Source organism: Bos grunniens, chromosome 6 (assembly GCF_055505025.1).
Source record: "Bos grunniens cultivar Pamir isolate PY7600 chromosome 6, Bosgru_T2T1.0, whole genome shotgun sequence".
Lineage (NCBI taxonomy): Eukaryota > Metazoa > Chordata > Mammalia > Artiodactyla > Bovidae > Bos > Bos grunniens.
In genome coordinates, this window is record NC_141170.1 from 37,875,961 (window position 1) to 38,164,318 (window position 288,358).

General features: G+C 35.7%; 1 protein-coding gene across 3 annotated transcripts; it reads left to right on the forward strand.

The window, feature by feature from the left end:
* Positions 1 to 99,056: 99,056 nt before the first annotated feature.
* On the forward strand, positions 99,057 to 241,951 carry TECRL (trans-2,3-enoyl-CoA reductase like). Of its 3 annotated transcripts, XM_086407640.1 has the most exons (12): positions 99,063 to 99,370; positions 136,020 to 136,071; positions 173,483 to 173,527; positions 188,088 to 188,191; positions 196,637 to 196,752; positions 201,844 to 201,949; positions 203,181 to 203,253; positions 216,685 to 216,728; positions 228,748 to 228,805; positions 239,932 to 240,017; positions 240,563 to 240,608; positions 241,754 to 241,951. In XM_086407640.1, the coding sequence occupies exons 1-12, from the start codon at positions 99,092 to 99,094 to the stop codon at positions 241,879 to 241,881; spliced, it is 1,137 nt and encodes a 378-aa protein (XP_086263766.1). In that variant the 5' UTR covers positions 99,063 to 99,091; the 3' UTR covers positions 241,882 to 241,951. The 3 variants fall into 3 exon arrangements, with proteins under 3 accessions (XP_086263769.1, XP_086263766.1, XP_086263768.1); XM_086407642.1 differs by lacking the exon at positions 136,020 to 136,071 and having other exon boundaries at positions 99,092 to 99,370; XM_086407643.1 differs by lacking the exons at positions 196,637 to 196,752; positions 201,844 to 201,949; positions 203,181 to 203,253; ... (3 more) ...; positions 240,563 to 240,608; positions 241,754 to 241,951 and adding an exon at positions 188,502 to 189,564 and having other exon boundaries at positions 99,057 to 99,370.
* The last annotated feature ends 46,407 nt before the right edge of the window (positions 241,952 to 288,358 follow it).

Sequence of the window (288,358 nt, forward strand, 5' to 3'; positions counted from 1 at the left end):
TTTATTGGATCCAGATGAATGTTTTCTCATTCTTGACATACTGACTTTCTAGGTCAGTCAAAAACAAAGAAACAAACAAAAAACCAGTTCTACTTCTACCAAAGATCCTCCTACAAAGCACTCTTTACTCTCTAAGGCAAGGCGATTTTTGTGATTTATAAAAGAGCAATAGTGTCTGAGCAAATGTAGATCTCACTATTAAGGCAATTCTCTCTGTAATCATAATAAGCTATTAAAAACATGCAACAGTGTTTGTTGCATGCTTATTTTGTGTTCTGGAATATTCTAAATCATCTACTTATATTTTTTCATTTAATATTCAGAAAAGCTCAATGGCTAGGCACTGTTACAATTTCTATTTTAGTATTAAGTAGGAGGCACAAACACTTTAAAAAATTACTCAAGGTCACACAATTGGTAAATGACAGAGCAAGAATGTCATTCTCTATATAGAATCACCTAGAGTCTTGGTACAAGGTAACAAAAATTAGGGCAGCATGAATAAAAAGGGGTATGGTGTAATCCATGTTTAAAGATAAGAACAAAAGTTTTTTTCCCGCAAGTACAATCCTTTGTATGACTACTATAAATGATGTTCATGACAAATTTAAAAACCTGGGTGTATCCCTTAAACGTATTTGAGAAAGTGTTTGCAATTCAGGAAGGTAGGTTACTTGTGCTGGATTGAAATTTCTTAAACATATTTTTCAGCTTCCATTTTTTCCTTAAAAGACACTAAACTTTATACTTATTTTTTTTAAATATTATCACAAATCTTTAATAATATAGTATTTATTAAATTTTGTGTAACAATGTACATGAAATGAGATGGATGAAACTGGAACCTATTATACAGAGTGAAGTAAGCCAGAAAGAAAAACACCAATACAGTATACTAACACACATATATGGTATTTAGAAAGATGGTAAAAATAACTTCAGTTTTCTTGCCCTTTTTATTCAACTTTTATTATTTTATTTTATTTTATTTAACTTTACAATATTGTATTGGTTTTGCCATATATCAAAATGAATCTGCCACAGGTATACATGTGTTCCCCATCCTGAACCCTCCTCCTTCCTCCCTCCCCATACCATCCCTCTGGGTCATCCCAGTACACCAGCCCCAAGCATCCACTTATTTGGATCTCATTTTTTGCTTAAAGTATTACTGTCTTATGAATTCTGATAAGTGTATCATCTCCATTCTGACAAACTTCTGTTTATGGTATCTGGTGGGAAAAAATATTTCTTTTGCCCTTTGCAGAAAAATGCAAATTTGCAGTTGAAATCTATTAAAAAATTAAATTATGCATATAAATAATCCAGTTTATAAAATTTGATGTGGGAAATACAATAGTGTTTCCTTAACAGAGGATTAAGTGTTTGTTTGTTTGTTGGAATAGATCAATGCTTGGATTAAGACTATAAGTAAATTAAACTATAAATCTTATTATTGGATAGAAATCACAGTTTCAATGTAATTTGATAACATAAGCAGACATTTAACTTAATAAAATGTTTTTGAGTATTTTACAAGTAGTATTATCAAATTAAATCACTATATATATGTGTGTGTGTGTGTAGTTCCTCATAGATTACTTAAAATACTAAACTTAATATTCATGATAAAATTAAAATGGGCTAAACTTTACTGCAGTCTTTAAGAAGAAATTTTCTCTAGGAAGTTGTTGACAGGATTTCTGGCTGCTACAGACCACATGGCAAGAGTTCTCAGGCTGTGACGGACCTTGCAGAAGCGTGGCCAAGAGGAGCTACCCCATGTCCAAGGTTAGGGGCAGCGGCTGAGAGGAGCTACCCAACGTGTGAGGTCAGGGAAGGCAGCCAGGAGGAGCTACCCCCCACCCCCTGCCCGAGGCAAGGGGCAGCAGCCAGGAGGAGCTACCCCACGTCAAAGGAGCAGTGGCTGAGTTGGAGCAGGAGGGCCGAGAGGAGCTACTCTACGTTCAAGGTCAGGAGGGGCAGCGATAAGGAGATACCCTTGGTCCAAGGTAAGGAGCAGCAGCTGCGCTTTGCTGGAGCAGCGGTGAAAAGAGACCCCACGTCCAAGGTAAGAGAAACACAAGTAAGATGGTAGGTGTTGCTAGAAGGCATCATAGGGCAGACACACTGAAACCATAATCACAGAAAACTAGTCACAGGGACCACAGCCTTGTCTAACTCAATGAAACTAAGCCATGACGTGTGGGGCCACCCAAGACAAGTGGGTCATGGTGGAGAGGTCTGACAGAATGTGGTCCACTGGAGAAGGGAATGGTAAACTACTTCAGTATTCTTGCCTTGAGAACCCCATGAACAGTATGAAAAGGCAAAATGATAGGATACTGAAAGAGGAACTCCCCAGGTCGGTAGGTGCCCAATATGCTATAGGAGATCAGTGGAGAAATAACTCCAGAAAGAATGAAAGGATGGAGTCAAAGCAAAAACAATACCCAGTTCTGGATGTGACTAGTGATAGAAGCAAGGTCTGATGCTGTAAAGAGCAATATTGCATAGGAACCTGGAATGTTAGGTCCATGAATCAAGGCAAATTGGAAGTGGTCAAACAGGAGATGGCAAGAGTGAACGTTGACATTCTAAGAATCAGCGAACTAAAATGGATTGGACTGGGTGAATTTAACTCAGATGACCATTATATCTACAACTGAGGGCAGGAATCCTTTAGAAGATGGAGTAGCCATCATGGTCAACAAAAGAGTTTGAAATGCAGTACTTGGATGCAATGTCAAAAACGACAGAATGATCTCTGTTCATTTCCAAGGCAAACCACTCAATATCACAGTAATCCAAGTCTATGCCCCAACCAGTAACACTGAAGAAGCTGAAGTTGAACGGTTCTATGAAGACCTACATGACCTTTTAGGACTAACACCCCCAAAAAGATGTCCTTTTCATTATAGGGGACTGGAATGAAAAGTAGGAAGTCTAGAAACACCTGGGGTAACAGGCAAATTTGGCCTCGGAATATGGAATGAAGCAGGGCAAAGGCTAACAGAGTTTTGCCAAGAGAACACACTGGTCATAGCAAACACCCTCTTCCAACAACACAAGAGAAGACTCTACACATGGACATCACCAGATGGTCAACACCGAAATCAGATTGATTATATTCTTTGCAGCCAAAGATAGAGAAGCTCTATATCTGACTGTGGCTCAGATCATGAACTCCTTATTGCCAAATTCAGACTTAAATTGAAGAAAGTGGGGAAAACGACTAGACCATTCAGGTATGACCTAAATCAAATCCCTTATGATTATACAGTGGAAGTGAGAAATAGATTTAAGGGCCTAGATCTGATAGATAGAGTGCCTGATAAACTATGGAATGAGGTTTGTGACATTGTACAGGAGACAGGGATCAAGACCATCCCCATGGAAAAGAAATGCAAAAAGCAAAATGGCTGTCTGGGGAGGCCTTACAAATAGCTGTGAAAAGAAAAGAAGCAAAAAGCGAAGGAGAAAAGGAAAGATATAAGCATCTGAATGCAGAGTTCCAAAGAATAACAAGAAGAGATAAGAAAGTCTTCCTCAGAGATTAATACAAAGAAATAGAGGAAAACAACAGAATGGGATCTAAAGACTAGAGATCACTTCAAGAAAATTAAAGATACCAAGGGAACATTTCATGCAAAGATGGGCTTGATAAAGGACAGAAATGGTATGGACCTAACAGAAGCAGAAGATATTAAGAAGAGGTGGCAAAAATACACAGAAGAACTGTACAAAAAAGATCTTCATGACCAAGATAATTACGATGTTGTGATCACTCAGCTAGAGCCAGACATCCTGGAATGTGAAGTCAAGTGGGTCTTAGAAAGCATCACTACGAACAAAGCTAGTGGAGGTGATGGAATTCCAGTTGAGCTATTTCAAATCCTGAAAGATGATGCTGTGAAAGTGCTGCACTCAATACGCCAGCAAATTTGGAAAACTCAGCAGTGGCCACAGGACTGGAAAAGGTCAGTTTTCATTCCAATCCCAAATAAAAGCAATGCCAAAGATGCTCAAACTACCACAAAATTTCACTCATCTCACACGCTAGTAAAGTAATGCTCAAAATTCTCTAAGCCAGGCTTCAGCAATACTTGAACTGTGAACTTTCAGATGTTCAAGCTGGTTTTAGAAAAGGCAGAGGAACCAGAGATCAAATTGCCAACATCCACTGGATCATGGAAAAAGCAAGAGAGTTCCAGAAAAAAAACATCTATTTCTGCTTATTGACTATGCCAAAGCCTTTGACTGTGTGGATCACAATAAACTGTGGAAAATTTTGAAAGATATGGGAATACCAGACCACCTGACCAGCCTCTTGAGAAACCTATATGCAGGTCAGGAAGCAAAAGTTAGAACTGGACCAACAGACTGGTTCCAAATAGGAAAAGGAGTAGGTCAAGGCTGTATATTGTCACCCTGCTTATTTAACTGCAGAGTACATCATGAGAAACTCTGGGCTGGAAGAAGCACAAGCTGGAATCAAGATTACTGGGAGAAATATCAGTAACCTCACATATGCAGATGACACCACCCTTATAGCAGAAAGTTAAGAGGAACTAAAAAGCCTCTTGATGATGAAAGTGAAAGAGGAGAGTGAAAAAGTTGACTTAATGGGAGGGAGGAGGGAGGAGGGTTCAGGATGGGGAACATGTGTATATCTGTGACAGATGCATGTTGATATATGGCAAAACCAATACAATATTGTAAAGCTAAAAAATAAATTAAATTAAAAATAAATAAATAAAAATAAAAGTAAAGGGTTAAAACTTAAACAACAACAACAACAACTCAACATTTAGAAAACTAAGTTCATGGCATCTGGTCACAACACTTCATCAGAAATAGATGGGGAAACAGTGGAGACAGTGTCAGACTTTATTTTTTTTGGTCTCCAAAATCATTGCAGATGGTGATTGCAGCCATGAAATTAAAAGTCGCTTACTCTTTGGAAGGAAAGTTATGACCAACCTTGAGAGCATATTAAAAAACAGAGACATTACTTTGCCAACAAAGGTCTGTCTAGTCAAGGCTATGGTTTTTCCAGTAGTCATGTATGAATGTGAGAGTTGGACTGTGAAGAAGGCTGAGCGCTGAAGAATTGATGCTTTTGAACTGTATTGTTGTATAAGACTCTTGAGAGTCTCTTGGACTGCAAGGAGATCCAACCAGTCCATTCTAAAGAAAATCAGTCCTGGGTGTTCTTGGGAAGGAATGATGCTAAAGCTGAAACAGTACTTTGGCCACCTCATGCGAAGAGTTGACTAATTTGAAAAGGTTCTGATGCTGGGAGGGATTGTGGGCAGGAGGAGAAGAAGACGACAGAGGATGAGATGGCTGGATGGCATCACCGACTCAATGGACCTGAGTTTGAGTGAACTCTGGGAGTTGGTGATGGACAGGGAGGCCTGGCGTGCTGCAATTCATGGGGTCACAAAGAGTCGGACATGACTGAGCTACTGAACTGAACTGATAAACACTTAAAATGAAGTATTTTTAAGTAAATATTTTGAGCCAGAGAAATATAATTTTTAATGTTTATTTTCTAATTATACTTTATAGAAATTAAATTAATTTTATAATGAATTAGAATGGAAAAAGTTATGCTTTTAAACAGTAAAATATGCATCATTATAGATTCCTTATTTTATGTTTGTCTGAAAGATAAATATAATTTAGGATGTTTTATGATAGGAGCCAAAAGCAAATAAAAATAATTAGTTGATATAATTTAAAGATATGGGGGGATTTATCAGAATTCTGTTTGCTGTATTAAATCATTTAAAAATATTTTTGTCCTTCTTTATCAGAGAAATATTTTCCATAGATAAATCCAAACTCATGTATTTTACTTTCCTACCAACCTAGAAATTGTTTATTTGTTTTCAAACATGTAATAACTACTTAATATTAAAAATAAATAATTTTATGGAACACTAACACATTGACCTAAGAGTACTTCCCTTTCTTTAGAGTTTCTTTTGTACCTGCTCTTTTACTAACACTCTGTGACAAGTTCCTATCTGCTAAATCAACTCCTGGGTGAGTAGCAAAAACATAAGGATTCTGTTGAGAGACACCTTGTCTCAATGTCAGTGTGATGCACACCATTAATTTGATAGGGAAGGTGTCTTGCCCTTTTTACTCTGATAAGTTTCAGAGTGTCAGTGACATACATCATAGTTCTCCATTAGAGACCAAAAGAAACACTGGCTAGAGTAGAAATTTAGATTTTAATCCAGAAGATTGTTGCCAGTGCTTGAATGTTCTCAAAATATATAAATTATTTAGCTTACCTTTAAAGTAGACAATTTAAAGCTTTTATTAATTAATTTAATAGGGTATTAAATAAAACACTATAAAATTTTCACTTGAATAGGCACATAGATTTACCAGTTACCAATTTTATTTGACCATATGCATTCAATTAGCCAGCACACACTACTTAAATGTTCTATTTTTAACTCTTCTCTTAGAGCTGTCAGGTGAGGAAGCATAGTTTTCTGCCTCTAAAATTGCTGGATGACAATTGTAACAAAGGTTTTGTCACTTTGTAACATAGACAGCTATAAGAGAAGAGTTAGAAAATATAACTTTAAGTAGTGTATGTTGGCTACTAATGATTGTTTTGATGAGATGTTGCTAAAGATGGATAGGCTCAGGAATGCATTGGCTAGTTAGAAAGAGTTATGTTTAAAACTTTGCAAGACTAGAAAAGTCCTTTTAAACAGAGGGAAATAGGATTGAATAGAGAGCTTTTTAAGTAACAAAGATCTAGTAAAAGTTAACAGTTGAATGAGTGACTTGGAGTAAGATCTGAGTTCAATTTGAATTTCCAGTGTATTCTATCACCCAAAACTATCAGTTCAGTTCAGTCACTCAGTTCTGTCCAACTCTTTGTGACCCCATAAACTGAAGCACTCCAGGCCTCCCTGTCCATCACCAACTCCCGGAGTTCACCCAAACTCATGTCCATCGAGTCGGTGATGCCATCCAGCTATCTCATCCTCTATCGCCCCCTTTTCCTCCCACTCTCAATGTTTCACAGCATCAAGGTCTTTTCAAATGAGTCAGCTCTTTGCATCAGGTGGCCAAAGTTATTGGAGTTTCAGCTTCAGTCCTTCCAATGAACACCCAGGACTGATCTCCTTTAGGATGGACTGGTTGGATCTCCTTGCAGTCCAAAAGACTCTCAAGAGTCTTCTCCAACACCACAGTTCAAAAGCATAAATTCTTTTGCACTCAGCTTTCTTTATAGTCCAACTCTCACATCCATACATGACTACTGGAAATACCATAGCCTTGACTAGATGGACCTTTGTTGGCAAAGTAATGTCTCTGCTTTTTAACATGCTGTCTAGGTTGGTCATAACTTTCCTTCCAAGGAGTAAGCATCTTATAATTTCATGGTTGCAGTCACCATCTGCAGTGATTTTGGAGCCCCCCAAAATAAAGTCTGACACTGTTTCCACTGTTTCCCTATCTATTTCCCATGAAGTGATGGGACCAGATGCCATGATCTTCGTTTTCTGAATGTTGAGATTTAGGCCAACTTTTTCACTCTCCTCTTTCACTTTAATCAAGAGACTCTAGTTCTTCTTCACTTTCTGCCATAAGGGTGGTGTCATCTGCATATCTGAGGTTTACTGATATTTCTCCCGGCAATCTTGATTCCAGATTGTTCTTCTTCCAGCCCAGCGTTTCTCGTGATGTACTCTGCATACAAGTTAAATAAGCAGGGTGACAATATACAGCCTTGTCATACTCCTTCTCCTATTTGAAACCAGTCTGTTTTTCCATGTCCAGTTCTAACTGTTATTTGCTGACCTGCATACAGCTTTCTCAAGAGGCATGTCAGGTGGTCTGGTAGTCCCATCTCTTTCAGAATTTTCCACAGTTTATTGTGATGTACACAGTCAAAGACTTTGGGTAGTCAATAAAGCAGAATAGATGTTTTTCTGGAACTCACTTGCTTTTTCAACGATCCAGTGGATGTTGGCAATTTGATCTCTGGTTCCTCTGCCTTTTCTAAAACCAGCTTGAACATCTGGAAGTTCACGGTTCACATATTGCTGAAGCCTGGCTTGGAGAATTTGGAACATAACGTTACTAGCATGTGAGATGAGTGCATAGACACAGTGAAATATTTGGTCTTCTGAAATCTGTCTTATGATTTCATTCCCTTGTGCATTTTTTTTCTGTAAAATTCCTTTGTCTTTCTCATCTTTTTGAAAGAATATAAAATTTGAGTCATCCTCCAAAAACAAATTTAAGTGTCATGTCAAATATTATGCCTTTTATTCCTTATTTGATTATCAAACACCTGATGTAGGTACCATATATTTTCTGTTCTCCATTGTGGCTAACTTCTCCTCCTGACCAAGAATTATACATCTCATAGCTATTTTGTAGAGTGTTTTTCTTCTTGAGGATTACATATCAGACCAGTTAGCTCTTTGTGACTAAAGCGTTTACTCCAAATTGGGCTCACTCTTGCATATCTTCAAGAAAGGTGGACATCTTCCTAACATAAGTACATATGGACTAAATTTATTTCTATCATTCTCTTTGTTTCCTTTCTTTTATTGTACTCTTTCTACCTTTAAAATTGTTTTCCTGTTTCCTCCTTAAATGCAAATAATTATATATGATATTTTAGGCAATAAATATTATCAAATCAACTAGGTAATGTCAACTTGAGTTTGAATATAATGGGATACTGCTAAGAAGAGCCTTTAGACAGAGACTGAAGTTTCTGAAATTCTTTTGGTGAGAATTTGACAAAGCCTATATAAATAATTTATATTTTTATCATTATTTCTAAATGGTAACTTTGTGACAAGTATACCTGAAAATTAGATCCATCTTCTACTGTTTAATTCCTAGTTAATTCATTTGCAAATTAATTATAATTTTCTAATAATATTACACATATTTTTAGCTAATTCTCCCTCTGCTCAGAAAATGACTGGTTTGTCTTTTGACATAAAAAAAAATAGATATTGTATGTTTTATACTTTTAAAGGTTATTTATTTATTTATTTTTGTATTGGTAAACATATGCAATGATATGTTATGGAAATTTTTCCAAGTGTATAAAGTTTGATGATCTTCAAATAGATTTTAAATTGGACTACTATGTGAACTAATATTAGTTTCTAAATATCATTCTCCAATATACAGAAAGAACTTCTCTAGTGGCTCCGTGGTAAATAATCCACCTGCCAGTGCAGAACATGCAGTTTGAATCCCTGAGTCAGGAAGATCCCTTGGAGAAAGGAATGGCTACCCATTCTAGTATTCTTGTCCCAGCATGATTTAATGACTAAACAACAAATATACAGGATCAGAGTCTTAAAGAACTTAATAACTCCAGAGTGAGGGAAGAAAAAGTTTATAGATAAGCTTGGAATATCTTTTTTTGTGGAAAAAATTAAATAAGGAAATATTTTAAAAAATGTTGGAAATGAATAAAAAATTCATAGGAGCTAGGATGAATGAGCTTTCATTGACTAAACTGGGATAATTTGAGAATGGATTTAATCCAATAAGATTCTTACAGTCTAAGATGCACAATACTTTTAAATTTGGAGAGAAGGAACTTTTTCCCTTACAGCAGAATATCAACTAATAACAGCAATATGACAGTTATCATTTTGCGACAATCATGGTGACAATGGATTATGGAATAATGGATGTTAAAACTAATGAATGAAACTTTGGTGGTTTACAGGGTATTTATATTGTCTCAAATTATCATTCCATTTCTATTACTTGGTCTTTCACAACTAAGAAGTTACTATATAGAGAGAAATCTGGAGGATGCTATTTAAACAAGTGACCAAAAGTTACATCACGATCACAGCACTGATTTAAATATCATATGCTTCTTGATATGTTGCACCAAAGAAGGGCTCTTCTTTAGCATTATGGTCCAAAATGAATATCCTGAATGCAATGATAAGAAACCAACAGACACACCCAAACTGTATAACATTATACAATAAATGATGCTCTAGTTCAGTTCAGTTCAGTGGTTCAGTCGTGTCCAACTCTTTGCGATGCCATGGACTGCAGCATGCCAGGCCTCCCTATTCATCACCAACTCCCGGAGTTTACTCAAACTCATGTCCATTGAGTCGGTCATGCCATCCAACCATGGCATCCAACACCAAAATCAGATTAATTTTATTTTTTGCAGCCAAAGATGGAGAAGTTCTCTACAGTCAGCAAAAACAAGATCAGGAGCTGATTGTGACTCAGATCATGAACTCCTTATTGCCAAATGCAGGCTTAAATTGAAGAAAGTAAAGAAAACCGCTAGACATTCAGATATGACCTAAATTAAGTCCCTTATGATTATACAGTGAAAGTGAAATAGATTTAAGGGACTAGATCTGATAGACAGAATGCCTTATGAACTATGGATGGAGGTCCATGACACTGTACAGGAGACAGGGATCAAGACCATCCCCAAGAAAAAGAAATGCAAAAAAACCCCAAAAAAAGTGTATAGCCTTAAAAATATCCAAGTTTTGAAAAACATAACTGATAGATCAAATAAAATTAAAGGTGATAAAGGAAAAAGTGATAAATTCAGTGTGTGATATTGGATGAGAAACATTCGGAGAGAGAAATTTTGGGTGAAATTGACAAAATTTCAGTAAATTTATATTTTGGACCATAATATGGTCTCCCTATCAAATTTTGTGATTTTTATGGCTTTATCATAATTATATAAATTTTTTTCTCAAATATGCACTGAGGTATTTAGGAGAAAGTTATCAACTGTTGCAAGTTATTCTCAAGTGGTTCTAAAAATGGTAAAATATACACTGTGAACTTCCAGATGTTCAAGTTGAATTTAGAAAAGGCAGAGGAACCAGAGATCAATTTGCCAACATCTGCTGGATCATCAAAAAAGCAAGAGAGTTTCAGAAAAAAACATCTATTCTGCTTTATTTACTGCTCCAAAGCCTTTGACTGTGTGGATCACAATAAACTGTGGAAAATTCTGGAGGAGATGGGAGTACCAGACCACCTGACCTTCGTCTTGAGAAATCTGTGTGCAGGTCAGGAAGCAACAGTTAGAACTGGTCGTGGAACAACACACTGGTTCCAAATCGGGAAAGGAGTACGTCAAGGTTGTAAATTGTCATGCTGCTTATTTACCTTATATGCAGAGTACATCATGAGAAATGCTGGGATGGAGGAAGCGCAAGCTGGAATCAAGATTTCTGGGAGAAATACCAATAACCTCAGATATGCAGATGACACCTCCCTTATGGCAGAAAGTGAAGAAGAACTAAAGAGCCTCTTGATGAAAGTGAAAGAGAAGAGTGAAAAAGTTGACCTAAATCTCAACATTCAGAAAACAAAGATCACAGCATCTGGTCCCATCACTTCATGGCAAATAGATGGAGAAACAGTGGAAACAGTGACAGACTTTATATTTTGGGGGGTTCCAAAATCACTGCAGATGATGACTGCAGCCATGAAATTAGAAGACACTTTCTCCTTCGAATAAAAGTTATGACCAACCTAGACAGCATATTAATAAGCAAAGAAATTTCTTTGCCAATAAAGGTCTGTATAGTCAAAGCTTTGGTGTTTCCAGTAGTCGTGGATGGATGTGAGAGTTGGACTGTAAAGAAAAAGAAAGTGAAAGTGAAGTTGCTCAGTCGTGTCCAATTCTTAGCGACCCCATGGACTGCAGCCTACCAGGCTCCTCCATCCATAGGATTTTCCAGGCAAGAATACTGGAGTGGGTTGCCATTGCCTTTTCCAGGCGATCTTCCCGACCCAGGGATTGAACCTGGCTCTCCCGCATTGTAGGCAGACGCTTTACCGTCTGAGCCACCAGGGAAGTAAAGAAAACTAAGTGTCAAAGAATTGATGCTTTTGACCTTTGGTGTTGGAGAAGACTCTTGAGAGTCCCTTGGACTGCAACGTGATCAAACCAGTCCATCTGAAAGGAAATCAGTCCTGAATATTCATTGGAAGGACTGATTCTGAAGATGAAACTCCAATACTTTGTCCACCTGATGCGAAGAACTGACTCATTTGAAAAGACCCTGATGTTGGGAAAGATTGAAGGTGGGAGAAGGGGATGATAGAGGATGAGATAGTTGGATGGCATCACCGACTCAGTGGACATGACTTTGGGTAAACCTCGTAAGTTGGTGATGGACAGGGAGGCCTGGTATGCTGCAATCCATGGGGTCACAAAAAGTTGCACACTACTGTGCAACTGAACTGACTGACTGGTATATATATGTATCTATGTGTATATATGTATATATGTCTGTATGTTCAGTCACTTACTCTTCTTAGACTCTTTGCGACCCCATGGACTGTAGCCTGCCAGGTTCCTCTCTCCGTGGGATTCTCCAGGCAAGAATACAGGAGTGGGTTGTCATGTCCTCCTCATCTGTATATATGCATGTACACATATTTATGAGAGACAGAATTGGAAAGATAGAATAACTCACATGCAGCAAATATTAGAATAGGTGAAACTCAGTAAAGAGTATCAGTAGTTATTTGTTCTAGGCTTGCAACTGTTCTTTACGTTTAAACATTTTTCAATTTAAAAAAAATTAAAACTTTAATTATTTCTCCTTTAATTTTCAAGGTGTTATCAATTTGAGACTTTACTCATGCACTTTGGGGGTGACAGAAGTAAAACAAGAATTTATGAATTCAGTAGCAACAACAAAAACATCAACAACTACAAAGAGGAACAGCAGTTTAAACAGTTGGTAGTATTTAAGATAAATACGCTTGGTTGTCTGGTCACTTTTATTACTTTAACACTATGCTCATTTTTGATGTGCATAAAGACCTTTTAAGTTATTAGAAAGTTAATAATAGGAATAATAATAATAAAGTTTCACGTAGCAGCAGGAGTGAAATTGAATGAGATAGAAAGGTGTCTCTGAGAATTTCCAAATCTCCTTTCCCATGTACAACTTGCCTCAGTTCAGTTCACTTCAGTTGCTCCGTCGTGTCTGACTCTTTGTGACCCCATACTCGCAGCACGCCAGGCCTCCCGGTCCATCACCACTTCCCAGAGTTCACTCAGACTCACATCCATCGAGTCAGTGATGCCATCCAGCCATCTCATCCTCTGTTGTCCCCTTCTCCTCCTGCCCTCAATCCCTCCCAGCATCAGAGTCTTTTTCAATGAGTCAACTTTTCACATGAGGTGGCCAAAGTACTGGAGTTTCAGCTTCAGCATCATTCCTTCCAAAGAAATCCCAGGGCTGATCTCCTTCAGAATGGACTGGTTGGATCTCCTTGCAGTCCAAGGGACTCTTAAAAGTCTTCTCCAACACCACAGTTGAAAAGCATCAATTCTTCGGCGCACAGCCTTTTTCACAGTCCAACTCTCACATGCATACATGACCACTGGAAAAAACATAGCCTTGACTAGATGGAAAAAGGAGAACAGGAAAGATATAAACATCTGAATGCAGAGTTCCAAAGAATAGCAAGAAGAGATAAGAAAGCCTTCCTCAGCGATCAATGCAAAGAAATAGAGGAAAACAACAGAATGGGAAAGACTAGAGATCTCTTCAAGAAAATTAGAGATACCAAGGGAACATTTCATGCAAAGATGGGCTCAATAAAGGACAGAAATGGTATGGACCTAACAAGCAGAAGATATTAAGAAGAGGTGGCAAGAATACACAGAAGAACTGTCCAAAAAATCTTCACGACCAAGATAATCACGATGTTGTGATCACTCACCTAGAGCCAGACATCCTGGAATGTGAAGTCAAGTGGGCCTTAGAAAGCATCACTAAGAACAAAGGAAGTGGAGGTGATGGAATTTCAGTTGAGCTATTTCAAATCCTGAAAGATGATGCTGTGAAAGTGCTGCACTCAATATGCCAGCAAATTTGGAAAACTCAGCAGTGGCCACAGGACTGGAAAAGGTCAGTTTTCATTCCAATCCCAAAGAAAGGCAATGCCAAAGAATGCTCAAACTACCGCACAACTTGCCTAGAGGAAATGTAAACCCTAAAATTAGCTAAAATGTCATTAATGAGAGCCATGCACATGTCAGCCCAAACTACCTTTAACATTTCATTTACATACCCCAAAACTAGTTTTCTGGCACTGTCATCAGAGGGGACCTGTCTTCACGCACATGAAAATGAGACAAGCTAATGCAAACCTTGAGACTGTAGGAAAAGAAGAAATAAACTTTTACAACAAGGTAATTTCCAATGCTATTTCAAGTTATTCCAGATTCATAGTTTAGATTTGATTGCTTAATAGACTCCCAAAGTTAACTATAAACCAAACATTAATACCATGTTTTTAATTTACACTGGCAATTGCTAGGAACTGGAAATTGATGTTATCATGTTCTTACTAATTACAACATTAATTTCTCTATAATGTATATATATTTTAATTAATCATATAATTAATACATGTGACTAGGTACTCTCTTCATACTTACAACTTACATATTAAGTAAGATATATATATATATATATATATATATATATAGATTGCAATTGCTCCTACATGATGAATAAGGTATAAAATTAATGTAAGATAGTTTCATTAAATATTGATTAAATATGAATAAACTTCAGCTGAAAATGAATATCTTATTCTTTACCAAAGTGTTATAAGTTAGTTTTTCCCATATGTGATTAAAATTATATCTTCATATCTTTCATGAGATAGATTTTATTTTTGCTAGATTTTGAAAATATATGACAGCTTGCTTAAATGTCTATTCATTTGAACACTCAAGTGACTAAAAAATCCATTGTTTCTTCCTTTGTTAATTCTTGAAAGCTATAAAAGGGATAACCTAAAAAGGAAAATAACTTGATAATAAACCATGTTTATTGTTCTAAATATCCTTTATAAATATATCTGTTTCTTTTTTATATACTATGGCTTTTTTCTAATCCAGGTAAAAGTATCAAACATCCCTTAAAATATTTTTCTATGTAAAATTTCTCTATATTCTGACCTATGTTTGAAAAAAAACAAAAATAACTAATTAAAATTAATCAATGAATATAATGTGCTAGAACTCTCAAGCAAAAATTTAAAGGATAAAGATGATTGCCAGTTTTAGTAAAAAAAAAAATTACATGCCAATATATCTCTCTTTTAATGTATGTGTTTTTATCTTCATGATTCAGAAATTAATGTTCACTGAACTATAATTATCCACATAAAGTAATAATCTGAGGTGGAAAATTGACAATCATCATGCTAATTAAATCAATTAAATTGAATACCTCGATATTCTCTCCTCATTCATATTAAATAAAATCTGAATTATTCAGTTGATTGTCAGCATTAGTCAAGTCATCGAGGGAAACTTGATTGTGTCAGCCTTACCCAAAATGTGGACATACTCAATTTCAGTCCATGAAGACACTCTGTTCTATTTTCTGATACAATGTTAGGTACAGAACCTGATCAGCATGTGTTTGAGCATTGCAAAGTTAAGCTCCCAACACTTTTTGTCATATGAGTGATGGGTAATGCCTGACACCAGGTGTCTTTTCAGCTGTGACCTGCCATCTAGCCTGTCAAATGGCTCAATCAAAAAATCAGTATGATGTGCTCTTCACTTCAGTGAGAGAAATACCTCAAGTCATAAAATTTTGTAATCCCCTCTGGTGGTTCACATAAAGCTGTTTCACAAGGTATTTTGTTCTTCTCTTATTCATCTTTGCTAATGGCAGATTTATATAAGGCTCATTTTAATAGTCATTAGACACTTTTAGCAGTTTTCTTTGCATATTTATTAGCAGATTCATTATGTGATCTTACAGATCACACTAAATTATCAAAGGATCCCATTTCTTATTTAGCCTAAATTATTTGGATGACCTATTTAGCTTTAGTAATCAGGTCTAAGAGATATGCAAAATAAGCACAACATTTGATTTTCTTATTAATTTCAACTTCTGAGGCAACTCTAAAAATAAATGCATTTCTCTGATAATGAATGATGTTGAGCATCTTTCATGTGTTTGTTAGCCATCTGTATGTCTTCTTTGGAGAAATGTCTATTTAGTTCTTTGGCCCATTTTTTTGATTGGGTCATTTATTTTTCTGGAATTGAGCTGCAGGAGTTGTTTGTATATTTTTGAGATTAGTTGTCTGTCAGTTGCTTCATTTGCTATTATTTTCTCCCATTCTGAAGGCTGTCTTTTCACCTTGCTTATAATTTCCTTTTTTGTGCAGAAACTTTTAATTGGGTCTCATTTGTTTATTTTTGCTTTTATTTCCAATATTCTAGGAGGTAGATCATAGAGGATCCTGCTGTGATTTATGTCAGAGAGTGTTTTGCCTATGTTCTCCTCTAGGAGTTTTATAGTTTCTGGTCTTATGTTTAGATCTTTAATCCATTTTGAGTTTATTTTTGTGTATGGTGTTACAAAGTGTCCTAGTTTCATTCTTTTACAAGTGGTTGACCAGTTTTCTGAGCACCACTTGTTAAGGTGTCCATAGGTGGGTGGATTTATCTCTGGGCTTTCTATTTTTCAAATCAAAACCAAAATGAGGTACCATTTCATGCCAGTCAGAATGGCTGCGATCCAAATGTCTACAAGCAATAAATGCTGGAGAGGGTGTGGAGAAAAGGGAACCCTCTTACACTGTTGGTGGGAATGCAAACTAGTACAGCCACTATGGAGAACAGTGTGGAGATTCCTTAAAAAACTTGAAAAAGAACTACCTTATTACCCAGCAATCCCACTGCTGGGCATACACACCAAGGAAACCAGAATTGAAAGAGATACATGTACCCAAATGTTCATTGTAGCACTGTTTATAATAGCCAGGACATGGAAGCAACCTAGATGTCCATCAGCAGATGAATGGATAAGAAAGCTGTGGTACATACAGAATGGAGTATTCAGTTCAGTTTAGTTCAGTTGCTCAGTTGTGTCTGACTCTTTGCGACCCCAAGAATCGCAGCACGCCAGGCCTCCCTGTCCATCACCAACTCCCAGAGTTCACCCAGACTCACATCCATCGAGTCAGTGATGCCATCCAGCCATCTCATCCTCTGTTGTCCCCTTCTCCTCCTGCCCCCAATCCCTCCCAGCATTACAGTCTTTTCCAATGAGTCAACTCTTCGCAGAGTTGGCCAAAGTACTGGAGTTTCAGCTTTAGCATCATTCCTTCCAAAGAAATACCAGCGCTGATCTCCTTCAGAATGGACTGGTTGGATCTCCTTGCAGTCCAAGGGACTCTCAAGAGTCTTCTCCAACACCACAGTTCAAAAGCATCAATTCCTCGGCACTCAGCCTTCTTCACAGTCCAACTCTCACATCCATACATGACCACTGGAAAAACCATAGCCTTAACTAGATGGACCTTTGTTGGCAAAGTAATGTCTCTGCTTTTCAATATGCTATCTAGGTTAGTCATAACTTTCCTTCCAAGGAGTAAGTGTCTTTTAATTTCATGGCTGCAGTCATCATCTGCAGTGATTTCTGAGCCCCCCAAAATAAAGTCTGACACTGTTTCCACTGTTTCCCCATCTATTTTCCATGAAGTGATGGGACCAGATGCCATGATCTTCGTTTTCTGAATGTTGAGTTTTAAGCCAACTTTTTCACTCTCCTCTTTCACCTTCATCAAGAGGCTTTTTAGTTCCTCTTCACTTTCTGCCATAAGGGTGGTGTCATCTGCATATCTGAGGTGATTGATATTTCTCCCGGCAATCTTGATTCCAATGGAGTATTACTCAGTCATTAAAAAGAATACATTTGAATCAGTTCTAATGAGGTGGATGAAACTGGAGCCTATTATACAGAGTGAAGTAAGCCAGAAAGAAAAACACCAATACAGTATACTAATACATATATATGGAATTTAGGAAGATGGTAATGATAACCCTGTATGTGAGACAGCAAAAGAGACACAGATGTATAGAACAGTCTTTTGGACTCTGTGGGAGAGGGAGAGGGTGGGATGATTTGGGAGAATGGTATTGAAACATGTATAGTATCATATAAGAAACTAATCACCAGTCCAGGTTCGATGCAGGGTACAGGTTCGATGCAGGGTACAGGATGCTTGGGACTTGTGCCCTGGATGACCCAGAGGGATGATACCGGGAGGGAGGTGGGAGGGGGGTTCAAGATGGGGGACATGTGTATACCCGTGGTCGATTCATGTTGATGTATGGCAAAACCAATACAATATTGTAAAGTAATTAGCATCCAATTAAAATAAATAAATTTAAATTAAAAAAAAATAAATGCAAAGTCCCCAAAATGGGAGAATGAAATCCTCAGCTTACTGGGGTAGCTAAGATAACCATGCCACAGATATTATGCCGTGTAAATAACTTGGGCTTCTGTAGTGGCTCATATGGTAAAGAATCTGCCTGATATGTGGGAGATAACTTACTTTTTCAGGAACTTCATAAATAGAAATGTGTTTTATCTGCCTCCAGTTCTTTCTAAAACTTTTTAGACAGATCATCAGCAGAATGAAAACTGAATGAATGCTGTCTTTCTGCTTTTATATGCTGATGTTATGAACTAGGAAAAGGGTATATTTTAACTTCTATATTGATAATGACATTGAAAGTTAGGAGACCATTAGAATTAGGTGACAAACTGAAACATAACTGAATATTTAGAATTAAATCCTTGAATTATATGAGAAAAAGGATCCAATTCAAGTCAGATTTCTTTCTTTCCAGTAGAAATGGATTCAGATCAGAGGCTATCAAATTTCCTTGTTCTTATGGAACTTGTTAACAAAATTTAAAGAACTTTGGTCCCCTTATCCAGAAATTTGGATTCTGTAGGTGAGGTTTCACCAATGTTTCTCTTTTGTCTATTCCAGAGACAGGAAACTTTTACTTTTTACCCCCTTAAAGTTATGTGACTGTTTCTAACCGATCAGACATGACAACTGTGGCACTCAGGGATGAAGCATTTAACTGAAAGTTATTTGTTCTTCCCTCACAATAAACTGGGGCAGAGGAATCCCCTCAAATGATGACTATATTAATCACTTTAGATGAGTAAATAATCTTTCTTTTTTAAAGCAACTATGATTTGGACCATTGTGTGTTAATACAATCTCCTAATAACAGACTAGAATTAGAATTGGATTTAACAGTCAGCATTTTTAAAAGTCTCCCTAATTACACATTATGCATGTAATTTATGGGTCACACTTTAAGAGATATTCCTGATTTAGACCACCTCTTTGTGACCTCAAATTTTTTCCACTATGTGATTATAGTGGAAATTTGATAACTTCAAATTTAATAGCCACTGCTCTTAATTAGTGGAGAAGGCAATGGCACCCCACTCCAGTACTCTTGCCTGGAAAATCCCATGGATGGAGGAGCCTGGTGGGCTGCAGTCCATGGGGTCACGAAGAGTCGGACACGACTGAGCGTCTTCACTTTCACTTTTCATTTTCATGCATTGGAGAAGGAAATGGCAACCCACTCCAGTGTTCTTGCCTGGAGAATCCCAGAGTCAGGGGAGCCTAGTGGGCTGCTGTCAGTGGGGTCGCACAGAGTCGGACACGACTGAAGTGACTTAGCAGCAGCAGCAGCAGCTCTTAATTAGTTTTTGCTGTAAGCATATTAGGGAAATCTCACCTGAAATATCCGGAGAAGGCAATGGCATCCCACTCCAGTATTCTTGCCTGGAAAATCCCATGGACAGGGGAGCTTGGTAGGCTACAGTCCATGGGGTCTCGAAGAATCAGACATGACTGAGCGACTTCACTTTCACTTTTCACTTTCCTGCATTGGAGAAGGAAATGGCAACCCACCCCAGTGTTCTTGCCTAAAGAATCCCAGGGACAGCAGAGCCTGGTGGGCTGCCGTCTATGGGATCACACAGAGTCCGATACGACTGAAGTGACTTAGCAGCAGCAGCACTTGAAATACCAGGTCAGATATCTTTATTTATTTAATTCAAGAAATTTATTCAGGATGTTCAGGCCTGCTTTAGTTTAGCCTTTCACATGTATAAAATGGTCTCAGTGTTTTTATTTTATTTTAGTTATTATTTTCTTTTATTCCTTTAATGACTATTTTTCAGAAGTTTTAGGTTGACTACAAAATTGCGAGGGAGGTACAGATATTTATCACAAACTGCCTGTCCCGACACACGCATGGTCTCCCCCATAATTCACATTAGTCACCAGAATGGTAAATTTTTACCAAGGATGAATCTACATTGATGCATTATAATCTAAAGTCCATAGTGTACATAAGAGTTCACTTGTGCTATATATTCTATAGGCTTAAGAAATATATAATGACACATCTACCATTAGAATATACAAAGTATTTTCATGTGCTAAAAGTTATCTCTTCTCTGCCTACTCATTTCTAACCCCTATTCACCAAATACTAATCTTTTTATTATCTCCATAGTTTTTGCCTTTTCTAGTATGTCATATTGTTGGAATCATACAGTATGTAGCCTTTTCAGATTGGCTTCTTTCACTTAATAATATGTTTTTAAGATTCCTCTGTATCTTTCCATAGCTTGATAGCTCATGTCTTTTCAGTGCTGAATGATATTTTATTGTCTGGATGTATCACAGTTTATTTATCCATTCACGTGCTGAAGAACTTTGTTGCTTCCAAGTTTTGGCAATTATGAATAAAACTGTTATAAACATCCATATGCATAGTTTTATGTGGACATAATTTTTCAATGCTTGTGGTAAATATCAAGCAGTGTGATGGTTGAACCCTATATTAATATATGGTTAGTTTTGTAAGAAACTGCCAAGCTATGGCATTATATAATATTGCATTTCCATCAGTAATAAATGAGTTCCTTTTTCTCTATATCCTGGCCAGCATTTAATATTGCTAGTGATCTAGATTTTGGCCATTTAGCTGTATCTCATTGTTGTAATTTGCATTTCCTTGATGACAAACGACGTGGATCATCTTTTCGTGTGCTTAGTATTTTCTCCCAGTCTTTGGCTTTTCTTCTCATTCTCTTGATAAAATTTTTTTCTCAAAGCAGAAGTTTTTCAGTTTATTGAAGTCCAGATTATCATTTTTTTTCATAGATTGTTTCTTTGTTGCTGTATCTAAAAAGTCATGGCATTGTCAGTCTCAACTTTCCAATGTCTTGTCAATCTAGAACATGAGTTAAAGTATATTTCTTTCCCAGGCAACACACTCATAAAATTATGCATAGACTTTGTTCACTCTCTCAGTCATGCCACATGTTTCTTGAAGCACTAGCTGTGTGATAAACCCTGATATAGTCTATGTGGAAAGAATAGTAAACAGAGGAATTCACATGTCAAAAATCTGCTTGTTTTAGACTCCAGATTCACAGGTAAATTAAAGCCGGTTCTAAGATTTGCTCTAAAATACATTACCAGTTAAAAACTAATGGTTCTAGACATTTAGGTGCTTTTTCACTTTGTTTGATATATGGTACCAATGATTTAGTGGTGTGCCCTGGAACAAAGTGTCTCTTCTGTTTTTAGTTGTTCTCACTGAATGACACATCAGTGGCCTGAAGGAGAAATCTAATTCCCAAAAGTTTTTTGTATTTCTAGTAGTACATTTACCCTTTTACAATTGGGAGAATATTGACTACATTTGTTATTGATATTCTAGAAAAATAAAAAAATAAAACTTTTTAATAGCCTTAGAGAAAAGTAGCAAAGGCAGCCTGGAATTAAATATTTGTCTTGGTTAATCTGTAGATATTTTTAGACCTGGCTGGGATATAATTGCTTTTTGAATATACGTAGAGGAAAGTCCATATTTTCTAGTATTTTCATTCTTAAATCATTTGTTTTTCAATTCCTGACAAATTTCACCAAGGAATAAGAATACCTTTGGTGAACTGTTTTCCTATATCAGGACATCTGGTTCTGTTATTTTCTATCTTTCTATTAAATCTACATAAAGCCATATTATCTGAAGCATATTATTTAATTTCTAAGGTACAGCACTTACCCAAATTACTTTATAGTATATAGCTATCATTTTAGTATGTAATGAGTATATGAAATTCCTCAATTTCTTTTTTTCTGTACATTATTAGCGTGAGGGTATAAATCATACTTTAAGATGCTTTTCTGCTCTCTCGGAGTAACTGACTACTGATTAACATGGAAGCAGCTATGAGCTAATGCCATCCTGCATTTATCTTGGGGTTCTACTAATACTTAATTGTATCTCCCATGTGTGCATGTTGAGTTGCTTCAGTTGTGTCTGATCTTTGCAACCCAAAGGATTGTAGCCCACTAGGTTCTTCTGTCTATGGGGATTCTCCAGGCAAGAATACTGAAGTGGGTTGTCATGCCCTTCTTCAGGGGATCTTCCCAACCCAGGGGTTGAATCCATGTTTCCTGTGGCTCCTGCAATGCAGGTGGATGCTTCACCACTGAGCCACCAGGGAAGTCCTCTGTCTCCCAAGGGATATCTAATTTTATAACAAAAAATAAAGTTAATTTTTTTTACTAAAAGCTCTGTAGGGAGATAAGGAAATACATTCATTAACTCATTCATTGACTAAATATTTATTAAATCTCCTTCATATGTTAGGATACAAGAATTAACAGAATAGGCTAGATGGTAAGATGAATAAAATATCTTAATGAATGATGATGGACAATGACAATAAAATCAATCAATATTATATCACAAGTGATAATAGTTCTGAAAAAATAAAATAAATGACAAATGTCACAAGGGGTGGTGAAATTTAATAAATGACTGTCAAGGAAGTCCGCCCAGTTATTTGAATAGTTAACTGAAGGTATTGACCAGTAAGCCTTGTAGATATCTGAGACAGAGGATAAGATGCCACGACAGGCTTGAGTTGTGTATTTACTTCGAATATTTAGAAAATTGCAATGGCTATAGTGTGGCTAGAACAGAATAAACTATTATGGAGAAAGGTAAGAAATGAGATCAGAAAGATGGTTGGAGTAAAATCGTTTATTAACTTTCAGGGCATATTGAGTATTTGAATTTCACTCATTTTAAGAGGCAAAGTCTTAACTCCTTGAGGAGTGAAGTACAGTAGAAAATTAGAACAATAATAAATTTTCCAATAAGACAGCAATTTTTTTCAGTTATTAATTCTCGATGTGCTCCATTTCTCCTCCAGATCTTATTCACAGAGGTTCTACAAATCCCCTCTACCCTCCCTCCCCCCAATTCCATTCTGTTTTAGCTCATATTTCCCACCAGCACAATAACAGTCTAAAATTGTGGGGATAAAAATTACTTTTCAAGATTAACTCTTAGCTGTCTCTCTGAACTCCTGCCTCCTTCTAAGCATTTTATCACATTATTTATGTTCCAAACCCAAAATGCAAAATGAAACAATCCATTAAAATGGTATTTTTCTATTGGAGGGAATTATAGTTCAGAGAATAAGACTTTTTTTTATACTTTTATGTTACTCTTCCCCATTTTCTTAGGAATTTTTTCTTAAGGTTTCTGATGGTTTAATGTTTCTATGGGGCTTCTGTGTTTTTATCTTTAGCCTTTTAATAACTTTTGGGAGGTGAGATGAAATGAATTGAAATGAGTACTGAACTCCTAGAACCTCAGTTTTGTGACTGACAAAAATATTAAATGGTCAAAGTTTTAATTAAGCTTTATTGACTCCATTGATCTTAATCTATATCAGACACAGATAGAATTGACCTATGAATACATTCCATTACTTCTACACTTTATTTTCTAGGTCTACATTGCATAGTGGAATTGGTTGGATATATATTTCTGTTTATCTTCTGGAATATCATCACCTATCAAAATATTTGTTCAATAATAAAATGTTAGAATAACATTCTGTGAAATTTTGAAAGATAGGGTTTCATGAATGAATAGCAGCTAGTGTATTTACCTTGTCTGTAAGACAAGTAACAGAAGCACTTTGTGTCATTCAGTATAAAAATGTAATTTAATCCAATGAGATAAAAATCAGTTTTCCTTTTTCAAAGTTTCAGAGTAGTTAAATATCACCTGTTCTGCTTAATTAGTTTTTGAAATTTGTACAAACTCACCTTTAAACTTCAAAACAATACAGCTTTTGTTTGAGCCTCAGATTTTTCTCTGTTCTAATTATATTCTGTTTTAGCTGGCTAGAGAGAGGAAGGGAAAGCTTTTTTTGCAGAGAAACCACATAGTTTTAACATTGGTGCATGGGATTTTCAGGCTCCAGTAGTCAGAACAACCTTCTGCTACATTCTCTACTGCAGTAGTTAATAAATAAAGATTTGTCAGCAAACCACAAATTTACAACAAATCCACCATGCATTTGGAAAAAGGTTGAGAATATTTGAAAGTTATATTGTTGTTGGTGTTAATGAAAGCTGAAAGAGGAACCTTTGCTATTGGTTACTGGCATGTTTGAGCAATTTAAGAATTCAAAACCTGATATGTAAAATGAATTAGGTAAATTTTAGAAAGGAGATAGATGTGATGGACACATACAAATGTGTAGACACATCATATGATCTAGTACTTTTAGGACAAAATATACTCAAGTTTAAGAAGAAAGAAGCCCTCTTTATTATTGCTAATGTTAATTTTTCTCAGTAGGGCAATACATCTGTTATGGAAATAGAGAGGTACAACCCAGATTTCCCTTCAAGGAATAATACATTTCCCTGGGTTGTAGAATGCCATCTTCTGACAGCCTTATGCTTTCAGAACTTTTAGGATGGTATCTGCTGTGGAGTACCCGGCTCATGTTCATGCCCCTCCTGGGATGACTAATGATTGATGGGGGGACATAAAAGGGGATTTTAAGGGGTTCCTCATTCCTGCTCAGCACCGGACACCTTAGATGGATCATTTCAACTCCAGAGTTTCTAACTGGTAGGTTGCGGCTATTGAGCTACCCTAACTTCCCTTGCTCCCTTTCCTTTTTTCTGTTGATATTGAGAGCAACAGTTTATTCTTAATAAACATCTTAATGCTGGACTCTTACTCACACTTGGCTTCCCTAAGAATATGACTTAGGACAGCATTACTGTCCAGTCTCCAGAAATTAAATGGTTCTTGAAAGATATGTGCATCTATAAGAATGATTTTTATGTGTGTTGTCAGCCAAATGTTTTATATTTGGCTACAGATTATAGTAAAAAACTGAAAACAATAGATTCCACAAAGTTTTCATAGAATGCACAGCTATTTCTCTGGGACTATAAGTATTTTCAGCCTTAATAAAACAAATTTAAATTAATAAATCCTGTTAACAGGATTAGATAATTAAGTAAAACTCTCTGGATACTAATTACATATATGGATACTGTAAGAGTGAAAAATGTATAATTATTAAGAAAATGACCTTTTGTGTTAGTTTGATTTTGTTCAAGAAATAGATTTGCCCCTTGATTATAATAAGCTCTCGGCAAGTTTGTTAGCCTAAGTTTCCTCTTCCATAAAATGTGGATAAGAGAAAACCAAAAATATAATTTATATGATTAAAGTACATAATGAAAAGTTTTATATGATATGTGGCTCATAGTAAGCTCTTCATACATATTACCTACTTTTTTTTTTTTTTTTTTAAAGAAGGGGATGTGTGTGTGCTCAGTTGCTCAGTCATGTCTGACTTTTTATGGCCCCATGGACTTTAGTCATTCAGGCTCCTCTGCTCATGGAATTTTCTAGACAAATATACTGGAGTGGGGTGCCATTTCCTACTCCAGTGGATCTTTCCAATCCAGGGATCAAACCCACATCATGTGCATATTCTGCATTGGCAGGCGATTCTTTACACTAGCACCACTGGGAAGCCCAAAAAAGGAGAGAAAGTGAAATACAAACCTCATTAATACTAATTCTTTATGCTTAAAACAATGGAGTTCATAACATACAAAAACCATGATAATCCATTACTAGATAGCAGTGCTAGCTCTTTCCAATGAAAGAGACAAAGGTAAAATACACTGATAAGTCTTCCATTCAACTTAGGTTTGCTGCTGCTGCTGCTGCTAAGTTGCTTCAGTCGTGTCCAACTCTGTGCGACCCAGAGACGGCAGCCCACCAGGCTCCCCCATCCCTGGGATTCTCCAGGCAAGAACACTGGAGTGGGTTGCCATTTCCTTCTCCAATGCATGAAAGTGAAAAGTGAAAGTGAAGTCGCTCAGTCGTGTCCGACTCTTAGTGACCTCATGGACTGCAGCCTACCAGGCTCCTCCGTCCATGGGATTTTCCATGCAAGAGTACTGGAGTGGGGTGCCATTAAGGAATTATAAATAAGGGCATTTTTTTTTTTAATGACTAAAGTGTGTGTGTGTTGGTAAAGCAGAAAGTTCATCTCATTCTACAAACTTATTTAAGGTATTTGTTTGTTACTACTGTCCTTCTCAATTACCATCAAAATGACTAAATAAAAATGCAAAATTTGGGGGATAAATTTATAGATGCATTATAAATCAGCAAGGGTACTCTACTGGTTATTTTCCATTTGCCTCATACTCCCATCCCCTGACATTCTTCACCTTACTCTGCAACTAAAAAGCTGCATCCCAAGAAGAACATGACAAGAATCTCCTTACCAGTTGGCTTCCTGGAGGTTGAGGAAGTGGGATGTACCTTCAGGTTATGGGAGTTACAGAGAAGAGAGAGTTTAATTTTTTTTTTCTTTGCTTGTAAATGGATTTTTGTTTGTTCATTTTGCTCCTTTCCTATTTCTGCACTACATCTCAAGCATTTGCTGCTTCCCACCTAGACTCGGAGAAGGCAATGGCACCCCACTCCAGTACTTTTGCCTGGAAAATCCCATGGACAGAGGAGCCTTGTGGGCTGCAGTCCATGGGGTCACTAGAGTCGGACACGACTGAGCGACTTCACTTTCACTTTTCACTTTCATGCATTGGAGAAGAAAATGGCAACCCACTCCAGCGTTCATGCCTGGAGAATCTCAGGGTCAGGGAAGCCTGCTGGGCTGTCATCTATGGGGTCGTACAGAGTTGGACACAACTGAAGTGACTTAGCAGCAGCAGCAGCAACCTAGACTACAGCTCTTTTTCCAAAGTGCTGGCCCTCACTCACCTCCAGTAATCATAGTTCTTCCTTATGTCCACTCAGCCTTGGGATAGTTTTGATTTTTCTATTTCTAATTGTTTTTCTTTTTTTTTTTTTTTGAGATTTTTTCTTTTTTTACTTTACAATATATTTCTAATTTTTGATTACCTCACAACCCCTTGCTTATTTCTTTGCCTGTGCAAGGAGCCTTGTCTTAGAATCCTTTAGTTTGAATCATTTGAAGTGAATTCAGTTTTCTTTGTGACTCAGCACAATAACATATCATTTTTTTATGTGTGTGAACATTTGTTGACTTTTTATGGTAATACTGCAAGCACTTTCATATGTGGTAATTAGACTAATTACCAATACATGGTAGTTACAAAACTAGTTCAGCTGAACTATTTCAAATCCTAAAATATGATGCTGTTAAAGTGCTGCACTCACTATGCCAGTAAATTTGGAAGACTTTACTGGCAAAATAAGCAAGGGGTTGTGAGGTAATCAACAATTAGTAATAGCAAAATCCAAACTATCCCAGGGCTGAGTGGGCATAGGGAAGAACTATGATTACTGGAGGTGAGTGAGGGCCACAGGACTAGAAAAGGTTGGTTTTATTTTCATCCCAAAGAAGGGAAATGAAAAAAGAATGTTCAAACTACTGCACAATTGCACTCATTTCACACATCAACTGCCCTGGTGGCTCAGACAGTAAAGCGTCTGCCTACAATGTGGGAGACCTGGGTTCAATCCCTGGGTTGGAAGATCTCCTGGAGAAGGAAATAGCAACCCACTCCAGTATTCTTGCCTGGAAAATCTCACAGGCTGAAGAACCTGGTAGGCTATCATCCATGGGATTTTGCAAAGAGTTGGACACAATTGAGAGACTTCACTTCACTTCACACATTAGTAAAATAATGTACTAAATTCTCCAAGCTAGGTTTCAAGTGTACATGAACTGAGAACTTTCAGAAGCATTAGCTGGATTTAGAAAAGGCAAAGGAATCAGAGATCAAAATGCCAACATCCACTGGATAATTGAAGGGGCAAGTGAATTCCAGAAAACATCTGCTTCACTGACTATGCAAAAGCCTTTGACTATTTGGATCACAGCAAACTGTGGAAAATTATCCAATAGATGGGAATACCAAATAACCTGACTCCTGAGAAACCTGTACACAGGTGAAGAAGCAACAGTTAGAACCAGACATGGAAAAATGCAGGGGTTTAAAATTGGGAAAGGAGTACATCAAGGCTTTATATTGTCACCCTGTTTATTTAACTTATATGCAGAGTACATCACACAAAATGCAGGGCTGGATGAGGCACAAGCTGGAAGATTGCCAGGAGAAATATCAATAACCTAGGATATGCAGATGACACCACTGTTATGGCAGAAAGTGGAGAGAAACTAAAGAGCCTCTTGATGAAGGTGAAAGAGGAGCATGAAAAAGCTGGCTTGAAATTCAGCATTCAAGAGAACAACATGGTGGAGAAGTAGATGGACGTGGAGTACATTTTTTTCTAAGGGTACATCAGGAATACACCTTCAGACACAGAAGTGCATGCAGAACACCAGCTGAGAGCAGACAGGAATACCTGACCAGCAGAAAAGAATATATGGACCCATGGAAAACTCGGTAGGATGAAGGAACTAGGGAGAAAAACATGACTGTTAGTAGCACTAGACCTGCCATCTGCAGGTTGGGGAACTGGAGTAGGAGTCTGACCCCTACATCAGGGCAATTGTCTGAGTCAGAGGAGAAACATTTAAGGCTGAAAGTGAAACGTGATCTGTGATTGATCTGTGGCTGATCTGTGGCAGGCTAAATAGAATGAGAATGAGACAGTCATTGCTGCAGCCTTCCATACCCTGGAAAGGGATGCAGATCCCCTAGAAGGGATAGTGGTTGGAAACTGGAGTTTAGGGATTGTGGAGCAATCCCAGGACAAAGGCTGCTGTTGACGGTGGAGATATGGATCAAGGGGATGTAAAGGAGGAGATTGTGGTGGGAAATGCCTGTGGAGGAAAGCCAGGCAGCCGTGGAAGAAAGGCAATACTGCTGAGCCATGCACAGTGTGTGGAGCAATCACCATAGCCTCTCTCTCCCCAAACACCAGCATGGGTAGCTGAACAATATAGAGGCCGTCCCATTAAACGCGTGATGCACTGAACTACAGAGTAGGACCCCACACACGGTGGCCCTTTAAGTGCCTGACACACAAAATTAAAGAGGAGTATCAGAGCCAGAATGAAATTAGAACACTTCCTAACACCATACACAAAGACAAACTCAAAATGGATTAAAGACCTAAATGTACGACCAGAAACTATAAAACTCTTAGAGGAAAACATAGGCAGAATACTCAATGACATAAATCAAAGCAAAACCCTCTATGACCCATCTCCTAGAGTAATGGGAATAAAAACACAAGTGGGGACCTGATTAAACTTAAAAGTTTTCCACAGCAAAGGAAACTGTAAGCAATGTGAAAAGACAATCCTCAGAATGGCAGAAATAATAGCAAATGAAACACTGACAAAGGATTAATTTCCAATATATACAAGAAGCTCATACAACTCAATACCAGAAAAAACAGACAACCAAATCAAAAAATGGAGAAAAGACCTAAACAAACATTTCCCCAAAGACATACATATGGCTAACAAACACATAAAGAGATGCTCAACATCGCTTATTATTAGAGAAGTGCAAATCAAAACTAGAAAGAGGTATCACCACACACCAGTCAGAATGGCCACCATAAAAACGTCTACAAACAATAAATACTGGAGAAGGTGTGAGGAAAAGGGAACACTCTTGCACTGTTGGTGGGAATGTAAATTGATATAGCCACTATGGAAGACAGTATGGAGATTCCTTAAAGAACTAGGAATAAAAGCACCATATGACCCAGCAATCTGACTCCTAGGCATATACCCTGAGGAAACCAAAATTGAAAAAGACACATGTATCCAATTGTTCACTGCAACACTATTTACAATTGCTAGAGCATGGAAGCAACCTAGATGTCCGTCAACAGACGAATGGATAAAGAAGTAGTAGTACATATACACAAAGGAACATTACTCAGTCACAGAAAGAACACATTTGAGTCAGTTCTAATGAGGTGGATGAACCTAGAACTTATTATACAGAGTGAAGTAAGTCAGAAAGAGAAAGATAAATATTGTATTCTAATGCATATATATATGGAATCTAGAAAAATGATACTGAGAAACTTATTTATAGGGCAGCAATGGAGAAACAGACATGGAGAATAGACTTATGGACATGGGGAGAGGGGAGGAGTGGGTGAGATGTATGGAAAGGGTAACATGGAAGCTTACATTAGCATTTGTAAAATAGATAGCCAATGGGATTTTGCTGTATGGCTCAGGAAACACAAACCAGGACTCTGTATCAACCTAGAGGGGTAGGATGGGGAGGGAGACGGGTTGGAGGTTCAGAAGGGAGGGGATATATGTATACCTATGGCTGATTCATGTTGACGTTTGGCAGAAAACAACAAAAGTCTGTAAAGCAATTATCCTTCAGTTCAGTTCAATTCAGTCAATCAGTTGTGTCCGACTCTTTTGTGACCCCATGAACCACAGCACGCCAGGCCTCCCTGTCCATCACCAACCCCCGGAGTCCACCCAAACCCATGTGCATTGAGTCTGTGATTCCATCCTACCATCTATCCCTCTGTCTTTCTCTTATCCTCCTGCCCTCAATCTTTCCCAGACATGAGGGTCTTTTCCAGTGAGTCAGCTCTTCACATCAGGTGGCCAAAGTATTGGTGTTTCAGCTTCAACATCAGTCCTTCCAATGAACACCCAGGATTGATCATAAATTAATTCAAAAAACAAAACAAAACATTCAAAAAACGAAGATCAGGGCATCTAGTCCTGTCACTTCATGGAGAACAGATGGGGAAACAATGGTAAGAATGACAGATTTCATTTTCTTGGGCTCCAATGTCACTGTGGACAGTGACTGCAGCTATGAAATTAAAAGACTGCTTCTTGAAGAAAAGCTATGGGAAACCTATACGGTGTATTAAAAAGCAGAGACATTACTTTTCTGACCAAGGTTTATATAGTCAAAGCTATGGTTTTTCCAGTAGTCATGTATGGATGTAAGAGTTGGGCCACAAAGAAGGCTGAGCACTGAATAACTGATCTTCTGAACTGTGATGTTGGAGAAGACTCTTGGAGTCCCTTGTGCTGCACAGAGATCAAGCCAGTCAATCCTAAAGGAAGTCAACCCTTAATATTCATGGGAAGTACAAACGTTGAAGCAGAAACTCCAATATTTTGGCCACTTTATTGGAAAAGACCCTGATATTGGGAAAGATTGAAGGCAGGAGGAGAAGCAGTTTAACAGAGGGGGAGATGGTTGGGTGGCATCACAGACTTAATTTCCATGAGTTTGGGCAAACTCCAGATGGTTAAGGAAAGGAAGCCTGCTGTGTGACAGTCCATAGGGTGGCAAAGTGTTGGTCATGACTAAGTGACTGAACAACAACAAATTAGACTAATACAGGTTTTTTTTCCCCCTTCCATTCTTTGAACTTAAAATGTTGCATACATTACACTCAACAAATAACTCTATGTTAACAGATACAATTTGGGCTTCTCTGGTAGCTCAAACTGGTAAAGAATCTGCCTGCAATATGGAAGACCTGGGTTCAAGTCCTGGATTGCAAAAATCTCCTGGAGGAGAGCATGGCAACCCACTCTACTATTCTTTCCTGAAGAATCCTCATGGACAGAAGAACTTGGTAGGCTATAGTTTATGGGGTCACAAATAGTCAGACACAACTGAGCAACTAATCACAGCACCAACAAATAAAATTTAGATTATTACCTTTTAGTGTAATATCATTTTATATTGGAATAATATAGCAGGAGATATGTGTTGGGCTTCCCTGTTGTCTCAGTGGTAAAGAACCTCACTGCCAATGCAGGAGATGTGGGTTTGATACCTGCATTGGGAAGGAAAAGGCATTCCATTCCTTGCCTGGGAATCCCATAAATAGAGGAGCCTGGTAAACTATAGTGCACGAGGTTGCAAAACAAATATTACAGGTATTTACTTCTCTGCTATATGTCTATGGTTTTTTGGTTCTCTCAAACTGGTGTGATCAACTTGAAGAAAACTACTTTTTAAACTTCATTTAAGTTAAAACAACTTTATACATAACAAATCTATTTCTAAAAATAATAGCGACATACACCACCAACTCAAAAGCCAAAAATAACAGAATTTACACTTACTATCAAAATGAACTTTATTTGCCTGAGAAATCTTGAGTCAATGTTCTTTTAATTTCCTGGATAGGAACAGATTTGATTATAATCCATATTGTTTTCTAAAAGAATTTTAGTCTGCTCTTTATATAATCCATGTTGTTTTCTTAAAGAAGTTTAGTCTGTTTTTTATGTTCAAACATAGATAAATTGTAAAACAGGTTGTCTGCAATTGTAAGATGGTAATAGAGTTGTATGTTACATGTTCACTATGCTTTCTGAAGATTTTTATATTATTCCTTGGGAGAGATTCATAAGAAAAATCACTATGGTGGCTCAGGCTAGAAAAACAAAGACACTAGATGCCAAAAGATACAATTTTTTTTACAATATTTAAAATTAAAAATACACCACTTTCAGATCTCACATTCTTATTGCATTCAATATAGTTAACCAGATTACATTTGCTATCAGAAAGCCTTAAAATCCAACTGAATGAGATGTTCACCAAATTAAATATTCACTTAGTGAAAATCATAAATAATGGGAAATAAAAATCATTGATAATAAACAGAAAACCAAGAATAGTTATTTCTTTGTCATCATTTCTACTTAAATAACAATATTTTAAACAATGGGAAAATCAAAAGATGAAAATAAGTACAACCTCTAAACAGTTTTCAAGACAAGAGAATGGTAAAATGAAGTTACGGGGAAAACAATAATGGATAAGTTTTAAAAGGAGTGAGAATTATTCAAGAGTATGAAATGTGGAGTAGAGTCCTATGGTGCATTGGTTAGCCTCACAGTAGAAACCAGAATCCAATTCACGACTTTAAAAAAAAGTTCAACAGAAGAATCCTTTGATGTGGTATGTGATTTTAGCTCCCAGAGGACATTTGTCAATGACAAAATACATTTTTGGCTGTCATGATGGGGTATGGGGTGCTACTGACATCTAGCAAAAGGTCAAGCATGTGGTATACATCTTAGAATGCGTAGAACAGCCCCACATAAAAATTATCCATCTGGCATAAAAGGCTAATAGTGCTAATGCTGATGTACTCTGAATTAAGGTAAGAAATGACAGGATACTAAACATTCAGAGAAAGGCTATTGTGGAACACTGTTATCACCCTTAGACATCCGGGGGCAATGGGAAGAATAAGTATTCCCAGAGCCCAGAAGCTGCAGTCCAGAAGGAAATCTCCAAGGCCAGAAAATGTGCCCCTAATCAGGGAAGCAACCTCCCCATTCTCCCCTCCAGTCTTCTATTAATATCATTATATTCCATTGCAAAGTCCAAACAGATGCCAGCTGGCAAAGAAGAATGCAGTCCTGGAGAGTCATTGTCCCAGGGCACAGAGGAGGACAAACAGTAAAAATTGAATTATTGCTGCCGTGGGGAGAAAAATCATTCCATAAAGTAGGTAACTGTGCTTTCTATAGCTTGATTTTTAAAGAAACAGGAGTTGATGGATAAAAGAAGAAACAGAAAAAATAGAAGGCTACTTTCAACTGAAGACTCCCTTAATAAACACAGCCCAGCTTGGTTATATACTGTGTCCTATTAGGGCTCAGAGGTTAAAGCGTCTGCCCGCAATGTGGGAGACTTGGGTTCAATCCCTGGGTGGGGAAGATTCCCTGGAGAAGGAAATAGCAACCCACTCCAGTATTTTTGCCTGGAGAATCCCATGGACGGAGGAGCCTGGTAGGCTACAGTCCTTGGGGTTGCAAAGAGTCGGACAGGACTGAGTGACTTCACTTTCACTTTCACTATCCCCTCTTACTGCATGTCCATTCATTTTACATTTTATAAACTATAGTTTGAGCCCCCTTTTGATTAGAACAGTTCCTAGCATACTGAATTTACCATACAAATAATAATTATTATATCATTATCATGATTATTGCTCATTATTGCTCAGCTGAATTAGTATCTAATTTACCCAGTTTTATGAATCAGGGACTTGTTTTTATTTCAGAGAATACGTATGTCAATAAAAAATAGTGTCACAAATTCATAGTATTTATAAATATATTTACTATAAAAACAATAACAAATTAATCTTGTGTATAATCAATATTCATATAAGTAATTGGCTCTATTTTAATTGGGCCTCTATGAGAAATGCATACTCAGTTAGAATGCATAGCTTTTTAAGTAATTTCACTGAAATATAAAAGCAATTTCATTGAAATATAATTAATAAAATTGGATCAGATTTCAAATCTGATGAATATACAACTATAAATTTCATGTGTAAATTTCTGCTAGGTAGAATAATTAAATTGAAATTATGGAATTTTGAATATGATTGATTCCTTACTTCTTTTCCTTTAAATAACAATAATATATGTTTAAAAAATCTCTGTTACAAGTATTTGCTATATAACTATATAAATTCATAAGTTGCATGAAAATTTTATGAGACTCTTGTAACTGATTATGACATTGCCTATCTCTTAGTTTTCAGAAGATTAGAAGTAACAGTTTGAGTTCATCTCTAGTTGAGGTCAGCAGAGGACTTTCACTTGATGGAGCCAGCAATCAGAGCAGTAACTTGAGGGTGAGTGTTGACAGGAAATCCTGAGATAGCAGAGGCCAGCAAGAGGTGAAATGTAAAAAATAGAAGCAATTGAGGCCAGCAATTACCCAGAAGCCAAGTTAGTTAAGATATTAGACACTCTTCAAACATTCCCAGTTAGGTATTGAAGAATTCTTAGGGAAATGGGGGCTGGTTAACGTTGGAGATCAGATGTTATTTAATCTTAGTTTTATACACACAGTAATTAGAGCTATTGGTATCTTCAATATTCATGTTTAATTATCATTCTTATCAGGTTGTTTAAGAAAATAATTACAATATAGTTTTTTTTTTAAATCAAACATTTTCTATAAGTATAGAGAATTTATAAACATCAACCTGGATAGAATTTTGTAAATGATGTAGAGACACAAAAGTAGGGCACTATAGGCTTGTATTCCATTGGCAACTTTCTAAGATGTGTATCAAATTTTTTACACGGAGGAAGTACTCAATAACAGATATTCCTTCTACAAAGGAGATGCACCCCTTTCACTTTTAAACTGAGTAATCACTGATATTTTTATTATCTGAAAAAGAAAATTTTTATATAATACATTATGTTCTATTTTGTGAAAAAAAATAGCTGAAAAACTATGATTTGTATGGCTCAGAGAAAATTATAAATTTAAGAAATAGCACATTTTTAGAATTTATTTTACAGATTGTTTAAGATATATACAATAAAGTTTCTGATACATTATGCTTAGCTTCTCGGATTATTTTTATTTATTTTTTAATTGAAGGATAATTGGTTTACAGACTTTTGTTGTTTTCTGTCAAAGATCAACATGAATCAGCCATAGGTATATATATATCCCCTCCCTTCTGAACCTCCCACCCATCTCCCTCCCCATCCTACCCCTCTAGGTTGATACAGAGTCCCGGTTTGTGTTTCCTGAGCCATACAGCAAATTCCCATTGGCTATCTATTTTACAAATGCTAATGTAAGTTTCCATGTTACCTTTTCCATACATCTTACCCACTCCTCCCCTCTCCCCATGTCCATAAATCTGTTCTCTACGTCTGTTTCTCCATTGCTGCCCTATAAATAAGTTTTTCAGTACCATTTTTCTAGATTCCATATATATATATGCATTAGAATACAATATTTATCTTTCTCTTTCTGACTTACTTCACTCTGTATAATAAGTTCTAGGTTCATCCACCTCATTAGAACTGACTCAAATGTGTTCTTTCTGTGACTGAGTAATGTTCCATTGTGTATATGTACTACTACTTCTTTATCGATTCGTCTGTTGACAGACATCTAGGTTGCTTCCATGCTCTAGCAATTGTAAATAGTGTTGCAGTGAACAATTGGATACATGTGTCTTTTTCAGTTTTGGTTTCCTCAGGGTATATGCCTAGGAGTCAGATTGCTGGGTCATATGGTGCTTTTATTCCTAGTTCTTTAAGGAATCTCCATACTGTCTTCCATAGTGGCTATATCAATTTACATTCCCACCAACAGTTCAAGACTGTTCCCTTTTCTCCACACCCTCTCCAGAATTTATTGCTTGTAGACTTTTTTATGGTGGCCATTCTGACTGGTGTGTGGTGATACCTCTTTCTAGTTTTGATTTGCACTTCTCTGATAATAAGCGATGTTGAGCTTCTCTTCATGTGTTTGTTAGACATCTGTATGTCTTTGGGGAAATGTATGTTTAGGTCTTTTCCCCACTTTTTGATTTGGTTGTCTGTTTTTCTGGTATTGAGTTGTATGAGCTTCTTGTATATATTGGAAATTAATCCTTTGTCAGTGTTTCATTTGCTATTATTTTCTCCCATTCTGAGGTCTGTCTTTTCACCTTGCTTACAGTTTCCTTTGCTGTGGAAAACTTTTAAGTTTAATCAGATCCCACTTGTGTTTTTATTCCTATTACTCTAGGAGGTGGGTCATAGAGGGTTTTGCTTTGATTTATGTCATTGAGTATTCTATGTTTTCCTCTAAGAGTTTTATAGTTTCTGGTCGTACATTTAGGTCTTTAATCCATTTTGAGTTTATCTTTGTATATAGTGTTAGGAAGTGTTCTAATTTCATCCTTTTACATGTTGTAGCTGTCCAGTTTTCCCAGCACCATTTATTGGGGAGGCTGTCTTTGCCCCATTGTATATTCTTGCCACCTTTTTCAAAAATAAGGTACCCGTAGATTCATGGGTTTATTTCTAGGCTTTCTATCTTGTTCCATTGTTCTATATTTCTGTTTTTGTCCCAATACCATACTGTCTTTATGACTGTAGCTTTTTAGTATAACCTAAAGTCAGGAAGGTTGATTCCTCCAGCTCCATTCTTCTTTCTCAAGACTGCTTTGGCTATTCGGGGTCTTTTAAGTTTCCATAAGAATTGTGGAATTTCATGTTCTAGTTCTGTGAAAAATGTCTTTAGTAATTTAATAGGGATCTCATTGAATCTGTAGATTTCTTTTGGTAGTATAGTCATTTTCACAATGTTGATTCTTCCTACCCAGGAACATGGAATATCTCTCCATCTGTTTATGTCATCTTTGATTTATTTCATCAGTGTCTTATAATTTTCTGTGTAGAGTACTTTTGTCTCTGTAGGTAAGTTTGTTCTAAGATATTTAATTCTTTTTGTTGAAATGGTGAATGGTATTCTTTTATTTTTCTTTCTTATTTTTCATTGTTAATATATAGAAACACAAGTGATTTCTATGTATTGATTTTTTATCCTGCAACTTTGCTAAATTCTTTGATTAGCTCTAGTAATTTTCTGATACTATATTTAGGGTTTTCTGTGTACAGTAATGGACTTCCCTGGTGACTCAGATGGTAAAGCATCTGCCTACAATGCGGGAGACCCAGGTTCGATCCCTGGGTTGGGAAGATCCTCTGGAGAAGGAAATGGCAACCCACTCCAGTACTCTTGCCTGGATAATCCCATGGATGGCGGAGCATTGCAGGCTACAGTCCATGTATAGTATCATGTCATCTGCAAATGGTGAGAGCTTTACTTCTTCCTTTCCAGTCTGGACTCCTTTTATTTTCTTTTTCTTTTCTGATTGCTGTAGCTAGGACTTCCAGAACTATGTTGAATAATAGTGGTGAAAGTGGACACCCTTGTCTTGTTCCTGTTCTTAGTGGGAGTGCTTTCAATTTTTCACCATTGAGAATAATGTTTGCTGTAGGCTTATCATATATGGCGTTTACTATGTTGAGGTAGCCTCCTTCTACGCCCACTTTTTGAAGGGTTTTAATCATAAATGGGTGCTGAATTTTGTCAAAGACTTTTTATGCATTTATTGAGATGATCATATGGTTTTATCTTTCAATTTGTTAATATGGTGTATTTCATTGTTTGATTTACATATATTGAAGAATCATTGCATCCCTGGAATAAACTTAACTTGATTATGGTGTATAAGCTTTTTGATGTGTTACTGAATTCTGATTGCTAAAATTTTGTTGAGAAAATTTTCAACTATGTTTATCAGTGATATTGGCCTGCAGCTTTATTTTTTGTGTTGCCTTTGTCTGGTTTTGGTATCAGAGTGATGGTGGCCTCATAGAAAGGGTTTGGAAGTGTTCTTTCATCCACATGTTTTGAAAGCACTTTAGAAGGATAGGCATTAGCTCTTCTCTAAATGTTTGATAGAATTCTCCTGTGAGGCCATTTGGTCCTGGGCTTTTGCTTTTGGGGAAATTTTTGATCACAGCTTCAATTTCAGTGCTAGTAATTGGGTTTTTCATCATTTCTATTTCTTCATGGTTCAGTTTTGGAAGATTGAACTGTTCTAAGAATCTGTCCATTTCTTCCAGGTTATCTACTTTATTGCCATATAGTTGTTCAGAGTAGTCTGTTATAATCCTTTGTATTTCTGCATTGTCTGTTTTAACCTCTCCTTTTTCATTTCTAGTTTTTTTTATTTGATTCTTCTCTCTTTTTTTCCTTGATCAGTCTTGCTAAAGGTTCATCAATTTTGTTTATCTTCTCAAAGAATAAGCTTTTAGTTTTATTAATCTTTACTATTGTTTCTTTCATCTCTTTTTCATTTATTTCTGCTCAAATATTCATAATTTCTTTCCTTCTACTAATTTTGTTTTTGTTTGTTTTTGTTGTTGTTGTTCTTCTTTTTCCAGTTGTTTTGGGTGTAAATTTAGGTTGTCTAGTCAATGTTTTCTTGTTTCTGAGGTAGGATTGTATTGCTATAAACTTCCCTCTTAGAATTGCTTTTGCTGCATCCTATAGGTTTTAAGTTGTCATGTTTTTATTGTTATTTGTTTCTAGAAAGTTTTTTATTTCCTTATTGATTTCCTCCATATCCTGTTTGTTATTTAGATATGTGTTTTTTCATCTCCATGTGTTCTTATAGTTTTTTTTTTCTTGTAATTTATATCTAGTCCCATAGTGTTGTGATCGGAGAAGATGCTTGATATGATTTCAGTTTTCTTAAATTTACTGAAGTTTGATTTGTGACCCAAGATATGGTCTATCCTGGAGAATGTTCCATGTGCACCTGAGAAGGTGTATTCGTCTGCATTTGGAATGTCCTGAAGATATCAATGAGATTCAGCTCATCTAATGTATCATTTAAGACTTGTGTTTCCTTATTAATTTTCTGTTTTCTTGATCTGTCCATGGTGTGAGTGGGGTGTTAAAGTCTCCTACTATTATGGTGTTCCTGTCAATTTCTCTTTTTATGTGTGCTAGTGTTTGTCTTATGTATCGAGGTGCTTTGAAGTTGGGTGCATAGATATTTATAATTGTTATGTCTTCCTCTTGGATTGATCCATTAATCATTATGTAGTGTCCTCCTTATCTCTTGTAATCTTCTTTATTTTAAAGTCTATTTTGTCTGATATGACAATTGCTACTCCAGCTTTCTTTTGTTCCCCATTTGCATGGAATATATTTTTCCATCTTCTCACTCTCAGTCTATATGTGTCTTTAGTTTGAAGTGTGTTTCTTGTAGACAGCATATATATATGGGTCTTGTATTTGTATCCATGCAGCCAGTCTATGTCTTTTGGTTGGAGTATGGAATCCATTTCCATTTAAAGTAATTATATATATATATATATATATATTCTTATCACCATTTTCTTAATTGGGGTTGATTTTGTAGATCTTTTTTTCTTCTCTTGTATTTCTTGACTATATAAGTCCCATTAATATTTGTTGTAAAGCTGATTTGGTGGTACTGAATTCTCTTAACTTTTGCTTGTTTAAAAATCTTTTGAGTTATCCTTCAATTTTAAATGAGATCCTTGCTAGGTACCATCATCTTGGTTGTAGGTTTTTCCCTTTCAGTAATTTACATATATCCTGCCATTCCCTTCTGGCCTACAGAGTTTCTGCTGAAATATCAGCTGTTAAACATATGGGATTTCCCTTGTATATTACTTGTTGCTTTTCCCTTGCTGCTTTTAATATTCTTTCTTTGTGTTTTGTCTTTGTTAGTTTGATTAGCGTGTGTCTTGGCATGTTTCTCCTTGGGTTTATCCTGTATAGGACTCTTCATGCCTCTTGGACTTGATTGACTCTTTCCTTTTCCATGTTGGGGAAATTTTCAACTATAATTTCTTCAGAAATATTCTCAAACCCTTTCTTTTTCTCTTCTTCTGGGACCCCTATAATTCGAATGTTGGTGTGTTTGATTTTGTCCCAGAGTTCTCTGAGAGAAGTTCAGTTCTTTTCATTCTTTTTTACTTTATTCTCCTCTTAAGAATTTATTTCCACCATTTTATCTTCCAGCTCACTGATTCATTCTTCTGCTTCAGATATTCTGCTATTGATTCCTTCTAGAGTATTTTTAATTTCAGTAATTGTGTTATCTGTCTCTGTATGTTTATTCTTTAATTCTTCTGGGTCTTTGTTAATTGATTCTTGCATTTTCTCCATTTTGTTTTCAAGGTTTTTGATAATTTTTATTCTGAATTATTTTTTCATGCAGTTTGCCTATTTCTTCTTCATTTACTTGGACTTTTGTGTTTCTAGTTTGTTGCTCATTTGTGAAGTATTTCCCTGCCTTTTTTTTTTTCATTTTTTTAAAATTTTATTTTATTTTTAAACTTTACAATATTGTATTGGTTTTGCCAAATATTGAAATGAATCCACCACAGGTATACATATTTTTTTTTAAACTTATTGTGTTTGAGGTCTCCTTTTCCCAGTCTTCAAGGTTGAATTCTTTCTTTTGGTTTCTGCCCTCTTAAGTTTGGCCCAGTGGTTTGTGTAAGCTTGGTATAGGGTGAGATTTGTGATGAATTTTTTGTTTGTTTGTTTGTTTGTTTTTCCTCTGGTAGGCAAGGCTGAAGGACATGATAATATTGTCTGCTGATGATTGTGTTTGTATTTTTGTTTTGCTTGTTTTTTAGATGAGGTGTCTGGACAGGTTGCTACTGGTGGTTGGGTGATGCTGTGTCTTGTATTCAAGTGGTTTCTTTTTTGTGAGTTCTCGCTATTTGGTACTCTCTAAGGCCTGGTGGGCTGCCGTCCATGGGGTCACATAGAGTTGGACATGACTGAAGTGACTTAGCAGCAGGGTTAGTTCCGGAGAAGGCAATGGCAACCCACTCCAGTACTCTTGCCTGGAAAATCCCATGGACAGAGGAGCCTGGTAGGCTGCAGTCCATGGGGTCGCTAAGAGTCAGATGCAACTGAATGACTTCACTTTCACTTTTCAATCTCATGAACTGGAGAAGGAAATGGCAACCCACTCCAGTGTTCTTGCCTGGAGAATCCCAGGGACGGTGGAGCCTGCTGGGCTGCCCTCTGTGGGGTTGCACAGAGTTGGACACGACTGAAGTAACATAGCAACAGCAGCGGCAGGGTTAGTTCTCTGGTAGTCTAGGGTCTTGAAGTCAGTGTTTCCACTCCAAAGGCTCAGGGCTTGATTTCTGGGTCCAGGGCAGGACCTGGGAAGAGGCTCTCAGTCAGCTGGAGCCTGTCTCTTCTATCTGGACAAAGACTTGGAAGAGATCACCATGCAGCAGTAGCCAAATGCAGGAGAAAGGATTTGAACTTGGGTCTGTCCAACATCAAATCCGACGCTCTCTTCCTTTGCTGGGCTTCCCAGGTGCTCAGCAGGAGACTCCACCAGTGTAGTGTAGTTGGGGATGGGCGTCTCTTCCAGCTTCCCTTCTGCTGGTTAACTAATTCAGCCACACCATGCCTTCAACTTGTGGATTGCTTCATGCCCCCAGTAAAGACGGTGGACAGGCACCTCAGATTATTTTTTATTTAAATTTTGTTCTTTGAACAAGAAAGAAAATTGTTTTCTTTCCCTCTCCCTCTAATCAGTGAAAACTGTGATTAGCTCTCTTATTATGCTTATCTAAATATTGTATAAGTAATCTTTATCTAATAAGTATTAGAGAAGTTCTATTTGATAATTTCAGAGTTTAAGAAAATGATCATCTTTACATACCACCTTGAAGTAACTGCCTATGTGTTAATGCATACATTTGTCACTGGAATCAAAATAGAAATTGATTGACACTAATAAAAGAGATGATTTGGGGATTGAAATTCAGGACCTAAAAGTAGAATCAGAGATTTTCTTGGCTCTGGTAGCTTTTTAATGTGTCAGATTGGCTATGCAAATCTACATTTCCCAGCTTCCCACTCTCTGAATGATTTCTTTTTAGATTGGCCACATTAGAGGTTCTTGTGCAAGTTAGGAGGGCTGAAATGAAGGAACAGGTATGTGTAGTTCATACATGCTGTCACTTAACTGATGGCTCATCTTCCTAGCATAATGCTACAGACCCAGGACTAAAATTCTTCCCTGTCCCCTGAATAGTCCTAAGATTTTCATCTTCTGGGTCAGGCATTTAGTTCCCAAGGAAATGGTAGAAGCTTCTCCTGCAAGATACTTATACCATCAACACCAGAAACAGCAAATCTGACATGGGCTTCAGTCCATTCTCATGGGGTCCTCCTTGTCTTTGTTCTCCATTATTATTATACAAACTGTCACTACCAGTCCTGCAACTCTAGGCTCCAGCATCAGACATGAGCACAGCAATCTTACAGGGAATGTCTGAATGGCTCCTACAATTGTGTAAGGGCACCTCCTGTGACAAATTCCATGTTATATCTATTAATATAAATATCATCAAGTGATTTAGCTTCTCCAATTGAACTCTGATAAACTGGTTCTTAATGTAAGCCCCAAGAGTGTTTATTAACTTTAAATATTTAGTGATAACACGTTTATTATTTGTGAATAATTTCAGATTAAATTATTTGAAATAATTTCACTTGAATTAAATATTTTAGAATATATTACTTGACACTGTATTACAACTTAACATATGAATGAATGGTAAAAGTTATTATAAGTCAGATGTTGCATGTAAAGTTGCATGAAAATGTTTCCCTTTAGCTTACCTTTCTTCCAAGTCTATTCCTGATACACTTAGTTAATAATTCAATTTTAATATTAAACGTGCAATTTGCTTTTGGGCTATGTGATGATAAGCTCTACAATCATATTTTCTTGATTATAGAGGTCTTTAAAGTTATTGAATTATAGGTACATTTCCTTCATTGAGAGCTTTGAACATATAATGAGTGAACTAAGCCAAAGTACAAGTGACATAGCTTTAAAGAAACATATATGGGATAAATTGGCCAAAAGGTACAGTTATTCACAAAATGACTGATTAAAGTTTTATCTTTATTTATTTATTAAATATTAAGTTTACAGAAAATTTAAGCTGTTGCCAAAGATATATGTGGGAAATAAGATATTTCTTTTTTACTCATATTAAGAATGTGGATTATAATCAGGTGGAGCTGCATGTGTGGATTTGAAAACCCATCAACCTAGCAGGGAACCTTTCAGGTCAGTTCAGTTCAGTCACTCAGTCATGTCCAACTCTGCAACCCCATGCAGCCATGGACTGCAGCACGCCAGGCTTCCCTGTCCATCACCAACTCCCAGAGCATGCTCAAGTTCATGTCCATCCAGTCAGTGATCCCATCCAACAATCTCATCCTCTGTCATCCCATTCTCTTCCCACCTTCAGTCTTTCCCAGCATCAGGGTCTTTTCAAATGAGTCAGTTATTAACATCAGGTGGCCAAAATATTGGAGTTTCAGCTTCAGCCTCAGTCCCTCCAATGACTATTCAGGACTGATTTTCTTTAGGATGGACTGGCTTGATTTCCTTGCAGTCCAAGGGACTCTCAAGAGTTTTCTCTAACAGCACAATTCAAAAGCATCATTTCTTTGGTGCTTAACTTTCTTTATAGTCCAACTGTCACATCCATACATAACTATTGGAAAAATCATAGCTTTGACTGGATGGAATTTGTTGGCAAAGAGAAGAAAATAATTACAGAAACAAGTTTCAAGAATTGAAAAGAATCATTTAGCTTTTAGTTATTTTTGAAAATTTCAGATTTTAAATGATAATTAGAAAATGTGGGAAGAAAATGTTCCTGTTTGGTTGTGATAGTGTTAATTTCTGTGAGAAGAACATTTTCTTTTCCTGTCTTCAAAATTTGTATTAAAATAATGAGACTAGCAATGTAATTGTGCTATAAAATCACAAGAAAAATTAAGATTGAGTTCATCAATGTAAATATACAACACAGTACCTATTCCCAGTGTCTCTCTTTGGTATCTAAGGGCAGACCCAGGTCCAGTTTTCTTTCCATATGGTCAAGTTCACATTCTACCTATTTCCCTGGTCCTCAGACAACTTGCTATGTCATTCATCCTTTACAAGAAAAAAAAAAAAGAATTTTCTTTTCAGTCACATTCATTCATTATTTCAGCTGTCTTCCTTCCCTTGCTAGGATATAGTAACAGAGATAAGATTTCTGTGATGAATAAAGATCAAAGTTCTCAAAAAACACACATACTAACCATGCTTTTGTTAACAAACTCTTGTCCTTAGATGATTATCTGTGAGTTAAAGAACTTTATCTTCTCAAAGGCTTTTCAGATATTGTAGAAGTCCAGCTCAACAGCCTCTGAAGTCCTAATACATAGAGGAACTCTAATCACAAAGCCATCAGTGCATACTGAAGTTTGATGGCAAGAATATGAACACGAGTAATAGTTTTGACACATAAATTTTCAAATAAAAAGTGTCTCAACTAAAAAAAAATATGCCATACCTAAAAGTTAAGAGTTAGTTTTTATTTGTTTGGAATGTTAGTACTCAAGCCCAGGAGACCATATCTCAGGTGACCCCGAGAGAGCTGACTACAAGGAGGCAGGGGAGGAGACAGGTTATATTCAACTTTGAAGCAAGGGGCAAGTAATCTGAATATTAAAAGATTGCTGTTAATTAAAATAAAACTGAATCTCTCACGTGAAGAGATTTAGCTATATTCTATATATGGGAAGATGCAAGTGTCAGGGCTTGCTGAGATAATTTCTTTGATATGCATCTAGTTATCTGGAGCCAATCTTGCTTCCTTTACAGTTCGCATACTCTCTCTGGTTAGTCTGTCAGTCATGTCTGACTCTTTGCGACACCATGGACTGTAGCGCTCCAGGCTCATCTGTCCATAGGGATTCTCTAGGCAAGAATCCTGGAGTGGGTGACCTTGCCCTCCTCCAGGGGATCTTCTCAACTCAGGGATCGAACCCAAGTCTCCCACATTGCAGGTGGATTCTTTACTATATGAGCCACCAGAGAAGCCCAATAGTTCAACAGAGAAGTCCAGTTAGTTCATATACTAATTCCTTGTTTACCATAAGAGATGTAATACATGGAAAATGTTTCAGATGGCCGCCTCTCACATCACCCCAGCTCCTCAGAGTTTGTGCTCCGCTGTGCTAATTTACTTCAGTCATGTCCTCGTATCTCTTTGTGACCCTATGGACTATAGCCAGCCAGGTTCCTATGCCCATGGGATTTTCTAGGCAAGAATACTGGAGTGGGTTGCCATTTCCTTCTCCAGGGGATCTTCCTGACCCAGGGATTGAACCTAAGTCTCTTAAGTATCATGCATTGGTAGGTAGGTTCTTTACCATTAGTGCCACCTGGGAAGCCCCAATCTTAAGGGAAGGTAGTAGCTGATGGCTTCCAAATATCTGGATTTGTTTCACCTGGGATCAGAAATTTGCATTTGGAAACGGCTTGTTTACTGGTAGACCATAAAACAGAAACATTTCATTTCACAAGAGATACAGGGAAGGAGTGTGATTATGGGAAACAGAATATTTTGACAAAAAGTACACACTTTTTTTTTTTTTTTAATATGCAATGAGAAGAGCCTACTTAGTTTTCAGTACCACAGAGAAGCAATTGGTATAACTAATCTGCCCATCTTCAGTTTGAGGCAATTTTCACAGGCTAAAAATGGTAAGAATTTGTAACATACTGCTAATGTGCACTATAGCATCAAATTGTTCCCTTTCATGTTATTTTCATCATTCCATGACAACTTTGTCACGGTAGAGCAACTCAGAAAATTTTCTCCTGACACTTAGAACAAAGTGTATTATTAATATGTAACAGTTTCTTTCTTTTTTTCAACTTAGTTCTGCTCTAAACTGTAATTTATTACTATCCCAGTCTAGGGCCAGTTGTTAGGGAAGGCACACTAACTGAAACCACCCACCCTGACCAAACACCATAGTAATTATTTGCATGGGTTGTTTTATAACACGAGATCCTGGGAGGTCCTGGTAAGGAACACAGAACTAATAAGCCACCACCCTCAGAAGAGTTCAGGAAAGGTCAAAAGGAGGCACCATGTATCCGACCACCTCCCAGAATCCCTCTCGTTGGCAACCATCTTGGCTAAGCAGTGGATGTACCACTAGGAGGGACTCTGAGTCAGAATGACTGGTCAGAGACAACCAGGAAACTAATCCCATCACCATAAAACCCAAGATTGTGAGCCACATTGGCAGAGCAGTTCTCCTGGATTCCCTTACCCTACTGCTCTCCAGGTGGATCTTCCCATTAAAATCTCTTGTTTTCTCAGCCACGTGTGTCTCCTTGGACAATTCATGTCCAAGTGTTAGATAAAAACCCACTCTCAGGCCCTGGAAGGTTTTCCCCTTCCTGCAACACAGTGAGTGACAAAATTGTTCTGGGAAAATTTATATAATCTCAAATGTATATTAAGTGTTTTAATAAATTACTAAATTTATACATGTTTTAATAAATTAAAGCATTTATTTAAATACTATTGCATACAAAGAAAAAAGTAGGATTTAATGTGACAAGAGTTCTGGTAGATTTGTTTTACTGTATTGATACATGTAACAGCAAGAGTTACATTTCCATACAGATGTAGACTTGCTTCAGTGGATAGTAACAATCACCTATGCTGCTTGGGATTCCTTATAATAAATACTATCACTACCAATATATTATTCACAGATGCATTTGAAACCATACTTGAATATAGTGCAGTGATATTTATTTTCTTATGGTTTCATGTCTTCCTAAATAAAATCTTTGAGAAAACAGATATGAACCTCCAGGTGATCCCCATTTTTGTCTTAAGACACAGGATGTAATTCCCTTTCACATTTCCTTTATATCACCATTTATTTTAGCACTTAATCCTTCACTCATTAAAATAACTGCTTGAAGATGGAATTTCTTTTTGGAAAGTTATAGATATGCTAAGTGGAGTGTGACAAATGAATTTTATAATTTGAAAACTGACTAGCTATCAGGTAGTAAGCAATGACTCTTGTCGGTTTTATTGACTATTAAGGAGAAGTTTTATAGCATGTGCTGCTGCAAATTCTCTATTACCAAATTAAAGCTTGATGTGTTAAACTCCATGTTGTGTCCTTTAATATTATCATTCTACAGCCGGGTCTTATAGAGGAGAGTAAAATAAAAAGTTTTCCCCTGGAAGGAACATGTTTCCTATTGTTAAATTACATGTATCAGTACCAAACCTGGTATATCTGGGTATTTTAGAGATGCCAATCTTGCTAAAATTAAAAAAAAAAATTGGAGAACATAAACATAAATATGTACTGCAATTTATTTTCATAAGTTGGTAAGCTTTTATTTTTAATTTATTATGTAGGAAATTATATACTTTCTCTCTAAGTTTGCTGATGAATTTCTCTTTAAAGCAGTTCCTATATTGCAATATAGTTCTTTCCATAAAGTTATGTGGTGACAAAGAGCAAGTGTTAATAAATTTGATAATTTTAGGATACAGGATACATTATACCGGGAAGGATTGGGGGCAAGAGGAGAAGGGGAGGATAGAGGATGAGATGGCTGGATGGCATCACCGACTCAATGGACATAAGTCTGAGTGAACTCTGGGAGTTGGTGATGGACAGGGAGGCCTGGCATGCTGCAATTCATGGGGTCGCAAAGAGTCGTACATGACTGAGCGACTAAACTGAACTGATATATTATACAAAGAATTTGGATTTTGAAATTTAAAAGAGATTGTTATTCACTAATTTTGTGTTCATCCATTTCAAAGTATCAAGTTTCTCACAAGGAAGTTGTATGGTTATGATTAAGGTAGCAGTACATAAAGAACATCTATGCTTTGAATGATGCATGACATATAATGATCCCTTAATAAATATTAATCATTTTCTACAAGTCCTTAACTATCCAGATTTCTCAACCACACTTTCGAATGTGTCATCAAAGAAATAAGTACCTATTTATAATTCAAATCCTTTTCTCTTATAATCTGCCAAGAGACATACTAATAACATTTTTTAAACTGTGGCATGGCTGATTTAGGAGAAGGCAATGGCACCCCACTCCAGTACTCTTGCCTGGAAAATCCCATGGATGGAGGAGCCTGGTAGGCTGCAGTCCATGGGGTCGCTAAGAGTTGGACACGACTGAGCGACTTCACTTTCATTTTTCACTTTCATGCACTGGAGAAGGAAATGGCAACCCACTCCAGTGTTCCTGCCTGAAGAATCCCAGGGATGGGGGAGCCTGGTGGGCCACCGTCTATGGGGTCGCACAGAGTCAGACATGACTGAAGCGACTTAGCAGCAGCAGCAGCAGCAGCAGCAGCATGACTGATTTAAATACAGAAACTCTAAAATTTTTATTTTAAAATTACTGGTAAATGTTTAATTTTTTAAATAATGTGATACAGAATTAGTGTGAAATTTATTTATGTATTTTTCCTTCAAAATTATAAGTATATGCCATCTGGTTTTCTCTTTTTCAATTAAAGTATGAAACTTATTTTCAAGTTTTTATTGCATTTAATGTGAATCATAACTCTAATTACATGGGATTCTTTTTGAATAAACAGCCAGTATTTAGAAAATCATATTTGTAGTTTTGAGTGAAAACTATACTCTCTATAATAATGTTAAGAAGATTCATCTAATTATACTGAAAATATACAAACAGATTAAAGTACATTAATTTAATGATATTTTATAAAGTACAACAATAATCATCCACGCCTCCTCATGGATCACAACCTTGTCGTGATGAAGGGACCTGTGTAACTCAATGACTCTATGAGCCATGCCATGTAGGGCCAGCCAAGATGGATCGGTCATAGTGAGGAGTTCTGACAAAATGCAGTCTACTGGAGAAGGGAATGGCAAACCACACCAGCATTCTAGCCACAAGAAGCCCATGAATAGTAGGAAAAGGCAAAAAGTACTAGTCATCTCACTGGAGATTCTTACTATGTTAAACTTTCTAAGAAAGGGGATTATATAAAACTTTATTGTCACCAAATAGAATTTTTCCCTAAAATCAATGACATTTCTATGAACATGATTAGTATATAATACAGGATTGGAAAATGTGGTAAGTAGAGTGTGGGAGTGGAAGAGGGATTGTGATATTTATATACAACTGATAAAGATTATTCTTATCACTACTAGTAACTTTGGAAAACTCAGCAGTGGCCACAGGACTGGAAAAGGTCAGGTTTCATTCCAATCACAAAGAGAGGCTATGCCAAAGAATGCTTAAACTACCGCACAATTGCACTCGTCTCACACGCTAGTAAAGAAATGCTCAAAATTCTCCAAGCCAGACTTCAGCAATACGTGAACCACGAACTTCCAGATGTTCAAGCTGGTTTTAGAAAATGCAGAGGAACCAGAGATCAAATTGCCAACATCCGTTGGATCATCGAAAAAGCAAGAGAGTTCTAGAAAAACATCTATTTCTGCTTTATTGACTATGCCAAAGCCTTTGACTGTGTGGATCACCACAAACTGTGGAAAATTCTGAAAGAGATGGGAATAGCAGACCACCTGACCTGCCTCTTGAGAAACCTATATGCAGGTCAGGAAGCAACAGTTAGAACTAGACATGGAACAACAGACTGGTTCTAAATAGGAAAAGGTGTATGTCAAGGCTGTATATTGTCACTGTGCTTATTTAACTTATATGCAGAGTACATCATGAGAAAAGCTGGGCTGAAAGAAGCACAAGCTGGAATCAAGATTGCCAGGAGAAATATCAATAACCTCAGATATGCAGATGACACCACCCTTAAAGCAGAAAGTGAAGAAGAACTAAAAAGCCTCTTGATGAAAGTGAAAGCGGAGAGTGAAAAGTTGGCTTAAAGCTCAACATTCAGAAGACGAAGATCATGGCATCTGGTCCCATCACTTCATGGCAAATAGATGGGGAAACAGTGGAAACAGTGTCAGACTTTATATTTTTGGGCTCCAAAATCACTGCAGATGGTGACTGAAGCCATGAAATTAAAAGAGCTTACTCCTTGAAAGGAAAGTTAGGAACAACGTAAATCTGAGTGAACTCTGGGAGTTGGTGATGGACAGGCAGGCCTGGAGTGCTGCGATTCATGGGATCCCAAAGAGTAGGACATGACTGAGTGACTGAACTGAACTGAACTAAATAGCATATTGAAAAGCAGAGATATTACTTTGCGAACAAAGGTCCGTCTATTCAAGGCTATGGTTTTTCTAGTAGTCATGTATGGATGTAAGAGTTGGACTGTGAAGAAAGCTGAGTGACGAAGAATTGATGGTTTTGAACTGTGGTGTTGGAGAAGACTCTTGAGAGTCCCTTGGACTACAAGGAGATCCAACCAGTCCATCCTAAATGAGATCAGTCCTGGGTGTTCTTTGGAAGGACTGATGCTGAAGCTGAAACTCCAATACGTTGGCCACCTCACTCGAAGTGCTGACTCATTGGAAAAGACCCTGATGCTGGGAGGGATTGGGGGCTGGAGGAGAAGGGGACGACATTGGATGAGATGGTTGGATGGCATCACCGACTTGATGGACATGAATCTGAGTGAATTCCGGCTGTTGGTGATGGACAGGGAGGCCTGGCGTGCTGTGATTCATGGGGTCACAAAGAGTCGGACACGACTGAGCAACCGAATTGAACTGAACTTTGAATTGTTGAAAAAGGAAACAATGTTTTCACATTAAACATTTCACATTATTTGTGAGTGAGTGAGTGTTTTTTGTGTGTGCATGTGTGTGCCCTGTTGCACTTGACTCTGCAACTCCGTAGACTGTAGCCAGCCAGGCTCCTCTGTCCTTGGGATTTTCCAGGCAAGAATATTGGAGTTGTTTGCCATTTCCATCTCCAGGGGATCTCTCCTACCCAGGGATTGAACCGAAATCTCTTGCATCTCCTGTGTGGCCAGTGGATTCTTTACACTAGCACCATCTAGATAGTCCTTCATATTATCTAGGTACCCATTTTTATTTAGTGTTTTTTCATTATGACATTTTTCATGTTAACATAGTTTCACATTTTTAAAAAGTTCTTAGTATTCCCTTTCCATATTGTTTTATCAGACATTTTCAAACATTTTTCAGGTGATTTTTTTTCCCTCAAAATTTACTTATATTTATTTATCTTATTTCTCTGCTATACTTTATATTTCTTGAGATTATTTCTCGATTTAAATATATACTTTAGTTCTCAGTTCTGTTATATCTAAGCTGTTTACTCTGTTTTAGACATGGATCAAATTACTAATTGTGAAATATATAGTTATACTGCCTAGGAATTCTACTTTGTTCTTTGTAAAGTAACCTGTTGATCTTTAAGGTTTCTTGTTTCATTGCTCATATTTTAAGATCAACTTTTATTTTTATATTTATCTCTTTTCAACTTGATTTGTGTTAATTGTGGTATTTGAATATATCGTAACTAAATAGCTACATTTTCTGTTACCTATTTCTCATCTTTGCTAATACTTCTGTTAACTCTTACTCATTTGGCTTACTAATCCATGCATTTTCTTTTTTTAATTTTTAACTGAGGACTTCTAGCTCACATTTATTTGCAATTAATCTGTATAAATCAGGATAGTCAACATGGAGACTTTATTCCATTCAGTTCAGTTCAGTTGCTCAGTCATGTCTGACTATTTGCGACCCCATGAACCACAGCATGCCAGGCCTCCCTGTCCATCACCAACTCCCAGAGTTTACTCAGACTCATATCCATAGAGTCGGTGATGCCATCCAGCCATTTCATTCTCTGTCATTGTCTTCTCCTCCTGCTCCCAATCCCTCACAGCATTAGGGTCTTTTCCAATGAGTTACAAAGATGTAATTTTTCTTCTACTTAGGTATTATTCTGAGATGTTTACATCAAGTAGTGTTACCTTAAGCAATAAAGATGTTACATTTATAAGTATTGCTTTTCCTATTACCTAAGTGGAAACAGTGTCAGACTTTATTTTTTTGGGCTCCAAAATCACTGCAGATGGTGACTGCAGCCATGAAATTAAAAGACACTTACTCCTTGGAAGGAAAGTTATGACCAACCTAGATAGCATATTCAAAAGCAGAGACATTACTTTGCCAACAAAGCTCTGTCTAGTCAAGACTATGGTTTTTCCTGTGGTCATGTATGGATGTCAAAGTTGGACTGTGAAGAAGGCTGAGAGCCAAAGAATTGATGCTTTTGAACTGTGGTGTTGGAGAAGACTCTTGAGAGTCCCTTGGACTGCAAGGAGATCCAACCAGTCCATTCTGAAGGAGATCAGCCCTGGGATTTCTTTGGAAGGAATGATGCTAAAGCTGAATCTCCAGTACTTTGGCCACCTCATGCGAAGAGTTGACTCATTGGAAAAGACTCTGATGCTGGGAGGGATTGGGGGCAGGAGGAGAAGGAGACGACAGAGGATGAGATGGCTGGATGGCATCACTGACTCAATGGGCGTGAGTCTTGGTGAACTCCGGGAGTTGGTGATGGACAAGGAGGCCTGGCGTGCTGCGATTCATGGGGTCGCAAAGAGTCGGACATGACTGAGCGACTGAACTGAACTGAACTGAATGTTTTTAATTGCCCTATAAAATTCCAATAGTCATATATCATAACTTAGTGGTGTAGGGGATTAATTAGGAGTGACTGGGTAAGGCATATATTAACATTTTAAAGATAACACATATTTAGCATATGTTCTTAATACTTATCAGAGAAAGAATAAATGGCAACATTTTCTTCTAACTGGCATTGTACAAAGGCAATATGAATTTAGTAAATCTGGGTATCATACTTTTCTCATTCATGGTTGATAGACATTTGTCCATTTATTTTATAGGAATACTTTAAGGAAAAAAATAGAAGACTAACATGAACCTAGCTAAGTAATTACCTTATTGATGACCTGTATACAATAATCATCATTTATTATCTTTTTAAATACAAAAATTTAATAAAATTGTCAACATAAACACTTTTCTTCTCTTATTTCCAAAATATTTATAATAACCTTTATAATAACTTTATCAGATCAGATCAGTGGCTCAGTCGTGTCTGACTCTTTGCGACCCCATGAATCACAGCACACCGGCCTCCTTGTCCATCACCAACTCCTGGAGTTCACCAAGACTCACGCCCATTGAGTCAGTGATGCCATCCAGCCATCTCATCCTCTGTTGTCCCCTTCTCCTCCAGCCCCCAATCCCTCCCAGCATCAGAGTCTTTTCCAATGAGTCAACTCTTCGCCTGAGGTGGCCAAAGTACTGGAGTTTCAGCTTTAGCATCATTCCTTCCAAAGAAATCCCAGGGCTGATCTCCTTCAGAATGGACTGGTTGGATCTCCTTGCAGTCCAAGGGACTCTCAAGAGTCTTCTCCAACACCACAGTTCAAAAGCATCAATTCTTCGGCACTCAGCCTTCTTCACAGTCCAACTCTCATATCCATTCGTGACCACTGGAAAAGTCATAGCCTTGACTAGATGAACCTTTGTTGGCAAAGTAATGTCTCTGCTTTTGAATATGCTATCTAGGTTGGTCATAACTTTCCTTCCAAGGAGTAAGTGTCTTTTAATTTCATGGATGCAGTCACCATCTGTAGTGATTTTGGAGCCCAGAAAAATAAAGTCTGACACTGTTTCCACTGTTTCTCCATCTATTTCCCATGAAGTGGTGGGACCGGATGCCATGACCTTCGTTTTCTGAATGTTGGGCTTTAAGCCAACTTTTTCACTCTCCACTTTCACTTTCATCAAGAGGCTTTTGAGTTCCTCTTCACTTTCTGCCATAAGGGTGGTGTCATCTGCATATCTGAGGTTATTGATATTTCTCTTGGCAATCTTGATTCCAGCTTGTGTTTCTTCCAGCCCAGCATTTCTCATGATGTACTCTGCATATAAGTTAAATAAACAGGTATAATGTTAAATATAATAGTTCAATCAAAGCAGGAATTTTTAAATATCTTAAAAATGTCAAAAGATGTGGTTTTGTTGATGATGTTAAAGCTGTTATATGGAAAGCAATACATTATAAATTAAAAATAAATATCAAATGGTTGAAAAATATAAAGTAAACCATGGGCAAATTAATTTTTGTTAAGTTGTATATGATCCCAGAATGGATAATATAAATAGATAATTTAAATGAATAAGAAATATTGGATTTGGTGGCTCCATTCCATTAGACATTTTTAAGTCTGTTCTTAAATATTTTCCAATTATTAAATAACAAAGTCTAACTGATCTGGACACATAACAGCAGACTGCTTCCAAATCGAGAAAGGAGTACGGCAAGGCTGTACATTGTCATCCTGCTTATTTAACTTATATGCAGAGTACATCATGAGAAATGCTGGACTGGATGAAGCACAAGCGGGAATCAAGATTGCCGGGAGAAATATCAGTCATCTCAGATATGCAGATGACACCACAGTTATGGCAGCAAGCAAAGAAGAACTAAAGAGCCTCTTGATGAAATTGAAAGAAGAGAGTGAAAAAGTTGGCTTAAATCTCAACATTCAGAAAACTGAGATCATGGCATCTTGTCCCATCACTTCTTGTCAAATAGATGGGGAAACATTGGAAACAGTGGATGATTTTATTTTGGGGGGCTCCAAAATCACTGCAGATGGTGACTGCAGCCATGAAATTAAAAGACACTTACTCCTTGGAAGAAAAGTTATGATCAACCTAGACAGCATATTAAAAAGCAGAGACATTACTTTGCCATAAAGGTCCATCTAGTCAAAGCTTTTGTTTTTCCAGTAGTCATGTATGGATGTAAGAGTTGGACTATAAAAAATGCTGAGCACTGAAGAACTGATGCTTTTGAACTGTGGGGTTGGAGAAGCCTCTTAAGAGTCCCTTGGACAGCAAGGAGATCCAACAAGTCCATCCTAGAGGAAAACAGTCCTGAATGTTCATTGGAAGGACTGATGTTGAAGCAAAAACTCCAATACTTTGGCCACCTGATCCGAAGAACTGACTCATTTGAAAAGACCCTGATGCCGGGAATGATTGAAGGTTGGGGGAGAAGGGGACTACAGAGGATGAGATGGTTGGATAGCATCACTGACTAAATGGACATGAGTTTGAGTAAGCTCTGGGAGTTGGTGATGGACAGGGACTCCTGGGGTACTACAGTCCATGGGGTCACAAAGAATCAGACACAACTGAGTGACTGAACTGAGCTGACTGAAATGATTTGTGACTATCACATGATTGTTTTAAGTAACACCCGGACAGCTGTAACATCCATTACTTTCATCTCTTCTTTTAATGTCCTTTGAGAGACATGTTGAGTTTCTTTTATGCTTTCCCAGTTTTGCCATAGCCTGATACTAATACTTCTTTCCTGAAGGACACTAATTTTGACTGTATTCCTTGCTGTTCCCCCCCCACCTTACTAATTCCTTATGGTATAGACACATCTCCATTCTTCTAGAGGCATTTTCTTCCTCTGAAATAACACATGTCATCTGGGTGATCATTTATTAACAGCCACAATTTAAACTGACTATACTTTTTTATATCAAAATCAATTCAGGAAGGTTTTAAGTTTCACTACAAATCTTCTGAGTATGCACAATTGAAAATTGAACGTATGCATAATTGAAAATAAACCCATATAGTGTGTTTTTTTTTTAATTTTACTAAAACCATAATCTCATTCTCTGTAAATAGCAAGTAAGTGGAATGAAGTGTCAATTACTTTGCTAGGATGCATTAGGTTGATCATCACCCCAGAAGAATTATATGTGTCTGTGTTTGTGCCATTTGCCCTATTGGTATCTGAAAAAAAATAACTTCCCCCTGATATCAAGTTAACTAGATGAAGGTTTGAATTCCTACAAATACTTTTCTTCCTTGATCATTTTCTTTCTAAAAAACATGCTAGAAATGTGAAAAAATACTTAAAATTTGGATAAATTATCATAGATTACAATTTAAAATTTATAGGTTATAATATACATTCATTAGTATCTATCTAGTTCAAAATATTTCTTTCTCTCTTTGATTTTATGCAGCAAGTAGTCAAGTTCCCTGAAAGTGTTATATGTTATTAAGCAGTTCTGAAATGTACTTGCTTTATTTATATCACCCCAAAATAATAAAGGTAAACATAATTGATAGAATGTTTTAAGAGCACTGAAATTATTCATATATAAAAGTTCTCTTATATTGTTGCTAAGTTTATTTTATGCTACTTTAAGGGATATATACAGCTATATAATGAATAGAAACATACAAGGATGTGCTATATTTTAAATATTTATTTTTGCATTGTCTGATGCAATGCAAACTATAAAACCTTTGTTGTTTAAGTAAATATGATTTAATAGTTGTATTTAGGATATACTTGTAGGAGTAATATGACCTTATATACACTTTTTAAAATTAATCAATTTATTTTAATTAGAGGGTAACTACTTTACAATATTGTGATGGTTTTTGCCATACATTGACAAGAATCAGCCACGGCTGTACATGTGTGCCCCATCCCAAACCTCCCTCCCACCTCCCTTCCCATCCCATTCCTCTGGGTTGTCCCAGTGCACCGGCTTTGAGTGCCCTGTTTAATGCATCAAACTTGGACTGGTGATTTATTTCACATATGGTAATATACATGTTTCAATGCTATTCTCTCAAATCATACCACCCTTGGTTTCTCCCACAGAGGCCAAAAGTCTGTTCTTTGTATCTGTGCCTCTCTTTTTTTCTCACATATAGGGTTGTCATTATCATCTTTCTAAATTCCATATATATGCATTAATAGACTCTATTGGTGTTTTTTTGTTTTCTGACTTACTTCACTGTGTATAATAGGCTCCAGCTTCATCCACCTCATTAGTACTGATTCAAATGTGCTCTTTTTAATTGCTGAGTAATAATCCATTGTGTGTGTGTGTGTGTGTGTATATATATATATATATATATATATATATACCACAGCTTTATTATCCATTCATCTGCCAATGGATATCTAGATTGCTTCCATGTCCTAGCTATTGTAAACAGTGCTGCGATGAACATTGGGGTATATAGATTTAATATGATTCCAAATCTCTTATAGCTAAAAGACATACTATTGGATTTTTATACTTTAAATCTGTCTCTAGGTTTAGCTGAATAAAAGAAAATTTGAAAATACATGCTACAATATTTAATTGAGAGATACTTACTTGCCAATTAATTGGACAATTAAAGGCATGTATTAAAGAATATGTCTAGAGTAGCATGAAAGTCTATAAAAGAGAAAAATAATGTGTGGACAAGTCCTTTTTGCTGAGTATTCTAAAATAAACTGCTGAAATGGAGTCATCATATATGATCACACATCTAAGGGTGTCAAGAGCCATACATGGCCACCAGAGAGACTTCTGAAGCCACATTTTGAAGATGGCATTTTTTTAAAAAAGGAAAGAAGACAAGCATGGCTGGCACGTGGATATCAAGGTCAATACAACACATGATCAAGCTATTGAGAAAGCAAGGAATAGATGAGGGTCTTTTAGGCCACTTAAGGATTTTTGCCAGTCATTTTAGAAAAGGTTTTTAGGCATGCAAATTATCTAAGGTAGTATAGCTGTAGGGAGAAGGCAATGGCAACCCACTCCAGTACTCTTGCCTGGGAAATCCCATGGACGGAGGAGCCTGGTAGGCTGCAGTCCATGGAGTCGCTAAGAGTCGGACACGACTGAGCGACTTCACTTTCACTTTCCTGCACTGGAGAAGGAAATGGCAACCTGCTCCAGTGTTCTTGCCTGGAGAATCCCAGGGACGGGGGAGCCTGGTGGGCTGCCGTCTATAGGTACAGAGTCGAACACGACTGAAGCGACTTAGCAGTAGCGGTGTAGTTATATACTAACACTGCTGCTGCTGCTAAGTCACTTCAGTTGTGTCCAACTCTGTACGACCCCATTGACGGCAGCCCACCAGGCTCCCCCGTCCCTGGGATTCTCCAGGCAAGAACACTGGAGCGGGTTACCATTTCCTTCTCCAGTGCAGGACAGTGAAAAGTGAAAATGAAGTCCCTCAGTCGTGTCCAACTCTTTGCGACCCCATGGACTGCAGCCCACCAGCCTCCTCCATCCATGGGATTTTCCAGGCAAGAGTACTGGAGTAGGGTGTCATTGCCTTCTCCGGTATGCTAACACAGACAGTGTTTATTGGCTGTAATTTAAAACAAAGTATTTTTTTTTTTCTTTTCTTGTCCCATTAAATGTATTCATTGAACAAGATTTCTTTATTGATTCTGAACTAGCATTCTTACAGTCTTAGGAAATTTCTGACAGCTGTTAAGTTAAAAAAAGAATACTATTGTGAATTGGCATCACCAAATATATCCTGAATTCAGATATTCTGCCTTGTCAAATAACAATGCTTCAATCTTCATGCATAGGTGACATAAGCTCACCATGTGTATGCGTGTTTAGTCGCTCAATCATGTCCAGCTCTTTATGACCCCAAGGACTATAGCCTGCCAGGCTCCTCTGTTCAAGGGATTCTCCAGGCAAGAATACTGGAATGCGTAGCCTTCCTTCTCTTTCCTTCTCTCTGGGAAGGGCATCTTCCCGACCCAGGGACTTAATCTGGCCCTACACTCACCACAGAGGAAGTCATGCAAGAAAGAGTTTGGAAAGTACTATTAATAATATGGAAGAAAGTATAAAGGGAAATGTGAAGATAAGTACAGATTATTTCATAATATCCTTACTTTATGAGTAATGAAATATAGGATTAAAAAAAAAAATGTTTGTTACTATAGATAATATTGGAAACCAAACTCGAGTATTCCAAGGAGTAGATTTGATTCCAAAATCCTACACTGTCCATTATATCTTTAAAATTCTGGGTGAAGTCCTTTTTGACATATTTTTTAAAATGACTAATCTTCATCCTGTAGGTTACTGGTATGTTTCTTGTGTATCTATTTTTTTTCTCCCAGTAGTTTTTATTTCATTTTATTTTAACTTCTATTGACTAATCTTATTGTAATAGTGTCCTCTTACAATCCTAGTATCTTTTATATGTATTTTAACATGTAGAGGAAAGACCTGCTTTAATTGCTGTTATGTATAAGAACTAATTTTATTTTTATTATATGATTTGCTCTTTCAGAAGAATTTCTCTAAGGTCAAAAAATACCTGGAGGTTTCATTTGACTCACATGTCAATAAATACATTCATATATATATATATAAAGTGTGAGAGTAGTTGATATAATTTCAATGATGCCACTCCATTCTATAAACTGGTATATATCCTCATTTACTGTGTTTAACTGATTCTAAGATATTTTAGTATATAACATTTTGATATAGGGACACATTTTAAATTAATATTGCGGTTTTACTAGGTTTGGGTTCTATGATATTAGCAATATATAGAATAATGGTGTGTCTCACAAAAGAAGCACTTTAGGTAAATTGAAATTAGTTATTTAGTTTTTCTCTTAAGTTTCAGAATGTTTTGAAATTTTGATCCTATCTTTTATCTTCTAGACACTATTTTCATATTTATTATATATTTATACTATCTTCACTGTTTTGAATAGAATCTGGATATGTGTGTTTGCATGTGTGTATGTATGTGTGTGTGTGTGTGTGTGTGTGCGTGTGCATGGATACACAAGCACTTGAGGATTATTTTTGCTTATAGTTTTTGAATCTTTTTAAGAATGTAAAGTAGACATTAAAATACATTTCATATTTGTTTTCTCATTGTATTTCAAGAAGGCACAATCTCCTCAATTCTATACCTGATTTTTAATTATAGTATTTTAAAGTATCTTTTTATTATTTTCTCTGCAAACATTTCATAGGAGAAAGGAGAAGGTATGCAATGTATGTACGTTGCCATCCTAACAAGTTTTTTCAACAAAGGAAATAAATAAATGTCACCAATTTTTTTTGTGTTATTTTCCAGATGAGATTTAGAGGTTGCTGTTGTCACCCTGCAACTGAATGAAACTGATCTAATGTCTAATTAGAAAGTTTCATATTTCGACTCCCAGAATTGAGGAGCACTGACAGACATGCTACTATCCTTGCATAGTGAGTGCCAAGGGCTTCCTTTTGGCAGTGTCTGCTTACATATTGGTCTTGTCCAGTTCTCTTTAAACACCCTACGGCAACTCTCTGTCATTACTTTTGTCTCTTAGGGTCAGTGTTCTCCTCACAGTGCTATCACACAGAAATTACTGCAAGAATGCAATCACTCCTCTCCATTGTCAGTTGGCAATGAAGATAAAAAAGTGATATGGTCCCCATGAAAGCAAGTTTAAATTTTCTTACTAAGTTATGTAAAGTATGACTCTTGAGACATTTCCCATTAGGTTCCTATAAGTTTTAAAACAGGTAGGATAAAATAAGACATAAATAATGTTCAATTGTATGGCAACTGAGAGAAACTCTAAAATATTTTTCTTATTTAGGTGGAAAATTACCCATTTACAATAGGTTTTCACAAGACTTGTACTCATATTGACATTGGTGATTTTGTTCCTGATTCAGATAGTGTTGATCCACTTATTTTTAATGACAAATTTGAAAAATTGTGCCAAAAATTACTTCAAGCTATTTCTAAAAGACTGAAGATAGAAAAATCAACTAAACTCCAAACTATAATAGGTATTGGGAAGGAGGAGGGAGGAGGGTTCAGGATGGGGAACACGTGTATACCTGTGGTGGATTCATGTTGATATATGGCAAAACCAATACAATATTGTAAAGTTAAAAAATAAATTAAAAAAAATAATAATAAAAACAGATTATAGAGAGACAAGCTCAGGCCTCTGGATGCTGATCTACTATAAAGTGAATAAACTATGTGTCTTGTGGATTATGGGCTTCTCAGATGGTCCTAGTGGTAAAGAGCTTACCTGCTAATGCAGGAGATGCATTGAGATGCAGTTTGAATTCCTAGGTCAGGAAGATCCCCTAGAGGAGGGCATAGTAATCCTCTCCAGTATTCATGCCTGGACAATCCCATGGACATAGGAACTTGATGGACTACAGTCCATAGCCTCTCAAAGAGTCAGACACGACTGTGAGACTTAGCACAGCACTTGTGGAATATGTTTGATTTATGGAAAACAGGAAAATGTCTACTCAGTTCAAATATTCCAAGTTCATTAAACAACTCTAATCAGACAAGGAGTGTTTGGGGACTCTTTCTTTCTGGTTTTGTTATGTGAGTTTAGTTTTCACATGGCATTGGCCTCTCTGTAGCAGATCTGGCATTCAGAGTGCTGTGGTGACCACAGGACAGTGATAGGCCTGAAGCCTGCTCTTCTAGTCCCAGTCCATGCTGTTGAAACTCCATAAATAGCAAAGTTAAAGCTACCAAATCAATAAAATAGTATTCAACAGGAGTTTATTATGCATGTATGAGCATTTTGAGGAGTTCTCAAGTCAATAGTAGGAAGAGGCTCAGAGGCATGTTGTTACAGGACAGTGAAAATGCAGAGGCTGTTTATTCTTTCCAATGATGGGCTGTAGCATAAAAGTTTTCCTACTCCTAAGGGATTGGTTAAACATGGTTACCTTGTGCTAATTTGAAGGAAAAGTTTAACTTTATTATTTTCGGAGATAATTGAAACCCAAGTTTCAATTAATGTTTATGAAATAAGCCAAACTTAGTTTTTCTAATATGGACTGAATGGTTTTGTCTGCTCTGGAAATTTTCCTGCCTGCTCTTCATTTTGCATTTATTTTTGACAAAATACTGATGCTTGTCTTATCTGATTTATGTTTTACTTTATCTTGATAATAGAGCCTTACCCTGAACCTGGCCTTCTTTATATGATCCTGGAATCCTGCTTGGTTTCCGCTTGTCTTTTGCCTCATGCCCCATATGCTCAAATTATTTTCATTTTACGTTGGAGCCTTATCTCAGTTATTATTTTTATTTTATCACCACAGTGAATTGTGCTGCCACACATCCTACTTCTCATATTGCCTGCTAGCCGTAATGTTCATTATTCTATACTGTATTAAACCTACTAGATACAAATCAAGCACAAAAAAAATCAAACAAAATCACCACATCAAAAGGTGAAAAAATAGAATTAAGACTTACACAGCTTAAAGGCCAGTCCAAGATTTGGTTTAGTTCCCCTAACTTCAGTTCTTTCTATTTTTGAATGTTTCCTCTTCTTTGCTTGTCTAAATGAGAAATCTCAGAATGCTTTATAGGCAAGTACTATGTAGACCTCTTTTCTGTTATGTTTGTGCTTGAGAATATTCATTCCAGAGCACCTGTCAGTAGTCATAATATTGCCTCTGTGACTCTCCAGTAAATGACAAAAATTTTCTTATTTCTTTTTATAATTATATATAGAGCCCACCTGTAATACAATACAATCTTTATGGTAAATCTGCTGCACATATCAAGTTGAACATGTTAACTTGAGTTTTCTTTGACAAGTAATAGAAATGCTTTATGAATAAAATATATTTTTTAACATTTAGAAATGTATCTTATGCATATTTATTAGTTCCCACAACTATTAACAGGAAAAAAATATCAGGTATAAAATGACTTTGGAATTTTATTTTACATTAATATATGAGAAAATAAATCTAAAAACCTTATCCATTCACTTTTGAAACACACTTATTTAGAGTCTGTTATTTGCTAATGTGGATCAGGAGTAAAATAAAACCAGAGGCCCATTGTTCCAATTTTTAACCTAGATTTCTAATCTCAGAATGTCCACTACTATATTTATAGCCACAATTTGTTTTAATATTTTGGCTAAAAGTTCTCATGAGTCAGTTGTATTATAATAAATATTCATCCCTTGGCACCTCAGTTCAGTTCAGTTGCTCAGTCATGTCTGACTCTTTGCGACTGTATGGACTGCAGCACATCAGGTCTCCCTGTCCATCACCAACTCTTGGAGTTTACCCATACTCATGTCCACTGAGTTGGTGATGCCATCCAACCATGTCATCCTCTGTCATCCCTTTCTCCTCCCACTTTCAATCTTTCCCAATACCAGGGTCTTTTCAAATGAGTCAGCTCTTCACATCAGGTGGCCAAAGTATTGGAGCTTCAGCATCAGTCCTTTCAATATGGCCACAAATTGCTTTCCAGTTTCTACACATATCAGTGCATACATGTGCAGATCATGCAAAACCTGGAAAGTATTAAAAATAAAAAAAGTAGGTTTCATTCATTCTCAAGAACATCAAGCATCATTGATTCTGGTTTTCTCTGTTGGATACATTTTACTAATAGAAATAATTTATTATAAACATATATTTATTGTCAATATTTCCAAAAGATAATATTTTTAAAGTTTCCATTTAATGATTCACCTTAATCTTGACAAATGATTTTCTAGCCAAGTAACCCTAGAATACTGGTAATTGTAACAAGGAACATGCACACTAACTATAAATCTGTAGTAGTATATAATTTTTCTTCCAGTTTTATTGAGATATAATCGACCCTATATAAGTTTAAGGTGTACAGTTAGTGATTTGATTTACACACATCATGAAATGATTACCACAATAAGTTTAGTGAACAGCCATCATTTCATATATAGACAAAATGAAAGAAAAAAAAATAGTTTTCCTTGTAATGAAAACTCAAGATTTACTCTTTCTTTGTATATAACATGAAGCAGTAATTATATTTATCATGCAAATTACATCTCTAGTGCTTGTTTGTCTTATAATTGGAAGTTTGACCTTTTGGCCACTTTGATCCAATATTCCTTCCCCTACCCCCACCCTTCTGATAACCATAAATCCTACCTCTTTTCCCATGAGTTTGTGTGCTTGTAATTTAAGTATAATTGACCTACAACACAATGTTATGTCTTCTGTACGTATTTAATATGAGAAATTAGGTCGCAGTCTGTGGGGTCTCAACGAGTCAGATATGACTTAGTGACTGAACAACAAAAAAAATGAGAAACTGACAAAAGTGTTTATGAGAAAATACACTTGCCCATGTATGAGATATATATGTGTGTGTGTCTGTATAAATACTTACAGATGGATTTTATTATGGAAAAAGATTTAATATAAGAAATGATTAAGTATTAGTTGATTTGTTGATTTTCTATAGCATCTCAACAAGTATTTTTATAAAGTGTCCTGTATAAATTAAGCCAGCAAATACTGATTGTATATTATAAGAGCAATTTTCTATCAACACTTCAATAAATTTCTCAAAAAATATTTTAGATTAAAAAGCTCTATATAATTCTATTAAATGATAGACTATTTCTGTATTATAATATTTATAAATGAGTATAACTTACTTTCATTGATCTGCTTTTAGATTTCTCTGATAAAATAGGAAATATATGATATTGCTTCTATTTTTCTCTGTTATAAAAATTATGATGTTTCTAATGCACACCAGATATGTGCTAAATATATTTTCTGTTATAATATCTGTTCTGTAGCACTAGCACTTTCATTTACATGTTGATTGAAAAGAAAATAGTGGGAAAATGTTACCAAGATGATAAAAAGAAGCCTATTTATCCTACCTAAACTTTAGGTGTCACTTGCTCATTCCTGTTAGATAGAAAAATAACAAGACTCTCCAATTAATTACTCACATAGATTGCAATTTTGAAGCTATCTCCTGGCAAAAATGAGAAATCCATTAATCAATGAAAATGGAATGAATCATAAGCTTTCCTGCCCTCTATACACAATTTTAATTTGTGTCTGATATGGGTTGGAACTTTTGTGTAGATTTGAGGATTAAGAAGCTCATTTATTTAGACAGACTTCATTCATTAAATTGTTCCATTTGTCTCTGCTGTTATGAAATCAAACTACTCTATATAAATTCTTGTTTAGCTTTCAAGATGACATACTTGCTATCCCTAAAGAATGCCTAGGATGCTGTGATATGTTTATAACTCCCTTGTTTTCAGTATCATTGAAAAAACACTATTAATAAAGGAGAAGGAGCCATATTACTTCATATATTTAATCATATTGAAAACTATCTGGTGAAATTAATTTTCCTATTCAATCAATTTCATGTGCCTATGTAAAATAGCTTAGCTAAAAAACCTACCTAGCTATTTTATTTTTGTGGGAAAATATAATGTTTGTATGGTTGATTGTCTTCTAAACTCCTGAATTTTTTTTTTCCCTTAATCTTTGGGATGGACTGATCAAATGTCTCCCATTCAAATCTGTGGAAGATTCTATGCTTGATTGTATAATTTCAATACTCTATCAAAATAATTAAATGACATGTATACATATCTTGTGGTATTGGTGAAGACTCTTGAGAATCCCTTGGACAGCAAGAAGATCCAACTAGTCCATCCTAAAGGAAATCAGTCCTGAATATTCATTGGAAAGACTGAAACTGAAACTCCAATACTTTGGCCACCTGATGAGAAGAACTGACTCATTTGAAAAGACCCTGATTATGGGAATGATTGAAGGCAGGAGAAGGAGACAACAGAGGATGAGATGGTTGGATGGCATCACCGATTCAATGGACATGAGTTTGAGTAAGTTCCGGGAGTTGGTGATAGACAGGGAAGTCAGGTGTACTGCAGTCCATGTGGTCACAAAGAGTCAGACACAACTGAGAGACTGAACTGAACTGATACATATATAAGCCTCCCTGGTGGCTCAGTGGTAAAGAATCCATCTGCCAATGAAGGAGACATGGGTTTGATCATCGGGTCAGGTAGATACTGTAGAAAGGGAAATGGCAACCCATTTCACTATTCTTATCTGGGAAATCCCTGAACAGTGGAGTCTGATGGGATACAGAGTTGGACATGACTTAGTGACTAAGCAACAACAAACAACAATATACAGATACATTTAAAAAAATCACTGGATTTAGAAAGGGGACCAACAGGAAAATAACAAATCACTGCACAATATGGAAGGTGATATTTTTAACTTAAGCTAACTCTATCAAAAAGCAAGTTGAGCAGATAGTAGATAAATATTAGTCATCAAGAGATAAAATGTCAACAGTGATATTAAATGTATTATAATTCTATATAATTTATAAATTTTATAATTTATAAAATTATAATCATTATAATTTATAAAATCTATTAATACTATGTCTATAAACACATTTTTGAGGCTTCCATTAAGCCAGTTAGACACATCCCCACAAACCAGCCCTCTATACTCCGAAGAGTTCAGAAAATTAACAGTAAGAGACAATAATGTAGTCAGTCATCATGCATTTCATGCTGTATCTTGGAAAAATTGTTTAATTGTGCCAAAGCTGGAAGAAAAAGTGTCCCTGCAATACTTAATACCATGAACACCTGGGGAGATTCTCTGAGAAATCCATCACCTCATGTACTCGACTCCTTCACCTTCATCATCTATACATGAAAATCTCATTGGCATTCTGCTAATTTATAAAGGAGCACCTTTCTGTCCACTTCAGTCCCACTAACTTTCTTTGCTATTTCTGTGTGTGTACTGAATCATTCAGTCATGTCCAAACTCTGCGACTCCATGGACTGTAGCCTGCCAGGCTTCTCTGCCCAGGGAATTTTCCAGGCGAAAAAACTGGAGTGGGTTGCCATTTTCTACTCCAGGGAATCTTCCAAAACAAGGATTGAACCCATGTCTCTTGTGTCTCCTGCGACCGCAGGTAGATTCTTTACTACTAGCGCCACCTGTGCTGCTGCTGCTGCTAAGTCACTTCAGTCGTGTCCGACTCTGTGCGACCCCATAGACGGCAGCACTCCAGGCTCCCCGAACCTGGGATTCTCCAGGCAAGAACACTGGAGTGGGTTGCCATTTCCTTCTCCAATGCATGAAAGTGAAAAATGAAAGTGAAATCGCTCAGTTGTGTCCGACTCTTCATGACCCCATGGACTGCAGCCCACCAGGCTCCTCCATCCATGGGATTTTTCCAGGCAAGAGTACTGGAGTGGTTTGCCATTGCCTTCTCCGGCCACCTGTGCCAGGTGCCTTTAAACTTAAAACTATATTCCCCCTGGCCCAGCACTAGTAAGCCTGTGAGACGCTGTCTGCATAAACTCATAATAAACCAACTTTTATTTGGAATTTTGCTTTATCCTTGAACGTTATCCTGTAATTGGGATAATGTCCTTTGATTCAAATGCACATATTTTTCTAGATGCTTTAGTTACTCCTTGAAGTTTGGTCTATGGAAGAGCATAATGGTTCTAATTTCTGATACCACAACCTGGCTAATTTGCCCATATATCCATCTATCTGGGAGAGTCAATTTCCAGGCAGGTTGATAAGAGGCCTGAGAGGAGGAGAGAGGGGTCTGGGCTCTTGAAGAGGAGATAGGGGTCTGGAATTCTCAAGGAGGAAAGGAAAAACTTCTTTTTTCTCTACATTCCTTAGTCTTAGTCACACAAAACGTTTTTTCTTCAAGCCCAGAACTGGTGATTACACAGCAAACAACTCAGTTTAAACTCTGTACTAAGGATTATATATATATTTCTTGAGGACAATTTTTCCTTCTTGAAAACCTTCTGACTAATCCTGTTATCTTAAAATATATATTGTGGGATTGGGTCTGTAAAAAATTTTACAATGTTGAGACATTCTTTTGATTAATTGTAATAACCGATTTAAAAAAGCATATAATTCCCTTGCTAACACTAGCAAGGGGGGCACTCTCTGTCCCCCTTCTGATGTCTATAGCAAAAGCTTTCTCTGTCCGTTTTCTTAGTTTAATGAAACTCTGCTACACAAAAGCTCTTGAGTGATCAAGCCTGATTTCTGATCCTGAAGCTAAATCTTCTTCAAAGATCAAGAAATCGACACCGTTCATTGTAAGCTATTATCTTGAGGGTTTGTCCAGGATCTTCAGGACAAGGTAAGAACACTCAGAGCTCTAGCCTCTCCGCTTTCTCAGTATACACGTTTTCTGTTTTACTAACTCGTCAGTGCGCTTGTGTGAATGAATGACAGCCTGCATGCAGCAAGTGATGAGCCCTGCTCTGTGGTTTCACGGTGCCTCATAATGACTGAAGGCAGCTCCCAAAAGGGGAGTCTTGTTGGGGTGTTGTACCGACATGCCAATGCCAAGAGACACCCAAGGTCCCTGAGAGGGTAGAGACCAGAAATGAGTGAAATGTGTGGGCTGAACTTTCCTTTTTTGGTCAGTTTTCCTAATCTCCTTGACTATTTCAGAATTGCATGGGAAATTAGAACTACTAATCTAATCTATCAGATCATAGACTTTCAATGGTCTTGTGATTCATGCCATTAACATGTACTTTTACTTAGACCCCAAGCTTGGTAGTCATGGGAACGCAGATTTGCTAGGAGTGAATTTAAGAACTAAGTGGAACTAGTGAGTCCTTGTGCCTCACTATATGAGGCACTTTTTTATAGCTGTGCTTCCAAACTGTATGGATGGAAACATTGTTAGTGAGCGTGAGGTTTCTGAGAACACAGGTCAGGAATCCCAGTTTGGGAATACAGTGAGCTTCTTCCTTTGGCAGTACCAGCTCTTAGCAGACAGGATAAAGCTCTCAAGTGGCTTGTTCACATGGCAATGATTCATTGCTTCTATGGCAGTCAGGACTGTACTCAGGAATGTGAATGGGCACACAGAAGACAGATGCTTCCCCTTGTAGTACTAGCTTGGAAAACTACTCTTGGTGCATCTCCACCCCACTTTCATGGTAGGACCGTGGGAGGGATGAGGAAGGTACCTGCGTTGGTAAGGGACAAACAAAGTCTGACAAGGGAAGGAAAACTTTGTTAGAGAGTCTATCTACACCCTCATCTAGAGCAGGGAGGGACACCTCTAGAGGAAAGAAGCCACAGCCATGGATGCTGCTTTCTTTTCTCTTACAGATGGGAGTTGACAGTTCCGGAATCACTCTTTTAAAATGTATTTTTTTTAAAAGTTGGGACTAGTTTGATACCCAGAATTTGAAAAAAAAAAAAAAGGCATGCCTGATCTTCTGTGATACTGAATGACCATAGTATCATTTGGAAGATGGGGAACACTGGCTGGTTGAAAAGTCTCAATTATTGCTGTTTTACAGCTGAAACCAGTTCTGTAGAAAACAATGGAAATGGATAGAAATGATATGTGTGTTGCTCTTTATCTCTCTGTGAGACATGCCAGATTTATGTCCTAAGGGTACAGATTTGGGTGTGAAACTTTCAGCTTCCTTCTGTCCTCTTACTGTGCCCCTGTATCTGGGGCTCCCAACTGAACAGGCTTAGAATTAGGGTATCCTTCTAGGAGGGGTTGGCTCATTCCAGGTAGAAATTCAAGCAGTCCCAATTGTGGTCGAGACTATTTTTAGGATCCAAAAAGTACATAGAAGCCTTTAAGGGACTAATTTTACTTTATGACCTTGCTTGGAGAGATATAATACATGTCTTGAGACAGACGCTGATTCTTGACTTGAGAGCTTGAGTTTCTGTGGAAGCTACTACTTTTGGAGATGAATGGCTTGAACGTGAGACAAGGGAAAGAGGTAACACAAAATAGCCCTCCTTCCTACTGGGAGCCAAATGGTTCCCATAACAGAGCCACTTTGCTGGATGTATTCTTGTAGAACTCAAGTGAGTATGTGCTAAGACTTTATGCTAAGCTAGCTGACAGAACAGTGAGAGAAGAAAACTCCACGGGAATTCCTAGATAGACCATGGGAGGCTCTCTGAAAGTTTACTGATGCTGATTCTGAAAGTGCAGAGAGAGGAATGATTTTAAAAGATAGATTTCTCACTTAGTCAGCTCCAGGTATCCACCATAAGTTAGGAAAACAGGCATTTGGACCAAATCAGTCTTTAGAAAAACTGTTACAGCTGGCTCAGATGGCATATTATGGTTAAAAAAAAAAAAAAAATATATATATATATATATATATATATATATATATATATATATATATGGAGGAAAATGAGGCAAAAAAAGACCAGGGAAAGAAGACTGAAGCCCCAACAATGGCTGTTAGACCTGCTGTGAAGCAGCCTGAGGAAAAATGCTCAGAGAGACCCAGGTGAAAAGGGATAGACTTGTTACTACTATGGAAAGGAGGGGCATCTCACGTGGGATTGCCCTCAGGCATCTAAGCTGTCCCTGGCTCCATGTCAGGTCTGCAAGGACCACATTGGAGAAGAGATTGCCCTCTGATGCACAGGCCCCAGGGGTTGGACTCTCAAGGCAATCAAGACTGAAGGTGCCAGGGGATCCCCACATAAGCCCCCATTCTAATAACACCTGAGGAAGCCCGGGTATTAATAATTGTGGGGGCCAATCAGTCAATTTTCTTTTGGATCCTGGAGCAACTTTCTCTGTGCTCACTGAAGCCCCTGGTCTGCTTTCTTCCTGACCCACTACTATAATGGGGCTGACTGGATGAACCAAATGCTATTATTTCAGTCATCCTTCAAGCCACAACTGGGACTCTGTGCTGTTTTTCTAGTGAGTTTCTATTTGTGCTGGAATCTCCCTCACCCCTTCTGGGGAGGGATATACTGAACAAGGCCCAGGCCTCTGTTTTCATAAATATGAAACTCACTCTTTTTAGTTGAACAAAATGCAAATCCTAGAGTGGGCTGATGGAAAAACTGTGTCAAGCACAATATGCTGTTTCTGTCATTATCAATCTCAAAGACCCTCACCTGTTTCCACATCAAAAGCAGTACTCACTAAAGCCTGAAGTTGAGGAGTTATGACCCATCATTGAAAATTTAAAGGAACAAGGGCTATTAATTCCCCATAACAGTCCATGCAGGAGCCTGGTAGGCTGCAGTCCATGGGGTCGCTGAGTTTCAGACACAACTGAGTGACTTCATTTTCACTTTTCACGTTCATACATTGGAGAAGGAAATGGCAACCCACTCCAGTGTTCTTGCCTGGAGAATCCCAGGGATGGTGGAGCCTGGTGGGCTGCCGTCTCTGGGGTCACACAGAGTCGGACATGACTGAAGCGATTTAGCAGCAGCAGTAGTAGGAGCAGCAACAGTCCATGCAACATTCCTATTTTGGTGTAGAAAAAGTCAAATGATAAATGGAGACTAGTTCAAGATTTATGAATAATAAATGAGGCTATGGCTCCTTTTACTCATTTGCCAAAAACAAATGGATTTTCTTGCTTACAGTTCTGGGTAGACACTTTTACTGGATGGATTACGGCCTTTCCCTGCCATAGCGAACAGGCTAAGGAAGTTACAAAAATTTTAATCCATGAAATTATTCCCAGGTTTGTGCTGCACAGATCCTCCAGAGCAACAATGGCTCTGCCTTTGAAGTTACTGTAACCCAAGTGACGTCAAAATCTCTAGGAATTGAATATCACTTACACTGTTCCTGGAGACACCAATCTTCAGAAAAAGTTGAAAAGCTTAATGAGATTATTAAGAGGAATCTGCATAAGTTAACTCAGAAAACACAAGGCAGTTGGTTTAAAGTTGTACCCATATCTTTAATGCGGGCTCAAACTGCCCCTAAGAAGAAAGGCCTGTCTCTATGGCAGACTGTCTTTGTGCACAGATATTGTCATAGATCCTGAAGCCTTAGAATTAACTATATGATTCAGCTTTTTGACCTCCTCATCAGTGAAATGCTTTGCAGGTTGGGTTCCTCTGCTTCAAGGAAAGGATTTTCTTCAACTCTGTGAATATCTTCACCAATGACAATCATGTGACACTTCTTCTTGATCTGATGACTTCTAAAAATCCTAAGATGGACTGATTTAACTATGGAAATAATAGTTAAATATAGTTTATATAGTTAAATATAGTTTATATATAGTTTAAATAAATAATAAACTTTTAATTTTTATTATGTTTTAACTTGGTTTAAGGACTGTTTTGCTACACATAAGAAGTTCAGGTTCTCCTTTTGCCTGATTGTTACTAATTGCTACTGGATCCCTCAGTCACACTGGTTTGCTCCAAATGGTATCTACTGGATATGTGGCTCTTTTATGGGCATGGCTTACCACTGGCTAGATAGGGAGATACACTCTAGGTCTAAATTTTACTCATGGTTTCATATTTTCAGAGCTTCCAGAGAAGACTGCTAATCTGCCACAAATTAAGACTCATTGGGCAAGGTATGTATTTCACTGGTATGATTATCTGGCTGTAATATTTGTTCCCTTTCTGGGAATTACAGATGTTATGCTACAAGTTGATTCTCTGACTAGCTTTACTGTAACTGGATTTGTTTCTAACTATCTGAAAACTTTTAAGTTACAAATGGTTGCCCAGGCTTGTATGAGTGCCACAGCCTGCTCCAAATATTACTTGCGGCTCCTGGATCAGAGACCCTCAATATGAGGTTTAGGAGAATATGTTGCCTCGACAATTTAGGGATGATGCTCCTCAACAGCAGGAAGTAGTTATGGAATGAAAAAGACACCCCTTTCCCTTGGCAGCATAATTCTCCAACAAGAAAAGGGGGAATGAGAGAGTCAATTCCTAGGCAGGTTACTAAGAAGTTCAGGGTCCCCAAGAAGGAAAAAAAAGGTTTGGGGGTCCCCAAGGAGGAGAGCAGGGTCTGGAATTCATAAGGAGGAAGAGCTCTTGAGTGATTAAGCCTAGTCCCTGGTCCTGAAGCTAAATCTTCTTTGGAGATCAAGAATCCAACACTATACATCGTTAAGCTATCACTGTTCATTATTTTGGCAATATTTGTTGAATATCTACTGAGTGTCAGATAATATTCCTGGTGCAGGTATTGTGTCATTGCACAAAACAGACAAAGTTCTTACCATCCTGAGTCTCACATTCAGGTGGGATAAAAAATAAACACATATATCATGTGTGCTGGATAGTTATATGATACCTGGTAACAGAGACAGGCATCTTGGCTAAAGCTGACTGTTTCACACAGGGTGATGAGACAGAGACTCTATGACAAAGTCACATTAGAGCAGATAAAAGAAAGGAGTACCAGAGTGAGCATCTCCCACATGGAGGCACAGGGTGGATTTCAGGAGGAGGAAAGAGCATGTGACAAGGACTTTGAATAAGAATATCCTTGGTGTGTTTGGTGCCCATAAAGGGAGTAAATAGTACTGGAAGATAATAAACTACAGGATAAAGATTGAAAATGAAATTAGAGAGCCATATGGACAGGGAGGCCTGGCGTGCTGCGATTCATGGGGTCGCAAAGAGTCGGACACGACTGAGTGACTGATCTGATCTGATCTGATCTGATATGTGGTGGGGAGAAGATTACAAATAGCTTTGTAGATCATTAGAAAAACTTTGACTTACACTTTGAATAAGATGGTAAGCCACTGCAATGCTTTAAGAAGACTATTGGTATGATTTCATTTTGTTAAAATAATTTTTAAAAACCCCTGGTTGCTGTATGGAAACTGATACAGATTAGACTGTACTAGAGTGCAGGGGCATGCTTTGATTGTGTATGTGTGTGTCTGTGAATTTAAAACAACAACAACAACAACTTACTGGCTATTAGCATGATTTGGTTGTGGGGTAAATGAAAAAAGAAAGAAGTCAAAGAAGCTCCATTTGTGACCCTGACAAAACATTTCTTTGAACTGGTAGGCATGAAAGTCTCATTAGAGTGAATTTAGGAAGCAGTTGGAGGTAAAGAAATGGATTCAGTGAGTAAGACAAGTTTATTTAGGAGTTTGGTTTCAAGAGTGAGGGAAAAATGAAATAGTCAATGAAGAGCAATGTAAAGTGAAAGTGAAAGTCACTCAGTCGTGTCCAACTCTTTGAGCCCCATGAGCCATAAAGTCCACAGAATTCTCTAGGCCAGAATACTGGAGTGGGTAGCCTTTCCCTTCTCCAGGAGATCTTCCCAACCCAGGGATTGAACCCAGGTCTCCCGCATTGCAGGTGAATTCTCTATCAGCTGAGCCACAAGGGAAGCTGGAAGGGGAATGTAAGGTCAAGAAAAGATTATATATATATATATATATATATATGTAAATATGAGATGTTATTGAATGTTTTGGTATTATATCCATAGCATCTGTTTGCTCTATCAGAATAATACAGTAGAGAAACAAAATGATAGATGAGAAAGGATATACTACCTGGAGCAGTGTCTTTGTTATGCAACAAGAGATGAGCTCTAGTATAAAAGGAAGTTGGCCTTAGAAAGCAGTATAAGAGTTTAACCATCTTAACAGTAGCTGAAGCAATTTACATGGAAACAAAATTTATTTATGATTAGAAGAATATGTGAAATATCTCTTTTGATTGCTTCTAGTTTTACTAATAAATGATAGCTTGTCCATATATTGATAACCTGCATATGGAAGAAATTTTGGAGTCTGGAATGATGAAAAATTTGGAGAAAGACAACTAAGAGAGTAGAGTAAAAATGTAATATGGTTTACTTGGTTCTCATGACCAATAATAGACTGTTTTTTAGACTCCTCTGCATGGAATTTAGATTGAGCATGAGATTTTTTGCTGAAGAAGATAGACTTTTTCCCCCTCTAAATTTGTAATCGATTATACAAATAATTACTTTCTTGGTAATAGCTGAGAAAGAAAGGGAAATTTTGCTTCACTTTGCTACCATTCTTATGTTGTATTATCTTAAGTCTTGATTTAAGCAAAATAATTATTTCCCACAACAAATTTTGCATATAGAGCTTTTTTTAAAAAAAATCTCATTGATGCAATTTAAGGTTAACACCATGGCTTTTATAATTACTTTTATATGGTAAAATTATCCAATTATCCTTCATTCATGTGATAGATCATGACAGTAATGGTCAACCAGACCTGGCCTGGCCACTACTCCAACTACTGGAAGGCTCATAAAGCATGTTTAGCAAGTTGGAGATATTGTGAGAAAAAGAAGCATAAGATAAGGGAAAATTAGAAAATCAGTTGTGCTTGATTCAGGTGTCCAGTTGGAGCAGACTAGGTCAGAGGGAGAATGTAAGTTGAAATCAAAATATGATTCAGAATTTGCCTATTATGTAGTATATTATTAGTCAGGTTTTCTCTAAAGAAACTGAACAATAGGATGTGAACATGTATGTGTGTGTTTGTAGTGTGTGTGTGTGTACTGTGTATATGTATGGATAGATAGATTGCTAGTTAACAGTGTATGATACCACAATACAAAAAATGTGGCGATGTATTTGGTCCTTGTTTTTCAAAATCAACCTGCATGCTTTTTGGAAGTACATATTGAAATTGTATTAATGTAATTTTGAACCAAGAACTTATTCTCTGTCCTTCTATAATAAAAGCAAACATTATCTCATAGCATAGGACTTAGTCATTTGCTAAACTTAAGATGATACAATGAAAATAACTCAATATGCAAACAGTTATTCCACACAATGGAGTTTTCAACATCCAACATGATCTGCCACAGACAGTTGAAGATTATGACTAATGATAAGGCCAGAGAACTTATTAAAAATATCAGTTTATTTGTTTCATATTGGCATTAACATGTTCAATGAAAGAATATTATAAAATAATTAGCTCCTAATTAAAATAAATAAATTTAAATTAAAAAAAGAATGAAACTATTAGAAAACCAAAAAACATTGTATTTCTGTTTTTCAAAAATATGTATTAACTAAAATGAATATGCAATCAAATATTATAATTAAACTATATTTTAAAATGACCTTAGTTTTTTCTTATTAAATTGGAACTGAAAGAGTAAAATCCTATGATTTTGAAGTATCTTTCTTGAAAACATTTCAAACATGGAATTTACAAATTTATAACACACAATATAAGTGGATATTAACTTCTCTAGTAGTCTAAAAAGCATACCTTAAAAATTAGCTGGACTGTCTCTAAAGTTGAAAAGTAGTCTAGAATGAATATGTGAGTCCAAGAAGCATGTGTGTGTATGTGATAAATATGTTGTTTTACTGTTGTAAAACTAACAATTTATGTAATGTCATACTAGTACAGACCATAAAGCCATAAGGGAAAGAAACTTTTTTTAATTAATTAATTTATTTTTTTTACTTTACAATATTGTATTGATTTTGCTGTACGTCAACATGAATCCACCATAGGTGTACATGTGTTCCCAATCCTGAACATCCCTCCCACCTCGCTCCCCATACCATCCCTCTGTGTCATCCCAGTGCACCAGCCCCAAGCTTCCTGTATCCTGCATTGAACCTGGACTGATGATTCATTCCTTATATGATATCATACATGTTTCAATGCCATTCTCCCAAATCATCTCCCCCCCCACCGCCGACAGAGTCCAAAAGACTGTTCTATACATCTGTGTCTCTTTTGCTGTCTCACATAAGGATTATCTTTACCATCTTTCTAAATTCCATATATATATGCATTAGTATACTGTATTGGATGACAATATACAGCCTTGACGAAGGCCTTTTCCTATTTGGAACCAGTCTGTTGTTCCATGTCCAGTTCTAACTGTTGCTTCCTGACCTGCATACAAATTTCTCAAGAGGCAGATCAGGTGGTCTGGTATTCCCATCTCTTTCAGAATTTTCCACAGTTTATTGTGATCCACACAGTCAAAGGCTTTGGCATAGTCAATAAAGCAGAAATAGATGGTTTTCTGGAACTCTCTTGCTTTTTATATGATCCAGCGGATGTTGGCAATTTGATCTCTGGTTCCTCTGCCTTTTCTAAAACCAGCTTGAACATCAGGAAGTTCACGGTTCACATATTGCTGAAGCCTGGTTTGGAGAATTTTGAGCATTACTTTACTAGCGTGTGAGATGAGTGCAATTGTGCTGTAGTTTGAGCATTCTTTGGCATTGCTTTTCTTTGGGATTGGAATGAAAACTGACCTTTTCCAGTCCTGTGGCCACTGCTGAGTTTTCCAGATTTGCTGGCATATTGAGTGCAGCACTTTCACAGCATCATCTTTCAGGATTTGGAATAGCTCAACTGGAATTCCATCACCTCCACTAGCTTTGTTCATAGTGATGCTTTCTAAGGCCCACTTGACTTCACATTCCAGGATGTCTGGCTCTAGGTCAGTGATCACACCATTGTGGTTATCTGGGTCATGAAGATCTTTTTTTGTACAGTTCTTCTGTGTATTTTTGCCATCTCTTCTTAATATCTTCTGCTTCTGTTAGGTCCATACCATTTCTGTCCTTTATCTAGCTCATCTTTGCATGAAATGTTCCTTTGGTATCTCTGGTTCCAAATAGGAAAAGGAGTTTGTCAAGGCTGTATATTGTCACCCTGTTTATTTAACTTATATGCAGAGTACATCATAAGAAACGCTGGACTGGAAGAAACACAAACTGGAATCAAGATTGCCGGGAGGAAAACAATAACCTCAGATATGCAGATGACACCACCCTTATGGCAGAAAGTGAAGAGGAACTCAAAAGCCTCTTGATGAAAGTGAAAGTGGAGAGTGAAAAAGTTGGCTTAAAGCTCAACATTCAGAAAACAAAGATCTTGGCATCCGGTCCCACCACTTCATGGGAAATAGATAGGGAAACAGTGGAAACAGTGTCAGACTTTATTTTTCTGGGCTCCAAAATCACTACAGATGGTGACTGCAGCCATGAAATTAAAAGACGCTTACTCCTTGGAAGGAAAGTTATGACCAACCTAGATAGCATGTTCAAAAGCAGAGACATTACTTTGCCAACAAAGGTTCGTCTAGTCAAGGCTATGGTTTATCCTGTGGTCATGTATGGATGTGAGAGTTGGACTGTGAAGAAGGCTGAGTGCCAAAGAATTGATGCTTTTGAACTGTGGTGTTGGAAAAGACTCTTGAGAGTCCCTTGGACTGCAAGGAGATCCAACCAGTCCATTCTGAAGGAGATCAGCTCTGGGTGTTCTTTGGAAGGAATCATGCTGAAGCTGAAACTCCAGTACTTTGGCCACCTCATGTGAAGAGTTGACTCATTGGAAAAGACTCTGATGCTGGGAGGGACTGGGGGCAGGAGGAGAAGGGGATGACAGAGGATGAGATGGCTGGATGGCATCACTGACTCGATGGACGTGAGTCTCAGTGAACTCCAGGTGTTGGTGATGGACAGGGAGGCCTGGCAGGCTGCGATTCATGGTGTCGCAAAGAGTCGGACATGACTGAGTGACTGATCTGATCTGATACTGTATTGGTGTTTTTCTTTCTGGGATGGATGGATAAGAAAGCTGTGGTACATATACACAATGGAGTATTATTCAGCCATTAAAAAGAATACATTTGAATCAGTTCTAATGAGGTGGATGAAACTGGAGCCAATTATATAGGGCGAAAGCAACTTTTAAGAGAAAACCCCAGATCTGAATCTGTGAACCTACTGAAGCAGCCATCAGTACATATTAGTTTTTATCCTAAAAATGTACTGATACTCTGCAAAAATAAGCAGCCTTTTTTTTTAATACCAAGCAAAATGTTTCATGCCCCCATTTACTGCTTACTACATCCAGTAATGTATTTATTTTCCATTTTCTATTGATTCTAAATGTTCATGTCAATATTCTACTAAATATTATTATTTATCAAAGTAATTGGATTAATAAATCATTTTAGCTTTGCCAATCCAGTAAACATCAATGTAGAGAATATGAAATACTAAATGACAGAAGTTGATTTTTATGAGAAAAATGAATATATGGAAATTTGAAAAAAGTACTGTATATAGAATGGGCTTTCCTGATGGCTCAGTGGTAAAGAATCCACCTTCAGTGCAGGAGATGCAGGAGCTGCAAGTTTGATCCCTGGGTTAGGAAGATCCCCTGGAATAGAAAATTGAAACTCATTCCATTATCTCTGGAAAACCGCATGGACAGAGGAGCCTGGCGGGCTACAATCCAATGGGTTGCAAAGAGTCAGACACGACAGAGAGACTGAGCACATACACATGTACTATATATAATTATGATGTGGAATCGGGACAAATGAGAGGCTGTGAGTTAGTACAGTAAATAAAATATATTAATACATAACAGTGGAAAGAGCAGTCTCATGATTACTAAAAGGCTTTTCTAAAGTACTGTGTCATATAAGCATTTGTAAAAAATTTAAACTGTTGGTGAGCATATTAGCTCATTAGTGTTCATGTTTGTTCTCAAAAATGGGATGGTCTATAGCTATTCTTTTTCTCACTTTTATGGAAAATTTAAGATACCAATTTAGATTTGCATCCAAGAAATATTATTTATTTTATACTATTCTCCTGAATAATGTAACCTACCTAAAGAAACAAACAAACAAAAAAGCCTAGAAACTCTTTTGAGAAGAGCTTCTAGTATAAATTTTTTTCTTAATGTAAAGGTAAACAGAAATATATTTACATACTCACACATTATTGTGTCTCTTGTCCATTTTGGCTTTGAGAGCTAGAAAACTACTAAATCTTAATATTTTAAGCTACACTGATCTTCAGCCTATTTAAACTATCTGCTTTGTTTCATGTTTAACTTATTCAATTATATTTAATAAATATTTTTCTCATACTTATATGGCTGATAATTATTCTTGTCATTGGAGATACAATGGTAAACAAAACAGACTATATCCTACTCTGTGGAGCTTATATTCTAGTGGAACTGGGAGGAGAATTTTAAAATGCATTTTTAATGTGTCAAATAATAATATGTGCTCAGAAGAAATAATGGAGGATAAGGACACAGACTTTTGGCTAATAGAGACAGAGTGATTAGGAATGTCCTCTTTAAAATGATGATATTTAAGCAGAAGCCTGGAACAATTTTTAAGTACTCTTACAAACATCTGAGTAATTGGATTCCAAGAAGAGTGAAGACAAGATGCAAACCTGAGGGGAGAAATGTTTGATGTTTTCTAGAAACAGCTGAATCAGGGTGATGGAGCAGAATGAGCAAAGAGAACAGTGGGGAAAGAAATGGAATTGGGGCTCTAGCAATACAAGACTCTGCAGTGTATGTTATTATTTTTGCATTTACTTTTTAGGGAGATGATAAGACAGATTTGGTTTCCGCAGGGACTGGCTTTTGAGAAATATTAGAACAAGAAATAGCAGTTTGGAAGCTATTCAAAATGAGAGATGATGATGTCTTGGGAGATATGATGTCTTCACAGCATTGTCTGTTATAAAAATGATTGGACTCCAGATGCTTTTAAACAATGGAATCAACAGTATTTGCTGTTGGACTGGCTCTGGGTTGTGAAAAAATGTTGATACATGCATGTTGCCTGGAAAAACTAGAAATGTCATTTACTGAAATGTAAATGAAAATGTTTGTCAGAGAAAAGCAGGATTTTGAACATTTTTCTGTTTTCAATATGGCATACATGAGATGTCTCTTAGGCTATTTATCCACATGGGATATAAGTAGGTAATCGGGTATAGGAATGTGCTGTTTGTGTATAGTGAAGAGCTGTAGCTGTAAATTGAGATATTTTCCCCATGCACAGGCTGCATTTAAAATATAAGAATTCCTGAATTTGTTGCTCACTATTCCACTTTCTTCAGGCCTTTGCTCAAATAACACCCACACTTCAGGATCTTCCATGTCATCTTTATTTTAAATTACAAAATTCCTCTTAGAACTGATTTATTTTTCTCCATAATATGTACTGCTTTCTACTAACTATATGGGCTTCCCACCTTGCACTAGTGGTAAAGAAACTGCCTACCAATGCAGGAGATGTAAGAGATGCGGGTTTGATCCAGGAAGATCCCCTGGAGGAGGGTGAGGCAACCCACTCCAGGATTCTTGCCAGGAAAATCCCATGGGTGGAGGCTACAGTCCATAGAGTCACAAAAAGAGTCGGACATGAATGAAGTGATTTAGCATGCACTACACTATATAACTTGCTATATATTACAGGTCTCTCTACCCAATAGAATGTGCACACCAGGAGGCAGGCTACATGTTCATTTTGTTCATTCATATTTCTCTACCTGTTGGAGGAGGCCATCAAAAATATGTGATCAGCAGTTGACCTGAGCTGGACCTGGGCAACTGGAGGCTCCCCATCCTCTCCCAGTCCTTGGAACATGCTTTCACCTTGCCTTCCCTGCTCCCAAAAGCTACTCTAAGCTTGCAACATTGAAATAGAAATGTAGTGAAGAAGCTATCTGGAATGGTATGTGAACATAGTTAAACCCTTTAAATAAACATTTATGGTTCTGGTAAGCAGATGAGGAAATCTATTTGTCTTGTGGCCACTCAAGACAAAACTTGTGAGTAAATTCTCTTGCCTTATAAAATTGCCCCCTGCCAATCTGCAGTGGTCTATCTTTTTCTTAGGTTTTCCCCTGCCCTCTACATAAAGAGGTCAGTTCAAATAAATACTCAGAAAAATCCAAAAAGTTTTTGAGGCAACATTGCCATTCATCTTATTGCCTGGTACAGAACAGGTGCTAAATATTTGATGATTAAAAGAAAAGCCACAAGACAGGATCATGTTATTTAGAGAGTGATTTTATGTGGTGAAAGCAAGTTTTTTAACTAATACAAGGGAAAAGAGGCAGCATCTAGGGATTCAAAAGAATCCTAGAAAAAATCCTTGGGAGACAATGCAAAGTGATAAAAGAGAACAAGAAGAGATGAACTCTCAGAGGCCAAAAGTTTAAAATGCTATAGAGATTGTGATTTACTCAGTTAAACCCTGCAGATTGGTTTGAAAACTGAAGAATGAGAACTGAAAATTTGATTTGTAAGGAGACGAGGGAAGACAGGGCAAGGATTTCAGATAAAATTAGTTAGAGTTTCTATATAGAAAGGAACATACAAATAAGATGCTTGCTCCTTGGAAGGAAAGTTATGACCAACCTAGACAGCATATTAAAAAGCAGAGACATTACTTTGCCAACAAAGGTCTGTCTAGTCAAGGCTATGGTTTTTCCAGTGGTCATGTATGGATGTGAGAGTTGGACTATAAAGAAAGCTGAGTGCAGAAGAATTGATGCTTTTGAACGGTGGTGTTGGAGAAGACTCTTGAGAGTCCCTTGGACTGCAAGGAGATCCAACCAGTCCATCCTAAAGGAGATCAGTCTTGGGTGTTCATTGGAAGGACTGATGTGGAAGCTGAAACTCCAATACTTTGGCCACCTGATGTGAAAGCTGACTCATTTTAAAAGACCCTGATGCTGGGAAAGATTGAGGGCAGGAGGAGAAGGGGGGTGACAGAGGATGGGATTGTTGAATGGCATCACTGACTCAATGGACATGGGTTTGGGTGGACCCAGGAGTTGGTGATGGATAGGGAGGCCTGGTGTGCTGAGGTTCACGGGGTCGCAAAGAGTAGGAGAGGACTGAGTGACTGAACTGAATTGAACTGAACTGATACCAATAAGGGATAGCTAGATGGAATAAGACATGGGGTAAAGAGAGATTATTTTTCAATGTAAGTGATATCAGAACATTTATGTGTCTGTGTGTGTATGTGTGCACTCGGTTTCTTAGTCACGTCCGACTCTTTGCAACCTCATGGACTGTAGCCCACCAGGCTCCTTTGTTCATGGAATTTTAAGCTAATATTAATGATAATGTAAGAAGAATTTAAAATGATAATACAGAAAACAAAGAAGTAAGTGGTGGAACAGTATTGTTGACCAGAAAAATGAAACGGGAATTAGTGTACATTTGGAGGCTCTGTCCTTCAGTGGGAGGTCGGTCTTGCACTATGAGTGCAGAGAAGTATGAATGTATGGACAGAGAAGCAGGTTTATTAACAGATGTGGAACTTCTCTTACCACTGGTTATATTTTCTTATTGGCATTTGAGGAAAATTCAATAGCTGAGAGAGGGCAGTGTGGGGTAAAAGTGTTAAGAAAAAACAGAAGGTTCCAGACACTCAGATGATTAAATATAGAAGTGTAGAGAGTGAATAGCAGAGTGTATGGATTATCTTTTCCAAACGAAGTCTCTCTCTGTACATATTGGACAGAAGAGGAATGATTTTATGTTGTTGTTGTTGAGTCACTAAGTTGCATCTGACTCTTTGCTACCCCATGGACTGCAGTACACCAGGCTTCCCTGTCCTTTACATCTCCTGAAGTTTGCTGAAACTCATGTTTATTGAGTTGGTGATGCCATCCAAACATCTCATCCTCTGTGACTTCTACTCCTTTTGCCTTCCATCTTTCCTAACATCAGAGTCTTTTCCAATGGGTCAGATCTTCGCATCAGGTGGCCAACATATTGGAGTTCAGCTTCAGCATCACTCCTTCCAATGACTATTCAGGGTTGATTTCCTTTAGTACTGAATGGTTTGATCTCCTTGCTATTCAAAGAACTCTCAAGAGTCTTCTCCAGCACCACAGTTCAAAGGCATCAATTCAAAAAAAAAAAAAAATTCAAAAAAAAAAAAACACAAAGGCATCAATTCTTCAGTGCACAGTGGTGAAGAATTATGATTTCATCACACATAATAATTTTCTAACTTATATTATTAAGAAATCAATTTTATCCATAGTTTGATATATATGAATATGTATTCATATATATCAAATACATATATAGTTATATATATATATATATATATTCACCTTTGCAAATATATATATATTATCTTTACATAAGTATTTAAGCCTCAAAAGTTTTAATTTTTGGTATCTTATCTAGTTTAACTGCTTTTAATATTAACAGGCATAATAATGACTTATTAATAAGTTAATAAATATAATACTTTGTTGTATTAACTTGAATAGATTTAAAATAATATTAACAGAAACATATTTGTGTATTGTAAGATTTTAAATTGTATTATATCAATTAGGAGTTAAATAATAAGCACATTAATATTCATGCCTTAGCAGATGACCTATATGATATTTAGAACCAAAGTTTAGGGTGTGTTTAAAATTATCCTTCATATTTATTAATATTTACAGACAAAGAAAAGTCAAGATAAATAATTCTAAAATTAAGAGAAAGTCAATGACTATTCTATGGCAAATATCATTTTTTCCTATTTTAAGTTATTGGTATAATGTACATTTTATAGTAATTATTCATTTCTATAATTTTTTCAGTGCCTTCTATATGTACAATGCACTAAAATATAAATTATATAATGTCATAACAAAAACTCATTACTCTGAAGACAAGCCAGAAAACAAAGCTACTAAAACACTTACTAGGAGATTGAAAGTTTCAAGATGTCATGGATACCTGGAAGAAAATTCTTGATTTTAACTACTTTTTTCCATTTAATCTCATTGTAAATGAGAAGTATATGATAAATTGAAAGTTTGTATCTTTATATCTTTAAATTTCATCTCTCTTAAGTCATATAGTTTGGGACTTTTCACTTATAACAAAAATACTTCTTAATTTTAAGTAGTTATACAAGGTTGCTGTGCTGTGCCATGCTTAGTTGCTTAGTCCTACTCTTTATGACCTCATCCACTGAAGCACAGGAGGCTCAGCTGTCCTCCACTACCTCCTGGAGTTTGTGTATATCCACATCCATTGAGTTGGTGTTGCTATCTAACTATCTCATCCTCTGCCACTCCCTTCTTTTGCATTTGATCTTTCTTAGCATCAGGGTCTTTTCCAAAGAGTCAGCTCTTCATATTAGGTGGCCAAGGTTCTGGAGCTTCAACTTTAACATTAGTCCTTCTGATGAATATTCAGGGTTGATTTCCTTAAGGATTGACTGGTTGGATGTCCTGGCAGAGGGATTCTCAAGAGATTTCTCCAGCACCACAGTTCAAAACATCAGTTCTTCAGCACTTGGCCTTCTTTATGGCCCAAGTCTCATACCCATACATGACTACCGAAAAAAACAAACAAACATAGTTTTGACTACATGGACCTTTGTTGGTAAAGTAATGTCTCTGCTTTTCAATATGCTGTCTAGGCTTGTCACTGCTTTCCTTTCAAGGAGCAAGTGCCTTTTAATTTCACGGTTGCAGTCACCGTCCACAGTGATTTTGGAGACCAAGAAAATAAAATCTGTTAGTGGCTCTACTTTTTCTTCTTTTATTTGCCATAATGTGATGGGATCAGATGCCATGATCTTTGTTTTTTGTTTTTTTTTTTAATTAATTTATTTTTTAATTGATGGAAAATTGCTTTACAATGTTGTGTTGGTTTCTGATGTACAACAATATGAATCAGTCATAATTTTATATATATATATATATATATATATATTTGCTCCTTCCCTTTTTTTTCAAGTATTTTTTTTATTTCTGCATTAATGTTGCATGCATTGCCCTTTATTTATTTTTTTTGCTTTTTAAAAAAAATTTATTTTATTTTTAAACTTTACAAATTGTATTAGTTTTGCCAAATATCAAAATGAATCCACCACAGGTATACATGTGTTCCCCATCCTGAACCCTCCTCCCTCCTCCCTCCCCATACCATCCCTCTGGGTTATCCCAGTGCACTAGCCCCAAGCATCCAGTATAGTGCATCAAACCTGGACTGGCAACTCGTTTCATACATGATATTATACATGTTTCAATGCCATTCTCCCAAATCATCCCACCCTCTCCCTCTGCAACAGAGGCCATAAGACTGTTCTATACATCTGTGTCTCTTTTGCTGTCTCGTACACTGGGTTATTGTTACCATCTTTCTAAATTCCATATATATGCGTTAGTATACTGTATTGGTGTTTTTCTTTCTGGCTTACTTCACTCTGTATAATAGGCTCCAGTTTCATCCACCTCATTAGAACTGATTCAAATGTATTCTTTTTAATGGCTGAGTAATACTCCATTGTGTATATGTACCACAGCTTTCTTATCCATTCATCTGCTGATGGACATCTAGGTTGCTTCCATGTCCTGGCTGTTATAAACAGTACTGTGATGAACATTGGGGTACATGTGTCTCTTTCCCTTCTGGTTTCCTCAGTGTGTATGCAAGGTGAAAAGGCAGCCTTCAGAATGGGAGAAAATAATAGCAAATGAAGCAGCTGACAAACAACTAATCTCAAAAATATACAAGCAACTCCTACAGCTCAACTCCAGAAAAATAAATGACCCAATCAAAAAATGAGCCAAAGAACTAAATAGACATTTCTCCAAAGAAGACATACAGATGGCTAACAAACACATGAAAAGATGCTCAACATCACTCATTTTCAGAGAAATGCAAATCAAAACCACAATAAGGTACCATTTCACACCAGTCATAATGGCTGCGATCCAAAAGTCTACAAGCGATCTCTGTTTTTTGAATGTTAAATTTCAAGTCAGCTTTTTCACTCTCCTCTTTCACACTCATCAAGAGACTCTTTAATTCCTCTTCAATTTCTTCACTGTGATAGTCATAAGAGTGCTATCATACATAGTCTCTTATATAACTGTGCTAAAAATTATCCAACTTAAAACATTATTTTTACAAAGATATTATTTAATATACAGTTCAATGTGTCTTCTGTTATCTCAGATCTATCTTTTATAGCATTATACACATTTCTACCTTATCCTGCATCCAATTGAGAAGTAAATATTAATTATTGTTCAGGTTTCTTTAGTCTTTCTTCATCTGGAATGGTTACTGAATCATTATTTTATAATGTAATTTTGAGAAAGTTAGTTCACATGTCTTGTCTATTTTTATTTGATATTTCTTTATGATTAAAGTGAAATTTTATTTTTGGAAGGAATATTGTAGAATTAAGACAGCCCTCTACGTGTATCATATTAGGAGATACAAGACACCAGTTTATCATATATTGTTGGAAACATTACCGCTTTCCTTCTTTGGTTTGTGATTATTTGGTAGATAAGTCAAAACTATGTAAGTATCCTGTTTTATTGTCCATTGAATTTTCTTACCAGAAAATATTTTTTTAATATGATAGTAAAATAGTTTTTGTGATTTTTTTATTCCTTATTAGTTGATATTACTCTAAAGAATTACCATTCTTCACTATTTGTGTGATTGCATAGACAAGAGACGAGATACAAAAAAATTCCTGAATTTTATATCTTTCTAATATCTGATATTTCTTAGTTAATCTGTGGTCAGTACATTCTACCAGGAGGCAGACACTTCAGAGTTTGAGTATGACTAAACTTGACTAGATCTTCTTTACTAATATAATCAAAGAAATATTCTGGCCCCACATACAATCTAACCAAATACTAATATTAACTCTACTTATTAATATAAAAGTGTATATTTTACCTATTGTTTTATACTGTCAAGCATAATTTTTATATTGACATTTATTTGTTCACTCATTAAATTTTATTCACCACCTGTCATACTACACTAAGTATTGTGGTATATTCTTTTAAAAAAAGATCCAAAAGTCTACAAGCAATAAATGCTGGAGAGGGTGTGGAGAAAAGGGAACCCTCTTACACTGCTGGTGGGAATACAAACTAGTACAGCCACTATGGAGAACAGTGTGGAGATTCCTTAAAAAACTGGAAATAGAACTGCCATATGACCCAGCAATCCCACTGCTGGGCATACACACCGAGGAAACCAGAATTGAAAGAGACATGTGTACCACAATGTTCATCGCAGCACTGTTTATTATAGCCAGGACATGGAAGCAACCTAGATGTCCATCAGCAGATGAATGGATAAGAAAGCTGTGGTACATATACACAATGGAGTATTACTCAGCCATTAAAAAGAATACATTTGAATCAGTTCTAATGAGGTGCATGAAACTGGAGCCTATTATACAGAGTGAAGTAAGCCAGAAAGAAAAACACCAATACAGTATACTAACACATATATATGGAATTTAGAAAGATGGTAATGACAACCCTGTATGCGAGACAGCAAAAGAGACACAGATGTATAGAACAGTCTTTTGGACTCTGTGGGAGAGGGAGGGGTGGGGATGATTTGGGAGAATGGCATTAAAACATGTATAATATCATATAAGAAACGAATCGCCAGTCCAGGTTTGATGCAGGATACAGGAAACTTTGGGGCTGGTGTGCTGGGATGACCCAGAGGGATGGTAGGAGGGATGGGGAGGGAGGTGGGAGGGGAGTTCAGGATGGGGAACACATGTACACCCGTGGCAGATCCATGTTGATGTATGGCAAAACCAATACAAAATTGTAAAGTAAAAAAAAAAATAATAATAAATAAATAAATTTTAAAAAAATAATAAAAAAATAAAAACATTATTTAAGATAAATACTGATATTTAAAGAAAGTGTAATTCCTTTAGAAAAACTGCATAATGCTATGCTGTATTCAGTCACTCAGTCATGTACAAGCTGTGATCCTTTGGACTGTAGCCCACAACGCTACTCTGTCCGTGGAATTTTTCAGGCAAGAATTTTTCAGGGAGTGCGTTGCATGCGCTCCTCCAGAGGATTTTCCTTACCCAAGGTTCAAACCCCCATCTCCTGTGTCTCCTGCACTACAGAAAATTCTTTACCATTGAGCCATTGGGAAAACTCACCCCAAACTGCATAATATACCACATCAAAAGACAAATAATATGACTTTGAGTATGGTGCACTTTAATGTCCTTGCAGAGTAAACAGAAGGATTCTGTGATGTCTTATTTCAGTCCTTACGAAAATTGTGCAACTCTGGGTATCACTATGGCACAAGTACTTCCAGAATGTTTAGGATGTAGAAATGGCAGGAAAATTGATTCACAGGGAAAAGTTAGAGTGAATGAGAGTCAGAAAAGCATAAGCACATGCATTTGTAGAAGGACAAGTATGTCTGTTATTTGATTAAGGACTAGTTCCCCAAAGAGCATCACCAATTGCTGTGTCATCTCTCTCTCTCTCTCTCTCTCACACACACACACATTCATGCATGCTCATTTGCAAGCACAAATATACTCACACACAGAAGATATTGTGTGTTTGCCATTGAAAAATAAGCAGCTATTATTTTGCAATCCACAATTGCAAAGCACAATTATACTTTGATACTGTATACATATATAGGTGTTGTATGATTTTAATTCTGTGACAATAAATAATAGATCCTTACGTATGCATTTAGTTCTGGATGTGTGTATATGCAGCCATAAAAGGTGATGCTGGAAAGTTATTAAGAACTTATAGCGATTTGTGATTAGTTATGCCACTTTTTTACTTTATCACTTGGTGAAGTTACTTAAACTCTCTGTGCCTCAGTTTCTGCATCTGTAATAAAAACTATCTTAACCCTGTATGCGAGACAGCAAAAGAGACACAGATGTATAGAACAGTGTTTTGGACTCTGTAGGAGATGGGGGGAGATGATTTGGGAGAATGGCATTGAAATATGTATAATATCATATAAGAAACGAATTGCCAGTCCAGGTTTGAAGCAGGATACAGGATGCTTGCGGCTGGTGCACTGGGATGACCTAGAGGGATAGTATGGGGAGGGAGGTGGTAGGGGTGTTCAGGATTGGGAACACATATACACGTGACGGATTCATGTTGATGTATGGCAAAACCAATACAATATTGTAAAGTAATTAGCCTCTAATTAAAATAAATAAATTTTAAAAATAAAATAAAATAAAAATCCAAATAACAAAACCCTATCTTATACAGTTATGTGGATAAACACTGAGTACATTGCATGAATCATGATAAGCCTCACATAATCACTGACTATTACTCTGTAAATACCAATTATTTCACTAAAGATATAACTTCTGCTGTTTTCTAAGTAGATTAAATTATGCAAACCTTGTGGCATAAAATGTTCAAAAATGAAAACATTACAACTCCAGATAATCCTAAAACAAGATGATATTTCAAATAGTGCTAGTCAACATCTTTCTATCCAGATGAAAATGTACCTCAACCATCTCAGTTCATATTACTTAAATTATTTGAAATGTGCAGGAGAAACCTAAATAATAGCAATATTATTAATTTTTAAATTATGAGGATGAAGAGTTAATATCCTCATCCTGTTGGTACTGTCTTACTCTTATCTCTCTGATGTTTTTAAGGTTTTTTGGAAAATCTATGAAACAAAAAATGTACTGGCCTCAATTTCCCAAGCCCAATGAAAAAATGAAGCTGTACATAATAAAAAATGAACACACTAAGTTCTCATTTCTCAAATGAAACTTTTATTTTTTGTTTGACTATGATTTCCTCACAGTTTACCAAAGCAAAGATAAAACTGCCAAGAAAGTGTATGAGTTTGTTGCTAAATATATAGATCCCAAAATATTCAGATTTTTCTTTTTCAAGTTTTTCTTTCAAAGTTGAGAGAGGAACTCTATAGTCCATTCTATTTATGACAAGAAATCCCTGAAAGAGGAGAAACAGTCATGGCCTGAGCTCCCAAAATAAAGGACAGCACTTGCCAGAATACATCAGAGGACAACTGCAATTATGTGGCCAGCTTTAGCAAGGGCAGGCCTGAATGTCTGGAAACTCTCCAGGGTGGAATCAGAGAACACAGAAGAGGGCATAGCCAACTGCTCTAATGAAAACACAGTGTGCAATCAAGAAAAAATGAAGCATATAGAGCTGAGTTAAATACTGGATTGAATGGTTTGTGAGGACTTTGTAATTTCTATAAATGGTTCAAAGAAAACATCTTGATTTAAAAACCAATAAAACAATTAATTAAAAAAAAAAGAAAACATCTTGGTAAATATTCAACTCAAAATTCAAAAAAGACAAGATAAATAGAAATATATAGTCTGCTCAAAACTGAATATAAATTAATGTCTGTCACCCCCTTTTTACTTTTCTTTTCCTGTGGATATTTTAATTTTACAAGTCACTTGAACCTTGTACACACAAGATGAGAGTGTTTTCCTCAATTAAAAAAAAAAATGGTCATATCTCAGTCCAATTGATTTGTTTTCAGGAAACCATTTAATTTCACCATAGTCAGTGAAATACAGTACAGAGACTCCCACTCCAGTTTAATTTATTAATGTATTGAATTATACAGTTCATTTTTACTAACATTACTATCATGGTACAGTAACTTTGTGAGGGAAGAGCAACTATATAGGTCTTATTTCTACTTTTTTTATTATGATTGGCTTTAAATAGGAAAAAATTTAAATATTACCTAGATATCACAGTTAGAAGGACCATTAGATATCACGCTAAGAAAGTGTTCATGAATGATACAACTAGTAGTAAGAGAGGTTTCTCAGTTTATCCAGTATCATACAGCACACGCTGTCAGAGTAGACCAAGTCTGCATTTCTGAACTTAACTCCAGAGTTCTTTCCCCTACATTTCAGCTATAGTATTTTGTAATAGAACAACTATTACTTATCTATAATCTGAACAGATTTATTTATTCATCATTATTTCTAATTTACCAACTATCCTAATTTGTCAAAAATGTAAAACAAACTTTGCCATGGTAAGAACACATTTCCTCCCTTTAATCCTTTTCTCTATTACAAGTAATTTATTTCATGTAACCCAAATAAATAATAAATATATGTGATTTTTCAATTATTATGTATTAGTTCAAATGTTAACATAAGTGGTTTTAACCACTTAGTTTCATCACTTTAAGAAGCTTGTGTAACAAATATAAAACATTCTCTTGGGAAAACTCATATTCTCTGGAGACTCAGAAAACAATTTATTTTCGTATTGCTAAGATTTTTCTATCTGCCTTTAGCCTGCTGACTCAGAGCCCACTTCATAGTTTATTGGTATCACTAAAATTGAGAAAAGTGGAGAAAAATAAGACTATATAAACTTTATAGGGGAAAAGGATAATAAATATACTTTTGAATATTTTAGGGAGCCAATAGCACTAGGTTAGAAATTTATACAGCCATCAGTGTAGTAATGATAAGTAAATTTCATTTTCCAATGATTGTAATCATCTAGATTTAGAAGAGTAGAGAAGAGGAATAATCTGAATGTTTAATTAGGGTGATGGGGTAACAAAAATTAAAGATCTAATTTTTGGGAGGCATAAATCTAATTTTGGAGACCAACACTGAGAAAATATGTTGTATGTGTCTATTGAATGTCCTCCAGATTTTTCAGAAACTTCTCTATTTAATTTATATATAGTGTCTTGTATTTCATAAGTCTTGTGAAATCCATAATGATTTCAAAATGGGACAGATAATGGAAAGCTTGATATTACATGACTATTTAACAAGGAACTTCTTGAATCAATACTATTTGCACTAAAAAAGTGTTATTTTCTAGACACATATTACTTGCTTATATATGTTCCTAGGTACAATAATAGCATGCCTTAATGCTTAATATTCTGCTTCCATCTTAACTTCCTAAACTCTAATTCTTTGCACCTAATATACAAGATTTTCTCATGAACATTGACCAAAAATATCCAAGACATGTGGGTTTGTCTTTGTCTTCTTATTTATTTCTCTTTGACCCACTTAACTCTGGGTTTAGTGTCTTCAAGCATTTACTCAGGTGACATTTAGTACAGATTAAAACCATAGTTCTTATCATGAAGTCCTTTCCACTATACTTGTGTAAGTCTATTTCTAGGACAAAACTTTCACAGGCACAACTTTACTTTCTTGTATTTGCTTTGCCCAAATCAAAACTCAATAGGCACACTTTATGTTTTGATAAGTTAACTATGAAGACTCTTTATTTTTATTATAAAAATGTAACAATTTAACCCATGGGAAAAATATTGTAATTTGTACTCTTGTCTGAATCCATAGTTTCTGTTTGTTAATAAAATGATTACACTGGGGGAAAAAAAAGGTGACTATCTTATTGTGATATCATTGATTAGAATCTCAAATTAAAGAGAAACAATATTCACATGATGATTTATTCATTCAACAAACAGTGTTGAATACTTATTACATGCCAGTAATTATACTATGCCTTGAAGGTAGAGTGATGGACAAAATTAGATCTAATCTTTGCCTCTTGAATTTTATGATCGGGTGGCTAAATGTCACAAACATGTATGAAAGTGAAAAAAAGTGAAAGTGAAGTCGCTCAGTCGTGTCCGATTCTTTGCGACCCCATGGACTGTAGCCAACCAGGCTCCTCTGTCCATGGATTTTCCAGGCAGGGGTACTGGAGTGGGTTGCCATTTCCTTCTCCAAGGGATCTTCCCAACCCAGGGATTGAACCCAGGCCTCCCGCATTGTAGGCAGACGCTTTACTGTCTGAGCCATCAGGCAAGTTGTACATGTATGTATGATTACAATTTCCATACTTAATAAAGTATCAGCGAAAAATACATACAGTCAAATAAACTATTCTCCAAAAAAATAGCCAAGAACAATTTTTCCTATGATGGGAATAATGTCCTTTCTTCTTGTATTTTTGCCTTTGATTTAGAGTAAAAGTGCATCAATTCTGGAAATTCCTAATATTATAATCTTATGAGAATATTCATTGTTAACATGCAGATATTAAAATTTAGAAAATCCACTGCTGCTGCTGCTGCTAAGTCGCTTCAGTCGTGTCCGACTCTGTGCTACCCTATAGACGGCAGCCCACCAGGCTCCCCTGTCCCTGGGATTCTCCAGGCAAGAATGCCGGAGTGGGTTGCCATTTCCTTCTCCAATGCATGAAAGTGAAGTCGCTCAGTCGTGTCCGACTCTTAGTGATCCCATGGACTGCAGCCCACCAGGCCCCTCCGTCCATGGGATTTTCCACTATGATTTATTAAATCCACAATGCAATTGTGGAAACACATGGAGTGCATGCTTGTGTGCTCAGTCACTCAGTCGTGTTTACTTTTTCCGACCCTGTGGATTGTAGCCTGCCGGGCTCCTCTGTCCATGGGATTCTCCAGGCAAGAATACTGGAGTGGGCTGCCATTTTCTCCTCAAAGGTTCTTCCCGACCCAGGAATTGAATCCGTATCTCCTGCAGCTCCTGGCATTGTCAAGTGGATTATTTACCATTGAGCCACCATGGAAGCTCCAATACATGGAGTATCTATCATAAAACCTGAATAAGAGACAGAAGATTCAGAATATCCCTTGCAATACTGAAAAAGAAAAACAAAGTTAGATGGCTGAGATTACCAGACATCAAGTCTTATTATGAAGTTACTATAAGAAGAACAATGTGGTTTTGGCAAAAAGAATAGACAGATTAATGGAACAGAACAGATAGTCTAGAAATAGATCCACATAAATATAATCAAGCAAGTATAGACAGGCCATTGGAGAAAGGATAGTCTTTCTATCAAATGGTACCGAAGCAGCTAGATACCCACATGCAAAAAGAACATTTATTTATAGACCTTACACCTTTCACATAAATTAACTCAAAATGGATCATGGACATACATGTAATATACAAAATTATACAATTTATAGAAAATAACATCAGAAAAGCACAATCCATGAATGATGAAAAGATAAATTGGAATTCATTAAATTTTAAAACTTTTGCTTTACAAAAAATACTCTTTAGAGAATTAGAAGACAAACCAAACAGTAAGAAAGTATTTGGAAAACACATATATGATAAAGGACTTATCTCCAAGATATAAAAGGAACTCTCTAAACTCTACAGTAGGGAATAAGAAAGCAATTACAAAATGGACAAGAGATCTGGGCAGGTACTTCAGCAGAGATGTACAGATGGAAAATAAGCATAGGAAAAGATACTCTACGTCATTTGTCATTAGAGAATTGCACATTTAAACATGAGATACTACATCACACTTATTAGGATGGCCAAATTCCAGAACAGTTATAACACCAAACCTGTGGAGGATGCAGAGCAACCGGAACTTTCATTCATTGCTGGTGGGAATGCAAAGTGGTACACTTTGAAAGGCAGTCTGACTATTACAAAGCCAAACAAAGACCTACTATTCAATTAAGCAATCACACTCTTAGTTCTTTACTGAAAGAAATTTAAAATTATACTCCAGAGGAATGGTACGGGAAGGGAGGTGGGAGGGGGGTTCAGGATGGGGAACACATGTATACCCGTGGCGGATTCATGTTGATGTATGGCAAAACCAATACAATATTGTAAAGTAATTAACCTCCAATTAAAATAAATAAAAAAAAGGATACTCACACATAAACCTAAAATACAAATGTTCAAAGTAACAACAAAGATGTCCTTCAATAGATTAATGAATAAGTAAACTACGGTACAAGATATAATGAGGTATTATTCAATCATTTTTTAAAAAGCTCTAGTTTTAAATGTGTATTGTTAATTAAAAAAAGTCTGTCCGGAAAAACTATATACTGTATGATTTTAACTAATGATATTCTGGAAAAGATAAAACTGTGAAGACAGTAAAACAGATTAGTGGTTGCCAGGAATTTAGGAGGAGTAAAGAGTGGAATGGATATGTAAAGCATAGGACATTCTCAGGTCAGTGAAAGTATTTTGTATGATGTTATTATGGTGGACTCATGAATTTATTTGTTTGTCAAAACTCACAGAACTATAAAACACAAAGTCTAATTCCTAAAATAAAATATTGTCTTTAATTCATAAATATTTATCAATATTGGTTCATTAATTGTAACAGAATTTCACACTAATTCAAGATATTAATAATAAGGTATATAGTATATAAGGAGGGAATGGAATTGTTTACTCAATTTTGTATGAAATAAAACTGCTCTATAAAATAGCTCTATTTATTATTTAAAGTGATCTCTTAAGAAGTAGCACTTCAAATGGAAAATAAATTTAAATGATATGCCTTCTGTCAAAAAGAAATGAAAAATATGAGGGTAAAGAACAATGATACAATAAGGCCTCCCTTCACTTTTTACTATAAGTATGTTCAACTGGAATAAAGATTTCTGTTTTACATGCATCATTTTATAATAGTTTTCCACTAAAAAGATTTTCAAACTATTATCTATTTTAAAGTGGTATCCCAGGTCTAGTATTAAACCAGTAGTAATTAATGTTAATTTCATTATGATCTATTTAGCAATAATTTAAAAAAAAACCTTAGCAAATAGAAAATATTTTATTTTTAAAGCTACTTCAAAATACTAATGAAATAATAGCCTAATATACGAAATGATTTTTTTTTCTTTGAAAACTTTTAATATAGGTGACTCACATAGACAAAACCCTGCAATTTACTCCCTTATAAATAATGCCATTTACACCCATTTTTTCTTTCTTCAACTTTTTTTTTTTTTTGCATGTGTGGGTATGTTTTAGTTGATACTTTTTATTTGAGAATAACTTCAGGAAAACATTGAGAATAATTGTTTTGTGTGTATTTTTTTACCTAGTTCCCCTAATTTCAACATCTTTCATAATATTTACCAAAACTCAGATATTGATATTGGTACTACACAATTAGTTAAATTTCAGATTCTAGTCTCATTTATTTTCTCTTAAAAAACAATCAATATACTACATTACATTTTCTATTTGTGTCTTTATATAGTATCTCTTGATCTATAACTTTATCTCAATTGTTTCCTTGTTTTTCATATTTTTAACGGTTTGAGACTATTAGGTATTTTTGTAGAATGTCCCTCAATTTGTGTTTGTTTGCTGTTTTCTCAGGGTTAGACTTATGTAATGAACTTTGGGAAGAATACCACAGAGCTGATGTGCCCTCATCTCATGATATCTGTCAGTATGTAATATCAACATGACTCTTCATGGTGATATTAGACTTGATCTCCAGGTTAAAATATGTCTCCCTGCCAGTTTCTTTACTCACTGTAAAGCTTCTATTTTCGCTTCCATTTTTTGTGTTACTTAAGTGAGACTTACACTCATGCGGAGATTAGCTGCATATACAATTTGGAATTCTTATGTAGGAAAATTTCATCTCTTGTCCTCGTTTATTTATTTATCACTTATTCCGTCACTTACTTATAGCAGTATGGACTCATAGATATTTACAAAGTTCTTTGAGTCAGAATATATTATCATCAGTATTTATGTTTTTGAATTATTTCAGTGTTGGCAATGGGAGCTCTTTCAGTTTGGCACCTGTGTCCTTTGACTATTCCTTTTTTTTGTTTTTAATAGAAGCTATCTCTGAAGATTATATTATATAGGTTGCAGAGTTATATTACTTTTGTATAATGCACTAATAGTTCACCTCACCATGTAATTAATTTACATCCTTCTGACTACACCTTCAATATACACTTATTGATCAATTATTTATTAGTTGATTTTTCAATACATGTGTATGGGGCCCTACTGTGTGCTAGACACTCCTCTGAGCACTGTGGGTAGCTTAGGGAAAGGCATCAGAGATATGACAAAATGCTGATGACGGAGAGTATTGTAGACCTCTTCAGAAAACTTTGGCTTTTTAATTATATATGAATAAAATATGAATCCTCAAGGAGTGTGTTGAGAAGTTAATCACATTGCTTGTTTTAATATAAAGACCGATCATTTCAGCAGCTGCATTAAAGACTATAGACTGACCAGTGTTCATGCAGGGAGACCAATTTGGAAAAGCAGTACAGGTGAAATGATACTCTGAAATTAGCTGTGGGATGGTGGTAAGACTGTTCTGGATGATTTTTTTTATGATTTTTTAAAATATAAATTTATTTATTTTAATTGGAGGTTAATTACTTTACACTATTGTGTTCTGGATTTTTGATGGATTAGATCTGAGATGTGGGAGAAAGGGAAATGTTAAGGATAATCCCAAGTTTAAAGTGCTGAACAACTACGGTGATAAAACTGACAATGTGTGTGTGTGTATGTGTGTGTGTGTGTGCGCGCAAACATACATGGACAAAATCCCTGACTTCTAGTGTTTAATAATAAATATTGAGTGGAATTGTGGTCTAGAGTATGAAAAACGATTACTGAACAATGTGTATATGAATCTCTGGCACACAATGCATAGGCCAAAATGTTTTAATTGCATTATTTTATTTACAAAATTAAAGATTAGTTCCCTAATATAGATATATAGATTTCCCCCCTACTATTGTAACTATTTTCTTTTTCATGTTTTAATTGAAAATAATATCCTAGAATATTTTCCTGTAACATTTTGTAAAATTCCTTTGAATCAGTAACACTATAATTTGGATTTTTGTTATTCCTTCACCCGCTTTACAGGTCTCAGAGTACTTGGAGTTTTTTACAAACCCCTCTTTCTAGGTTGTTTTTTACTTTTCATTGTTCATTCTGAGCTTATTTGAATTTGCCATAACCTAGTTTTATGATACTTGTGATGTTTAGTACTGATTTTGCATATACATTTAATGATTTCCCTATGATATAATGTCTGTAAAAGTGTTAAAATAAGGTTTTCTTCCTTTTTCTTAAATTATAAAGTTCCTCTCTATATATCCCAATCGCACAGATGACTTGTTGTTTTTCTGTTCTCCACATGTAATGAAGAATTTATCCAAAAAAAAAAGAATTTATCCATTTTCTATCAGATGTATATGTGAGTATTCAAAATATGGCACAAATCTTTATTCTAGGAATTATTTGCCAAAAAATGTGTTTATGTAATAATGTACTAAGTATTAGTACATTACTAACAGCAGTATAAGATATAAGATAGCAGTATGATAATTTTTAGTACATCTACATATAAATGCAAGAATAATACATGTATTTGAAGATTAGTGCATCCAGAATCCAGAGATAATAAAAAATCTTGTCTATTTCTTTCTTGCTTTGGAATTTCAATACTACTGGCCATATTAAGAACCTGAGATAAAAGGAAAAAGCAAGAAATAATTTGAACGCTAGTAATCTACACTGCAGCAATTCACAATAGTGTGTTATATATAGAAAGAGATCAGTCATTGTTTTCAAGGCTGCTAAATAAAACTGAACTCTTGGAATGGCATGCCACTTGACCTTTCCAGGTTTCACCAGCAGTATTTAAGTTGTTCAAAGGGAGCACACTTGCATGTGTCTCCTGTTGACAAGGCAGCTTCTCCTGGTAGTTTGCAGAATGTTCAAAAGGCACAAGTCTCTTGCTTCAGAACGCAGGAGAGAGTTGATTTCTCGAGGAGCTACACGGTCCATACTGAAGGATGACATGAAAAATTTTCATTTTTTGTCGCAATTTATACTCTCAGCAGGCCCTCTAAAATCAACGTCAGCAGTTAAACATTCAAAAACTACTCACTTTGAGATTGAAATACTTGATGCTCAAACCAAAAAGCAGATATGTATTGTGGACAAGGTGAGTTTTATTTATTTATTTGAATTTCTCTTTTCTGCCTCAAAGATTATTGATCAGCTGATTGATGCTGAAAAAGACTATACCAAAATATATTTTTGGGTTTTCATACCAATTTTATGATGTGTAGGGTGGATACTTTAGCATGTACTTTAAAGTATGTTTTGCATACTTTGTTTCTATAAAAGATACCCAATGCATCTTTCATATTCAATTTAAAGGGTAGCTAATAATTATTAGGTTCCGATTTTCTTCCTAATATTGGGGCCATTGTCAGGAGGTGAAATTTCAGTGCTCACCTTCTCAGCCTACATGACATTTGCCTAGGGTTTTCTCTTCAAGCACTTCCTTGCATATTCAAATGTCCATAGTTTTAATAGTGCTTTTAGAAAACAGCAGGCAAAAGGCACTAAATTTATTAAAATAATATGTAACATATGGGATAAAATCTAGCCATTTGAAAATTGTTTAGAATTGATTTAATTGTCTACAGTGTTACAGTGTTTAGGAACTTAAATTACTGTTTAAAACTACAGAGTCTGAGTTCCTAAGAAGAATGTCTTGCTTAATATATCATTCATCTACACTCATATCACTGATGTTTCACTAAGGAAAGATAAGATATATACTTACCAGGTTAGAAAAATAATACACAAATATATATGTGCGTTGTAGATAGATGTGTATGTGCAATCTTCCAATCATTTTTAGTTTTTCTAAAGTTTGATAAAAAACATGAGTACTTCAGTTTATTATGGGAAAGACTGACATTTTAATAAAACATTTATTTATTTTGCTCTAAAGACATGTTGAATAAGTATTTTGCTATTTTTCTAAAATGAAAATTCAATCACTGATTCCATTTATCTATGCTCTAGCTATGTTTCTAGATAAGAGGAAAAGAGAAGAAACTATTTACTTGTTTTTAACTGCCAAGAATATGATATATACCTTCTTATAGTAATTAAACATTGTGACCAGTCCATTAGTTGGAAAATACTTTTATTTACAGGTGGAAATGAAAGAGAGAACTTTTACAAGTTCATGCAGGTCATATGTGGAATGTATGAAATTGAAAACCTTTACTTCAGAACTCTGAATCATATTATTTCTCTATAGTACCACTAGAGTCATGTATAAATTATAAATATGCATTATGTATAATATATTTTTAACTTACAAACTTCAGGCATGTTACAATTTAAGTATTTCAGTAAAATGTGTGATTTTTTTATATTATACTGTAGTAGGATAAATTTTAAAGGTAAAACTACTATCTAGAAGTTGTTGATGTTTGTAGGTTCTCACTACTGAAAATTGAAAACTTACAAGGAAAATATAATAAAATTAAGGTAGAATAAAACAATAAATGGAATAGATATTATATTGGCCAACGATTTCCAAAGAACATGATTCTAAAATGAGATGTTATTGTGTCTTTTCTGATATGTGTCTAAACTTTGACATGAAATTCATTTTAAATGAGAAAATGTTGAGCTCCTAATTATTTCCCTACTACATTTAAATTTCCTATTATTGAGATTTTTAAGACACAGGGCTTGCATTTTTAGGTATTAATTAAACTGCACAAAATTTAAGCATACAGAAAACCAATATTCTTTTCAGATAAAGATTTGTTTTCAGAATCTCACATCTGAACTCTAAGAGACCCAGTAATTGCATCTCCAATGGCAAATCTTTAGGGAAATTCATTAGGCTAGCTACAGGATTAATTTGGGATTCCTCACGGCCTTTACTGCACAATCAACACCATCTGATGTGTAACTTGCTGCATCCAAATCATTGACTTGTCAGAACAATGGGCTTCGTTTTGTCTTGTACTAGTTTTGCAATTTGGTAAATTGTCTCATAATGATGGCAAGACATATAAAAGAAAAAAATCTGGATTAGTTTGCTGCTTTGCTTTATGATTGTAAACATGAAAAAATAGTGTTTGTTGTCTCACACAGTTTTTTCTTGAACAAATTAACAGCTATATTAATAGTAGGTCATGTTAATTGCCTGTCATTATACTTGGCTCTACCTAGTATATGAAAACCGTGTTACTTAAATTTGGTCTCTGTCTTTCAGTAAGTGTAATAAAAGTTATAAAGTAGTAAAAGTTAAAGGTCATATATTTTGGAACAAGTATACTGGGACCAAATACCTACTACATCAGTCATATCTATCAAACACTCAGGAAAACCATTGAAGTGCTTATCACCAGGACTCTTATTTTGAACATAGGTTAATGAAATCTATTTTATAAGCCTATGGTGAAGAGTAAGAATAAGATATGTAACACATTTAGCATAGTGTCTTGAACATAATAGGGAAAAGAAATTTTTTTTAGCTTAATAATTATTTGGAGGGAGAAACTTAATATGCCTACAAATCCAAGAAAAAATAAGTGATGAAACACTTGAAAGTTACCTATTGAGAAGATTTGTTATAATATGTTATATATGAATTTTCAAATATGCATAGGATGTATGTATTTAGTAATATGTGCTGAACTCTAGTAGAAATTTTGTTGCATCTAGCCAATACAACTTTAACTGAGGAATGGGCAAAAAATTTTTGCTCAAGATATTCATAAGACAAAAATATTAAAGGAATTCTTTGGATTAAAGAAAACATATTGAATCACATTCTTTTATTCATACACACAAACACAAACACCCCAGGAAACAAATCCTTCTATTATCCTCTCAAGTTTCTATCTCATTTTTCTCATTACTTTTATCGTGGTCATGATGTCTGTCCACATTTTCCTCTTTCATTCTATTTTAAACCCACTGCGTTCAGGCATTTGCCTCCATCACTTCTCAGAACATGAACTTGCTGAGGTTTGCCAGTGAGGCAGTGATAAATACCTCACTAAATCCAAAGGTCAATTCTCATGCTTCACTTACTCAGTATATGGATACCGTTTGCCACTGTTAAGTACATCATCCTCCATAAAATATGTTTGATACTTGAGTTCCAGGAAAACACACATGCATTTTAAAAAAAAACAATGTTGCTGACTTCTTCCTTTTCTCTTGCTGCTTCTTTATTAACTGACTTATTAGATGTGGACTGTCACCAACTCAGTCATCAGGACTTTTCTCCATGTTTAATCATTTACCTATGGAGTGCTATAGCTTTAAATATCATCTGTCTATTGATGACTCATAAACATGTAATCATAGCTTATCTTTTCCCCTGAAATGCAAATCCAATTATCTTTGTGTCTATCTTCCTATGTATGTATATATGTATGTATGTATCTATGTAGCTATTTATTCATCTGTCTCTCTATACAGCTATTTGGATCTTTACTAGGCATCTCAAACTGAAGTATCTAAAACTGAGCATTTGGTCTTCCCTGAAAATTTTTCCACAGAGTTTTCTAAATCAACAAGTAGCAACTACACACTTCAAATAGGTCAAGCCAAACACTTGGAGGCATCATGACTGGTCTCTTCATCTCACAGCCCACATACAATCCATCCTCTTCATGATACTTTCAAATATATCCAGACTGACAAATTTTCACCGCCTCTCCCACCAGCACTGCTAAATCTTTCCTCTGCTCTGTCCTTAGCACATTCAATATATACTCTACATAGCAACCAAAACTAGACTGTTAAATCATGTCAGAGAACACCATTCCCCACTCATAACTAGTCAGTGTGTTCCTTTGGGTCTTTACTTCCTGTCACTTTTTCCTTGGGGCCTTTCCTGACTACCTACTTAAAACTGCAAAGTCTGCCATTGTTCTTCATTACCCTTCCCTGTTCTACTTCTTTACTAAAACCTATTACTATCTAACATATTGTTTATTTTCCTTTTTTCATTTTGTTTATTATTAGGCTTAACCCTATTATGCTAGCTTCACAAAGTCAAGGATTTGTTTTTTTTTTTTTTTTCCTTCACTCCTGTGTCTCTAACACTTAAAACAGTGCTTGGTCCAAAGAAAGCACTTTATTCAATTATTTATTGAATAACTCAATGCCTGTTCAAGAGATATGTGGATTTGATAATGCACTCATGTTTAGCAGTGGTAGTTTTGGGATGGAGGAGTATGATATTTAAAAATACTGCTTTTTTTTACTATTTTCTAAATCTAATTTGGGCTTCTCTTTTAGCTCAGTTGGTAAAGAATCTGCCTGCAATGCAGGAGACCTGGATTCTATCCCTGGGTTGGGAAGATCCCCTGGAGAAGGAAATGGCAACCCACTCCAGTATCCTTGCCTGGAAAATCTCATGGACAGAGGAGCCTGGTGAGCTGCAGTTCATGGGGTTGTAAAGAGTTGGGCACGACTGAGTGAATAACACTTACTTAAATCTAACTACAAATCAAATAAATGTAAATATATTTATAGAAAAACATTTAATTAAATCATTTCATTGAATGCCCAAATTACTCTTGGCTTGCTCCCAAAAAGATATATAGAATTTAACTTTGTATTGTGTATAATTTACTAACAAATAGTCATGTTCTTATTACAGAAGCTAATAAGCCTTTCATAAAAAGGCAATGTGTATGGGAATATTTAATTGGTATAGTTATTTCCCATGAATAATTAAACTGCAGATAATATGAGTATCTTCTTGTTCTTTAGTGGCTAAGTCCTATCCGACTCTTTTTTTTTTTTTTTTTATAGCACATGCAACCCCATGTGCTATAGCCCATCAGGCTCCTCTGTCCATGATTTTCCAGATGAAAATACTGGATTGGGTTGCCACTTTCTTCTCCAGGGTATCTTCCTGACTCAGGGATCGAACCTGGGTTTTCTGAACTGGCAGGCGGATTCTTTACCACTGAGCCACCGGAAAAGCCCAGTATGACTATTTGCGTGTGTGTGTGTGTGTGTGTGCGCGCACATGCGCGCACACACACAATAAGTCACTTCAATTGTGTCCAACTCTTTGTGACCCTGTGGACTGTAGCCCTACAGACTCCTTTATCCAAGGGATTTTCGAGAATACTGGAGTGGGTTGCTATGCCCTCCTCCAGGGCATCTTTCCGACCCAAGGATTGAACATGTGTCTTTTATATCTCCTTCACTGGGAGGCAGGCTGTTTACCACTAGCACCACTTAGGAAGCCAAGTATGACAATGAAGACTGATAAAAGTGAGAAGATTTAAAAAATATTGTTAAATATCATTTTAAGTATTTTTGGAACATTAAAAATACATATGAAAAGTACATTTTTTAAAATTAACAATGAGTAATTTCTAGTTGCTAACTATTTCCATCTCACTTCTATTTTTTAAAATGTCAGAAGCTTATCTGGTGACAAGTGAATGATTCAAGAGCATGGAAAGAACTCTAAAAAGCTAAGCTCGTTAACATTTCCAATATCATCACATTCTTTTTTCTTTAATCTTTTCTCCAAGGAACTTGACCTCAAGAGACCTCTATCTTTTATTTTGTATACTCTATGAAAAAATTGTCAAAAACTTTTTAAAGACTTCTTATGAATAGAATCCTCAGTAATTCTCCAATTCTTTTAAAGGCAAAAATACCAGTGTTCACTAGAAAACTGTGGAGAAAATAATAGGCTAGTAAGATTTCACAAAAATTGAAGCCCATATTTATGGGCTTCCCTGGTGGCTCAGGCAGTAAAGATATATATATATATATATATATATATATATATATATATATACACACACACACACACACATATATACATAAAATAACATTAGTTAGTATTCAAACCTAGTATTCAAACCTAGAAAATACTAATACTTAAGTTAGAAAATTTGAGAATTCTTAATGTCTGACCTTGCCACTTTAAATATTTTATCTTGGACATGTAATTTAGCATATGTGTGCCTTAATTTTCTAATCTGTAAAATGAGAATGACACTTGTCTTAAAATGGTCTAATGGCAGTTTTCAGAATTTCATGCATATGCAAATACAAATATCTTCCTGTTCTTCCATTCCAACTCTTCTTTCTCCTTCTCTTGTTTTCTATTCCTCTTTTCTCCTCTATTTTTTCAGTCTCTTCTTCACATCCCTGTTCTCTTTTTTCTCCTCTCCACTTTATCCCCTCCATTCTATTTCTTATGATGTGGCATCATATAATTGAAAGTTTATGACTTTTGAACTAAAATACACCATATTTTAATATAAATTTGGCCTGCTTTTTTTTTTTCTCTTTTTCCTTGGATATAGTCCAATATATATGTCCCTTATTATCTTTTTCTAGAAAAGTATCTAGATATTATTAATCTTCTTCCCCTGTATAGAAGAAGAAAAATTGGCACAGGGAGTTGAAAAGAAGAATTTAGTGTGTTTTAGAACCAAACTTTGAATCTGGCCAATATACATTCTGTGGCTTGTTCTTAACTACCATACACTATTATGTGGAAAATTATTGACCTTTACTAGCCAAAATCCTCATTTTCTATTCAATTTCATGATTGAGGCATCTGACTTCCAGTAAAATGTGTTTCAGGCCATTGGTCCTATTTTACAAGGATGTCTACTTGCCTTTCCACTTAACATAAAGAAAGACTCTTAAGCATATTAAAATATATTTATGGACTTCCCTGGTGGCTCAGGCAGTAAAGATATATATATATATATATATATATATATATATACACACACACATAAAATAATATTAGTATTCAAACCTAGAAATTAAAAACATTTAAATTTTCCTCTAATAATAAAGATAAAATGTGCTTTAAAAGTTCTTATTTTTTAAGATTAAGAAATTGAAACGAATGGTTCCTTCCAGAAAAGGTAATTAGTATAATCATTTTGTATGAACCCACGAGATCCCCAGTGCCCACTCTTCTTTTATATATGATTGAGAATTCCATAATGCAGCATGCAATTCTGATTTCAAAATAATCATTGTTTAATATTTTCTGCCCTGTCTTATATTTCTCTCAGAAAAGGTATACCTATTTTGTATGTTTGTTCATGACATGTAGTCCAAATATATAATGTTATTGAAGAGATAATTTAGTGCAATGATTTATGCCCTGAAGTCAGTTATGTTTGTATCTGCATTTGAGCTTTGCAAATCATTGTCTTACCACCTTAACATATTGCTTAACTATTCTGATTGTTGGTTTTCCGAGTAGGATAAATATCAAACCAAAGTAAGGTAAACATCTATCTTCCAGGAGTATCTGTGGATTTTATACTTCTATGAAAAATATTGTACCATGTTTGTCACACGGTTATTTGTATGCAAATGAACATTATTTTAGATAGTGGTGATACATTTTAAAATGTTATTCCACTGAAATGGAAAAATATTTAAACTGATAATTTTTTATTATGACTGTAAAAATTTAGGCATTTCAGTGATAGTTATTATTATTCCTTTCTGAAATGATTAGTAAGGGCTTCCCTGATAGCTCAGTTGGTAAAGACTCTGCCTGCAATGCAGGAGACCCCAGTTGGATTCCTGGGTCAGGAAGATTTGCTGGAGAAGGGATAGGCTACCCACTCCAGTATTCTTGGGCTTCCATTGTGGCTCAGCTGATAAGAAATTCACCTACAATGTGGGAGACCTGGGTTCGATCCCGGGGTTGGGAAGATCCCCTGGGAAAGGAAAAGGCTACCCACTCCAGTATTCTGGCCTGGAGAATTCCATGGACTGTATAGTCCATGGGACTGCAAAGAGTCGGACACGACTGATTAGGAAGCATTAGAATTAGAAAGCATAGTCACAGGGTCCCATCTATGCAGAATCAATTCCTAGAAGTCTGTATCCCACCTGCATATTCCAAATAATATGCATACTTACTTATACTATGTTATACCATGGAGATGCCAATAGATGTACAAGCAATTCCTGTCACTTTAATAGTAGAGAAAAAAAAATAATGTATTCTAGAAAACTATTAATGAATGACATTTACAAAACTAATATACACTGTTGTAAATATTTAACTAATTTATGTCTACACATTTCAATTTTCCATTTTTATCACTGTTTACAGTAAGGCTAAGATGTCATTTTTATTTCCTAATACATGAGGTCATGATACTCCATTTAGAAAATAAACATAGATGATTAGGTTTTAGAGGATGCCTCTAGAAATAAAATGGTTGAAATTTACCTGATTCAGTCATTCTCTTACTCTGTATTTTGACATTTTATAGTATCACAATCAAGTATCTATCGATTTAAAAGATATTTTATTGATATATTGTCCACTGTTCTATTACCTTTTCGAGATAATGCATTAACACAAACAGATACAATTCCTAATTTCATTGATTTAATTCTCTCCTATGGAAGATGAACACTGTAAAAGTAATTTTACATGCAAAAATATATACAATGTGAGAGGGAAAACAAGGTAATTTGGGGTGGTAAACATAGGAAGATTACTTGGTCTGTTGCACAAGAAAAGTCTTCCTGGAGAAATGGTGTTTATGTGTGGCCCAGATAGTGAATAAGATGAAGAGAAGTAGGAGGATAAGATAGACACTTAGGAGGTAGAAACAATAGTACATGTTGTTTGGTTGTCAAGAATGAGGGACAGGAAGGGTGTAGATATGATGCTAAAATGATGTTTGAGCAACTGAAGATCCTGAAGATGAAAATCCCTTATGATAATACAGTGGAAGAAACAAATAGATTCAAGGGTTTAGCTCTGATGGAGTGCTGGAAGAACTATGGATGGAGGTCCATGACATTGTAGAGGAGGCAGTGATCAAGACCATCCCCAAGAAAAAGAAATGCAAAAAGGCAAAGTAGTTGTCTGAGGAGGCCTTGGAAATAGCTGAGAAAAGAAGAGATGTTAAAGGCAAGGAGAAAAGGAAATATATACCCATTTGAATGCAGAGTTCCAGAGAATAGCAAGGAGAGATAAGAAAGCCTTCCTCAGTAATCAGTGCAAAGAAATAGAGGGAAACAATAGAATGGGAAAGACTAGAAATCTCTTCAAGAAAATTACAGATACCAAGGGAATATTTCATGCAAAGATGGGCACAGTAAAGGACAGAAACTGTATGGATCTAGCAGATGCAGAAGATATTAAGAAGGGGTGGCAAGGATACATAGAAGAAGTATACAAAAAAGATTGTCATGACCCAGATAATCACAATAGTGTGATCTCTCACGTAGAGCCAGACATTCTTGAACGCGAAGTCACGTGGGCATTAGGAAACATCACTAGGAAGAATGCAACTGGAGGTGATGGAATTCCAGTTGAGCTATTTCAAATGCTAAAAGATGATGCTGTGAAACTGCTGCACTCAATATGCCATCAAATTTGGAAAATGCAGCAGTGGCCACAGGACTGGAAAAGGTCAGTTTTTATTCCAATCCCAACGAAGGGCAATGCCAAAGAATATTCAAACAACCTCACAAAAGCACTCATCTCACACACTAGCAAAGTAATGCTCAAAACTCTCCAAGCCAGGCTTCAACAGTACTTGAACAAAGAACTTGCAGATGTTCAAGCTAGATTTACAACAAGCAGAGGAACCAGAGCTCAAATTGCCAACATCTGCTAGAATCATTGAAAAAGCAAGAAAGTTCCAGAAAAACATCTGCTGCAAAGTCACGTCAGTCGTGTCCGACTCTGTGCAACCCCATAGATGGCAGCCCACCAGGCTCCCCCGTCCCTGGGATTCTCCAGGCAAGAACACTGGAGTGGGTTGCCATCCTTCTCCAATGCATGAAAGTGAAAAGTGAAAGTGAAGTTGCTCAGTCATGTCTGACTCTTAGCGACCCCATGGACTGCAAGCCCATCAGGCTTCTCCATCCATGGGAGTTTCCAGGCAAGAGTACTGGAGTGGGTAGCCAGTGCCTCCTCCCCAGAAAAACATCTACTTCTGCTTTACTGATGATACCAAAGCCTATGACTGTGTACATCACAATAAACTGTTTAAAATTCTTCAAGAGATGGGAATACCAGACCACTTTACCTGCCTACTGAAAAATCTCTATGCAGGTCAAGAAGCAACAGTTAGAATTGGACATGGAACTACAGACTGGTTCCAAATAGGGAAAGGAGTATATCAAGAATGTATATTGTTACCCTGTTTATTTAACTTATATGAAGAGTACTTCATGAGAAATGGTGGACTGGATGAAGCACAGCTGGAACACAGATTGTGGGAGAGAAATATCAATAAGCTCAGATATTCAGATGACACCCCCCTTATGGCAGAAATCTAAGAGAAACTAAAGAGTCTTTTGATGAAGTGAAAGGGGAGAGTGAAAAAGCTGGCTTAAAACTCAACTTTCAAAAAAACAAAGATCATGGCATCAAGTCCCATCATTCATGGCAAATAGATGGGAAATAATTGACACAGTGACAGATTTTATTTTCTTGGACTCCAAAATCACTGCAGATGGTGACTGCAGCTGTGAAATTAAAAGACACTTGCCCCAAGTGTAACAGATTAATATTTACATTATGACTAATAATTTTATCAAAAACACTTTTTTCACACCAACGTTATGAAGTTAATAAACATTATCTTATAAAAGAAAAAAAAATAAAAGACACTTGCTCCTTGGAAGAAAAGCTCTGATGAACCTACACAGCATATTAAAAAACAGAGACATTACTTTGCCTACAAAGGTCCATCTAGTCCAAGTTAAAATTTTTCCAGTAATCATGTATGGATGTGAGAGTTGGACTATAAAAAAGCTGGACACTGAAGAACTGATGCTTTTGAACTGTGGTGTTGGAGAAGACTCTTGAAAGTCCCACCAGTCAAATCTAATGGAAATCATTCCTGGGTTTTCACTGGAAGGACTCATCAGTTTGTACTTCCTGGGGGTCTTCAGTTTGCATTATAATGACTCATCAGCTGAAGCTCCAATACTTTGGCTACCTAATGTGAATAACTGATTCATTGGAAAAGACCCTGATGTTTGGAAAGACTGAAGGCAGGAGGAGAAGAGGATGACAGAGGATGAGATGATTGGATTGCATCACTGACTGGATGGACATGAGTTTGAGCATGCTCTGGGAGTTGGTGATGGACAGGGAAGCCTGGTGGGCTGCAGTCCATGGGGTCACAAAGTATAGAACACAACTGAGTGACTGAACTGATCAAATGTTTGTTGTGGATTTTTATGTTTGCTATTAGTTTGCTTTCTTATTATTTTTCAGACTAGTTGAGAGTAAGGGAGGAAGCAAACACTCAAGTTTGTACATTTTCTTTTTTTTTTCTAATTTTATTTTATTTTTAAACTTTACATAATTGTATTAGTTTTGCCAAATATCAAAATGAATCCGCCACAGGTATACATGTGTTCCCCGTCCCGAACCCTCCTCCCTCCTCCCTCCCCATACCATCCCTCTGGGCCGTCCCAGTGCACCAGCCCCAAGCATCCAGCATCGTGCATGGAACCTGGACTGGCAACTCGTTTCCTACATGATATTAAAAGTTTGTACATTTTAAATTGGAGATCTTTGGGAGATAACCAGTAAGCAGTTGCGTTTGAAGATGTAGAACTCAGGACAGTGGTCCAGGTGAAATATATTAACTTGAGGATTAGAATCATATAGGTAGTCTTTGAGGCCTTTTGAGTAGAGAAGATAAAATTAAGAAAGAACAATGTGATTGATTGGAAGGGAAATGAATCAACTGTAGAAAACTAAGAAATTCCAAAATGTAAAGATTTTAAATAAAGAGATGAAGAAGATTTTAAATAAAGATATAAATGAAGAGAAGGCTCCAGAGTATTAGAAGAAATATGTCAAATGTTATATAACAGAAGACTAAGAAAAAAATTGATTTGAGAAAAAAATTGATTAGAGATCAGTAGAGTCAAATGCAGCTAAGTAAAACAGAGGAATGCTGTGAGTGTCCCATATATTAAAGGTTGCAGTATTAATTGCTGAATTTAATGAGACCACTTTAGATACAATAACTTGGGGGGAATCTAGTCTGGAATGGGACTGCCAAGAAATGCAGAATAAAAATTTGAGTTTCCTGAAAGGCCCTTCCTTTGTAGGTTGGGGACGGGGGGAGAGGCTCTTGAAAAATGTACTTGTCCTAACTCTATTATTCAACTTTATACTCTTATTTATTTCAATTCACATACTTGGAATTATCTTCTACCTTTTCTTTATTACTCCATGTTTCAATATTCTATACTACTCAGCTATCCCAAAAGAGCCTTGTAATTTGCATTGTTTCACTTTTGATCAAATTTGATTCATGTTCCTGAAGTGTACTGTCACAATCTTATGTCTAATTCACATTCATTCTTCATGGTCCAACTGAGACAACAACCATTTCATGTGCCAGTATTATATCCTATAAGCAGATGTGTTCTTTGTCCCAGTAATAATTAGTTGAAATCTCCATTATGTACGTTATATAGGCTAGTAGTTGGGACTGAGCATTTGTACCTATCTTAACAATTTGAAAAATTGATTTTGTGCTTGCTCAATCACATAATCTTCTTGAAATGACGATTGTATCTGGTATATCAGTATTTAATTTTATAGCAACTTAGTTTCATTTTATTTTACAAATGAATTAGTCTACAGCAAAGTAGAAATTTTTCAGAAGTGATACTTTATCCCACATAGTTTGAGAAGCACTAAACAAGATGACATGAAAGTGACCATTTCAACACTGCCATCATTCAAGCAGATCAAATCACCTAAATGCTATTTTACAATATATGTATCTTGGATGCAAAATAAGAACATGCCATATTTAGGTTCTTCCTGGATTTCTTTCCAAAGATCACAGTTTCTTAAAAGGCAAAGTAAAATAATAACTCTCAAAGGTTTGTGCTGTAAGTATAGAACAAAACTTATGGCTAAAATGACAAAATTTTAGACAAATACAAGTAAATGAATTGCATTTCTCTTGGAAATTTAAAGATCAGATGAAAAATGAAATGTTAACCATTTAAGGAAGAAAATTTGGAGAATTATATTGTGTAATTAAAACAGAACCTGCTGCTGCTGCTGCTAAGTAGCTTCAGTCATGTCCGACTCTGTGCGACCCCATAGACAGCAGCCCACCAGGCTCCCCCGTCCCTGGGATTCTCCAGGCAAGAACACTGGAGTGGGTTGCCATTTCCTTCCCCAGTGCATGAAAGTGAAAAGTAAATGTAAAGTCGCTCAGTCGTGTCGGACTCTTAGCGACCCTATGGACTGCCAGCCCACCAGGCTCCTCCATCCATGGGGATTTCCAGGCAAGAGTACTAGAGTGGGGTGCCATTGCCTTCTCCCAAAACAGAACCTATTTCCTATTAATTCAAGACTGAATGAAGAAACTTAATAGTTGGAATCATATGTTTAATAGACATACAACATTTTCTTTACAGAACATAGCTGTGAAATGGTGACTATATTTTAGTAAGATGTGTAGAGGTGAGAGGGTTATGGCTACTTTGTTATTTAAATTAGACAAAGTTACTTTATGAGTGGCTACTGTATTTTAGGTTAGTTACATGGGGTTGAAAATTAGACACATTTCTTTATTCTGATAAGAATGAGAGAGACTAGACATTTTAAAACAAATTATAATATGACTAAAAGCATAGGAGAGTTTAGCCCAAATTATACTAAGAAAGCTGAGAAAAGAATACTTCTCATCAGAGGGATGTTTAGTGGGTGAGGATAAGAAAACTGAATTCATTGGAAGGAGGGACTCAAAAATATTTTTTTTAAATAGGTATAGTATAATACATTCACATATGTAGGGTAGAAAGAACATCCTCTCAGAAGAATACTTAGCATTAGAAAGGCAAATAGACAGCAAAGTAATAAGCAAGATTTCTGGCCCTATATAATTAAGTTCATGGTGTGATGCTGCAAAAAGGAGTGAATTGAGAAAACAAACAGTAGATGGTGTCAGAGAAGACAATGGCACCCTACTCCAGTACTCTTGCCTGGAAAATCCTATGGACGGAGGAGCCTGGTGGGCTGCAGTCCATGGGGTCACGAAGAGTCAGGCATGACTGAGTGACTTCACTTTCACTTTTCACTTTCACGTGTTGGAGAAGGAAATGGCAACCCACTCCAGTGTTCTTGCCTGGAGAATCCCAGGGATGGTAGAACCTGGTGGGCTGCCGTCTGTGGGATCACACAGAGTTGGACACGACTGAAGCGACTTAGCAGCAGCAGCAGAGCAGATGGTGTGGGTGGGACTGATGGTATGGGTGGAGGCCTACATGCCTTGCAAGGCATCTGGACTTCTTATTCTCTTTCAAACCAGAGGGATAATGTTTTCAGATCTGCCAACTGGAAAATTAAATCCGGCAACCTTGTGAAAGATAGACTGAAAAGTAGAAAGACTGAAAACAGAGAGTGCAGTAAAACTGAGGAGTAAATATTTTCTCAACCTGTTAAGGACAAACATGGGAGATAAATTGACATCAGGGGATCTGCTTAGGCTTTGAGGATACTCAGCCACCTCTCACATGTAACTGGTTTGTGACATTGGGCAATGGCCTTGTTTCTTTTCCCTTATACTTAACTGATACAAGTTATCTGATTGGAGGCACCTGAACATATATCACCTTCCATGAGGAATTTCCCGAAGGAAATGGCTATGGCTCAGTGCCTTGAATAAAATAGGACACAGCTAAAAAAATTTAGAAATTTACAAATTTAGTACTATGAGAATTCTCAAATCAGTTAAATATACTAAAACCCATAAAATAAAGGAAGGCTTAACAACAGGTTTATATTGAAAGAAAAGTATGTATGTATGTGTATTCCCCAAGTTTGAGGTATAAGTATAAAACAGTTCAAATAAATATAAATCATTGGGCCCATCTTTAGGTTACACTTGAACCTTTAAGCAATATATATATATATATATATACACACACACACACATATAATTTCTAATTTAATCTTTACTGAATACCATTCATATAACAAAATATAATAATTTTTCAGTGAACATACAGTGGTTTCTATCAAATGTAGTACAGCCCACACAGGTTAAACAAAAATATGCATCCAGTTTCAATAGAGTAGAATGTGATATTACAAGTGAAAGGAATATATTATTACCATTTTATTTCAGTTTAATGCTGTTTCACTGGGATTCTATTATTTGGATTTGTAATGAATCAAGGCAATCTCTCTAGATGTAAATATGTTATTAATTTGTCAAATTAACACTAGTTATGTGGAGCACATGGTGCCAGATGGTAAGTTAAGTTTCAACAGACCAGGAGGGAAACTGAAATAGAGTTTAGTATTCACAGCCCCTTGAAGAAGGATCCAGCAGGCCTCAAGGGACTACACTGCAGAGTACAATGAAAGAGAGACAGGACATGGGCACATGCCTTCATTATGGTCCATGAATGGAGTAATTTGGGGTTTCTACACTAAAGCCAGATCGGTCCATTCAAACCAAAATAGTGGGGCTTTGGAAAAACCTGTGGGGAACTTATCTAAGGAGCACATAGGAGGAGGGCTTAGCAGGTAGGTGAGACTGTGATCAGAGGAGCTGTAGGGAAGTCACATCAGAAACTTAAAACTTGTGACTTTGAGGGTTGTTACTGAGGGCATCCAAATGGCTGACGGGTAAGTTTAAGGTTACTGCAGTCTGCTTTGTCAAACAATACACAAGACCAGGCAACAAAATGATGGAGTGACTTAGCTAAAGTCAACAAAATCTGAAAATGTGCATGCTGTAGTAATTATCAGAAAGTTCACAGTGAAGCAATTTTTGGTTCTTTCATATTCTAACAGTTCAAACAAAATAGATAAAGCCTGTGTTTACAAAATGTATTTCTGTGAAATATTTTTATGTGATTTTTTAGGCTTTTATTTTTTTTTCAAAGAAATTAAAGGAAATTGAATTCTAAGTATGTACCTTGTTCAGATTAACATTTTATTATACTTGTAGTAGCTTGAAAAGTAACTGTCAAAATCATTAACTGACTTGTTGCTGTGATCTTAATGTTACTTAAATATAACAGATTTAATTGTTCCTTTTACTGACCTCAGTGCTCAAAGTTATCTAGTGACAACTTTCTTTCCTGTAACTATCCATTATACCAAAAATATTTTAAAAATGAACGATAATTTAAGGAAACATTAATAAATGAGCATTCTATTTTTACTTATTTATTTTTAAATTTATTTTATTTTTTAACTTTACAATATTGTATTGGTTTTGCCAAATATCAACATGAATCCACCACAGGTATACACGTGTTCCCGATCCTGAACCCTCCTCCCTCCTCCCTCCTCCCTCCCCATACTATCCCTCTGGGTCGTCCCAGTGCACCAGCCCCAAGCATCCAGTATCGTGCATCGAACCTGAACTGGTGACTTGGAAGTAAGCCAGAAAGAAAAACACCAATACAGTATACTCTGTGGGAGCATTCTATTTTTACAATGTATTTTAAATTATCTAAAGGCTTAATTTAAAATATATTTTAAATTATCTAAAGGCTTAAGGTAATTAAGGCTAAAGGCTTCAACAGTACGTGAATCATGAAATTCCAGATTTTCAAGCTGCATTTAGAAAAGGCAGAAGAACCAGAGATCACCCTTCCAACATCCTTTGAATCCTCAAAAAAATCAAGAGAATACCAGAAAAACATCTACTTCTGCTTTATTGATTACTCCAAAGCCTTTGACTCTGTGGATCGTGAGAAACTGTGGAAAATTCTTCAAGAGATGGGAATACCAGACCATCTTACCTGCCTCCTGAAAAATCTGTATGTAGGTCAAGAAGGAACATTTAAAACCAGGCATGGAACAGACTGGTTCCACATTGGGAAAGGAGTACGTCGATGCTGTATATTGCCATCCTGCTTGTTTAACTTATATGCAGAGTACATCATGAGAAATGCCAGGTTGGATGAAGCACAAGCTAGAATCAAGATTGTGGGAGAAATATCAATAACCTCAGATACCCAGATGACACCACCCTGATGGTGGAAAGTGAAGAAGTAAAGAGCTTCTTGATGAAGGTTAAAGAGGAGAATGAAAAAGATGACTTAAAACTCAACATTCAAAAAAAGAAGATCATGGCATCCGGTCCCATCACTTTGTGGCAAATAGATAGGGAAACATTGGAAACAGTGAAAGATTTTATTTTTGGGATCTCCATAATCACTGCAGATGGTGACTGGAGCCATGAAATTAATAGACACTTGTTCCTTGGAAGAAATGTTATGACCAAACTAGACAGCAGATTAAAAAGCAGAGACATTACTTTGTCGAAAAAGGTCCATCTAGTCAAGGCTATGGTTTTTCCAGTAGTCATGTATGGATGTGAAAGTTGGACTATAAGAAAGCTGATCACCAAAGAATTGATGCTTTTGAACTGTGGTGTCAGAGAAGACCCTTGAGAGTCCCTTGGATTGCAATGAAATCAAACCAGTTAACCCTAAAGGAAATCAGTCCTGAATGTTCATTGGAAGGACTGATGCTGAAGCTGAAACTCAAATACTTTGGCCACCTGACATGAAGAACTGACTCATTTGAAAAACCTGATGCTGGGAAAAATTGAAGGCAGGAGGAGAAGGGGATGACCCAGGATAAGATGTTTGCATGGCATCACTGTTTTGATGGACATGAGTTTGAGCATACTCTGGGAGTTGGTGATGGACAAGGAAACCTAGTGTGCTGCAGTCCAGGGGTCACAAAGACATGACTGAGTGACTGAACTGAACTGAAAGGCTTAAGGTAGAGAAGACTGAAGGGACAATATTGTAGGAAGTGAAAACTGATTTTTATATTATATTAAGATTTGTATTATCTTTCTGATACAAGTTTTTGGTGCATGTTTGTACTTCCTGGGGGTCTTCAGTTTGCATTGTAAGTAAAAGGAGAGATGGAATTTATATTTTTGCTAAAATTTGTATAGTGGCAGATTCTAAGCTCCACATAGTCCTAAATTATACATAAACATGTGATTTATATTTATGTATATTTACAATGCATCTTCCCAGATAGCTCAGTGAGTAAAGAATCTGTCTGCAATGCAGAAGACACAAGAGACTCAGGTTCAGTCCCTGAGCTGGGAAGATCATCTGGAGAAGGGCCTGGCAATCCACTCCAGTATTCTTGCCTGAAGAATCACATGGACAGTGGAGCCTGACAGACTACAGTCTATCAGATCACAAAGAATCAGACAGGACTGAAGTGACTGAGCTAAGCACAGTACAGCATATTGTATCTTTCTTTCTTGTATAAAAATGCTGCTATTTGAATGGCTACATGAAAAGAGCTCAAAAGTTTGGAGGTGATCATTATTTGAAGATGATACTACCTTTAAAATGTTTCGGTTGACTACTATTCAGATACCTACAAAGATATCTTCAGTTCCGTCACTCAGTCATGTCCAGTTTTTGTGACACCATGGACTGCAACACATCAGCCCTCCCTGTCCATCACCAACTCCTGGAGGTTATTCAAACTTGTGTCCATTGAGGTTATTGATATGTCTCCTGGAAATCTTGATTCAAGCTTGTGTTTCAACCAGTCCAGCATTTCTCATGATGTACTCTGCACATAAGTTAAACAAGCCGGGTGACAATATACAGCTTTGACATATTCCTTTCCCGATTTGGAACCAGTCTATTGTTCCATGTCCAGTTCTAACTATTGCTTCTTGTCCTGCATACAGATTATTCAGGATGCAGGTCAGGTGATCTGGTATTCCCATCTCTTTCAGAATTTACCACAGTTTGTTGTGATACACAGAGTCAATGGCTTTGACTTAGTGAATGATGCAGAAGTAGATGTTTTATGGAATACTCTTGCTTTTTCGGTGATTCAATGGATGTTGGCAAATTGATCTCTGGTTCCTCTGCCTTTTCTAAATGCAGCTTGAACATTTGGAAGTTCACGGTTCACATACTATTGAAGCTTGGCTTGGAGAATTTTGTGTATTACTTTACTAGCCTGTGAGATGAGTGCAATTGTGCAGTAGTCTGAGCATTCTTTGTCACTGCCTTTCTTTGGGATTGGAATGAAAACTGACTACTTCCAGTCCTGTGGCCACTGTTTTTTTTTTTTTTTTCCTTCAAATTTGCTGGCATATTGAGTAAAGCACTTTTACAGCATCATGTTTTAGGATTTGAAATCGTTCATCCGGAATTCCATTACCTCCACTAGCTTTGTTCTTAGTGATGTTTCCTAAGGCTCACTTGACTTCACATTCCAGGATGCCTGGCTCTAGGTTAGTGGTCACACTATCTTGGGCTTCCCTGGTGGCTCAGATGGTAAAGCATCTGCCTGCAATGCTGGAGACCTGGGTTCAATCCCTGGGTCAGGAAGATCTCCTGGAGAAGGAAATAGCAACCCACTCCAGTACTCTTGCTTGGAAAATTCCATGCACAGAGAAGCCTTGTAAGCTACAGTCCATGGGGTCGCAAAGAGTTGGACATGACTGAGCTACTTCACTTCTTCTTCATTGTGATTATCTGGGTAATGAGGATCTCTTTTGTGTAGGTCTTCTCTGTATTCTTGCCACCTCTTAATATCTTCTGCTTCTGTTAGGTCCATACAATTTCTGTCCTTTATTGTGCCCATCTTTGCATGAAATTTTTCCTTGGCATCTCTAATTTTCTTGAAGAGATCTCTAGTCTTTCCCATTCTATTGCTTCCCTCTAATTCTTTGCACTGATCACTAAGGAAGGCTTTCTTATCTTTCCTTGCTATTCTTTGGAACTCTGCATTCAAATGGGTATATCTTTCCTTTTCTCCTTTGCCTTTCACTTCTCTTTTTTTCTTAGCTATTTGTAAGGCCTCCTCTGACAACCATTTTTTCATTTTTGCATTTCTTTTTTCCTGGGGGTGATCTTGATCCCTGCTTTCTATATAATGTCACAAACCTCTGTCCATAGTTCATCAGGCACTCTATCAGATCTAGTCCCTTAAATCTATTTCTCATTTCCACTATATAAACATAAGGAATTTGATTTAGGTCATACCTGAATGGTCTAGTGGTTTTTTCTACTTTCTTCAATTTAAGCCTGAATTTGGCAATAAGGAGTTCATGATCTGAGCCACAGTCAGCTTCTGGTCTTGTTTTTGCTGACTGTATAGAGCTTCTCCATCTTTGGCTGAAAAGAATATAATCAATCTGATTTCAGTATTGACCATCTGATGATGTCTCTGGGTAGAGTCTTCTCTTGTTTTGTTGTAAGAGGGTATTTGCTATAACTAGTGAATTCTCATGTCAAATTTCTGCTAGTCTTTGTCCTGCTTCATTCTATACTGCTTGGCCATATTTGTCCATTACTCCAGGTGTTTCTGGACTTCCTACCTTTGCATTCCAGTGCCCTAAAATGAAAAGGACATCTTTTTTGTGTGTTAGTTCTAGAAGGTCTTGTGGGTTTTCATAAAACCATTCAATTTCCGCTTCTTTAACATTACTGTTTGGGGCATAGACTTGAATTACTCTGATATTGAATGGTCTGCCTTGGAAATGAACAGAGATCATTCTTTCATTTTTGAGATTGGATCTAAGTGCTGCATTTTGGACTCTTTTGTTGACTATGATGGCTATGCCATTTCTTCAAAGGGAATCTTGCCCCATGGTAGTAGATATAATGGTCATCTGAGTTAAGTTCTCCCATTCCAGTCCATTTTAGTTCTCTGATTCCTAAATATCGATGTTCACTCTTACCATATCCTGTTTGACCACTTTCAATTTGCCTTGATTTATGGACCTAACTTTCCAAGTTCCTATGCAATATTTCTCTTCACAGCATTGGTCTTTACTTCCATCACCAGTCACACCCACAACTGGGTGTTGTTTTTCCTTTGGCTCTGTTTCTTCATTCTTTCTGGAGTTATTTCCCCCCGATCTCTGGTAGCATATTGGGCACCTACCAACCTGTGGAATTCACCTTTCAGTGTCCTATATTTTGGCCTTTTCATACTTTTCTTGGGGTTCTCAAGGCAAGAATACAGAAGTGGTTTGCCTTTCCCTTCTCCAGTGACAAGACTATCTCTCAGAGGTATAATTCAAGAACATTTCCTGCCTTCCACTTTTCTCCTGCTTTCCTTTTTCCCTATTTGTTTTTCTTCATAAATACTGAAGAATACCTATCTTCCTGTTGATAGGCCTTGTAGTAGGCATCAGGAACAAGCACCAAACCAAACCACAGAAAATGGTTCCTCCTTTTCAGATGTTCACCACATTGTAATGAATATTAACATGTAAATAGTCCAATACAATAAAATGTAAGCTGAAAGACCCTGATGATGGGAAAAATTGAAGGCATAAGCAGAAGAGGATGACAGAAAATGAGATGATTAGATATCATCACTGAGTCAATGAATATGAATTTGAGCAAACTCCAGGAGTTAGTGTAAAACAGGGAAGCCTGACATGTTGCAGTCCATGGGGTCACAAAGAGTTGGGCACAACTTGACAACTGAACAAAAAAGGAGAGGGAAGAACAAGGTGTTGGGCTCAAAGGATGATTTTTCTTTTTCTTGTATTGAAAGCAGCTTCAGAGGTCTCTTCCATTTATTAACAGTTCCAGCACACTGAAGGATCATTCTGGGCCTAGCTGTAACAGTTAAGGGCAGTCTACTAAAGTAGAAATTCTCTCCTCTAAAATGCCTTACATTATTGACCTTTCAGGCTTTCACTGAAGGCACACTGTTTTAAAGACAACTCTGGAGTTTTCAGGAAGGAAAGCAAAGATAAATTCTCTACCTACTTAAGAGTTTAAAACATGCACACTTTTCAGGCTTTATTAATCAAAACAGGAATCAGTACAATCAACACATTTTTGCTAATAAGACATAAGCTTGTTTATTCCTGTAGCATAAAAATCCATGCCTTAGGATTTGACAAACTCTTGGAAAGCATTTTCTGCCTCCTGCTGGTTGTGGAAGCATTTTCTCTGCAAAAAGTTTCAAGATACTTGAAGAAGTGGTAGTGTTTGGCAAGGGCCAGGTGAATATGGTGGATGAGACAAAACTTTTTAGCCTTATTTTTTCAACTTTTGAAGCTCTGGTTGTGTGATGTGTGGTTGGGTGTTGTCATGGAGAAGAAGTGGGCCCTTTCTTTTGACTGATGTGGCATTGCAGTTTTTGGTGTATCTCAATGATTTATTGTGTATCTTCTCAGATATAATGGTTTCACCGGGATTCAGAAAGATATAGTGGATCAAACCAGCAGACCACCAGTGACCATGACATTTTTTGGTGCAAGTTTGGCTTTGGGAAGTGCTTTGGAGCTTCTTTTTGGTCCAGTGACTGAACTAGTTTTCACTAGTTGTCATATAAAATCCACTTTTCATGGAAAGTCACAATCTGGTAGAGAAATGTTTCATTATTGTTGCATAGAATAAGAGAAGATGAATCTTCAAAATGACGATTTTTTTTTTCTGTTAGCTCATGAGGCACCCACCTATAGTTTTTTCCACCTTTCCAGTTTGCTTGAAATGCCGAATGACCATCAAATATTTGACGCTGAGTTCTTCAGCAACCTCTTGTGTAGTTGCTAAGAGGATCAGTTTCTATGATTGATTTCAATTAGTTGTTATCAACTTATGGTATTCTGCCACTATACTCCTCTTCCTCAAGGCTCTCCTCTCCTTTGCAAAACTTCTTGAACCACCACTGCACTGTACGTTTGTTAGCAGTTCCTGAGACAAATGCATTGTTGATATAGTGAGTTGTCTCTGCTGCATTATGACCAATTCTGAACTCGAATTAAAAAATCACTAGAATTTGTTTTTTGTCTAACAGTATTTCCATAGCCTAAATAAATGTAAAATAAACAGCAAGCAATAAGTCAATAGCAAAAATAAACATAAAGCTAGAAATGAACATTAAAATTATGTATAACATAACCACATTTATTTAAGAATGCATTCCAAAGTCAATTGGCAAAGTTCAACAATGCAAAACTGCAATTATTTTTGCACCAACCTAATATGTAAACCTATATGCAGGTCAGGAAGCAACAGTTAGAACTGGACATGGAACAACAGACTGGTTCCAAATAGGAAAAGGAGTACTTCAAGGCTCTATATTGTCACCCTGCTTATTTAACTTATATGAAGAGTACATCATGAGAAATGCTGAGCTGGAAGAAGCACAAGCTGGAATCAAGATTGCTGGGAGAAACATCAATAACCTCAGATATGCAGATGACACCACCCTTATGGCAGAAAGTGAAGAGGAACTAAAAAGCCTCTTGATGAAAGTGAAAGTGGAGAGTGAAAAAGTTGGCTTAAAGCTCAACATTCAGAAAACGAAGATCATGGCATCCGGTCCTATCACTTCGTGGGAAATAGATGGGAAAACAGTGGAAACAGTGACAGACTTTATTCTTTTGGGTTCCAAAATCACTGCAGATGGTGACTGCAGCCATGAAATTAAAAGATGCTTACTCCTTGGAAGAAAAGTTATGACCAACCTAGATAGCATATTGAAAAGCAGAGACCTTACTTTGCCAACAAAGGTCCATCTAGTCAAGGCTATGGTTTTTCCTGTGGTCATGTATGGATGTCAGAGTTGGACTGTGAAGAAAGATATAATCAAAACTATAATTTTTAGTAGTCATGTACAGATTTGAAAGTTGGATTAGAAAGAAGGCTGAGTGCTGAAGAATTAATGCTTTTGAATTTTGGTGCTCGAGAAGATTCTTGAAAGACCCTTGGACCGCAAGGAGATCAAACCGGTCAATCCTAAAAAAAATCAACCCTAAATATTCAGTGGCAGGACTGATGGTGAAGATGAAACTCCAATACTTTGGGCACCTGATGCAAAGAGCTGGCTCACTGAAAAATACTCTGACACTGGGAAAGACAGAAGGCAAAAGGAGAAGGGGGTCAGCAGCATCAGCAACTTAATGGATATGAATCTTAGCAAAACTCCAGGAGATTGTGAAGTACAGGGGTACCTGGTGTGTTGCAGTTCATGGGGTTGCAAAGGGTGTGACACAACTTAGTGACTGAACAACAAATGTGTAATGTTTCCTCTTCTATTTAAAACAGTAAGACTGCAGTAAGACAGGACTACATTAAACTAAAGCTTGCTGCATAGTAAAGGAAACCATCAGAAAATGATAAGACAACCTGTAAGATATCTGCATTACATATATATTAAATGAAATATTACTCAGCCTTTAAAAAGAAGGACATTGTGTCATTTGTAACAACATGGGTGAAACTAAAGATCATAATGCTAAGTGAGATAAGTCAGACAGGAAAGGTAAATATTGCATAGTATCACTTATATGTTAAACAAATAAATTTAATTTAAACTCAGAAAAAGAGAATAGAAAAGTGATTGCTGGTGGTTGGGAGTTGGGAGAAATAGAGATTGTTAACAGAGTATGAACTTTCACCTATAAGTGGAATAAGGCCAGAGGATCTATTGTATAGCATAACAAATATAGCTGATATTTCTGTATGGTATAATTGAAATTTGCTGACAGTAGAATTTAAATGTTCTCACCCAAAAAAAACAAAACAGTAAATATATAAGATAATGGATGTGTTAGTTAATTCATGGGTGAAATCTTTTAATAACATATATGTATATCAAATCATGTTATACATTTTAAATATCTTATTATTTAACTTGCCAATTATATGTCAATAAACCCAAAAATTTTAAATAAAATCTTAATAAACACATGCATAAAACTGTATAAAAATTTAAGTATATTTTATTATACATATAATTCAATAAATTGACTGATATTCAATCTATCCATGGGACATTAATTTCTTCAGTGAATGTTTAATGAGTACCTAATATATTTATAGTAGATGAGAATAACTGTAATAGCAGAAGGGGATGGTTCTAAACAATCAATAGAATCAGTTGGACCAATAGTACTCTGTGATTTTTCAGATAATGAAGTTGAAAAGTCATGGTTTATAAAAAGATTTTGGTTTGAAAAACCATTTGAATATTGGTGTCATTAGAGTAGAAATAATGTTTGGCTTAATCCACATAGCATTCAGTACTGTATATTTAAAGTTATGATCACTGTCAGACATCCATGTAAATGTGTTAAATATTCAGTTGTATATGTAAGTTTGCAGCTATGAACCAAGATAGTACCAGAGATATACATCTGAGGATTATGAAATTACATGGCACTAGAGCCATGAGAATGCATTAGACCAGCTTTCTAGATAAAAGCATGTCTTATCTTTACTCAGGATGTAATATAATGTGATGTAATGAAGGTGTTGAAGCTTCATGATTCTTTAATCATCAAACATTTTTCAGATTTTCAGGCACATTAAATAATAAATTCTTCATTGTTCTAAGATGAAATAATCTATGAATTTGTTTAATTGTTGAAGATAAATTGGTCTGTGAACATGCAATACACGTAGTGAAATTTGAAAAGTAATGCGATTACTTTCAGTGGCCCGCACTCTATAGTAGCATTTATAGTGAGCCAATGATGCAGAAAAAAATTTTACCACCTATCTCTGTGGTTTGATGTCAAACAATTAATTACAAATATGAACTTTCTAAAGATAAGTTTCCTCCCTAATTATTTTTGCTTGAAATTCATTTCACATTCTTTATATTTTAAAAAATGTAGTATAAATCTTGTGTAGTCATTAAGACATTTATGAGAATCACTTCAAAATGTGAAGTGATCGTTGATGTTTTGGAAACATCTATCTATCTATCAAGGTTGTAAGACATGAAGTCCTTCCACACCAATATGTTTAATCTAGTTATCTAAAAGACAGTCTCACCACTTTTTGAATGTATATAGAGCAATTTTCAGTCCAGACTAACCAATGACTCCAAATAACCAATGATGGACAGAAACAAAGATTTCATTCTCACTCATGGCATGCCAATGTGGATGAGCTATGACTGTGCTCTGAGCTCTCCATTCCACAAAACCAGGTTGATGAAATAACTCTTGTTAACATTATTTCCAAGTAGAGTGAACAGAGAGGGGGTGTCTTAGTTTTAATTGCTATACAAGTGACATAGATGGGGTGATTTCTAATGTTTGAAATTGACACTGTCCAGTTCTTCCACAGTCCATTGTCCAAAGCAAGTCAAAGAGCCAAGTCCAACACAACAAACATCATTTTCTAAAGAAGTGGAAATGAAGAATACAATATTTGCTAAACATAACTAATTTGCCAAAGATTTTCAGTTCCCAAAATCATTTAAATTATTATTTTCTTGAAATGGCAATAAATATAAAATATTTTAGGAATAAAAGTATTCAAATTGAATAGATTTACATATTTGACGCTTAAAGAGGTAGATGAACTCCTATGTTTTCAGAAATGAGGTTACCCGTAACGATTCATTTTCCAAGAAATACTATTAATCTTAAAATGGGGATTTCCTTGAAACTCAAGGGAATAAATCTCACATTTCAAGACATTATACACTATACATTTTTGGTTTTGTTTTTGTTATTGCTTTTGGTATTGTGTTGCTTTAGCTTTTGCCAAAATTCAGTTTTATTGTCTTGTGCAGCTTTCAAAAGCAAATACTAAGTATCTTAAATATTGAGGTCAAATAGTTATGTGAGTCAAGAATATTTTCAGATTTTTTATAAAAACAAACACATAGCATATTTCACAGTGGTACCATATTACTTATATTTTTGTATATAGAATTTGACAGCTGAGTGTATTTTTAAAAATTAATCTACATGTCTCTAACATCATCAGTAGAGAAAAAGCAAAAAAAAAAAAAACAAAACACTATACAACAGAGTTAATATCTCAGTGGATTTACAAACCTGATATAAACTTATAAAAAGTAAACATCACTCTTCTGAATGTCTGTAACCTATACAATGAAATAATTGAGCTATGTATTTCTTTTCCTTGTCCTCCTTTCATGATTAATGTTTTTAATAGCTCTTTAACATTTGAAAGCAAATACTCTAAAACTTATCTACGCAAAAGCCATTTATTTATTTTATTATTCTGTTTGGGAGTTTAGCATACAGCTGTTCAGCTGTTCTGATGATGTCTGCTGGGCTGGCAAAGACTTGCAGCTCACTGCCAAGTAGCTCGGTGACTGATCTGAGAGTGAGCTCTAGGAAAAGGTGCAACAGGGCCATGTGTCTGTCATCACTGGGGAAGTTAACTTAGGCCCTGTTACAAGGTGCTGATCAGGGTATTAACAGAAAGAATGGAAAATACACGGCCTCTTGAATCTTAGCTTCACGACTTACAGTCTCACTTTCAAAAAATGCTTTTGGTTAAAGCAAATAGCAAGACTAGCTTAAATTTAACATTGAGGGTAATAATTCTACTTCTTGATGGGAGGACTTGCAAAATATTGTGACTGTTTTTATCACAGCACAATAGTAGAGAATAATGTGTACTTTTATTATCAATAAATAGCATATATTGTCACCCTGCTTATTTAACTTATATGCAGAGTACATCATGAGAAATGCTGGCCTGGAAGAAGCACAAGCTGGAATTAAGATTGCCAGGAGAAATATCAATAACCTCAAATATACAGATGACACCACCCTTATGGCAGAAAGTGAAGAAGAACTAAAGAGGCTTTGGTTGAAAGTGAAAGAGGAGAGTGAAAAAGTAGGCTTAAAGCTCATCATTCAGAAAATGAAGACCTTGGCATCTGGTCCCATCACTTCATGGGAAATAGATGGGGAAACAGGGGAAACAGTGGCTGACTTTGTATTTTGGGGCTCGAAAATCACTGCAGATGGTGATTGCAGCCACGAAATTAAAAGATGTTTACTCCTTGGAAGGAAAGTTATGACCAACCTAGATAGTATAGTAAAAAGCAGAGACATTACTTTGCCAACAAAGACCTGTCTAGTTAAGGCTATGGTTTCTCCAGTGGTCATGTATGGATGTGAGAGTTGGACTGTGAAGAAAGCTGAGTGTCGAAGAACTGATACTTTTGAACTGTGGTGTTGGAGAAGACTCTTGTGAGTCCCTTGGACTACAAGGAGATCCAACCAGTCCATCCTAAAGGAGACCAGTCCTGGGTGTTCATTGGAAGGACTGATGTTGAAGCTGAAACTCCAATAGTTTGTCCACCTCATGCAAAGAGTTGACTCATTGGAAAAGACCCTGATGCTGGGAGGGATTGGGGACAGGAAGAGAAGGGGATGACAGCAGATGAGATGGCTGAATGGCATCACTGACTCGATTGACATGAGTTTGGGTAAACTCCGGGTATTGGTGATGGACAGGGAGGCCTGGTGTGCTGAGATTCATGGGGTCGCAGAGAGTCTGACACGACTGAGCGACTGAACTGAACTGATACATATAAACAATGCAGATTGATGGATACTTCTAATGCTGAACTCATTATTACTTATCACTTCCATTGGTATTTCCCCTATATTTAGGCCTTTATTCAACATACATTTCATGGCAATACTTATTGAAGTATTCATAAACATCATCTTTTCCTTTTATAACTAAAGGCTAAGCAACTTTGGTAAATGTCTTTGTCATTGTTACTGCAAATCAACAACTGATAACCAACTATATTTTAATCAAAATTTTTTCAAAAGATTATAAATCCTTGTCCTTCCCTGGTGGCTCAGAAGGTGAAGAATCTGCCTGCAATGTGGAATACCTGGGTTCGATCCCTGGGTTCGGAAGATCCCATGGAAGAGGGCATGGCAACCAACTTCAATATTCTTCCCTGGAGAATCCTCATGGACAGAGGAGCTGGGCAGGCTACAGTTCATGGGGTCACAAAGAGTCAGACAAGACTGAGTGACTAAGCACATAAATCCTTACTTTTTCCAATAATTTTTTTCTGATAATTATTAGGCAATTATATCACTTAAATTTGGCCATAAAACATTTCAGATAGTAATAAAGAAAACTAAAAATAGATTTAAAATACATCATATGGACATTTTATTTCCCCTTTAGTTTTATGTGAATTTACATTTTGATGAACTGTAGTTCAGTTCAGTTCATTTCAGTTGCTCGGTTCTGTCCGACTCTTGGCGACCCCATGAACCACAGCATGCCAGGCCTTCCTGTCCATCATCAACTCCCGGAGTTTACCCAAACTCATGTCCATCAAGTCGGTGATGCCATCCAGCCATTTCATCCTCTGTCATCCCCTTCTCTTCCTGCCCCCAATCCCTCCCAGCATCAGGGTGTTTTCAAATGAGTCACCTTTTTGCATCAGGGGGTCAAAGTACTGGAGTTTCAGCATCAACATCAGTCCTTCCAATGAATACCCAGGACTGATCTCCCTCAGGATGGACTGTTTGGACATCCTTGTAGCCCAAGGGACTCTCAAGAGTCTTCTCCAATACCACAGTTCAAAAGCATCAATTCTTCTGCGTATTGATGTATAATTTTTTTATTTATGGAAAAATCATCTTTGTCAAAGAAATAAATATAAATTAATTTGGATAATGCACACACACACACACACACACACATATATAGTTTATTCCCTATAATTATGAGGCTGAGTAATCAATAAGTAAATAATATCAATCATTTGCTAAATGTTTTCTTCATATAGTTAACTTTCATTAATGATACGTGTTGATTATTTGGAAGGGAATATAATTGTCACTTGATCACTAGCTTTTATAATAGATTTTTAAAATGATTACTTATTTTTCTCATAGGTGATACTATTTTATTTGAAAGAGTCCTCCAATATGTATGGAGAAACCAATTCATTTAAACATAATTTGGGCTTCCTTATTTCAGTAATACAGTGTTAAGTGCAAACTTCCCTGAGTGCAAGGATTATTTTGACTTCACAAACTCGTAAGAAAGCATAATCAACATCATCAAAGAAATAATCATAAACATTAATTTCACAAATATACTTATAATTCTTTGGTCTTTATGGTCTCCTTTAGTGCTAAAATATTCTCATTTAGGTAATAAAACATATATTCTAAAAAATATTCCAGAAAGTTTATTCACCATGGAAAACAGTGTAGTCTTAAAATCCAACACATTATTTTCTAGTTTAATAAAAGCAAACACTTCTTTTTCTTTCTTTATTTATTTTGTAATTTCAGTTCAGTTCAGTTCAGTCACTCAGTTGTGTCCAACTCTTTGCAACCCAATGAAACACAGCATGCCAGGCCTCCCTGTCCATCACCAACTCCTGGAGTCCACCCAAACCCATGCCCATCGAATCAATGATGCCATCCAACCATCTCATTCACTGTCTTCTCCTTCTTCTCCTGCACTCAATCTTTGCCAGCATCAGGGTCTTTCAAATGAGTCTTCGCATCAGGTGGCCAAAATATTAGAGTTTCAGCTTCAACATCAGTCCTTCCAATGTACACCCAGGACCGATCTCCTTTAGGATGGACTGGTTGGATCTCCTTTCAGTCCAAGGGACTCTCAAGAGTCTTCTCCAACACCACATGTCAAAAGCATCAATTCTTCTGCACTCAGCTTCCTTTATAGTCCAACTCTCACATCCATACATGACCACTGGAAAAACCATAGCCTTGACTAGATGGACCTTTGTTGGCAAAATAATGACTCTGCTTTTTAATATGCTATCTAGGTTGGTCATAACTTTCCTTCCAAGAAGTAAGTGTCTTTTAATTTCATGGCTGCAATCAGCACCTGCAGTGATTTTGGAGCACAGGGAAAAAAAAAAAAAAGTCAGCCACTATTTCCACTGTTTCCCCATCTATTTGCCATGAAGTGATGGGACCAGGTTCCATGATCTTAGTTTTCTGAATGTTGAGCTTTAAGCCAACTTTTTCACTCTCCTCTTTCACTTTCATCAAGAGGCTTTTTAGTTCCTCTTCACTTTCTGCCATAAGGGTGGTGTCATCTGTATATTTGAGGTTACTGATATTTCTCCCAGCAATCTTGATTCCAGCTTGTGTTTCTTCCAGCCCAGCATTTCTCATGATGTACTCTGCAATACATTAAATAAGCAGAGTGACAATATACAGCCTTGTCATACTCCTTTTCCTATTTGAAACCAGTCTGTTTTTCCATGTCCAGTTCTAACTGTTGCTTCCTGACCTGCATACAAATTTCTCAAGACGAAGGTCAGGTGGTCTGGTATTCCCATCTCTTTCAGAATATTCCACAGTTGATTGTGATCCACACAGTCAAAGGCTTTGGCATAGTCAATAAAGCAGAAATTGGTGTTTTTTCTGAAACTCTCTTGCTTTTTCCATGATCCAGCATATGTTGGCATTTTGATCTCTGGTTCCTCTGCCTTTTCTAAAACCAGCTTGAACATCTGGAAGTTCATGTTTCACATATTGCTGAAGCCTGGCTTGTAGAATTTTGAGCATTGCTTTACCAGAGTATGAGATGAGTGCAATTGTGTGGTAGTTTTAGCATTTTTTGGGATTGCCTTTCTTTGGGATTGGAATGAACACTGACCTTTTCCAGTCCTGTTGCCACTGCTGAGTTGGGCATCAAACTCTAGTTGCAATTTTACATTTTGTTTCATATTTTCAACATGTTAGAATATCAAGCTATAAGGCAGAAAAGGTATAGAAATAGCCGCTTGTTCAGTACGTGATGTATAAAGACTATTATTTTCACATTAAATAGAAATTAAATGGCTTGATAATAGACACTGTAAATGAATATTCTAGTCACTAAAGGATATTTAATTTTATTGAAGGATTGCAAAAATTAAATGTTAGTTTTAGAGTGGTTATTGACACTGTATTTATGTCTGCAATGTTATAATCATATAATAGTTATATAGAATAAAATCAGATACTCAGAGTCATATTTTCAACCATACTTTTCTTTCTAGTCTTATATTTACAATACTTATATGATATGTACATATATATGTAATGAGAAAATAAATAATATTTAGGCTACAATTCTAGGTAAAATGTATATTTACACATAATTCATTTGGAGCTAAATATTTATTTAAAAGAAAATTATTCAGAAGGATATATTTTTGAAAATTTCCATGGTGAAAATTTTTTTATTTATTTATTTTTTTTCTCTCTTTTTTTTAATTTATTTTTTATTTTTATTTAATTAGTATACATGTGTTCCCCATCCTGAACCCTTCTCCCTCCTCCCTCCCCATACCATCCCTCTGGGTTGTCCCAGTGCACCAGCCCCAAGCATCCAGCATCGTGCATATTTTAAAGAATTTATGTATGAATGCTTATTTTTATATTTTAAAAAATAATTGACAAAATGTGTTATTGTAACATATAAAGAACCATTTGCTATGATAATAAAATCTGAAATACATGTATGTATACATACTTTTTTTTTTGACAGTGCAAAGCTTTTCTTAAAATAACCCACTATATTATATAAAGAGCTTTCCTGGTGGCTCAGACAGTAAAAGAATTGCCACTTTCGAAGTTCAAAAAGTAGTAATAGTGAAAAAAAATTATTTTGTGAAATACTGCAGTATCTTCACAAGGGGGAAATTCAAGCAAACCCTAAATTGCACTTTAACATGAAAATATTTTTCTAAGTCCATCAACTTAAATGTTGAAAACAGTAATGATGATGCAAAACTCAACTATGATTAGTTGAAATTTAGGAATAAATTTTTGGTTCAACTAATTAACATCAATTACCTTGTGTACTTAACATTTTAAGACTAAGTCACTCTGATTATAAAGAAAGATTAATGAAGAGAATTTTAAAATTTCAGATGACAGAATACTTTTTCTCCCAACAGCACAATTAATTGTGATTTACAAAAACGAATGAATTATTGCAAAGATAGCTAGCTGGTCCCTGTTGTTTAAACTGGCTAAAAGTAGAAATTATTATGAAAAAATTTCTTAATAAATCTACAGAGACATTTATTTAGTAATCATAAAGTCTTATATGCTCTATTAATGGTCATATTTTCCTCTTTTTGTGCTGAGTACAACTAAAGTACTGAAAGAGTTGACCAAGCACAAGCTTGTGGCTAATTGAGCAACACTTACTGTCTGAATCATTTCATGGTTAATCATATATTTTTCTGCTGTATTTGACTAAAATTGTTCTAGAAAAGGGCAATTCTCAAAGATTTATTCAAAGTCAGCAGCTTTTGTTTTTTAACAAGTGAAATTTAAATGTAACAATAAAAATATTAAATTTAAAACTTTGTGAAAAGCTTGTAATAATAACCCAGTTTCCACAAGTAGGTTTTTTTCAGGGTAACATAATTTTAGTCTTGGAAGTCTATAAATTCAGGGAAGGAAATGTGTATATGCCAAGTTAGAAGATTGTTATTTACTGTATGCTGGTTTGAAAAACAAAGCATACAGCTTTTCCATAGTAATCTTGTGAAAGATTTTTCATATCAAATCATGGGGCTTCTGTTTTCATGCAAATTTCTGCTCATATCTTTATTTTTCACTTCAACAAAAGTGACCTAACACTGTACTATATGCTATATGGTATGCTACACGTTGAAACACAAACTACGATACACCAGATAATTGTTTTCAAGGATTTCATAGACTGTTAGAACCACTGGCATGTATACACAAGATTCAGTTCAGTTCATTTCAGGAGTTGACTCATATCCGACTCTTTGCGACAACATGGACTGCAATGCACCATGCTTCTCTGTTCATCACCAACTCTTGGAATTTATTTAAACTCATGTCCATTGAGTCAGTGATGCCATCCAAAGATCTCATCCTCTCTCATCCCCTTCTTGTCCTGTCTTCAATCTTTCCCAGAATCAGGGTCTTTTCAAATGAGTCAGTTCTTCACATCAGGTGGCCAAAATATTGGAGTTTCAGCTTCAGTATTAGTCATTCCAATGAATATTCAGGACTGATTTCCTTTAGGATGAACTGGTTGGACCTCCTTACAGTCCAAGGGACTCTCAATAGTCTTCTCCAACACCACACTTCAAAAGCACCAAATTCTTCGGTGCTCAGCTTTCTTTATAATCTAACTCTCACATACACACAATGACTATTGGAAAAACCATAGCCCTGACTAGACAGACCTTTGTTGGCAAAGTAATGTCTCTGCTTTTTACTATGCTGTCTAGTTTGCTCACAACTTTTCTTCCAAGGAGTAAACGTCTTTTAATTATATAGCTGCAGTCACCATCTGTAGTGATTTTGGAGCCCCCCCAAAATAAAGTCTGTCACTGTTTCCATTGTTTCCCCATCTATTTGCCATGAAGTGATGGGACTGGATGCTATGATCTTAAAATTCTGAATGTTGAGTTTTAAGCAAGCTTTTTCAGTTTCCTCTTTCACTTTCATCAAGAGGCTCTTTAGTGGTGTTTTTTTTTTTGTTTTTTCATTTTCTACCATAAATTTGGTGTCATCTGCAAATCTGGGGTTATTGATATTTCTCCTGGCAAACTTGATTCCAGCTTGTGGTTCATCCAGTCCAGTATTTCTCATGATGCACTCTGCATATAAGTTAAATAAGAAGGGTGACAATATACAGCCTTGACGTACTCCTTTTCCTATTTGGAACCAGTCTGTTGTTCCATGTCCAGTTCTAACTGTTGCTTTTTGACCTGCATACAAATTTCTCAGGAGGCAAGTGGTCTGTTATTCCCATCTCTTTCAGAATTTTCCACAGTTTTTTGGGATCCACACAGTCAAGATTATGTGCCCCCAAATAGTGGAAGCTGAGCAGACAGTGAACCCTAACTGAGGAATTAATCATGAAAATTATTACTATATTATATTATATTTTTAAATATATGGCTCTTGAAAAGACTGATGAACAGATATTTTTTACTCTAGAGAATAGTACGTGGATCTTAGGTGTCTTTGTCAGAGGCCACAACATATAATGGTGCTTTGTTATTTAATGTTATTTACGGTTATTAAATAACAATGAACTACTGGAGTGAATATTACTAAAACAAACCATCACCTTTAAAAATATAATTCAAATATCAAAGTTTAATAATCAAAATTAAAACATGATACGTTTAGGCATAAAAATATGTATTATGCTCTCTAAATTTTTCAAATATTTCCAACTTTTAGAAAAGTCAATGATATGAAGAACTTAAAATTCACACTAACAGAATCATTTAGGTTTCTTTTGTAATTTAAAGCATAACACAAATGGAAAAAAATATCATTCTTCAGTGCTTGAAACTTTCTGGTTTAGTAAAATATAAACATAGAAGAAATAAGAAATAATTCTGAATGGTTTGTCACACTTGGTTAAGGAGGGAATGGAATATAGTAAAAGAAATGTACTCTTTGGTATGCTTTTGATTTATAATACAATATTAAATATGATAATTTCAATAAAAACTGCCTAGAATATTATTATGTACCATCCCTTTGGACACATTTTTTTTTTCATTTTATCTTCCCAAAATAGCCATAAGAAGATTTTAATGTAGCAAAAACTAAAATAAACCATGCACACAATATTCTATATTTGTTTAGAGAAAGGAAATACATTTGACTTGCATGAATATGAAAATGTCTTTGACATAGTCCTTGAAGGATTGTTGGATTTTTCATAAGCCAATGAGAAATCAGAAGCAGAGGGGAATTTCAGTTTGTAAGCTGGCTAGGGACTGAATCAGAAAGTCAGAAAGTACTTTAATGGTTTGGGGTGTTTTGATAAAACTCTTATCCTAATGAATTTTCCTATTTAGATGAAGAAACATTTTCCCTTATTCTCTTTTCTAACATTTTTGTAGTTATTATTTAATTGCTAGGTCATGTCCAACTCTTTCTGACTGCAGCACACCAGACTTCCCTGTCCTTCACTATCTGAGTTTGCTAAAGTTCTAGTCCATTGAGCTGGTAATGCTAATTATCTCATCCTCTGCCATACTTTTCTCCTTTTCTGTTGTTGTTGCCATTTTCTACTCCAAAGGTTCTTCCTGATCCAGGAATAGAGCCTGTGTCTCTTGCATCTCCCACAATGGCAGGTGGATTCTTTATCACTCTGATATCTGGAAGCCCTTTTCTAACATTGGAAAGATTTAATTTCTGTAGATTCAGTTCAGTTCAGTTCAGTCGCTCAGTCGTGCCCGACTCTTTGCGACCCGATGAATCGCAGCACACCAGGCCACCCTGTCCATCACCAACACCCGGAGTTCACTCAGACTCACATCCATCGAGTCAGTGATGCCATCCAGCCGTCTCATCCTCTGTGGTCCCCTTCTCCTCCTGTCCCGAATCCCTTCCAGCATCAGAGTCTTTTAGGACCAAATAATAATAATATACTTAAAGAATAATAAAAAAAAAATATCTAACAGATTTTTGATGGTCCTATGGCACCTTGGGTGAAGATTTTAAAAACATAACTATGAAACTTAGAATATTTTGTTTCTTTACATGATATTCTGAAGTAAATATTTCCCTCTTTTGTTTGTGTAAATAAATTTTATATCCCTGGATCCTTCTGATAACTCTTTTACTTTATTTATTTTTTTTTATTTTTATTTTATTTATTTATTTATTTTTATTTTTATTATTTTTATTTTATTTATTTTTATTTATTTTATCATTCATACTTTGAATTGATAGTCCCACCAATTTGGAAATCAGAAACTGAATATCACAGGCAGAGAAAATCAATAAAAATAAATCTTGAAATAAGAATTTGGATGACCTCATCATTACATTATTGCTGTTATATATAAATACAAAACTCTGGCAAAAGCCTTAAAGAGGCAATGTTTCAAAATTATCAGAGAGGTAGTGACTAGAGAGCTAAACAAAAAAGCTAGACATTTTGTACTTATTTTATATTTTAAACCTATTAAACAAATGTTTTCTTATTAAATGAATATGAAGCAAACAAATTAATACTTTTTGTTACTCATTCTCTCCATTTTTCAGGTGACACAAAAATCTACCATTCATGATGTTAAGCAGAAATTTCACAAAGCATGTAAGTTTATATACAATTTTGAATTTATATTACAGTCTTTTTCTCAAATTGGTTCGGATTTACCTATAAGAATAAGTTCAATGTTATGATGGAAAGAGTATGTGGAAATCATATTTTTACATGGAACTCAGAAATAATACTATGATAAATGCCCCTTCATCGTGAACATTTTCATATCTACCTCTTTAACTCACACTCTAATCTTCAAAACTCAAAGTTTTATTTGAACTTTTTCATTCTATTTCTTTTTTTTAAATTTTATTTTATTTTTAAACTTTACATAATTGTATTAGTTTTGCCAAATATCAAAATGAATCCGCCACAGGTATACATGTGTTCCCCATCCTGAACCCTCCTCCCTCCTCCCTCCCCATACCATCCCTCTGGGTCATCCCAGTGCACTAGCCCCAAGCATCCAGTATCGTGTATCGAACCTGGACTGGCAACTCGTTTCTTACATGATATTTTACATGTTTCAATGCCATTCTCCCAAATCTTCCCACCCTCTCCCTCTCCCACAGAGTCCATAAGACTGTTGTATACATCAGTGTCTCTTTTGCTGTCTCGTACACCGGGTTATTGTTAACAGGAAACATCCTATATGTGAAAGTCATTAATAAATATAAGGTATTTCCTTATATTTAAGCAAATATAGAGCATGTTTTTTATTTCATGTATTTATACTGATTAAATATCTATCACATAGGAATACTTAAAAATTGCATTTAAATTGTTATTTAATTTTACTAATGGCTAGATTTTCCTCATTAATAGATATCCTATTATTATTTATAGGGAAATATATATATATGAAATTTGTTTAATTTTTATTTTTACAACTTTTGACTAGTTTACCTATAGTTATTAACATAGTGATGATGCCTATAATTACCAGTTAACAATTTTTAATAAACTTCATTTTTAGGGCATTTTTAAATTCATGATAGATTGTTCAGAAAATACACAGAGTTCCAATATACCCCTGCCCCACACATGGACAACATGCATGCTCAGTCCCAGTTTCATGTCTGACTTTTTGGGGTCCCATGGGCTCCTCTCTCCATGGGATTTTCCCTGGCAAGAATACTGGAGTGGGTTGCCATTCCTCCTCCAAGGGATCATCCTGACTCAGCGATCAAACCCTCATCTCATGCATTGCAAGTGGATTATTTGTGCTGGGCAAACACAGAAAACCATGGGCAGCATTCTCCACCATAATATTCAGAAGAGTATATTTGTTATACTCCCAGAACCTACAATGACACATCATTATTGTCCTAAGTGCATAGTTACATTAGAATTCATTTTCGGTGTTGCACATTCTATAGATTTTGCAAAGGAGCATTTTCAATACTTCTAGATTTACTTGAACAATGTTTCTTTTCAGAAAATACTTAAAGCTCATAATTTAATTTATTAGTTTTTTAAAAAATACTTGAGTAAACTAGGAAAATTATTTCATTATTTTCTTTCAGGAAAGATGCAGAATATTTGCTGAATATTTTTTGTGTATATGACATGATAGGCATAATGAATAAATGAAAACAGAAAATTTCTCACTATCCCTCAAAAATTCTATATATAATAAATAAATAAATATACCATATATCATATTATATTACAATACATTATATTTTAATTTATATAAATATATATACTATAACATATATTATATATACTATATATATTATATATCTTGTTGATATTTCTCCTAGCAATCTTGATTCCAGCTTGTGATTCATCCACCCTGGCATTTGCATGGTGTACTCTGCATTTAAGTTAAACAAACAGGGTGACAGTATACTTGTCACCTTGACATACTCCTTTCCCAGTTTGGAACTCCTTTATTCCATGTTCAGTTTTAACTGTTGTTTCTTGACAAACATACAGGTTTCTCAGAAAACAAGTAAAGTGGTCTGGTATTCCCATCTCTTTAAGAACTTTCCACAGTTTGTTGTTATCCACACAGTAAAAGGCTTTAGTGTAGTCAGTGAAGAAGAAGTAGGTATTTTACTGGAATCATTACAAAATTTCTCTATGATCCAACAAATGTTGGCAATTTGATCTCAGGTTCCTCTGTTTTTTCTAAATCTGGATTATACATCTGGAAGCTCTCTGTTCACGTACTGTTGAAACCTCACGTGAGCATAACCTCAGTAGCATGTGAAATAAACACAACTGTACTGTAGTTTGAACATTGTTTGACACTACGCTTCTTTGGGATTGGAATGAAAACTGACATTTTACAGTCCCGTGGCCATTGCTGAGTTTTCTAAATTTGCTTACATATTGAGTTCAACACTTTAATAAGAACTTCTTTTAGTATTTTAAATAGCTCAGATGGAATTCCATCACCAAAACTGGATTTTTATGTAATCAATTCAGTTCAGTTCATTTCGGTCACTCAGTCATGTCCAACTCTTTGCAATCCCATGAATTACAGCACCCCAGGCCTCCCTGTCCATCAACAACTCCCGGAGTTTACTCAAACTCATGTCCATTGAGTCAGTGATTGCCATCATACTCATCCGGTGTTGTCCCCTTCTCCTCCTTCCTTCAATCTTTCCCAGCATCAGGGTCTTTTCAAATGAGTTGGTTCTTCTCATAACGTGGCCAAATATTAGAGTTTTAGCTTCAGCATAAGTCCTTCCAGCGAATATCCAGGACTGATCTCCTTTAGTATGGACTGGTTTGATCTCCTTGCAGTCCAAGGGTCTCTCAAGAGTCTTCTCCAACACCACAGTTCAAAAGCATCAATTCTTCTGTGCTCAGCTTTCTTTATTTTTTTTTAATTTTATTTTATTTTTAAACTTTACATAATTGTATTAGTTTTCTTTATAGTCCAACTCTCACGTGCACACATGACTACTGGAAAAACCATAGCTTTGACTAGATGGACCTTTGTTGGCAAAGCAATGTCTCTGCTTTTTAACATGCTGTCTGCTGCTGCTGCTGCTGCTGCTAAGTTGCTCCAGTCGTGTCTGACTCTGTGCGACCCCATAGATGGCAGCCCACCAGGCTCCCCCATCCCTGGGATTCTCTAGGCAAGAACACTGGAGTGGGTTGCCATTTCCTTCTCCAATGCATGAAAGTGAAAAGTGAAAGTGAAGTCGCTCAGTCGTGTCTGACTCTTCATGACCCCATGGACTGCAGCCTACCAGGCTCCTCCACCCATGGGATTTTCCAGGCAAGAGTACTGGAGTGAGTTACCATAGCTAGGTTGGTCATAATTTTCCTTCCAAGGAGTAAGTGTCTTTTAATTTCATGGCTGAAGTCACCATCTGCAGTGATTTTTGAGCCCCTCAAAAAAGTCTGTCACTGTTTCCACTGTTTCCCCTTCTTTTTGCCATGAAGTGATGGGACCAGAGCCATGATTTTAGTTTTCCGAATGTTGAGTTTTAAGCCAACATTTTCACTCTCCTCTTTCATTTTCATCAAGAGAATCTTTAGTTCTTCACATTACAGAATGTCTGGCTCTAGGTGGGTGACCACACCATCATGGTTATCCAGATCAAGAGCTTTTTTGTATAGTACTTCTGTGTATTCTTGCCATCTCTTCTTAATCTCTTTTGCTTATGCTAGTTCCTTACTGTTTCTGTCTTTATCATGCCCATTCCTGCACGCAGTGTTCACTGGGTATCTACAATTTTACTTAAAAGACCTCCAGTCTTTCCCATTCTATCATTTTCCTTAACTTCCTTGCACTGCTCATTCAAGAAGGTCTTCTTACCTCTCCTTGCTTGTCTCTGGAACTCGGCATTCAGTTGTGTATATATTTCACTTTCTCCCTTGCTTTTATTTCCTTAGCTTTTTATAAAATTTCCTCAGATAACCACTTTGACTTCTTGCATTTATTTTTCCTTGGGATGATTTTGGCTTCAGCCTTGTGTACAGTGTAATGGATATCCATCCATAGTTCTTCGGGCATTCTGTCTATCATATATAATCTCTTGGATCTATTTGTCACCTTCACTATATAAAAATAAGAAACTTGATTTAAGTCATACCTGAATGGCTTAGTAGTTTTCCCTACTTTTTTTCAATTTAAGACTGAATGTTGCAATAAGAAGCTCATGATCTGAGCCACAGTCAGCCCCAGGTCTTGTTTTTGCTCACTGTATAGAACATCTTCATCTTCAGCTGCAAAGAATATAAACAATCTGATTTTGGTATTGACTATCTGGTAATGTCCATGTGTAGAGATGTCTACTCTGTTGTTAGAAAAGGGTGCTTTGTATGACCAGTGTGTTCTCTTGATAAAACTCTTAAGCCTTTGCCCTGTTTCTTTTTGTACTCCATGGCCAAACCTGCCCATTACTCTAGAAATTTCTTGACTTCCTACATTTGTATTCCAATCATCACTTCATGGGAAATAGATGGGGAAACAGTGGAAACAGTGTCAGATTTTATTTTTCTGGGCTCCAAAATCACTACAGATGGTGACTGCAGCCATGAAATTAAAAGACGCTTACTCCTTGGAAAGAAAGTTATGACCAACCTAGACAGCATATTCAAAAGCAGAGACATTACTTTTCCAACAAAGGTCCATCTAGTCAAGGCTATGGTTTTTCCAGTGGTCATGTATGGATGTGAGAGTTGGACTGTGAAGAAGGCTGAGCACCAAACAATTGATGCTTTTGAACTGTGGTGTTGGAGAAGACTCTTGAGAGTCCCTTGGACTGCAAGGAGATCCAACCAGTCCATTTTGAAGGAGATCAGCTCTGGGATTTCTTTGGAAGGAATTATGCTAAAGCTGAAACTCCAGTACTTTGGCCACCTCATGCGAAGATTTGACTCATTGGAAAAGACTCATGCTGGGAGGGATTGGGGGCAAGAGGAGAAGGGGACGACAGAGGATGAGATGGCTGGTTGGCATCACTGACTCGATGGATGTGAGTCTGAGTGAACTCTGGGAGTTGGTGATCGACAGGGAGGCCTGGCGTGCTGCGATTCATGGGGTCGCAAAGCGTTGGACACAACTGAGCGACTGATCTATCTAATGATGAAAAGGACTTTTTTTTTTTTTTTTTATGTTAGTCTAGGAGGTTTTGTAGATCTTCATGGAACTAATCAACTTAAGCTTCTTCAGCATCAGTGGTTGGGGCATAGACTTGGATTACTGTGATGTTGAATAGTTTGTCTTAAAAACAAATAGAGATCATTTTTTTGTTTTTGAGATTGTACACAACTACTGCATTCTGGACTCTTTTATTGACTGTGAGGATTACTCCATTTCTTCTAAGGGATTCTTGCCCACAGTAGTAGATATAATGGTCATCTGAATTAGATTCTCCTATTCTTGTCCATTTTAGTTCGGACAAGTGTTTTAGTTCACTGATTTCTAAGATGCCGATGTTCACTCTTGCCATCTCCTGTTTGATCACATCCAAATTTACCTTGTTTCATGGACCTAACATTCTAGATTCCTATGCAATATTATTATTTACAGCATGAACTTTACTTTAACCACCAGGCACATCCACAACTGAGTATCACTTTTGCTTTGGCCTAGCCTCTTCATTCTTTCTGGAACTATTAGTAATTACCCTCTGCTCTTCCCCAGTAGCATACTGGAAACATTCTGACCTGGTGGACTCATCTTCTGGTTTCATATCTTTTTGCCTTCCGCTAATCTTTATGGGGTTCTCATGGCAAGAATCCTGGAGTGGTTTGCCATCCCTCCTCCAGTGAACCACGTTTTGTCAGAACTCTCCACTTTGACCCCTCCATCTTGGTGGCCCTACTTTGCATGTTTCATAGCTTCAGAGTAACACAAGCCACTTCACCATAACAAGGCTGTGATCCATGAAGGGGAAAATAGGTTTAGTCAGTTTAAAATTCTAGAGGAAGGTGAGTTCTGATATTTTACCATGAAGACAAGTCAGATTTAGATATGTTAACATGAAACAGAAATGAATTATATAGTGGAGAGAAAAAGAATAAAGCAAGAGAAGTGCAGAGATCTATAATGGATTAAATCTTTTAGGTTGGTAATTAAAAATTCTCTGTATATTTATGCCAATATTTTTCTAAATTATTGAAACTCCAAATTTATATCTACATTGTGTAAGTGAAAGATGTTGCCCTGGTTATTTCCATGAGTATCTTCAGTTTATTTAGATTCTAAATGCAGTTGTTTTGTTAAGCTAGCAATTGAATTGCCATCCTTGGAAAGACTTAGTAATTCTATCTAGTAAAGTGGTTTCAAAAAGTTTAGATTACAGTAATAAGTGTGAACTGGACATGGAATAAGTTAGAACTGGACATGGAACAACAGACTGGTTCCAAATAGGAAAAGGAGGACATCAAGGCTGTATATTGTCACCCTGCTTATTTAACTTATATGCAGAGTACATCATGAGAAACACTGGACTGGAAGAAACACAAGCTGGAATCAAGATTGTGGGGAGAAATATCAATAACCTCAGATATACAGATGACACCACCCTTATGGCAGAAAGTGAAGAGGAACTAAAAAGCCTCTTGATGAAATTGAAAGTGGAGAGTGAAAAAGTTGGCTTAAAGCTCAACATTCAGAAAACAAAGATCATGGCATTTGGTCCCATCACTTCATGGGAAATAGATGGGGAAACAGTGGAAACATTGTCAGACTTTATTTTTTTTGGCTCCAAAATCATTGCAGATGGTGACTGCAGCCATGAAATTAAAAGACACTTACTCCTTGAAAGGAAAGTTATGACCAATCTAGACAGCGTATTCAAAAGCAGAGACATTACTTTGCCAACAAAAGTTCGTCTAGTGAAAGCTATGGTTTTCCCTGTGGTCATGTATGGCTGTGAGAGTTGGACTGTGAATAAGGCTGAGCGCCGAAGAATTGATGCTTTTGAACTATGGTGTTGGAGAAGACTCTTGAGAGTCCCTTGGACTGCAAGGAGATCCAACCAGTCCATTCTGAAGGAGATGAGCCCTGGGATTTCTTTGGAAGGAATGATGCTAAAGCTGAAACTCCAGTACTTTGGCCACCTCATGCAAAGAGTTGACTCATTGGAAAAGACTCTGAAGCTGGGAGGGACTGGCGGCAGGAGGAGAAGGGGATGACAGAGGATGAGATGGCTGGATGGCATCATTGACTCGATGGACGGAGTTTGAGTGAACTCCAGCAGTTGGTGATGGACTGGGAGGCCTGGTGTTCTGTGATTCATGGGGTCGCAAAGAGTCGGGCACGGATGAGCGACTGAACTGAACTGAACTGAATAAGTGTGAAGACATTTCAGAAACGCTTTCTTACTGTCGAGTAGAAAGATATGACAAAATTATTTCATTTAATAATGACAGTATAAATTTATTATTTGTATTATTGTCTGAAAACAAGGAAATTAATCATAAACTAATGTATATTTAGAAAGAATGTGCAGTCACCTTGATGTGTGTTATTGTGACTATTTTTATGTTAGTCTGTATCTACATATGGACATAATTATATGTCAACAAAATTTTAGATCCAGTTCTACATTTATGTATGGGCTTCTTTTATGACTCAGTTGGTAAAGATTCTATATGCAATTCAGGAGACCCTATTTCAATCCCTGGGTGGGGAAGATCCTGTGGAAAAGGAAATTGCAACTCAATCCAGTACTTTTGCCTGGAAAATCCAATGGCAGAGGAACCTAGTGGGCCATAGTCCATGAGGCTGCAAAAAGTTTGACATGGTTTAGCGACTAAACCATGACTACATTTATGTTGTCTTCCCAGGTGGCTCACTGGTAAAGAAGCTGCCTGCCAATGCAGGAGATTCAGGATATGTAGGTTTAATTTATGCTTGGAAAGATTCCCTGAAGGAGGAAATTGCAACCTACTTTACTATTCTTGCCAGGATAATCCTTTGGACAGAGGAGCCTGGAGGGCTACAACCCATGGGATGGCAAAGAGTTGGACACAGTTGAGCAACTGAGCACACACTACATTTACATTGTCTAGAACTTCTTTCTAGTAATTAGGAAAGTGAAGTGTAGTAGCTTGTGAAAACTCCTAGAAATATCCAGTTTTATGACTGGACAATTGAAAATATGGCAATATGATTAGTTTTAATACCTATATTAAAGGTAGTAAGACATATACACTTAGGGATTTCTTGACAACTATTATTTTAATCACTTTTCAAAGAACAGTTCTAAACTTTAACAGCTTTAAGTAAATTGTAAATTTTTCTACTTTTTCAAAATTACCTTTCCTTTAAAAGTATATCCATCACTTAAAGAGAATATCCATAAAATATTGCATTTATTAGAATATATTTCAAAAAAGTATTGGTCTTCAGATTTTAAAAAGTACAGAAACACAAAACCATTTTTTCCATATTACGTGACAGAGAAATATCTAGACGTCAATTAAATTATGCTTTATTCACTAAAAAATATTGCTAAATCCAACAATAGATGACTGTATTCAGTTCAGTTCAGTTGCTCAGTCATGTCTGACTCTTTGTGACCCCATGGACTGCAGCACACCATGTTTTGCTGTCCATCACCAACTCCCACAGCTTGCACAAACTAATGTCCATTGAGTTGGTGATGCCATCCAACCATCTCATCCTCTGTCATTCCTTTCTCCTCCTACCTTCAAACTTTCCCAGCATTAGGGTCTTTCCTAATGATTCAGTTCCTCTCATCAGGTGGCCAAAGTATTGGAGATTCAGTTTTAGCATCAGTTCTTCCAATGAACACCCAGGATTGATCTCCTTTAGGATGGACTGGTTGGATCTCCTTGCAGTCCAAGGGACTCTCAAGAGTCTTCTCCAACACCACAATTCAAAATCATCAATTCTTTGGAGCTCAGCTTTCTTTATGGTCCAAATCTCACATCCATACATGACTACTGGAGAGACTATAGCTTTGACTATACATACCTTTGTTGGCTAAGCAATATCTCTGCCTTTTAATATGCTGTCTGGATTGGTCATAGCTTTTCTTCCAAGGAGCAAGTGTCTTTTAGTTTCATGGCTGACGTCACCATCTTCAGTGATTTGGAGCCCAAGAAAACAGTCTGTCATGGTTTCCATTATTTCCCCATCTATTTGCCATGAAGTGATGGGACTGGATGCCATGATCTTTGTTGTTTGAATGCTGAGTTTTAAGCCAGGTTTTTCTCTCCTCTTTCACTTTCATCAAAAGGCTCTTTGATTCCTCTTTTCTTTCTGCCATAGGGATGGTGTTATCTGCCTATTTAAGGTTATTGGTATTTCTCCCCACAATCTTGACTTTAACTTGTGCTTCATCTAGTTTGGCATTTCACATGATGTACTCTGCTTATAAGTTAAAGTAGCAGGGTGAAAACATACATCCTTGACATGCTCTTTTCCGAATTTGGAACCAGTCCATTGTTATATGTCCAGTTTTAACTGTTGCTTCTCCATCTGCAAACAGGTTTCTCAGGAGGAAGGTAAGGTGGTCTGGTATTCCCATCTCTTGAAGAATTTTCCAGTTTGTTATGATCCTCACAGTCAACGGCTTTAGCATAGTCAATGAAGCAGAAGTAGATATTTTTCTGGAACACTCTTGCTTTTTCAATGATCCAGCAGATGTTGGCAATTTGATCTCTGGTTCTTCTGCATTTTCTTAATTCAGCTTGAACATCTGGACTTTCTTTGCTCACACAGTGTTGAAACCTCGCTTGGAGAAATTTGAGCATTACTTTGCTAGCATGTGAGATGAGTGCAGTTGTGCAGTAGTTTGAAGATTCTTTGGCATTGCCTTTCTTTGGGATTGGAATGAAAACTGACCTTTTCCAGTCCTGTGGCTACTGCTGAGTTTTCCAAATCTGCTGGCATATTGAGTGCAGCACTTACACAGCATCATTTTTTAGGATTTGAAGTAGCTCAGCTGGAATTCCATCACCTCCACTAGCTTTGTTTGTAGTGATTCTTTCTAAGGCCAACTTGACTTACGAAGTGACTGTATACATAATTATAAAAAGAGTGATCTGTTAATCACCTTAATATTTCATCTTTTTAACATATTTTAAAATTTGTTAAATCAACATTTATTTAAATTCATAAATTATTTAAACAATAAAAATATATATTACATGTGTAGTTATATATTTTATATATGTAATTGTTTTATAACTAAAGTGTTAGAACTATAAATTTTTTACAGTCACTTCTTATGTGTTTGACACCAAGTGATTTTTTATTAAGATACTTCAAATGCTGTTTATTTCTAGGCCTTGGAGTTATAATAGGAATGTGTTAGTTTTGTAAAGAAAATTATATATAACTCTTATCAGAAGACTAGATTTCCTGAGAGGAAAATTTCCCCTTGTATGTCTTTTATCTCTATCATTTGTTCTCTTCAGTTCAGTTCAGTTGCTCATTCTTGTCCGACTCTTTGCGACCCCATGGAGTGCAGCATGCCAGGCTTCCCTGTGCTGAGGTCCAGCCCTGGTGGGTCCAGCCCTGGTGGGTCCAGCCCTGGTGGATCCAGGGAATTTGAAGGGGAGACGGCATCAGCAATCAGGAAACAATTGCTTAATTAAACATTAATTAAGGATATAAAGAATGGTTAAATAAGGATAGCTCAGTGAGGAAATTCAGTGGAGAAAAGAGGCTGAATAATTCAGCCAGAAGGTGAGAGAAAGAACGACATGGGGAGACCAAGTTTCGGTGAACAAGGCCTGCACTTTATTTTCCAAAGTAGTTTTTATACCTTAAGTTATGCATAGAGGATAATGGGGGAAGGGGTAGAGTCATGCAGTAAGCCAGGCTTTCTTCCTGCAAACTTACCATATGCAAAAGTTTAGGTGATTTGCATCATCTTCTGGCCCAGAGGCCTGTTAACATTTTAAGACCCTTTGTTCAGAAAACTTATTTTTCTCCAAAGTTGATTAGTCAAACGCCACCCTCCAAAAGCATTAAAGTTGCATTCCTATAGGGCAAAGGTGTGGTGGGCTATAACGAGAAAAAGAATTAACTCAAGGGTCCAAGGTTACAAACATTAAAGCTACTACTTACACCAATCATATTAATCAATACACTGCCAGGGACACAGCAGGTAAGGGATATGGAGACTTAGCAGCAAACATTGGCCCAAAAATGAAAAACCCTTCACCAATACAATTTCTAATCAATCTTTTAACTGCTCAAAGGAATCTGTGTTTAGACAGTTTAGAACATCTCATGCCTCTCACAGTTGGGAGGCTCTGTGCAATCACATGTGGCCGGAAAAACCTATTCAGGCAGGCCAGAGGACTTCCAAAGGAGTTTGTAGGTTGAAACACTATCACACCCAGGAACTTTATTAACTGGAGCTGTAAGTTAACTCTTTTTTTCAGAGAGAGGTAGTGGGGTACAGCCCCCTGTAAAGTCAGAGGTGTAGGTGAGAGCACAAAGCAGAAAGTAGGCAGACTCTGGTTTTGGGGGTAGATGCTCGAGAATTTCCAGGGGGACTCCTGAAGCTCGATCCCGCCTTTGCATATGCCGAGCCTCCTTCCTCATGACCTTTGCCATGGGCGGAACTCTTGCTCCCGGCATCCCTGTCCATCACCAACTCCCTGAGATTACTTACCATCTTATCCTCTGTTGTCCCCTTCTCCTCCTGCTTCATTCTTTCCCAGCATCAGGGTATTTTCCATTGAGTCAGTTCTTCTCAACAGGTGGCCAAAGTATTGGAGTTTCAGCTTCAGCATCAGTCCTTCCAATGAATATTCAGGACTGATTTCCTTTAGGATGGACTGGTTGGATCTCCTTGATGTTCAAGAGACTCTCAAGAGTCTTTTCCAACACCACAGTTCAAAAGCTTCAATTCTTCAGCACCCAACTTTCAATATAGTACAACTCTCCCATCCATACATGACTACTAGAAATTGATCTTGAATTTTTGTCTTCCTCCTATCTCTCTGACTTGTGTCAGTATAATATTTTTCTTAGTTCTATTTTGGAACTTACTTTACTGTGATTTTTCTCATTCTATAAAATGACTATCATGCCTTTATAAGGTTCATGTTTTTCAATTCTACTTTGGTATAAGTCACCTTTTAGATCACCCTGATGACACTGTAATGAACAATCAGACTGATGAAAAGATGAGAGGGAAGAAAACTACAATTATAATATTAGCTGTTAAGACTAAGGAGGGAGAAGGCAATGGCAACCCACTCCAGTACTCTTGCCTGGAAAATCCCATGGGTGGAGAAGCCTGGTAGGCTGCAGTCCATGGGGTCACTGAGTCAGACACGATTGAGCAACTTCACTTTCACTTTTCACTTTCATGCATTGGAGAAGGCAATGGCAACTCACTCCAGTGTTCTTGCCTGGAGAATCCCAGGGACAGGGGAGCCTGGTGGGCTGCCATCTATGGGGTCAGACATGACTGAAGTGACTTAGCAGCAGCAGCAGCAAGACTAAGGAGAAAGACCAATGGCTTTCCTGAAGAAAAGATACATATAAAACTATAAATTATATATATGCATGTGCACACAAATATATACTTTTGCCTATTTCACTTCTTCTTCTTTAATGTATGAAAAATGATAAAAGACCCTTTGCTGCATATTCTCTATTTATTCATTAACATTTGTAATCATTGTTTTTGCTTGTATCTTGAAGTCTCTCTTGGAGAACATCAGTGATTTTCACCCTCATGTCTCTATACACCACACTCTACCATCATTATAGTTAAAACTATCTTTAAAGTTGGATGGCATATAAATTCCAATGAGTATTTCAAGAATATTAAATGAAATTCAATCTTTTTTTAAGTAACAGATCATATAACACTTACTATGTATCTTCAAAGTTATATCAAAACCCTTATTTTCGAAGTCTATATTGACACATACATAATTGGCAAATTAACTATGTAAGAGTCTGACTGAGGTAAGCATACATACCAAACACTTGATGAATTGTTTCTAGATAATTCACCATAAATACTCTGGATCCTTATTGAAACAAAAATTTTATTACTTTTTTATTTAGACATTTTTAAGCAATACATGTTTTTTAGTTTCTAGGTCATGCTTCCTTTTAAATTCTTCAAAATATATTAGGATGATGCTATACTGTGATTTATAATAAAATATATATGTATTTTATTTGTCCACTTTTTCTTGCAAAGAGCTTCTAAAACCCTTGAAATTTTTAAAGTGATAACAGCATAAAGGTTTTGTTTGTTTGTTTTTTTTTTTTCTTGTTAATGCGGTGAATTCTAGACCTAGCTGAAAGATCAGTGCTGATTGTCAAGCTGTAATTAGAGGGTTGGAACTCTCAGAGGGGCTGAAAATTGAAACAATTTCCAATCACCTGTGATTTATTCAATCATGCCCATGTAATGAAGCTTTCATAAAAATCCCAATGGAGGGGGTTCAGAGAGGCTGGTGTAGATTTGGAGAGGGGCCTGAAAGCTCTGTGACTATTCCCTGCACCTTGTCTTTCGTATCTCATCCATCTAGCTATTCCTGAGTTATATTCCTTTTTAGGAAACCTGTTATGGATACTTGCATATGTATGACTGAATTCCTTTGCAGTCCACCTGAAACGATCACATTTTTAATTGAATATACTCCAATAAAAGGTATTTTTTTTTCTTTAAAGAAACATGTAGTTAAGTACAATGTTTCTTTGAGTTATGTTAGTTGCACTAGCAAATTAATTGAACCCAAGGAAGGGTTCATGGGGATCTCTGAGGTCAATTGGTTAGAAGTGCAGGTGAGAACTTAGACCTGAAACTGGCAAGAGAAGATGGCAGGGGGTGAGGGAGAAGGGCAGGTTTGCAATAACATTTAACCTGTGAAACCCGATGCTCTCTCCAGGTACATAGTGTCAGAATTGATTCAAAGTGTAAGATGCCACTATAGTGTCCTGAGATTTGCTTGTTGGTGTATGTGTGGTGAGGAGACTGTACCACACATCTGTTGCAACTGGGTGGAGAACTTAAATACATAAAAATTAAAGAAAACCATCAGAAATAATACCACCATGAAATTAGAATAGCAATTCTATGGAATTTTCCTCCTTATAGAGTTTATATGGACTAGCAGTATATTTGTCAAAATTCATTAAAAAAAATTTGTGTTTAAAAAAATTGGAGGAAATCACGAAGAAAAATGAAGGGAAAGCTTTTTCCTTGTGACAACTTTCCTGTGGTTTTAAAAATTACAGCTAGCATCAAAGTTGAGCACTTACTATGAAATACCGTGCCTTATAATATCTCTGTGTTAAGCTCTAGCTAACTTGCATTAACATTTATAAAATCAACATAAAACAAATATAGTCGAATTTGTCAAACACTCACTTTTTGTCATGAATCTCAAGATATTTCCATATAGCAAATTAAAAAAAAATAAAACTCTATGGTCATCTAGTAGTATTAAAATTTTCATTTTACAGTGAATGACATTTAAAGAAGATTAGATAACTTGAACGAGGTCACAGAGCTAATAAATGGCTGAGCTGAAATTCAAACTACATAATTTACTTAGGGGATCTATATAATATGACTCTATACCTTGTACTCCACTAATCTCCACTATATTTGTTTTACTGAGTTATTTTTTTTTTAATTTCTTCAGGTAGAAATCAAAATAACACCAATTTATTTTCCATGGTAAAAGTTATTGTTACTCCCCATTGGAAAGTAGGGAGCTAACTAGAAAGTTAATTTAGAAATTATGTAATAATTCATAGTGATATCGTTCTAAGCCTAGTTCTCAATTGGTTCCAATAACTGAAATCTCTGTCTAATGCCATATGTCACCATAAAACAAATAACTAAATTAAAAACAATCATACATATGAATAAAATGAAAGAATGAAATATGGCTTGAAACTGCTAATGACATTTTCTATTGTGTGACTAACAAGAGTTAGTAGTATATAAACTAAGGTTAAAAAAAATGAATGACAAATAACTGAAGTGTAATTTGTGCACTGGCTCTCTGTCATAGAATTAGTTTCTGAAAACAAAAGCAAAATCATTTTTGCCCATGACTTGTATGACTTCCTTTGTGGCTTAGAAGATAAAGCATCTGCCTGCAATGTGGGAAACCCAGGTTCGATCCCTGGGATGGGAGATCCCCTGGAGAAGGAAATGGCAACCCATTCCAGTACTCTTGCCTGGAAAATCCCATAGATGGAGGAGTCTGGTAGGCTACAGTCCATGAGGTTGCAAAGAGTCAGAAATGACTGAGACTTCACTTTCACTTGCATGTTATCTATTACTTGACAAAATCATAAGAAGTTTCAATGATGTTTGTAATCTACAGGATCATTATCTCTGCAGCTCCCAAACAGAGCCCTAAGAAAAAAGCAAAAGAAGGAACAGTGGATTTATCAGTCCAGCTGTAATTTCAGCCACATAAAGGAATAAATAATTTATTGTGACACTTGAAATGCATATACATCTTTGCCATAAGGCCAGGGAGATAAAAACAATGCAAAACTTTGACAGGTTCAAAGAGAGGAACTCAAATAAAGACAACACAGTAGAAGGATTTATAGGATAGAATAATGAGTATTCTCTAGGCAATTTGAAAGGAGCCTCCCTGACAAGGCTGTAGAATTCCCTGATCTCTTAAAAAAAAAAAAAAGAAGCTAGAAAAATGATAAATGCCACGAAAGACAGAAGTGGAAGAATGCTTTTCTTACAAAAGTGATCTACTGCTAAATCAAGAAGCAGCTAATATTCTGTCTCTAATAGTTTCCTCCAGCAAAAGGAATTATGAACCTTGTCAATAACTTAGATGGAGAGGTGGAGTAATTTGGCAGTTGTTTATTCTTTGATAACATTCAAAGTTACATTTTGTGAAAGCTATGGATTAAGAGGCTATGCCCTTCTAGAAATTTAATCACTAAGAAAGAGGAGAGTGGAAAAGTTGGTTTAAAGCTCAACATTCAAAAAACTAAGATCATGGCATCTGCTCCATTAACTTCATGGCAAATAGATGGGGAAACAGTGGAAACAATGTCAGACTTTATTTTGAGGGGCTCCAAAATCACTGCAGATGGTGATTGCAGCCATGAAATTAAAAGATGCTTACTCCTTGGAAGGAAAGTTATGACCAACCTGTATAGTATATTAAAAAGCAGAGACATTACTTTGTCAACAAAGGTCCGTCTAGTCAAGGCTATGGTTTTTCCAGTAGTCATGTATGGATGTGAGAGTTGGACTGTGAAGAAAGCTGAGCACCAAAGAATTGATGCTTTTAAACTGTGGTGTTGGAGAAGACTCCTGAGAGTCCCTTGGACTGCAAGGAGATCCAACCAGTCCATTCTAAAGGAAATTAGTCCTGGTTGTTCTTTGGAAGGAATGATGCTAAAGCTGAAACTCCGGTACTTTGGCCACCTCATGCGAAGAGTTGACTCATTGGAAAAGACTCTGATGCTGGGAGGGATTGGGGGCAGGAGGAGAAGGGGACGGCAGAGGATGGGATGGCTGGATGGCATCACCAACTGGATAGATGTTAGTTTGAGTGAATTCCAGGAGTTGGTGATGGATGGGGAGGCCTGGCGTGCTGAAATTCATGGAGTTGCAAAGAGTCGGACATGGCTGAGCGACTGAACTGAACTGAAGGTACTATAGGGCCCTTTTACAAATGGACAGAAAATTCATCAATTTTTTCCTATTACATGTAGATTTAAAGATTGATATAAGTTAATAAAACTTATCAATTTTGATGTTCTGGTCTTTGAAGAAATTCTAACGAGTGTACCACTGGACAAGGAGATTCTGGATTATATATGCTCCTCTAAGCTGAAAATAACAAGAGACCCATCAGTTAGCTGCATCCTTGATGACTTAAAAAAGAAAAAAAAGTGATTTCAGGAAAAGAGAATGAAGTTTCATGAATTCTATTTAATTTTAATTTAAAATTTAAATAGACTTTTCTAAATATCTCTTCTTCATTTAGGGTGCTATAAGAACTTGCCTAGTGGGTCAGATGGTAAAGAATCTGCCTGCAATGTGAGATGCCTCTGTTCACTCCCTGGGTTAGGAAAACTCCCTGGAGAAGGGAATGGCTACCCACTTCATTATTCTTTTTTTTTTTTTTTAATTTTTTTAAATTAATTTTATTTTATTTTTAAACTTTACATAATTGTATTAGTTTTGCCAAATATCAAAATGAATCCGCCACAGGTATACATGTGTTCCCCATCCTGAACCCTCCTCCCTCCTCCCTCCCCATACCATCCCTCTGGGTCGTCCCAGTGCACCAGCCCCAAGCATCCAGTATCGTGCATTGAACCTGGATTGGCATCTCGTTTCATACATGATATTTTACATGTTTCAATGCCATTCTCCCAAATCTTCCCACCCTCTCCCTCTCCCACAGAGTCCATAAGACTGTTCTATACGTCATTGTCTCTTTTGCTGTCTCGTATACAGGGTTATCGTTACCATCTTTCTAAATTCCATATATATGCGTTAGTATACTGTATTGGTGTTTTTCCTTCTGGCTTACTTCACTCTGTATAATAGGCTCCAGTTTCATCCACCTCATTAGAACTGATTCAAATGTATTCTTTTTAATGGCTGAGTAATACTCCATTGTGTATATGTACCACAGCTTTCTTATCCATTCATCTGCTGATGGACATCTAGGTTGCTTCCATGTCCTGGCTATTATAAACAGTGCTGCAATGAACATTGGGGTACACGTGTCTCTTTCCCTTCTGGTTTCCTCAGTGTGTATGCTCAGCAGTGGGATTGCTGGATCATAAGGCAGTTCTATTTCCAGTTTTTTAAGGAATCTCCACACTGTTCTCCATAGTGGCTGTACTAGTTTGCATTCCCACCAGCAGTGTAAGAGGGTTCCCTTTTCTCCACACCCTCTCCATCATTTATTATTTGTAGACTTTTGGATTGCAGCCATTCTGACTGGTGTGAAATGGTACCTCATAGTGGTTTTGATTTGCATTTCTCTGATAATGAGTGATGTTGAGCATCTTTTCATGTGTTTGTTAGCCATCTGTATGTCTTCTTTGGAGAAATGTCTATTTAGATCTTTGGCCCATTTTTTGATTGGGTCATTTATTTTTCTGGAGTTGAGCTGTAGGAGTTGCTTGTATATTTTTGAGATTAGTTGTTTTTCGGTTGCTTCACTTCATTATTCTTGCCTGGAGAATTCCATGGAGAGAGGACGCTGGTAGGCTATAATCTGTGGGATAGAAAAAGAGTCTGACATGACTGAAGGACTAACACCTTCACTTTAATGCATCATTTATAATTTTATGCCACATAGTATTTATTTTTCTTCAGTTCTAGTATCAATAACCTCAGATATGCAGATGATACCACTCTTATGGCAGAAAGTGAAGAAGAACTAAAGAGCCTCTTGATAAAAGTGAAAGAGGAGAGTGAAAACGTTGGCTTAAAGCTCAACATACAGAAAATTAAGATCATGGCATTTCTTACTCCAGGGGATCTTCCCAACTCAGGGATAGAACCCTTGTCTCTTGTGTCTCCTGCATTGGCAGGTGGTTTCTTACCATTGCTCCACCTGGGATGCCCTGGATATATAATGCAAATATGTTATGATTAACACATTACAATTAGTTATATCTACATGTTCTGAACAACAGAATATCTTAATTCCCTATGCCAATATGACTTGAGCAATCTCTTGACCATCCACTATTCTAAACATCTCTCTTTCTTGCCTCAGGATTCCCAGTTTCTGGAACTCACAGAGATATATAATCTGTAGAACACCATCTGTCTTTGTCATTTATCATCTAACTTAAGATTTTGTTTTATACTTTATCTAACCTGTTTTCTTTTGACTTGATCCAAATTGAATTTTTAGCTTCATTATGTAATCCTCTCTCCATATCTTCAGAAGTTTTATCCCTTTAATCTCATTTTCCCTTTATCTTCAAGTGCTTCCTTTTTATTCTTTTATCAAGAATATCTCAATTTAGAAATCACTGCTAGCAATTATAAGAGTAACTATTTGTGTTTGTGTATAAGTGTGGTTGTATGGGTATATTTATATACAGCCATATTATTGTTACAAGTATATTTATTAAAATTCTTAGGTTGTATTCAGAGATTGTAATGCAAATTACTGAAAGGGATCTCTGCCTGTTAATAAATGACTACTACTAAAAATTTACCCATTCTCTACCACTAATATCTTTGAAATCTGAAAATAGCTAATTTTCATCACTACAGTTTAAGTCTTCGTAATCTAGAAATATACCTGCAATAACTTCCAGTTGGATACATTTTCTCACATATTGACTCACTCTAGTATATTGTCCTTACTACCTTACTACCTCCAATATCAACATCAAGCTCTTTATGGTTTAGAAGTTTCTCATAATGTCCTCATACTCCATGTGCATGTGTGTTTATCTCAGTGGTGGCAAAAAAAAAAAAAAATATATATATATATATATATATATATATATAAAAATATCATTTGAGGTGTTAAGTGAGGAATGTTTTCTTTGTTTTTTTTTTTTCCTATTGAACAGCAGCTTTTTTGACTATGAGATTATTCATATTCTGTTTATTCACTCTATTTCTATAACTCTGATACATTCATATGTGATTGATAAATAGAATTATATTAGCATAATATTAAGTTTACAATTTTTCATATACACTTGTATAAGAATTATTACTTTGAATTACTGAGGAACAGTAACTGATGGCAAAGTACATGGCATGGCCATGTGAAGATGTGATCTTCTTCACATAATAGACACTATATTATAGTATTTATTACTTACTTGGCTCAATTTGCCCATGTGCTCTGCCTTTGAAATGTTTATGGTCTATTCCCCCTTATCTTTGTTAATTTCATCAGTCACAAATTTTTCTCACATATATCACATCTTTTAATTAGTTCTTCAGAGTTTTTGGTAATTGGAATGTACTATTTCATTTAAATATAAAAATATCCCTAAGAGATAACTTTATTAATTGTTCTTTTTTAAAAAACTTTTGCTTAACATAAGAGAAAAATAGGATTCAGAAAGGTAACTTGCTCAAGATAAAAAAGACAACTAGTAGATAGTCTCAGGATTTAAATCTAGTCAAAGTTCACAGCCTCTAAAATTAAATAGTTACAAGACACTGACTCACTGTAGGGGAAATAATTTACCACCAGATCAGACCAGATCAGATCAGTCACTCAGTCATGTCCGACTCTTTGCGACCTCATGAATTGCAGCACGCCAGGTCTCCATGTCCATCACCAACTCCTGGAGTTCACTCAGACTCATGTCCATCGAGTCAGTGATGCCATCCAGCCATGTCATCCTCTGTCGTTCCCTTCTCCTCTTGCCCCCAGTCCCTCCCAGCATCAGAGTCTTTTCCAGTGAGTCAACTCTTCACATGACGTGGCCAAAGTACTGGAGTTTCAGCTTTAGCATCATTCCTTCCAAAGAAATCCCAGGGCTCATCTCCTTCAGAATGGACTGGTTGGATCTCCTTGCAGTCCAATGGACTCTCAAGAGTCTTCTCCAACACCACAGTTCAAAAGCATCAATTCTTCGATGCTTGGCCATCTTCACAGTCCAACTCTCACATCCATACATGACCATTTGAAAAAACATAGCCTTGACTAGATGAACCTTTGTTAGCAAAGTAATGTCTCTGCTTTTGAATATGCTATCTAGGTTGGTCATAAATTTCCTTCCAAGGAGTAAGCATCTTCCATTTCATGGCTTCAGTCACCATTTGCAGTGATTTTGGAGCCCCAAAAAATAAAGTCTGACAGTTTCCACTGGTTCCCCATCTATTTCACATGAAGTGATGGGACGAGATGCCATGATCTTCATTTTCTGAATGTTGAGCTTTAAACGAAATTTTTCACCCTCCACTTTCACTTTCATCAAGAGGCTTTTGAGTTCCTCTTCACTTTCTGCCATAAGGGTGGTGTCATCTGCATATCTGAGGTTATTGATATTTCTCCTGGCAATCTTGATTCCAGCTTGTGTTTCTTCCAGTCCAGCGTTTCTCATGATGTACTCTGCATATGTTAAATAAGCGGGGTGACAATATACAGCCTTGACGGACTCCTTTTCCTATTTGGAACCAGTCTGTTGTTCCATGTCCAGTTCTAACTGTTGCTTCCTGACCTGCATACAAATTTCTCAATAGATAGGTCAGGTAGTCTGGTATTTCCATCTCCTTCAGAATTTTCCACAGGTTATTGTAATCCACACAGTCAAAGGCTTTGGCATAGTCAATAAATCTGAAATAGATGTTTTTCTGGAACTCTCTTGCTTTTTTGATGATCCAGTGGATGTTGGCCATTTGATCTCTGGTTCCTCTGCCTTTTCTAAAACCATCTTGAACATCTGGAAGTTCACAGTTCACATATTGCTGAAGCATGGCTTGGAGAATTTTGAGCATTACTTTACTAGCGTGTGAGATAAGTGCAATTGTGCGGTAGTTTGAGCATTCTTTGGCATTACCTTTCTTTGGGATTAGAATGAAAACTGACATTTTCCAGTTCTGTGGCCACTGTTGAGTTTTCCAAATTTGCTGGCATATTGAGTGCAGCACTTTCAGAGCATCATCTTTCAGGATTTGGAATAGCTCAACTGGAATTTTATCACCTGCATTAGCTTTGTTCCTAGTGATGCTTTCTAAGGCCCACTTGACTTCACATTCCCGGCTGTCTGGCTCTAGTTGAGTGATCACACCATCGTGATTATCTGTGTTGTGAAGATCCTTTTTGTACAGTTCTTCTGTGTATTCTTGCCATCTCTTTTTAATATCTTCTGCTTCTGTTAGGTCCATACCATTTCTGTCCTTTATCGAGCCCATCTTTGCATGAAATGTTCCTTTGGTATCTCTGATTTTCTTGGAGAGATCTCTAGTCTTTCCCATTCTATTGTTTTCCTCTATTTCTTTGCATTGTTCGCTGAAGAGGGTTTTCTTATCTCTTCTTGCTATTCTTTGGAACTCTGCATTCAGATGTTTATATCTTTCCTTTTCTCCTTTGCTTTTCACTTCTCTTCTTTTCACAGCTATTTGTAAGGCCTCCCCAGACAGCCATTTTGCTTTTTTTGCATTTCTTTTCCATGGGAATGGTCTTGATCCCTGTCTCCTGTACAATGTCATGAACCTCATTCCATAGTTCATCAGACACTCTATCAGATCTAGGCCCTTAAATCTATTTTTCACTTCCACTGTATAATCATAAGGTATTTGATTTATGTCATACCTGAATGGTCTATTGGTTTCCCCTACTTTCTTCAATTTAAGTCTGAATTTGGCAATAAGGAGTTCATGGTCTGAGCCGCAGTCAGCCCCTGATCTTCTTTTTGCTGACTGTATAGAGCTTCTCTATTTTTGGCTCCAAACAATATAATCAGTCTGATTTCGGTGTTGACCATCTGGTGATATCCACATATAGAGTCTTCTCTTGTGTTGTTGGAAGAGGGTGTTTGTTATGACCAGTGCATTTTCTTGGCAAAATTCTATTAGTTTTTGTCCTGCTTCATTCCATATTCCACGGTCAAATTTGCCTGTTACTCCAGGTGTTTCTTGACTTCCTACTTTTGCATTCCAGTCCCCTCTAATGAAAAGGACATCTTTTTGGGTGTTAGTTCTAAAAGGTCTTGTAGGTCTTCATAAAACCGTTCAGCTTCAGCTTCTTCAGCATTACTGGTTGAGGCATAGACTTGGATTATTGTGATATTGAATGGTTTGCCTTGGAAACGAACAGAGATCATTTTGTCATTTTTGAGATTGCATCCAAGGTTGCATTTCGGACTCTTTTGTTGACCATGATGGCTACTCCATTTCTTCTGAGGGATTCCTGCCCGCAGTAGTAGATATAATGGTCATCTGAGTTAAAATCACCCATTCCAGTCCATTGCAGTTCGCTGATTCCTAGAATGTCGACATTCACTCTTGCCATCTCCTGTTTGACCACTTCCAGTTTGCCTTGATTCATGGACCTGACATTCCAGGTTCCTATGAAATATTGCTCTTTACATCATTGAACCTTGCTTCTATCACCAGTCACATCCACAGCTGGGTATTGTTTTTGCTTTGGCTCCATCCCTTCATTCTTTCTGGAGTTATTTCTCCACTGATCTCCAGTAGCATATTGGGCACCTACTGACCTGAGGAGCTTCTCCTTCAGTATCCTATCATTTTGCTTTTTCATACTGTTCATGGACAACTAATATTGCATTTTATTAAAATAATGGCACTTTCATACCTTCTGCCGATTCTTTTTCAATAAGAGGCTATATGTTTATTGAAATCTTATAAAATCACACATTCCTCTGTGCCAGGCAGTCTTCTAATGAGTTGTGCTGTGCTTAGTTGCTCAGCCATGTTCAACTCTTTGCAACCCCACCATGGACTGTAGTATAGTAGTAATAGATGTAGTTACAGCTACTAGTTCTCATAATATATCATAACAGTAAGGAGAAATGCATACTAAGCATCTTAATATGTACATAATATAATTTCAGGTAGAAAGATAAAAAACAGGTAATTAGAGAAAGTAACTGAAAGTAGCACTGGGTTCTGCTAAATCTGATGGCATCACGGAAACCAGGGAAGTGACAGCATCACGGGAAAACCATTCAAAGACTCAGATTCAGACACAGAGTATGAAATAGTTGAATATAGTAAGGCTCAGCATTTTTCCAAGTAGTGAAACCAAGAAAATTAGACAAAGTAGTTAAGATCATTGATTAGGTATGATTACAGTTATAGTGGGAGAAATAAAAAACTTACCAGAGTCAAAATAATAAGATGATTGCTGGGAAATCCTTGGAGAATCAAAAATTATCTGAAGTAGAAATACTGACTGAATTAAATAGGAAGGAATGGTTGTGATGATTAGAAAGTAGAATATTTGAAATATATTTGGAAGTGAAATATTTTTTGGTAAGCATGAGACTCTGGATAAGAGTGAGACAGTAGGCAGAGAATGTTTAGACGAATAGACCAAGGAAGGAATTTAAGTGATACTGAAATTACTTATAATGGTAAATTGGAGAAGCCAATGGCAACACACTCCAGTATTCTTGCCTGGAGAATTCCATGGACAGAAGAGTCTGGCAGAGTACAGTCCATGGGGTTGCAAAGAGTCAGACATGATTGAGTGACTATCACACACAATGGTAAATGAGTAGTGGTGGAGAGGATACTCTGAGTTAAGTCTTTAGTGACTTAGATGGAAATCCCAGTCCATCACAGATGGCAAAAACAATAACAAAATAATACTATGTAGTAAAGTCTGGTGATGAGCATTACCTGAGGAGAATGGAAAATACAGGTTTTGGGTGTGACAGCAAGAATAATTCCTAATACACTTTTAGGTTCATGATTGGGTGAGTTTGGCATAAAGAACACACACCAGTTGAAGAATATGCAGAAAAGTTTTATTTATAATAAAGTAAGAATACTAAGGGTTTTTTGCATGAAGTTGTTGATTTAAAATTGTTGCTAATGACAAACAATAAATGCTCTAAAGTACACTGGAGTAGACGGAGAAGCTAGATAGTAAAGTCTGAGTAGTGGTTGTACAAAGCCAAATTGAGAAAAGTATTCCTGTGATGATGGATGCTCTGAGACTCCTGAACAGTTAAATGGTAATCTAAGGTAAATGGAAATGTAGGCATAATGACCAACCCTAGTGGTTCCTTAGAAATATGGTAGGTGATTAGGTGAACAAGCTGGTTATAAGATTAAAAAAGGGAAGACAAATAAATAGTTCAGTTATTCTCTGTGTGTGCTTCTTCCTGTCCCATATTTTCTTGCCTTGTGTTTTATATTTTACTGTGAAATTGGCTTGTTACTTTATTCCTCTTGTTTTTCATATTCTTTATTCTTTAATTCTGAATACTTGTTTACACAGCTTTTAAATATTTTTAGAATCACGTCTGTTTTCCTACAGAGGATTTGCTTTGTGGTTGCTGATTATACTCCATTATAGCACTTTGTCTTTCTTATTTGAAAGCTCTGTAATAGTAAACTCCTTAGCAGATGTCTCATCTTTTCAAGGTCAGCAAAATTATACACATTGGTTGATGCTGATTTGAGTGTTAGAACTTCTTGTTGTTGTTATAGAGTATGAGATAGGAAATAGTTCTCTTATTTTTCAGATACATAAACACTATCACACATATTTTTACTGCTTTTCTTGATTTCATTTAAGCTTTATCACTTAATATGTAGGTGGCATTTATAAGACTGCAAAAAAATGGTATACAGGAAATAAAATGGTTCATTTAGTTTGAGTGAATTACTGTAATGAAGGAATCTTTTCTCACAAATAACTGATTACAATATTAAATCACCAGAAAGTATTTCAGTACATCAAGAAAGTTTTTTTTTTTTTTTTTAATGATACTTGGTGTTTATTTCTAATCAAAAAAGCAACAGAACTCATGTGCATGCCCTTCTGTTCAGGTTTTTAGTCTTCTACTGTTTGGAAAGAACACAATGGTACTACTAAAACAGTGTAACTAAAGTGATAATTCAATGTGCACAGGACATTCTGTGATACAACCACATTTCCTATATAGCTTTCCATGGCCTGGTTGATATTTCCATCCCTTAATTTTGCTTTATAAACACGAGAAGTTCCCATTAGAACAGGGCTTTTATAAGACAGGAAAGCAGAAAGTTGTGTACATCTTTGGATGCCAGAACAAGGAAAATAGGTGGCTTCTATCAAGAAAAAGTTTGGCTTTGCAGACGTATAAAACTTTACTAATAATACTATTAAAATTTTAAGAAATCTTTTATCAAAATCCAGGATGTTTTAATTCAAAGAATACTTTCCACTTGACATACTTTTGCTGTTCAGTATTTTGTTTTTGTATATAAATATAAATTATTTATAATTATTTTATATATTCATATTATATATATATATATAATGCTATTTTTTATAAGACACCTACTTTGTCTCAGTTTTTTTATTTAGTATTGTTCAGCTTATCTCATTTCAATTCTGGAATCAATTTATTTTTCCCAAAGTTGATCCTTTGGATGTTCATCTATTAACAGACAAAAAAAGGATCTCGAGTATAAGATCAATCTAAATAATAATGTGATTGCTTTACATTTTCTTTAAAAACACTTCATTCAGAAGCTATTTGGACAAAATCTCTTATTTCCATCATTTAGAACCCTGCTATCTGTCTAATTGCCCTTGGTGATATCTAACAATATCAAACAATGTAGAGGTAATTAAAGACTCTGGATAAAGTTGTATCTTTCTAGAGAAGAATTATTTTGCTTCCTCAATCTTTAGGGCTGGAATTTAGAAATTACAGATCACTTGAATCCAAACAAGTGGTAAGATGATACAAAATTCAGCTTCATTCCTTCTGAGAACTGGTCTCTTTTTGACTTCTTTATTTTGTGATACCAGTGAAATTTTTGGCTTTTACTAAGGATTCTCCTTCTTAACTGGAAATAAAGTCTGTTTTTTTTTGTTTGCTCAGGCTTGTGGGTCTATGGAAAGTCTTGCTCAACTGTCTCTTCCAATACAAGCAGATGTCTCTAGGGGAATGTGGCTTCAGTTTCTGGGCTCGGCTTTCTGGGGTTCCCTTCCTCCCAAATATTAGCTTTCTAATACTACACTTTGTTACTAACTCTATGGAGATTTTGATAAAATATTTTGTTATATTTTCCTAGTTGTCCTCAGAAGGAAGTTTTGGGTAGAACATGCAGTTTACCATTACAGTTGATGGAATTCTTTGTTTATGCTTAAGGATACCTAATACATAGAATATCATTCAATTTTCTTTCATTCTTTCTTTTTTTTTCTTTTTTTTTTTTTGAGGGCTTCCCAGGTGGCGCTAGTGGTAAAGAACCTGCCTTCCAATGCAGGAGACCTAAGAGATAAGACATAAGAGATCTTTGGGTTGGGAAGATCCTCTGGAGGAGAGGATGGAAACCCACTCCAGTATTCTTGCTTGGAGAATCCCATGGACAGAGGAGACTGATGGGCTACAGTTCATAGGGTTGTAAAGAGTCAGACATGACTCAAGCGAATTAGCATGCACACGTGATTTGCTTTTTATATTCTCTTATTCCTTTTAATTTTCTACTTTCTGAGAAATTTATTCTGGTTCATTCTCTAATTGACAAATTCTTCTGCTTAGTCTAACTGGCTATACCATCATTCCATTACATTTTTATTGCCATAAAATTGTTTCATTTCTATACATTTTATTTGGTACTTTATCAAATGAAACAATGTTTATAGTACCATCAACATTTTCTCATGTTTTTGATTTTTTATTTTACATCTTTACTCGTTTTTGAATAAATTTAGGTGATAAAGTTAATGAGACACTTTATACATCTAATGCTCTTTAAAATTAATCTTGGGCTTTGATAATTTATTACATTGTATGCTACATTTCCAATGTTTATTTTTAAAAAAGCACTGATGATTGAGCATATTATTGACTATTTATATCATAAACATACCTTGGAGGCTTTAGTTATTATCAATGTTAATACAGTGAATCATGATAATGGAAATGTAATTTCCAAACAAATACAATCATTGACTATAAAGAGTCACAAACTAATTATGAATAGAGTTCATCAGCTTTCTTACCTATTTTAATTTGTTATTTTTATAGAAGTAATATAATTTCTACAAAGCTACATTTACTTCAATAGCCAAGATATGCAAGCAACATAAATATCTACCAACAAATAAATGGATAAAGATGTGATATAGAGATATAAAATGGAAACAGGCATAAGAAAGAATGAAATTTTGTCACATGTAGCAACATGGATGCACTTGGAGGTTATTACGAGAAGTGTAATAAGCCAGAAAGAAAAATGCTCTATGATATTACTTATATGTGGATCTAAAAAAACATAACAAACTAGTGAATATAACAACAACAGCAAAGCAGACTCATAAATATGGAGAACAAACCAGTGGTTACCAAGCAGGAGACAGAAAGGGAGAGGGGCAACATAAAGATAGGGGATTAAGAGGTACAAACTATTATATATAAAATAAACTACAAGGATATACTCTGAAACATAGGGAATATAGCCAATATTTTATAATAACTAAGAATGGAGCTCAACCCTTAAACTGTGAATAACTATATTGTATATATTTAACATATATTATATTGTTCATCAACTATATGTTAATAAATAATAAATAAATAAAATAAAACTCCCAGGTAAAACTTAAAACAATCAGGGAATTGAAGAATAAGAGTGGCTACATATATTCATTTTCCTTTTCCTGCACTTACTGTTTTTATTTTACTCCTCCTCTTTATCATGATATTTACTGACTGAAAACACTCAGAAAAAAAAAGGTACATTAGAAAGTTAGTAAATTGAGAATTGAGATCCTTAGGTGCTAGACAAGATTAGCCATTACATCAAATCAAAGTAAATCACTAAATTGATTAAATTTAGACCTATAATTTAATCATACTTGTCCTTACTTTTTTTATTGTTCATATATTGGGTTGGCCAAAAAGTTTCCAGTAAGATGTTATGCAACAGCCTGTAAGAACTTTATGGACACACATATGATTAATAGAAGATATATTTCAAAGACATTTACAGTATAGCATGAATAAAGTAAAAGTATTGAAAAATTATTTATTATATTGCTATGATGAAAAATTATTTATCAGTTTATTATGCATAAGTATTATGCTTGCTATGTGTAGCAGTTTATGCTTATTATCCCAATCATTTTTCTTAATTTACCTTTACCAAGGATTAAAAATATATACTATTAGGATAATTGACAAAAGCTAATGCAAAGTTTCAGGTATTCATTTTTTAATAATAATTCATGGGGTGGCAAAAAGTCGGACACAACTGAGCGACTGAACTGAACTGAACTGAATTAATATTTTTTTGAGAAGTGATATGTTGGTTAAAAGTTTTTCAGTCTGCCTTCTCACAAAATACAGCTATTTATGCTACATTATCTTCTAAATATTCACATTAACACATGTCTATGACTGAATGACTTCACTTTCGCTTTTCAATTTCATGCACTGGAGAAGGAAATGGCAACCCACTCCAATATTCTTGCCTGGAGAATCCCAGGGACAGGGGAGCCTGGTGGGCTGCCATCTATGGGGTCGCACAGAGTCGGACACGACTGAAGTGGCTTAGCTTAGCTTAGCTTGTGAGAGGAAACCAGGGCATCCTGGGTGGTTCAGTGGTAAAGAACCTGCCTACCAATGCAGGAGATGAAGAGACATGGGTTCCATCCATGAGTGGGGAAGATCCCCTGGAGAAGGAAATGGAAATTTGTCTAGTATTCTTTACTTTTTAATATAAATTTATTTTAATTGGAGGTTAATTACTTTACAATATTGTATTGGTTTTGCCGTACATCAACATGAATCCGCCACAGGTATAGAGGAGTCTGACAGGCTATAGTCCATGGGGTTGTAAAGAGTCAGACATGATTGAGCACTCACCCATGCATGAGAGTAAAACAGTGGTTAAACTACTTTCAAAGAAATTTGACCTTGTACAAATATTCCTTCTTCCAAATAACCCTAATGGTGTTTTTAATACTTTGTGTTCTATTTAATAATTTTTCAGGATTTAAAAATTATTTTCATTTTCCTCTAAATCTTTTTCTTTAGATAAAATGTATACAATGTTTCAGAATCATCACATGAAAAACAACATTTCAAGAACAGTCACCATGCTTGATGTTTTCTATGAACTGCCTCTTGCCTGTTTTCATCAAAGTGTTGCATGTAAATATATTTTCAAAGCTCAGATATGGTTTCATAGAATTTAAGCATAGCAGACTACTACCATCTCTTTTTTGGAAAATTAAGTTCTTTATTTTACTTTGTGCTTGTAGTTTCTTTAATTTATTTCACAATACACTCATTTTATTTGCTTGCCTTATCAGATTATCCTGAAATGGGATGTCATTTGAAATGCACCTAATAACTATTGGATTGACAATTGTTTTTCAATTACAATTGCAGTTATTTTAGTTCATTTCAGGAAGTCATTTTAGATTAAATCAAGTTTGTTTCATGAGTTAAAGATTTTTTTTAATGTTTCTTTCCTATAGGATCTTAATGGCCTTCTAATTATGTTTATTTCAGCATTTGTTTTACTAATTTCATTTTCTGTGGTAAGAAAAAAGTCCATTGAATGTGAAATATAGTATTCTATGCTCAACAATTTATCATCAAAATCTCAAACATCTTAATCAACTATTGGTGATATCCTTCCTTTATTAATTTTCACACAAGGAATATAATTAAAAGATTTTGCAATATAATAACTTAGTACATATTCACACTTTGCCAGACTTTATCATTACAAATAAAATTCTGAAACATAAATGTTTCTTTTGTATTAAGGTTATGTTATTCATACATTGATGTAACTATTTTAATCCATTTTTTCTTTTTTAACTTTAAAATGAATCTATATTGTTTTATATATATAATTATTTTATTTGAAAAAATGAACATTTATAATATCAGCACATTTATATAGCCTTGACTAGATGGACCTCTGTTGGCAAAGTAATGTTTCTGCTTTTTAGTATGCTGTCTAGGTTGGTCATAGCTTTTCTTCCAAGGAGCAAGCATCTTTTAATTTCATGGCTGCAGTCACCATCTGCAGTGATTTTGGAGCCCAAGAAAATAACGTCTGTCATAGTTGCCATTGTTTCCCATCTATTTGCCATGAAGTGATGAGACCACTTGCCATGATCTTCGTTTTTTTTTTTTTAATTTTATTTTATTTTTAAACTTTACATAATTGTATTAGTTTTGCCAAATATCAAAATGAATCCATCACAGGTATACATGTGTTCCCCATCCTGAACCCTCCTCCCTCCTCCCTCCCCATACCATCCCTCTGGGTCGTCCCAGTGCACTAGCCCCAAGCATCCAGTATCGTGCATTGAACCTGGACTGGCATCTTCGTTTTTTGAATTTTGAGTTTTTAAGCCAGCTTTTTCACTCTCCTCTTTCATCTTCATCAAGAAGCTCTTTAGTTCCTCTTTGCTTTCTGACGTAAGGGTGGTGTCATATGCATATCTGAGGTTATTAATGTCACTGATGCCAGCCCTGCATAGCATACTTTTAAGAACAGAATTCTATTTCTTTCTACTCTTCATCCTATCTCATCACAGCAGTCACAAAGCACCCAAGATGTAGACAACAAAAATTGATCACTGTTTTCTTTCCCCAAATGTTCTGCATGGTCCACCAGGAATATTCCACCACATTAACGAAGTGGTTTCTTTAATTAATCCTTAACTGTTCTCGAAATTTATGCCTCCTAATGTGTGTGCTCAGTCATTAAATTATGTCTAACTCTTTGCAGTTCCATGATCAGTAGCCTGCCAAGCTCCTTTTTTCATGGAATTTTCCAGGCTAGAATATTGAAGCAGGTTGCCATTCCCCATTCCTGGAGATCTTCCTGACCCAGAGATCAAACTCATGTCTCTTGCATCTCTTGCATTGGCAGGCAGAATCTTTACCACTAGTGTCACCTGGGAAGCCCTCTTCTTCCTAGCAGGATTAGTGATCAAATAAAAAGGGTAGAGGTTAGGTGGTAGGTTTACCAAGTCTTAAGTATGAGACGTGATATGTTTTAGGTCATGAAGGATACTATTATTTTTGAAAATTCCTTCAGTATTTTTTCTCCTAAATTTTTCCTCTTTCAGTATTACTATGAATATAGGTTTCAGTTAGTATTCAATTCCATCTGTAATTAAGATAGATGAAAAATAATTTTAATACCTTATAAATTATAGTGTATTAAATAATTTAACCTATGTAAGCTTTAGTCTGTACGATCTAACTATTAATACTAACTGACACTAAGTTTTCAGTCCCTGGGATTGCAAAAAGTTGGACATGACTGAGTGCCTAACACTTCCTGCTTCTCATAAACACAAATACAGAACACATGCCATCAGTGACTCAATAAAGATTTCTGACTTTCATTATTTAAAAAAAAATTCTATTGCTGACTTTTATTTCTAAAATTGAATATCTGGAGACATGGATTTAAGTATTTAAGTTAAAATTTATACTGCTGATAAACATTCTAGAAGAATTCTAATCATATTAGATTGATGTGAATGTAACTGTGGTTTTGGACTGCGAATTTTAAATCACTATAACTAGGCTCAAACACACCTATATTAATCAAAGTATTAATAGGAACCATTAAAATCAACACATTTTTGCCAACAGAAATAAGTTTATTTATTCCTGTAGCATAAAAATCCATGCTTTAGGGTTCAGTGAACTCTTGGGAAGCATTTTCTGCCTCCTGCTGGTGGCGGAAATATTTTCTCTGCAAAAAATTGTCGAGATACTTGAAGAAGTGGTTGGTGAGAGGTCAGGTGAATTTGGCAGATGAGGCAAAACTCTGTAGCCCAATTTGTTCAACTTTTGAAGCATTGGTTTTGTGACCTGAGGTTGGGCATTGTAATGGGGAAGAATTGGGGTCTTTCTGTTGACCAGTGCTGGCTGCATGAATTGCAGTTTTCTGTGCATCTCATCGATTTGCTGAGCCTACTTCTCAGATATAATGGTTTTGCCAAGATTCAGAAAGCTGTAGTGGATCAGACCAGCAGCAGACCACCAAAGAGTGATTATGATCTTTTATTTTTTGGGTGCAAGTTTGGCTTTGGAAGTATTTTGGAGCTTCTTCCTGGTCTAACCAGTGAGCTGTTCATTGCCAATTGTCATATCCACTTTTTGTTGCATGTCACAAACCAATCAAGAAATTTTTCACTGTTGTTGCTTAGAGTAAGAGAAGATGACACTTCAAAATGATGATTGCTTTGATTTTCAGTCAGCTCACAAGGAACCCACTTATCGGGCTGTTTCACCTGTTCAAATGCTGAACGACTGTAGAGTGGTTGACATTGAGCTCTTAGGCAACTTATCATGTAGTTGTAAAAGGATCAGCTTTGTTGATTGCTCTCAAATGGTCATTGTCAACTTCCAATGGCTGGCCACTGTGCTCGTCTTCAAGACTCTCATCTCCTTTGTAAAACTTGTTGAATATTTTAGATGGCTGAAATCCGATATAATTTATATCATTACCCTGTTCCTTAATCTTTCAAAATTTAAGAACAAATCTTCTTGAAGGAAAAAAACACTCAAACCTTTTAAATCTGTTTTATATTATAGGATTTAATTCAACCATTAATGTTAATTTTTGTGCAAAACCTCTATAATAGAGAGCTTTAGAAAAAAATTATTTATTTTGCAATAAAATGCAGTATATATATATATGTATATATATATATATATATATACACATACACATATATATACACACACACACATAGTTGTCATTTTAGTCGCCAACTTTTTTGACTATGATTCATAATAAAGAATGTACAGTAGTCAAATAAAAACAAAAATGTATCTATACAATTTAAGCTAAAAACAAAAATATATCTATACAATTTAAGCTATTGAAACAAAACATTGAAGAAACAATACTGAACTTGTCCATCTAGAATTTATCCTAATATATTGCATCCAGTGCCATGACAATCCATTTCTACTTTATTCTACTCTATTCTACCCCTTTATATAGTGCTGATAATAACACTAATTCTATCTTTAAACATATTATGGTCACAACCAGCAATTCAGAAAAACCTATTTTAGTAAAATAAATATATTTGAATTGTATGCAGACCCTACTTATTTGGGATGTTATTGCATAGTTTATGAAGTCTTCCAATCATCAAGGATAGAACTCTAAATCATGGTAGAATATAATAGGTATTATACTAGTCGAGTTCAACATCTTAAATAATTTAAGATACTAGTAGATGCATTAGAGCTACTACATAGCCATAATTCGGCTGTGAGCCAGCCGTCAGAGTTCAATGTACTCAGTATTATAATTTTCAGGACTATTCACACATGCTAAAATTCATTATGCAATGTATATCCTTATCCTTTACAAACTATTTTTCCTGATGTTTTTCCAGCCTATTCCGTCTAAGCTCAACAAGCATAGAGAATATCAGAAAATGTATGTTTTGCTCTTTGAAAACAGAATTGAAACTAATCTAAAGGTTTACATAGCAGTTAGTAACTCTCTTTCTCTGGGACACAGTGTTCAAAGATTACAACCTTTAAATGCCATGTTTATTTCATAAGTAGATTTATAGTTATAGCTTAAAGCTTAACATTCAGAAAACTAAGATTATGTCATCCGGTCCCATCACTTCAAGGCAAATAGACGGAGAAACAGTGGAAACAATGGCTGACTTTATTTTTCTGTGAAGAGCTGACTCATTTGAAAAGACTCTGATGCTGGGAAAGATTGAGGGCAGGAGGAGAAGGGGGTGACAGAGGATGAGATGGTTGGATGACATCATCGACTCGATGGACATGGGATTGGGTGGACTCCAGGAGTTGGTGATGGACAGGGAGGCCTGGCATGCTGTGGTTCATGGGGTCAGAGTCGGACACAACTGAGCAACTGAACTGAACTCAGACTTATAGTTTATTCTTATTGAGAGGATTGAAAGGAAGTAGTTTTCCTTGAAGGCATTAACAGCTTCTAAACTATCTGATTGATCATTGTGGATACAGCCAGAATTGACTCATCTAGGTCACAGATAGATCTCTTTGCCTAGAATGATTGAATTAATTTTGCACTGATATTTCCCACTATTAAAAAGATGCTATAAATGTGAAAAAAGTGAAGTGAAATTCAGCCAGTCATGTCTGACTCTTTGCAACCCCATGGACTGTAGCCTGCCAGGCTCCTCTATGCTTTGAATTTTCCAGGCAAGAATATTATATTGGGTAGCCATTTCCTTCTCCAAGGGATCTTCCCAACCCATGGATCAAACCTGGGTCTCCTGCATTGCAGGCAGATTCTTTACCATTTGAGCCACCAAAGAAGCCCAAAAACCTCATAAAGTGCTATTGAAAATAATGTCTTACACCAATATTACTAAAATGGACTGAACTTGACAACATGTATAATCAGAGGTGGTCAATGATTATTTGTCAAATATAAATGGATTTTCATAAGTTTTATATTTTCTTCTATATCCATAATTGCAAACTCATTTTAAACTGTAGATATCTCTTTGCATTTGTTTCCATCATACTTCTTTGGCAGCATATTTTCAGTATGATTAATAAGTATAGCTATTTAAAAATTCTTTTCAACAAACAATTTTAGCATGCATTTCAGAACAACAAATGGCTATATAAATAAAACAATTAGAAGTAAATACAATTAAAAAAATCAAATGTCAGAGTTAAATGTTTGTGTATTCCTCATTTGCCACACTATTATTAAATTTTGTTTAGACATAATCTTAATAAAGTTTAACTATTGATTATAAGTTTTAACTTATGAGTTATTTATTCATGAGAACTTGCATGTGTAAGTTGTAGGAATTTTTGCAGTAAATTTAGATAGAATTGACTGCAATTCAGTTGTATTACATTATCATTACTCTTACTGACAATTTAGAAAGTAATGTTTTGAAAAAGAAATAGCAATTGTGTAATATTCTTTTGTCAGTACTCTTAAATTATTATATATGAATTGAATTTGCTTAAAATTGTACCTCAAAGTTAAAACTTAAATTTTCAATACAGCCTTTAAAGTAATAATAAAGAATTCATTTTAAGAGAAAATAAAAATATTCTGATAATTGTGAATCAACTTTTTTATTATGGATGTGTGTTCAGTTCAGTTCAGTCTCTCAGTCGTGTCTGACTCTTTGTGACCCCATGAATCGCAGCATGCCACAGACCTCCCTGTCCATCACCAACTCCAGGAGTTCACTCAGACTCATGTCCATCAAGTCAGTGATGCCATCCAGCCATCTCATCCTCTGTCATCCCCTTGTCCTCCTGCCCCCAATCCTTCCCAGCATCAGAGTCTTTTCCAATGAGTCAACTCTTTGCATGAGGTGGCCAAAGTACTGGAGTTTCAGCTTTCAGTTCAGTTTAGTTCAGTTCAGTCTCTCAGTCGTGTCCGACTCTGCGACCCCATGAATGGCAGCACGCCAGGCCTCCCTGTCCATCACCAACTCCAGGAGTTCACTCAGACTCATGTCCATCAAGTCAGTGATGCCATCCAGCCATCTCATCCTCTGTCATCCCCTTCTCCTCCTGCCCCCAATCCCTCCCAGCATCAGAGTCTTTTCCAATGAGTCAACTCTTCACATGAGGTGGCCAAAGTACTGGAGTTTCAGCTTTAGCATCATTCCTTCCAAAGAAATCCCAGGGCTGATCTCCTTCAGAATGGCCTGGTTGGATCTCCTTGCAGTCCAAGGGACTCTCAAGAGTCTTCTCCAACACCACAGTTCAAAAGCATCAATTCTTCGGCACTCAGCCTTCTTCACAGTCCAACTCTCACATCCGTATATCACCACTGGAAAAACCATAGCCTTGACTAGATGGACCTTTGTTGGCAAAGTAATGTCTCTGCTTTTGAATATGCTATCTAGGTTGGTCATAACTTTCCTTCCCAAGGAGTAAGTGTCTTTTAATTTCATGGCTGCAGTCACCATCTGCAGTGATTTTGGAGCCCCAAAAAATAAAGTCTGACACTGTTTCCACTGTTTCCCCATTTATTTCCCATGAAGTGATGGGACCGGATGCCATGATCTTCATTTTCTAAAGTTTCAGTTTTAGCATATAATAAAGGTATTTTGATTTTTCTAATCATACAGAAATTTTAGTATTCTACTTATTACTAATAGTATTATATGTAGAAGACAGTAAAGTTATATTTCTGCTATAATTAATTTGCTCATAATACTAAAAGTCAATAGTACATACTATTCTGATAGAGTGGCTTATTCCTGATAGAGAAAATAACTCAGTTCCACATGTTAATTTTAAATAAATTTTGAATGAGGTCACAGTTCTCCAGTTTTAAATGAAGTTATCTAAGACTTTTTTTTTTTTTAAGAATAATTTTCAAATTGCACAAGCTATACATGGGTCAACTTCCCTTATAGTTCAGTCAGTAAAGAATCTACCTGCAATGCAGGAGACCTGAGTTCACTTCCTGGGTCAGGAAGATACCATGGATAGGGATATGGAAACCCACTCCAGTATGCTTGCCTGGGAAACTCCATGGACAGAGGAGCCTGGCAGGCTACAGTCCATGGGATCACAAAAATTGGACACAACTTAGCAACTAAATCACCACTATACATAGGTCACTTATTTTATTACATGTCCACAAATTGAATTCATCTGTGTAACAAGTTCCTAGACCAAAAGCAGAAAATCACCATCCCTAAAGCACCCGCCCATCATGCTTTCTTCCAGAATTATCCATAGTGCTTATCCTGTAAAGGAAAACTACTGTCTCCATTTCTAATACTGGATAATCATTTTTAATCACCTTCTGAGATCTAATCTATCTTCTAATGGAAAATATTGCTTTTAAAATATGTTTACACCTGTGCTTACAATTAAATGTCATTTTTCATTGAATAGGTCCACAGTGGTATCCTTCTCGAGTAGGCCTGCAGCTAGAACGTGGTAAGAAATAATTTCACTCATCTATTTATTTAATTTAGAATCCTTTTTCTGTCATCAATAGGCAATATTTATTTATCGATTACCAAATGACAGGTATTATAATAAATACTGAAAATATATTGTTTTATTTGAGCCTCCTCAAAAGCTAGTGTTTCACGTTTATGGTAGAGGAATTTTAGTCTCACAGAAATAAATTTCATACATTCACTGTCATTGTGTATTGAAGGCAGGATCTGAACTAACATCTGTCTCAAAAGCTTTTATTGCTATATCCCCTCAGTCTACTGCCTCCTAATATAGTCTCAGGGATACGGCTCAGTTCTCTTTCCCTTTATTCCTGTTAAAAAGCAGAATAAGAGAGATAAGGAGAAACAGAATTAATGAATTATAGGGAGTTGTATTGTTTCCATTAATAAGCCTCAAGTGTTTCAAAATTTCAAACCTTATTTTCTGGTCATAAAATTTAAAAATTTTATTCTAAAAATACACAAAAGTTAGTCTTGCTAAGAATCATTGGTATTGAATCACATCACTTGACCTTACATTTGAACTTGTTAAAGCTCTGAGTAGATTGGAAATTTCTGAGGAATATTCAGTTCAGGTTCATAATAAATCTACAGAGATATCTTTTAAGAAATTTCAATCTTTAAATTTTTCTACACAATCCTGACCTGCCTTGTATTTTTCTGGTACTTTGCTAATATTCAGGCTATCATTTCTTAGATATCATATTCACTTAAGTACAAATGATTTCTCTAAGATGTTTTGTTGTTTTCATTGCTATCTTAAATATTCCACCTTTTTCTGAGATGTCTATGTTGAAAACATGGGAATCCAGAATATTTTTATAAATCACCATTTCTTGAGGTTTCACATTTTTTGAAATTCAAGTGTTCAAGGCAAATTCTCATCCAGTTAGAGTTTTCAAGAGAAGAATCATTATCTTGTTTCTTTTTGCTTCTATGGGGCCTTTTAACACATGGTTGCTGAAATAATATAAAATGAAATAATGGTATTGTTTTCTGAACTTGATTATTATATGAATTAAAAAAAAACTGAGAATACAAGCATCAGTGTCAGATGTAATTTCAATTTGAGGGATTTTATAAGGGGCTGGGGAATTTCTGTTACTTCAACCTTTCTGGTGAATGTGACATTTTATTTCCCTTCACTCATATACCTGGTTGGATGTACCAGTGTGTGATGGGAATAAAGCATAACCCTCCAAGTGTTCTTTTTTTTTTTTTTTGGAGTGTTTTATAAACAGCCCCATCAAGGACTACCTTTATTTATTTATTTTTATAAGAATGTGATGAACTATTTGAAAAAAGGAATCTATGAATTTAGTGATATAAGCAGGATATGGCACAAAGGCTATTTGGAATAAAACAATTTAAAACCTATCTTTCTACTTACTTATATTCAGAATCTTCTTTTGTAAAGTGAGCTAATAAAGAATCTAACTTATGGTTTGTGTGTGTGTGTATGTGTGATTTTTGTAGGTGGTGGCTAGTGTGTAAGTAAGATTATGTTTATAAAGTACTATAATGATTTGTGCATGGTTAACACCTCATTAAACATAGTTGTAACTATTAATATTAAGGAAAAAGACAACACCAAAACAAAGCAAGGCATGAATATTACATATTTGCTGCCAGAGTATCTTTGCCAGAATGAGTGCACTATGAATAATTATATCATGTTATTTTAGAGTCTTTTACATTTTCTATACACAAAAAACTGCTAAAACACAAATAAAAGAACAAGCAATTTATTTTTATGGGAAAATATAGCCAACATTTTTTTGGCTTCGGATTTCTGCTTAGCTGGGCTGGGGTTGGCCTTGCTTGGCTAGTTTCATTCAAACAGCTAAGGTGAGCTGGTGGATTGCTGGACTGGCCAGAATGTTCAGGGCTGTAGCCACTCCTCTCTGCTCTATATGGCCTCATGCTTCATCAGAAAGTTCTGGCCTTGGTGGAATCAGGAGTGCAAATAAATGAGCACAAGCATTCAAGAATTCATGAAGCCCAGGCTTAGAACTGGTTTATGATTCCTTGTCCCACATTCTATTTGTCAGAGCAAGATACTAGGCTACCTTATATTCAAGGTTGGGAAAACCAACACCAACTCTTAATAGAAGGGACTAAAAGTCATATTGTGAGTGATGCTGACATGGTAATGGTGAATAATTGCAGCCATTGTTGCAATAAATCTGTCATACAAACTGGTAACCTAAATGTGTTCTCTCATTACTGTGATTAATATAATTTATAATGTCCTGGAAGTATGGGGTCCAATTTCTAATTCTTAGAAACATTAGATTTGTTCAGTAGAAGGTTTAAGTACATATTGAATTGGTCCTTCTCTTCCCATCCCCGATTCCAACCATTCACATACCCTTTATACAATCTCCTAGGGTTACAAGTATGCACCTCAGTGTTTGGCCCATTCTTGGGCAAAAATGTCCCCAAAAGATATATAACTTGAGCAAATTTAGGCAGAAAATGTAGGGGCCTTAAGAGGCCAACTTATGGTATAAATGTCATGGGCTCCATTAGGTGCATCCTCTTGGTCCCACATATTCCTCTCCCATTGGAAAAGGACATAGATATAGAATGCCAAGGAAAGGAGTTCCTGATTACTGTATCTAAGAGTGATATGATTAATGATATATCTGGATTCTCTCACATTTTTTCACCCAAATACTATATTGATTTTCCATATTTTAAAAACAAAATGCCAATATTCTGTTCTTTGATGTCAGCAAGGGGATAGAACAGTGGGAAACTATGATGTCGATAGGTGCACGTTGGAAAGAAGTTTTCAGCAGTCCTTATCAATATTTCTTGTTGTTAGAGTGACTGTCACAATGACATTCTGATCAGCTGGATAACAAACCTTGAACCATGTTATATCAATGTGCAACAAATTACCACAAACTTAGCAGCTTAAAACAGCAATTATTTATGAGCTCAAAGATATAATTTGGCTGGATTCTCTACTCAGAGTATCCAAGTTTAGAATAAGGTATCAGCTACATTGAATTCTCATCTAGACTTCTGAGGAAATCTACTTCCACCTTCAGTCTTGTTGGCAGAATTCACTTTTTAGCTTTTATGAGAGAGATCCCTATTTCCTGGATGGCTATCAGTTCCTAGAGGTCACTTTAATTATTTGCCAGGTAGCCCTCTTCATTTTTAAACCAACAATAGTATAGTGACTCTTCCCAGTGTATTAAATCTTGGTATCCCTATTTCTGACTCCATTCAGATTTGTTATTAACTCTGGCCCACCAAGATGACCTCTTTTGAAGCCATATATCATAAACTAGGCAAGAAAATCATAGCTTACTATATTCATGTTGGATTTATCAAAATTAATATATAACAATTGCCTATTTTTATCTTATAAAAAATACCTGTAAGCATAATTATAAGTCTAAATATTATATTTAAAAAATCAAAATATGGTCAAAATTTAATATCTTACTTTTTTTCAATAATAAAGAATGAAAGGAAATTTGTACATAAGTAGAGTTAATATAATTCATAAATAGTTTAGCATAAAGTATAATACAAATAGGAGAAGACAATGGCACCCCACTCCAGGACTCTTGCCTGGGAAGTCCCATGGATGGAGGAGCCTGATAGGCTGCAGTCCATGGGGTCGCAAAGAGTCGGACGTGACTGAGTGACTTCACTTTCACTTTTCACTTTCATGCATTGGAGAAGGAAATGGCAACCCACTCCAGTGTTCTTGCCTGGAGAATCCCAGGGACGGGGGAGCCTTGTGGGCTGCCATCTATGGGGTCACACAGAGTCGGACACGACTGAAGCGACTTAGCAGCATAATACAAATAAAAACAATAACATTAATAGTATTGTACTTGTGAGATGCATCTATGCTGGTATACACAGTTCTAATCTACTCATTTATCTTTCTGTATAATATACTTTTGTTTGAATAAAACAGATTATATTTATCCACATCTTGTTTATGTATACTTAAGATTTTTATGTTTTGCTACTACAAACAATACTAAAAAAGACACCTTTGTACATATCTTTCAGTACACAATGGCAAACTTATCTAGTGTTCATTTTTAAGAGCAGAACATTTCTTTCACAAACTTTCCATCATCACTTCTGTTTCTTCCTATTTCATGAGAAAGTTTTAAATAATCTTTGCTGTGTGTTTGTCTTCTGAATTCAAAAGCCTGGAGTGCTAGGAAACTCAGTCTCAGTTTGTATTCCTTCATTTCAAACTGCATGCATAAATAATCTCACCATGCCCCATGGCTTTAACTGTCAATGACTTTGAAAATATCTTCAGACACAGCCACCCAACTGCCTACTTGACAGCTCCCAGTTGAAGACCTAATAGATATCTCACATTAAATGCACCCTAATTGAAATTTTCTTTTTTTTTTTGTATACTTTGCTGTTTATGTGTATATATATATTTATTTACTTTATAATATTGTATTGGTTTTGCCATACATCAACATGAATCTGCCATGGGTGTACACATGTTCCTCATCCTGAACCCCCCTCCCACCTCCCTCCCTGTACTACCCCCCTGGGTCATCCCAGTGCAAATCTGGTCTTTCCTCACTCTACTCTTTGTCAGTTAATGATATTACAATGCAGTTAAGTGCTCAGGACAAAAATTTACCTCAACCTGAATCTCACAGGTTAAACTTGCTCTAAGATCAAACTTTTTGGGGTTGATGAATTTTTAACCTCTCTACCACTGCCGTCTTAGTCCAAATAAACCTCATACCGTGGTTGGTGAATTCTTACTTTCTTCTAAATAATCTAGCTTCCTTTTCTTCCCAGTTACCATACAACAATCACAATGATCTTTTTGAAAGCTGAATCAAGCCCATCCCCAGGTGCTTTACGATGACTTTTAAAATTCTAGAGGGGAGGAGCTAAGATGGCAGAGGAATAGGACGGGGAGACCACTTTCTCCCCCACAAATTCATCAAAAAAACATTTAAACGCCAAGTAAATTCCACAAAACAACTTCTGAATTCCGGCAGAGGACATCAGGCACCCAGAAAAGCAACCCATTGTCTTCGAAAGGAGGTAGGAAAAAATATAAAGGACAAAAAAAGAGACAAAAGAGGGAGGGACGGAGCTCCATCCCAGGAAGGGAGTCTTAAAATAAGAGAAGTTTCCAAACATCAGGAAACACTCTCACAGCCGAGTCTGTGCCGAGCCTTGGAAGCACAGAGGGCAACATAACAGGGAGGAAAAATAAATAAACAATTAAAACCCATAGATTATGAGCCCAACATTAACTCCCCCAGCAGAGAAGCAGTGCAGACACTGGCACCTGCCACTAGCAAGCGGGGGCTGGGCAGGGAGGCACGGGATGCATCGCTTAGAGTGAGGATCTGGCCTGAATGCCCTGAGCGCTACCTGAGCAAACTAATTTGGGTTACCAAACCAGACTGTGGGATAACTACCACATGAAAAGCCAGCCCTAACCTAAGACACTGCCAGGCCCGTGCACAGAACAAAGGACTGAACAGAGATAGCTGGCTGCAGACCATCCCCCTCCAGTGACAGGCAGCCAGAGCCAGAAGGGGGCAATCGCAGCCCAGAGACATTATCTACAAAACCGTAAGCAGGCTTCTTTGCTAACTAAGACTTCTTGGGGTTCTGGACGGTCAACATCCGCCTGAGAAGGTGCACCAGTTGTACACCCAGAAAACCGAGCCACGGGGAGGCGATAAGTCGCAGCAACCACACTCACCAAACACCTCATCACCTGAGCTGCTTGGACCTGGGAAGGGCACAAAACGCAGGCCCAACCAAGTCTGTGCCTCTGAGGACTACCCGAGTGCCTGAACCTGAGCAGCTTAGACCTGGGAGGTGCAAGCAGCCCAGGGCTGGCCTCAGATGGTTCCCAGCAGAGCAATCTAGAGCCTGAGCAGTGTGGGCAGGGAGGCTACCTGCGCCGTGAGAGGGGATTAGGCCCAGTGTGGCTGAGGTACTGCAAGCACACGCCAGTGTTATTTGTTTGCAGCGTCCCTCCCTCCCCAAAGCGTGACTGAACAAGTGAGACTAAAAGAAAAAAAAAAGTGTCCACCACCGCCCCCTTTGTATCAGGGCGGAAATCAGACACTGAAGAGACCAGCAAACAGAAGAAGCTATAACAGATGGAACCGCCTTGGAAGCGACAGGCAATAGATTAAAACCCTGTCATTAGTACAAACCACATAGGAAGGGGCCTATAGATTTTGAGAAATATAGGCCGGATCAAGGAACTAGCCGAAAATGAACTGCCCCACAATACCACAACACCAGAGAAAATCCTAGATATATTTTTACTATTTTTATGATCATTCTTTCTTTCTTTCTTTTTTTTTTAATTTTTTAAAAAAATTTAAGTCCTCTATTACTCCTTTAATTTTGAATTTTATAACCTACTATTACTTTGCAAAAAAAAAAAAAACCCTATTTTTTTTAAAGCAAACTTCATATATATATTCTTTATAATTTTTGTAACCTTGTTTTTTTTTTTCTTTTTCTCTCTCTTTTTTTTTTTTTCTTCTTTTCTTTAACATCGTATTTTTGAAATTCCAAACTCTACTCTAGATTTTTAATTTTAGCTTTTTGGTTGCTGCTGCTGCTAAGTCGCTTCAGTTGTGTCTGACTCTGAACAACCCCATAGACGGCAGCCCACCAGGCTCCCCATCCCTGGGATTCTCCAGGCAAGAATACTGGAGTGGGTTACCATAGCTTTTTGGTATTTGTTATCAATTTTGTACCTATTTTTTAAAAAATAATTTTGGGGACTTTTTTTTTTTCTTTCTTTCTCTTCTTCTTTTCTTTAACATTGTATTTTTCAAATTCCAAACTCTACTCTAGATTTTTAACTTTTGCTTTTTGATATTTGTTGTCAATTTTGTACCTATATTTTCTTTATAATTTTTGTTTGTTTTTGTTTGTTTGTTTTTTCTCTTTCTTTTTCTTCTTCTTTTCTTTAACATTGTATTTTTCAAATTCCAAACTCTACTCTAGATTTTTAACTTTTGCTTTTTGGTATTTGTTATCAATTTTGTACCCATATTTTCTTTATAATTTTTGTGACTTTTTTTTTTTCCTTTTCTTTTTCTCTCATTCTTTTCCTTCTTCCTGTCTTTAACATTGTATTTTTGAAATTCCAAATTCTACTCTAGATTTTTAATTTTTGCTTTTAGGTATTTGTTACCAATTTTGTACCTTTAAGAACCCAATCTTCAGTACCCATTTTTCACTAGGGAGAAAAATTACTGGCTTGACTGCTCTCTCCCCCTTTGGACTCTCCTTTTTCTCCACCAGGTCGCTTGTGTCTCCTCCCTAACCCCTCTCTAGTCTACCCAACTCTGTGAATTTCTGTGTGTTCCAGACGGTGGAGAACACTTAGGGAACTGATTACTGGCTGGATCTGTCTCTCTCCTTTTCATTCCCCCCTTTTATCCTCCTGGCCACCTCTGTCTCCTTCCTTCCTCTTCTCTTCTCTGTATAACTCCGTGAACATCTCTGAGCGGTCCACTTGTGGACTGCACATAAGGAAGTGATTACTGGCTAGCCCGCTCTCTCCTCTACTGATTCCACCTCATCTCATTCGGGTCACCTCTAACTCCCTCCTCCCTCTTCTTTTCTCCATGTAACACTGTGAACCTCTCTGGGTGACCCTCACGGTGGAGAAACTTTTCATCTTTAACCTAGATGTTTTATTGATGATGCTGTATATAAGAAGAAGTTTAGAGACTACTGTAAAAATAAGACTGATAACTGGAAGCAGGAGGCTTAAGTCCAAACCCTGACACCAGGGAACTCATGACTCCAAGGAACATTAACTTACAGGAGCTCATCAAACGCCTCCATACCTACACTGAAACCAAGCACCACACAAGGGCCAACAAGTTCCAGGGCAAGACATACCAAGCAAATTCTCCAGCAACACAGGAACACAGCCCTGAGCTCCAATACACAGGCTGCCCAAAGTTACTACAAAACCATAGACATCTTATAACTCATCACTGGACACTTCATTGCACTCCAAAGAGAAGAAATCCAGCTCCACCCACCAGAACACGAACACAAGCTTCCCTAAACAAGAAACCTTGACAAGCCACCTGTACAAACCCACACACAGAGAGGAAATGCCACAAAAAAGAGAACTCCACAAACTGCCAGAATACAGAAAGGACACCCCAAACTCAGCAATTTAAACAAGATGAAGAGACAGAGGAATACCCAGCCAGTAAAGGAACAGGATAAATGCCCACCAAACCAAAAAAAAGAGGAAGAGATAGGGAATCTACCTGATAAAGAATTCCGAATAATGATAGTGAAATTGATCCAAAATCTTGAAATCAAAATGGAATCACAGATAAATAGCCTGGAGACAAGGATTAAGAAGTTGCAAGAAAGGTTTAACAAGGACCTAGAAGAAATTAAAAAGAGTCAATATATAATGAATAATGCAATAAATGAGATCAAAAACACTCTGGAGGCAACAAATAGTAGAATAACAGAGGCAGAAAATAGGATTAGTGAATTAGAAGACAATGGTAGAAATAAATGAATCAGAGAGGAAAAAAGAAAAACGAGTTAAAAGAAATGAGGACAATCTCAGAGACCTCCAGGACAATATTAAATGCTAAAACATTCAAATCATAGGAGTCCCAGAAGAAGAAGACAAAAAGACAGACCATGAGAAAATACTTGAGGAGATAATAGTTGAAAACTTCCTTAAAATGGGGAAGGAAATAATCACTCAAGTCGAAGAAATCCAGAGAGTCCCAAACAGGATAAACCCAAGGCGAAACACCCCAAGACACATATTAATCAAATTCACAAAGATCAAACACAAAGAACAAATATTAAAAGCAGCAAGGGAAAAACAACAAATAACACACAAGGGAATTCCCATAAGGATAACAGCTGATCTTTCAAAAGAAACTCTTCAAGCCAGGAGGGAATGGCAAGACATACTTAAAGTGATGAAAGAAAATAACCTACAGCCCAGATTATTGTACCCAGCAAAGATCTCATTCAAATACGAAGGAGAAATCGAAAGCTTTACAGACAAGCAAAAGCTGAGAGAATTCAGCACCACCAAACCAGCTCTCCAACAAATGCTAAAGGATCTTCTCTGGACAGGAAACACAAAAAGGGTGTATAAATTCTAAGCCAAAACAATAGAGTAAATGGCAATGGGATCATATTTATCAATAATTACCTTAAACGCAAATGGGTTGAATGCCCCAACCAAAAGACAAAGACTGGCTGAATGGATACAAAAACAAGACCCCTACATATGTTGTCTATAAGAGACCCACCTCAAAACAGGGGACACATACAGACTGAAAGTGAAGGGCTGGAAAAAGTCTTTCCATGCAAATAGAGACCAAAAGAAAGCAGGAGTAGCAATACTCATATCAGATAAAATAGACTTTAAAACAAAGGCTGTGAAAAGAGACAAAGATGGTCACTACATAATGATCAAAGGATCAATCCAAGAAGAAGATATAACAATTATAAATATATATGCAACCAATATAGGAGCACTGCAATATGTAAGACAAATGCTAACAAGTATGAAAGGGGAAATTAACAATAACACAATAATAGTGGGAGACTTTAATACCCCACTCACATCTATGGACAGATCAACTAAACAGAAAATTAACAAGGAAACACAAACTTTAAATGATACAATAGACCAGTTAGACCTAATTGATATCTATAGGTCATTTCATCCCAAAACAATGAATTTCACCCTTTTGTCAAGTGCACACCTTCTCCAGGATAGATCACATCATGGGCCACAAGTCTAGCCTTGGTAAATTCAAAAAATTGAAATAATTTCAGGCATCTTTTCTGAACACAATGCAGTAAGATTAAATCTCAATTACAGGAGAAATACTGTTAAAAATTCCAACATATGGAGGCTGAACAACATGCTGCTGAATAACCAACAAATCACAAAGAAATCAAAAAAGAAATCAAAATTTGCATAGAAATGAATGAAAATGAAAACACAACAATCCAAAACCTGTGGGACACTGTAAAAGCAGTCCTAAGGGGAAAATTCATAGCAATACAGGCATACCTCAAGAAACAAGAAAAAAGTCAAAAAAAATAACCTAACTCTACACCTAAAGCAACTAGAAAAGTAAGAAATTAAGAACCCCAGGGTTAGTAGAAGGAAAGAAATCTTAAAAATTAGGGCAGAAATAAATGCAAAAGAAACAAAAGAGACCATGGCAAAAATCGACAAATCCAAAAGCTGGTTCTTTGAAAAGATAAATAAAATTGACAAACCATTATCCAGACTCATCAAGAAACAAAGGGAGAAAAATCAAATCAATAAAATTAGAAATGAAAATGGAGAGATCACAACAGACAACACAGAAATACAAAGGATCATCAGATCAGATCAGATCAGTAGCTCAGTCATGTCCGACTCCTTGCGACCCCATGAATCGCAGCATGCCAGGCCTCCCTCTCCATCACCAACTCCCGGAGTTCACTCAGACTCACGTCCATAGATTCAGTGATGCCATCCAGCCATCTCATCCTCTGTCGTCCCTTTCTCCTCCTGCCCCAATCCCTCCCAGCATCAGAGTCTTTTCCAATGAGTCAACTCTTCGCATGAGGTGGCCAAAGTACTGGAGTTTCAGCTTTAGCATCATTCCTTCCGAAGAAATCCCAGGGCTGATCTCCGTCAGAATGGACTGGTTGGATCTCCTTGCAGTCCAAGGGACTCTCAAGAGTCTTCTCCAACACCACAGTTCAAAAGCATCAATTCTTTGGCGCTCAGCCTTCTTCACAGTCCAACTCTCACATCCATACATGACCACAGGAAAAACCGTAACCTTGACTAGATGAACCTTGGTTGGCAAAATAATGTCTCTGCTTTTGAATATGCTATCTAGGTTGGTCATAACTTTCCTTCTAAGGAGTAAACGTCTTTTAATTTCATGGCTGCAGTCACCATCTGTAGTGATTTTGGAGCCCAGAAAAATAAAATCTGACACTGTTTCTACTGTTTCCCCATCTATTTCCCACGAGGTGATGGGACGGGATGCCATGATCTTCGTTTTCTGAATGTTGAGCTTTAAGCCAACTTTTTCACTCTCCACTTTCACTTTCATCAAGAGGCTTTTTAGTTCCTCTTCACTTTCTACCATTAGAGACTACTATCAGTAATTATATGCCAATAAAATGGACAATGTGGAAGAAATGGACAAATTCTTAGAAAAGTACAACTTTCCAAAACTCGACCAGGAAGAAATAGAAAATCTTAATAGACCCATCACAAGCACGAAAATTGAAACTGTAATCAGAAATCTTCCAACAAACAAAAGCCCAGGTCCAGACGGCCTCACAGCTGAATTCTACCAAAAATTTAGAGAAGAGCTAACACCTATCCTGCTCAAAATCTTCCAGAAAATTGCAGACGAAGGTATACTTCCAAACTCATTCTATGAGGCCACAATCACCCTAATACCAAAACTTGACAAAGATGCCACAAAAAAAGAAAACTACAGGCCAATATCACTGATGAACATAGATGCAAAAATTCTTAACAAAATTCTAGCAATCAGAATCCAACAACACATTAAAAAGATCATACACCATGACCAAGTGGGCTTTATCCCAGGGATGCAAGGATTCTTCAATATCCGCAAATCAATCAATGTAATACACCACATTAACAAATTGAAAAATAAAAACCATATGATTATCGCAATAGATGCAGAGAAAGCCTTTGACAAATTTCAACATCCATTTATGATAAAAACTCTCCAGAAAGCAGGAACAGAAGGAACATACCTCAACATAATAAAAGCTATATATGACAAACCCACAGCAAACATTATCCTCAATGGTGAAAAATTGAAAGCATTTCCTCTAAAGTCAGGAACAAGACAAGGGTGCCCACTTTCCCCATTACTATTCAACATAGTTTTGGAAGTTTTGGCCACAGCAATCAGAGCAGAAAAAAGAAATAAAAGGAATCCAAATTGGAAAAGAAGAAGTAAAACTCTCACTGTTTGCAGATGATATGATCCTCTACATAGAAAACCCTAAAGACTCCACCAGAAAATTACTAGAACTAATCAATAAATATAGTAAAGTTTCAGGATATAAAATCAACACACAGAAATCCCTTGCATTCCTATACACTAATAATGAGAAAATAGAAAGAGAAATGAAGGAAAAAACTCCATTCACCATTGCAATGAAAATAATAAAATACTTAGGGACATATCTACCTAAAGAAACTAAAGACCTATATATAGAAAACTATAAAACACTGGTGAAAGAAATCAAAGAAGACACTAATAGATGGAAAAATATGCCATGTTCATGGATTGGAAGAATCAATATTGTGAAAATGAGTATACTACCCAAAGCAATTTATAGATTCAATGCAATCCCTATCAAGCTACCAACAGTATTCTTCACAGAGCTAGAACAAATAATTTCACAATTTGTATGGAAATTCAAAAAACCTCGAATAGGCAAAGCTATCTTGAGAAAGAAGAATGGAACTGGAGGAATCAACCTGCCTGACTTCAGGCTCTACTACAAAGCCACAGTCATCAAGACAGTATGGTACTGGCACAAAGACAGAAATATAGATCAATGGAACAAAATAGAAATCTCAGAGATAAATCCACGCACATATGGACACCTTATCTTTGACAAAGGAGGCAAGAATATACAATGGATTACAGACAATCTTTTTAACAAGTGGTGCTGGGATAACTGGTCAACCACTTGTAAAAGAATGAAACTAGATCACTTTCTAACACCATACACAAAAATAAACTCAAAATGGATTAAAGATCTAAACATAAGACCAGAAACTATAAAACTCCTAGAGGAGAACATAGGCAAAACACTCTCCAACATACATCACAGGAGGATCCTCTATGACCCACCTCCCAGAATATTGGAAATAAAAGCAAAAATAAACAAATGGGACCTAATTAAACTTAACACTTCCTTTGCACAACAAAGGAAACTATAAGCAAGATGAAAAGACAGCCTTCAGAATGGGAGAAAATAATAGCAAATGAAGCAACAGACAAACAACCAATCTCAAAAATATACAAGCAACTGCTATAGCTCGATTCCAGAAAAATAAATGACCCAATCAAAAAATGGGCCAAAGAACTAAATAGACAATTATCCAAAGAAGACATACAGATGGCTAACAAAGACATGAAAAGATGCTCAACATCACTCATTATCAGAGAAATGCAAATCAAAACCACTATGAGGTACCATTTCACGCCAGTCAGAATGGCTGTGATCGAAAAGTCTACAAGCAATAAATGCTGGAGAGGGTGTGGAGAAAAGGGAACCCTCTTACAGTGTTGGTGGGAATGAAAACTAGTACAGCCACCATGGAGAACAGTGTGGAGATTCCTTAAAAAACTGGAAATAGAACTTCCTTATGACCCAGCAATCCCACTGCTGGGCATACACACTGAGGAAACCAGAATTGAAAGATACACGTGTACCCCAATGTTCATCACAGCATTGTTTATTATAGCCAGGACATGGAAGCAACCTAGATGTCCATCAGCAGATGAATGGATAAGAAAGCAGTGGTACATATACACAATGGAGTATTACTCAGCCATTAAAAAGAATACATGTGAATCAGTTTTAATGAGGTGGGTGAAACTGGAGCATATTATACAGAGTGTAGTTAACCAGAAAGAAAAACACCAATACAGTATCCTAACGCATATATATGTAATTTAGAAAGATGGTAACAATTACCCTGTATGCGAGACAGCAAAAGAGACACTGATGTATAGAACAGTCTTTTGGACTCTGTGGGGGAGGGAGAGGGTGGGATGATTTGGGAGAATGGCATTGAAACATGTATAATATCATATATGAAATGAGTCACCAGTCCAGGTTCGATGCTCGATACTGGATGCTTGGGGCTAGTGCACTGGGACGACCCAGAGGGATGGTACGAGGACGGAGGAGGAAGGAGGGTTCAGGATTGGGAACACATGTATACCTGTGGTGGATTCGTTTTGATATATGGCAAAACCAATACAATATTGTAAAGTTAAAAAATAAATAAATAAATAAACAGGAAAAAAATAAAGAAACCTGTAAAAAAAATAAAATTCTACTCCATCTAATTCATCTACATTAAAATCAATTATAGAACAGTTTATATGTATGTCTACTGACACACAAAATTATACTTCAAAATATACTTTATCGTATTTGATTATGATATTATCTAAAATTACATTTTTCTCAGAACACATTAGTAGCTAGTGGTAATCTGTAGTTTGTTTAAATGGCATTAGAAAACCACTGTGTATTTGAAAATTTGCCAGATATATTTTCTAAAATTGGTTTATTCATGTGTTGTCTTACTTTAAAGATTTACTATAAATTGCAATTTCTATATGAAATTTATCCTTAGCTTTCACTGGTTTCACATTAAAAATTTTTATCATTTGTTTGCCTCAACATTGTATTAAAATATTATTTCCTTATTGTTTAAGGTGGGCCCTTTCTGAAGGACAACTTAACCATTCAAAGTGTTGCAGCTTCGTCTATTGTCACACTCTATTTTACAGACCTAGGTCAACAAGTCAGTTGGATTACAGTAAGTATCAATTTGAAATGCAATATAGATGTCCCACATTTTGATGTGAATGATTTGTTGAGAGAGGATATCTTCTATCAAATAAATTCATAGTGAAACAAAATATTGCATTAAAAGTATTTTAAATTCTCCATTCTTACTATGATCAGTGGCCAAATTTCCATTCAAGAACTGGAGAAATGGGGGGAAAATGGTTGAAAGAAGAAATAATTACTTTGTAAATTCAAATCTATCTCATGACTGATGGCCTTATCTCTATTTTCCCTGTGTCTTGTCAGTTACTTGGTATTTCTTCATCTTTTCCTTCTAGGAGCCTCAGTATGATGAAGACACATTTGTCATTGGAAAGAAGGGAGATAGAATATTCAATAAAAAATGTCCCAAGACAGTTGAGAGGACATTTTAAAATCTGAGAGTGAAGAAATAAGACTTATTTGAGTTGTAGGGGTTGGGGTGTTCTTTCAACTTTCTTGAAGGAGGTAATTTTAAAGTGGTGGCAACTGAATCCAATAGCATTAGAAGAATGAAGACCATATTAAAAAACAGGAGAAGAAACAGAAAACACTTGATACTACTTCACAAGTACTGAAGGATTCATGAGTAATGAATAGATAGATGGGATATCTTCAGTAGCAAGAAGCTATGTGGTATTTGGAAAAGACTCTGATGCTGGGAGGGATTGGGGGCAGGAGAAGGGGACGACAGAGGATGAGATGGCTAGATGGCATCACTGACTCGATGGACATGAGTCTGGGTGAACTCCAGGAGTTGGTGATGGACAGGGAGGCCTGGCGTGCTGTGATTCATGGGGTCACAAAGAGTTGGACATGACTGAGCGACTGAACTGAACTGAACTGATGTGGTATTTAGTGACAGGAAGTGAAGGAGTTAATCTGATGAGTAACTTTGACACTGATGTACAAAAATTAGTGCAATCATTCATTTTTGAGTTAAATTTAATCTATTTTCTTTATATTATTCAGACGTTTAATATTTTTTCTGGTTACATTCGATTTCATATTTGTGATGTGATTACTTTTAATATTTTCTATTCAAACTGGCTTTCTTTTGCCAGCTTAGTGTTTTGAGTTTTCCCTGTATAGTTAAACAATCAATTTTTAAAATTATTAAAGACACAGGATAATTTATACATTGTTATTTAAGTCTCATAATGAGAAATTCAAGTTTACATTCATTGATCAAAATGTCACACGCTTTAATTTTCCACCAATTTTTCCTGTATTATCTTCTTGAATTTAGATAATTACATTTAGTGTGCTTGGCTAAATGGTTGCTCTAGTTTCCAAGATTTATTGAGCCTTTGAGTGTTAATTTGTTGCATTAAAAAATAAATAAAACTAAGTTTAGAGTTATTTGGCCACCTGATGTGAATAAATGACTCATTGGAAAAGACCCTGATGTTGGAAAAGATTGAGGGCATGAGGAGAAGGGGACAACAGAGGATGAGATGGTTGATGGCATCACCACCTTGATGTTGGTGATGGACAGAGAAGCCTGGCATGCTGCAGTCCATGGGGTCACAAACAGTCACACATGACTGAACAACTGAACTGAACTGAACTGAAGTTTAGAGTATTCTGAATCTTTGTGGAGTATATCATACTGTTTACCAAAAAGCTACTAATGCATGCATATTGTAACAAAGTATTTAGAGTTTAGAAGTAATATCTACAGACCCTTGCTAGAAGAAATGTTAGACAAGCAGATTTTGATCTTTAAAGGTTAAAATATTCAAAGAATCTTTGTCCACATTTATGATGAAAAAGGAATTCTATCTACAGAAACTGTGTTGGAGTGAGTGGCAATAACTGTGATACATAATAAATTTCAGCTGCATCATTGCGATAAATACTGAGAAAAAAAGCTAAGGAAGAATTCTGTGACAATTGTGCTAGAAAATTATAGCTTATCTGAGAGGAAAGTCATTTAGGTGACAAAGAGAACTATGAAAATAGGCTGGATATTTTTAAATCAACCCTATGGTTCACACTTTTTTGCTCCAAATGAGTCAGTCCTATTAAATGCTAAAAATATACACATTACATTGCAATCACACCCACTTTATATCAACTAAATTGCACAATTAAAGCAATATTTTACCACAATTAACATTCTTACACATTTATAAAATATTAAAATTCACTCCTATAATAAAAGCATTATTATGTTTTCTTTTTTGTGAGAAACAATCTCTTTAATTTAGCAAGGTCAAAATTAGTAACTTAATAATATTTTTCAAGAGGCAAGAGTTTGCTGCAGAATGTTGAGAAAATTCTTGTCTGGTGGAACTTAGGATAAATTGGAAGACTTAGGATAATGTTATAAATTAATATAATTATAATAAAATAATTCCCATCAGACAAATCCTATTAACTAAAGATCACATTCCGTTTTCATCATTTTTATCTTCATTAATATTTCTGTACATGCTGTGCGTAGTCACTCAATTGTGTCCAATCCTATGGACTGTAGCCCGCCAGGCTCTTCTGTCCATGTTGTATTATCCTTCTGTCTTTGATGAGTTCTCCCAATTATTGTTCATCTTAAAATGTATTCATTTATTTTATATTCTTGGAGAATATTTTTTCAGAAAAAAATACACATTGGCAGCTATTTCTGTCTTTATTTAAAAACACTATTAGTTTGATTTCCGACTCCCATTATTTCTGTTGAAAAGTCTACTGTACTCCTTAAAGTTTTTCCATGGTTTATTCAGAATTTTTATTTTATTTGATTATGGTGCACATAGTTATGATTGTGGTTTTATTTATCCTGCTTTGGGTTTATTGTGTTATCTGTGTTCCTGGCTTGATAGTTATATCTAATTTGACAAAATTGCATAATCTCTTCATCTTTTGATTCTCCATTATTCTCTTTGTATTCTCCTTTTGGGATTCATATTACATTTTCATATTTTCCTTTCCAAAATTTTCATATGTATATCATATATGAAACTAGTCACCAGTCCAGGTTCGATACATGATACTGGATGCTTGGGGCTGGTGCACTGGGACGACCCAGAGGGATGGTATCGGGAGGGAGGAGGGTTCAGGATGGGGAACACATGTATACCTGTGGCAGACTCATTTTGATATATGGCAAAACCAATACAATATTGTAAAGTTAAATAAAATTAAATTAAAAAAAAACAAAGTTTTCAAATATCACTAAAATTTCAAGTTTTTTTTTCTTTGAACATTAAAAGATTGTTTTCTAAAAGTATGTGCTTGATAATTCTGTTATGTGAACCTTTAGTTCAACCATTTTCAATGCCTGCTGCTGCTTTTGGTTATGGTCATGATATCTTCACTCCTTGTATAACTGCATATTTCTGACATTGCAGAAAAATTATATTAATAAATGTAAAGATTACTTGGAGAAGCCTTTGGTCATTTTACCTTTCAAATATAATTTATCATTCTGCAGATGGACTAATGGCACTATTGAGTACAGGTCATCTCATTCCAATCCATGATTGAAATGACTTCAGGCTGAGTTTCATATGTACATATGAAGTACCTATGAAGCCAAATCTGTTGTTTCATCCTCACTCCTAAGTTTTAACTGTTCTACTTCCAACTCAAATTCTGGGGTGTTTATAGCCACCTTAGTCTTTGAAAGACAACAAGCAGCAATTTTGATGCTTCCAGTCTTAAGCACCCTCAAAAGATTGGTCTTTACATCAGGCACTTACCAAATTTCATTCCCCAGGTTAATTACTACTCAGGAGAATCTTATATAACATTTTGATCTTCTAATTCTTCAAAGACTCAGTAACTCTTTGGAGCTTGAAAAATATTTTGATTATTTTTTCTTGGTGATCTCATTATGAAGGTTTGTTTGCATAACATGAGCATAGAATTATCCATTGTATGTTATTCATATAACAGTTAATTTTTCTTGGAAAAAAAATAAACCTTCTAGTATCACATTAGCTTCAATAGTACTCATGGAGTACAAAGCAATATTACTATTGGGAAATTTTCTCATAATTTTAGTAGCTCTCTTATCTTTAGAAAATTACTGTTGACACTATTTTTTGCCGCAGGGCTTCTCTAGTGGCTCAGTGGTAAAGAATCCTCCTGCCAATGAAGGAGACATAGGTTCAGTCCTTTGATTGGGAAGAACCCCTTGAGTAGGAAATGGCAGTGCTCTCCAGTGTTTCTGCCTGTAAAATTCTATGGACAGAGGAGTCTGGTAGGTTACAGTCTATGGGGTCTCAAAAGAGTCGTGACCTAGCAACTAAGCAATTTTCAACAACTGTGACACAAGCAATTCATGTTCCTTTTAATGGTCAATTGCTATTTTAGAGAACAAGCCAAAACCACCCTAATAATAATAGGACTAAAAAAATATTTTTTTAAAGGAAGGATGAATGCATTAAATGAAATCTTAGCCCAAGGGTTTTAATCAATTTACAACAACTGAAGTTGAATAGAATTTATATTTTCTAAAACTGTTTATTGTACTCCTTTTCAATTTAGAAATACAACAAGTTGAATATTCTAGAGAAGTTTTAAAAAATTCCAGTTTCATAGCTTGTCTAGTAAAAATAGTGGATTTTACATTAAAAGCAACACAGTTTAAAGCAGAGAACTTTCTATAAAGGGGAAGTATGAAAATAATTTGATATTAAAAATATATTGAACTTAGAAGTAGTATGTATCTTCAAAGTTAAAAAAAAAAGAAAGTTGTACTTGCTTATTTTGAAAATAAAATCGCCAGTAAATTTTGGATTAAGGTGGAGTTTCTAATTATTGTAAATTCATCTGCATAGGCTGTATACCTATAAGTATATATTTCCTTTGTATATTTATTTCATCTTTACTTTTGTTTTTATTCTTTTTTAGTAGAAGAAAAGCAATTTCTGTTTCAGAAATCCGTTTTATTAACATTTATATATCCTGCTTTTTTAAATTATAAATCTATTTTCTGATTACTTTCTAAGTTTAATCAAACATCCTTTCTATTTTCACCCAAATATACATTTTTCTTGAAAGATTCATTGTCCAAAAGTTATTTTTTTTATTACCCTCCAGGGCTTTTAAATCAGAATATATGCTTTATATTTTGGCATTCTTTTAATCCCAGTGTTTCAGAATGAACAATATTTGTGATAAAATATTGGGTCTCCTAGAACATATTACTGTAAGATAGCAGGATCTCCAAAGTTTTTAGGAGATGATGGAGATAAGATTGTAGTTTAATTTCCTCTGATCCAAAAAAAAACTTCCTATTTATGACAATATGTTTATCAACTTAATAAATAGTGATATTTGGTCATGTTAACTATTGTTTACAATGTTTTTCATTTCTGACATCTTACTATAGAATTTGCTCAAAATTGATTTGACTAGGTCAGAGACATTGAAATAAATATTTTAAAACAATCATTATCCTAATTAGTCTAGAGTATTAACTAGATTCTATTATCAGACATTCAGAAGATATTTTTATTTATATATGAATAATCAGGAATGTTTTATGCCATAAATTAATACATTAAAAGGTTGCTTTAGTACTGAATTTTTGGATTTATAAATTTATAAACTTATTGCATTGTTCTTATCCTCATATAAAAATATTTCTTACCTTGTGAGATAATAAATATTGTTTAAAAATGTATAAACAGACAGTTACATATATAAATAGACATTTATACATGTTTATGTATATACATGTGATTATATGTATGTGCCTATATACCATATATTGTAATCATGTAGCTCCACAAAATTGTCAAAAGAGATAAAAGCATCAGTTCAGTTCAGTCACTCAGTTGTGTCCGACTCTTTGAGACCACGTGAATTGCAGCACGCCAGGCCTCCCTGTCTATCACCAACTCCCGGAGTTCACTGAGACTCATGTCCATCGAGTCAGTGATGCCATCCAGCCATCTCATCCTCTGCCGTCCCCTTCTCCTCCTGCCCCCAATCCCTCGCAGCATCAGAGTCTTTTCCAATGAGTCAACTCTTCCCATGAGGTGGCCAAAGTACTGGAGTTTCAGCTTTAGCATCATTCCTTCCAAAGAAATCCCAGGGCTGATCTCCTTCAGAATGGACTGGTTGGTTAATATAATATTTACAGTCTTATAATGAGCATTAACTTTCTTTTTTTTAATTTAATTTTATTTTTAAACTTTACATAATTGTATTAGTTTTGCCAAATATCAAAATGAATCCATCACAGGTATTAACTAATCATTATACATTCTTTATTTCAATTATTATGAGTGAGATCATAAAAATTACTCCTTGCTTTAACTATAAAGATATTCTATGTCTGTCTTTATTTTCAGAATATGGACAATACAAAACACTGAACTTGCACAATTGCCTCTTACCTTTTCCAGTTTTTCAGCCACTTTTTCTTTATAATGTTGGAAAGTTTTACTTAGCTCTTCAGCATTATATAATGCTACATTCCTTTGTCGTTCAGCTCTAAAATTAAAAAAAGGAAAATTAATAAAAGTAAAGAATGCTCTGTACTTGTGTACTTAAATTCCAAAGTAACCTGTATTTAATTTTAAGGAATAATTAGAGAGAAGCAGATTTCTCTGTGTTAAAAAAATGAGTATAAGACTTAAAATGAAAAATGAAGATTAGACTACAATAATTTCATCAATATAAGATATCTACATGAAAAACAAAACAGAACATAAAATACTTATAAACTTTGAAAAAAAAAAAAAAAGAATGGACTGGTTGGATCTCCTTGCAGTCCAAGGGACTCTCAAGAGTCTTCTCCAACACCACAGTTCAAAAGCATCAATTCTTCGGTGCTCAGCTTTCTTCACAGTCCAAATTTCACATCCATACATGACCACTGGAAAAACCATAGCCTTGACTAGACGGACCTTTGTTGGCAAAATAATGTCTCTGCTTTTCAATATGCTATCTCGGTTGGTCACAACTTTTCTTCCAAGGAGTAAGCGTCTTTTAATTTCATGGCTGCAGTCACCATCTGCAGTGATTTTGGAGCCCAAAAAATAAAGTCTGAAGCTGTTTCCACTGAAAATCAATGTGCGCACTTGCATATTTGAGCAAAATATGTACAGCTTCAAGTTTCCTTCCTTAGAAATGATGAAAATTGGCAAAGACAAAGCAAAATAGAAGTGGCAGTTGAATTTGTCATTGTCATATTTGTATTCTTTCTCTCCTCTGCTTTTCTCTTTGAAAACTCGTAGGGAAATTATTTTCCCTTTTCTGACTGAAAATTTCAGAATGTGACTTTAACCTGGTTTTAGCATCAAGACAAAATCAAATAATGGACACTCACCAGTTTCAGAAAGCTATCAGAAAATCAGACAATTAATCTTTTTGAAATCATGTGGTCTCATTTCCAATTATCTTTCCAAATCTTATGATTGTCTCTCTATAGATTGGATATCTCTCTCCACATACATGGTTGCCATACTTGTGGCAAGTTCCAAAAGAAGCTCCAGATTTCAGAAAGCAATCCTCCAAAACTACTCACTCAGACTCAGTAAAAATCTGAAATTTCCAGGAGAGAGAAGTATATTATTTCAGTTTGAACAAGGGTCAAATTGATTTTTCTTGGTGGTTCAAATGGCAAAGAATCTGCCTGCTACGTGGGAGACCTGGGTTCAATCCCTGGGTCAGGATGATCTCCTGGAGAAAAGAATGGCAACCCACTCCAGTATTCTAGCCTGGAGAATTCCATGGAAAGAGGATCCTGGTGGGCTACAGTCCATGGAGTCTCAAAAAGTCAGACAGAACTGAGTGACTAACACTTTCACTTTCAAATTGATTGAATTCTAGATGACATGGCAGCAAAAAGCGATTTCCCATTCCATTTAGTGACAGGGATGTTTAACATAGAAAATTCATTTAGTACGAGGCTGGAAAGACATGAGAAATGCACTTATGTATTTGATTAAATGAAATTATTTAATGATAAATAAAAATCATATGATTAAATAAAAATCTTTGTGTGCTATTTATGAAGACATCATTATATTTATGTCTAATATTTTTATTTTACTATTTATAATTGTCCTTTACCTTAACTCTTGGCTAATTTTTCTAAGGAAGATTTCCTGTTATTTGTGACAGCACTTGGTCTAGTTGTTTTCAGAGAACAGATGCTCACCTATCCATTTCACCAGCTTGTATAGCAGGGTAAGTCTGGGGACATGTTTATCATGGTTCTGTGTTAGTTGCTCAGCTCAGTCATGTCCGATGCTTTGAGACCCCAGGTATTCTGTCATCCACTAGGCTCCTCTGTCCATGGGATTTTCCAGGCAAAAATACTAGAGTGGATTGCCATTCTCCTCTCCAGGGGATCATCCAGACCCAGAGATTGAACCCAGGTCTCCTGCATTGCAGGCAGATTCTTTACTGTCTGAGCCACCAGGGAAGCTATAAAATGTACTGTTTAAACTAAATCACTTTCTTTTTTCAGGTATTTTTGGCTGAATACACAGGACCTCTGCTAATATATCTCCTCTTTTATTTGAGGATCCCGTATATATATAACATGAAAGAGAGCTCTAGAAGATTATGTCACCCAGTGGTACAGTAAGTAATACATACACATGGTGCATATAGATTAAGAAGTAGACAAACTAATACACAGATATTATGTTAAAAATATTGTAAACTCAATGAACATGGATTCACTTTTAGCAAAATACATTTTTGTAAGTTTATAAACAAGTACCTATTACTTAATATACTTAATAAGTATCTTAATATACTCTTTAAGTATATTAAGTATCTTAATATACTTAATAGAGTATATTAAGAGTACATAATAGAGTATATACCTCCACCTTAGAGTGGAGGTAAGTTCTGTTAGTTATGATCACAATCAACAAGCAAATGAAATGCTTAATATTACAAAGTTTAGAGGTCATATATAGGGCTCAGAATATAAATACTAAAAATATGGGCAAAATTTCATAGATAATCAATAATAACAACTAATAAACTGGAAGAAAAAAAAGATTTTAAAATTTACATTTAGTAAATTAAAGGCCAAAATCAAATTTAACTCTGATATAAAACACAAAAAAAGACCAAGGACACTTATCAAATATGAATATATGATTCATTACATACTATGGAAATAACCTCTTTCTCTGTGAAAGTGAAAGTTGCTCAGTCATGTCCTACTCTTTAATAGTCCATGGAATTTTCTATGACTTTTCCAGAGTAGTGGAGTGGGTAGCCTTTCCCTTCTCCAGGGGATCTTCCCAACCCAGGGATCAAACCCAGGTCTCTCATTGCAGGTGGATTCTTTACCTCTGTCCCCTAGATCAAATATCAAATTAAAAAAAGAGAGAATAATCATTCAAGATGCTACTTTGATATGTAGAGTTACCAATTTATTTTTTTGGAAAAGAAATCTGAGCAAATGCCTAAACCCTAAGTGAATTAAGAAGCAAAATTCAGATCATAGGGATGCTATATGATAGAGAATAACATGACTCCTGGATGTCCCATATGAAACTAATCTTTCATTCACTCTTACTTCTGTACTACAGCCACAATGCCCACCCTTCTTGTTCTGATATCTGCCATGCCCTTTCTCACAAGGGTATCTACACACGCCATCCCTCTTCCTCCAACCTTTCTTCATGGCCTTTCACTTTCTTATCTCTTATTCAAACTTCACATAAAGCTCAATATTTCTTATCAGTGTTAGCATTTCTATTCCTTCCATGAGAAATATGCTACTAAAATATTTCCCTTTATACATTTTATTACTTTAAAATTATATATTTACATAGTCATTTGTGTTTTTCACTCTATGAATTTAAGTTATATAATGAGTGTCTTTTGATGTTCAATCTTTTATGTTAATAATACATTACATGATTTTTAAAAAACACTCAATAGTAATGTTTTGAATGAATAGAGGCATGAAACAATTACATACAAATTTATTTTACATTGGGCTTTTTAGAGTATGAAAAGAAAGGAACCTGAACTGGATGTGTGTTCTGAGATGGGCTTTTTAAAGAAAGTTATGTTTAAATATTTTCTATGTTTTATGAAAGTATGTGAGATTGCCAAACTAGTAAATCTGAGAAATATTAATATGGAAATTATCTGTGGTACATAGAAGTTTGATGCTTTGTAGGAGCAGAGAGAAAGCGTATGGAGCATGTGCACAGGAGGCAAGAGAAGGTTGGATCTCAGGGATCATGGTCAGGCTAGTATAGGACAAGTTGTTCAGGTCCTTTGGTAACATGAAAGTCAGTCTTTCTTTTTCTTAAGTGAAGAGAATTCCCAAATCATTTAGAAAGAGTCTGGGGTGGAGAGTTTATTGGAGAATGTAATTGCCCTCATTTTTCAGATTAGACATATAATAATAATGTGTACCAGATATATATCACAGCATGGAGGGAGGACCTTTTTCTTTTTTTACCCAGCAACATTGTCAAAGGAATTGACTGATAGTTGGTTGCTATTCTTAAACACAAACATGGCATGTTTTATAACATCTCAGTGATAAATGCATGGGTGCCACATTCTTTCTAAAGCACAAATATGTTAAATTTACATGAAATCATTCAGAGTAGATACACACAAACTATTTTTGAAAGTTAAGTGTCTAGTAGAGGTCTATAAAATAATCCCAAGATCTCTAAGACAATTCAGTTTCAGGACAGATTATGTCATTTCTCAAAGTTAAAAAGATGAAATTTCAAACCCCATATCCACCTGACATATAATCCAAAGTTACTTCTTCTAAGTAACTTTGACTCATATTCCAGAGCATTTTTCTGCTAGGTTTCACTTCTTTTGTGACTCAACTGCCCCCAAATTCTTTGAATCTCTTACAAAACTCTACATACTAGGACTAAGGACAGATCTCCAGCATGATCTCTATGCTCCTCAAGTAGTGAAATGGTGGCCCATGGCTTGATGTAATGCAAATGTTCTTTATTCAGTCAATAGTATTTTAGAGAGCAGACACATACTCAAAACTGCCATGGTCCCTCCCAGCAGAGGGATCCAGTGATCTAGATGTAAATTTGCCGTATGTGCATCTCCTTAAGGCTTTAACTGCAACATCAGGGATGAAAAAGTAGCCAGAGAAAACTTTCCTGTGCTCAGTATCCACAGTTTGAATATCTGCCTTAAATACAAACACAAAACAAACAAACAAAAAACAACAAAACAGCTTTTGAAATTTGGATACTTTGTCCTTGTTTAGGTCTCTGACCTTATGAACTCCCCACATTCAGATCATCCCTCATATCTCATACTCCACTTAAATATGCTCTAAAACCTTCTATTTGTTGCTTTTACTGAACTTCCATCAATTCCTGGAATTCTTACACTGTGCCTTCTGCAATTCAGTATCCATTGTTAGCAAAATCTCTTACACTGACAAAAAAACCTGATACAATGACTGCCTTAAAACTTTATAAAGTTTCTTTTTAACAGTCCTCATATCTTGAAACTTAGTTGATAAAACATAAGAAATCTTCAAATATTACAACTGGAAAAAAGAAATGGATCCAAACCTACTTATCAATGTTCTATTAGTTTAGCACTGGAAAGAGAAAGATTTTATGTTTGAATTAAAGTCAACTATAATTAGGGCTTCCCTGGTGGCTCAGCTGGTAAAGAATCCACCTACAATGCAGGAGTCCTGGGTTCGATTCCTGGGTTGTGAAGATCCCCTGGAGAAGAGAATGGCTACCCACTCCAGTATTCTGGCCTGGAGAATTCCATGGACTGTATAGTCCATGGGGTCTCAAATGAATTGGACAGGGCTGAGTGACTTTCACTTTTTCAAACATAATTAAATATTTTGAAATGAAATCATACTTGGTGAGTTATCAATAATGTACAAAGTGGTGTAAATCCAACTATTAAGCCATTGCTATCTGCTATGCTAATCTCTATGCCCTAATGGTATAATAAAAATTAAATAAGTGGACTAACTTAATCATAGCTTAAACTGAAATTTCTCATTCAGTGCTCTGCTTCATTGTTGGGCAAAAGACAATTTTTCTGCTTTCTTACAAGATGTAAAATTCTATTTCTCAGGTGTTTATGCAAATACTTCTACATCTGAACCAGCTAGTTATGAGAGATACTGATTTTGTCAGTCCCTTGAACCCACAGACAACTTCCTACATCAGAACTTTTGCTTTTGTTTCTGTTACTGTCTAGAAAGCTTTGCCCCCAAATACATACACAGTACTCTCTCACTTCTTTCAGAATTTGCCTATTGTTCATAGATCTATACACCATGTAGAACATCTCTCTCATAACAGGTGCAGTTTTATTTTTATGAATTAATGAACAGTGATATATTAACTAATGATTTAGGTATGTTGCTTTTTGTTTATCTGTTTTTCCCAAAGTTACTCATTAGTACCTGAAATCATCAATTCATTGTGGTTTTATAAACATACAGTGTAGATTCAGTGTTTGATTTTACATGTTGTAGATGAAATGCTGATTTTTGTGCTTAACATTTATTGGTTTAATATATGATCTTTGATAAATATTGATTTTCTTGAATAGCAATCATAGTTGTTGAAATTTTACATGTTTATTCATAATAAAATAGGTGTGTATTTTAATGGAAATATATTTTAAGTATAAACAAGGAAATATACATCTATAAACTGTATTTGACACTCACTTTTTATATATTAATTATACAAATGACAAGAAGAGGTGATGGGTTAGAAAAGCAACAAAAACAAATGACATAAAGAGACACAAAATATTGCAATATGTTAGGCAAGAAAACAAACTGGAAAAAAAAAGCTGCATTGAATCCATAGGAAGTGAAATTCAAACTTTTTCAATCTGTGGTAATTGTTAAAGGACAACCAGGCAATGAAAAGCTATTTTGAATATTATAACATGTCAAATGCATTCTAAGTAGGTTGTAAATTTTCTGCTTCAAATTTAAGCCATTTTCATATGATCACATTTATAAGTACTTTATATATATATATATACACACACATACATATACATATATATTCCTCAGAAAGATGTGAACATACTGTTTATGACTGGTATTATAAAATATCTTGAGCGTCATCAGAAGTAAATTTAAAGAAACTGTTGTAACAGTACTTTTAATATTAAATTTAAAAATTTTCTAGAATAAATAAAATAAAAATATGAAAACTAACATTTGTGTTTTAGTTATTAAAACCAGTATTTTCTTGATAAAGAGAAAGTTACACTATATAAATATAGATGAAGCTATTTACTAAACAAAAATAAACTCATAGATGTAGAAGACAAGCTTATAGTTACCAAAAGGGAAAGATGGGGAAAAGATGAACTGGGACACTGGGATTGATGTACACTACTAAATATAGCACAGATAATGAATAAAAACCTACTATATAGCACAGGGAACTCTATACTCAATATTCTGTAATAATCTATATGGAATATAATTTTAAAAATAGTGGATATGTGTAACTGATTCACTTTGTTGAAAGGCAGAAACTAACAGCATTGTAAATTAACTATAATAAAATTAACTTTAAAAGATTTATCTTCAAAAATAGAAAGGAAAGTAATAGCAAACTAAAAAAAAATGAAAATATCTTATCCATAAGGTGATCCAAATTTTTCGAAGGGAATTTAATGGGTTTGTGTTTTATTTCCTTCTAGCTTGGCCTGCTTCTGTCATTGTATACACTATATCCGATACCTTTTGGAAACCTTATTTGTTCACAAGGTTTCTTCAGGACATACATCTTTGAAAAATTTGCTAAAGGTGGGCACTGATATGTTTTATAATTTTAATTGTTTTTGATAAATTTTATGTATAGGATCATCTGCATCATCATTTAATCATGCTTATTTCTCTCAAGCTTAGATTTTTCTGTTCAGGTGTATCAGGATATCTTAAACTGCTGAAATGTCATTTTGTGAGTGATCTGGTTCATCAGAGCTGACCCCAACAAATAATATTACATAAAATATTTGCCATGACCTTATGTTACAAGGTACTTTTAGGCACCTTTAATTTTGAAAGTACTTAGCACTGAATTCAGACTAAGTACCACTTGAAGAGGAAGAATCTGAAACATAAGCCCTCTAATAAATATAAATTTGTATGACTAAAATGATGATGCTATATCCTCTATTTGTGGTTGTTGTCAGTGTAATGACAGGATCTTTGCTGTCCCCCAAAATGATGAATATAAATGCTATTAACAATCAAATGATTATCAAGAAAACAGAAAACATTGCGGAATATTGAGATGGAAATGTACATTAGGCAATATGGTATAACTCAATTTTCCAATTTAAATTTATTTTATTTTCCTATTTAAAATTTGGTTTCAAAATGAATTATATCTTTAAGAACTTCCTGGGTTTTAGCAAATATTTACTTTCTAAAATTTTTGGAGAGGAAGCTGTTCTATTTTTGTCATTAAAATGAAGCAATAAACTCTTGAACTCTTAGAAACCTCAAAAAATCATTTAGACTAGCTTCTCTTTTGAAAGAAGGTATTAACATTCATCACATTAGTATTAGATCAGCATCATAACCTAGTAAACCCAAACTAGTCCATTTCTCTTCATAATCAATTAAGAAACATTAGGTAACTCATGCTATTATTCATTTACTTTGGGGATATGACTATTGGTAAATCTTATCTAATAGATATTTATTATTTTTATTACTTCCCTTCTGACAGACAAAAGCTACTCTTGAAAAATCTTCCTAAAATACATTTTTACATTTCTCTGTATCCTAAATACTCATTTCTATTAACAAGGGTTGAGCAAAGAAATGCATTTTCTTAGTGATATCAGATAGGTGTTTTTAAGATGTTAGCTACCTGACTGGATGAAGAAGCATTCCAGTTATCAGGCTTAGAAAATTTATAACCTTTTTATACCAAAATACTGTGATGTGGAATACTAATGTTTGGGGTGGATTCAAATTATGTTATGTGTATATATATTCCTTAACTTTTATTTTGTTTTATTTGTAGAGTTGTGCCTTTTATTGGGGATTCACTTCTTGGATTGCCTACTACATTAATCATCCACGGTATACACCACCATGTATGTAGAATTTCTTCTTAACTATCACCATGCTAAATTGCCAACATCAAAACTCTGTTCTAAAGTACATAGAAATGATGCATGACATGGCACACATAAAGGAATAAGAAAATAATGAAAATATATCAATTTTAAATTGCTTTCACACATACTCCATTAAATTTTTACGTAGGATTAGAATATCAAATTTGACTGACATATTTTGATTTATTTTCTATCCATAGAAACTGTAGCAAAAATATAACTTGATTATAAATCTCAAAAATGACAGTAAAATGAAAAGGTAAAGATGAAAAAAATTCCACATAATCACATAATTATGTACAATAAACTCTCAGGAGTTTTTAAATAAATAATTGTTATTTTTAAAAAATATAATTCAAAAAGAAAAATAAGGCTTTTTTTCCCCTTGTGACATATTGCTTCCTATAACTTTATTAAATGTTTATCCCTTGATGCAGATGAATCAATTTAGTGCAATGCACACTGTAACAAAACCTGAATCCTTATTTCCTATTCTTGGGAAAGACATACATGTCCTGATCAAAGAATTCCATTTTTTAAATCTTCAGTGGACCTTTCCTCATCTTTTCCTGCAGTCCAAAAGGCACTCATAGCAGAGCCTTTGTATTATATATTATTTATGTATTATAAGACACATAGTATTATATATTATGTATTATAAGACACATAGTATTATATATTATGTATTATAATACACATAGTATTATATGTGATGTTTCACACTTAATTGAGAGTTTTTTGTGGTCAATTTCTACCTTTTAAGTTTGAAAATAAATGAATAAAATTATGTATTCAAGCTTTATTTTAGATTTTATAAAACAAGATAACCTTAAAGATGTTAAATTAATATCCTTACTTGAAGTAGTGACACAGAGAATTACATTATTCAGAGTTTTTGTCAAAATTCAGCAAATCTACTTCAGCCATCAGAGCAAATGATTTCAGTGTTCAGAATTTTAACTCTCTGTAAAGAGATGGGAATACCAGACCAACTCATCTGCCTCCTGAGAATTCTGTACGCAGGTCAAGAAGCAACCATTAGAGCTGGACATGTAACATTTGACTGGTTCAAAATTGAGAAAGGAGTATGTCAAGGCTGTATATTTTCACCCTGCTTATTTAACTTCCATGCAGTGTACATCATGCAAAATGCCAGGCTGGATGAAGCACAAACTGGAATCAAGATTGCCAGGATTTAAAATATCAATAACCTCAGATATGCAGATGACACCATCCTCATGGCAAAAAAGAAGTGAAAAGCCTCTTCATAAAAGTGAAAGAGGAAAGTGAAAAAGCTGGCATAAAACTCAACATTCAAAAAACTAAGATCATGGTACCCGGTCCCATTTCTTTAAGGCAAATACTTGGGGAAACAATGAAAACAGTGACAGACTTTATTTTCTTGGGTTCCAAAATCACTGTCATTGGTAACTGCAGCCATGAAATTAAAAGACTCTTGCTCCTTGGAAGAAAACCTATGAGAAACCCAGAGCATTTAAAAAGCAGAGATATTATTTTGGCAACAAAGGTCCATCTAGTCAAGGCTATGGTTTTCCCAGTAGTCATGTGTGGATGTGAGAGTCATACCATAAAGAAGGCTGAGTGCTGAAAAATTGATGCTTTTGAACTGTGGTGTTGAAGAAGACTCTTGAGAGTCCCTTGAACAGCAAGGAGATCAAACTAGTCAATCCTAGAGGAAAACAACCCTGAATATTCATTGGAAGGACTAATAATGAAGCTGAAGCTCCAACACTTTGACCACTTGATGCAAAGAGCTGACTCATCAGAAAAGATCCTGATGCTGGGAAAGATTGAAGGCAGAAAGGGGATGACAGAGGATGAGATTGTTGGATGGCATCTCTGACTGAATGGACATGAGTTTGAGCAGGCTCCAGGAGATGGTGAAGGACAGGGAGGCCTGGTGGGCTGCAGCCCATGGGGTCACAAAAAACTGGATATGACTGAGAGACTGAACAACAAAATACTAACCAATGAACTATGAATATGAAAGGAAAAAAATTCCCTGATCTTGATCTCACAAAACTCTTATATTTTAAAATATTTTATCTGAAAATGTACTTTCCAACTTTAGAACATGAACAGAAAAAAAATAAAGATATTTTTGATTCATGTTATTTAAGAAAAGGAGCCTCTGAAAATTGCTGCATTCATATATATGATGCAAAATAATAGAGGTTAACTGTGCTTAATATTTGGAGAAGGCAATGGCACCCCATTCCAGTATTCTTGCCTGGAAAATCCCATGGACGGAGGAGCCTGGTAGGCTGCAGTTAGGCTGCGGTCTATGGGGTCGCTCAGAATCGGAGACGACTGAGCGACTTCACTTTCACTTTTCACTTTCATGCATCGAAGAAGGAAATGGCAACCCACTCCAGTATTCTTGCCTGGAGAATCCCAGGGACGGGGGAGCCTGGTGGGCTGCTGTCTCAGTGGTCGCACAGAGTCAGACACAACTGAAGCGACTTAGCTGCAGCAGCAGCAGTGCTTAATATGTGCAAAATACTTATGGAAAATGTATTATTTGGCAAGAACTGTAAAATCGGTATTTGTTTTGGAATTAGAAACAACATTTGAGGGTTATGTAGAATCAAGAGGAAAAGGAGTATATATGTGTGTGTATATATATATATATATATATATATATAAATTATGGCTGATTCACATTGATGTATGGCATAAACCAACATAACATTGTAAACTATCCTCCAATTTAAAAGTACAAAATAATTTAAATGAGAAAAAATATCATTATGTAACTGTTAATAATCCCCATTATATATTAGGAAACTAAGATGCTAAAAGCTTAATTTTACAATGCTTAAGACTTTACAATAAATATGATGTAAGTAGGATTCCAGTTCTGTGGAGATATATGGAGCATTACAATAACTATGCCAAGTGGAGAGTGAATATCATGTATAGGCACCGCAGGCTTTGCATGGCTCTGATATGCATGCATTTCAGTTCTTATAGTTCAGTTAAATAATACCAGCCCCTAAATCCACACTTCAGGTTTCAGTTACCACACATGTGAATTGCAGTGACACAAAGTACAACCTTTGCAGCTAGCTCTCAGTCTACATATCACTCTATAACTAACAGATGCACATCATGGTCAGTAACATCTGACAGTGGTTGGTACTACACATCCCTTATTCAGTTCACTCACAACCAGCAAATAACTGGAACAGAATCAGCACTTTGGCACAGAAAGTAGTAATCTGAGCAAAAGGCTAGTCAGCCCTTAGTAGGCCAAATCAATATATTCTGGATAGACATTTTCTGGGAAAAAAAATCACATCAACTTGATCTTAAATTTTGATCTAAGTAGGAGAAGCTTAAAGCAAAAATATATGACACTGAAAGATGAACTCGCCATGTTGGTAGGTGCCCAATATGCTACTAGAGAAGAGTGGAGAAATAACTCAAAAAACATTGATGAGACAGAGCCAAAGTGAACACAACACCCAGTTATTGAGGTGACTGATGATGAAAGTAAAGTCTGATGCTGTAAAGATCAATATTGCATAGGAACCTGGAATGTTAGGTCCATGAATCAAGGCAAATTGGAAGTGGTCAAACAGGAGATAGCAAGAGTGAACATCCACATCTTAGGAATCAGTGAACTAAAATGGACTAGAATGGGTGAATTTAACGATTTTAATTTAACGAATTTAATTTAACGAATTTAACGATTTTAATTTAACGAATTTAATTTAACGAATTTAACGATTCTATTTACTACTTTGGGCAAGAATCCCTTAGAAGAAATGGAGTAGCCCTTATAGTCAACAAAAGAGTCCTAAATCCAGTACTTGGGTATAATCTCAAAAAATGACAGAATGATCTCTGTTCAATTTCAAGGCAAACCATTCAAAATCCCAGTAATCCAAGTCTACACCTCAACCACTAATGCTGAAAAAGCTGAAGTTAAACAGTTCTATGAGGACCAATGAGACTTTCTAGAATGAACACCAAAAAAAAGATGTCCCTTTCATCACAGGGGACTGGAACGCAAAAGCAGGAAGTCAAGAGATACCTGAAGTAACAGGCAAGTTTGGCAGGGCCAAGGCTAATAGTTTTGCCAACAGAACGTACTGTTCATAGCAAACACCCTTTTCCAACAGCAAGAGATGATTCTACACATGGACATCACCAGATGGTCAATAATGAAGTTAGACTCATTATATTCTTTGCAGCCAAAAATGGAGAGGCTCTATACAGACAGCAAAAAGAAGACAAGGGAACTGACTGTGGCTCAGATCATGAAATCCTTATTGCCAAATTCAGACTTAAATTGAAGAAAGTGGGAAAACCACTAGACTATTCAGGTATGACCTAAATCAAATCCCTTATGATAATACAGTGGAAGTGAGAAAAAGATTCAAGGGATTAGATCTGATATACAGAGTGCCTGAAGAGCTATGGACAGAGGTTCATGACATTGTATAGGAGGAAGGGATCAAGACCATCCCCAAGAAAAAGAAATGCAAAATGGTTGTTTGAGGAGGCCTTACAAATAGCTGAGAAAAGAAAAGAAGTGAAAGGCAAAGGAGAAAAGGAAAGATACACCCATTTGAATGCAGAGTTCCAAAGAATAGTAAGGAGAGATAAGAAAGCCTTTCTCAGTGATAAATGCAAACAAATAGAGAAAAAAAAAAAAAAAAAAAAACAGAATGGGAAAGACTAGAGATCTCTTCAAGAAAACTAGAGATACCAAAGGAACATTTCATGCAAAGATGGGCTCAGTAAAGGACAGAAATGGTATGGGCCTAAGAGAAGCAGAAGATATCAAGTAAAGGTGGCAAGAATACACAGAAGAATTATACAAAATATATCTTTATGACCCTGACAACCACGATGGTATGATCATGAACCTAGAGCCAGACATCATGGAGTCTGAAGTCAAGTGGGCCTTAGTAAAATCACTACGAATAAAGCTAGTGGAAGTGATGCAATTCCAGCTGAACTATTTCAAATCCTATAAGATGATGCTGTGAAAGTGGTACACTTAATATGCCAGCAAATTTAGAAAACTCAGCCATGACCACAGGACTGGGAAAGTCAGTTTTCATTCTAATTCCAAAGAAAGGCAATGTCAAAGAATGTTCAAACTACCTTACAATTGCACTCATTCACATGCTAGCAAAATAATACTAATTTTTTTCCAAGCCAGACTTCAACAGTACATGAACTGAGAACTTCCAGATGTTCAAGCTGTATCTAGAAAATGCAAAGGAACCAGAGATCAAATTGTCAACATCCATTGGATCATAGAAAAAGAAAGAGAGTTCCAGAAAAACATATACTTCTGCTTTATTGACTATGCTAAAGCATTTGACTGTGTGGATCACAGCGAACTGTGGAAAATTCTTAAAGAGATGGGAATACCAGACAACCTGACCTGCTTCTTGAGAAATCTGTACGCAGGTCAAGAAGCAACAGTTAGAACTGGACATGGAACAATGGAATGGTTCCAAATTGGGAAAAGAATATGTCAAAGCTGTATATTGTCACCCTGCTTATTTAACTTATAGAGTACATCAAGAGAAATGCCAGGCTGGCTGAAGAACAAACTCACATCAAGATTGTCAGGATTTGAAATATCAGTAACCTCAGATATGGAGAGGACACCACCTTATGGAAGAGAGTGAAGAAGAACTAAAGATCTCTTTATAAAAGTGAAAGAGGAAAGTTAAATAGCGGGTATAAAACTCAACATTCAAACAACTAAGATCATCACATCTGGTCACATCATTCATGACAAACAGATGGGAAAAGAATGGAAACAGTGACAGATTTTATTTTCTTGGGTTCCAAAATCACTGCAGATGGTGGTTACAGCCATGATATTAAAGAACGCTTGCACCTTGGAAGAAAAGCTATGAGGAACTTAAACAACATACTAAAAAGTGGAGACATTACTTTGCCAACAAGATCTGTCTAGTCAAAGATATGTTTTTTCCAGTAGTCATGTATGGATGTGAGGGTTGGACTGTAAAGAAAGCTGAAGAATTGATGCTTTAGAACTGGTGTTGGTGAAGACTCTTGAGAGGTTCTTAGACTGCAATGAGATCCAACCAGTCCATCTTAAAGGAAATCAGTCCTGAATATTCTTTGGAAGGACTGATGCTGAAGCTGAAACTCCAATCCTTTGGCCACCTGATATGAAGAGCTGACTCATTGGAAAAGACCCTGATGCTGGGAAAGATTGATAGAAGGAGAAGGGGATGACAGAGGATGAGATGGTAGGATGGCATCACTGACTAGATGGACATGAGTTTGAGCAAGCACTGGGAGTTGATGATGGACAGGAAAGCCTGGGGTGCTACATTCCATGAAGTCAGTGTCAGACATGACTGAGCGTCTGAACTGAACTGAGAAAAAGCTTAAATTTTTTAAATTGATCACTTCTTAGTGTGCACTGATAGCTCTAACAGAATACCACCGATTGGCTTAATCCAGAGGGATTATTTCTCACAAATATTCAGCCTGGAAAGTCCAAGATCAAGGTGTTGGCAGGTGGGGTTCTGTAGTGGGGACTCTCTTTCTGACTTGTTGATGCCTCCCTTATCACTGACTGCTCACATGGTGAAGAGCAAAAGCAAGCTTTCTGGCATTTCTCAAAGATACTAGTCCCATCACAAGGGCCCTATTCTCATGATCTCATCTAAACTTAATTCCCCAAAGTTCCATCTCTAAATACAATTTTATTAAAACTTATGGTTTCAACCTCTAACTATGAGGGGACACCACTAAACCTATAGCAATAGTGGGATCCCTACAATAATTAGCTCATGTCCATGGAATTCTCCAGGCCAGAATACTGGAGTGGGTAGCCTTTCCCTTCTCCAGGGGATCTTCCAAATCAGGGATCAAACTCAGGTCTCCCGCATTGCAGGCGGATTCTTTACCAGCTGAGTCACAAGGGTAGCCCAAGAATACTGGAATGGGTAGCCTATCCCTTCGCCAGCAGATCTCCTCACACAGCAATTGAACTGGGGTCTCCTGCATTGCAGGAGGATTCTTTACCAACTGAAATATCAGGGAATCTCTAAATACCATTATATTGAAATTTATGGCTTCAACATCTAACTATTAGGGGGCACCACTAAGTCTGTAACAATATTGGTGTGGGCCTAAGATAATTAGCCCATATTGAAGCCTAAAACGGAGAAGGAAATGGCACCCCACTCCAGTACTCCTGCCTGGAAAATCCCATGGACGGAGGAGCCTGGTAGGCTGTGGTCCATGGGGTCGCTATGAGTTGGACACGACTGAGCGACTTCACTTTCACTTTTCACTTTGATGCATTGGAGAAGGAAATGGCAACTCACTCCAGTGTTCTTGCCTGGAGAATCCCAGGGACAGGGAAGCCTGGTGGACTGCCGTCTATGGGGTCACACAGAGTCAGACACGACTGAAGTGACTTAGTGGAGTGGAAGCCTAATAATGGGATCCAGCAGATCTAACTTTGTCAAATGATTATGACATTTGTTACATTTAATTTTTTCCTCAGAATTTCACTTTTCTGCTTTAATCTACAAAAAGATCTACCCTGCATTCATTATCTCAGCCAATGATTTTTAAAGAGTGATTCTTTCCCTTTTTTTAAAATTTATTTTAATTGGAGGTTAATTACTTTACAATATTGTATTGGTTTTGCCATACATCAACATGAATCCATCAGCAGATGAGTGGATAAGAAAGCTGTGGTACATATACACAATGGATTATTTCCCTTTTATAATGCTTACTTAGAACTTAAGGTTAAACTTTTTGATTTTATATTGACAGTGAAATTAGTGGAAAAGTTGTTCAGTCCTATCTGACTCTTTGCAATCCCATGAACTATACAGTCAATGGAATTTTCCAGGCCAGATTATTGGAGTGGTTAGCCTTCTCCTTCTCCAGGGGATCTTCCCAACCCAGGGATCTAATCCAAGTCTCCTGCATTGCAGACAGATTCTCTTCCAACTGAGCCACAGGGAAAATTCAATGCTGTTTCTCCAAAGTAGGACTACTCTACACTATCTTTTTTTTTTTTTTTTTTAATTTATTATTTATTGGAGTATAGTGATTTGCAACATTGTGTTAGTTTCTGCTACAAAGCAAATCGAATCAGTTATACATATAGCCACTCCTTTTCAGATTCTATTCTTATAAATGTCATTACAGTATATTGAATAGAATTTCCTGTGCTATACAGGAGGTTCTTATTATCTCTTTTATATATGCTGCTGTTGCTCAGTCGCTTCAGTTGTGTTAGGCTCTGTGTGACCCTATGGATTGTGGTGCTCCAGGATCCTCTATCCGTGGAACTCTCCAGGCAAGAATACTAGAGAGGGTTGCCATGCCCTCCTCCAGGGTATCTTCCCAAACCCAGGGATCAAACCTGGGTTTCCTTCATTGCAGGCAGATTCTTTACTCTTGAGCCACTAGGGAAGCCCCTATTTTATATATGAAATGAAGTGAAAGTCACTCCTAGGGACCCCATGGACTGTAGCCTGCCAGGCTCCTCTCCATGGGATTCTCCAGGCAAGGTTCTGGAGTGAGTAGCCGTTCCCTTCTCCAGATCTTCCTAACCTATGGGTCAAATCCAGGTCTTCCGCACTGAAGGTGGATTCTTTACTATCTAAACCACCAGGGAAGCCCAAGAATATTGGAGTGGATAGCCTATCCTTTCTACAGCGGATCTTCCTGACCCAGGAATTAAATTGATGTTCTCTGTACCGCAGGAAGATTCTTTATCAGCTGAGTTGTGTATATATTAATATCAGTTTCCCAATTTGTCCGTCTCCCACTTTGCCCTTTTGTAACCATAATTATGTTTACTACTCTGTGACTCTATATCTGCTTTGTAAATGGGCTTATATGTGGAATCTGAAAACAAAAAAAAGGTAGTACAAACTACATTATCTTTGAATGAGATGAACTAAATCTGAAAACATAGACAAACACAAAAACTTTTTAAACAATAATTTTAAAACTAGATACTTAAAAATCCATTCCTAAATCAGCATTGAATCTAAAAGCAAAAATACTAACATTATAGAAAAGACTATGACAAAAAGAGTAAAGATACATATAAAAACTTTTTCAGCCAAGTATTTAGAATCTTATTAAATAATCATATTTAATGAAAATAAACAAGCATACTAATTAAACAAGTTAAAAGTTATTTTAGATTAAAAAACTGTAATCAAACTGCATGCTCTATTAAGTTCAGATACTTAAGAGTTGCAGAAGATTTGAGCCAATTTTTGTATTATTTCCATTGTAAATTTTCTTTAACACCTGAATGCATACAATATAATGTAATCTTTCATTCAACCTCACAATTATAAAAATGAAAGAAACAATGATTGTATTTTTATGTGTGTCTAATTTTTTCATCATATTTTTCTGTGCTTTCACTTTATATATGTTCTTTTGACATTGCTATGCTATGCTATTGGAGAAGGAAATGGCAACCCACTCCAGTGTTCTTGCCTGGAGAATCCCAGGGATGGGGGAGCCTGGTGGGCTGCCATCTATGGGGTCGCAAAGAGTCGCTTCAATCATGTCCGACTCTGTCCAACTCTGTGCGACCCCATAGACGGCAGCCCACCAGGCTTCCCTGTCCCTGGGATTCTCCAGGCAAGAACACTGGAGTGGGTTGCCATTTCCTTCTCCAATGCATGAAAGAGAAAAGTGAAAGTGAAGTCATTCAGTCGTGTCCAACTTTTAGTGACCCCATGGACTGCAGCCTACCAGGCTCCTCTGTCCATGGATTTTCCAGGCAAGAGTACTGGAGTGGGGTGCCATTGCCTTCTCCATCTTTTGACATTAGACTGGCCAAAAAGTTCATTTATTTTTTCCCATAAGATATCTGTAGTCTGCTTAATTGTCTTTAACTTCATTCAAAACAATTCTGTTAGATTTTATTATGACAGCTGTCATTACAGTGTGCAGTTTTTTAAAAAAATTACGTATAGAAATTGGTGAATTTTTATGTAGCCTTTTAATATTGAAGATGGAACATAAAATGCAAAATTTTTGGCACCTTTTGTGTTATCATTTCAAGAAAGGTAAAAATATAACTGAAACACAAAAATTGATTTACACCATGTATATAGAAGGTACTGTGACTGATCAAATGTGTCAAAGGTGGTTTGCAAAGTTTTGTACTGAAGATTTCTTACTGGACGATGCACCATGGTTGGGTAGACCAGTTGCAGTTGGTAGTCATCAAATTGAGACACTAACTGAAAAAATCAATGGGAGATAGCTGATACATTCAATTTATTCAAATAAAGTGCTGAAAATCATTTGCACCAACTTGGTTAATGTTAATCGTTTTGGTGTTTGTATTCTATATAAGTTAAGGGGAAAAAAATCTCTTGACTACATTTCCACATGTGATTCTTTATTTAAACATATAGAGAAACATTCCATTTTTTAAAACAAATTGTGACAAGCAATGAAATCTGGATACTCTGCAATCAAGTAGTACAGAAGTGACTATGTGGCAAGTGAAAGGAACCACCACCAACCACACGGAAGATCAGTCTTCATCCAAAGGATGTGATGCCGTGTATATGGTGGGATTGAAATGTTCTATTATGAACTCCTTCTGAAAAATCAAATGATTAATTCTAAAAAGTATTCCTCCCAATTAGACCAATTGAAAGCAGCACTTGACGAAAAGTGTCTGGAATTAGTCAGTAGAAACTGTGTAATTTTCCATCAGAATAACATAAGACTGTGTGTTTCTTTGATGACTAGGCGAAAACTGTTAAAACTTTACATCTGCAGTATTCACCAGACGTTGCAACTCTGGGTGTCCATTTATTTTGATCTTTACAGAATTCTCTTAAGGGAAAAAATTCTATTCCCTGTAAGGCTGTAAAAGGCACCTGTGATAGTTCTTTGCTCAAGAAAACAAAAAGGTTTGAGAAGATGGGATTATGAAGTTTCTTGAAAAATAGCAGAAGGTAGTGAAACAAAATGGTGAATTCAATGTTCAATAAAGTTCTTGGTGAAAATGAAAAACGTGTCTTTTATTTTTAACTTAAAAATGTGAAGGAACTTTTTGACCAACTCAATACATACTCAAGTGTTTAATTCAGGATATTTTTTTATTTACTACATACATGATTATTAAAAGTTTCTGTTATTTTTATGTTTTTATAATTTAAATAATTGTTCCTTGTCCATTGTATCAATTATTTTTTTCACTTCTTTCTGCATTCTCTATACAAATAGTTCCACATTTTTATAGCCTTATTATCAATAGATTTGACTGCATAAAATAAATAGCATCTACACATTTACACACATTAACAAATGAAAAGCAATCTGTTGGTATGTATTTCCAACACATATACCATTAGGAAGATCATTTTACATCCTTGAACAATACTTGAAATAAATAAGAAAAATATATTATCATAATTGAACTGCCCAGTGGCAAGAACATTCTATTAACTACTAACCAGAATGCATATGTACAGGAAGCTTAATATATAAAAATGTTTAGTCTCAAAAGCACTAAAGAAAAAATGACCTACATTTTGTCGATCTATATGTGAAATATTATACAAATTATAAAAACATTATAGACAATTTTAATGGTATCTAATGTTTTTTCTAGAAAGCTTGTTTCAAATTATCTTATCTACAACTTATTTGGAGAAATAAATATAAAATACTTTAAAATTACACTCTTTGGTCCAATACCTTTTTATCATGTCATTATTTATTCTCACTAAAAATGAAAACAAAACAAAACAATAAAAACAAAGCATATCTTCACAGTCTTGATGCATGATGGTTCTGAACCCCTCTCTTCCATGTGTTAACATCTATTCACTTTTTAGATAAAAGTTCAGTTATGTATTCAAAGTCCTCCCTGATCTTCCTGATTACAACAAATCCCTCCTTTTAGCTCTTAAATTAAATATTGCATAGATCCTCCTATGTAATATTTAGAATATATTTAATATAATTACATTAATAAATATATAATATTCACATTAAATTTTATGAACTATATTATACAATATGATGCAATTTCTATCATACCTTTGACAATGAATGTTTATAATATCCGAAAATACTTTAAATATATTCTTATGTTAAAAAATCCAGGATTCAAAATGAGTAATTACACTAATGTGTAATTTGTAGATGTGTTTACAAAAATAAACACAATTTATTGGGTTGCCTAAAAAGTAGTTTCCAATTTTTCCATAAGATGTTACAGGAAAACATGAATGGATTATTTTTGGCCAGCCCAATAAATAAAACTAGAAGAAATGCAACTATTAATATAGATAATGAGCTTATTAGAAAACTTCATTTTCATTATTTTCTATATTCAAACTTCTCTACTATAAACAAGGTGAATTTAGAACTCTGCTTCAAATTCCATTTTGTCCATTACTCTTCAAGATTTGACAAATTATGTAAAGAATATATATATGTATATATATTTTACCAAATGATGAGAAAAATAGCACTTGCTCCATGTATTTGTTTTCATGTTGAAAATATTCAAAACTCTTAAAATACTATATGTTGCAAAACATCAATGCAAAAATAAAAAGTATTATTTTTTAATTTAATTTATTTTAATTGGAGGCTAATTACTTTATAATATTGTAGTGGTTTTTGCCATACATTGACATGAAAAATTATGATTATTAGCATTTTTCTTACTGTTGAACATTAAAAAGAGATATTGATTTCATTTACACACTAGGTCATACTAATGTGCTTTTACACTGACAAACTTACACTGACAAAAACGTGGCTTCCAAGGGGTCTAGTGGTTAAGAATCCATCTTGCAATGCAGGGGACACTGGTCGATCTCTGGTCTGAGAAGATCCCACATGGTGCAAAGCAACAAAACCTGTGCATCACAATGACTGATCCTGTGCTCTAGAGCCCTGAAGCCACTACTGCTGAGACCACTGTGCCTAGAGCCTGTGCTCTGCAACAAGAGAAGCCACCACAAGAAGCCCCCACACCACAGCTAGAGAGAAGCCTGTGTACAGGAAAGAGGACTCAATGCAGCCAAAAATAAAACTGAATTAATTCATTAAAAATTAGTGATAAACAGGATAGATCAAACCTGCTTTTAAAATGTTTAATAATAAAAATTATGAATAGACTGCATTTATATTCTAAATATCATTAGGTCACTAGCAGAAAAGTGTATGTAGAAAGCAAGAATATTACCATCTCTGCAGATTGCAAAAGTATCATTCCAAAAGCTCAATTACATATCACACAGTGCTTTCAATTTAGAGGGTAGTGATAGCCAATAAACCTTGCCTGAATTATGTCTACAGTATGTAAATCCAAAAAATGAATGTTGTTTATCTTTTTCTGTTTTCTAGCATTTGGATATAGGCAAGTCGCAATATCTGCTATCAATTTTTTGGTATGTATTATTTATATTATTTGCTATTCATGCTCTAATCATGGCATTATTATGAATTCAAATAGACACATTTGAGAATTTGTCATATAGAAAATATGATTTATTTTTATACATATACATAATGGTATTAAATGAAATAAATAGCTTCCCATAATCAAGTCATTAGTTTCTAAATCTTTTATTCCAAATGTTCTACTCATCTTAAAGGATGATTAGAATTATTTGAAATACAATAAAATTTTGGAAAAAATTAAACTCAGTAATTCTTCCTGTTGTATTCACAGTTACCAACTTACAAACTGCTAAGCGCAAAAAGTTTTACAGGTCTACCTGATGATCAATCAAAATACTTTGGCTTAATTGTTAAGTAATTCAGAATGAAAATAAAATCTATTTTTGTGAATGAAACAGGTCTTTTTACTAATTATCCTCAGTCCAGGTCTTTAGATCATTCTATTTAACTTCACATATGCATTACCTGAATCTGATATGCATAAATCTGATTACAAAGGATTCTTCATAATTTCTGAAGTGCATTAATTACTGTATTAGGAACATATTTAGTTCTGCATGTCATATAGTAATTCCATGTTTTTATTCTTCATTCATGTTTTCCCTCATTCTTGCCCATGATAGATTAACTCATTCTGTTCCTGTCCCTAATACACTGATAAACTCACATGATTCACATATATGACAAGATCCTTTGTGAAGTTTGTACTGAACAACTTATACCCCACCATTTCATACAGGCACAATTTGAACATTTACCTTTGTAAAAAGCTCTCTTATGAACCTCTGTATGTGTGTACACCAACTCGATGGACATGAGTATGAATAAGCTCCAGGAGTTGGTGATGGACCAGAAAGCTAGCATGCCGCAGTCCATGGGGTCGAAAAGAGTCAGACACGACTGAGTGACTGAATTGATCTATGAATACACACACACACACACACACACACACATATATATATATGTATGTGTGTACGTGTATATACATAGAATTGATAATTTAGTTAAGAATATACAGTACCATGCTGGCTGTGAGAGGGGCAGGTTGTGCCACTGTCTTTTTAGCACCTAGTATGAAACTTGTTTAAAATATTCCTCAATAGAAAAAGGAACCATCCGACACTGCTAGTGGGAATGTAAATTGGTGCAGCCACTATGGAAAACAGTATGGAGGTTTCCCTAAAGAACTGAATCTAGAGTTATCATTTGTTTCAACAATTGCATGCCTGGGGATACATCTGGAGAAAACTCTAATTCAAAAAGATACGTGCATCCCAATATTCATACTAGCACTATTTACAATAGCTAAGACATGAAGCAATCTAAGTGTCTATTGACAGATGAATGAATAAAGAACATATAGTATATACAAATATATATTTATGGGATACTATTCTGTCATAAGAAAGAATTAAACAATGCCATGTGCAGCAACATGGATGGACATAGAGATTATCACACTGAGTGGAGTAGGTTAGAGAAAGACAAATATTGTATTATGTCATATATGTTGAATATAAAATATAATAAAAAGCAGAAACAGACTCACAAGCATAGAAAACAAACTTATGGTTACAAAAGGGGAGAGTGATGTTGGGGAAGACATAAATTAGGAGTTTGGGATTGCAGATGCAAGCAATTGTGTATGAACTACATGGGCCTACTGTATAGCACAGGGACAATAGTCAATAAGTGAAGTGATGTTGTTCAGTTGTGTCCGACTTTTTGTGACCCATGAACTATAGCCTACCAGGCTCTTCCATCCATGGATTTTCCAAACAAGAGTATTGGAGTGGGTTACCATTTCCTTCTCCAGGGGATCTTCCCAACCCAGGGATCAGACCTGGGTCTCCCACATTGCAGGTAGACACTTTATCATCTGAGCCACCAGGGAAGCCAAGCTATAATATACAATAGTCAATATCTTGTAATAAATTATAGTGGCAAAGTACAAAAAACAAAACAACAGCAAAAAACGAAATAAAAGGTTCACTAGTCCTAGTACTTCTTAATGTAGGTAAGATACATTTAACTTTTACAAATAAAATAGGATAGTAAGATATAAATTTTAGGAAACTGATTCTAAAACAGAATATAACAACTAATGTGTTTATTAAGTTTGTATATAATCACCTAAAACTGAAGGTTCCTACCATATCAGAGTTGGACATGACTGAGTGTCTGAGGACACACGCACTATATCATTAAGAGCATAACAGCCTATGATTCATATGCATGTGTGCTAAGTCACTTCAGTTGTGTTCAACAATTTGTGATCCTATGGACTACTGTCCAATAGGCTCCTCTGTCCATGCGATTTTCCAGCCGAGAAGACTGGAGTGTAGTTCCATGCCCTCCTCCTCCAGAGGATCTTCCTGACCCAAGTATCGAACTTGATAGTTCATATAGCCTATTATTTACATTTTAAGTGGTGAAATTTACATTTTGAGTAAACATTAAATTTTGAAAAAATAATTTTGAATAAAATTATTAAATAAATTAATAAATAAAATTTAAATTTGAAAACTAAAATTTGAGAAAAATTCATATTTGAGTAATGGAAATAATTTTTCTCCCTGGTTTTACTTCTGTGTCTTCATTGTCACCATTAGTTATTCACTCATTTAGGTTGAACTTTGTTTTTCTCATTATTAGAATGCAAATACTCTTGGAAAAGCAATAAATTGGGCTCTTATCAAGAAGTTATAGCTGTTCTTATAACATCAAGCTGAAAAAAAAAGCATTGTGTATATAACAGTAATTTCTGATTAGGGGGGAAGATTCTGGGAATGATATATGATAGGTTTCAATAAAGGTGGGGGAGATCAGGACCCTGCTGTGGAAACCACAGAAAGGCTAGGAAAGTGCTTGTATTTAGTATTCGTGGATAAGATAAATGTGAGAGGAAAAAGAATGTACCGAACTTAAATATGTTCATCACTTTGCTCAGACTTGGACATGATGATTTTTTTCTGATACTTTTCCAACTATTCGGAGACATCAATAAAAAAATTTACATTTACTCTTTATTGGAGATTTAAAATCTATGACTATGTTTTCTTATCATTTTAGTTTCTTCTCAAAGTCCCTGATATATCTGATATAAACAATAACATAAAAAGGAATCAAGTTTTGTACCTAAATCAGGCTGAACTTGCTGTTTCCTAAATAACTTGCTTTAAAAAAACTAGTTTAAGAAGTTGATTATATAAATTAATACAGATATTATATTTTGCTGTTTTATCATAGTTTATTATAATTATCCTTATTTTTTCACCTAAAACTGACTTATACAGAAGCAAAATAATGATTTAAATTAAAATCAGCTGTTACTATAACCATAAAATTGTCATTTGAAATATAACTATAAAAATATATAATTATAAATTATATACATATATTAATATATAATATCAAAGCTAATGTAAAAAAAGTCCTCAAAATAATCATCACTAGTTTTTTGACAATAATGAACTACATAGTTACTATGTGTAAAATATATTCTTTTTTTTTTTTTTTTTTTTTTTTTTTTTAAATCTTCCAATTTTATTTTATTTTTAAACTTTACATAATTGTATTAGTTTTGCCAAATATCAAAATGAATCCGCCACAGGTATACATGTGTTCCCCATCCCGAACCCTCCTCCCTCCTCCCTCCCCATACCATCCCTCTGGGCCGTCCCAGTGCACCAGCCCCAAGCATCCAGCATCATGCATCGAACCTGGACTGGCAACTCGTTTCCTACATGATATTTTACATGTTTCATTGCCATTCTCCCAAATCTTCCCACCCTCTCCCTCTCCCACAGAGTCCATAAGACTGTTCTATACATCAGTGTCTCTTTTGCTGTCTCGTACACCGGGTTATTGTTACCATCTTTCTAAATTCCATATATATGCGTTAGAATACTGTATTTATGTTTTTCCTTCTGGCTTACTTCACTCTGTATAATAGGCTCCAGTTTCATCCACCTCATTAGAACTGATTCAAAAGTATTCTTTTTAATGGCTGAGTAATACTCCATTGTGTATATGTACCACAGCTTTCTTATCCATTCATCTGCTGATGGACATCTAGGTTGCTTCCATGTCTTGGCTATTATAAACAGTGCTGCGATGAACATTGGGGTACACGTGTCTCTTTCCCTTCTGGTTTCCCCAGTGTGTATGCCCAGCAGTGGGGTTGCTGGATCATAAGGCAGTTCTATTTCCAGTTTTTTAAGGAATCTCCACACTGTTCTCCATAGTGGCTGTACTAGTTTGCATTCCCACCAGCAGTGTAAGAGGGTTCCCTTTTCTCCACACCCTCTCCAGCATTTATTATTCATTTTTAAAATTTTACTTTATTGTGCTATTCTTACACTATATTCTTATTGTATATGTAATACTATTATGTTATACAGTATTTCATAAAAGCTCTATGGATTAAAAAAATGGAGATATCCCCAAAATTGTGGTAATGAGATGTGTCAGAGAAATAAAGATATCCTATTTTTAAACATTAAATCAATTCCAAAATCAGACTTTGAGTTACAATTTACTGACTTAAAATATCATCTGTCATAGGCATTTTTATAGAATAAAATACTAGATTCATGGAAAAATTAATAAAATAACTAGCAAATGTATCATTTTATCATACAATAATATAAGTATGATGTTTTATATTTTATTTAAAACCCTTTAGTTTTTCATTTTCAGAAGTAAAGTATATTTGTTACAGCCAAAACAATACAATGGAGCCAGGATAGTCATAAGTGGTGCTGAAATGACTAGATATACACATGGTAAAAAAAAACAAAAAATCTAGACCTGGAACTTACACTTATCACAAAATTGACTCAAAATGGATCACAGACTTGACAATGAAACACTAAACAAAACACAGTCCATGAAAAAAATAACTGATAAACTAATTTATTAAAATATAAAACTGATTGGCAAAGACAATATCAAGAGAATAAGATAGCAAGCATAGACTAGAAAAAAGATTTGCAAAGGCACATCTGATGAAAGGTGGTTATCCAAAGTATTTTTTTTTAAATCCTCTTAAAACTTAACAAAAGACAAAACGACTTGAGTGAAAAATGGACCAAGACTTTAATCAACACTTCATTTAAGAAGACATAGCAATGACAAATAAGCATATGAAAAGATGCTCCACATCATTTTCATCAAGGAAATGCAAATTAAAAAAATAAGATATCATAATATTCCTATTGAAATGAAGTGAAGTCCTTCAGTTGTGTCTGACTCTTTGCAACGCCACAGACTGTAGCCTACCAGGCTCCTTTGTCCATGGGATTTTCCAGGCAATAGTACTGGAGTGGATTGCCATTTCCTTCTTCAGGGGATCTTCCCAACCCAGGGATCCAACCCGGGTTCCCCACATTGTAGACAGACGCTTTACCGTCTAAGTCACCAGGGAGGTCCTAATATTCCTATTAGAATAGCCTGAATCCAGAACATTAATTGGAGAAGGCAATGGCACCCCATTCCAGTACTCTTGCCTGGATAATCCTATGGACAGAGGAGCCTGGAAGGCTGCAGTCCATGGGGTCGCTGAGGTCGGACACGACTGGGCGACTTCACTTTCACTTTTCATTTTCATGCATTGGAGAAGGAAATGGCAACCCACTCCACTGTTCTTGCCCAGAGAATCCCAGGGATGGGGAAGCCTAGTGGGCTGCCTTCTATGGGGTCGCACAGAGTCGGACACGACTGAAGTGACTCAGCAGCAGCAGCAGAACATTAATTATATCAAATGCTGGAGAGGATGTGGAACAACAGGAACTATCATTTCTGCTGATGAGGACAGTAAAGCCATTTAAAAATGACTGGTATTTCTTACAAAACTAAATTTATTTTTACCATGTGATCCAGAAATCATGCTTCTTAGTATTCTCCAGAGGAGTTGAAAACATATCTCTATGCAAACCTTGCACTGGGCTGTTTAAAGCAGATTTATTGACAGCTCACAAATTTTGGAAGCAGTAATGGTTAGCCTTCAATAGGTGAATGGATAAATAAACTGTGGTACATCCAGACAATGAAATAGCATTCAATGTTAAAAGGAAATGAGCTATCAATCCATGAAAAACTTAATGGTATATTTAAATCTTAAAGGTATATTTAAACCAATCTGAAAAGCTCATATATATCATGTAATTCTAACTCTATGACATTCTGGAATAGGCAAAACTGTAGTAATAGTTTAAAAAAAATGTCAGTGGTTTCCAGGAGTGGGAGAGAGAGAGATGAACAAGAGGGATAAAGTACAGAGTAAAGTGACAATACTTTATATGTTATGAGAATCATAGATGTCATACATTTGTCCAAATCCACAGAATGTACAACACCAAGCAAACTGTAATGTAAACTGTGCACACTGGGTAATAATGATGTATCAATGCAGGTTCATCAAATACAACATATGTACCACTCTGCTGGGAGGTGTTGCTAAAGAAGGAGATTATGCATATACAGGGGGAGGGGATGTATGAGAAATCTCTGTAACTTCTCCTCAACTTTGCTGTGTATTTTACATTGCTTTAAAAAATTAACTCAATGAAAACATTATAGGTTGGCATTCATAATTTTCAACTACATATATATAAATATTTTAATTATTAATATATCAAATACATTTCTTCTGAAATATATGCATATTATCCTGTTTTATGAATGGACTAATATATAAGTCAGTTTCATAATAAACGAGTAGAGATTAGTAATTAGAATAAAGTTCTATAATTTTATGATCACAGTAATATAAATTATCATAAGTTAAAAGACTTCATGATTGCTGAAACAGTATAATATTAGCTTATATTGTCATCAGTTTTACAATGTATGTGATATGTCTTATCCCTTAAAGTAGAAATGAACACTTCAAAAAGGAAAAAAAAATAGGAAACTAAATTCCCAAGATCAGAAGCATTGATATATTTTGTAGGTGAAACTTTTTCTAATTATTTACTTATCCTGAATTTTCTTTATTCTTGAAATATATGTTAAGGAAAAATAAACATAGCAAAATTATAATTATTTTATTATCATCATTATAAATAGACAAAATAAAAACATCTGAAGCTCAAGCTTATAAGTGATAGAAACATTTTAGCCGATTCTGTGTTTCAAATCAATTAGTAAAATGACTATCAAATTGCTTGATAGTTATAAGATATTAGAGTTGCCAATAATTAATAATACATATAAAACTGTAGGGATAACATGAATGCAGAAATAAGATAGGTTATATTTATCCTATAAAAATATTATGCAGTCATAAAATAAAGACTGCTTGTTTTTACTGTGGAAACTAAAAGGATTTTACTTTCACAATGTGACAGCCTGACTAGCTGATGGCAATAAATTCTGTATTATGGGGTTTTCTTTTTTTTTCCTGTGGATACGTCACTTTCACTATTTAAAGCTGAGAATGCTTAACATGATGAAGCTTGTTAGGAGAATAATATATAAACTATATATCCCAGAACGTTGATCTCCCTCGACCCTTTTGCTCATTGACCACTGGCATATTTGCCACAATGCCAACATGCTGAGGAACAATATAGTCGTCTCCACTTATCTATAGGTTACACATTCCAAGGCCCTCGTTGAATGTCTAAGATCTCATATATCAGAGATATAGATGATATAGAACATCACATATCATGATATAGAACCCTATACATACCATGTATTTTTTCTCAACATACCTATGGCAAAATTTAATTTATAAATTAAGCACACTAAGAGAATGTCCAAACAGAGTAGAATGACCTGAGATTTCATCATGCTACTCAGAATGGTCGACAACATCAAATCTATGAATTTTTAAATTTTGGAATTTTCTTTTTAATACTTTTGGACCACAGTTGACTGTGGGTAACTGAAACCACAGAGAGTGAAACTTCAGATAAAGTCAAGGGGATACTTCACCTAGTAGTAAACAATAAGAATCTTAAGGATGAAATGTTGTATATTCTGAATCAATCACATCTTTCAGCCTGGAAACAATGGGATTTAATTTGGATAGTCCTGTTTGGGCTTCCCAGGTGACTCAGTGGTAAACAATCCTTCTGTCAAGACAGCTGATGTAACTTCCATCACCCCTGGGTCATTAGGAATATCCCCTGGAGTAGAGAAAAGCAACCCACTCCAGTATTTTTGCCTGGAAAATACCATGGACAGAGGAGCCTTGTGGGCTACAGTACAGTCAAGACTAACCATGCACACACATGCCTGCATTTTCAGAAAACTCTATGGAGTACAATATAATGCATAATATGTCACTTCTAATATATTAACCAAGGTTCTTCGTGTTTTATTAAAATTTAACATTCCCCATACTGTACATTGTTAAATGTTTAATTGTGCTGATTAAAAATAAAATGGAAATCTCAGTGAACTGAGAGTACAAAGGGTGCTGAAGAAAGTAAAAATGTTTTCATTAAAAATGTTTTGAATGAAAACATTTTTTAAAGATGATTTTTCTATGTAAAAATAGGTTTTTTCTATTCTATTAGCTTGAAATTTCATATTTAATATTTATCCACCTAATGATAATTCTGAAGAAGAGAGTGAACTATTAAATCATTCAACACCATGCTATTTTTTAAATGAATGCTAGTGTGAGCAACAAGTAGTCAATAAATTTATATAAAATAAAGCACATGTGAATATTTTTAAATTTAAGCCACCCATAAGCATTCAGATATAATTCTTTGAATTTTTATTATTTATCATTCTAATGTTCTTTCTCACTTAGAACACTCTATCTAGTGTCTTCTTTTAATTGTGGTAAAAACAATTGCTTAAGATTTACTATCTTAACTATTTTTAGAGTACCATTCAGTAGTATTAAGTATATTCAGACTGTTGTACAATTTTAAAATCTAGGCCAGCTTGCTCTTCACAACTACAGTAATTCTGGTAATATCTGTGAGTTGCTTATCTCTCTTTCTGTAAGTTGTTTAAAATATATAAACTTATTTTTAGTTATATTAAACTTTTTGGAAAAAAAGTAAAATTGTTGCAAACTATCAATTTGTATATGAGCAACCCAACAAATATTTTCATATTTGTTTTTTATATTACTCTAGTGAAGAAAATCATGCTTCTTTTGTATATAATATTTGGGTATAACTTATGTAAATATATTTGATCAGTTTTTCCTTACTATTTATTATTGTCTACAACTTCCTTCATAATATGTGCTACTTAGGAACCATAAATGGCTCAAAGTAGATAGTATTCACATATTTTATTATCAACAATAATTTGCAATTTAAGGAGTGTTAAATAAAATCTACTATTAGCAACTCCCACAAGCTCTAGTATTTATGAAATTGTTGTGTTAACATATAATACGCCAAATGAAGATATTTAATTTAGGGAAGAATCAACTCAGGAGAAATATGTGAATCATGCTGAGAAATATTCCAATGTTTCAAAGTTAATGTGCCCTGAAATTTTAATCAGTGATAAAACTATATACTGAGTTTTATAGCACTTACTGAATTTCCTAATCTTATCACTGACCCAAGAAGAAATTAAATCAAATACTTTTATTTCAATCTATTAGCATTGATACCTGTATGTATTGGAGTGATTCATTGCCTAGACTTTGAAAACCAGTGTTTAAGGTAAAAACTACGAATATTACAACTGTTCTTTAAATTCCAATAGAGTTGCTAAATTAATGGTAAAGTAAGCATCTTTAAGCATATAGAGTTGATTTTTCCCATACAATATATATATATAGAAAAATATTTCATTAGTAGATAGCAAAATAAAAAAATCAGTGTATTTACCAGTTTTAAAATTCTCTTCTCTCATATTTCTTATGTTAGTATATTATATATTTGGGGGTGATCATGGTGGTGGTGGATTAAAGATACACAAATACAAGTTATGGCCTTGTGCTACAAGGCTGCTCTAGTAGTAGTCTACCTAAAACTTAGACAAATATAACATTAAATTTGTTAATTACATGTTTCGTAATGCTGAAACTATGTGACCCAGAAACTTAGAGAAGTGCAATCAATGTAGAATAAATCTAAATCATTTAATCTCTAACAATGAAAAACAAAGGACTCAGGTTTCAAACACAGGTCCATCTAGCATAAAGCCTACAAGCTTAATCACATTAATGTGTAAATCATTTCAAATATAAAATAATAATCTGAAAATTCAATTTTTAGCTTTGTCTTTCTAGTGGTAAAATAAAAAACTAGAAGTCTTTTCTATAATTATTTTATGCACAAATATGATTGCTAACAATCATGATATTCTAACTCTTCAAATATTTTAATACATTTGATATATTTGCTAATATTATTCTTCTATGAGAATTAATCTATTGAAGATGATTATTCCAAATGACTTTTTGTACAAAGTTCTAGGTGATGATAAATGGAGTCTTGTTTTCACTTTCAATTTATTTCTTTCCTAAAATTTACAGAGTAGAATTATATGCCAGTTATGTTAAAGTCACCCAGAAAATAAAATCTATATGACTATTAGTATATGTGAAGAAATGCATTCAGAAATTGTTGAAAAGAAAAAAATATCAGATATATTGCAAAAGATTTTAGCATTAAAGCCACTGAGTTAAAAGAGTGTGCAATTTATGGGGTACAGTAATATGAAAAGTTGGATACTCTAAACAACAAAAATTTTGGATAACATAACCTACTATAAATAACATAATACTTATATCTTGACTACATACTTTGCATAAATTATGTCAAATGTATATGACAGACAAAGGGATTATCTTCAGAGGATACATGTTGCAAATTCAAACATCTTTAACCCAGGAGATATTAACAGTTAAACTTCTTAGCAGGTCATCAGTTCAGTTCAGTTCAGTCGCTCAGTCATGTCTGACTCTTTGCGACCCCATGAATCGCAGCATGCCAGGCCTCCCTGTCCATCACCAACTCCCAGAGTTCACTCAAACTCATGTCCATCGAGTCAGTGATGCCATCCAGCCATCTCATCCTCTGCCGTCCCCTTCTCCTCCTGCCCCCAATCCCTCCCAGCATCAGGGCCTTTTCCAATGAGTCAACTCTTTGCACGAGGTGGCCAAAGTACTGGAATTTCAGCTTTAGCATCAGTTTTTCCAATGAATACCCAGGACCGATATCCTTTAGGATGGACTGGTTGGATCTCTTTGCAGTCCAAGGGACTCTCAAGACTCTTCTTCAACACCACAGTTCAAAAGCAACAATTCTTTGGCGCTCAGCTTTCTTTACAGTCCAACTCTCACATGCAAACATGACCACTGAAAAAACCATAGCCTTGACTAGACGGACCTTTGTTGGCAAAATAATATCTTTGCTTTTGAATATGCTATCTAGGTTGGTCATATCTTTCCTTCCAAGGAGTAAACGTCTTTTAATTCATGGCTGCAATCACCATGCTCTTGTCACTGTTTCCACTGTAGCGGGCTAAACAGGAACAACTAGTGAAGTGTACATGACTAAAGGATCAGGTGACAGACAGACAACAAGTGCCTGTGTGGGGAAGTATTGCTTATACTAGGTTTTCTAAACTGAGCTGAGACCAGCTGGGAACCATACTACTATCCTTGAAGTGGAAGGGTTGCTACTGTGTTAGTAAACTTGGAATACATAAACCTATGCCAAATCTATCTTCAGTGATAAGACCTGTCTATTAGTGCTGTAAAAATATGCCCATTGTATCAAATAAAGAACAGATAATCAACAGGACCTGATTAACAAGGCAATCTGAACATAGCTATCTAATGGGGTTGAGGATATCTTCAAAATCTCTACCTCAATGTGACTCATTCTTTTGATTCTATATATGTCTACAACAGCTTCTTTCACTGTTATAATACAATATCTCTTCTTCTTACACTTATAGTATACTTTTGGGTCTTTAGAATATATTAAATGGATATTTGAATATTTAAAAATATATTTTTAAAAGAGACCCAAGTATATGACACCAAAATGTTGAAATGTTTTGCAGATTTGTGAAGCTGGAAATCATTTCATCAATGTAGTGTTGTCTCATCCCAGTCACACAGGTTAGTCACTTTTTAAATCTTCTCCAAAGTGAATTATGCTAATTATTATTTTTTAAAACAATGGTTGGAAACATTTAAGGTTTGTGCTCCCAATTCTTGTTTTATTATGTCTAATTTTTCAAAATATTTGAACTAAATTATAGTTCCTAATTATGGTTTCTCTAAAATGAAGTGTACGTGTACACATGCACACACACACATACACACACATACTTTCTTTAAGCATATTTAAAAAAAACATGATTAAGATGTAAAGAAGTGTGAAATCCATTGATGATTATCCAAATTTCTTAGCTTAACTTTCAATCTTAATCTGGTTTGCACAATAACTGTTACAATCCAACATGATTGAAAAAAAATTCATAAGCTTTTTTAATAAAAGTGAATCTTTGACAAATTTAGTGGCAGTCGAATAGCAATACCTGAGAGAACACTGAATTTAGTATTTTGCTAAAAGATTTGAAAATATTTACAGTGCCTAGAAAGTTCCATGGACAGAGAAACCAGGTGGGCTACAGTCCATGGGGGTCATAAACAGTTGGACATGACTGAGTGATTGAACACACAGAGTGTCTATATAATTTAAAGGTATTTTTGGTAAATCAATACTCTCATTCAGGCTCAATTATAGCACAATGACTTATTTTACATTGTACATAATTTAATTGTAATTTCAAATAGCAGTGATGAACAAAATTGGGTTTCATGTTTTCATTATATTTGCAAGTGTGTTTGTGTCTTCAAGTTTGTTTTAACATTGACCTGAAATTCATAACATTTTCTTGAAAGTTTCTAGCAGGCTGGAGAAGTAGATATATGAAATATGTTCCAGAATATTTTTTCATGTAATTCATAAAATTACAAAGAAAATTTATATTAGACTATCTATGAACATATAAAAAGCTATATATAATAACATAACTGTTTTATTATAATATTCACATATTTTAATAACTAACTTTTTGATTGAGTTTATGACAGCAAATTATACATTTGGATATATAAAACAACTGAATATGACTTGAAACTATCTGTACTTTCTCTTGCAGAAAAAAATTTAACATAATAATGCAAATACTATTATGGTTTGTTGTCTGCATTTGTACTGAAGTAAAGCCTACATTTAACAAAGAGGTTAAATACTATTTTCATTTGACCCAAATACATAGATCTACTGGTTTTTCTTTTGACGTATGTGAAGTCCAGATGAAAAACTTTTGATGGTCTGATTTTTTTTTTAAGCATAGAAGCAGATCACAATGCAATTTTATAAAAAATATCAACATTAACAAGCCTATGACCATCAAAAAGTTTATTCTTTACTCTGAGGCTCTAACAAGGTGACTTGCTCAAGATTCTTCACCTGGAATATGCTGTCATTATTTGAAAATTTTAAATCATCATATTCTCAAACTCTGAAAAAGTTCATGTAAGGAAGACTTGTGTGTGTGTTTCTTTACTCCACTCTTTAATTTGCTTTGTATGTTGCTCTTGCCAAGTCAGAAGCCAATGCAATCTCTTCTTGGTTAATTGGCTTGGTCTTTTGCCTTGAGACTCAGAACACTTTTCATTATTACTAAAGTATATTAATTTTGTACTGAATTTCGTAGGATGTATCTTAGAGCTGATAATTCCAGATCATGTCTGACTCTGTATGATCCCATGGAGTGTAGCCCACCAGGTTCCTTTGTCCATGGAATTCTCCAGGAAAGAATAGTGGAGGAGGTAGCCATTTATTTCTTTCTCCAAAGGAATCTTCCCATCCCAGGGATAAAACCTGTTTCTCTCATATTGCAGGCAGATTCAGCACCATCTGAGCCACCAGGAAGCCCAGTTTTCCCAGAGACATGATGTAGTCTTTTAGTTGGTTGACTCATGTCTTGTTTAAGTTCTAGAAAGTTTTCTTGTATTATTATTCTTGCATTATAGTTTAAATTTGATTTGTTTCATTGTGGATGGTGAGAAGATGGTGGGGTGAACATGTTACATCTGCTTCTATTTTATATTTCTATCACTTTCAATATTTAGCTTTTTGTTCATTCTTTTTTTGTTGTTTTTACTGTTTTTGTTCATCTACTAAATATCCACTATTCTATTGATCATTCCACCCTTATGCAAACTGAAATATGTTCCACTCATATTACTTTTTTTTTCTTTTTCTACAATTTAATTCTTGAAAACAATCAACTCTTTTTCCTTCCTGTTATATACATATCTTTTTTGAGTTCTGGGATTTCCTCACAGCTACATTCTCTGTTATCTGCAAATGCTTCTGTATGTTAAAATTTTTCTCTTTTGTTTTGGAGAGGATTCATTTTATCACTTGGGGAAAATTCTTGCTTTACATTTTATTCAAATAAAAGCTTTATGTGAATATTGATCAAATTCTGTTCATTGTAAGGGTATGGATTGTCCTTGAACAGAAATAACAAATGTTTTCACAGATGTGGTGATGAAGTGAAGTCTCTAAAGGATAAAGTGTGCTCTGGAGGACATGAAATGTTTCATTATGTCTTTTGATTCTCCATATACTCTTTTGTTTTCTAAATTTCTTAATTCCTGGAAATGTATCCTTCTTTCTTTCCCCTCTAAGCCTTCAAGCATTATCTCCTTTCTTGGAAGCAGTGTCTTCTAAGATGAGAACCTCTGGACTCATTACTTTCAAGTCATTGCATGTCCTTTCTCTATATTTAGTGTTCCAATAATATCAAGTCTCAGACCTCTTCTGAGAGTAAAATCTCTTCTGATCATAAAATACAGACATCTACACACACACACACTGCATTATTTTTCCTTACATAAAATTTTTATCCAACTCTCAGTTCCTGTGTCAGGTCTAATTGAGTCTCTGTTGCTTCCAGATTTTATTACCCTACTTATGCATTCATTGGAAGTTATACTAATATCTCTATATCTTAGATATGCTGTAGGCATGAATAATGGATGGGGACTATCTCTTACTGACTGTTTAAGCAAGATCTACAAAATGTGTTCCCCAGGAAATAACAATTTCATATAGAACAAGCCTTTAAAATCTTATTACAAAGTACTGGAAAAAAAAAAAAAAGAGAGAGAGAGAGAGACAAATTTAGGCCAAGTAGGAAACTGAGCTGTGAAGCTATCTCGAGGATGGTCTCAGCCATTTTTGTTGGGTTATCTGAAACTAGGGCAATCATTCTGAATTAGCCTAAGCTGGAATGACTAGAAAAGATTTAGATTGGATTTGGGGCTCCCTGAGAATGAGGAAATTATCTTGGATAAGGCAGCTTTCTTTTGTCAAGGCCATCCTTTCAGAGGGTATACTACTCAAAAGCTTTCTGCTACCAGTAGAAATTTAAAAGAGAGACATTAGTGGGAAATTACACAGCCTTCACTGCTGCACATGGCCTTCGTCTAACAACTGATTTGCACCAGTTTTCTTCTTCACAAACTTCTAGATTCCCTCCACCATCAACTGGCACAATTAACATTTCAAGGATTATATATAGCATGATGTGGACACTCACCTGAAGGGATCTTATCAGGACATGGGTATGGCCCTTGTTCTTGGGTTGAGGGAATATCATGAGATGTCCAAATGCTAGAGGCAAAATATCATCTTTTTACATCATTATATACCAGCAGGTTATACATAAGTTCCACACCTTAACTTTTTCCATCACTGATAAGTTTAATATGTAGAATCTATCTGATTATAAGTCCAAGGGCAGGAGTGCTTACAATAAAACTTGAAACAGCTGCAATTTTCTACCTTGAACCCTACTAAATTTTCATAGCTTTTGTGCTCCATGGTATACAGTTCAAAGATTTCCTTGGTGTGTAATATGCATGCTACCTGCCAAACTGGAAAAGCCCTGTAAGACAATTTGCTTCCTTCTTAATGATAGGAGGTACACGCTGCACTATATTTTCTCTGTTTTGGAGAGGATGCCCCACAATCATTTGGTCCCTAAATCTTTGTAGTGTTTATTAGCAACCCCCATGTTTTCTGTGGACCACAAATGTCTTAAAAAGGCCATCAACATACTAGCCACTTACTCATTCAGTATGAATAGCATAATGTTATTGATACAGTGATTTTCAATGAGATGCCCAGCCTGAGCCTTCTTGGACTGTTTTATGGTAAAGGGTAGGAGTAATAATTCTAGAAAAAACAACAACAAAAACTGAAATTCTGTGCTATTGCTCATTTTAAAGGAAAGTAAACTATTCTGACCTCCCTTTGTTATAGAGATGGAAAAACACATTTTTTAAAAATTCAGTCTATATCCATAGACCCAAGGCTGGGTTAATAATCTACCTTAGTAGTATTAGGTAGTTAGAGTAGAAAAAAAAGAGTTCAAAATGGCACTCAGAATAAGCAGCAGTTTAAAAAGCCCTTGAAGGTAACAAAAAAATTAAAAAAAAAAATGAAATGGACAAAGAAAGAAAGAGAAAAAGCCCAAGAAAAACCACAGCCACAGTGAGAACCTCAGGCCTGAAAACACACCCAAACAGGCTTCTTTCCCGGGTTGGCCTTGAACACTCTATTTACCTTCCCTTCCCTGACTGGTTACCAGTAAAAGCCCTAATTTGCTTGGGGAATAGCCAGTCAAGCCCTAGGAACCACCAAGTGGAAGAGACAAAAAGTATAAAAAGGGAAGCCAAAAGGAGTCGAGAACACTCCTCCAGGAGTTGGTCCACTCTCCTGTCTTGAGATTGTACAGCATGCCTCCTTCTTAACAAATATTGCCTGTTTGAGCTCTAACTAGTGTGCCTTACAATTCTTTGCTATGATGAGGCAAGAACCTCCAGTGAATACTGCCTGCTTAATAAATCCTGCCTGCTTGAGTTGTAACTAGTCTGTCAGTCTAATTCTTTGCTACAAGGACACAAGAACCAAGGGAAAAAAAAAACAAAAACAAAAACAAGAAAAAACCTGGCAGTAATATGACTTAGCTACTGAACATGCGTGCATCAATTGCAATGTTGGATAATATAAGTCTGCAGGACTCCACTGTCACCCTCCAAAATACATCTGGCTTCTGCAGAGCTTGCAAAGTGACTTAAATGATGATATAATGAATAATACAATCCAAGCAGACTTTGGATCTTCAGTGTAGCACTAATCACCCATTGGGAAGCAGATTGTTTATATTTACCAAAGAATGAGTACAATTGCAGACACGTCCACTTGGTTTTCCCCATGGACATAGCTCTTGCCCTAAAGCTCAAGAAATCAATGCACAATGTGGATATACAAACTACAAACTATATATATTCCAATTATTCATTCACTGCCTGAGAAATGAGCCCTATGAAGTAGACTATGATTATTGTTGCTGTTTGGTCACTAAGTCATGTCTGATTCTTTGCAATCTATGTACTGTAGCCCACCAGACCCCTCTGACTATGGGATTCCCCAGGGAAAAATACTGGAGTGGTTACCATTTCCTTCTCTAGAGGATCTTTCCAACCCAGAGATGAAACCCATATCCCCTACAATGGCAGGAAGATTATATAACCATTGAGCCATCAGGTTGTCAGTTCAGCCACTCAGTCATGTTCGATTCTTTGCAACCTTGTGAACCACAGCACTTCAGGCCTCCCTGTCTATCACCAACTCCTGGAGTTTACCCAAACTCATGTCCCTTGAGTCGATGATGCCATCCAACCATCTCATCCTCTCATCCCCTTCTCCTCCTGCCCTCAATCTTACCCAATATCAGGGTCTTTCCAAATGAGTCAGCTCTTCGCATCTGGTGGGCAAAGTACTGGAGTTTCAGCTTCAACATCAGTCCTTCCAATAACACCCAGGGCTCATCTCCTTTAGTATGGACTAGTTGGGTCTTCTTTCAGTCCAAGGGATTCTCAAGAGTCTTCTCCAACACCACAGTTCAAAAGCATCAATTCTTTGGCACTCAGCTTTCTTCACAGTCCAACTCTCACATCCATACATGACCACTGGAAAAAGCACAGCCTTGACTAGACAGACCTTTGTTTATAAAGTAATGTCTCTGCTTTTTAATATGCTATCTAGGTTGGTCATAACTTTCCTTCCAAGGAGTAAGTGTCTTTTAATTTCATGGCTACAATCACCATCTGCAATGATTTTGGAGCCCAGAAAAATAAAGTCAGCCACTGATTCCACTGTTTTCCCATCTATTTGCCATGAAGTGACAGGACTGAATGCCATGATCTTAGTTTTCTGAATGTTGAGCTTGTAGCAGTCTTTAAAATGTAGGATAGTCTATTCTCACTAGTACACAGTTCCATGAACAGATGCCAGTATATCATTTAGTGAAGTTATTTTAATGAATGATTATGAGAATGCTTATATATCTACAGTTGTTTCCATGTTGCAGTCTTTCTCCTTGAGGTCCCAGACTGTTATTTCATCAATGAGTTTAGTGTCTTGCAACTCCTTTCAGTCTAAAACCTGGGAAAGAAATAGGGAACTTTGTATTGAACTAACTTCCTCATGTCTCTGGATTATTCACCTCAATTTATTTTGTCTAAATTAAGACATTCATTTTGTGGTATCCATCAATTCTAACCTTTCAGAACACTGTGTTCTTATAACCAGCCTTGCTTTCTGTGGATCAAGTAACTTCTGAACTTCCCATTCATTTTGGCTTATAAGAAGTGCCACAAATAGAAATGGATTCGATTTGGGAGATGGGGAAGAATCTTTTAATCCCAATTACTACAAGTCATCCCATTCTAAGATGACATCACTTAAATTCAGTCTGGGATGTCAGAAAGCCAACCTTGATCTTAGTAATGGTGATGCCCTTGCACTAACACCTTTCTTATAGCTTTGGAAAATGGTGTGTCCTCTAGGTTTTCCAATGAAACATGGGGAATACTATGGGAATACGAAAAATGGGGAACATTTTTTTCCCTCCCATGGAAATGGAACTTCCCTTTTGGCCTTATTTAGACTATCCACCCAAGGACTTTCACTTTTCTAAGCAATGCAACACGTTTTTTCTGTTTGCCAGTGAAATCACAACACTTTTTTCCCCTCATTTACTGAGGACTGTTGCTTTGTTCATGCTTCAGGTGTATGTTAATGTGTTTGTACTAGCTTAGCAGAACATTAGATCCTTGGAAGAAAAGCTATGACCAATTAGATAGCATATTAAAAAGCAGAGACATTACTTTGCCAACAAAGGTTTGTCTAGTCAAAGCTATGTTTTTTCCAGTAGTCATGTATGGATGTGAGAGTTGGACTATAAAGAAAAATGAGCACTGAAGAATAGATGCTTTTTAACTGTGGTGTTGGAGAAGACTCTTGAGAGTGCCTTGGACACGAAGGAGATCCAACCAGTCCATCCTAAAAGAAATCAATCCTGAATATTCATTGGAAGGACTGACGTGGAAGCTGAAACTCCAATGCTTTGGCCACCGGATGTGAATAACTGACTCATTTGAAAAGACCCTGATGTTGGGAAAGATTGATTGTGGGAGGAGAAGGGGACAACAGAGGATGAGATGGTTGCATGGCATCACCAACTCAATGGACATGAGTTTGAGTAGGCTCCAGGAGTTGGTGATGGACAGGGAAGTCAAGCGTGCTGCAGTCCATGGGGTCGCAAAGAGTCAGACATAACTGAGCGACTGAACTGAATGCCTGTATCCCATAAGAGTGTTCCAATAACAGAAACCCCTTATCCACTTTTATATCTTGCCTCCTACAATGCGGGAGACCAAGGTTCCATCTTAGGTCAGGAAGATCTCCTGGAGAAGGAAATGGCAATCCACTCCAGTATTCCTGCTTGGAAAACCCCATGGACAGAGGAGTCTGGCAGGCTACAGTCCATGGGGTCTCAAAGAGTTGGACAAGACTGAGCGACTTCACTTTCTCTGTTATCCAGCATCAACAGAATCCAATTACAGCTAAATTCTCCTATAATGTGCTAGTTCACACTGGCTGGGTTCTGTAGCACTCTTGGGGAATAACCTTTTTCTTCCTCTTATTTGGTCACAATAACCTCTGGTACGTTATTTAGTACTGTCACACTATAGCATACAGGTTAAGAGAGGGTTGAGGAAGATAGGGATTTTATTGCAATTTAGTAGCCTCTGTATTAATTTTAAGGAAGGAACTGTGTTAATTTTTCTGATTTGTAGTCAGATGCATTATAGATTGCATCACTAGCTCCCCTAAGGGAGTGCGCTAATTTTGAACAGGGAAGAGCAGCCTACTTCTACAAGCTCAAGCAGTTCATAAAAATCCGTACTGCCTAGTATTCTATGAATGATGACTTAGCTTAACAGACCTGGTTTGGATTAGAGTTGTGTGTTCTTTGGTGCTTGATTACTCTTGCAAGTAAGTCCCAGGGCTGGTCTTCGCTTACTCTTCTTTTCTCTCATTGCAGATTAGAGCTGCTTCATATTGGGTTGGCCAAAAAGTTAATTTTGGTTTTCCATAACATCTTATAGAAAATCTAAATGAACTTTTTGGCCAATCCAATTTACTACCAAGGGGGCCTGCCAGTTTTCACAGTTGGCTTTTAAGTGCTAATTAACCATTTCAGTTTTAGCTATCTTTACCAAGAACATTGATAGCATCACCAGTAAATTCTATTGGACCAAATAAAGCAATCCTTTTCAACAGCATAAAATACCAGTAGACCAGGATAAAAGGTTTTATGTTTGCAAGGCTACCTTGTAACAGCAGTTCTTTGTTTGGCCCCTGCCATCAACAATGGGGCACACAGCACAGGCTGGTCAGGAGGTCATTCAACTCTTAAATGCCATTCCAGTATCTGCTTTGGGTGCCATTCCTTGTGGCAAATACTGTAGGTTCAGTTTTCTGTGATACAGACACTGAAACAGAGATTTGCATTCAGGAGTTGTGTTAGGGTGATTTGATAGATGAAAAGAAAGAAATCATGTCTGGGTATGAAATTGAGAGTAAGACAGTTTCATTGAGAGTATCAGATGAACCTAGGGGCCTTCTAAAGCTGGGCTGAACAATCAGTGTTGTTCTGAATTAAATAATCAATTTGCCACATTGATCCAATAATGGATAAGGGTAAACCAAAAAGTGAGTGTGACCTTGCATGAGTTTGCTCCCTTCATCCAGGTTATCTTCACAGAGGATGCTGAAAGTTAAAGGCTTTCGGCCAACAGTAAATCCAGAAGCTGTGGAATAAACCCTTTATACGTGGGGAAGAATCTGGGTAGCTGCACCATTGTAATGTAACACAATCTTCAGACTTTTAATATAATAAAAGATTAGTTATAAATAGAAACTATACACTGAGATACATTTCATAGGAATGTAAGTATTAGATTCAGTTCAGTTCAGTTCAGTCGCTCAGTTGTGTCTGACTCTTTGCAACCCCATGAACCTACAGCACGCCAGGCCTCCCTGTCTATCGCCAACTCCTGGAGTCCACCCAAACCCATGTCCATTGTGTCGGTGATGCCATCCAACCATCTCATCCTCTGTTGTCCCCTTCTCCTCCTGCCCTCAATCTTTCCCAGAATCAGGGTCTTTTCAAATGAGTCAGTTCTTCACATCAGGTGACCAAAATATTGGAGTTTCAGCTTCAACATCAGGCCCTCCAATGAACACCTGGGATTGATCTTTAGGATGGTACTAATATCTAAACTTACATATTATTACAATTAATAGCAAACAACACACTGAACAAAATATCTATATACATATACTTTTCTGTGTCATAAGACACATTGGTTATCTAATCTACAAACCACATCTGGAAGAAATGTGTATTTGTGGACCCTGATCATTCCACTACCTCCAGGAATTGAACAGACATAGACTGGCTTTAACCCAAATTACCTTGTGTTCACATTCTGCCTCTGAAAGTCAGTTAACATGGATAGGTTCCTCAATCATCTTTCTTTTGATAAATATATGAATGTTACACAAAGGTGTTTACATAAATGTTACCAAGAGAATCTGTTCTACTAAATGGCATATATATTTATCCTTATCTTGAAATAAGCAGTGCATGAAATTTGCACATTGCCTAATATATTTTTCACTTTGATAGTTCAACAATCCTTACAGTTTTGAAAGCAGCATATTATCATTTTATTAAGACTTTAGCATTTAAATAAAAGAGATTAGTTGATCTGTTATCTAATTAAGTCTTGCTATGAATACACAGTAATTTTATAATTCACATTTACTTTTACAAATGTCACAGCTCAAAGTTCAACTCGATATTATTATGAATTTATTATACAAAATATTTCTTGAAAAATTTGAAAGGCAAAAAGTAACTGAAATAAAGGACAATATGCTAAGTATAATGAGAGTTGTAAATAACAATCCTGATTACTGAGCAGAAATAATTTGTGTGGTACTTCTGAATATGAGACTTCCTTGGTGGCTCAGAGTGTCTGTCTACAATGCAAGAGTCCTGGGTTTGATCCCTGGGTCGGGAAGATTCCCTGGAGAAGGAAATGGCAACCCACTCCAGTACTCTTGCCTAGAAAATCCCATGGATGGAGGAGCCTGTTGCAGGCTACTGTCCATGGGGTCGCAAAGAGTCAGACACGACTGAGCGACTTCACTTTCACTTTCTGAATATTAACTCTTCTGATATACACTGTAATCCTCTTATGAGAGATTTTCATATTTCTCTGATATAAATGACATACTTATGAAATTCCCTCTGGATCATTACTAATTTAACAGAAAGAGAGTTTTGAGGTATTTAATAATCTCAACCAAAAATATATTCTTTGACACTGAAGGAAAATAAGAAGAGGCAAGCAATTGTTAAAACACATTAGCGGTATTAAAATATAATGTAAATCTCAGTAGGCAATACTGCTGAACTATTATGATAAAGAAAATAATGTTTTTATATTGTTTAATTTTTAAATTTAAGGAATTGATTATTGTGGTGCATCCTGTAATTTTACTGCAACATAGCTGTAGACATGGTCAGAAAATTATAAGGATTTTTTTGAGTCAAAATTTTGTGACATTTGAAACTGGGTCTCCTTTGAATAATTTGTAAAACCGGTTTCTACAAATATATGATGAGATTTCATATGATATATAGTTGTTGTAGGGAATTTAGAACTATATAATAAATAAGTGATTGTATTTGAAATATGAAACATCATTGATATTGTACTCTACTTTTTAAAAGGAAATAATGCCTGTTTTCCAAGTCCAAATTATAACCCCTTTACATGGATGTTTTTCCTGGTTTCATGTCCTAACTACACCTATGAGGTATGTTATATATGCATGTGTATAACTGAACTTTACTTGATAATATACTAAATACATATGCTTATGTACTTACATGTATTATAGATTATGCATGATATGTACGTATGTTTAGTATGTAAATACAGACATAGACAGAAATATAGATTATAATACAGATTTCAATTGAAGTTACAGGCATAGGAAATTAGAATATTTCACTCACAATTTTTCCTGCAGAATAAATAGTATTTGTGCATATATCTATCTATATTTAAAGAAAATTTTATAAACAGCATGTTAAATGTCTTGAGAAGCCTCTGGATTGTATAAAAAAAATTGGAATAATGTCTTTCATTTTACTAGGAAAATGATACTGTTTTATGAGTTTTTTAATCACTATCATATTTAACAATGAAATTATAACTTTGGAAAATATATTTCTACTTAAAATTTTCCGCTGTTTTAAGCTTTTAAAATACCTAATCAATGCCTATTTAATTGTTCACAAGTGAACAAATTTCTAGATTGACTATCAATATTTGTCAATTTATGTTTTAATCTAACAGATTGGATCATGGATTAGTTTCACAATCATGACTCAAACATTGCCAGGTAAGACCTAGGTTTACTAATGATTGAAGTAGATACACCTTTAGGAGAAGTGGTTTTTGAGAACAAATTGCTATAGTACTGAAATTAGGCATGTTTGCAATGGGATTTTTTTACCTTTATTTTTATTTTGGATTTTTTATCAGTATAAAATTATATTGAAACATTGTTTACTATGCATATCTGTATAATTGTGGTTGCATGCTTGTGCTTAGTCGCTCAGTGCGTGTGACTCTTTTGCAACCCTATGGACTGTAGCCCGCCAGGCTCCTCCGTCTATGGGATTCTCAAGGCAAGAATACTGGAGTGGGTTGTCATTTCCTCCTCCAAGGGATCATCTTAACCCAGGGATCAAACCCAGGTCTCCCACATTGTAGGCAGATTCTTTACTGACTGAGCCACCAGGGAGGCCAAAATGTGGTTAATCCAAACTAGAAAATGTAGTCCAAATATTTTTATTAAGCAACAAGTTTTTGTTAAAAAGAAGTGGTAATAACACACTTCACTTTAAACTCTCTCATGTATGCACACAGACTTGTACATACTGTGTCTTCAAGTGTTCACATCCATCTGAGAAGGGAAGGCTAGGGGCATGAATGTGTCATCTTGAATGCTGGTCATTGTAACACACAAAGAAGTTAAATTGTAATAAACTCATTTTATTAGAAGGGATATATATTATTTCCATTTCATTCATTCTTGTTCCACTGTACAAAAATGTAGATTAGAATTTATGTGATTTGTCTTATATGTATATATGTGTGTAGAAGAAGTGTTTTATTTTTTTCTTTTTTTAAAATTTTATTTAATTTAACTTTACAATATTGTATTAGTTTTGCCATGTATATACATATGAAAAACTATTATTGAAAAATTCAGAGGGATTTTAAGAATTTCTTCTTTGTAAGTATTATGTGGCAGTGGGGTGTAAAAAATGTAGAATTATTTCAATTTCTATATTTTTATGTTTATTCAACCATGCAATATTGATAGGATGTATATGATGCTAGGCAATATAAATAAGGAAAATTGATAGAGAACTATATGACACTTGGGAAATATTTTAAGAGCTATTTTTTCAAACATAACTTGTTATGTCCATAATAAAAATAAAAAAGAAACAATAATTATTTATTTTTTTCTTCTAGTTGGGATTTTTACACTTCTGATGAGTATCCAGATGTCTCTGTGGGCAAAAAAGAAACATAAGATTTATCTGAAGAAATTCAATTCTTATATGCATAGGAAATCAGCAATGATTCCATTCATACTGTAAGAAAAATAAGTGATCTTATCTCATTTACAGAAAAGCAGTATAATAACTCAATAAATGAAATTTGACCAAGGATAATTGTCTATTCTGTTCCATAAATTCACAAACAATAGTATTTTGGCTTGAGTAAAAATATATAAGAGCAAAATTTAGCTGAATTTAGAGAAATAAACTTGAGGCAAATGAAAAATTGAAATTATAGATATCGCTAATTGAAAATAGCATCCAGTACGTTTGCAAGGGACTGATACTTGAATGAGATGTTCTTACTTCATTAAATCTTTTATAATACTATTGGCTTAAGACAATTTAAAATATTTGAATTCTATAAAGTGAATATTGCAATATTTCAAACACTTGAATTTTACATATTATTTTGAGAGTGATTTTTTTCTTTTTGTTCAATATGTCATTGAGAAATTTCAGATGTCTTGAAACTATTATCTCAGTAGTTCAATTTTACCTATATTAAAAGTTAAATATTTATAATTTGCCATGCATCTTGGTTATTCATAATATACATTGTATATCATTTTGGAAATACAATATTCAAAATATTTTCTAGACATTACTCATTAAACATTTGAATATACTATACTGAAATAGATTTATGTTTATATTTACATATATATCATATTTATATGTGAATATAGAAATAGATATATTTCAAATGGACAATATGTGATGATGAGGAAATTGTGCATTAGAATGTTGAGATTAAGAGTGGAAATATATTTCCCTTTATTTCCACATTTTAAAATTTCTATGTCTTCTCAAATCCAGTGTATTAAGTATAAGATTGTGCATGTAAACATGCAAATATACTTTGACAAAGAGATGAATTATGTTATAAAAATTAAATATATATTAGTTAAAAGTTTAAAGGAAATTTTTATTCATATTTAAATTGGGTCTTTTCTAGAGTCTTACCAGTTATTGGATATAAATGTATCTAAATAGATGGATTGGTAGACATACATATATCAAAATATTATTATTAAACCTCTTAGATATTTAGATATTTGACAAAATATCCTTGGTAAAGGTAGGTCTAAATGCATTTTGTAGGTGTTTCTTATTAAGATATGTGACCAACTATTCAAGAAATAACAAAATGCTCTATTCAAAAGCTTTAGCACTCCCAAGTGCACCTTATTAAAATATCACAAAAGAATATAACAGCATACTTTAATTCACTAATATTCATTCAGCAAAACAGCATGAAATCACAATTATTTGCAGTAATATTCTACTTCAGATATGCTGCTGTATTTCCAAATGTGTGACTACTTTAATCTTATAAATGCAACTACATTCTCAAATTCTAAAATTCTTGTGTGTATATTTTCAATAATTGTGATTTTTATGTCAATGTAAAGATTATGAAGATATTAGCAAGTGAAAAATCCTATGCTTTAAACAGAGAAAGACAAATAGGCCTCATCTCTACTTTAAATAAAGTATGTATGTATGTTGGAGAAGACTCTTGAGAGTCCCTTGGACTGCAAGGAAGTCATACCAGTCCATCCTAAAGGAGATGAGTCCTGGGTGTTCATTGGAAGGACTGATGTTGAAACTGAAACTCCAATACTTTGGCCACTTGATGTGAAGAGTTGACTCATTTGAAAAGACGCTAATGCTGGGAAAGATTGAGGGCAGGAGGAGAAGGGGATGACAGAGGATGAGATGGTTGGATGGCATCACCGACTCAATGGACATGAGTTTGGGTAAACTCCGGGAGTTGATGATGGACATGGGGGCCTGGTGTGCTGTGGTTCATGGGGTCGCAAAAAGTCAGACACAACTGAGTGATTGAACTGAACTGAACACATAATGTCAGCATCAAAGAATATGGGATTAGTCAAAAATAAGTTGTGTGGTTTGAGAAAGGAACAATTTAGATGCTATCATCAGCCATATCACCTAGGAAACAGAGTTCCAATATGGCCACTTAACAGGACAGTGTTAGTCACTTAGTCCAGTCTGACTCTTTAGGTGTAGCACTAATCACTCATAGGAAAGGCAGAGGAACCAGACATCAAATTGCCAATATCCATTGGATCATAGAAAAAGCAAGAGAATTCCAGAAAGAAAAATATCTACTTCTGCTTCATTTACTACACTAAAGCCTTTGACTGTGTGGATCACAACACTGTGGAAAAGTCTTAAAGAAATAGGAATACTAGACCACCTGAGAAACCTGCATGCAGGTCAAGTAGCAACTATTAGAACCAGACTTGCAACAATGAAATGGTTTCAAATTGGGAAAGAAGTACGAGTACATTAAGGCTGTATATTGTCACCTTATTTAACTTATAGGCAGAGTACAGCATGGGAAATGCTAGGCAGGATGAAGGACAAGCTGGAATCAAGATTGCTGGAAGAAATATAAATAACCTCAGATATGCAGATAATACCATAGTTATGGCAGAAAGTGAAGAGAAACTAAAGAGCCTCTTGATGAGCGTGAAAGAGCATAGTGAAAAAGCTGGCATAAAACAAAACATTCACAAAACGAAGGTCATGGCATTGGGTCCCATGATTTCACGGCAGATAGATGGGGAAACAATGGAAACAGTGACAGACTTTATTTTGGGGGGCTCCAAAATCACTGAAGATGGTGACTGCAGCCATGAAATTAAAAAAACGTTTGCTCCTGGGAAGAAACGCTATGAGTGACCTAAATAGCATATTAAAAAGCAGAGACATTACTTTGCCAACAAAGGTCCATCTAGTTAGAGTTATGGTTTTTCCAGTAGTCATGTATGGTTATGAAAGTTGGACCAAAAAGAAGGTTGAGCACCAAAGAATCAGTGCTTTTGAAGTGTAGTGTTGGAGAAGACTCTTGAGAGTCCCTTGGATTGCAAGGAGATCCAACCAGTCCATCCTAAAGAAATCAGTTCTGAATATTCATTGGATGGACTGAGGCTGAAGCTGAAGCTCTAATACTTTGGCCACCTGATGTGAGGAGCTGATGCATTGGAAATGACCATGATGCTGGGAAAGATTGAAGGCAGGAGGAAAAGGGGAGGACAGAGGATGAGCTGGTTCGATGGCATCATTGACTCGGTGAACATGAGTTTGAGAAAATTCTGAGAGATAGTGAAGGACAGGGAAGCCTGGTGTGCTGCAGTCCATGGGTCACAGAGTTGGAGGAAACCCAGTGACTGAACTGAACTGAGTCATTCACTGGGATGCAGCTTGTTTATATTTACAAAAGAATGAGTGCTGTTTCAGAGGTTTCCACTTGGATTTCCCCATGGCAATATTTCTTGTCCTATTGCCCAAGAAATCAATTCACAATGAGGTTATGCAAACTACAAAGTATGTATATTCCCTTATTCATTCAGTGCTTGGGGAAATGAGCCCTATGAAGTATTGGACTATGTTTGCTGTTGCTGTAATTGCTAATCACTAAATCTTGTTGACTCTGTGATCCACAGACTGTAACTCGCCAGGCTCCTCTGTCAATGGGATGTCTCAGGCAACTATGCTGGAGCAGGTAGCTATTCCCTTCTCCAAGTGATCTTCAAGACCCTGGTATCTAACTCATGTCTCCTGCATTGCAGGCAGATTCTTTACCATCTGAGCCACCAGGGAAGCCCCGCTATAACTCATGAGGGTAAAGTATGTTGTTAGTAGAAATAATTTAATTGAAAACATATATGAAGACAACTCCAATACTTGGGCCACCTGATAGGAAGAACTGACTCATTTGAAAAGACCTTGATGCTGGGAAAGATTGAAGGCAGGAGGAAAAAGGGACAACAGAGGATGAGATGGTTGGATGGCATTACCAACTCAATGGACATGAGTTTGAGTAAGCTCCAGGAGTTGGTGATGGACAGGGAAGCCTGGTGTGCAGAAGTCCATGGAGTTGCAAATACTCAGACATGACTGACCAACTGAACTGAACTGGTGAAGACAATTTTGGTTCTTTTATTTCTTGATCTAAATGGATACATAGGAATGGCCACTGTATATTCCTGTTAAAAATTATCTACTGTGGTTGTATTAAATGTCCTGGTTCACATGAGCAGTTTTCTCTCAGGCCATTTCTCCATTATTTTACATTAGAATGCATTTGCTCTCCATTTCTATCATTTTTGTGGAACATGCCATTAATAATAAAATAAAAAAGTTTAAAAACTAAAAATATACCATTACTGTTTGATGTATACAAATATACCATGAGTCTGTCTTCTGAGATGGATCTATGAACTAATGATTAATGTCCAATAATATTTTCATAGACTGGAGTTATCCACTAATTTACTTGGTGTTTAGTAACTCTCTTCTATTAACACAAATCTATGTGAATCAATTTAAGGGTTTTCAGGAGGATAAAACAACCCAAAGTAGACTGGACCCACGGGGGAGTGAGTTTTTCAAATAAACCTGCCTCTCTTAAAGTAGAATTTACTAGAGATTTCTCTGGCAGTCCAGTAAGCTAAGAATCCACAATTCCACCTCAGGGTGTATGGATTTGATTCCTGGTCAGGAAATCAAGATACCGCATGCCACGTATCATGGCTTAAATGTAAAAAAATTAAAAAAAAAAAAGGAATGCGAAAAAAGTCAAAGTAGTAATTACTATGTCTTTACTAATTAAGGCCCCATTCCAAGCAAATGCTGGAAATAATTTTAAACAGCAGTAAGCAGAATCACAATTCACAAATATTAGCCTCTATCTCCAAATCATTTTATGTAACAATTAGAATGCCTGCAAGCTATAGTTTCTGTCTTTTATTTGAAGTATTAGAATGCTAGCTAATAATCTTTCACTGAAGTTTTATGATATAGGTATTCAATATTTAATGAATTAAAGTTAGAATTTTCTGACAGATACTAGATTTGTAATTACAAACAATATTAAAAAGAAGCGTCACAGTTAAATTTAGTCATTGATAGCTAATTTTTAAATAATTATCTGGAATAATACTTTTTCAACCCAAAAGTAAAAAATTGAAAGTTGTTTTAAAATACCACATCTTCATCTTTTACACATTTCTTATAAAAAGTAGCTGAAGAGGGAGAGAAATCAAAAGAAATGCAAAGAACTAAAGTTGAATCAGCTGCTACACCACCTCATATTATCATGACATTTGGCCTCTTTTGACCACCCTTTCATCATTTCTACCTCAAGTTGCTACTTTAAAGGTATTTTTAATTTGTTTGCATATTTTTAGAATTTCTAAGTTTAAATAAAAATAGACCCTTAGCACATTTTGTCTTTTAGCAAAATATTGTGGAAACATTATTCTCTAACTCATACACAGAGACAGTAATTTTTAGCAATATCATTTCTTAAAAGATATAATACAAAATGGTAGCATAAAATATTTTTAAATAGATGAAATATAGTCTTACTTTTCAAATGTGCATTCTCAATTCTACTTTTCAAAAAAATATCATGCTTAATATTGAAGGGTAATCAAATCACAAAATTCAACATTATAGTTGAATATTATGCATACTGACTTTTAATTTTCCAGTAATTAAACTTATTTTCTGGAAACTTTAAGTTCAATTTTGAGTAACTATCAATACATGTTAAATTTTAGCAGTTGATGTATTTTAATTATAATATTTGTGCTCATAAAATAAAATCACCTGAAAGTCAATAATGAGGATTACTTCTATTTTTATTTTAATAAAAAAAAAAAATAAAAAAAAACATTGTAGTTGCTCCTGGATATTAGAGGTGATTATAGCAAATGTTACTTTATAAGTACAATTAAAGGCATTTATTCAGCTTTTGCATAATGATGATAATTAAAAACCATTTATTTAAAGGCTGTTTAAAAGTTAATATTCACCCAGGTGCATACTGAAACCTATAATTAACTTTCCTTCAGAGGAGGTTTGATCATGGAAATGTACAAAATCATTTTTGGAGGCAGAAGTTCCTTGCTAAAATGGGATTTTGGTTTTTAACTGTAGCTTGATAAAAGTGTTAAAAATATGTAAGAAAAATATACTCAGACATATTTTTAAAAATGGATGTATAAGCATAAAAAGTTTTCTTGACAATATAGAAGTAATGTTTTCATATTATTTGACTGAGAACTGACTGTTACCTAAAAATTTTACTTTTTACATTGAATATAAGATATGTTCACAACAATCACAAAGCATAATTTTCTGTATATCCTGTCATTCTACTAACCTGGAAATCAATGTTATTTCTATAATGAATTCTTACTTACAATTCATTTTTCTACTTGCTATACATTCACCAAATGATTTATTTTCCAAAAGCTCTCTCATACTCCCTGGCAGGATTTCTAAGTAGATGGAACTGTTATATTTTACCTAATCATCTCTTGGTTAATTCAATAAAAAAATGCAATAGGATATATAATACTGATAAGTATTTTTTAATCCAAGTACTGTTACATTAAAAATAAATTTATAGAAAAAGAGTAAGTAATTTATGAATTATTATTGCAAACTACTAGACATTGGCTAAGTTTTTTAACCTGTTTAGATAGGTGGTTTCTTTTTATAGAATGAGATGTTTGAAGTAAGCAACCTATAATATCCTTTCCCTTATAGAGAATGGTCAGACTCAAGTAATTTTCAATTATTATTGCTTCTAAAATTATATAACATCTTTGATTTATATTACTGGTTTTTAGTTTTTGTACAACATAATTTCAAGTAATTTGTTAAAATAATTATTGGTATTTGGTTTTTGAGAAAATAGTTCTGAGCCCTCCTGAATAAAATAAACAGGGTTTCTGCTTTCTTGGAACTTCATTTAAGAGAGAAAATGAGAACATAATAATCAAATCAGTAGCAAAGTAAATTTAGACTGTGATCATGTTATAAAGAAATGAATTATATGCTGCTGCTGCTGCTGCTAAGTTGCTTCAGTCGTGTCCGACTCTGTGCGACCCCATAGACGGCAGCCCACCAGGCGCCCCCGTCCCTGGGATTCTCCAGGCAAGAACACTGGAGTGGGTTGCCATTTCCTTCTCCAATGCATGAAAATGAAAAGTGAAAGTGAAGTCGCTCAGTCGTGTCCGACTCTTAGCCACCCCATGGACTGCAGCCCACCAGGCTCCTCTGTCCATGGGATTTTCCAGGCAAGAGTACTGGAGTGGGGTGCCATTGCCTTCTCCGAATTATATGCTATGATAGAGTGAAGACTAATATGAGGGCAGGATGAGACATATGGTGAGACCGTGAATTTCCTCTCTAATTGGGTGACCTTTCAGCTGTCACTTATAGAGTATTTTAACCAGGTGAAGTATTGCTGGAAGAATGTCTTAGGTGAATAAAACTGATTTATATAAGGCACTGATACAGGAAAACCTTGATGTGTTTGAGGATCAACAAATCACCCACTATAGTTAGAACATACTGAGTAAATAAACTGTTCTGGGTTTGGAGAGATATTGAGAGGACATGCATGACTCTTAGGCCAGTCTGGATCTAATGTTACTTTGATGTATTATTTTAGAATATTCAATTCTGTCAGAGAATATAAGAAAATGAGTTGGCACATTTGAAATTGCATCAAGATAATTTTAAAGAGGACAGTATAGAATATATATTTTAATTCTAACTAAGGAAAAATATATACATGCAGGGTAACAAGCATTACAATGCAATCTTTTAGAAATATGCTTTTAGATATACTTTTAGAAATATGATATTCTATATCTTATCTAGAAAATTGTTATGGGTAAAAGAGATGATATAGGAGTACATTTAGAAGAATCTAGTACTATTTAATCTGTTTTCAGATTATTCCAGAAACAGAATGTTCCAGCATCCCTGAGGCCCCCCTCCCTGCAACCCATTCTGCTATCATAGTTACCACTAACCTCCCAAAAAGTAAAGTAAGCGTGACTTCTAATAATGTAGACTAAGTGTACAATTGCTGTGATTTATTCTTGTTTTTTTTTTTAATTCAAAATATGCAAGATTAATAAACACTATCATATGTAGCTTTGCAGACATTTTTCTAGTTGTTTATTTGACATCCTGATCCCTTTCAATATTTGCATCAGAATTCAATCACAGTGGTACCCTGATCCCAGTCTTTAGAACTATGAGAAATATTTCTCCCCCTAAGGCACTCAGTCTATGGTATGCTGTTATAGTAGCCCAAAATAATGAAGACGCTGAGCTCATTTCCCAGCCATATTACATATAGTTATCCCTTTCAGTAATAAATGAGAATAGATTAAAACCTGGTTTCTTTTATCTCAGTTTGAGGTTCCAATTTTTTGATGGTAGGTCGTACTGACATGCAGTCTAGCTAGGATGCAAAAACAAAAATGATGTGCAATACTGCTTATATTAAAAAGAAATATAGCAACCTCTCTCTACTTGGCAAAACTTTTCCAGCTCCAACATCTATATTCTTACTTCCGAAATTATCTATTCAGTGCACATCTACATTTACTACTTATTTCCATTCACCCAATTAGCATCTCCTTGTTTAATAGTAATATTCAGGGTTTTCAGATTTCATAAGAATAATTATTGCTTCCTCTTGGGGCTTTGCCATCTCTGTCTTCTCAAAAGCACAGAGTTGTACCTACCCACTTGAGTAAGACATGTCTTCTTATTCTTTCATTTCCCATAAAAATGTAATATAGTCACAACTTTATTCATAACTTATTTTTCTAGCAGGCACAGGAAACATATAAGTATAATTTATAGATAATAAAATATTCCTTTGTGAAACATATCTCTATAATTTATAGACACATATTTCAAAAAGAAAAACACGTCTATGTTTTAACATGTAACAAAATCAAAACAATGAGAATAGCTAACATTTACTGACAATCAGGAACTACATATTTTCATTTAAAAAGCTTCAAATATTCATAGTGTTGCTGAAGACACTGGATTTTAAGAGGGTCTATATCAGTGGCTTATGAACGTGGTGCTTTTGTCCCCCAGAAAATATTTTATGATATTTAGGGTATTTTTGATTGTTATGACTGGGAGGTTACTACTGGAAACAAAAGAATAGAAGCGTGAAGTGCTGCTAAGCATCCTTCAATACACACGATACATCTCCTCCAACAGCCCTCAATATGAACAATAAAGTATTGCTTGGTTGAAAATGGCAATAGTACTGTCATTGAGAATCTCAGCTATATAGGATAGATAACCCGTCCACAATTACACTGTCAGTTATTAGTAGAGCCGAAATAAAGATTGTTGTTGTTAAGTCACTAAATCGTGTCTGACTCTTTGCGATGCCATGAACTGTAGCATGTCAGGCTTCCCTGTCCTTTGGCTGGTGCCAGGACAGGCAGGAGCCCCAGGAAAGAACCATGATTCTGACCACAGAATGTTTAAAAGAGTGAATCAGCCAGCCCAAAACCTCTCCCCAGAGAGAAGCACAGCATCAAGCAGTAGGACCACAAGAAGAGCATGGAGAAAGAAGAAAAACTTTCAAATCTATTCTTGTGATAGACTGAGCCAAACCTGCCTGTGAGTGTTTGAGGGTCTCCTGTGGAGACATGGGTCATCAGTGGCCTGACATGGGGACAGGGGCACTGGCAGTAGTAGTCCTGGGAGGCACGTGTTGGCATAAGTCCTCTTCTTGGAGATCTGCAGAAGCCCTACCATAGAGCCTGTAGACCCCAGAACTGGGCTGTCTCAGGACAAACAACTAACAGGGAGGGAGCAGAGCCCCATACATCAGCAGACAATGAGATTAAAGAAATATGGATAATAATTTGGAAGTTATAAACTAGTAAACTGGTCCAAATTGTCCTGAAATTAATTATAGGGTATATGAGTAAAAGAAAATAAAACATAATCATTGTAGACTTTAAAACAATCTTATATCACTACTTAATGATCATGAAAAAACAAAAACATGTAATTGTATTTAGGATTCAAGAGGTGAAAGCTATCAATATCCACAAAATTTTCATTTGGAAAATCCCCCAAACTATGTAATTCATAAGCATCAGCAATAGGCACAACAGTGCATTTGATGACTTTCTACATTGATATCAACTGTGCAGTTTCACTCTGGCTTCTCACTTCATGAGCAAAAAGTTATGTTACATATCTATGATCTATGTTATTAGAGGACTTTCCAGTTTTAATAAATTATCCTGCTAAACTGATTTTTTTTTTCTGTGCTGGTGATTGAAAACCCAGTACCTGAAGTCATCCTACAACCACAGAAGATCTTGATTACAATGGTCCCTTCCCATTTCTGCACACTCCCAGCCCTTGGATCAACTGGAAAATTTCCACATTTTTCACCAGTATATCTGTGTTGATACAGAAGATATGTTTATTGATTCATTTGTGCACCTTTCACATTTGAAACATATAATTGTCATAAATAAAGTAACCTCATTAAGTTCAGTTCAGTTCAGTCGCTCAGTCATGTCTGACTCTTTGAGACCCCGTGAATCGCAGCATGCCAGGCGTCCCTGTCCATCACCAACTCCCGGAGTTCACTGAGATTCACGTCAATCGAGTCAGTGATGCCATCCAGCCATCTCATCCTCTGTCGTCCCCTTCTCCTCCTGCCCCCAATCCCTCCCAGCATCAGAGTCTTTTCCAATGAGTCAACTCTTTGCATGAGGTGGCCAAAGTACTGGAGTTTCAGCTTTAGCATCATTCCTTCCAAAGAAAGCCCAGGGCTGATCTTTTTCAGAATGGACTGGTTGGATCTCCTTGCAGTCCAAGGGACTCTCAAGAGTCCAACAAAGTTTCTTCAAGAGAAAAAAATGAAAGCAAATTATTCCTTTAGCTATTTTGCTATTTAACATATTTTGGTTTAAAAACTGTTTCCCTGGTTGATTCTCCACACCTGTGATCAATTAGAGAAGAATAGGTACACATATACTTTTAAACATTGAAGCCCTGATTATAACTACTTGTCATTATTTATTAAGTACTTACAACTTAATTAACATGTGGATTTAAGTTTAAATTAAATGTAAGTGAAAATAATATTCTTCCTTCTGGCAGTACTAGCTTCTGAGGCAATTGAACAGGATAGGACCAAATTTTAATACTAAAAACATCCCTTGAAGGTGTTTTTCTAATCTGACTTTTTTTCAGTCTTGTCTCCATTACAATTAACCATGTGTGTGTTTCTATATGTGTGTGTGTGTGTGTGTATGCTAATGCACACAAAAGTTTTATCCAGAAAGAGGTAAAATCATAAAGCTATGAAATCATCTTAAAAGATGAACCAAATTAACAACTTTTCTGTAAAACTCCATAACTTGACCCTTTCTTTTCCTCTTCTCTTCAAGCAGGTTCTGGTTGTTGGTTCTTCTGGGCTCCCAAATATGCTTACTGTACTCTATTATACTTGCATATATTCTCTTTGAACAAGTTATCTATCATTTCTCATATTCATATACTTATTATCTCCCTGCATTAATAGATAGTGCACTCTGCTTTTCTTGAAGGCAAGAATCAAGCTTTAATCAACCTTGTATCTGGAGTGAAGAGTAATTATTCAAGAATGCTACAGGGATTTCAATCTAGACATGACATACAGATAAAAGCTCAATTTTAGGGCTCTTTCTTTCCCTTTCTTTTTCTTTTGATTGGAAATGCTGAATCTAGCATTGCTAATGTGAAATCAGTTTTTGTTCTACAATAGTATAATTCAGATGACTTATTTTTTTCTGACAACTGCTATATGAGGAAAAGCCCAGTTTTAAAAGATGGACAACTGGACTATCATTCTGTAAGTGTTTAGAGAAAATGGTCACCTTTATCTGTTTGAACTCAATTCATGTAATAACACTACATCTGGACATGTGCAACAGGGTAGTGGGGAACGCAATGCAAAACAAAGCAAAATTTTATGTTCTGAGGACTATAAAAACATATGTAAGAAAAATATTTATATTTTGACATTTCTAAAATGTGTAAAGATACTGCTTCTGTTCTAATATTTGTGAATAATATATTACAAAACATGATGACAAGATGTTTGTCCCTGACAAACACCAAGGATGTTATTTTTCAGAAATATTTTGATATGTAATTACAATTTTATTTTTCAGAGCATTCAAATGTCCTGATGACATATACAATCTACAGACAATAATACAGGAAAAAACAACAACAAAAAAAGCAGCACCAAAATAAACAAAAGTATAGCTTCCCTGATTTCCCAGTGGTTAAGAATCTGCCTTGCATTGCAAGGGACACGAGTTTGATCCTCAGTTTGGGAAGATCCCATATCTCTCGGAGCAACTAAGGCTATACATCACAACTACTGAGCATGTGCTGTAGAGCCTTCCTGCCTTAACTACTTAACTACTGAGCCCATGCATTGAAACTACTGAAGCCCACACCTAGAGCCTGAGCTCCGCAATAAGAGGAGCCACCACAATAAGAGGCCCGTGCACCACAGGAAAGTAGCCTCCACTTGCCACAACTAGAGAAAGCCTGTGTGTAGCAACAACTTACCACAGCCCCCAAATAAACAAATATTCAAAAAAAAAAAAAAACACACACAAAAGTAGATAAAGGAGAATAGTCATTTATTTATTTATTTGGATAGATTAAATAAGCTAATGTATTGGGGATGTACTACTAGAAAGATTACTAAAATTTGCCAAAATACTATTAAATGTTTGCTGTGTTGACTGAAAAGGCTAGGCAGCATTAAAATACAAACAAACAAAACTTCAATACAGTTGACAATTAAACATTTACCTTGACAAACTAGTGGAATTTTGGAGCTTTTCTGGAGAGTGTATTCTTCTTAGTCTTTTGAGTCTTTCATTACATGGAAGTGTTAGCTGATTATTTTATTTTTCCTCCCAAAGGATGATGGTATAAATGATAGGTAGAATTCACCCATCTTTATTAGCAAAATATGTGTATTAGAAATTATATGATCTCAGATTGATTAGTTCCCCTTTTAGTCCATGGAATTACATGGTTTCTCTGAAGGATAGGAAGACTATTTTTAAAATCAAGACAATGTTTATAAGAGACAAATAGAAATGTCTCTGGTCTTATGAATTATTAAAGAAATGCATTGGAAAACTCAGTACCATTTCATACGAAAATAATTCCAAATATGGTGAAAAAGGTGAATATGAACATCCAAAAATTCAATGAACTTCATGCTGTATGACCTCAAAGAGGTTCAAACCAAGACATACTATAATCAAATTGGGGAAAGACAAAGATGAAGAGAGAATCTTGAAAACCGTGAGAGATACGTGACTTATCACATACAATAATCACATCTTCAATAATGTCATCAGTAGTTTTCTAACCAGAAACATTGAAAGCCAGAGGTAGTGAGTCATGTATTTAAAGTGCTATAAGAAAAAAACAATTCAAAACAAAACTTCCAAGCAAGAATCTCATATCTGCTAAGAAATATCCTTCAAACATGAGGAAGAAATATTCCCAAATAAAACCTGAGGAAGTCTGTTACCAATAGGCTTGTTCTGAAAGAAGTTCTAACAAGATTCCTGCAGGTTGCAATAAAAGAACACCAGACAGTAACTAGAAAGCCATATAAAGAAAGAACAACTTAAGTAAAGGTAAATATATGGGCAATCCTAAAGTGAAGGGAAGTCGCTCAGTTGTGTCCAACTCTTTGCGACCCGTGGACTGTAACCCACAAAGCTCCTCCATCCATGGGATTCCCCAGGTAAGAATACTGGAGTGGGTTTCCATTTCCTTCTCCAATCCTGAAAGCTAGCATTATTGTAACAATGGTTTATGGCTCCATTTTTTTTGTGTTCTATATGATTTAAGAGACTAATACATCATAAAATGATTGATCTAAAAGCTAGTATTATTATAACTTTGGATTGTAACTCTTTTTTTGTTTTTTAAATAATTTTATACTAATATATTAAAAATGGTTACCTTATGATTTTGGGCACACAACATGCAAAGATGTAATTTGGTGGCATCAGTAAGTGAAGAGAGTGGGGATGGAAGTGTAACTGAGCAGAGTTTTTCTATGTTATTGAAATTCAGCTGGTATAAATTCAAATTAGAATGTTTAATGGTAGGATGCTAAATATAATCCCCATGGTAACCAAAAAAATAGTTACAGAATATACATAAAAGGACATCAGAAGGGAATTAAAATGTTTCACTAGAAAAAAACCAGCTGAGCACAAAAGAGACGGTAATGTAGGAAATGAGGGACCAAAAAAAGCTACAAGATATGTATAATAGTAAACAAATAGCAAAATTAAGCCCCTGCTTATCAGTAAGTAACTTAAATATACATGGACAAACTTTCCAATCAAAAGAAAGAGATGGGCAGGATTAATTTAACAAAAAAGAAAAACATGATTCATATACATGCTATCTACAAGAAACTTTAGATCCAAAGCTATGAATAGGTAGGAAAATGCTGGAAAAAGGTATTCCATGCAAGAGTGGGCTACACTAATATAAGACAAGTCAAATACTTTAAATCAAAAAAGTTTGCAAGATCCAAAAAAGACATCATATGTTAATAAAAGTTTCAATATGTCAAGAAGACATAGAAATTATAAATATCTATGCACCTAATAATAAACCATCAAATTATATGAAGCAAATAATTACAGAATTCAAGATACAGATACAGACATTTCTGAAATAATAAAGATTTCGTTATCAGATTTTAATAATGAGTAGAGCAACTAGACAAAAGATAAGTAAGCAAATAGAGGGCTTTAATCACACAACTGGATGTAACAGACATAGACAGGATAGTCTATCTGTTGGGAAGGAAGATCAAAACTACCAGTCCCAAGTGAAGTTTCCCATGATATGAAGGATGGCAAAAGTCATAATGCCAACCATCAGAAGTATTTGCTCACAGACATAAGTGAGCATACTCTTACAAGTTTGGAGTTTTCAAGAAAGACTCAACTCACATGTCACTGGTAGAGCAATGCTTTACATAAGAAAGGAAATGAGATACAACAAAATCAGTATCTATAGTGTGTGCAGAACTTCCATGGCCAGCAGGCTCCTCCCCATAGTTGATTTGGGGTGATGAATAACATGCACCCCCGTTCTGATGCAGGTGAAGATCCTCTTCCCTTCCTGCAGGGACAGACATACCGGTGGAACTGGGCAAATGCCATATAATGCACACTGTCAAGCAAAACAAACAAGTTCACTGTGTACTCAGAACAGGGGAAAGGTTTCTCCTAAGAAGGAAGAAGAATCTGTTGCCAGGCAGTAAATGCAGACTCAGCTTTCCTAAAGTGGACTGTTCTAAATGTGGTGGATTTTTTTGGTTTGGTTTGGTTTTACATATATAATACACACACTTTTTGTTTGCTATCCATCTTCATTCATTTCTTCAAGATCTCCGTGGATATCAAAATTTTCTAAAGCTCAAGTCCCTTATAGTCAGCCCTCCTTATCTGTGAGTTCTGTGTCTGCATATACGGAGGGCCTGCTGTATAAAAGTTGGGCCCCATCAGTTTCCTACATAGACCTACATATAAAGTCCATGCTTTCATAATTAATAATTTCACACACACATATATCTTTGAATTTGTGATTTTGTATGTTCAAAGCTTACATTTATGAGTACTTTCTGCTCCTGATGCTAAGTCACTTCAGCCATGTCCGACTTTCTGCGACCCTGTGGACTGCAATCCCCCAGGCTCCTCTGTCCATGGGGATTCTGCAGGCAAGAATACTGGCGAGGGTTGCCATGACCTCTTCCAAGGAGTGCTTTCTAGTCCTATTTAATTTTTAGATAATTTTACCACAAGAGTATTTTTTGCACACTTCCAGTTTTGAGGTAAATTTCTAAAATCAATAAAGATATCATAACATACTAGATTTTCAACATTTTCAACACTGCATGGAGAGTGAATCCTTAATTTATACAGATTTTATGTTTCAGATTTTATTTTTAATTATAGAAGGGCTGCCAAGTAAGGTATTTGAGAATTTAAAGAAAACTCCTTTAGATTTTTTTCTTATTTTGGAATATAGGAGTCGTTGTTCCTTCCCCAAACATGCTCAATTGCAGAAGAACTTTACATCTTCCAAGCTAAACTCTAGATGAGATTTTAACTGTCCTCATTCTTTAAGTGAGCATATGGAATCTTTAAATTAAACTTTGATTTCTCATTTATGAAAATTAGAATTAAGATACTAAATTTATGGTAAAATTATTAGATTAGATGAAACACTACATGCATAATGTATCTATTATATAATAGCCACTCAATAAAATAATTCTAGTTACTTTTCTATTCATTCCATTCATTCATTGCTGAGTCTGATAATTGATACATTTCCAAAGCCTTAGCCAAGTGAATTTTAATGTCTTCCCTTAATGTTCACACTCTGTTTTAAATCATGTAATTATAAATATCATCTTTATTCATGATTTATATTAATTTTATTTTGGTCTTGAAATCCTGACTGAAAGCACGGTCCACTTAATATTACAGGAAGTATTTATTGAACTTATAGTGCTTGGGACCTGCAATTCACATATCCAAAGATTGATTATGTATTAAGTTAATCAAATGGAGTCTCTGGAAACTACACTACAATGCAGCTCATAATAAATATCTCTATAGCCTCAAATTTTCAATTTCCATGTTTTTCCATTTCTCTGACAAGAGAAAATAGTAAGCTACAGAACTATGTCCACTGAGTTGAAAGAAAATTTTGCTGTCTACACAGGAAAATCTTGAAATTGAATATTTTCAAGTAAAAAAATATTTTTACAATGTGGTTCTTTCTTAAATGGAAAGAATGAAGGCAACTTATTCAGAATTTTAAGGAAGTTGTGCTTTAGATTGTTGTGCTTTTGATAGGAAACACTTTCTGCTTCCTATCAAATTATTAGATTTTCAAACACAGGTAATCCTTGAATCTAGAGAAAGTCCCTGAAATGGAAAGCAGCATTTTATTTCAGTTAAGTAATGCTGCCCTTCAATAAGACAATTATCATTACACCTCTGTTTTCTCTTGAACTAAATCAGTTATCTTAAAACACCAAGTAGTTTTTCCAAACCAAATCGTATGTTATTCTTGGTAATTTGAACAAAATTTTGTAACCATAAAATTTGTTTCTTAAAATTTTTGAAAATTAATTAATGTATTCTTCATTTCCCCTACAAAGACACAAAATAGAGAATTATAACTCATAATAGAAAGCAAAAGCACCTAAATAACTAACACATTCATTTCTAAGGCTTATTTATAATAGTAGCTCCTCCTCAAAAAATATTAATTCACTTTTCTTTGTTTTTCATATTCTATGTGTACCATTTTTCTTTAACAAATAAATGTGATTTTAAACATAAATCTGTTTAGATGTTCAATTTTATATTCATGTATACGATTAATGTGTATACCTTTTACCTTACTAATTTAAACCATAATTACCAAGTTTCTAAAAAAACTAATATTAACAGAAAAAATATCTTATACCTTTTCCAGTAAAGGTGATCTAAAATCACATTCTAACAGCATAAATAATTACAAATATAATTATGCTGTAGTGTCAAGAAGCATTTAACAGGAGGCTTCCTGTGTGCTGTTTTGGATCTGTCAGGAATTCTCTGCTCCTTATTAATTCCTGAATATTCAGGAATTAAGAGGAGAGGCAAGCCTCTCCCTGGACTGAGGAATCCATTTCCTTCATTAGTTTTTCTATATGGTGATAAGTACCCTCTTCCTTTTTGTGAACCATATGGTAAAAGTGGTTATTTACAACTCTCTCTTTCATATGGATGCTGCTGAAAATAGCTATCTTGTAAGACAGTATAAATACCTACACAATGTTGAATAAAACACCTTTGCTCCATCAGAGCTCTGGTCCCCATGTCTTCCTTTCTTTCTCTCTCTCTCTTTAAGGCTGATCCCCTGGAGCACAGAGGCTCGCTGAGTTCACTTTCCTGCCCGACCCCTAAGACCCTCTCGAGAAGGTGCTCTGCACCTTCACCCCATTGAGAGGGCACCTGAGGCCTTCATGAACAGAGCAAGCCCCGTGCAGGGGCTTTATTGGCTTTCTGTGTGAACCAAGGAATATCAGCCTCTTTCTCTCCTTTACTTTCTTATCTTCAACTCTGGACCACCAAGTTCCAGTCCATTAAAGTACCTCAACATTGTAGCTATTTCTATCTCTTACACTTGTAATTCTTTCACCCAGGTGCTTTGTATTGTTTGTATTTCTTAATATTAACTGTTCATATTTATTTTTGAATGACATGATAGAGGCAAGTCCTCATTAGCACCTTTGAAATTATTTTTAAAATATTGACAGTTGTAGCTGAAAATTATGTTTCTAAATATAAGCAACTATTTGAACCATTTCACTGAGATCAGATCAGATCAGATCAGTTGCTCAGTCGTGTCCGACTCTTTGTAACCCCATGAATTGCTGAGATAGGTGGGGTCAATTCTTCTGGTATAAGTTATGTAAACAAAAATATAAAACTTTCAGAAATAAAATATCTGTATATTTCTATACTGGATACATAACCAAGTGTTTCATTATAGTTAAAAAATAAGAATTTATATTGTTTTTTTTTCAGTAAGTAAATGTTAGTCACTCAGTTGTGCCCTACTCTTTGCGACCCCATGGACTGCAGCCCACCAGGTTCCTCTGTCCATGAGATTTTCCAGGCAAGGATACTGGAGTGGGTTGCCATTTCCTTATCCAGGGGATCTTCCCAACCCAGAGATTGCACCCGGGTCTCCTGCACTGCAGGCAGATTCTTTACCAAGTGAGCTCCAAGGGAAGCCTCTCAGATGCATTCATATATTTATTATAATTCAGAAGATTCAGGTCTCTGATAAACCTCCACTGGAGTCTATTTCTTCTATTTATCTACAGCAATAAAGAATGGATCATTCAGCCAATTAAAATATTTAACAAGTATTGTTCTTCAGTTCAGTTCAGTTGCTCAGTAATGTCTGACCCTTTGCGACCCCATGAACCACAGCACGCCAGGCCTCCCTGTCCATCACCAACTCCCAGAGTCCACCCAAACCCATTTTCATTGAGTCGGTGATGCCATCCAACCATCTCATCCTCTGCCATCCCCTTCTCCTACTGTGTTCAATCTTTCCCTGCATCAGGGTCTTTTCCAATGATCCAGCTCTTCTTATCAGGTGGCCAAAGTATTTTAGTTTCAGCTTCAACATCAGTCCTACCAATGAACACCCCAGACTGATCTCCTTTAGGATGGACTGGTTGGATCTCCTTGAAGTCCAAGGGACTCTCAAGAGTCTTTTCCAACACTACAGTTCAAAAGCATCAGTTCTTTGGTGCTCAGCTTTCTTTATAGTCCAATTCTCACATCCATACATGACCACTGGAAAAACCATAGTCTTGACTAGATGGACCTTTGTTGGCAAAGTAATGTGTCTGCTTTTTAATATGTTGTCTAGTTTGGTTATAACTTTCCTTCCAAGAAGTAAGCATTTTTTAATTTCATGGCTACAATCACCATCTGCTGTGATTTTGGAGCCCAGAATAATAAAGCCACTGTTTCCCCATCTATTTGCCATGAAGTATTTTTCTTAGGTCAATTCAATAAGCCTGGAGGAAAAAGTAGGTTGTTTGCCTCATTAACATCAGATACTATACCTTAGAGTTTTCATTGAAAATGAAAGTGAAGTCGCTCAGTCGTGTCCAACTCTTTGCAACCCCATGGACTGTATTCTAACAGGCTCCTCCATCTACGGGATTTTCCAGTCAAGAATACTGGAGTGTGTTGCCATTTCCTTACCCAGGAGGTCTTCCCAACCCAGGGATTGAACCCGGGTCTCCTGTGTTGTAGGCACACGCTTTACTATCTGAGCCTCCAGGGAAGTCCTACAGTTTTCATTGTACATTATTAAGTCCAGTACACAGGTCCAGATTCTGCTCAATTAAATTTACCTAGTAACTGAAGTGAAAATATCTCACTGGCTGATGGCTGAAATTGCCCTTAGGTGTTTGGTAGCTTCATTCCTCTGAGAAGGAATCACCAATACTTATTACATCCTTTTCAATCCATTATCCTGATCAATGCTTTATTATTTTCATGGTCCATTTGCTAGACATTTTTTGAACTGAAATCACAGCAGTTTCAAGCAAAAATAGATTTACAAATGATAAAACTACAGAATCAGGAAGGTTAAGTGTCTTTTCTTTTATTAGTTCATCTGAAACTGGTTTCTATTTCATTTTAAATGAATGTTTCTTAAGGATAATTATAAAAACGCCCTATTTGCTAGTTCTCCTAACCTTACCCAGACCCATTTTCTAGATGAACATGCTCTAAAGTCTTGATTTTGTGGTTTAAAATATATTGAAGGAGAAAGCCATCTAAATAACAAAGTCAATCATACTACCAATAAACACTTGTTTAGGACTTTTCAAATGGTATGAAATAATTGGTGCCCTGGCACAGACCAAAGTTTGATAACTTCAAAAACTAAAGCTCTAATAACTGTTCTATATCATAGGGCCACATGTTATTATTAGAACCACAATGAAGAATTCTGGTTTACAATATACTTATTGTTAGTACAATATACTAATGTTAGTTATTGACTGATTTCAAGAAAAGGCATTAATTCTGCTGTCATTTCTGTAATGTCTTATGCAATGCCTTTTGCATGTGACATGAAAATTGTCTTTAAATGTAAAGGCTTTAAATCCAGAAACAAAATTAGTTTTAGAGTCTAAGTTTCCACAATTATGTTAACCAGATTCATATTGATGTATGGCAAAACCAATACAATATTTTAAAGTAATTAGCCTCTAATTAAAATAAATAAATTTCATCCACCTCATTAGAACTGATTCAAATGTATTATTTTTAATGACTGAGTAATACTCCATTGTGTATATGTACCACTGCTTTCTTATCCATTCATCTGCTGATGGATATTTAGGTTGCTTTCATGTCCTGGCTATTATAAACAGTGCTGCAATGAACATTGGGGTACACGTGTCTCTTTCAATTCTGGTTTCTTCAGTGTGTATGCCCAGCAGTGGGATTGCTGGATCATAAGGCAGCTCTATTTCCAGTTTTTTAAGGAATCTCCACACTGTTCTCCATAGTGGCTGTACTAGTTTGCATTCCCACCAACAGTGTAAGAGGGTCCCCTTTTCTCCACACCTTCTCCAGCATTTATTGCTTGTAGACTTTTGGATTGCAGCCATTCTGACTGGCATGAAATGGTACCTCATAGTGGTTTTGATTTGCATTTCTCTGATAATGAGTGATGTTGAGCATCTTTTCATGTGTTTGTTAGCCATCTGTATGTCTTCTTTGGATAATTGTCTATTTAGTTCTTTGGCCCATTTTTTGATTGGGTCATTTATTTTTCTGGAATTGAGCTGTAGGAGTTGCTTGTATATTTTTGAGATTAGTTGTTTGTCAGTTGCTTCATTTGCTATTATTTTTTCCAATTTTGAAAGCTGTCTTTTCACCTTGCTTATAGTTTCTTTTGTTGTGCAGAAGGTTTTAAGTTTAATTAGGTCCCATTTGTTTATTTTTGCTTTTATTTCCAATATTCTGGGAGGTGGGTCATAGAGGATCCTGCTGTGATGTATGTCGGAGAGTGTTTTGCCTATGTTATCCTCTAGGAGTTTTATAGTTTCTGGTCTTACATTTAGATCTTTAATCCATTTTGAGCCTATTATACAGAGTGAAGTAAGCCAGAAAGAAAAACACCAATACAGTATACTAACGCATATGTATAGAATTTAGAAAGATGTTAACAATAACCCTGTATACAAGACAGCAAAAGAGACACTGATTTATAGAACAGTCTTTTGGACTCTGTGGGGGAGGGAGAGGGTGGGATGATTTGGGAGAATGGCATTGAAACGTGTATAATATCATATATGAAACAAGTCGCCAGTCCAGGTTCGATGCACGATACTGGATACTTGGGGCTGGTGCACTGGGACGACCCAGAGGGATGGTATAGGGAGGGAGGAGGGAGGAGGGTTCAGGATGGGGAACACATATATACCTGTGGTACATTCATTTTGATATATGGCAAAACCAATACAATATTGTAAAGCTAAAAATTAAAATAAAAATAAAAAAATAAATAAATTTAAATTAAAAAAATAAATAAAGTAAAAAAAATACATATGTTGCTGCTTTATTATTAAATTAAAAGAAATGGGGTTAAAAGTTATATTTTGGATCTTAGCATCATAACAATCATTTTTGTTTTAATGATCATTTTGGTTCATGGTTCCATTTTTTAATCTACTATCTATAGATTTATTTTTACCAGAAAAAAAAATTGCATGCACAAGTACACATACAATTACTGGGGATTTAAGGATGCCAAAAACATATAAACTTATCTCAGTTAACAATAACTGCCTGAATTAAATTCAAAGATGAAAATATAATTTTTTACTTAGGAAAAAGGATGATATTCATTTTAAATGCCTTAAATTTAACCTTCGTTTAAATGAACAATCAACAGCTACAGTTGACTGATAGCACTTTAACATTTCTAATAATACCATTTCACATAACAAACAAATCTTCTTAACCAGTCACTGTTCAAAGCCAAAACATAGTTATATAAATGTTCAGTAGTATTTGAAGTCTGTGTACAGTTAAGAGTAGATTTTGTAACATGAAATGTAATTCTTCTCTCAGAGAAGTATGTTATGTTACTCAAAACCCACGTTACTGATATTTGCAGATGAATGCTTTATCATTTGAGTGGCAAATATAATGTGTGTGGATTTAATCTAACTAATGATTTACTTTAAGCAGTTCAGTTATGGTATAAAAAGGAACAGCTGGCTGTCAGAAGTGTTTACTGTGACTTTAACAGACAACAGCAACTACAGAATGTAGAGTCTTAATGAAGGAGAGGCTCTAAGCTGCCTGTGGACAGAATTACAAATGTTTCAGGAATGTCACAGTAATTTGTTTTCTTCTAAGGGTTACCAAATAAATCAGCAATTTCATTGCCTAAAAGAGGTGAAGTCCACAAGATGTGAATGTTAACAAATTCTTCAGGCTCTTTGAACTAATGTTTCATTTATTCTTTATATTTTTCACTCTTTAAGTGGTATATTATTAGCATGGAACAAAGGGAATAAATCCTCACATTTGCTTGACAAGTTGAGGTTCAGTATTGTGGTGCTCAATCAATTTGAATTTCATGTACCACTGTTTCCCCTGACATTTTACCATAGGGGATCCCATTCATATACCAGATTTCCATAATAAATATGGGAGGATAGTCAGAGCATAAAATGAACTGATACACACGAGATTGTGAGTCTATGTAATTTGTCAATTGATATGTGGAGTTAGACTTTAGCTGGAAATGGGCTGAGCATTTCAAAAGTGAAGGTGAAGTATCTAAGATATTTAGTGTCAGAAGAAAAATGCATGTGTGATACAAATTAGAAAGCAGTGAATGGGTGCAACAGAAATATGTAATAAAATATGGTTTTCACAGAGCAGTTTTGCAAGTTTAAATTAAGTAGAATCCAAAATAGAACAGATTTTCAGATTATTTTCTTATTATTTGTTTCAACCTTATTCTACAGATGATGTTCAGCAAACTATGGTCCATGCACCAAGTTTGGCATATTAAAAGTTTATTGTAAATACAATTTTATTGGAACACAGTGACAGTCATTCATTTATGTATTGTCTATGGGTTGATTTAGCACCGCATCTGCAGAGTTGAGTAGTTGTTATGGAGATTATAAGGCCTATAAAATTTAAAATATTCATTTTCTCATCTTTTGCAAAAATATTTTGCCAACTTCATGCTGAATGTATGAAAATACTTGAAGGTTAAATTCTACTATAAGTTGTTTGCCTTTTTTAATGTTCAAAGTCTCCTTTTCAGTAATGTAGTCTCTAATACAAGCTAGAAAAAGATTTATGTTTGCCGTGTGTGTGTGTGTGTGTATGCTCAGTTGCTCAGTGTGTCTGCCTCTTTGCAATCCCATGGACCGTAGCCCACCAGACTCCTCTGCCCATGAAATTTTTCAGAGAAAAATACTGAAGTGGGTTGCCATTTACTATTCCAGGGGCTCTTTCTGACCCAGTTTGCCACAGATTTTTTTTTTTTTTAATATAATAGGTACTAAGCTCATTATTACATTGGTGCTTAATTAGGACAGGGTCTTCCCAGGTGGAGCTAGTCCTAAAGAACCTGCCTGCCAATTCAGGAGACATAAGAGATGTGGGTTTGATCCCTGGATCCAGATGATCCCCTGGAGAAGGGAATGGTAACCCACTCCAGTATTCTTGCCTGTAAGATCCCATGGACAGAAGAGCCTAGCAGGCTATAGTCCGTAGGGTGGTAAAGAGTTGGACACAACGGAAGTGACTTAGCAATTAGCACAGAACTATTTAAAATATTAGCGGGCTAAAGAGTTTATGATGGAAATCAGGACTTACATGAATGTGACTGGAACTGGCTAAATGAAATAAGATAGATAAGAACTGGGAAATAAGGTAAGTTCAATTCAGTTCAGTCACTCAGTGGTCTCCGACTCTTTGTGACCCCATGAATCGCTGCACACCAGGCCTCCCTGTCCATCACAAACTCCCCCAGTTCACTGAGACTCACGTCCATCGAGTCAGTGATGCCATCCAGCCATCTCATCCTCTGTTGTCCCGTTCTCCTCCAGCCCCCAATCCCTCCCATCATCAGAGTCTTTTCCAATGAATCAACTCTTCCCATGAGGTGGCCAAATACTGGAGTTTCAGCTTTAGCATCATTCCTTCCAAAGAAATCCCAGGGCCGATCTCCTTCAGAATGGACTGGTTGGATCTCCTTGCAGTCCAAGGGACTCTTAAGAGTCTTTTCCAACACTACAGTTCAAAAGCATCAATTCTTTGGTGCTCAGCTTTCTTCACAGTCCAACTCTCACATCCATATACAACCACAGGAAAAACCATAGCCTTGACTAGACGAACCTTTTTTGGCAAAGTAATGTCTCTTCTTTTCAATATGCTATCTAGGTTGTTCATAACTTTCCTCCCAAGGAGTAAACATCTTTTAATTTCATGGCTGCAGTCACCATCTGCAGTGATTTTGAAGCCCCCCAAAATAAAGTCTGACACTGTTTCCACTGTTTCTCCATATATTTCCCATGAAGTGATGGGACCAGATGTCATGATCTTCATTTTCTGAATGATAACATTAAAAGCAGTTAAACTAGATAAGATAACAAAAATTAAAACTTTTGAGGCTTAAATACTTATGTAAAGATATATATATATATATATATATATATATATATATATATTTGCAATTTAAGTCTGAATTTGGCAATAAGGAGTTCATGATCTGAGCCACAGTCAGCTCCTGGTCTTGTTTTTGTTGACTGTACAGAGCTTCTCCATCTTTGGCTGCAAAGAATACAATCAATCTGATTTCAGTGTTGGTCATCTTGTGATGTCCATGTGTAGAGTCTTCTCTTGTGTTGTTGGAAGAGGTTGTTTGCTATGAACAGTGCATTTTCTTGGCAAAACTCTATCAGTCTTTGCCCTGCTTCATTCTGTACTCCAAGGCCAATTTTGCCTGTTATGCCAGGTGTTTCTTGACTTCCTACTTTTGCATTCCAGTCACCTATAATGAAAAGGACATCTTTTTTGGGTGTTAGTTCTAAAAGGTCTTGTAGGTCTTCATAGAACCACTCAACTTCAGCTTCTTCAGCATTACTGGTTGGGGCATAGACTTGGATTACTGTGATATTGAATGGTTTGCCTTGGAAACAAACAGAGATCATTCTGTCATTTTTGAGATTGCATCCAAGTACTGCATTTCAGACTCTTTTGTTGACCATGATGGCTACTCCATTTCTTCTAAGGGATTCCTGCTCACAGTAGTAGATATAATGATTCCTAGAATGTCAGCGTTCATTCTTGCCATCTCCTGTTTGACCACTTCCAATTTGCCTTGATTCATGGACCTGGCATTCCAGGTTCCTATGCAATATTGCTCTTTACACCATCGGACTTTGCTTCTATCACCAGTCACATCCAGAACTGGGTATTCTTTTTGCTTTGGCTCCATCCCTTCATTCTTTCTGGAGTTATTTCTCCACTGACTTCCAGTAGCATAGTGGGCACCTACTGACCTGGGGAGTTCCTCTTTCAGCATCCTATCATTTTGCCTTTTCATACTGTTCATGGGCTTCTCAAGGCAAGAATACTGAAGTGGTTTGCCATTCCCTTCTCCAGTCTACCACATTCTGTCAGACCTCTCCACTATGACCCTCCTGTCTTGGGTGGCCCCACGGTCATGGCTTAGTTTCATTGAGTTAGACAAGGCTGTGGTCCTAGTGTGATTAGATTGACTAGTTTTCTGTGATTATGGTGTCAGTGTGTCTGCCCTCTGATGCCCTCTTGCAACACCTACCGTCTTATTTGGGTTTCTCTTACCTTGGCCGTGGGGTATCTCTTCACGGCTGCTCCAGCAAAGCACAGCTGCTGCTCCTTACCTTGGATGAGTTGTGTCTCCTCACCACCGCCCCCCCCTGACCTTGAACGTGGAATAGCTACTCTAGGCCCTCCTTCGCCAGTGCAGCCACCACTCCTTGGACGTGAGGTAAAATTATTGTCAGTAATAGTCTTAGTCATTGAAGCAGTTGCACTGATTTCAGCTTTAAGGGAAATCTTAGAAGCTGTGCAAGTCTAGCTTTCAAAGTGAGACCATGAAAGGAAATCTGGTGGAGAGATCTTTGGAATTAGGTGTTCTTGAAGCAATTTCAGTGAAAGGATTGGCAGATGTCTTGGGTCCACAATTGACTGCTGGGTCCAGTAGTTCAAAATATCACCTGGATTCTGAACTCCAGAATCTAGCTATGTCTAGCTCTGATGTGGTCCTAAGACCTTTGAAAAGTTATGTTTCTTTATTTCAAACTTTTAACTCTTGTGCATTTTCCTGTTTTGTTCAACTCTAAGGAATATATATATGAAAGAGGAAAATAGAAAATATAGTTTCCAGTTTAAACTAAGTTGACAAATACCTATTATCCTCACAGATTCTGTGAGCCAGAAATTTTGACTGGACACAGTAGGGAATATTTGTCTTTGTACTACTTGGCATCTTCTGTTGAGGTTTGAAAGCCAGGAGATGTAATCATCTCAAGATGTATTCTTTTATAAGTCTGGTAATTGGTGATGATAAAACTCAAAGAGCTAAGGACCAGTACAGCTGAATTTCTTTTGGAATATTTACTTTATGTGGTGTCTACACGCGATCTCATTAGCACAGAAGCTTCAAAGTATTTGGACTTTTTTACATGTCCACTCAGATCCCCCAAGGCATCTCATTAGAGAGTGAGAAGTAAGGTGGAAACTGTGTCCTTTTTAAGACTAAGCCTCAGAATCGACTTAGCATCTTTCCAATATCATCTACTTAAATGGATACTCCCAAGTTTCTGCTGAGGTTCAAGGAAAACAAATGAAGACCAATAGTCAGTTACATTGTTGGACGTGTACATAGTTCATCAATAAGCTTTATGAAATAAAATCTGTCACACTTTTAAATTTTGTCATTATTTTTGTAATATCCTAGAAGTCCATTTATTTTATTTTATTTATTTTTTTTTGCAATTTTATTTAAGTATAAAATCTATTTATTTATTTATTTTTAAATTGTATTTATTAATTTTTTACTTTAGAATATTGTATTGGTTTTGCCATACATCAACATGCACCTGCCACAAATCCATTTAAAAATACATTTTTACTGTTTATAAATTTATTTATACTAGTACTCAAAATATATATTCCTCATGGGGGATCTATAATTAATTTAAATTTTTATTATTGTTTCTTCTTTGAATCATGAGGTATTTACAAATGTAAATATTGAGAACTGTAATTTCTTTATAGCACAGTTTAAAGTACTTAAAAATTTTATTGCTATACTTTAACTCAAGTGTTAATTATGAAGATTTTTCAGTCAGTTCAGTTCAGTCGCTCAGCGACTCTTTGTGACCCCATGAACAGCAGCATGTCAGGCCTCCCTGTCCATCACTAACACATGGAGTTCACCCAAACGCATATCCATTGATTGAGTTGGTGATACCATCAAATCATCTCATCCTCTGTCGTCCACTTCTCCTGCCCTCAATCTTTCCTGGCATCAGGGTCCTTTACAATGAGTCAGCTGTTTGTATCAGGTAGCCAAAGTATTGGAGTTACAGCTTCAACATCAGTCCTTCCAAAGAACACCCAGGACTGATCTCCTTTAGGATGGACTGGTTGGATCTCCTTGCAGTCCAAGGGACTCTCAAGAGTCTTCTCCAACACCAAAGTTCAAAACCATCAATTCTTTGGCACTCAGCTTTCTTTATAGTCCAACTCTCACATGCATACATGACCACTTGGAAAACCATAGCCTTGACTAGATGGACCTTTGTTCGCAAAGTAATGTCTCTGCTTTTCAATATGCTATCTAGGTTGGACATAACTTTCCTTCCAAGGAGTAAGTGTCTTTTAATTTCATGGCTGCAATCACCATCTGCAGTAAGATTGGAGCCCAGAAAAATAAAGTCAGCCACTGTTTCCACTGTTTTCCCATCTATTTGCCATGAAGTAATGGGACTGGATGCCATGAGCTTAATTTTCTGAATGTTGAGCTTTAAACCAACTTTTACACTCTCCACTTTCACTTTCATCAAGAGGCTGTTTAATTCTTCTTCACTTTCTGCCATAAAGGTGGTGTCATCTGCATGTCTGAGGTTATTGATATTTCTTCTGGCAATCTTGATTGCAGCTTATGCTTTCTCCAGCCCAGTGTTTCTAATGATGTTTCTCTGCATATAAGTTAACTAAGCAGGGTGACAATATACAGCCTTGACGTACTCTTTTTCCTATTTGGAACCAGTCTGTTGTTCCATGTCCAGTTCTAACTGTTGCTTCCTGACCTGCATACAGATTTCTCAAGAGGCAAGTCAGGTGGTCTGGTATTCCCATCTCTTTCAGAACTTTCCACAGTTTATTGTGATCCACACAGTCAAAGGCTTTGGTATAGTCAATAAAGCAGAAATAGATGTTTTTCTGGAACTCTCTTGCTTTTTCCATGATCCAACAGATGTTGGCAATTTGATCTCTGGTTCCTCTGCCTTTTCTAAAACCAGCTTGAACATCAGGAAGTTCATGGTTCACATATTGCTGAAGCATGGCTTGGAGAATTTTGAGCATCACTTTACTAGCGTGTGAGGTGAGTGTAATTGTGTGGTAGTTTGAGCATTCTTTGGCATTGCCTTTCTTTGGGATTGGAATGAAAACTGACCTTTTCCAGTCCTGTGGCCACTGCTGAGTTTTCCAAATTTGCTGGCATATTGAGTTCAGCTCTTTCACAGCATCATCTTTTAGGATTTAAAATAGCTCAACTGGAATTCCATCACCTCCACTAGCTTTGTTCGTAGTGATGCTTCCTAAGGCCCATTTGACTTCCCATTCCAGAATGTCTGGCTCTATGTGAGTGATCACACCATCGTGATTATGTGGATCATGAAGATCTTTTTTGCACAGTTCTTCTGTGTATTCTTGCCACTTCTTCTAAATATCTTCTACTTCTGTTAGGTCCTTACTATTTCTGTTCTTTACTGAGCCGAACTTTGCATAAAATGTTCCCTTGGTATCTCTAATTTTCTTGAAGAGATCTCTAATCTTTCCCATTCTATTTCTTTTCATCTATTTCTTTGCATTGATCACTGAAGAAGGCTTTCATATCTCTCCTTGCTATTCTTTGAAACTCTGTATTCAAATGGGTATATCTTTCCTTTTCCCTTTTTTTTTCATTTCCTCTTTTTTTTTTTTACCTCAGCAAAATTTTTTTAGCATAAATCTTGCTGATTTTTAGCAATAGTCTCCGTTGAGTTTGAGCAAGATACAAAAATGGAAGCCCACAGAACCAAAAGCAATATATTTGAGGGAAATGGTCAAGTACAAGACAATAGGACACATTTCCCTCTTTTAACAGCTATTTGCAAGGCCTCCCATACAGCCACTTTGCTTTTTTGTATTTCTTTTTCTTGGGGATGGTCTTGATTCCTGTCTCCTGTACAATGTCACAAACCTCCATCCATAGTTCATCTGGCACTCTGTCTATCAGATCTAGTCCCTTAAATCTATTTCTCACTTCCACTATATAGTCATAAGGGATTTGATTTAGGTCATACCTGAATTGTCTAGTTGTTTTCTCCACTTTCTTCAATTTCAGTCTGAATTTGGAAATAAGGAGTTCATGATCTGAGCCACAGTCAGCTCCCAGTCTTGTTTTTGCTGACTGTATAGAGCTTCTCTATCTTTGGATGCCAAGAATACAATCAATATGATTTCGGTGTCGACCATCTGATGATGTCCATGTGTAGAGTCTTCTCTTGTGTTGATGATAGTGTTTATGAGTCTTCAAATGTATAATTATGTTTTAAGTATATATTTCTTTGTTATTAGTCTATCCAAATTCTGTTATTATCAGAACATGCTATTTAATGATATCAATTATTTAATTTTATAATCTTAAATGATCCAGTTTGCCTTTAAATTATAGAAATATCTTTTGCATGCTAAAAACTGTGTATTCTTTAGTTCATTTTTTCTTAATACACAGACACACTAAATAATACTGTTTAAACATGTTCACTAGAGAAATACTTATTTCTATATCTTACTATATCTTTCTATAGTACTGTCTATATCTTAAACCTTGGTATTTATGCTTGGGAAATGTGTATGAAGAAAATAGACAATATTCCCAGCTCCCAATGAGTTGAATTTTTATAATGACAGGAAAGAAATGATCAATATACTAACTAAATAATTAAATGTAAATTGGAGATGATAAATTGCATGAGAGAAAAAAATGAGGTAATAGCTATCATTAACATTACATAACATTTACAGTGCCATATGAACTGATTAACCGTGGCCTCACTGAAATGCAACTTTTGTACACAGACATCATAGATGGGAGGGAGGGATCCAAACAGGTACTCTTCCCTGTCAGAGGAAACAGTCAGTACAATTCCCCTCATTTAGGAATATCCCTAGTAGTTTTGAAAAATAGCAAATATGACCTTATGGCCTGAATGAGGTAATCAAACCTGAGAGAGAATTGTAGCAGATGAAGTCAGAGAAGAGACATAGAGCTAAATCATGGAGTAAAATTTGAGCTTTCACTCATATCAAATAATGAGTTATAACATATTCATCATTTTCTGCCTTCTGTTTTAGTGGGATTATCTGCTCTTAGAATAGACTTGGTGGAAAAAAGGCAATCATAAGGAAAGTGCAGAAAATCCAGGCAGAAATTATGGTAACTACAACTAGGGCCCTAGAAATGGAGATTGAGACAAGAAGCCAAGTTCTGAATATATTTTGAAAATAGATTTAATAGAATAGGCTAGTAAGTAGAACTGGGTATTAGAGATAAAGGAAGAGTTTTCTTTTTTTTCAATTTGGCCAACTGGAATAATGAAACTGTAATGAACTAAATATGGTTGATTGCAGATACAGAATGTTTTGGAAAATTCCAGTGACTCAGTATTTGGATATTATAAGTTCTGGATGAAATTCAACTTCTAAATGGAATTACTGAGTAGGAAAATTCTGGAATTTAGAAGAGTGCTATGGTCAAAAGATATACAACTGTGAGTTGAAAATACATACCTAGTATTTTATATCAAGAGACAAAATGAATGCACCAAAATAATGTTTATAAACAGAAGAGAGAAGAAAATCTCTTGATTCTGGGACACTCCAGTGATGGTCAAAAACACAAGGTCATTCAGCAAAGAAAATTGACGGGCTTGGTAAAATGTTTTAAAAACAAAGAAAGAGCCCACGTATTTATTAAAAAGCAAGTTTAAAAAAAAGTGTATCAGCCAAGAGTGTCAATGTTAAATGCTGCTTATAGATAAAAATTGAAGAGATCTAAACAAATATTCTGTTTTCTTTGTTTGGCAATCCATATGTGACATATGGTTACAGAAATATCTACTTTGTTGTTTCTTTAACCAATTTATAAGATTTTTACTTTGAAAATATTCAAACATTTATTAAAGTTGAAAAAAATTTACAATGAGCATATTTACAAATTTAGTTAGAACCATTTACTACATAAATGGCCATCTTTAAAATTTTGTATAAATGGAAACACACAATATTTGCTCTATGAAAAAAGTTTATCTCAGTCAGCATAAGGTTTTGAGAGTCATTCAGTTTGCTATGTGTTTTCCATGTAAGCACACCTCCCACCTCATATAGTTGGATAACAAAGTAATTTTCAATCTTGGCTATTAAAATAAAGCTTCTAAGAATATTTTCATATGAATCTATTGTGAAATGTATTTTGCATTTTCTTGGATAACTACCTGAAAGTGGTATTGCTCATTCACAGAGTGAGTTTTATAAGAAATGATTAAAATGTTTCCTAAAGATGTAGGAACTTTCATACACTGAAAAATGATAACATTTCCAGATATTGGAAATTTACCAACATTTCGTAATGTTGATGAGTGTATAGTAGTATCCCACTGTAGTTTTACTTCACATTTCCTGCAAACTTGGAAAACTCAGCAGTGGCCACAGAACTGAAAAATGTCAGTTTTCATTCCAAACCCAAAGAAAGGTAATGCCAAAGAATGTCCAACTACCGCACAATTGCACTCATCTCACACACTAGTATAGTAATGCTCAAAATTCTCCAAGCCAGGCTTCAACAATACATGAACCGTGAACTTTGACATGTTCAAGCTGGTTGTAGAAAAGGCAGAGGAACCAGAGGTCAAATTGCCAACATCTGTTGGATCATTGAAAAAGCCAGAGTTCCAGAAAAACATCTATTTCTGCTTTATTGACTATGCCAAAGCCTTTGACTGTGTGGATCACAATAAACTGTGGAAAATTCTTCAATAGATGGGAATACCAGACCACCTGACCTGCCTCTTGAAAAATCTATATGCAGGTCAGGAAGCAACAGTTAGAACTGGACATGGAACAACAGACTGGTTCCAAATAGGAAAAGGAGTATGTCAAGGCTGTATATTGTCACCCTGCTTATTTAACTTATATGCAGAGTATATCATGAGAAATGCTGGACTGGAAGAAGCACAAGCTGCAATCAAGATTGCTGGGAGAAATATCAATAACCTCAGACATGTAGATGACACCACCCTTATGGCAGAAAATGAAGAGGAATTAAACAGCCTCTTGATGAAAGTGAAAGAGGAGAGTGAAAAAGTTGGCCTAAAGCTCAACATTCAGAAAATTAAGATCATGGCATCTGGTCCCATCACTTCATGGCAAATAGATGGGGAAACAGTGGAAACAGTGTCAGACATTATTTTTGGGGGCTCCCAAATCACTGCAGATGGTGATTGCAGCCATGAAATTAAAAGATGCTTACTCCTTGGAAGGAAAGTTATGACCAACCTAGATAGCATATTAAAAGCAGAGACATTGCTTTGCCAACAAAAGTCCATTTATTCAAGGCTATGGTTTTTCCAGTGGTCATGTATGCATGTGAGAGTTGGACTGTGAAGAAAGTTGAGCGCCAAAGAATTGATGCTTTTGAACTGTGGCGTTGGAGAAGACTCTTGAGAGTCCCCTGGAGCGCAAGGAGCTCCAACCAGTCCATTCTAAAGGAGATCAGTCCTGGGTGTTCATTGGAAGGACTTATGCTAAAGCTGAAACTCTAATATTTAGCCACATCATGCGAAGAGTTGACTCATTGGAAAAGACCCTGATGTTGGGCGGGATTGAGAGCAGGAGGAGAAGTGGATGACAGAGGATGAGATGGCTGGATGGCATCACCACCTCAATGAACGTGAGTCTGAGTGAACTCTGGGAGTTGGTGATGGACAGGGAGGCATGGCGTGCTGTGATTCAGGGGGTCTCAAAGAGTCGGACAGGACTGAGATTGAACTGAACTGAACTGAGCGACTGAACTGACTGACTGAACTGAATTTTTTATAAAGGATGAATCATAGAGAAATAGATTTTGTGTCTGACATTATCTGCTTAGACATTTTTCTGTGAATATTAACATACTGTTTATTGTTGCAGAAATCAGTCATTTTTCCTTGTATAAAATTACAGTGTAAAATGTGTAATAATTTTCTACTGATAATGGCCACTTGGGGTACTTCTGTACTATGGGTCTCAAATTCTGTCCTGTTTTTCTAACTAGGGTCAGTAATTGTCCAAAGTAACTGTAGCAACTATACTCTCATTTCACTGCATATAAGCATAATTATTCTGCATTCTTTCTAAATCCTGATTATTTTAATTTTCTGTGTTATATATTATTTAATTTGTATATGTCATGACAGTTATTTTATATTTATCTTTTGTTATCAATTTTGGTACATTTACATATATATATATACACACATATATATATATGTAGAGAGAGAGAGAGGACATTTTATATCTTATTTTGTAAAGTGCATTAAAAATATTTTCTATCAAAAAAAATAATGTTTGTCCATGATGAGATGAGGGCATTAAGTTGTTTTCACTTTCATTGGTTGAAGCTTATTAAATATTCTGGTTTCAATATTTTTGTGATATATGTATTACAAGTACAATTCCTCAGTCAATGTCTTGCCTTTTTCATAGTCTCATATGAACAAAATTTTAAAATGTTGAGCAATCAGATTTATCAATCTTACATGGTTAGTGTTTTTTATAGTGGAAAGCATCTTTTCTTCACTCAAGTAATTAAGATATATTTCTATTTTATATTTTAAATATTTTACTGTTGTATCTGTCTCACTTAGAGCTGCAATTATCTGTAATTTTTATACTGATATTAAGTAGAAATTATATTCACTGACATATTCCATAAGTATATTCAACGGACCTGGCACTATTTAATAAAAGCATCATTTTCCTACTGTTCCAAAGAACACATTTTTGGTAAACAAATGATCAAATACCTGAGTGTACATGTACATGCATGTATGTGTGTCCATTTGTTCCTACTCCTGGACTCACTAATATGTAGCATTGGTATATTAGTCATTCTCTCCTTGTGCCAACAGCAGACTGTCACTTAAAGAAGTAATGGTTGTGATGGAAGAAATGAGTGTTAAGAATGTCCTAGATATAATTGAGAAGTAACAACACTTGTCTGAGAATTTTTCTTGCTTCTTTATTATTTTTGGAACTGTGTTGATGTTTTATATCCACAACCCTTCCAACAAAAACAAAATCAACCAGTATGGTGGCCTAAAATTGAAATCAAGAGAAAGTAAAACAAATAGTATTTAAAGTGAATAAGAAAACTACTCTAAATAAGGAAAACAACAAAGATTAAACCAAAGTGACTTGAACACTTAAACAAAGTTGAAATTTGAAAAGGCCTATAAAGTCAATAAATATCTACTAGGCTAGATAAGAAAAAAAGGATGAACACACAAATTACTAACATCAGAAATGAAAGGAACATCTCTACAGGTCACATGGCTATTAAAAGGATAATAAAGGAATACTATGAACAACTTGATGTCCACAAATATGTTAACATGAAGGAAATGGACCAATTATTTGAAAGACACAGTTTGCCAAAACTCACACAAGAGTACATACATGATATGAATTAGCCAATATATTTTAAATAATGGGCATAATAAGTAATAATCTTCTGAAACAGATAACACAAGGCCCAAAGGGGCTTTTTGGTGAATTCTACCATTCACTTAAGGAAAAATTTATATCAATTCTCCCTAATCTCTTTCAAAGGATATAAGCAGACTCTGTTTATATTTAATTACTGATACTTATCTTATAAATCCTTGACTGGTTTTTGTAAGATATCTCAGAATTAGAAAAAAATATTCATTTTTAGTTCCAATGTACTAGCGAAGTTAATGTTTAAAAATAAATAAATTTAAATTTTAGCCAGTTGTGAAAATGTATGTATAAATATTATAGATAGATTCATAAAAATGTACATAAGTGACATTATTTATAAATAATTCTTTCTCTAAATTTTAGTGTGTAATACAGACATCTGAGAAGTTTCATAAAGATATATATACTATTAGCCTGATTCAATCTACTTTACCACGGTATAATCAGGTGAGAACTCAGTATTTGCATTCTTAAGAACTTCACTGATAATTCTAAATAATACCAGAAACTGAGTTCCATTATGCAAGTAGATGGGTTTCTATGGTGGCTCAGTGGCAAAGAATTCACCTGCAATGCCGGAGATGCATGTTTGATCACTGGTCCATGAATCAAGGCAAATTGGAAGTGGTCAAGGAAGAGATGGCAAGAGTGAATGTCGACATTCTAGGAATCAGCGAACTGAAATGGACTGGAATGGGTGAATTTAACTCAGATGACCATTGTATCTACTACATCAGGCAGGAATCCCTCAGAAAAAATGGAGTGGCCATCATGGTCAACAAAAGAGTCTGAAATGCAGTACTTGGATGCAATCTCAAAAATGACAGAATGATCTCTATTCATTTCCAAGGCAAACCATTCAATATCACAGTAATCCAAGTCTGTGCCCCAACCAGTAATGCTGAAGAAGCTGAAGTTGAGTGGTTCTATGAAGACCTACAAGACCTTTTAGAACTAACACCCAAAAAAGATTTCCTTTTCATTATAGGCGACTGGAATGCAAAAGTAGGAAGTCAAGAAACACCTGAAGTAACAGGCAAATTTTGCCTAGGAATACAGAATGAAGGAGGTCAAAGACTAATACAGTTTTTCCAAGAAAATGCACTGGTTATAGCAAACACCCTCTTCCAACAACACAAGAGAAGACTCTATACATGGACATCACCAGATGGTCAACACTGAAATCAGATTGATTATATTCTTTGCAGCCAAAGATGGAGAAGCTCTATATTGTCAGCAAAAACAAGACCAGGAGCTGACTGTGGCTCAGACCATGAACTCCTTATTGCCAAATTCAGACTTAAATTGAAGAAAGTAGGTAAAACCACTAGAGCATTCAGGTATGACCTAAATCAAATCCCTTATGATTATACAGTGGAAGTGAGAAATAGATTTAAGGGCCTAGATCTGATACATAGAGTGCCTGATGAATTATGGAATAAGGTTTGTGACACTGTACAGGAGACAAGGATCAAGACCATCCCCATGGAAAAGAAATGCAAAAAACAAAATGGCTGTCTGGGGAGGTCTTACAAATAGCTGTGAAAAGAAGAGAAGAGAAAAGCAGAGGAGAAAAGAAAAGATATAAACATCTGAATGCAGAGATCCAAAGAATAGCAAGAAGAGATAAGAAACCCTTCTTCAGCAATCAATGCAAAGAAATAGAGAAAAACAACAGAATGGGAAAGACTAGGGATCTCTTCAAGAAAATCAGAGATACCAAAGGAAAATTTCATGCAAAGATGAGCTCAATAAAGAACAGAAATGGTATGGACTTAACAGAAGCAGAAGATATTAAGAAGAGATGGCAAGAATACACAGAAGAACTGTACAAAAAAGATCTTCATGACCCAGATAATCACAATGGTGTGATCACTGACCTAGAGCCAGACATCCTGGAACGTGAAGTCAAGTGGGCCTTAGGAAGCATCACTACGAACAAAGCTAGTGGAGGTGATGTAATTTCAGTGGAGCTACTCCAAATCCTGAAAGATGATGCAATGAAAGTGCTGCAGTCAATATGCCAGCAAATTTGGAAAACTCAGCAGTGGCCACAGGACTGGAAAAGGTCAGTTTTCATTCCAATCCCAAAGAAAGGCAATGCCAAGAACACTCAAACTACCGCACAATTGCACTCATCTCACACGCTAGTAAAGTAATGCTCAAAATTCTCCAAGCCAGGCTAAAGCAATATGTGAACCATGAAATTCCTGATGTTCAAGCTGGTTTTAGAAAAGGCAGAGGAACCAGAGATCAAACTGCCAACATCCACTGGATCATGGAAAAAGCGAGAGAGTTCCAGAAAAACATCTATTTCTGCTTTATTGACTATGCCAAAGCCTTTGACTGTGTGGATCTCAATAAACTGTGGAAAATTCTGAAAGAGATGGGAATACAAGACCACCTGATCTGCCTCTTGAGAAATTTGTATGCAGGTCAGGAAGCAACAGTTAGAACTGGACATGGAACAACAGACTGGTTCCAAATAGGAGAAGGAGTATGTCACCTTGTTTATTTAACTTATATGCAGAGTACATCATGTATATTGTCACCCTGTTTATTTAAATTATATGCAGAGTACATCATGAAAAACACTGAACTGGAAGAAACACAAGCTGGAATAAAGATTGCCAGAAGAAATATCAATAACCTCAGATATACAGATGACACCACCCTTATGGCAGAAAGTGAAGAGGAACTAAAAAGCCTTTTGATGAAAGTGAAAGAGGAGAGTGAAAAAGTTGGCTTAAAGCTCAACATTGAGAAAATGAAGATCATGGCATCCAGTCCCATCACTTCATGGGAAATAGATGGGGAACCAGTGGAAACAGTGTCAGACTTTCTTTTTTGGGGCTCCAAAATCACTGCAGATGGTGACTGCAGCCATGAAATTAAAAGACGCTTACTCCTTGGAGGGAAAGTTATGACCAATCTAGATTGCATATTCAAAACCAGAGACATTACTTTGCCAACAAAGGTTTGTCTAGTCAAGGCTATGGTTTTTCCTGTGGTCTTGTGTGGATTTGAGAGTTGGACTGTGAAGAAGGCTGAGCACCGAGAATTAATGCTTTTGAACTGTGGTGTTGGAGAAGACTCTTGAGAGTCCCTTGGACTGCCAGGACATCCAACCAGTCCATTCTGAAGGAGATCAGCCCTGGGATTTCTTTGGAAGAAATGATGCTAAAGCTGAAACTCCAGTACTTTGGCCACCTCATGCAAAGAGTTGACTCATTGGAAAAACTCTGATGCTGGGAGGGATTGGGGGCAGGAGAAGGGGACGACAGAGGATGAGGTGACTGGATGGCATCACTGACTCGATGCACGTGAGTCTGGGTGAACTCCGGGAGTTGGTGATGGACAGGGAGGCCTGGCGTGCTTCGATTCATGGGGTCGCAAAGAGTCAGACACAACTGAGCAACTGATCTGATCTGATCTGGGGAAATTCTCCTAGAGAAGGGCATGGTAACCCATTACATAATTCTTGGCTGGAGAATTCCATGGACAGAGGAGCTAGGCAGGCTACACTCTAGGGGTTCCAAAGAGTTGGACGTCACTGAAGCAACTGAGCATATACAAGTAGATTATTTGTTTTTGCATTATTAGAAATTTATTGGATACAAATATTCAAGGATATATTCAGGATTTCCAAATCTTGCATTGTATATCTTTAGTTTCATAACTTATTTTGCCTCACCACTAAGGAGTTATTTCCCAATCTAGTACAATGTCTGAGTTATCAAAATGAGTTTTAACATTATTTTTAATATTACCAATCAATATTTGTTGAGATCATAAATGCATCAGGCAAATATTGACACCACTTCATGGTGGCATTATGTAAACTTTAAACCTCAAAAGCATGACTTTTGTCTATTTATCCATACATCTACCTATCATTTATCATCTGCTTATCTATCTTGCCTTTAATCATATGAATTTGGTGAAAAACTAGCTTTAGTAAGAAAACAAAGTGTACAATACAGATATAGGTAGGGATTACCCTAACCTGATCTCCAAGATTAAACTATAATAAAAGAATTACTTTAAATTATATATCTGGGTAATAAATAATGCTCAAAATTCTCCAAGCCAGGCTTTAGCAATATGTGAATGTGAACTTCCAGATGTTCAAGCTGGTTTTAGAAAAGGCAGCAGAATCAGAGATCAAATTACCAACAACTGCTGGATCATCAAAAAAGCAAGAGAGTTCCAGAAATACATCAACTTCTGCTTTATTGACTATGCCAAAGCCTTTGACTGTGTGGATCGCAATAAACTGTGGAAAATTCTGAAAGAGATGGGAATACCAGACCACCTGACCTGCCTCTTGAGAAACCTATATGCAGGTCAGGAAGCAACAGTTAGAACTGGACATGGAACAACAGACCGGTTCCAAATAGGAAAAGGAGTAGGTCAAGGCTGTATATTGTCACTCTGCTTATTTAACTTATACACCGAGTACATCATGAGAAACGATGGGCTGGAAGAAGCATAAGCTGGAATCAAGATTGCTGGGAGAAATACTAATAACCTCAGATATGCAGATGACACCATTCTTATGGCAGAAAGTGAAGAGGAACTAAAGAGCCTCTTAATGAAAGTGAAAGAGGAGAGTGAAAAAGTTGGCTTAAAGTTCAACATTCAGAAAAGTAAGATCACGGCATCTGATCTCATCATATCATGGGAAATAGATGGGGAACCAGTGGAAACAGTTTCAGACTTTCTTTTTTTGGGCTCCAAAATCACTGCAGACGGTGACTGCAGCCATGAAATTGAAAGATGCTTACTCCTTGGAAGGAAAGTTAAGACAAATTTAAATAGCATATTGAAAAGCAGAAATATTATTTTGCTAACAAAGGTCCAGCTAGTCAAGGCTATGGTTTTTCCAGTGGTCATGTATGGATGTGAGAGTTTGACTATGAAGAAGGCTGAGCATCGAAGAATTGATGCTTTTGAACTGTGGTGTTGGAGAAGACTCTTGAGAGTCCCTTGGAATGCCAGGAGATCCAACCAGTCCATTCTGAAGGAGATCAGTCCTGGGTGTTCATTGGAAGGGCTGATGCTAAAGCTGAAACTCCAGTACTTTGGCCACCATATGCGAAGAGTTGACTCATTGGAAAAAAACTCTGATGCTGGGAGGGATTGGGGGCAGGAGGAAAAGGGGACGCCAGAGAATATGATGGCTGGATGGCATCACTGACTCGATGGACTTGAGTTTGTGTGAACTCTGGTAGTTGGTGATGGACAGGGAAGCCTGGCGTGCTGCAATTCATGGGGTCGGAAAGAGTCAGACACAACTAAACGACTGAACTGAACTGATGTATATGTGTGTGTTTATAAAGCCTGTCTTACACCCAAGAATTACTGGAATTTATCATTTGATAACATGTCATTTAAATACACACACCCAGTCTAATATGAATTGTCTTCTTATATGGCAGGTTATCTGAATAAGCTTTTGAGTATATTTTAATTTATTTTGGTATCATCTCCCCATATGTGTTAAATGATAAAAATATATGCATTTAAGTGAAGAATCTAATATATTAAATCTGTAATTCAGATTGGCTTTAAATTACAATGCGATTGTGTTACATTTCAGTGGAATATTTTTACTACTATATTTTTTTACTAAATTAAGGACTGTTTTATTATTTATAATCAATCTTTAACAGCCATGTTATAAATGAAATACATACTATGAATCACCGTAATAGTAATATTCCTATAGACCCTGAATCAAAACTAATTCATATACATTAAAATACACAGATTTTATGTGAAAAGAATACCAGCATTAGTGAAAGTAAATCTTAAAATATACCATTGATTCCTTTTTCAATAATTAAATTTAAAAAGTGAAAGTTTACATTTTGTTATTTATATGTATAAATGCAATTCCTGTTCATCATTCTTTGTTACTACATAAATTTAACACTTTTCTTTTTAATTATTATTATTTTTTAGTTATTCACATTGAATTTATGTTTTTTAAAATTATATTTCAGTTATTTGTTTATGATATAGCTTAATTAGACTATATGTTTCCTGGAATTTGAGAAAATTTTTATTTTTGCTTAGTGACATACAAATCACCCAGCAATTTAAAAAGAACATAGCAAACAAACATACAGCTACATAATAAACTGATAATCAAAGGAAAAAGGATATTCTACCATTAGATTTTATTGACTTACCTAGAAACCCCATGCTTCCCTTGTGGCTCAGCTGGTAAAGAATCCACCTGCAATGTGAGAGACCTAGGTTCAATCCCTGGGTTGGGAAGATCCTGTGGAGAAGGGAAAGGCTACCTACTCCAGTATTCTGGCCTAGACAATTCCATGGATTCTATAGTTTATGGGGTTGCAAAGAGTTGGGCAGAACTGCGTGACTTTCACTTTCACTTTTCAGAAACCTCATAGAGTAAAAGGAAATGGTGTATAATTCAAACATTTAATTGTATTATGAAATACTACAACACTTAAGGTAGATGAAGAAAAAAGTTATTAACTGTTAGATATGTGCTTGCTCACAATGTAGACCTAAATAAAATAGCAAAAAGTTGGATGTGAGTTTCTGTACTAGTTTCATAGGGCCACCATAGCGAAGTAGCTCAGATAACATGTCTTAGCTAACAAAAATGTATTACCTTAGCTGGAGGCCAGAAGTCTAAACATTGAGGTGGTAGCTAGGTTGAGTTTCTCTGAAGGTAACGAGGGAAGAATTTGTTTCAAGCCTCTTTCCTTGTAGACAGCTGTCTTTACTTTTGTTTCTTTACATCATGATCTTGCTAAGAATGTCTCTAGTTCAATTTTCCTCTTTTTAAAAGGACATCAGTCATATTGAATTAGATTATAACCTAATTTTAACAAGATTACATTTGTAAAGACCCTACATCCAAATAAAGACAAATTTCTGAGGTTCTGGGGGTTAGGACTTCAATACATGAGTTTTGGAGAGACAATTCTATCCATAATTGTTTCCTATGTTATATTTGCATTCAATAATGAACTTCCACTATCTTGGTCATTGGTGTGTTCCATATGGTGGATAGACTCCTTCATTCACTCCCTCCTTTCTCCTGTGTGCCCTTCACTGCAAAGCCTGGAAAGCTTTAAACATCTCTTGTAGGCTGGACTCCTCTTGTCGTTGTTTATTCGCTAAGCTGTGTTCTAAACTTTTGTGACCCTGTGAATTATAGCCCAGCCAGTCTACTCTGTCCATTGAATTTCCCAGGCAAGAATAGTGAAGCAGGTTGTTATTTTGTTCTACAGAGGATCTTCTTGACCCAGAGGTTGAACTTGTGTCTCCTGCATTGGCAGGTAGATTTTTTACCAACTGAGCCACAAGGAAAGAGTGGAGTGCTATTACTAATAGCTCCAGAAAGAATGAAGTGGCTGGGCTAAAGCAAAAATGACCCTCAGATGCTTTCCAATTGTAGTGCTGGAGAAGACTCTTGAGAGTCCTTTGGAAAGAGAGCTATGACAAGTCTTGACAGTATATTAAAAAGCAGAGACATCAATTTGCTGACAAGGTCCACATAATCAAAGCTATGGTTTTTCCAACATTCACGTATGGAGCTGAGAGTTGTACCTAAAGAAGGTTGAGCAGTGAAGAATTGATGCTTTCAAATTGTGCTGCTAGAGAAGACTCTTGGGCATTCCTTGCATAGCAAGGAGATCATACCAGTCAATTGTAAAGGAAATCAACCCCACATATTCCTTGAAAGGACTGATGCTGGAGCTAAGCTCCAATACTTTGGCCACCTGGTGTGAAGAGCAGACCCATTGGAAAAGACACTGATAATAAGCAGGATTGAAAGCAAATGGAGAGGGGAGCAGTGGAGGATGAGATGGTTAGATAGCATCGCTGATTCAATGGATGTGAATTTGAGCACACTCTGGGAAATAGTTGAGGACAGAGGAGCCTGGCATGCTGCAAACCATGGGGTCACAAAGAGTCGGATACAATTTTGCGACTGAACAACAAGTATATGTAGTTTCTCCCTTGGAAATTAATTGAGTTATGTGCTAACTATAATTCTCTTCCTTGAGTTTCCATTTATTTGGCTTTTTTTTTTTTTTTAATCATTTTAAAGAATGCTGCTGCTACTGCTGCTGCTAAGTCACTTCAGTCGTGTCTGACTCTGTGCGACCCCAGAGACAGCAGCCCACCAGGCTCCCCTGTCCCTGGGATTCTCCAGGCAAGAACACTGGAGTGGGTTGCCATTTCCTTCTCCAATGCATGAAAGTGAAAAGTGAAAGTGAAGTCAATCAGTCGTGTCCAACTCCTAGTGACCCCATGGACTGCAGCCTACCAGGCTCCTCTGTCCATGGGATTTTCCAGGCAAGAGTACTGGAGTGCGGTGCCATTGCTTTCTCCGTAAAGAATGCCAAGATATATTAAATTATTATTTCCCAGAAGAATATGTGGTTAGAAAATTAGTTCCATGGGCTCCTCTGGGGAAACTGTTTCATGTTCATTAGATTTTAGAAGTATGAAAGAATCACAATGCACATTAAATACTGCTGCTAAATCAAGTAAAAATAAGTAAATGCATTTCAGTTTGTTTCATACAGTACTTTCTAAATCTATAGGAACAAAAACAATCCATGATGCCATACATGAAACATTCAATACAACTAATGAAACATGAGACATATTTTGGGAAATGTATTAGGCTATCTTTCCCTTGCTAATGTGACCACTTCATCTATTTCTTGCAGTTGTTCAGACTATACAGAAAGACCCTTTGTTCTAAATGGCTATTACATGATGTTATTAAGAAAGCAGGCTATATTCCACTATAACTCAAGATAGTAACATTTTTCATTTTGGTGAAAACAATGTGTTTACTTTTATTATGTATATGTAAGATTTTCAAAGTTGCCTTTTTTTGTTTCGATGATGTAAAAACAAAATTAAAAAATATGTTTTGAATGGGTTATTTAGCTTATCACTAAGTGAATATTAATTTCATATATTTTCCTCTTACAAATATCCTTCAAAGCCATATTTGCTATTTATACATTAAATTAACTAAATATATTTAAAATAAAAAAGCAACATAGATCCAGTTTATATATACAAATATACAATCAAGGTAAAGTGTAATTAAAATTAAATCTTATCTAAACAAAAATTTTACCTAGTGGGGAATTAATTCTTATAAGATTTAATAACTTTCTTAGAAAAGCACACTTTAAAAAGCATAATGTAGGTAGGAATGTTAATGAAAATGGTCTCATTTTAGTATTGTAAGCCAGAAGAAAATTGCATTTTATTTTTAGACTTTGGAACATACTGATCTCCCTAAGTCTATTAGAGGGAAGGACTGTAGTAAGGGGTGGGTGGGAAGAAGGTCAGGATGAACAGCAGATGAGGCTGTCATTGCTATGTTGCATCAATGGAGAAAATGCCACCGGACATTATTCAGCTAATCAGGGATAAAGTAAACGTCCTCATTCTGTCAGAAAATATGTACAAAAATGACCTTTTATAAGGAACAGTAGGATACAACAGCTTAGCCATTATTTATGTATAGATAAGAAGCTTTTTTTTTAAATTGTGTTCTGTCTTTTCAGTGATACATCCTTACAGCTTTTTCTTATCATTTAGTATTCATTCCTGAAACATTTTAAATGAAATATTAACACATTACAAAAGCATCTTTTTTATTGTAGCATTTTTCACTAGTCAATTGTAATAATAGGTTTTAAGGCAAAAAAAAAAAAAAAAAGAAAAGTCATACAAAACTCACTCTTTTGGTGAGTTTTTAAAGCAAACATATGTATATACTATTGCAATCTTAATGACAAGTTTCCAAACTTGGCATCAATTTAAATGATGTCAAGGGAGAACACGTGAATTCAACACGTTCCACCTTATGATAAAATCATAATTTTGCACAATTGACTTATAATATTAACAAAATAATGTTCCCATTGTTTAAATCAAATTATAAAGTACACTTTCTCTGTAACATAGGTCAAAAAGTTTCATCCTATTATTTAATAAGAGTTTTAAACTTAAAATCTAAGTAAGTAGTTTTAGAAGAGATTTCTTAAATTTTTCTGTTACTCTTTAATTTTGAAAAAGTTAAAATCTGAAATAGATGTCACTCATTGACTATGAATTCCATTACTGAATATTGTTGTATTTATTCTTGTACATATTAAAATATTTTATTTAAAATTCATAACAAAATAGTGTAAGTGGTTATCAGGATTTGGTAAAGAAATATTTTATCTTTATTTGCACTAAATTTTCTTTCAAGTAACACAAAGATGTAACACAAAGATAAAGTTTTCCTTTGTTCCCCTGGATCTTAGGAAGGTAAAAAGTACATGAGAAATTTTAATTGTAATAGCTTTAGCCCAAGGCCTTGGAGAAAACTGATATTCAAAAGTAGGGTTCTTTCTTCCCAAAGAACAAGAAAGCAGACCCTCAGTCAAGGGTGGGGTTACTATGTTGCAAACTGTGCCTGCTCTTTTGTGACCAATCTCTGCCTGCTCTGATTTTTTGTGATTAAATCATATGTCACCTGATAATCAGAGAGAAAGTGAAAATTATTCAGTCGTACCCAACTCTTTGCAACCCCATGGACTATACAGTCCATGGAATTCTCCAGGCCAGAATACTGGAGTGGGTAGCCATTCCCTTCTCAGGGGATATTCCCAACTCAGGGATTGAACCCAGGTCTCCTGCATTGCAGGCAGATTCTTTACCAGCTGAGCCACCAGGGAAGCCCAAGAATACTGGAGTGGGTAGCCTATCCCTTCTCCAGCAGATCTTCCAGACCCAGGAATTAAACTGGGGTCTCCTGCATTGCAGGAGGATTCATTAGCAGCTGAGCTACCAGGGAAGCCCCCTGATAATCCAGGAAGTATTCAAACGAT

Coding starts and splice junctions, on each gene's coding strand:
- TECRL (XM_086407640.1), top strand. CDS start 99,092: ATGTGTCTCCTGTTGACAAGGCAGCTTCTCCTGGTAGTTTGCAGAATG. Junction 196,753..201,843: donor TTATGTCACCCAGTGGTACA/GTAAGTAATACA, acceptor ATTTCCTTCTAG/CTTGGCCTGCTTCTGTCATT. Junction 201,950..203,180: donor CTTTGAAAAATTTGCTAAAG/GTGGGCACTGAT, acceptor TTTTATTTGTAG/AGTTGTGCCTTTTATTGGGG.